Here is a 288358-nt window from a genome sequence, read left to right on the forward strand (position 1 = left end):
GAAAACAGTCTCAAAATCACTGGGATAAGTAAAAGCAAAAAAAAGTTATCCCCACTTAAGTGATACAGATTTGAAAAAAAGGGCTCTGTCAGGAAGGCAAAAACAGGCTGCGTCGGTAAGGGGTTAATGTTTGTGTGTCTTGTGTGTCCAATTGATCGTAATATTGTATTTTATTGTGTAAAATTTTATTAAATATTTCATATATTCTATATAGGGACAGACCACGTCTATGCTGCAGCAGTACCGCACTCACTCTATTTCGTATGTGTAATATATAGTAGAAGAGTTTGCAAGTCTTCCGACCAGATATTTAGACTGTCGGACTTTTGTGATCTGGAAGCCCAGGCGCTGGTACAGCCTATGACCAGAGTGTAGCAACGTCGATGTGTCTAAGGTCACTTGTTTGTATCCACGCTGGCGAGCAAAGTCAATGACCGTCGTACAGAGTCTCCTCGCTGTACCCCGGTGACGCTGGTCCTTTGTCACAGACAGGCGTCTTAGCACCATTGCTTGGCTAGAACCGGGGACGGGCTGGACTCCCACCATCCCAATGACGCGGCCATTGGACTCCGCCACCCAGAAGCAGCAGTTCTGTCCTGTCATGTAAGACTGCTCAATGTTCAGTAAGTCCATCCTATGACATCTGTTTATGAAGCTGCGAAATATAATCTTTATAAGAATGAAAACTGCAGCCAGCAGACTCGCCATGCCTAACAGAGCCAGCAAATAGGATCTAAGAATCACTTGGAGGGTGATAAATGACAGAGAGATGATAACGATGACATAAGGAATCTTCAGCAGGTGCACGGTGGTGCTGGGAACATAACTCAGCATCCCTTCTGCGAATAAGGCCCGCACAGCATCATAGTCTCCGCTTTTGTATCTCCTTATGGAGATGTCAGCCATGGCCTCCTGCTTCCGGTGCAGACGACCCTGAAGGAAAAGGAAATTGCAAAGGTGACATAAAGATACAATATGTAGAGTAGATGGTTGCACAGTGGTGTACATACATGCACGGTACATACAATAGGTAGAGTAGATATAGTCATCCAATGGTCTCCTTGCTAGAAAGCCGGCTGCTATACTATAGGTCAGTAACTGTAACCAGGAATATAGTCATCCAATGGTCTCCCTGCTAGAGAGCCGGCTCCATTACTATAGGTCAGTAAATGTAACCAATAATACAGTCATCCAATGGTCTCCCTGCTAGAGAGCCGTCTCCTATACTATAGGTCAGTAACTGTAATACATAATACAGTCATCCAATGGTCTCCCTGCTAGAGAGCCGGCTCCATTACTATAGGTCAGTAACTGTAACCAATAATATAGTCATCCAATGGTCTCCCTGCTAGAGAGCCGGCTCCATTACTATAGGTCAGTAACTGTACCCAATAATATAGTCATCCAATGGTCTCCCTGCTAAAGAGCCATCTCCATTACTATAGGTCAGTAACTGTACCCAATAATATAGTCATCCAATGGTCTCTCTGCTAGAGAGCCGGCTCCTATACTATAGGTCAGTAACTGTAACCAATAATATAGTCATCCAATGGTCTCCCTGCTAGAGAGCCGGCTCCTATACTATAGGTCAGTAACTGTAACCAATAATATAGTCACCCAATGGTCTCCCTGCTAGAGAGCCGGCTCCTATACTATAGGTCAGTAACTGTAACCAATAATATAGTCATCCAATGGTCTCCCTGCTAGAGAGCCGGCTCCATTACTATAGGTCAGTAACTGTAACCAGTAATATAGTCATCCAATGGTCTCCCTGCTAGAGAGCCGGCTCCATTACTATAGGTCAGTATCTGTAACCAGTAATATAGTCATCCAATGGTCTCCCTGCTAGAGAGCCGGCTCCATTACTATAGGTCAGTAACTGTAACCAATAATATAGTCATCCAATGGTCTCCCTGCTAGAGAGCCGGCTCCATTACTATAGGTCAGTAACTGTAACCAATAATATAGTCATCCAATGGTCTCCCTGCTAGAGAGCCGGCTCCATTACTATAGGTCTGTAACTGTAACCAATAATATAGTCATCCAATGGTCTCCCTGCTAGAGAGCCGGCTCCTATACTATAGGTCAGTAACTGTAACCAGTAATACAGTCATCCAATGGTCTCCCTGCTAGAGAGCCGGCTCATATACTATAGGTTTGTAACTGTACCCAATAATATAGTCATCCAATGGTCTCCCTGCTAGAGAGCCGGCTCCTATACTATAGGTCAGATACTATAACCAATAATACAGTCATCCAATGGTCTCCCTGCTAGAGAGCCTGCTCCATTACTATAGGTCAGTAACTGTAACCAATAATATAGTCATCCAATGGTCTCCCTGCTAGAGAGCCAGCTCCTTTACTATAGGTCAGTAACTGTAACCAATAATATAGTCATCCAATGGTCTCCCTGCTAGAGAGCCGGCTCCATTACTATAGGTCAGTAACTGTAACCAATAATATAGTCATCCAATGGTCTCCCTGCTAGAGAGCCAGCTCCTTTACTATAGGTCAGTAACTGTAACCAATAATATAGTAATCCAATGGTCTCCCTGCTAGAGAGCCGGCTCCTATACTATAGGTCAGTAACTGTAACCAATAATATAGTAATCCAATGGTCTCCCTGCTAGAGAGCCGGCTCCATTACTATAGGTCAGTAACTGTGACCAATAATATAGTCATCCAATGGTCTCCCTGCTAGAGAGCCGGCTCATATACTATAGGTCAGTAACTGTAACCAATAATACAGTCATCTAATGGTCTCCCTGCTAGAGAGCCGGCTCCGATACTATAGGTCAGTAACTGTAACCAATAATATAGTCATCCAATGGTCTCCCTGCTAGAGAGCCGGCTCCATTACTATAGGTCAGTAACTGTAACCAATAATATAGTCATCCAATGGTCTCCCTGCTAGAGAGCCGGCTCCATTACAATAGGTCAGTAACTGTAACCAATAATATAGTTATCCAATGGTCTCCCTGCTAGAGAGCTGGCTCCTATACTATAGGTCAGTAACTGTAACCAATAATATAGTCATCCAATGGTCTCCCTGCTAGAGAGCCGGCTCCATTACTATAGGTCAGTAACTGTAACACATAATACAGTCATCCAATGGTCTGCCCTGCTAGAGAGCCGGCTCCTATACTATAGGTCAGTAACTGTAACCAATAATATAGTCATCCAATGGTCTCCCTGCTAGAGAGCCGGCTCCATTACTATAGGTCAGTAACTGTAACCAATAATACAGTCATCCAATGGTCTCCCTGCTAGAGAGCCGGCTCCATTACTATAGGTCAGTAACTGTAACCAATAATACAGTCATCCAATGGTCTCCCTGCTAGAGAGCCGGCTCCATTACTATAGGTCAGTAACTGTAACCAATAATACAGTCATCCAATGGTCTCCCTGCTAGAGAGACGGCTCCATTACTATAGGTCAGTAACTGTAACCAATAGTATAGTCATCCAATGGTCTCCCTGCTAGAGAGCTGGCTCCCATACTATAGGTCAGTAACTGTAACCAATAATATAGTTATCCAATGGTCTCCCTGCTAGAGAGCCGGCTCCTATACTAGAGGTCAGTAACTGTAACCAGTAATATAGTCATCCAATGGTCTCCATGTTAGAGAGCCAGCTCCTATACTATAGGTCAGTAACTGTAACCAGTAATACAGTCATCCAATGGTCTCCTTGCTAGAGAGCCGGCTCCTATACTATAGGTCAGTAACTGTAACCAATAATATAGTCATCCAATGGTCTCCCTGCTAGAGAGCCGGCTCCTATACTATAGGTCAGTAACTGTAACCAATAATACAGTCATCCAATGGTCTCCCTGCTAGAGAGCCGGCTCCATTACTATAGGTCAGTAACTGTAACCAATAATATAGTCATCCAATGGTCTCCCTGCTAGAGAGCCGGCTCCATTACTATAGGTCAGTAACTGTAACCAATAATACAGTCATCCAATGGTCTCCCTGCTAGAGAGCCGGCTCCATTACTATAGGTCAGTAACTGTAACACATAATACAGTCATCCAATGGTCTCCCTGCTAGAGAGCCGGCTCCATTTCTATAGGTCAGTAACTGTAACCAATAATACAGTCATCCAATGGTCTCCCTGCTAGAGAGCCGGCTCCATTACTATAGGTCAGTAACTGTGACCAATAATATAGTCATCCAATGGTCTCCCTGCTAGAGAGCCGGCTCCATTACTATAGGTCAGTAACTGTACCCAATAATATAGTCATCCAATGGTCTCCCTGCTAGAGAGCCGGCTCCATTACTATAGGTCAGTAACTGTGACCAATAATATAGTCATCCAATGGTCTCCCTGCTAGAGAGCCGGCTCCATTACTATAGGTCAGTAACTGTACCCAATAATATAGTCATCCAATGGTCTCCCTGCTAGAGAGCCGGCTCCTATACTATAGGTCAGTAACTGTAACCAATAATATAGTCATCCAATGGTCTCCCTGCTAGAGAGCCGGCTCCATTACTATAGGTCAGTAACTGTACCCAATAATATAGTCATCCAATGGTCTCCCTGCTAGAGAGCCAGCTCCTATACTATAGGTCAGTAACTGTAACCAATAATATAGTCATCCAATGGTCTCCCTGCTAGAGAGCCGGCTCCTATACTATAGGTCAGTAACTGTAACCAATAATACAGTCATCCAATGGTCTCCCTGCTAGAGAGCAGGCTCCATTACTATAGGTCAGTAACTGTGACCAATAATACAGCCATCCAATGGTCTCCCTGCTAGAGAGCCGGCTCCATTACTATAGGTCAGTAACTAACCAATAATATAGTCATCCAATGGTCTCCCTGCTAGAGAGCCGGCTCCATTACTATAGGACAGTAACTGTAACCAATAATATAGTCATCCAATGGTCTCCCTGCTAGAGAGCCGGCTCCATTACTATAGGTCAGTAACTGTAACCAATAATATAGTCATCCAATGGTCTCCCTGCTAGAGAGCCAGCTCCTATACTATAGGTCAGTAACTGTAACCAATAATATAGTCATCCAATGGTCTCCCTGCTAGAGAGCCGGCTCCTATACTATAGATCAGTAACTTTAACCAATAATATAGTCATCCAATGGTCTCCCTGCTATATAGCTGGCTCCTATACTATAGGTCAGTAACTGTAACCAATAATACAGTCATCCAATGGTCTCCCTGCTAGAGAGCCGGCTCCATTACTATAGGTCAGTAACTGTAACCAATATAGTCATCCAATGGTCTCCCTGCTAGAGAGCCGGCTCCATTACTATAGGTCAGTAACTGTACCCAATAATATAGTCATCCAATGGTCTCCCTGCTAGAGAGCCGGCTCCTATACTATAGGTCAGTAACTGTAACCAATAATATAGTCATCCAATGGTCTCCCTGCTAGAGAGCTAGCTCCTATACTATAGGTCAGTAACTGTAACCAATAATATAGTCATCCAATGGTCTCCCTGCTAGAGAGCCAGCTCCTATACTATAGGTCAGTAACTGTAACCAATAATATAGTCATCCAATGGTCTCCCTGCTAGAGAGCCGGCTCCTATACTATAGGTCAGTAACTGTAACCAATAATACAGTCATCCAATGGTCTCCCTGCTAGAGAGCAGGCTCCATTACTATAGGTCAGTAACTGTGACCAATAATACAGCCATCCAATGGTCTCCCTGCTAGAGAGCCGGCTCCATTACTATAGGTCAGTAACTAACCAATAATATAGTCATCCAATGGTCTCCCTGCTAGAGAGCCGGCTCCATTACTATAGGACAGTAACTGTAACCAATAATATAGTCATCCAATGGTCTCCCTGCTAGAGAGCCGGCTCCATTACTATAGGTCAGTAACTGTAACCAATAATATAGTCATCCAATGGTCTCCCTGCTAGAGAGCCAGCTCCTATACTATAGGTCAGTAACTGTAACCAATAATATAGTCATCCAATGGTCTCCCTGCTAGAGAGCCGGCTCCTATACTATAGATCAGTAACTTTAACCAATAATATAGTCATCCAATGGTCTCCCTGCTATATAGCCGGCTCCTATACTATAGGTCAGTAACTGTAACCAATAATACAGTCATCCAATGGTCTCCCTGCTAGAGAGCCGGCTCCATTACTATAGGTCAGTAACTGTAACCAATATAGTCATCCAATGGTCTCCCTGCTAGAGAGCCGGCTCCATTACTATAGGTCAGTAACTGTGACCAATAATATAGTCATCCAATGGTCTCCCTGCTAGAGAGCCGGCTCCTATACTATAGGTCATTAACTGTGACCAATAATATAGTCATCCAATGGTCTCCCTGCTATATAGCCGGCTCCATTACTATAGGTCAGTAACTGTGACCAATAATATAGTCATCCAATGGTCTCCCTGCTAGAGAGCCGGCTCCTATACTATAGGTCAGTAACTGTAACCAATAATATAGTCACCCAATGGTCTCCCTGCTAGAGAGCCGGCTCCGATACTATAGGTCAGTAACTGTAACCAATAATATAGTCACCCAATGTTCTCCCTGCTAGAGAGCCGGCTCCGATACTATAGGTCAGTAACTGTAACCAATAATATAGTCATCCAATGGTCTCCCTGCTAGAGAGCCGGCTCCATTACTATAGGTCAGTAACTGTAACACATAATACAGTCATCCAATGGTCTCCCTGCTAGAGACCGGCTCCATTACTATAGGTCAGTAACTGTAACCAATAATATAGTCATCCAATGGTCTCCCTGCTAGAGAGCCAGCTCCTATACTATAGGTCAGTAACTGTAACCAATAATATAGTCATCCAATGGTCTCCCTGCTAGAGAGCCGGCTCCTATACTATAGGTCAGTAACTGTAACCAATAATATAGTCATCCAATGGTCTCCCTGCTAGAGAGCTGGCTCCATTACTATAGGTCAGTAACTGTAACCAATATAGTCATCCAATGGTCTCCCTGCTAGAGAGCCGGCTCCATTACTAAAGGTCAGTAACTGTGACCAATAATATAGTCATCCAATGGTCTCCCTGCTAGAGAGCCGGCTCCATTACTATAGGTCAGTAACTGTGACCAATAATACAGTCATCCAATGGTCTCCCTGCTAGAGAGCCGGCTCCGATACTATAGGTCAGTAACTGTAACCAATAATATAGTCATCCAATGGTCTCCCTGCTAGAGAGCCGGCTCCGATACTATAGGTCAGTAACTGTAACCAATATAGTCATCCAATGGTCTCCCTGCTAGAGAGCTGGCTCCATTACTATAGGTCAGTAACTGTAACCAATATAGTCATCCAATGGTCTCCCTGCTAGAGAGCCGGCTCCATTACTATAGGTCAGTAACTGTGACCAATAATATAGTCATCCAATGGTCTCCCTGCTAGAGAGCCGGCTCCTATACTATAGGTCAGTAACTGTAACCAATAATATAGTCATCCAATGGTCTCCCTGCTATATAGCCGGCTCCATTACTATAGGTCAGTAACTGTAACCAATAATATAGTCATCCAATGGTCTCCCTGCTAGAGAGCCGGCTCCTATACTATAGGTCAGTAACTGTAACCAATAATATAGTCATCCAATGGTCTCCCTGCTAGAGAGCCGTCTCCTATACTATAGGTCAGTAACTGTAACCAATAATATAGTCATCCAATGGTCTCCCTGCTAGAGAGCCGGCTCCATTACTATAGGTCAGTAACTGTAACCAATAATATAGTCATCCAATGGTCTCCCTGCTAGAGAGCCGGCTCCATTACTATAGGTCAGTAACTGTAACCAATATAGTCATCCAATGGTCTCCCTGCTAGAGAGCCGGCTCCATTACTATAGGTCAGTAACTGTAACCAATATAGTTATCCAATGGTCTCCCTGCTAGAGAGCCGGCTCCATTACAATAGGTCAGTAACTGTAACCAATATAGTCATCTAATGGTCTCCCTGCTAGAGAGCCGGCTCCATTACTATAGGTCGGTAACTGTGACCAATAATATAGTCATCCAATGGTCTCCCTGCTAGAGAGCCGGCTCCTATACTATAGGTCAGTAACTGTAACCAATAATATAGTCATCCAATGGTCTCCCTGCTAGAGAGCCGGCTCCATTACTATAGGTCAGTAACTGTAACCAGTAATATAGTCATCCAATGGTCTCCCTGCTAGAGAGCCGGCTCCTATACTATAGGTCAGTAACTGTAACCAATAATATAGTCATCCAATGGTCTCCCTGCTAGAGAGCCGGCTCCATTACTATAGGTCAGTAACTGTAACCAATAATATAGTCATCCAATGGTCTCCCTGCTAGAGAGCCGGCTCCGATACTATAGGTCAGTAACTGTAACCAATAATATAGTCATCCAATGGTCTCCCTGCTAGAGAGCCGGCTCCATTACAATAGGTCAGTAACTGTACCCAATAATATAGTCATCCAATGGTCTCCCTGCTAGAGAGCCGGCTCCATTACTATAGGTCAGCAACTGTAACCAATAATATAGTCATCCAATGGTCTCCCTGCTAGAGAGCCGGCTCCTATACTATAGGTCAGTAACTGTAACCAGTAATATAGTCATCCAATGGTCTCCCTGCTAGAGAGCCGGCTCCATTACTATAGGTCAGTAACTGTAACCAATAATATAGTCATCCAATGGTCTCTCTGCTAGAGAGCCGGCTCCATTACTATAGGTCAGTAACTGTAACCAATAATATAGTCATCCAATGGTCTCTCTGCTAGAGAGCCGGCTCCTATACTATAGGTCAGTAACTGTAACCAATAATACAGTCATCCAATGGTCTCCTTGCTAGAGAGCCGGCTCATATACTATAGGTCAGTAACTGTAACCAATAATATAGTCATCCAATGGTCTCCCTGCTAGAGAGCCGGCTCATATACTATAGGTCAGTAACTGTAACCAATAATACAGTCATCCAATGGTCTCCTTGCTAGAGAGCCGGCTCCTATACTATAGGTCAGTAACTGTACCCAATAATATAGTCATCCAATGGTCTCCCTGCTAGAGAGCCGGCTCCATTACTATAGGTCAGTAACTGTAACCAATAATATAGTCATCCAATGGTCTCCCTGCTAGAGAGCCGGCTCAATTACTATAGGTCAGTAACTGTAACCAATAATATAGTCATCCAATGGTCTCACTGCTAGAGAGCCGGCTCCTATACTATAGGTCAGTAACTGTAACCAGTAATATAGTCATCCAATGGTCTCCCTGCTAGAGAGTCGGCTCCATTACTATAGGTCAGTAACTGTAACCAGTAATACAGTCATTCAATGGTCTCCTTGCTAGAGAGCCGGCTCCTATACTATAGGTCAGTAACTGTAACCAATAATACAGTCATCCAATGGTCTCCCTGCTAGAGAGCCGGCTCCTATACTATAGGTCAGTAACTGTAACCAATAATATAGTCATCCAATGGTCTCCCTGCTAGAGAGCCGGCTCCTATACTATAGGTCAGTAACTGTAACCAGTAATATAGTCATCCAATGGTCTCCCTGCTAGAGAGCCGGCTCCTATACTATAGGTCAGTAACTGTAATCAGTAATACAGTCATCCAATGGTCTCCCTGCTAGAGAGCCGGCTCCTATACTATAGGTCAGTAACTGTAACCAATAATATAGTCATCCAATGGTCTCCCTGCTAGAGAGCCGGCTCCTATACTATAGGTCAGTAACTGTAACCAATAATATAGTCATCCAATGGTCTCCCTGCTAGAGAGCCGGCTCATATACTATAGGTCAGTAACTGTAACCAATAATATAGTCATCCAATGGTCTCCCTGCTAGAGAGCCAGCTCCTATACTATAGGTCAGTAACTGTAACCAATAATATAGTCATCCAATGGTCTCCCTGCTAGAGAGCCGGCTCCATTACTATAGGTCAGTAACTGTAACCAATAATATAGTCATCCAATGGTCTCCCTGCTAGAGAGCCGGCTCCATTACTATAGGTCAGTAACTGTAACCAGTAATACAGTCATCCAATGGTCTCCCTGCTAGAGAGCCGGCTCCATTACTATAGGTCAGTAACTGTAACCAATAATATAGTCATCCAATGGTCTCCCTGCTAGAGAGCCAGCTCCTATACTATAGGTCAGTAACTGTAACCAATAATACAGTCATCCAATGGTCTCCCTGCTAGAGAGCCGGCTCCATTACTATAGGTCTGTAACTGTAACCAATAATATAGTCATCCAATGGTCTCCCTGCTGGAGAGCCGGCTCCTATACTATAGGTCAGTAACTGTAACCAGTAATATAGTCACCACCCACCCACCGTTCCTACTTATCCTATTGTTTTTCGTTCGTTCGTCCACCCACCTATTTTTAGTATGTTAACTCTTATGAGCAGGGCCCTCCTGCCTCACGTACTCACACTACCTCTTTACCTCACCCTTGCTCCTGTCCTGTTCTTCCCTTCCTCTACTTCATCTTCAGTCTCCTCGACAATTTTGACACCTACTTCAGAACTGATGCTGATTTTATTTCTACAAGCTATACTGGTATTTATACTGTATTTTTCAACACACCCTGTACGTTACCTTGTCATTTGTTTTTTGTTTGCTATGTACGGCGCTGCGGACACTTTGCGGCGCCTTATAAATAAACGTACTACTACTACTACTACTACTACCTCATAGTCGGCTGTAGTAGACTGGGGCTTTGTTAGTATAACTGTACAGTTACTGTATTACTGGCTGCTGGTCATGTCACAGTGATATATTGTTTTCTGGCCATCGGTGCAGTCACTATCGATGGTTGCCATCATTGGCATTACTGCTAGTAGTTTTAGCTAATGATGGTCATCCATTATCTTGGGCCAATCTTAATTTGGGGGTGGGGCTTCAGGGCTTTCAGTGGGCGGAGCTATGCTCCATATCTTGGCAACTGGATAAAAATAGTGGGAAAAAAAATCAGTTTTGCTGTGCCATCGATGGAGGGTAACCATATGGGGCTCCCCCATCGATGGAAAAGTATTCAACATCGGCCATAAACCATCATAATTGATTTCAAATCATCGATGGTCGATGCCATCCCTAATATTGTGCAGCTATTGCTGCATTTGTTGCCTCCCCTGTGATTCCCCCTACTGTTCTATGTATGTCTGTTTTACCTCAGAAGTCCTGCTGTCACCAATCACCTGGGCTATCTGGCCACACACCTCCAGCTTTGACACTCTGGGTGGTGGTCCTTCCATCATGATCAGCTCCCTCTCCTCTGATCTGCCACAGTGACAGGAGTACCGCTATTCCCCTCAGTCAGAGCTGACATTATGAGGGCCACACTACTTCCACCTTCTGGCAGCCAGGACACCCTCCACAGGAGCTGCAGACCCGGATGTTCCCCGCTCACTCCTCGTGATCCCCAATCAGTCACACCTGTCTGGCTACACCGGATGTGCCAGGAGATACAAGGCTGCATTGTTGTTAAAATCATTAACCCTTTATCCCCATAGCTGCCTCCACCCTTGCATTCTGCAGGAGACTCCCTGACATAGCAGCAATCTCCCTCTCTCCCTCATTAGTCTAGCAATCTCCCTCATGTCACCTAGCCCACATTACACTGTTACATCATAGTAACCTCCCCCCTGCATTCTGCAGGAGACTGCCTGACATAGCAGCAATCTCCCTCTCTCCCTCATTAGTCTAAAAATCTCCCTCATGTCACCTAGCCCACATTACACTGTTACATCATAGTTACCTCGCCTCCTGCATTCTGCAGGAGACTCCCTGACATAGCAGCAATCTCCCTCTCTCCCTCATTAGTCTAGCAATCTCCCTCATGTCACCTAGCCCACATTACACTGTTACATCATAGTAACCTCCCCCCTGCATTCTGCAGGAGACTGCCTGACATAGCAGCAATCTCCCTCTCTCCCTCATTAGTCTAAAAATCTCCCTCATGTCACCTAGCCCACATTACACTGTTACATCATAGTTACCTCACCTCCTGCATTCTGCAGGAGACTCCCTGACATAGCAGCAATCTCCCTCTCTCCCTCATTAGTCTAGCAATCTCCCTCATGTCACCTAGCCCACATTACACTGTTACATCACAGTTACCTCCCATCCTGCATTCTGCAGGAGACTCCCTAACATAGCAGCAATCTCCCTCTCTCCCTCATTAGTCTAGCAATCTCCATCATGTCACCTAGCCCACATTACACTGTTACATCATAGTAACCTCCCCCCTGCATTCTGCAGGAGACTGCCTGACATAGCAGCAATCTCCCTCTCTCCCTCATTAGTCTAAATATCTCCCTCATGTCACCTAGCCCACATTACACTGTTACATCATAGTTACCTCCCCTCCTGCATTCTGCAGGAAACTCCCTGACATATCAGTAATGTCCCTCTCTCCCTCATTAGTCTAGCAATCTCCCTCATGTCACCTAGCACACATTACACTGTTACATCATATTTACCTCCCCTCCTGCATTCTGCAGGAGACTCCCTGACATATCAGTAATCTCCCTCTCTCCCTCATTAGTCTAGCAATCTTCCTCATGTCACCTAGCACACATTACACTGTTACATCACAGTTACATCCCTCCTGCATTCTGCAGGAGACTCCCTGACATAGCAGCAATCTCCCTCTCTCCCTCATTAGTCTAGCAATTTCCCTCATGTCACCTAGCCCACATTACACTGTTACACCATAGTTACCTCCCCTCCTGCATTCTGCAGGAGACTCGCTGACATAGCAGCAATCTCCCTCTCTCCCTCATTAGTCTACCAATCTCCTTAATGTCACCTAGCCCACATTACACTGTTACATCAAAGTAACCTCCCCTCCTGCATTCTGCAGGAAACTCCCTGACATTGCAACAATCTCCCTCTCTCCCTCATTAGTCTAGCAATCTCCCTCATGTCACCTAGCCCACATTACACTGTTACACCATAGTTACCTCCCCTCCTGCATTCTGCAGGAGACTCCCTGACATAGCAGCAATCTCCCTATCTCCCTCATTAGTCTAGCAATCTCCCTCATGTCACCTAGCCCACGTTACACAGTTACATCATAGTTATCTCCCCTCCTGCATTCTGCAGGAGACTCCCTAACATAGCAGCAATCTCCCTCTCTCCCTCATTAGTCTAGCAATATCCCCCATGTCACCTAGCCCACATTACACTGTCACATCATAGTTACCTCCCCCCTGCATTCTGCAGGAGACTCCCTGACATAGCAGCAATCTCCCTCTCTCCCTCATTAGTCTAACAATCCCCCTCATGTCACCTAGCACACATTACATTGTTACATCATAGTTACCTTCCCTCCTGCATTCAGCAGGAGACTCCCTGACATAGCAACAATCTCCCTCTCTCCCTCATTAGTATAGCAATCTCCCTCATGTCACCTAGCCCACATTACCCTGTTACATCATAGTTACCTCCCCCCTGCATTCTGCAGGAGACTCCCTGACATAGCAGCAATCTCCCTCTCTCCCTTCAGAGTCTAGCAATCTCCCTGATTTCTCATAACCCACATTATGCAGCTGTTACATATTGAAATTATTAGGCTCATTTTCCTGCATTGGTTGCAATGCACAATGATCAATGGCATCACACCTATTATCATATATATTGTATTATTGAGTGTGAAGAAAACAAATATCACAGCAAATAGTAATACAATGCTGCAGGTAGCAATGTTATAATTAATACTTCCCCAATACTATACAAAGAACTATACAAAGAGCATGTGCAGTCCTCCCCGTAGCAGCGGCTCTATGTACACTCCTCCCCGTAGCAGCGGCTCTATGTACACTCCTCCCCGTAGCAGCGGCTCTATGTACACTCCTCCCCGTAGCAGCGGCTCTATGTACACTCCTCCCCGTAGCAGCGGCTCTATGTGCACTCCTCCCCGGGGCAGTGGCTCTATGTACACTCCTCCCCGGGGCAGTGGCTCTATGTACTCTCCTCCCCGGGGCAGCGGCTCTATGTACACTCCTCCCCGGGGCAGCGGCTCTAAGTACACTCCTCCCCGGGCAGTGGCTCTATGTACACTCCTCCCCGGGGCAGCGGCTCTATGTACACTCCTCCCCAGGCAGCGGCTCTATGTACACTCCTCCCAGTGGTGGCCGGTCTATGTACACTCCTCCCCGGGCAGTGGCTCTATGTACACTTCTCCCCGTAGCAGTGGCTTTATGTACACTCGTCCCCTTAGCAGCGGCTCTATGTCCACTCCTCCCCATAGCAGCGGCTCTATGTACACTCCTTCCCGTGGCAGCGGCTCTATGTACACTCCTCCCCGTAGCAGCGGCTCTATGTACACACCTCCCCGTAGCAGCGGCTCTATGTACACTCCTCCCCGTAGCAGCGGCTCTATGTACACTCCTCCCCGTAGCAGCGGCTCTATTTACACTCCTCCCCGTAGCAGCGGCTCTATGTCCACTCCTCCCCGTAGCAGCGGCTCTATGTACACTCCTCCCCATAGCAGCGGCTCTATGTACACTCCTTCCCGTGGCAGCGGCTCTATGTACACTCCTCCCCGTAGCAGCGGCTCTATGTACATACCTCCCCATAGCAGCGGCTCTATGTACACTCCTCCCCGTAGCAGCGGCTCTATGTACACTCCTCCCCGTAGCAGCGGCTCTATTTACACTCCTCCCCGTAGCAGCGGCTCTATGTCCACTCCTCCCCGTAGTAGCGGCTCTATGTACACTCCTCCCCATAGCAGCGACTCTATGTACACTCCTCCCCGTAGCAGCGGCTCTATGTACACTCTTCTCCGTAGCAGCGGCTCTATGTACACTCCTCCCCGTAGCAGCGGCTCTATGTACTCTTCTCTCCGTAGCAGCGGCTCTATGTACACTCCTCTCCGTAGCAGCGGCTCTATGTGCACTCCTCCCCGTGGCAGCGGCTCTATGTACTCTTAGGCAATGTGTAATCAGCACCACATTCTGCTCTCTATATAAACCCTCAGTCCCAGGCCGGTTATAGTTCTTTCCTGTGTGTCCAGAGTGTTCCCGGTTTCATACCTCCCAACTCTGGCAGGGCTGCAGGCGGGACGCTGATGCTGCGCGCGCCGAAATTTTCGGGGGGGGGCCGTGGCCTTATTTGGGGGCGTGGTCTATACTCGCGGCTCCCCCACGAGGCCACGCCCCCATTTTGCCGCTATGGGGGCATGACCCAGAGGCTCTGTGAGCCTCTAGCCATGCCCCCAGCCCCCTGGCTGCGGGAATAGACGCTGTGCCCGCTGCTTAGCAGCTGACAGGGGGGACTCCCAACAGCCCCCCCACACCGCGGGACACTGCCGCCCGCGGGTGGGACAGCGGGACAGGCCCTGATAATCGGGACTGTCCCGCTAAAATGGGGACTGTTGGGAGGTATACGGTTCCTTGGCATTACCCCACCTGTCCAGTCTGTTGGTTCCCGTGTCCTGAGACTTGTCCTGCCTGTCAAGCTCAGTTTGCCTGTCCAGTGAGGCTTCCTGGTCTCCAGTCTGTCTTTCTGATTCGTGTCTGGCCTCCTGTGGGTCCTTGATCTGCTGCACTGTCCTTATCCAGAGACACCTGCTGCTCCTGTCCTGAGAACCTGTTACCATCCTGAGTGTTCCATACCCGAGAAGAAAGCAGTGGTGCCGTGGTCCTTGTGAGCCTCATCCGAGACACCCGTCTCATCGTGAGTCCCGGTGGGACACCCTCTGGGGTCTTCCCCAATATATCCTTTACACTCCTGTACTTCAGTGAGATTTTATTATTATTGGTACCACCTATTTAGCATTGTTGCTATTCTCTATTGGGTTAGTCCATCTAGGCCCTGTTGTCATTTGGTATTACTTTATAAGACCTATACGCATTGTTGCGTCCACTGTGTCGCCATCTCCCCGTGTCGACCATTCTGCAGGGGCTCTGGGGTTCCCCGCCATTGTTGGGTCTAGCTAGTTTATCCCCTCGTCCTCTCCTGGCCTCGGCGGACGTGTTGTCCATACATAAGACCTGCCTGTAGCGGGGTGGGGCGGACCTAATTCGCCCTTCAGCCGAGACGGGCCCAGGCCCTTTAAACTCCTCACCACCACCTACAAGGCTCTCTCCTCCTCCACAGCTCCCTACCTCTCTTCACTGATCTCTATCCACACTCCCTCCCGTCCTCTTCGCTCCATCGCTGACCGCCGACTGACCTCTTACCTAATCACCTCCTCCCACTCCCGTGTCCAAGATTTCTCTCGCGCTGCCCCCCTGCACTGGAACAACCTCCCGCCACCCATCAGGCTATCTGATTCCCTTACCTCCTTCAAGCGCTCCCTCAAAACCCACTTTTTTTGACTAGCCTATCCCTCCTCCTAACCTCTTTTTGATCCTCCTATCCTGCCTCCATTCCCCTCCGTTCCTACTTATCCTATTGTATTTCGTTTGTCCACCCACCTATTTTTAGTATGTTAACTCTTATGAGCAGGGCCCTCCTTCCTCACGTACTCACCCTACCTCATTACCTCACCTGTGCTCCTGTCCTGTTCTTCCCTTCCTCTACTTCATCTTCAGTCTCCTTGACAATTTTAACACCTACTTCTGAACTGATGCTGATTTTAGTTCTACCAGCCATACCCCTATTTATACTGTATCTTTCAACACACCCTGTACGTTACCTTGTAATTTTTTTTTTTTTTTTGCTATGTACGGCGCTGCGGACACTTTGCGGCGCCTTATAAATAAACGTACTACTACTACTACTAGGTGAAGCCTAGCCTTGCACACGTCCTTCGATTTCAGCTAGAGGCAACGGAGTTAGGGTTTGCGGGGATACTCTCAGATCCTAACATTATAATCGGCCTAACAGATAAACTCTGGAGCTGAGTTCTGCCCTCTCAGTCCAGCAGTTTTCCTGCCTTGTCACAGTATCTGCCTTGTCATAGCATCTGCCTTGTCACAGTAACTGCCTTGTCACAGTATCTGCCTTGTCACTGTATCTGTTTTGTCACTGTCATTGTTGAGTCACATATTTTTTTTGTGTCATTGTTTGTTGTGTCTGGTCTGTAACCTTGCACGGCCATGCAAGAATCTTTAGTGGCTCTAAATTTGGCATTTACTGCCTTTAAACCTGGGCAGTTAGAGGTTTTGCAGCAGTCCCTACTGCAGCTGCAAAAACTCCTAACTGAAATTTTTCTGATCCTCCCAGAGGTCACTGGGGTTCATTCAGCCCCTAATGAGACCCTGCCTAAGGAGGTATTAGGCAGCAAGTCCTCAGACCCAGAGGTTCAGGTAATGCATAGGAGTGTTCTACGGCCGAAGCTCCCATCGGAGGAGCGTCAGCGGCGTAGAGACTTTAATTTATGCTTATACTGTGGAGATTCAGGCCACTTTGTACAAGCTTGTGTATTACACAACTCCAGTTGTGGTGACAGGGTGTTTCCTCTGGCCAGGTCAGGGCAGGTTGTCAGATCTATGCCTGTCTCCACTGTGGCAGAGGTGCGCTCTACTGAGTCTCCCAGTAAAAGTGCTCTGATTAATACGGTTGGTCTAAGTGCTGGGAGGACCCATTTTGGGTTTAAGAATCAGCAGAGGAGGTGCTCCCCGCATGCTGGGATTTCGGTTCATATTAAGTCAGAGTTGCAAACCCTTAAGGGGAAAACCTAGGTGATTCACGCATGTCCCGGGGGCCCGCCGAGCCAGTCTGATGCCAGTGGCCCGCCGAGCCAGGCTGATGCTGGGGGCCCGCCTAACCAGGCTGATGCCGGGGGTCTGCTGAGCGAGCCAAAGGCCGCAGCCCCGAGTGGAGTCCCGAAGGCCGCAGCCCCGAGTGGGGTCCCGAAGGCCGCAGCCCCAAATGGGGTCCCAAAGGCCGCAGCCCCGAGTGGGGTCCCGAAGGCCGCAGCCCCAGAAGGGGTTCAAGTTGGTGTTGCCCCAGAAGGGGTTCAGGCCTGTGTCACCCCAGAGGGGGTTCAGGCCTGTGTCGAGGCCGCAGCCCCGAGTGGGGGCCCAAAGGCCGGTGTTGCCCCATAAGGGGTTCAAGTTGGTGTTGCCCCAGAAGGGGTTCAAGTTGGTGTTGCCCCAGAAGGGGTTCAAGTTGGTGTCGCCCCAGAGGGGGTTCAGGCCTGTGTCGAGGCCGCAGCCCCGAGTGGGGGCCCAAAGGCTGGTGTTGCCCCAGAGGGGGTTCAAGCCTGTGTCGCCCCAGAGGGGGTTCAAGCCTGTGTCGCCCCAGAGGGGGTTCAAGCCTATGTCGCCCCAGAGGGGGTTCAAGCCTATGTCGCCCCAGAGGGGGTTCAAGCCTGTGTCGCCCCAGAGGGGGTTCAAGCCTGTGTTGCCCCAGAGGGGGTTCAAGCCTGTGTCGCCCCAGAGGGGGTTCAGGCCTGTGTCGCCCCAGAGGGGGTTCAAGCCTGTGTCGCCCCAGAGGGGGTTCAAGCCTGTGTCGCCCCAGATGGGGACTCTGTCCATCCAGTCCCAAAGAGGGATTCTGATTGTCCTGTCTCAGAGCAGAGTTCCAGCCATGTCGGTAACATGGAGGGACCATCTGTTTGTCTTTTTGGTGCTGCCCAGCCAGAGTTTCACTATAGTGCTGCCCACTCAGAAGTACGTCACAGTGCTGATCAGCCAGAGACTCATCATAGTGCTGCCCAACCAGAAAGACCATCAGACTTGGAAGAGGTCATAACCTCTAAGGGGGTCCCTAAAGTCTCAGCCTCAAGGGCCATAATTCCAGCTATACAGTCCAGTCAGTTAGCTGATAATGAAGTTACTGTTGATTCTTTGAACGATATCTCTACATCTATAGTTTTTGATGGGGACCTAACCCAATTTGTTGCGCTCACTAACCATTTTGTCACTATTTTGGAGTCCAGACCATTTTTAGGTATCACTTCAGATAATGTGGTGCTCTATTTAATTTACTGCTTCAGAGGTGAACCTTTCGAATGGGCATGCAAATTTATTAAAACTGAGGATCCCATTCTTAAGAATCTCCCAGCATTCAGTGATTCTGTAGTGAAAAAATTTGGTCCCAATAAAAGTGGTTCAGATGCCTCTGGGCCGACCATCTTGTCTGCAGAAACTCCATGTTTAGGAGAGTCAATACAAAGGGCCCAGCCCATAGCTATTACCGCTGGATGTGCTCAACTATCTTCTCCCTACAGGAACTCTCCTAAGGTTTCATTTCCTATGGGAATGGAACCAATCTATGGTCTTTTCTCAGATTCTGAAACTAAGGAGATTCCGAATGTGCCTAGGCAATCAGGTGGGAAAGGGAAGAATCATCTGGTTGCTCGACCTATATTTTTTTGAAGAGTATTTTGAACCAGAGATCTCTTCCTTTCCTAGTGTCTCCAAGCAGGCACAGGGGAAAAAGAAGAGGAATAAAAAGAGGCGCTGACAGTTGCCTTGACCCTGCTTGTAAACATTTTTTTTTTTTTGTCTACTCTTGTTGTTTCAGAAGGCCACCTTTGAGAGGGGGGCACTGTTACAAGCTGCAGCCGCAGCTTGTTCCTGTTTTTGTTTGTTTGTACCCGCTTGCCAGGGTTTTGGAGAACCTGGTATCGGGGTCCCTTGACCTCTTTAAGGGGGGGTACTGTTACGATCCGCCTCCAGCGGATCGGTGTAAATGTGCAGTTTTTCATATTCTGTGGGTAGTTTGTCTGTTTTCCCTGGATTCTGCTCCCTGGGTTTATTCCAGCATGTGTGTGTGTGTGTTTACTCGCTGGTGGCCTCCAGTGGTCAGCCTGGGCCATTGCAGCTTACTTTCAGTGGTGTGTTATCAGGACTCAGGTGTGTCTTAATTAGGCTTCTAGCCTGCAGTGCTTATCTGTAGGCAGTGTGTAATCAGCACCACATTCTGCTCTCTATATAAACCCTCTGGTTATTCAGTCCCATGCCGGTTAGAGTTCTTTCCTGTGTGTCCAGAGTGTTCCCGGTTCCTTGGCATTACCCCACCTGTCCAGTCTGTTGGTTCCCGTGTCCTGAGACTTGTCCTGCCTGTCAAGCTCAGTTTGCCTGTCCAGTGAGTCTTCCTGGTCTCCAGTCTGTCTTGCTGATTCCTTATCCAGAGACACCTGCTGCTCCTGTCCTGAGAACCTGTTACCATCCTGAGTGTTCCATACCTGAGAAGGAAGCAGTGGTGCCATGGTCCTTGTGAGCCCCATCCGAGACACCCGTCTCATCGTGAGTCCCGGTGGGACACCCTCTGGGGTCTTCCCCAATATATCCTTTTCACTCCTGTACTTCAGTGAGATTTTATTATTATTGGTACCACCTATTAAGCATTGTTGCTATTCTCTATTGGGTTAGTCCATCTAGGCCCTGTTGTCATTTGGTATTACTTTATAAGACCTATACGCATTGTTGCGTCCACCTGTACTCCCCGTAGTCAGGTCATTAGGGGATCTACCACTGTGTTGCCATCTCCCCGTGTCGACCATTCTGCAGGGGCTCTGGGGTTCCCCGCCATTATTGGGTCTAGCTAGTTTATCGCCTTGTCCTCTCCTGGCCTCGGCGGACGTGTTGTCCATACATAAGACCTGCCTGTAGCGGAGTGGGGTGGACCTAATTCGCCCTTCAGCCGAGACGGGCCCAGGTGAAGCCTAGCCTTGCACACGTCCGTCGATTTCAGCTAGAGGCAACGGAGTTAGTGTTGGCGGGGATACTCTCAGATCCTAACACGCTCTAACACACTCTATGTACACTCCTCCCCATAGCAGCAGCTCTATGTACACTCCTCTCCGTGGCAGCGGCTGTATGTACACTCCTCCCCGTAGCAGCGGCTCTATGTACACTCCTCCCCATAGCAGCCGCTTTATGTACACTCCTCTCCGGGGCAGCGGCTCTATATAGACTTCTCCCCGGGGCAGCGGCTCTATGTACACTCCTCTCCGGAGCAGCGGCTCTATGTACACTCCTCTCCGGAGCAGCGGCTCTATGTACACTCCTCCCCGAGGCAACGGCTCTATGTCCAGTCCTCCCAGGGGCAGAGGCTCTATGTACACTCCTCCCCATAGCAGCTGCTCTATGTACACTCCTCTCCGGGGCAGCGGCTCTATATAGACTTCTCCCCGGGGCAGCGGCTCTATGTACACTCCTCCCCGGAGCAGCGGCTCTATGTACACTCCTCTCTGGGGCAGCGGCTGTATGTACACTCCTCCTCGTAGCAGCGGCTCTATGTACACTCCTCCCCATAGCAGCCGCTCTATGTACACTCCTCCCCGTAGCAGCGGCTCTATATAGACTTCTCCCCGGGGCAGCGGCTCTATGTACACTCCTCCCAGGGGCAGCAGCTCTTTGTGCACTCCCCCCTGGGCAGCGGCTCTATGTACACTCCTCCCAGGGGCAGCGGCTCTATGTGCACTCCTCTCCGGAGCAGCGGCTCTATGTGCACTCCTCTCCGGAGCAGAGGCTCTATGTACACTCCTCCCCGTAGCAGCGGCTCTATGTGCACTCCTCTCCGGAGCAGCGGCTCTATGTGCACTCCTCTCCGGAGCAGAGGCTCTATGTACACTCCTCTCCGGAGCAGCGGCTCTATGTACACTCCTCCCAGGGGCAGCGGCTCTATGTGCACTCCCCCCCCCCCGGGCAGCGGCTCTATGTACACTTCTCCTAGAGGCAGCTGCTCTATGTACACTCCTCCCAGGGGCAGTGGCTCTATGTGCACTCCTCCCAGGGGCAGCGGCTCTATGTACATTCCTCCCTGGAGCAGCGGCTCTATGTACATTCCTCCCCGGAGCAGCGTGGAAATAGTCGGGATTTATTTATACAATTTATTTATACAATGATCAAAGGGGATACTTCTATAGCACTTTACATATTAATCCAAGAGGGTATATTATGTATACATATGTAGACAGGATTTCATGTATCTTGTCCTGTCTATCCCTAAGGGTGTGACTTATTCCTAACACCTCACTGCCGCCTCTTGTATTCCCTCACAGCATGGTTATTTCACCTGGTGCTGCGGAGATCCTATAATACAGTGCTATTTCAGTCTATATCACATTCATTATATTTAGGCTAACAAGCATTTCATATTGGATTTCATGCCAACGCTAACGTTTCACTGTCTGACACAGCTTTATCAAGGCCAACCTGACTGCCCTAGCTGGCTCATACTTATTCATATTCATTAGCCAATAGGAAACCTGCTTGTGTGTCATGTGTATTTTTGGTCCAATTCTGTACTTCATTCTGCTCATTAGTGTACTGAGTGTATTCACCTAAGGACATCAGTGTCCTTGTTCACGTGATCAAGTGCCCGTGTCACGTGGTCGGCGTCCCTCACCACGTGACCAGCATCCCATGTCACGTGATCAGCATTTGTTGCCTGGCATCCAGGCTCTCTGCGTCTTCTTCCGCCCATGGGATCATTCAGCCAGGTCACATGGGCGGTCATGTGGCGCATCATCTGACTGTGTCAGCCAATTGCGGCACTTGTCCAGCCGCACCCGGAAGTCTCTGGTTCAATAGCCCCAGCCTCGGAATCGGGATAATCCATAATGGTCATTACAAAATCCTTATTTTTCACATTATATTTTCAAGGTGGAGACTTGTGTTTTGTATTATTGAAGTCTCTCATTCCTGTATTGCCATGTTATTCATTGTCAGTGCTCTGACTTCACCCCACCTACGATTATGGTCATGTCTTATGTTGTGCCTATTCTGATATAGATTTCTTATCTTACAGGATATGGACATAATTAGTGCCTAGGAAATACAGAGAATAATAGAGAGGATATTCGAATGGACATCTGCAAAGAAAGAGAACACACACACACATGTGCATACATGTATGTACACATATGTATCCATCCACAACAATGTACATATTACTGATTCTGCATCATCATGTAATAGTCAAAAGTGGTGATCGTGAGGGAAACGAAATGATTATAATTTACTTTGTGATGGCCATTTTTATTATGCGCACAATTTGTGTCTTATTATATGCATAGGGTTTATCACTGTCTTTATACTAATGTATACTCTTAAATGATAATATAAGTAAATGTGAGGGTAGTGATTGGTGAAAAAAGTGTCAAAGGGAAAATAACCCAACAGGTGATAAAAACATTAAGTTGTGAAACAAGTGAGGGGGGGGGGGGGAGGGGTGAGCTTTGGAGGGGATAATTTGATATTTCGTGTATATTAAACATTATGGGTGAGATTTAATAGGATGAGAGATTCAGAGAGTGAGAGATTTGGGAAGAAATCTCCATTTTTTTTTTTTAAGTGGCAATCATTTACACTGCAAAACCAGCACATTTTCCCGGAGTGCCGACACCAGGGGTGCAAGTATGGCGGTACGGGGTGGTACGGCGTACCGGTAAAATATATACTGCCGGTACCCCTTTCAGCCATAACAAATACCCAAATATATCTGCAATGCGCATATGGAAGTGACCACGCCCCCCGCCGCCCCGCCACAGCTGATTGCCTTCGGGGGGGGGGGGGGGGGGGGGAGTGCATTGCGCGTCTCTCCTTCCCCTCCCTGTGTCTCTGTGACACAGTCGGCTGTCAGCCAATCAGAGCTCGAGGGCTGGCAGCAAATCAGAAGCCAGCCCGTGAGATAGACGTGGGGCAGGAGAGACGCAAGATGCGTCCCTCTCCCCAGAAGCATGCAGCAGCGGCAGGGGGACTAGAGGAGGACCGGACAGGACACAGGACCTAGGAGCTGACACAGGACCTGACACAGTGAGTTGCTCACTGTACTTCAACTGTTTATGTGTGGCACTGGGGGCATATGTGTGGCACTTGACTGGGGGTATATGTGTGGCACTGGGGGCATATCTGGCACTGGGGGCATGTGTGGCACTGGGGGCATATGTGTGGCACTGTGGGGGCATATGATATCTGGCACTGGGGGCATATCTGGCACTGTGGGGGCATATGATATCTGGCACTGTGGGGGCATATCTGGCACTGTGGGGGCATATGTGTGGCACTGGGGGCATATGTGTGGCACTTGACTGGGGTCATATGTGTGGCACTGGGGGCATATCTGGCACTGGGGGCATATGTGTGGCACTGTGTGGGCATATGATATCAGGCACTGGGGGCATGTGTGGCACTGGGGTCATATGTGTGGCACTGTGGGGGCATATGATATCTGGCACTGGGGGCATATCTGGAACTGTGGGGGCATATGATATCTGGCACTGGGGGCATATGATATCTGGCACTGGGGGCATATGATATCTGGCACTGTGGGGGCATATGTGTGGCACTGGGGGCATATGTGTGGCACTTGACTGGGGGCATGTGTGGCACCGGGGGCATATGTGTGGCACTGGGGGCATATCTGGCACTGTGGGGGCATATTAGTAATGGACATCAGTTGTGCGGTGCAATGAGCATTATGGTGTGGGGCATAATGTGTAACGGGCATTATGGCATGGGTCATATGTATTGGGTGTGTGACACGTAACAGGCATTACTGTGTAAATTTTGGCCGTATGCTTTGGCGTGCAATATTCCAGCCACTCCCCCTAGTGTCATATGACCACGCCCCTGACCACGCCCGCGCGGCACAGTGCCACTAAGTCATTTTTCCTACTTGCACCACTGGCTGACACCCTTCCTTTGCGTTTGGGCACACATCTTTTGAGCAGTGACTTGACACATGAGACTCTTCTTTCCATTATTAACCCCTTCATGACAGAGCCAGTTTGTGCCTTCATGACAGAGCCCTTTTTTTCAAATCTGACATGTCTCACTTAAGTGGGGATAACTTTTTTTTGCTTTTACTTATCCCAGTGATTTTGAGATTGTTTTCTCGTGACACATTGTACTTCAAGTTAGTGGTAAATTTTGGTCGATACAGTCTGTGTTTTTTTGTGAAAAATACCAAAATATCGTGAAAAAATGGAAAATTTAGCAATATGCAAAATGTCACATTTTCTGCTTGTGAGACAAATAATCATACCACTCAAAATAGTTAATAACTAACAAAGACCATATGTCTACTTTATGTTGCAATCATTATTTCAACTTCCTTTTAATTTTTTTGGACACTAGGAGGCTTCAAATATGACTAGCAAATTCTCAAATTTTCAAGAAAATTTCAAACACTGATTTTTTTAGGGACCAGTTCAGTTCTGATGTGACTTTGAGGGACTTGTATGTGAGACACCCCCATAAATGATGCCATTTCAAAAACTGCACCCCTCACAGTATTCAAAACAGCATTTTGGAAGTTTGTTAACCCTTTAGGTGTTTCACAGGAATTAAAACAAAGTGTAGGTGAAATTTCAAAATTTCATTTTTTTTTCGGATTTTCAATTTTAATACATTTTTCTAAGGAACACAGTACATTTTACTAGAGAAATGTGACTAAAAATTGATTCCCCCAATTCTTTGGTTTTCATAAATATCCTATATGTGGCCCTAGTGTGCACGGTGACCAAACCACAGGCTTCATAATAGAAGGAGCACCTACTTGATTTTGGAGACTCCTTTTTATGAGATTATTTTTTAGGCACCATGTAGGTTTCTAGGCACCATAAGATGCTAAAAGTTAGGAACCCCCCCACAAGTGACCCCATTTTGCAAACTACACCCCTCAGGGAATTCATCTAGGGGTATAGTGTACATTTCAAACCCCCAGGGGTTTCACCAATTGTGGTACAACTGGGCAGTGAAAATGAAAAAAAATAATTTTTCATTTTCACAGCTCAGTTGTATCAAAATTGGTGAAACCCCGGGGGGTTTGAAATGTACTCTATACCCCTAGATGAATTCCCTGAGGGGTGTAGTTTGCAAAATGGGGTCACTTGTGGGGGGGTTCCACTGTATGGGTGTTTCGGGGGTCATTCAACCAGAATCTGTGCTGCAAAATCCAAAAATCACTCCTTCCCTTCTGAGTCCTGCCATGCACCCAACTGGTATTTTTTGGTCACATGTGAGGCATTGCCGTACCCGGGAGAAATTGGGGCACAGATTTTGGGGTGCTTTGTCTCCTTCATTCCTTGTGAAAATGAAAAATTTTGAGCCAGATCTGCATTTTTGTGTAAAAAAATTTAATTTTTTACACAAAAATGCAGTTCTGGCTCAAAATTTTTAATTTTCACAAGGAATGAAGGAGACAAAGCACCCCAAAATCTGTGCCCCAATTTCTCCCGGGTACGGCAATGCCTCACATGTGACCAAAAAATACCAGTTGGGTGCATGGCAGGACTCAGAAGGGAAGGAGTGATTTTTGGTGGTGGAATGAATGGCGGGTGCTATGTCGCATTAGCAAGACCCCCGAAGCACCAATACAGTGGAACCCCCCCACAAGTGACCCCATTTTGGTCACCAGCTTTGGGAGGGGGGCTGGCGCTGCGGCTGGCGGGGGGGTGGGAGGGGTGCTGGCGCTGCGGCAGCCGGGTGGGTGGGAGGGAGGGGGGCTGCCGGGTGGGAGGGGGGGGGGGCTGGCGATCGTTGGTGATCGGTGCGGTATACGCACACACACACACACACACACACACACACACACACACACACACACATATATATATATATATATATATATATATATATATATATATATATAAAGTTCTTGGAGAGCAGCACGTCCACCTAATAGAATAACTGGCTCCGGTGCCTTCCTAGAGGGGAGAACCCCACGCGTAACATAGACAGGAACGGCGGCACCCGGAGGCTTGGTAAGTAAAGTAACAACTGCAGTTTTGCGTGATCACGCAAAACTGCAGTTGTTACTTTACTTACCAAGCCTCCGGGTGCCGCCGTTCCTGTCTATATATATATATATATATATATATATATATATATATATATGTGTGTGTGTGTATATATATATATATATATATATATATACATATATATACACACACATATATATATATATATATATATATATATATGTGTGTGTGTGTATATATATATATATATATACACACATTTGCACATTATTTTTTATTTTATTTTATTTTTCACTTTTCCAGCAGCAGCATGATGCTGCTGCTGCTGCTGCTGCTGCTGCTGCGGGGGGGAGGGGGGAGGAGGGGAGCGCAGCGTGCGCTCCGGACGTAGCGGTGGAGCCGCTGGAGCTGCTGCTGCTGCCGGGTGAGTGCCCGGCGGGTGGGAGGGGGGTGCTGCCGCTCGGTGGTGATCGGTGCTGCACCGATCACCACCGTTTTCTGTGTTACCGAGCGGCTTAGCCGCCGGTAACACAGGAAACGCTGTGATTGACTGTTCAGATTTGAACAGCCAATCACAGCGATCGCCGACCGGGGGGGGCACCCCTGCCCCCCCTGGGCGACGAGGGGGGATGTCTGCTGTCAGGGACAGCAGACATCACCTAACTGTCACTGCGTCTCTAGACGCAGTGACAGTTAGAAGTCATGACGTATATATACGTCAACGGTCGGGAAGTACTTCCCGACCATGACGTATATATACGTCAAATGTCGTGAAGGGGTTAAAGGTAAGAGGGTTAAAGTCCCCTGACAGACACTTGAAGTTTAATGTGTAACAAGACCTCTGATTGTGTAAATGTATTCAGCCCATAGGTATTTGTATAATCAGTAGTGTGGCCTTGGCACAGGTTACCTGCCTACAGACTGTGGCTCTCATACTTGTCTGGGCATAAGGTCCGCAGTGCAGCAAGTTATCTACCCCAGCACATTGGTGATTTCCTCTTAGGCACGTAAGGCAGGTGTCTAGGGGCCCCACTAGACATACCACCTGGGATATTAGACCCGGTTTAATCCCGGGTTTTTAAAAATCCCAGGTCCATTGCAGGTGTACAGGACCCAGGATTTTTGATGACTAAAATCCCGGGAAGAGCCATTCAGGCATACACTAGTCCCGGGATTTTACTGTATGTCTGAAAGGGGTATAAATGGGTAGGACATGAACACCCCGCCCTTGTATGCTGTCCTACTTAGTACATATGCTATTTGCTCTTCTATTATTCTATTTAATTGTGTGTCATCAAATAACCAATCAATGACCATAATACAATAAGGCAGGGGGGTGCCCTCACCACTAAATTTTTCACTGCCTTAGGTGCTCCGCCAATGTTTTTTAGGCCACCAGTGGATCTGTAGAATGTGTCAGTTAGGAAGAATGCAGCACATGTTTGAAAATGTGACAGTTAGTAATGACTGCACCTGTGCACCAGCTAGGTGATCTGGGAAATGTGAGTTAGTAATGACTACACCTGTGCACCAGCTAGGTGATCTGGGAAATGTGAGTTAGTAATGACTACACCTGTGCACCAGCTAGGTGATCTGGGAAATGTGAGTTAGTAATGACTACACCTGTGCACCAGCTAGGTGATCTGGGAAATGTGACAGTTAGTAATGACTACACCTGTGCACCAGCTAGGTGGACTGGGAAATGTGTCAGTTATTAATGACTGCGGTTAGCATACTTTCAGAATTTTCCAAACTGTTTTAGTATACAAAAAGCATAGAGGCATAGAAATGAAGTGTATTTCCCTATATCGGAATATAGTATAGGCTAAAGAATCTCTACATCTATATAATATGAAGAACTTTTTAAGAAATATGAAATAAACTATATTGGAGGCATCTAGAAGATTATAGTGTGTATAAATATTATCTATATGTGAGAACAATGGTCCATAACTATATGATTTGAGTATGTCCGTAGGGACAAAAATTATTAAGTAGAATTAACAGGCTTGAATGGAATTAAAATGGTTCACATATCTTGCTCTATATTAATTGAATAAATTGAGAAACTAAAGCTATGTTTTATTTGTTATATGTTGTCCTTTGTGTGTATGTGCTTGGAAAATGCTCAATAAGACACTAATACCTTATATATGTGAAAAGCACAAAACGATGTCTATATGCAGCGTCACCATTTCCATGGGAACTCACTAATGTGGGATTATGAACTTCCTATTGCGTGGAACGCAAATCTTACCAGGTGACACGCACAAAATCAGCTGAGGTACTGATCTCGCATAGAGTCGCGAGAAGACGCATCCATGAAATACTATAGTACATGTCTAACTCCCCCTCTCTCAGTTCTCGCGAGATGGGGTCAAAAGGAGACGTGACACGCATAACGATTGCGGATATACAACCAGAATGAGACGTGAACCGGTGAACTGCGCGCGAGCGTGAGCCGGAAGCAAATCACACATAAAAAGCTGGGAGATGAGAGACACTGTATACACCTCCTGAGGAAGCCGCTGATGTGAGTAGGCGGAGAAACGCGTAGAGGGATACAAGGACACTCGTGGCTACTGACGATTTACCTGGAGGGAGCAGAGCACGCTTCTCAAACTTAACCGCAGTGAGCTGCTGAAAGAATTGGTCAGAACAGGTGCCCAGGTGTTAAAGAGCCGGATCCCCATGTGTCAAACACTAAATGATACAACAAGAGTGAGTCTTCTAACCACTAACCATGTGCACATGAGTGGCAGACTTTTTTACTAAAACAGTTTGGAAAAATCTGAAAACATATTAACCGGTTTATGAACGCACTAACACAAATTAACATCCTAATAACAAGTGTTGTGAGAGAGCATTTAATTGTTATGTGTTTGTCTGTCTTGTCTGTCACAGTGGCCACGATTATATTGAAAAAGTTTTAAAATGTATTTTATGTTTTAAATAAATTGTTTTCTATTTTTGCAAAGCGCAGTCCCATTACACATTTTTTTCTTTCTGGTTTTTCGAGCAAAAAAGGGGTTTTGGTAATCCCCCTTATTGGGAACTGCTGCAGTGCAAAAATCCAATCAGCGCTCAAACCCTTTTGTGCTTTATTAATGACTGCACCTGTGCACAGCTACCAAACTTATACCTTCATACACAGCAACAAAACTTATACCAAGTCTCTATAATTTGATAAATAGTTCCAGAAAGCTGGGTGTCTCCAGCAGTAAACAGCCCTGAATATAAATCAATATAAGTGTAAGAGCAGGGCCCTCCTACCTCCGTATCGGTCTGTTAGTACTTAGTTTGTTTTATCACTGTTTTCAATTGTAAAGTGCAACGGAATATACCGCGCTATATAAAAAACTGTTCATAAATAAATCAATATACTGTAATATCCTTATGTTAGGGTTGAAAGGAGGAAGAGACGGAGGGGAGAGAGAATGGGGTAGAAATGTAACGTGAAGGCTGTGACCATAAGTGACCAGACATCACAGAGGCTCCCGCTGGTATACAGTATATACATACTTGCCTCAGTGCGTCCTCTCCCAGCTCTCCCTACAGGAACACTGCAGTGACACAGTGCAGGTACTATCACTGGGATCTGTACTAATGGCCTCACAGACTCCACCTGTCCTCTGTGTGTAATGGTACATCAGGTCACCATTCCATATCCACTCCGTGTGTCCACCAATCAGCACACAGGCCGGGACAGGAAGTTGTACTGTGCAGCTGGCCATAAGGTCAGGTCCTATATAGGTGCATGCTAGCACACAGACCATGCGGAGTAAGGAAGTTGTACTGTGCAGCTGGCCACACCCCTCATACTAATGCCCCTCACTGTCCTACTCCCACCTATACCGCACCCCTCATACTAATGCCCCTCGCTGTCCTACTCCCACCTATACCGCACCCCTCATACTAATGCCCCTCACTGTCCTACTCCCCCTATACCGCACTCCTCATACTAATCCCCCTCATTGTGTCCTACTCCCACCTATACCGCACCCCTTATACTAATGCCCCTCACTGTCCTACTCCCCCTATACCGCACCCCTCATACTAATGCCCCTCACTGCCCTACTCCCCCTATACCACACCCCTCATACTAATGCCCCTCACTGTCCAACTCCCCCTATACCGCACCCCTCATACTAATGCCCCTCACACTGTCCTACTCCCCCCTATACCGCACCATCATACTAATGCCCCTCACTGTCCTACTCCCCCCTATACCGCACCCCTCATACTAAGGCCCCTCACTGCCCTACTCCCCCCTATACCGCACCCCTCATACTAATGCCCCTCACTGTCCTACTCCCCCTATACCGCACCCCTCATACTAATGCCCCTCACTGTCCTACTCCCCCCTATACCGCACCCCTCATACTAATGCCCCTCACTGTCCTACTCCCCCCTATACCGCACCCCTCATACTAATGCAACTCACTGTCCTACTCCCACCTATACCGCACCCCTCATACTAATGCACTGTCCTACTCCCCCTATACCGCACCCCTCATACTAATGCCCCTCACTGCCCTCCTCCCCCCTATACCGCACCCCTCATACTAATGCCCCTCACTGTCCTACTCCCTCCTATACCGCACCCCTCATACTAATGCCCCTCGCTGTCCTACTCCCACCTATACCGCACCCCTCATACTAATGCCCCTCACTGTCCTACTACCACCTATACCACACTCCTCATACTAATGCCCCTCACTGCCCTACTCCCCCTATACCGCACCCCTCATACTAATGCCCCTCACTGTCCTACTCCCTCCTATACCGCACCCCTCATACTAATGCCCCTCACTGTCCTACTCCCCCTTATACCGCACCCCTCATACTAATGCCCCTCACTGTCCTACCCCCCCTATACCGCACCCCTCATACTAAGGCCCCTCACTGCCCTACTCCCCCTATACCGCACCCCTCATACTAATGCCCCTCACTGTCCTACTCCCCCTATACCGCACCCCTCAAACTAAGGCCCCTCACTGCCCTACTCCCCCTATATCGCACCCCTCATACTAATGCCCCTCGCTGCCCTACTCCCACCTATACCGCACCCATCATACTAATGCCCCTCACTGTCCTACTCCCACCTATACCGCACCCCTCATACTAATGCCCCTCACTGTCCTACTCCCCCCTATACCGCACCCCTCATACTAATGCCCCTCGCTGTCCTACTCCCCCCTATACCGCACCCCTCATACTAATGCCCCTCACTGTCCTACTCCCCCCTATACCGCACCCCTCATACTAATGCCCCTCGCTGTCCTACTCCCCCTTATACCGCACCCCTCATACTAATGCCCCTCACTGTCCTACTCCCCCCTATACCGCACTCCTCATACTAATGCCCCTCACTGCCCTACTCCCACCTATACTGCACCCCTCATACTAATGCCCCTCACTGCCCTACTCCCCCCTATACCGCACCCCTCATACTAATGCCCCCTCACTGTCCTACTCCCCCCTATACCGCACCCCTCATACTAATGCCCCCTCACTGTCCTACTCCCCCTATACCGCACCCCTCATACTAATGCCCCTCACTGTCCTACTCCCCCTATACCGCACCCCTCATACTAATGCCCCTCACTGTCCTACTCCCACCTATACCGCACCCCTCATACTAATGCAACTCACTGTCCTACTCCCACCTATACCGCACCCCTCATACTAATGCCCCTCACTGTCCTACTCCCCCTATACCGCACCCCTCATACTAATGCCCCTCGCTGTCCTGCTCCCCCCTATACCGCACCCCTCATACTAATGCCCCTCACTGCCCTACTCCCCCCTATACCGCACCCCTCATACTAATGCAACTCACTGTCCTACTCCCACCTATACCGCACCCCTCATACTAATGCAACTCACTGTCCTACTCCCACCTATACCGCACCCCTCATACTAATGCCCCTCACTGTCCTACTCCCCCCTATACCGCACCCCTCATACTAATGCCCCTCACTGTCCTACTCCCCCTATACCGCACCCCTCATACTAATGCCCCTCACTGTCCTACTCCCCCCTATACCGCACCCCTCATACTAATGCCCCTCACTGTCCTACTCCCCCCTATACCGCACCCCTCATACTAATGCAACTCACTGTCCTACTCCCACCTATACCGCACCCCTCATACTAATGCCCCTCGCTGTCCTACTCCCCCTTATACCGCACCCCTCATACTAATGCCCCTCACTGTCCTACTCCCCCTATACCGCACCCCTCATACTAATGCCCCTCACTGCCCTACTCCCCCCTATACCGCACCCCTCATACTAATGCCCCTCACTGCCCTACTCCCACCTATACCACACCCCTCATACTAATGCCCCTCGCTGTCCTACTCCCCCTATACCGCACCCCTCATACTAAGGCCCCTCACTGCCCTACTCCCCCTATACCGCACCCCTCATACTAATGCCCCTCACTGTCCTACTCCCACCTATACCGCACCCCTCATACTAATGCCCCTCACTGCCCTACTCCCACCTATACCGCACCCCTCATACTAATGCCCCTCACTGTCCTACTCCCACCTATACCGCACCCCTCATACTAATGCCCCTCACTGTCCTACTCCCCCCTATACCGCACCCCTCATACTAATGCCCCTCGCTGTCCTACTCCCCCTATACCGCACCCCTCATACTAATGCCCCTCACTGTCCTACTCCCCCCTATACCGCACCCCTCATACTAATGCCCCTCACTGTCCTACTCCCCCTATACCGCACCCCTCATACTAATGCCCCTCACTGTCCTACTCCCCCTTATACCGCACCCCTCATACTAATGCCCCTCACTGTCCTACTCCCCCCTATACCGCACTCCTCATACTAATGCCCCTCACTGCCCTACTCCCACCTATACTGCACCCCTCATACTAATGCCCCTCACTGCCCTACTCCCCCCTATACCGCACCCCTCATACTAATGCCCCCTCACTGTCCTACTCCCCCCTATACCGCACCCCTCATACTAATGCCCCCTCACTGTCCTACTCCCCCTATACCGCACCCCTCATACTAATGCCCCTCACTGTCCTACTCCCCCTATACCGCACCCCTCATACTAATGCCCCTCACTGTCCTACTCCCACCTATACCGCACCCCTCATACTAATGCAACTCACTGTCCTACTCCCACCTATACCGCACCCCTCATACTAATGCCCCTCACTGTCCTACTCCCCCTATACCGCACCCCTCATACTAATGCCCCTCGCTGTCCTGCTCCCCCCTATACCGCACCCCTCATACTAATGCCCCTCACTGCCCTACTCCCCCCTATACCGCACCTCTCATACTAATGCAACTCACTGTCCTACTCCCACCTATACCGCACCCCTCATACTAATGCAACTCACTGTCCTACTCCCCCTTATACCGCACCCCTCATACTAATGCCCCTCACTGTCCTACTCCCCCTATACCGCACCCCTCATACTAATGCCCCTCACTGCCCTACTCCCCCCTATACCGCACCCCTCATACTAATGCCCCTCACTGCCCTACTCCCACCTATACCACACCCCTCATACTAATGCCCCTCGCTGTCCTACTCCCCCTATACCGCACCCCTCATACTAAGGCCCCTCACTGCCCTACTCCCCCTATACCGCACCCCTCATACTAATGCCCCTCACTGTCCTACTCCCACCTATACCGCACCCCTCATACTAATGCCCCTCACTGCCCTACTCCCACCTATACCGCACCCCTCATACTAATGCCCCTCACTGTCCTACTCCCACCTATACCGCACCCCTCATACTAATGCCCCTCACTGTCCTACTCCCCCCTATACCGCACCCCTCATACTAATGCCCCTCGCTGTCCTACTCCCCCTATACCGCACCCCTCATACTAATGCCCCTCACTGTCCTACTCCCCCCTATACCGCACCCCTCATACTAATGCCCCTCACTGTCCTACTCCCCCTATACCGCACCCCTCATACTAATGCCCCTCACTGCTCTACTCCCACCTATACCGCACCCCTCATACTAATGCCCCTCACTGCCCTACTACCACCTATACCGCACTCCTCATACTAATGCCCCTCACTGTCCTACTAACACCTATACCGCACCCCTCATACTAATGCCCCTCACTGTCCTTCTACCACCTATACCGCACCCCTCATACTAATGCCCCTCACTGCCCTACTCCCCCTATACCGCACCCCTCATACTAATGCCCCTCACTGTCCTACTCCCACCTATACCGCACCCCTCATACTAAGGCCCCACCCTGGTATCTCACCTGTAGCGGTTTCCCATCGCTGTGTATGTACCCCCCCCCCCCCATCGCTGTGTATGTACCCCCCCCCCCCATCGCTGTGTATGTACCCCCCCCCCCCACTCCCCAGCACTGCGAGCCACTGACCACAGTACTACTAGTAATAAGGTCTTTATTACAGATTGATATAAGGTGCGTGCAGTCCTGGTGTCAGCGGCCATCGCGCAGGTTACTCTTTTATCCGATATTCATAAGTCTTGATGGAGAATTGTGTGAATCTCCCAAACAGCGATGGAAGGACCCGGTTGTCCGTCATCTGGAACCCCAGCTTCTCGTACAGTCGGTGGGACGCAGTCTGTATCATTGAGGTCTCCAGCCTGACAGCCTTGTACCCACGCTGAGCAGCAAACTCTAATACTTTCAGGCACAGCATCCTGGCAATGCCCTGCTGTCGCCAGTCCTTTGCCACGGACAATCGCCTGAGTGACATGACATCACCAGAACGCGGGGCTGACTGAACGCCCACCATGCCTATAATCCGCCCACTGGACTCCGCCACCCAGAAGCTGGAGTTGTTGCTGGCCATATAGGACTCCTCAATGTCCAGCAGGTCTCCTCGCTGACTCTCCTCCACATACTGGTGGAACTCGGACAGCAGGAGCCGCCGCCCCGCGGTGAACACCACAGCCAGGCTGACTAGGGACAGCAGGTAGGACTGGGATAGTAACAGCAGGGTGATAAATGATATGAAGAGAACACACTGGACCCGGGGAAGCTTCAGTACGTAGGCACAGGTCGCCGGCACGTGCTCCATCATCCCTTCCGCAAACAGCGTACGGGCGGCGGTGTAGTCTCTGTTCTGGTAGACGCGGATGGTGTAGTCAGCCATGGCCGCTCCGAGCCTGCGGGGACATAGAGGGGGACACGGGTGAGGTGGACAGGGGCATAGAGGGCGACACGGGTGAGGTGGACGGGGGACATAGAGGGCGACACGGGTGTGGTGGACAGGGGCATTAGGGCGACATGGGTGAGGTGGACAGGGGCATAGAGGGCGACACGGGTGTGGTGGACAGGGGACATAGAGGGCGACACGGGTAAGGTGGACAGGGACATAGAGGGCGACACGGGTGAGGTGGACAGGGACATTAGGGCGACACGGGTGAGGTGGACACATAGAGGGCGACACGGGTGAGGTGGACAGGGACATAGAGGGGGACACGGGTGAGGTGGACAGGGACATAGAGGGGGACACGGGTGAGGTGGACAGGGGCATTAGGGCGACACGGGTGAGGTGGACAGGGGCATAGAGGGCGACACGGGTAGGGTGGACAGGGGCATAGAGGGCGACACGGGTAAGGTGGACAGGGTCATTAGGGCGACACGGGTGAGGTGGACAGGGGCATTAGGGCGACACGGGTGAGGTGGACAGGGGCATTAGGGCGACACGGGTGAGCTGGACGGGGCATTAGGGCGACATGGGTAAGGTGGACAGGGGCATTAGGGCGACACGGGTAAGGTGGACAGGGGCATTAGGGCGACACGGGTAAGGTGGACAGAGGCATTAGGGCGACACGGGTGAGGTGGACAGGGGCATTAGGGCGACACGGGTGAGGTGGACAGGGGACATAGAGGGCGACACGGGTGTGGTGGACAGGGGCATAGAGGGGGACACGGGTGAGGTGGACAGGGGCATTAGGGCGACACGGGTGAGGTGGACAGGGGCATTAGGGCGACACGGGTGAGGTGGACAGGGGCATTAGGGCGACACGGGTGAGCTGGACGGGGCATTAGGGCGACACGGGTAAGGTGGACAGGGGCATTAGGGCGACACGGGTAAGGTGGACAGAGGCATTAGGGCGACACGGGTGAGGTGGACAGGGGCATTAGGGCGACACGGGTGAGGTGGACAGGGGACATAGAGGGCGACACGGGTGAGGTGGACAGGGGACATAGAGGGGGACACGGGTGAGGTGGACAGGGTCATTAGGGCGACACGGGTGAGGTGGACAGGGGCATAGAGGGCGACACGGGTGTGGTGGACAGGGGACATAGAGGGCGACACGGGTGAGGTGGACAGGGACATAGAGGGTGACACGGGTAAGGTGGACAGGGACATAGAGGGCGACACGGGTGAGGTGGACAGGGACATTAGGGCGACACGGGTGAGGTGGACACATAGAGGGCGACACGGGTGAGGTGGACAGGGGACATAGAGGGGGACACGGGTGAGGTGGACAGGGACATAGAGGGGGACACGGGTGAGGTGGACAGGGGCATTAGGGCGACACGGGTGAGGTGGACAGGGACATAGAGGGGGACACGGGTGAGGTGGACAGGGGCATTAGGGCGACACGGGTGAGGTGGACAGGGGCATAGAGGGCGACACGGGTAGGGTGGACAGGGGCATAGAGGGCGACACGGGTAAGGTGGACAGGGTCATTAGGGGGACACGGGTGAGGTGGACAGGGGCATTAGGGCGACACGGGTGAGGTGGACAGGGGCATTAGGGCGACACGGGTGAGCTGGACGGGGCATTAGGGCGACATGGGTAAGGTGGACAGGGGCATTAGGGCGACACGGGTAAGGTGGACAGGGGCATTAGGGCGACACGGGTAAGGTGGACAGAGGCATTAGGGCGACACGGGTGAGGTGGACAGGGGCATTAGGGCGACACGGGTGAGGTGGACAGGGGACATAGAGGGCGACACGGGTGTGGTGGACAGGGGCATAGAGGGGGACACGGGTGAGGTGGACAGGGGCATTAGGGCGACACGGGTGAGGTGGACAGGGGCATTAGGGCGACACGGGTGAGGTGGACAGGGGCATTAGGGCGACACGGGTGAGCTGGACGGGGCATTAGGGCGACACGGGTAAGGTGGACAGGGGCATTAGGGCGACACGGGTAAGGTGGACAGAGGCATTAGGGCGACACGGGTGAGGTGGACAGGGGCATTAGGGCGACACGGGTGAGGTGGACAGGGGACATAGAGGGCGACACGGGTGTGGTGGACAGGGGCATAGAGGGGGACACGGGTGAGGTGGACAGGGGCATTAGGGCGACACGGGTGAGGTGGACAGGGGCATTAGGGCGACACGGGTGAGGTGGACAGGGGACATAGAGGGCGACACGGGTGAGGTGGACAGGGACATAGAGGGCGACACGGGTGAGGTGGACAGGGGACATAGAGGGCGACATGGGTGAGGTGGACGGGGGCATAGAGGGCGACATGGGTGAGGTGGACAGGGTCATTAGGGCGACACGGGTGAGGTGGACAGGGTCATTAGGGCGACACGGGTGAGGTGGACGGGGGCATAGAGGGCGACACGGGTGAGGTGGACAGGGACATAGAGGGCGACACGGGTGAGGTGGACAGGGGCATAGAGGGGGACACGGGTGAGGTGGACAGGGACATAGAGGGCGACACGGGTGAGGTGGACAGGGGCATTAGGGGGACATGGGTGAGGTGGACAGGGGCATTAGGGCGACACGGGTGAGGTGGACAGGGACATAGAGGGCGACACGGGTGAGGTGGACAGGGGCATTAGGGTGACATGGGTGAGGTGGACGGGGGCATAGAGGGCGACACGGGTGAGGTGGACAGGGACATAGAGGGCGACACGGGTGAGGTGGACAGGGGCATAGAGGGGGACACGGGTGAGGTGGACAGGGACATAGAGGGCGACACGGGTGAGGTGGACAGGGGCATTAGGGGGACATGGGTGAGGTGGACAGGGGCATTAGGGCGACACGGGTGAGATGGACAGGGACATAGAGGGCGACACGGGTGAGGTGGACAGGGGCATTAGGGTGACATGGGTGAGGTGGACAGGGGCATTAGGGCGACATGGGTGAGCTGGACAGGGACATAGAGGGCGACATGGGTGAGGTGGACAGGGGACATAGAGGGGGACACGGGTGTGGTGGACAGGGGCATAGAGGGGGACACGGGTGAGGTGGACAGGGGCATAGAGGGGGACACGGGTGAGGTGGACAGGGGCATAGAGGGCGACATGGGTGAGGTGGACAGGGGCATTAGGGCGACACGGGTGAGGTGGACAGGGGCATTAGGGCGACATGGGTGAGGTGGACAGGGACATAGAGGGCGACACGGGTGTGGTGGACAGGGACATAGAGGGCGACATGGGTGAGGTGGACGGGGACATAGAGGGCGACACGGGTGAGGTGGACAGGGTCATTAGGGCGACACGGGTGAGGTGGACATGGTCATTAGGGCGACACGGGTGAGGTGGACAGGGGCGTTAGGGCGACACGGGTGAGGTGGACAGGGGACATAGAGGGCGACACGGGTGAGGTGGACAGGGGACATAGAGGGGGACACGGGTGAGGTGGACAGGGGCATTAGGGCGACATGGGTGAGGTGGACAGGGGCATAGAGGGCGACACGGGTGTGGTGGACAGGGGACATAGAGGGCGACACGGGTAAGGTGGACAGGGACATAGAGGGCGACACAGGTGAGGTGGACAGGGACATTAGGGCGACACGGGTGAGGTGGACACATAGAGGGCGACACGGGTGAGGTGGACAGGGACATAGAGGGGGACACGGGTGAGGTGGACAGGGACATAGAGGGGGACACGGGTGAGGTGGACAGGGGCATTAGGGCGACACGGGTGAGGTGGACAGGGGCATAGAGGGCGACACGGGTAGGGTGGACAGGGGCATAGAGGGCGACACGGGTAAGGTGGACAGGGTCATTAGGGCGACACGGGTGAGGTGGACAGGGGCATTAGGGCGACACGGGTGAGGTGGACAGGGGCATTAGGGCGACACGGGTGAGCTGGACGGGGCATTAGGGCGACATGGGTAAGGTGGACAGGGGCATTAGGGCGACACGGGTAAGGTGGACAGGGGCATTAGGGCGACACGGGTAAGGTGGACAGAGGCATTAGGGCGACACGGGTGAGGTGGACAGGGGCATTAGGGCGACACGGGTGAGGTGGACAGGGGACATAGAGGGCGACACGGGTGTGGTGGACAGGGGCATAGAGGGGGACACGGGTGAGGTGGACAGGGGCATTAGGGCGACACGGGTGAGGTGGACAGGGGCATTAGGGCGACACGGGTGAGGTGGACAGGGGCATTAGGGCGACACGGGTGAGCTGGACGGGGCATTAGGGCGACACGGGTAAGGTGGACAGGGGCATTAGGGCGACACGGGTAAGGTGGACAGAGGCATTAGGGCGACACGGGTGAGGTGGACAGGGGCATTAGGGCGACACGGGTGAGGTGGACAGGGGACATAGAGGGCGACACGGGTGAGGTGGACAGGGGACATAGAGGGGGACACGGGTGAGGTGGACAGGGGCATTAGGGCGACATGGGTGAGGTGGACAGGGGCATAGAGGGCGACACGGGTGTGGTGGACAGGGGACATAGAGGGCGACACGGGTGAGGTGGACAGGGACATAGAGGGTGACACGGGTAAGGTGGACAGGGACATAGAGGGCGACACGGGTGAGGTGGACAGGGACATTAGGGCGACACGGGTGAGGTGGACACATAGAGGGCGACACGGGTGAGGTGGACAGGGGACATAGAGGGGGACACGGGTGAGGTGGACAGGGACATAGAGGGGGACACGGGTGAGGTGGACAGGGGCATTAGGGCGACACGGGTGAGGTGGACAGGGACATAGAGGGGGACACGGGTGAGGTGGACAGGGGCATTAGGGCGACACGGGTGAGGTGGACAGGGGCATAGAGGGCGACACGGGTAGGGTGGACAGGGGCATAGAGGGCGACACGGGTAAGGTGGACAGGGTCATTAGGGGGACACGGGTGAGGTGGACAGGGGCATTAGGGCGACACGGGTGAGGTGGACAGGGGCATTAGGGCGACACGGGTGAGCTGGACGGGGCATTAGGGCGACATGGGTAAGGTGGACAGGGGCATTAGGGCGACACGGGTAAGGTGGACGGGCATTAGGGCGACACGGGTAAGGTGGACAGAGGCATTAGGGCGACACGGGTGAGGTGGACAGGGGCATTAGGGCGACACGGGTGAGGTGGACAGGGGACATAGAGGGCGACACGGGTGTGGTGGACAGGGGCATAGAGGGGGACACGGGTGAGGTGGACAGGGGCATTAGGGCGACACGGGTGAGGTGGACAGGGGCATTAGGGCGACACGGGTGAGGTGGACAGGGGCATTAGGGCGACACGGGTGAGCTGGACGGGGCATTAGGGCGACACGGGTAAGGTGGACAGGGGCATTAGGGCGACACGGGTAAGGTGGACAGAGGCATTAGGGCGACACGGGTGAGGTGGACAGGGGCATTAGGGCGACACGGGTGAGGTGGACAGGGGACATAGAGGGCGACACGGGTGTGGTGGACAGGGGCATAGAGGGGGACACGGGTGAGGTGGACAGGGGCATTAGGGCGACACGGGTGAGGTGGACAGGGGCATTAGGGCGACACGGGTGAGGTGGACAGGGGACATAGAGGGCGACACGGGTGAGGTGGACAGGGACATAGAGGGCGACACGGGTGAGGTGGACAGGGGACATAGAGGGCGACATGGGTGAGGTGGACGGGGGCATAGAGGGCGACATGGGTGAGGTGGACAGGGTCATTAGGGCGACACGGGTGAGGTGGACAGGGTCATTAGGGCGACACGGGTGAGGTGGACGGGGGCATAGAGGGCGACACGGGTGAGGTGGACAGGGACATAGAGGGCGACACGGGTGAGGTGGACAGGGGCATAGAGGGGGACACGGGTGAGGTGGACAGGGACATAGAGGGCGACACGGGTGAGGTGGACAGGGGCATTAGGGGGACATGGGTGAGGTGGACAGGGGCATTAGGGCGACACGGGTGAGGTGGACAGGGACATAGAGGGCGACACGGGTGAGGTGGACAGGGGCATTAGGGTGACATGGGTGAGGTGGACGGGGGCATAGAGGGCGACACGGGTGAGGTGGACAGGGACATAGAGGGCGACACGGGTGAGGTGGACAGGGGCATAGAGGGGGACACGGGTGAGGTGGACAGGGACATAGAGGGCGACACGGGTGAGGTGGACAGGGGCATTAGGGGGACATGGGTGAGGTGGACAGGGGCATTAGGGCGACACGGGTGAGGTGGACAGGGACATAGAGGGCGACACGGGTGAGGTGGACAGGGGCATTAGGGTGACATGGGTGAGGTGGACAGGGGCATTAGGGCGACATGGGTGAGCTGGACAGGGACATAGAGGGCGACATGGGTGAGGTGGACAGGGGACATAGAGGGGGACACGGGTGTGGTGGACAGGGGCATAGAGGGGGACACGGGTGAGGTGGACAGGGGCATAGAGGGGGACACGGGTGAGGTGGACAGGGGCATAGAGGGCGACATGGGTGAGGTGGACAGGGGCATTAGGGCGACACGGGTGAGGTGGACAGGGGCATTAGGGCGACATGGGTGAGGTGGACAGGGACATAGAGGGCGACACGGGTGTGGTGGACAGGGACATAGAGGGCGACATGGGTGAGGTGGACGGGGACATAGAGGGCGACACGGGTGAGGTGGACAGGGTCATTAGGGCGACACGGGTGAGGTGGACATGGTCATTAGGGCGACACGGGTGAGGTGGACAGGGGCGTTAGGGCGACACGGGTGAGGTGGACAGGGGACATAGAGGGCGACACGGGTGAGGTGGACAGGGGACATAGAGGGGGACACGGGTGAGGTGGACAGGGGCATTAGGGCGACATGGGTGAGGTGGACAGGGGCATAGAGGGCGACACGGGTGTGGTGGACAGGGGACATAGAGGGCGACACGGGTAAGGTGGACAGGGACATAGAGGGCGACACGGGTGAGGTGGACAGGGACATTAGGGCGACACGGGTGAGGTGGACACATAGAGGGCGACACGGGTGAGGTGGACAGGGACATAGAGGGGGACACGGGTGAGGTGGACAGGGACATAGAGGGGGACACGGGTGAGGTGGACAGGGGCATTAGGGCGACACGGGTGAGGTGGACAGGGACATAGAGGGGGACACGGGTGAGGTGGACAGGGGCATTAGGGCGACACGGGTGAGGTGGACAGGGGCATAGAGGGCGACATGGGTGAGGTGGACAGGGGCATAGAGGGGGACATGGGTGAGGTGGACAGGGGCATTAGGGCGACATGGGTGAGGTGGACGGGGTCATTAGGGCGACACGGGTGAGGTGGACAGGGGCATTAGGGCGACACGGGTAAGGTGGACAGGGACATAGAGGGCGACATGGGTAAGGTGGACAGGGGCATTAGGGCGACACGGGTAAGGTGGACAGGGGCATTAGGGCGACATGGGTGAGGTGGACAGGGGCATTAGGGCGACATGGGTGAGGTGGACAGGGGCATAGAGGGGGACATGGGTGAGGTGGACAGGGGCATAAGGGCGACATGGGTGAGGTGGACAGGGGCATTAGGGCGATACGGGTGAGGTGGACAGGGGCATAAGGGCGACATGGGTGAGGTGGACAGGGGCATTAGGGCGACACGGGTAAGGTGGACAGGGGCATTAGGGCGACACGGGTGAGGTGGACAGGGGCATTAGGGCGACACGGGTAAGGTGGACAGGGGCATTAGGGCGACATGGGTAAGGTGGACAGGGGCATTAGGGCGACACGGGTAAGGTGGACAGGGGCATTTGGGCGACACGGGTGAGGTGGACAGGGGCATTAGGGCGACACGGGTGAGGTGGACAGGGGCATTAGGGCGACACGGGTAAGGTGGACAGGGGCATTAGGGCGACACGGGTGAGGTGGACAGGGGCATTAGGGCGACATGGGTGAGGTGGACAGGGGCATTAGGGCGACACGGGTCATTAGGGCGACACGGGTGAGGTGGACAGGGGCATTAGGGCGACACGGGTTAGGTGGACAGGGGCATTAGGGCGACACGGGTAAGGTGGACAGGGGCATTAGGGCGACACGGGTAAGGTGGACAGGGTCATTAGGGCGACACGGGTACGGTGGACAGGGGCATTAGGGCGACACGGGTACGGTGGACAGGGGCATTAGGGCGACACGGGTGAGGTGGACAGGGGCATTAGGGTGACATGGGTGAGGTGGACAGGGGCATTAGGGCGACACGGGTCATTAGGGCGACACGGGTGAGGTGGACAGGGGCATTAGGGCGACACGGGTGAGCTGGACAGGGACATTAGGGCGACACGGGTGAGGTGGACAGGGGCATTAGGGCGACACGGGTCATTAGGGCGACACGGGTGAGGTGGACAGGGGCATTAGGGCGACACGGGTGAGGTGGACAGGGGCATTAGGGCGACACGGGTAAGGTGGACCGGGTCATTAGGGCGACACGGGTGAGGTGGACAGGGTCATTAGGGCGACACGGGTGAGGTGGACAGGGGCATTAGGGCGACACGGGTGAGGTGGACAGGGGCATTAGGGCGACACGGGTGAGGTGGACAGGGGCATTAGGGCGACACGGGTGAGGTGGACGGGGTCATTAGGGCGACACGGGTGAGGTGGACAGGAGCATTAGGGCGACACGGGTGAGGTGGACAGGGGCATTAGGGCGACACGGGTAAGGTGGACAGGGTCATTAGGGCGACACGGGTAAGGTGGACAGGGTCATTAGGGCGACACGGGTGAGGTGGACAGGGACATAGAGGGCGACACGGGTAAGGTGGACAGGGGCATTAGGGCGACACGGGTGAGGTGGACAGGGGCATTAGGGCGACATGGGTAAGGTGGACAGGGGCATAGAGGGCGACACGGGTGAGGTGGACAGGGGCATTAGGGCGACACGGGTAAGGTGGACAGGGTCATTAGGGCGACATGGGTGAGGTGGACAGGGGCATTAGGGCGACACGGGTAAGGTGGACAGGGTCATTAGGGCGACACAGGTGAGGTGGATAGGGTCATTAGGGCGACACGGGTGAGGTGGATAGGGTCATTAGGGCGACATGGGTAAGGTGGACAGGGGCATTAGGGCGACACGGGTGAGGTGGACAGGGGCATTAGGGCGACACGGGTAAGGTGGACAGGGGCATTAGGGCGACACGGGTGAGGTGGACAGGGTCATTAGGGCGACACGGGTCATTAGGGCGACACGGGTGAGGTGGACAGGGGCATTAGGGCGACACGGGTAAGGTGGACAGGGGCATTAGGGCGACACGGGTGAGGTGGACAGGGTCATTAGGGCGACACGGGTAAGGTGGACAGGGGCATTAGGGCGACACGGGTGAGGTGGACAGGGTCATTAGGGCGACACGGGTCATTAGGGCGACACGGGTGAGGTGGACAGGGGCATTAGGGCGACACGGGTAAGGTGGACAGGGGCATTAGGGCGACACGGGTGAGGTGGACAGGGACATAGAGGGCGACACGGGTAAGGTGGACAGGGGCATTAGGGCGACACGGGTGAGGCGGACAGGGTCATTAGGGCGACACGGGTGAGGTGGACAGGGTCATTAGGGCGACACGGGTAAGGTGGACAGGGGCATTAGGGCGACACGGGTGAGGTGGACAGGGGCATTAGGGCGACACGGGTGAGGTGGAGAGGGGCATTTGGGCGACACGGGTGAGGTGGACGGGGTCATTAGGGCGACACGGGTGAGGTGGACGGGGTCATTAGGGCGACACGGGTAAGTTGGACAGGGGCATTAGGGCGACACGGGTGAGGTGGACGGGGTCATTAGGGCGACACGGGTAAAGTGGACGGGGTCATTAGGGCGACACGGGTAAGGTGGACAGGGTCATTAGGGCGACACGGGTGAGGTGGACAGGGTCATTAGGGCGACACGGGTAAGGTGGACAGGGGCATTAGGGCGACACGGGTAAGGTGGACAGGGGCATTAGGGCGACACGGGTAAGGTGGACAGGGGCATTAGGGCGACACGGGTAAGGTGGACAGGGGCATTAGGGCGACACGGGTAAGGTGGACAGGGGCATTAGGGCGACACGGGTAAGGTGGACAGGGGCATTAGGGCGACACGGGTAAGGTGGACAGGGGCATTAGGGCGACACGGGTAAGGTGGACAGGGGCATTAGGGCGACACGGGTAAGGTGGACAGGGGCATTAGGGCGACACGGGTAAGGTGGACAGGGTCATTAGGGCGACACGGGTAAGGTGGACAGGGGCATTAGGGCGACACGGGTGAGGTGGACAGGGGCATTAGGGCGACACGGGTGAGGTGGACAGGTTCATTAGGGCGACACGGGTAAGGTGGACAGGGTCATTAGGTCGACACGGGTAAGGTGGACAGGGTCATTAGGTCGACACGGGTAAGGTGGACAGGGTCATTAGGGCGACACGGGTGAGGTGGACAGGGGCATTAGGGCGACATGGGTAAGGTGGACAGGGGCATTAGGGCGACACGGGTAAGGTGGACAGGGGCATTAGGGCGACACGGGTAAGGTGGACAGGGGCATTAGGGCGACACGGGTAAGGTGGACAGGGGCATTAGGGCGACACGGGTAAGGTGGACAGGGGCATTAGGGCGACACGGGTAAGGTGGACAGGGGCATTAGGGCGACACGGGTAAGGTGGACAGGGGCATTAGGGCGACACGGGTAAGGTGGACAGGGTCATTAGGGCGACACGGGTAAGGTGGACAGGGGCATTAGGGCGACACGGGTGAGGTGGACAGGGGCATTAGGGCGACACGGGTGAGGTGGACAGGTTCATTAGGGCGACACGGGTAAGGTGGACAGGGTCATTAGGTCGACACGGGTAAGGTGGACAGGGTCATTAGGTCGACACGGGTAAGGTGGACAGGGTCATTAGGGCGACACGGGTGAGGTGGACAGGGGCATTAGGGCGACATGGGTAAGGTAGACAGGGGCATTAGGGCGACACGGGTGAGGTGGACAGGGGCATTAGGTCGACATGGGTAAGGTCGACATTGATTAAGTCAACTTTTTTAATTTTTTACGGAATGTCAACACAATCAACATAAACACTAAAACGTAGCACTGCATCCCCTCGCGTGGTTCGCTGCTCTCGCCATTCTTCAGGCACTATTTTATTCTCCCACCACGCCCTAGTGGATGGTACGGCATAAAATACCTCCTGTCGGCACATTTTGGTGCAAAAAAGAGTAACAAACCCCATGTCGACCTTACCCATGTTGACCTAATGACCCTGTCGACTTTTCTGCCTACCATCATGCTGATGACCCAATGACCGTATCCCCTATCTCTCTCTCTCTTACTCCTCTCCTCTGTGGAGGTGAAGTACCGCCAGTGACCACTCAGCGGACCATAGAGACCACTCAGCGGACCATAGAGACCACTCAGCGGACCATAGAGACCACTCAGCGGACCATAGAGACCACTCAGCGGACCATAGAGAAAGCCATATTTGCCCGTACACTGATCTGTGTCACACTTGCTGGATATGGAAAGAGGGAGCTATGAGGACAGAGACTGGGGTAGGAGCAAATAGGGACTGGGGGTGGGGTGGAGAGTTTCCAGGCTAAAAACTGTCACAGCTCAAAGTGAAAGAACATTGCAGAAGCCGTTTGCCAGACTTCTAACTAGTAATAATAATAATAATAATAATAATAATAATAATAATAGTGACGTTGCATAATAATGATTACACCGTAGCTCTGTGCAGTGTGTGCGGTCATGGGGCGGCGCTGTATAATAATGATTACACCGTAGCACTGTGCAGTGTGTGCGGTCATGGGGCGGTGCTGTACAATAATGATTACACCGTAGCACTGTGCAGTGTGTGCGGTCATGGGGCGGCGCTGTATAATAATGATTACACCGTAGCACTGTGCAGTGTGTGCGGTCATGGGGCGGTGCTGTACAATAATGATTACACCGTAGCACTGTGCAGTGTGTGCGATCATGGGGCGGCGCTGTATAATAATGATTACACCGTAGCATTGTGCAGTGTGTGCGGTCATGGGGCGGCGCTGTATAATAATGATTACACCGTAGCACTGTGCAGTGTGTGCGGTCATGGGGCGGCGCTGTATAATAATGATTACACCGTAGCACTGTGCAGTGTGTGCGGTCATGGGGCGGCGCTGTATAATAATGATTACACCGTAGCTCTGTGCAGTGTGTGCGGTCATGGGGCGGCGCTGTATAATAATGATTACACTGTAGCACTGTGCAGTGTGTGCGGTCATGGGGCGGTGCTGTACAATAATGATTACACCGTAGCACTGTGCAGTGTGTGCGGTCATGGGGCGGCGCTGTATAATAATGATTACACCGTAGCACTGTGCAGTGTGTGCGGTCATGGGGCGGTGCTGTACAATAATGATTACACCGTAGCACTGTGCAGTGTGTGCGGTCATGGGGCGGCGCTGTATAATAATGATTACACCGTAGCATTGTGCAGTGTGTGCGGTCATGGGGCGGCGCTGTATAATAATGATTACACCGTAGCACTGTGCAGTGTGTGCGGTCATGGGGCGGCACTGTATAATAATGATTACACCGTAGCACTGTGCAGTGTGTGCGGTCATGGGGCGGCGCTGTATAATAATGATTACACCGTAGCACTGTGCAGTGTGTGCGGTCATGGGGCGGCGCTGTATAATAATGATTACACCGTAGCACTGTGCAGTGTGTGCGGTCATGGGGCGGTGCTGTATAATAATGATTACACCGTAGCATTGTGCAGTGTGTGCGGTCATGGGGTGGTGCTGTATAATAATGATTACACCGAAGCACTGTGTGCGGTCATGGGGCGGTGCTGTATAATAATGATTACACCGTAGCATTGTGCAGTGTGTGCGGTCATGGGGCGGCGCTGTATAATAATGATTACACCGTAGCACTGTGCAGTGTGTGCGGTCATGGGGCGGCGCTGTATAGTAATGATTACACCGTAGCACTGTGCAGTGTGTGCGGTCATGGGGCGGTGTTGTATAATAATGATTACACCGTAGCATTGTGCAGTGTGTGCGGTCATGGGGTGGCGCTGTATAATAATGATTACACCGTAGCACTGTGCAGTGTGTGCGGTCATGGGGCGGCGCTGTATAATAATGATTACACGGTAGCACTGTGCAGTGTGTGCGGTCATGGGGCGGCGCTGTATAATAATGATTACACGGTAGCACTGTGCAGTGTGTGCGGTCATGGGGCGGCGCTGTATAATAATGATTACACCGTAGCACTGTGCAGTGTGTGCGGTCATGGGGCGGTGCTGTATAATAATGATTACACCGTAGCACTGTGTGCGGTCATGGGGCGGTGCTGTATAATAATGATTACACCGTAGCATTGTGCAGTGTGTGCGGTCATGGGGCGGCGCTGTATAATAATGATTACACCGTAGCACTGTGCGGTCATGGGGCGGCGCTGTATAATAATGATTACACGGTAGCACTGTGCAGTGTGTGCGGTCATGTGGTGGCGCTGTTTAATAATGATTACACCGTAGCACTGTGCAGTGGTGTGCGGTCATGGGGCGGCGCTGTACAATAATGATTACACCGTAGCACTGTGTAGTGTGTGCGGTCATGGGGCGGCGCTGTATAATAATGATTACACCGTAGCTCTGTGCAGTGTGTGCGGTCATGGGGCGGTGCTGTACAATAATGATTACACCGTAGCACTGTGCAGTGTGTGCGGTCATGGGGCGGTGCTGTATAGTAATGATTACACCGTAGCACTGTGCAGTGTGTGCGGTCATGGGGCGGCGCTGTATAATAATGATTACACCGTAGCACTGTGCAGTGTGTGCGGTCATGGGGCGGCGCTGTATAATAATGATTACACCGTAGCACTGTGCAGTGTGTGCGGTCATGGGGCGGCGCTGTATAATAATGATTACACCGTAGCACTGTGCAGTGTGTGCGGTCATGGGGTGGTGCTGTATAATAATGATTACACCGTAGCACTGTGTGCGGTCATGGGGCGGCGCTGTATAATAATGATTACACCGTAGCACTGTGCAGTGTGTGCGGTCATGGGGCGGCGCTGTATAATAATGATTACACCGTAGCAATGTGCAGTGTGTGCGGTCATGGGGCGGCGCTGTATAATAATGATTACACCGTAGCACTGTGCAGTGTGTGCGGTCATGGGGCGGCGCTGTATAATAATGATTACACCGTAGCACTGTGCAGTGTGTGCAGTGTGTGCGGTCATGGGGCGGCGCTGTATAATAATGATTACACCGTAGCACTGTGCAGTGTGTGCAGTCATGGGGCGGCGCTGTATAATAATGATTACACCGTAGCACTGTGCAGTGTGTGCGGTCATGGGGCAGCGCTGTATAATAATGATTACACCGTAGCACTGTGCAGTGTGTGCGGTCATGGGGCGGTGCTGTATAATAATGATTACACCGTAGCATTGTGCAGTGTGTGCGGTCATGGGGCGGCGCTGTATAATAATGATTACACCGTAGCACTGTGCGGTCATGGGGCGGCGCTGTATAATAATGATTACACCATAGCACTGTGCAGTGTGTGCGGTCATGGGGCGGTGCTGTATAATAATGATTACACCGTAGCACTGTGCAGTGTGTGCGGTCATGGGGTGGTGCTGTATAATAATGATTACACCGTAGCACTGTGCAGTGTGTGCAGTCATGGGGCGGCACTGTATAATAATGATTACACGGTAGCACTGTGCAGTGTGTGCGGTCATGTGGTGGCGCTGTTTAATAATGATTACACCGTAGCACTGTGCAGTGGTGTGCGGTCATGGGGCGGCGCTGTACAATAATGATTACACCGTAGCACTGTGCAGTGTGTGCGGTCATGGGGCGGCGCTGTATAATAATGATTACACCGTAGCACCGTGCAGTGTGTGCGGTCATGGGGCGGCGCTGTATAATAATGATTACAGCGTAGCACTGTGCAGTGTGTGCGGTCATGGGGAGGCGCTGTATAATAATGATTACACCGTAGCACTGTGCAGTGGTGTGCGGTTATGGGACGGCGCTGTATAATACTGATTACACGTAGCACCGTGCAGGCTTGCCTACCCTCTCGGAATGGCCGGGAACCTCCCGAAAACCGAGTCCTTCTCCCAACCCCCGGCAAGTCTCCCGCTTTCTAGTGATAGACCCCGCCCCCATTAACCGCTGGTTTAATTACAATAAATCGCGGGTCTGTGTCATATAAGCCCTGCCCCCTCTCCGCGGCCCGCAAATCACTGCGTTTTTCTGCCTTGGGGGGTGGGCCAAGTGATGTCAGCCTTGCCCCAGCCCCCCTGATGTGCTGCCACTCCAGGCTTCTCCCGGAGAGGTGAAATCAAAAGTAGGCAAGTATGGTGCAGTGTGTGGTCATGGTGTGACACTGTTATAATGTAGCACTATGCAGTGTGTGGTCATGGTGTGACACTGTATAGTAATAATGTAGCACTGTGCAGTGTGTGGTAATGGTGTGACACTGTATAGTAATAATGTAGCACTGTGCAGTGTGTGGTAATGGTGTGACACTGTATAGTAATAATGTAGCACTGTGCAGTTTATGGTAATGGTGTGACACTGTATAGTAATAATGTAGCACTGTGCAGTGTATGGGGATGTGTGACACTGTATAGTAATAATGTAGCACTGTGCAGTGTATGGTAATGGTGTGACACTGTATAGTAATAATGTAGCACTATGCAGTGTGTGGTTATGGTGTGACACTGTATAGTAATAATGTAGCACTGTGCAGTGTGTGGTAATGGTGTGACACTGTATAGTAATAATGTAGCAGTGTGTGGTGATGGTGTGACACTGTAATAATGTAGCACTATGCAGTGTGTGGTCATGGTGTGACACTGTATAGTAATAATGTAGCACTGTGCAGTGTGTGGTAATGGTGTGACACTGTATAGTAATAATGTAGCAGTGTGTGGTTATGGTGACACTATATAAATAATGTAGCTGTGTACAGTGTATGGGGATGGTGTGACACTGTATAATAATAATGTAGCACTATGCAGTGTGTGGTCATGGTGTGACACTGTATAGTAATAATGTAGCACTGTGCAGTGTATGTAATGGTGTGACACTGTATAGTAATAATGTAGCACTATGCAGTGTGTGGTCATGGTGTGACACTGTATAGTAATAATGTAGCACTGTGCAATGTATGTAATAGTGTGACACTGTATAGTAATAATGTAGCACTATGCAGTGTGTGGTCATGGTGTGACACTGTATAGTAATAATGTAGCACTGTGCAGTGTGTGGTAATGGTGTGACACTGTATAGTAATAATGTAGCACTGTGCAGTTTATGGTAATGGTGTGACACTGTATAGTAATAATGTAGCACTGTGCAGTGTATGGGGATGTGTGACACTGTATAGTAATAATGTAGCACTGCGCAGTGTGTGGTTATGGTGTGACACTGTATAGTAATATTGTAGCACTGTGCAGTGTGTGGTTATGGTGTGACACTGTATAGTAATAATGTAGCACTGTGCAGTGTATGGGGATGGTGTGACACTGTATAGTAATAATGTAGCACTGTGCAGTGTGTGGTAACGGTGTGACACTGTATAGTAATAATGTAGCACTGTGCAGTGTGTGGTGATGGTGTGACACTGTATAGTAATAATGTAGCACTGTGCAATGTATGTAATGGTGTGACACTGTATAGTAATAATGTAGCACTATGCAGTGTGTGGTCATGGTGTGACACTGTATAGTAATAATGTAGCACTGTGCAGTGTGTGGTAATGGTGTGACACTGTATAGTAATAATGTAGCACTGTGCAGTTTATGGTAATGGTGTGACACTGTATAGTAATAATGTAGCACTGTGCAGTGTATGGGGATGTGTGACACTGTATAGTAATAATGTAGCACTGTGCAGTGTATGGTAATGGTGTGACACTGTATAGTAATAATGTAGCACTGTGCAGTATGTGGTTATGGTGTGACACTGTATAGTAATAATGTAGCAGTGTGTGGTGATGGTGTGACACTGTAATAATGTAGCACTATGCAGTGTGTGGTCATGGTGTGACACTGTATAGTAATAATGTAGCACTGTGCAGTATGTGGTAATGGTGTGACACTGTATAGTAATAATGTAGCACTGTGCAGTGTATGGGGATGGTGTGACACTGTATAGTAATAATGTAGCACTGTGCAGTGTATGGTAATGGTGTGACACTGTATAGTAATAATGTAGCACTGTGCAGTGTGTGGTAATGGTGTGACACTGTATAGTAATAATGTAGCACTGTGCAGTGTGTGGTAATGGTGTGACACTGTATAATAATAATGTAGCACTGTGCAGTGTATGGTAATGGTGTGACACTGTATAGTATTAATTTAGCACTGTGCAGTGTGTGGTTATGGTGTGACACTGTATAGTAATAATGTACCACTGTGCAGTATGTGGTAATGGTGTGACACTGTATAGTAATAATGTAGCACTGTGCAGTGTGTGGTAATGGTGTGACACTGTAAAGTAATAATGTAGCACTGTGCAGTATGTGGTAATGGTGTGACACTGTATAGTAATAATGTAGCACTGTGCAGTATGTGGTAATGGTGTGACACTGTATAGTAATAATGTAGCACTGTGCAGTGTGTGGTAATGGTGTGATACTGTATAGTAATAATGTAGCACTGTGCAGAATGTGGTGATGGTGTGCCACTGTACAGTAATAATGTAGCACTATGCAGTGTGTGGTAATGGTGTGACACTGTATAGTAATAATGTAGCACTGTGCAGTATGTGGTAATGGTGTGACACTGTATAGTAATAATGTAGCACTGTGCAGTGTATGGTAATGGTGTGACACTGTATAGTAATAATGTAGCACTGTGCAGTATGTGGTGATGGTGTGACACTGTATAGTAATAATGTAGCACTGTGCAGAATGTGGTGATGGTGTGACACTGTATAGTAATAATGTAGCACTGTGCAGTGTGTGGTGATGGTGTGACACTGTACAGTAATAATGTAGCACTGTGCAGTATGGTGATGGTGTGACACTGTATAGAAATAATGCGGCACTGTGCAGTGTGTGGTAATGGTGTGACACTGTACAGTAATAATGTAGCACTGTGCAGTGTGTGGTAATGGTGTGACACTGTATAGTAATAATGTAGCACTGTGCGGTAATGGTGTGACACTGTATAGTAATAATGTAGCACTGTGCAGTATGTGGTAATGGTGTGACACTGTATAGTAATAATGTAGCACTGTGCAGTGTGTGGTGATGGTGTGACACTGTATAGTAATAATGTAGCACTGTGCAGTGTGTGGTGATGGTGTGACACTGTACAGTAATAATGTAGCACTGTGCAGTATGTGGTGATGGTGTGACACTGTATAGTAATAATGTAGCACTGTGCAGTGTATGGGGATGGTGTGACACTGTATAGTAATAATGTAGCACTGTGCAGTGTGTGGTGATGGTGTGACACTGTACAGTAATAATGTAGCACTGTGCAGTATGTGGTGATGGTGTGACACTGTATAGTAATAATGTAGCACTGTGCAGTGTATGGGGATGGTGTGACACTGTATAGTAATAATGTAGCACTGTGCAGTGTGTGGTGATGGTGTGACACTGTATAGTAATAATGTAGCACTGTGCAGTGTGTGGTAATGCTGAGACACTGTATAGTAATAATGTAGCACTGTGCAGTGTGTGGTAATGGTGTGACACTGTATAGTAATAATGTAGCACTGTGCAGTGTGTGGTAATGGTGTGACACTGTATAGTAATAATGTAGCACTGTGCAGTGTGTGGTGATGGTGTGACACTGTATAGTAATAATGTAGCACTGTGCAGTGTGTGGTAATGGTGTGACACTGTATAGTAATAATGTAGCACTGTGCAGTGTGTGGTAATGGTGTGACACTGTATAATAATAATGTAGCACTGTGCAGTGTATGGTAATGGTGTGACACTGTATAGTACTAATTTAGCACTGTGCAGTGTGTGGTTATGGTGTGACACTGTATAGTAATAATGTAGCACTGTGCAGTATGTGGTAATGGTGTGACACTGTATAGTAATAATGTAGCACTGTGCAGTGTGTGGTAATGGTGTGACACTGTATAGTAATAATGTAGCACTGTGCAGTATGTGGTAATGGTGTGACACTGTATAGTAATAATGTAGCACTGTGCAGTATGTGGTAATGGTGTGACACTGTATAGTAATAATGTAGCACAGTGCAGTGTGTGGTAATGGTGTGATACTGTATAGTAATAATGTAGCACTGTGCAGAATGTGGTGATGGTGTGCCACTGTACAGTAATAATGTAGCACTGTGCAGTATGGTGATGGTGTGACACTGTATAGAAATAATGCGGCACTGTGCAGTGTGTGGTAATGGTGTGACACTGTATAGTAATAATGTAGCACTGTGCAGTGTGTGGTAATGGTGTGACACTGTATAGTAATAATGTAGCACTGTGCAGTGTGTGGTAATGGTGTGACACTGTATAGTAATAATGTAGCACTGTGCAGTATGTGGTAATGGTGTGACACTGTATAGTAATAATGTAGCACTGTGCAGTGTATGGTAATGGTGTGACACTGTATAGTAATAATGTAGCACTGTGTAGTATGTGGTGATGGTGTGACACTGTATAGTAATAATGTAGCACTGTGCAGAATGTGGTGATGGTGTGCCACTGTACAGTAATAATGTAGCACTGTGCAGTATGGTGATGGTGTGACACTGTATAGAAATAATGCGGCACTGTGCAGTGTGTGGTAATGGTGTGACACTGTATAGTAATAATGTAGCACTGTGCAGTGTGTGGTAATGGTGTGACACTGTATAGTAATAATGTAGCACTGTGCAGTGTGTGGTAATGGTGTGACACTGTATAGTAATAATGTAGCACTGTGCAGTATGTGGTAATGGTGTGACACTGTATAGTAATAATGTAGCACTGTGCAGTGTATGGGGATGGTGTGACACTGTATAGTAATAATGTAGCACTGTGCAGTGTGTGGTGATGGTGTGACACTGTACAGTAATAATGTAGCACTGTGCAGTATGTGGTGATGTTGTGACACTGTATAGTAATAATGTAGCACTGTGCAGTGTATGGGGATGGTGTGACACTGTATAGTAATAATGTAGCACTGTGCAGTGTGTGGTGATGGTGTGACACTGTATAGTAATAATGTAGCACTGTGCAGTGTGTGGTAATGGTGAGACACTGTATAGTAATAATGTAGCACTGTGCAGTGTGTGGTAATGGTGTGACACTGTATAGTAATAATGTAGCACTGTGCAGTGTGTGGTGATGGTGTGACACTGTATAGTAATAATGTAGCACTGTGCAGTGTGTGGTAATGGTGTGACACTGTATAGTAATAATGTAGCACTGTTCAGTATGTGGTTATGGTGTGACACTGTATAGTAATAATGTAGCACTGTTCAGTATGTGGTTATGGTGTGACACTGTATAGTAATAATGTAGCACTGTGCAGTGTGTGGTAATGGTGTGACACTGTATAGTAATAATGTAGCACTGTTCAGTATGTGGTTATGGTGTGACACTGTATAGTAATAATGTAGCACTGTGCAGTTTATGGTAATGGTGTGACACTGTATAGTAATAATGTAGCACTGTGCAGTATGTGGTTATGGTGTGACACTGTATAGTAATAATGTAGCACTGTGCAGTGTGTGGTAATGGTGTGACACTGTATAGTAATAATGTAGCACTGTGCAGTGTGTGATGATGGTGTGACACTGTATAGTAATAATGTAGCAGTGTGTGGTGATGGTGTGACACTAATAATGTAGCACTATGCAGTGTGTGGTCATGGTGTGACACTGTATAGTAATAATGTAGCACTGTGCAGTGTATGGGGATGGTGTGACACTGTATAGTAATAATGTAGCACTGTGCAGTAGTAGTACTTTTGGTACTTGTTTCCTATCTGGGCGCCCATCGCGGGCATCGCGGGTACATTGCATGTCATTATAATGACATGCGATGCGACCGACGCGATGCCCGCGATTTTCCCATAGAGAACAATGTTAAATGTCCCAATTGACCCGCGATGACCGCGATTTACCATAGGAAACAATGTTAAATGGATCAATTTCCCCAAATTATCATAGGGAACAATGGGAAATGGGGCAAAAACACCCCTGAACATAAAAATGTCCCCCCAAAAGTAGTTGACGCCACCCCGCCATCAACGTGAACCCGAAGCGTGGCGAGCGCAGCGAGCCCGCGAGGGGCGGCGGTACGCGTACTCCGACCTTTTCATGCCCTACTATCCACTAGGGCGTGGCGAAGCGTGGCGAGCGCAGCGAGCCCCGCGAGGGGACGCGGATACCTTCACAGTTATCCGCGTCCCCTCGCGGGCTTCCCAGGTGTCCATGGCGACGCGGACACCTGGGAAGCCTGCGAAGGGACGCGTTTACCTGTGAAGGTATCCGCGTCCGCTCGCCACGCTTCGGGCTCGGTGGCTCGCTGCGCTCGCCACACTATTCTATTCTCACTCCACGCCCTAGTGGATAGTAGGGCATGAAAAGGTCGGAGGACGCGTACCGCCGCCCCTCGCGGGCTCGCTGCGCTCGCCACGCTTCGGGTTCACGTTGATGGCGGGGTGGCGTCAACTACTTTTGGGGGGACATTTCAGTGTTCAGGGGTGTTTTTGCCCCATTTACTATTGTTCCTATGCTGATTTGGGTAAATTGATCCATTTAACATTGTTTCCTATGGTAAATCGTGGTCATCGCGGGTAAATTGAGGCATTTAACATTGTTCTCTATGGGAAAATCGCGGGCATCGCGTCTGGCACATCGCACCCGATTTTTTATCGGCCGCGATGCCCGCGATGGCCCCGATTTTACCCCCGATGCCCGCGATTAAAATCGTGGGCGCCCAGATAGGAAACAAGTACCGTACTTTTATTTATAAGGCGCCGGAAAGTGTCCGCAGTGCCGTACATAGCAAACAAATTACAAGGTAACGTACAGGGTGTGTTGAAAAATACAGTATAAATAGGGGTATAGCTGGTAGAAATAAAATCAGCATCAGTTCAGAAGTAGGTGTCAAAATTGTCGAGGAGACTGAAGATGAAGTAGAGGAAGGGAAGAACAGGACAGGAGCACAGGTGAGGTAAAGAGGTAGGGTGAGTACGTGAGGAAGAAGGGCCCTACTTATAAGAGTTAACATACTAAAAGGAGGTGGGTGGACAAATGAAAAACAACAGGATAAGTAGGAACGGAGGGGAACGGAGGCAGGATAGGAGGATCAAAAGAGGTTAGGAGGAGGGATAAGCTAGTCGAAAAAAGTGGGTTTTGAGGGAGCGCTTGAAGGAGGTAAGAGAATCAGATAGCCTGATGGGTGGCGGGAGGTTGTTCCAGTGCAGGGGGGCAGCGCGAGAGAAGTCTTGGACATGGGAGTGGGTGGAGGTGATTAGGTGAGAGGTCAGCGGTCAGCGATGGAGCGAAGAGGACGGGAGGGAGTGTGGATAGAGATCAGTGAAGAGAGGTAAGGAGTGGTGGAGGAGGAGAGAGCCTTGTAGGTGGTGGCGAGGAGTTTAAAGAGAACTTGGAAAGGAATGGGGAGCCAGTGAAGAGATAGACAAAGGGGGAGGCGGAGGTAGAGCGGCGGGAGAGGAAGATGAGCCTAGCAGCAGCGTTAAGAATGGATTGGAGAGGTGCGAGGCGGGTGAGAGGTAGCCCAGAGAGAAGGATGTTGCAGTAGTCAAGGCGGTAGATGACAAGAGAGTAAGGAGTGGTGGAGGAGGAGAGAGCCTTGTAGGTGGTGGTGGTGAGGAGTTTAAAGAGAACTCGGAAAGGAATGGGGAGTGAGTGAAGAGATAGACAGAGGGGGGAGGCGGAGGTAGAGCGGCGGGAGAGGAAGATGAGCCTGGCAGCAACGTTAAGAATGGTTTGGAGAGGTGCGAGGCGGGTGAGAGGTAGCCCAGAGAGAAGGATGTTGCAGTAGTCAAGGCGGGAGATGACAAGAGAGTGAATGAGAATTTTGGTCGCGTCAGTGGAGAGGAATGGTCTGATGCATGAGATGTTGCGTAGTTGAAAGCGGCAAGACTGTGAGAGAGCACAAATGTGGGGGTGAGAGAGAGAGAGGAGTCAATGATGACACCGAGGCAGCGCATTTGGTCGGTGGACGTGATCTCGGTTTCACCAATGCTGATGGAGATAGTGGGAGAAGAGGGGATGTTCGGGGGATGGAAGATTAGAAGTTCAGTTTTAGCCATGTTTAGTTTCAGGAAGCGTTGGGTCATCCAGGCTGAGATGGCCGTGAGGCATTCGGAGACCTTGGACAGGAGTGATGGGGATAGGTCGGATAGATTTGGGTATCATCAGCATAAAGGTGGTAATGGAAGCCGTAGGAGCTGATGAGGGTGCCCAGAGAGGTGGTGTAGAGGGAGAAGAGGAGAGGGCCAAGGACTGACCCTTGGGGAACACCGACTGGCTGGGGGGTAGTAGGAGAGGAGGAGCTCGGAGTGGAGACGGAGAAGGAGCGATCGGAGAGGTATGAGGTGAACCAGGAGAAGACCGTGCCAGTGATGCCAAAGGAGCGAAGGGTGTTGAGCAGTAGAGGGTGGTCAACAGTGTCAAAGGCAGCCGACAGATCAAGCTGGATGAGGATAGAGAAGAGGCCTTTGGATTTGGCCGATAGTAGATCGTTAGTGACTTTGGTCAGGGCAGTTTCAGTGGAATGTAAAGGGCGGAACCCGGATTGGAGGGGGTCTAGAATGGAGTTAGCAGTAAGGTGGCTTAGGAGACGATTATAGGTCAGACGTTCTAGGAGCTTGGAGGCAAAAGGGAGGAGGGAGATGGGCCTGTAGTTGGATGGAGAGTTGGGGTCCAGATTAGTTTTTTTGAGAATTGGGGTGACAAGAGCGTGTTTGAAGGAGGAAGGGAAGATCCCAGAGGATAGGGAAAGATTAAAGTGGTGAGCCAGTGTGTGGTGATGGTGTGACACTGTATAGTAATAATGTAGCACTGCAGTGTGTGGTAATGGTGTGACACTGTAAAGTAATAATGTAGCACTGCAGTGTGTGGTAATGGTGTGACACTGTATAGTAATAATGTAGCACTGTGCAGTATGTGGTGATGGTGTGACACTGTACAGTAATAATGTAGCACTGTGCAGTGTGTGGTAATGGTGTGACACTGTACAGTAATAATGTAGCACTGTGCAGTGTGTGGTAATGGTGTGACACTGTACAGTAATAATGTAGCTCTGTGCAGTGTGTGGTGATGGTGTGACACTGTACAGTAATAATGTAGCACTGTGCAGTGTGTGGTGATGGTGTGACACTGTACAGTAATTATGTAGCACTGTGCAGTGTATGGGGATGGTGTGACACTGTATAGTAATAATGTAGCACTGTGCAGTGTGTGGTAATGGTGTGACACTGTATAGTAATAATGTAGCACTGTGCAGTATGTGGTAATGGTGTGACACTGTATAGTAATGTAGCACTGTGCAGTATGTGGTAATGGTGTGACACTGTATAGTAATAATGTAGCACTGTTCAGTGTATGGGGATGGTGTGACACTGTATAGTAATAATGTAGCACTGTTCAGTGTATGGGGATGTTGTGACACTGTATAGTAATAATGTAGCACTGTGCAGTGTGTGGTGATGGTGTGACACTGTACAGTAATAATGTAGCACTGTGTGGTTATGGTGTGACACTGTATAGTAATAATGCGGCACTGTGCAGGTGTGGTAATGGTGTGGTACTGTATAGTAATAATGTAGCACTGTGCAGTAGTATGGTGATGGTGTGACACTGTATAATAATAATGTAGCACTGTGCAGTGTGTGGTGATGGTGTGACACTGTATAGTAATAATGTAGCACTGTGCAGTGTGTGGTTATGGTGTGACACTGTATAGTAATAATGTAGCACTGTGCAGTGTGTGGTAATGGTGTGACACTGTATAGTAATAATGTAGCACTGTGCAGTGTGTGGTGATGATGTGACACTGTATAGTAATAATGTAGCACTGTGCAGTGTGTGGTAACGGTGTGACACTGTATAGTAATAATGTAGCACTGTGCAGTGTGTGGTAATGGTGTGACACTGTATAGTAATAATGTAGCACTGTGCAGTGTGTGGTGATGGTGTGACACTGTATAGTAATAATGTAGCACTGCAGTGTGTGGTAATGGTGTGACACTGTATAGTAATAATGTAGCACTGCAGTGTGTGGTAATGGTGTGACACTGTATAGTAATAATGTAGCACTGTGCAGTATGTGGTGATGGTGTGACACTGTATAGTAATAATGTAGCACTGTGCAGTGTGTGGTGATGGTGTGACACTGTATAGTAATAATGTAGCACTGTGCAGTATGTGGTGATGGTGTGACACTGTATAGTAATAATGTAGCACTGTGCAGTGTATGGGGATGGTGTGACACTGTATAGTAATAATGTAGCACTGTGCAGTGTATGGGGATGGTGTGACACTGTATAGTAATAATGTAGCACTGTGCAGTGTATGGGGATGGTGTGACACTGTATAGTAATAATGTAGCACTGTGCAGTGTGTGGTGATGGTGTGACACTGTATAGTAATAATGTAGCACTGTGCAGTATGTGGTGATGGTGTGACACTGTATAGTAATAATGTAGCACTGTGCAGTGTGTGATGATGGTGTGACACTGTATAGTAATAATGTAGCACTGTGCAGTGTGTGGTGATGGTGTGACACTGTATAGTAATAATGTAGCACTGTGCAGTATGTGGTGATGGTGTGACACTGTATAGTAATAATGTAGCACTGTGCAGTGTGTGGTAACAGTGTGACACTGTATAGTAATAATGTAGCACTGTGCAGTGTATGGGAATTGGGTGACACTGTATAGTAATAATGTAGCACTGTGCAGTGTGTGGTAATGGTGTGACACTGTATAGTAATAATGTAGCACTGTGCAGTGTATGGGGATAGTGTGACACTGTATAGTAATAATGTAGCACTGCAGTGTGTGGTAATGGTGTGACACTGTATAGTAATAATGTAGCACTGTGCAGTGTGTGGTGATGGTGTGACACTGTATAGTAATAATGTAGCACTGCAGTGTGTGGTAATGGTGTGACACTGTATAGTAATAATGTAGCACTGCAGTGTGTGGTAATGGTGTGACACTGTATAGTAATAATGTAGCACTGTGCAGTATGTGGTGATGGTGTGACACTGTATAGTAATAATGTAGCACTGTGCAGTGTGTGGTGATGGTGTGACACTGTATAGTAATAATGTAGCACTGTGCAGTATGTGGTGATGGTGTGACACTGTATAGTAATAATGTAGCACTGTGCAGTGTATGGGGATGGTGTGACACTGTATAGTAATAATGTAGCACTGTGCAGTGTATGGGGATGGTGTGACACTGTATAGTAATAATGTAGCACTGTGCAGTGTATGGGGATGGTGTGACACTGTATAGTAATAATGTAGCACTGTGCAGTGTGTGGTGATGGTGTGACACTGTATAGTAATAATGTAGCACTGTGCAGTATGTGGTGATGGTGTGACACTGTATAGTAATAATGTAGCACTGTGCAGTGTGTGATGATGGTGTGACACTGTATAGTAATAATGTAGCACTGTGCAGTGTGTGGTGATGGTGTGACACTGTATAGTAATAATGTAGCACTGTGCAGTATGTGGTGATGGTGTGACACTGTATAGTAATAATGTAGCACTGTGCAGTGTGTGGTAACAGTGTGACACTGTATAGTAATAATGTAGCACTGTGCAGTGTATGGGAATTGGGTGACACTGTATAGTAATAATGTAGCACTGTGCAGTGTGTGGTAATGGTGTGACACTGTATAGTAATAATGTAGCACTGTGCAGTGTATGGGGATGGTGTGACACTGTATAGTAATAATGTAGCACTGTGCAGTGTATGGTAGTGGTGTGACACTGTATAGTAATAATGTAGCACTGTGCAGTGTTTGATGATGGTGTGACACTGTATAGTAATAATGTAGCACTGCGCAGTGTGTGATGATGGTGTGACACTGTATAGTAATAATGTAGCACTGTGCAGTGTGTGATGATGGTGTGACACTGTATAGTAATAATGTAGCACTGTGCAGTGTATGGGGATGGTGTGACACTGTATAGTAATAATGTAGCACTGTGCAGTGTATGGTAATGGTGTGACACTGTATAGTAATAATGTAGCACTGTGCAGTGTGTGGTGATGGTGTGACACTGTATTGTAATAATGTAGCACTGTGCAGTGTGTGGTTATGGTGTGACACTGTATAGTAATAATGTAGCACTGTGCAGTGTATGGGGATGGTGTGACACTGATAGTAATAATGTAGCACTGTGCAGTGTATGGGGATGGTGTGACACTGTATAGTAATAATGTAGCACTTCGCAGTGTGTGGTGATGGTGTGACACTGATAGTAATAATGTAGCACTGTGCAGTGTATGGGGATGGTGTGACACTGTATAGTAATAATGTAGCACTGTGCAGTGTATGGGGATGGTGTGACACTGTATAGTAATAATGTAGCACTGTGCAGTGTATGGTAATGGTGTGACACTGTATAGTAATAATGTAGCACTGTGCAGTGGATGGTAATGGTGTGACACTGTATAGTAATAATGTAGCACTATGCAGTGTGTGGTTATGGTGTGACACTGTATAGTAATAATGTAGCACTGTGCAGTGTGTGGTGATGGTGTGACACTGTATAGTAATAATGTAGCACTGTGCAGTGTGTGATGATGGTGTGACACTGTATAGTAATAATGTAGCACTGTGCAGTATGTGGTGATGGTGTGACACTGTATAGTAATAATGTAGCACTGCGCAGTGTGTGGTAACAGTGTGACACTGTATAGTAATAATGTAGCACTGTGCAGTGTGTGATGATGGTGTGACACTGTATAGTAATAATGTAGCACTGTGCAGTGTATGGGGATGTGTGACACTGTATAGTAATAATGTAGCACTGTGCAGTGTGTGGTAACAGTGTGACACTGTATAGTAATAATGTAGCACTGCGCAGTGTGTGATGATGGTGTGACACTGTATAGTAATAATGTAGCACTGTGCAGTGTATGGGAATGTGTGACACTGTATAGTAATAATGTAGCACTGTGCAGTGTATGGGGATGGTGTGACACTGTATAGTAATAATGTAGCACTGTGCAGTATGTGGTGATGGTGTGACACTGTATAGTAATAATGTAGCACTGTGCAGTGTATGGTAATGGTGTGACACTGTATAGTAATAATGTAGCACTGTGCAGTGTATGGTAATGGTGTGACACTGTATAGTAATAATGTAGCACTGTGCAGTGTATGGTAATGGTGTGACACTGTATAGTAATAATGTAGCACTGTGCAGTGTGTGATGATGGTGTGACACTGTATAGTAATAATGTAGCACTGTGCAGTATGTGGTGATGGTGTGACACTGTATAGTAATAATGTAGCACTGTGCAGTGTATGGGGATGTGTGACACTGTGTAGTAATAATGTAGCACTGCGCAGTGTGTGGTTATGGTGTGACACTGTATAGTAATAATGTAGTACTGTGCAGTGTATGGTAATGGTGTGACACTGTATAGTAATAATGTAGCACTGTTCAGTGTGTGGTTATGGTGTGACACTGTATAGTAATAATGTAGCACTGTTCAGTGTGTGATGATGGTGTGACACTGTATAGTAATAATGTAGCACTGTGCAGTGTGTGGTGATGTTGTGACACTGTATAGTAATAATGTAGCACTGTGCAGTGTGTGATGATGGTGTGACACTGTATAGTAATAATGTAGCACTGTGCAGTGTATGGTAATGGTGTGACACTGTATAGTAATAATGTAGCACTGCGCAGTGTGTGGTAACATTAGAACACTGCAGTATAACAGTACAGATATTGCAGTGCAGCATGCAGCTACTGTACCTGGGTCGCAGTCTGTTGGTGGAATTTCCTATACTGTCTCCATAAGAAGCCTCTTCCTGTGCTGCTCTGTGTTACCCACAATCCCCTGTGGTGAGATCATGGCGAGCAGCGAGTCTGTCTTCCTCTCAGTGTCTATATAAAGCTGTGTGCCAGATGGAAACAGCACAGAGGAATGCAGCCCCCTCCTCCTTCCCACTCTCTCATCCTCCCCTAACAGCTCCCTGGCAAAGGCATGCTGGGATTTGTAGTTCCACAACAGCTGCGAGACAATGTTATCTGAACTATGGTGTAGAACAGGGATGGGGAACCTTTGGCCACCAGCTGTTGTTGAACTACACATCCCAGAATGCTTTGCTACAGTTTTAGCATGGCCAAATAGCAAAACTGTAGCAGTGCATGCTGAGATGTGTAGTTCAGCAGCTGCTGGAGGACCAAAGGTTCCCCATCCTTGGTGTAGAAGCTGTGTAATGTATAGTGCAGAACTGGCCAAACCAACCGGTCACGTTTCCCAAACCACCTAGCTGGTGCACAGGTGCAGTCATTACCAACTGTCATGTTTCCCAGACCACCTAGCTAGTGCCCAGGGGTAGTAATTACTTTCACATTATCATACTATATAGCTGGTGCACAGGTGCAGTCATTACCAACTGCCCCATTTCCCAGACCACCTAGCTGGTGCACAAGTGCAGACATTACTAACTGTCACATTTTCTAGACTACTTAGCTGGTGCACAGGTGTAGTAATTCATTTCACATTATCATACTATATAGCTGGTGTACATGTGCAGTCATTACCAACTGTCCCATTTCCCAGACCACCTAGCTGGTGCACAGGTGCAGGCATTACTTTCACTATCTCAGACCCCCTAGCTGGTGCACAGGTGCAGTCATTACTAACTATCACCATTTCAGACCACCTAGCTGGTGCACAGGTGTAGTAATTAATAACTGTCACCATCAGACCACCTAGCTGGTGCACAGGTGCAGTCATTACTATCTGTCACTATCTCAGACCACCTTGCTGGTGCACAGGTGTAGTCATTACTAACTGTCACTATCTCAGACCACCTAGCTGGTGCACAGGTGCAGTCATTACTAACTGTTACTATCTCAGACCACCTAGCTGGTGCACAGGTGCAGTCATTACTATCTGTCACTATCTCAGACCACCTTGCTGGTGCACAGGTGCAGTCATTACTAACTATCACCATTTCAGACCACCTAGCTGGTGCACAGGTGTAGTAATTAATAACTGTCACCATCAGACCACCTAGCTGGTGCACAGGTGCAGTCATTACTATCTGTCACTATCTCAGACCACCTTGCTGGTGCACAGGTGTAGTCATTACTAACTGTCACTATCTCAGACCACCTAGCTGGTGCACAGGTGCAGTCATTACTAACTGTTACTATCTCAGACCACCTAGCTGGTGCACAGGTGCAGTCATTACTATCTGTCACTATCTCAGACCACCTTGCTGGTGCACAGGTGTAGTCATTTCTAACTGTCACCATCTCGGACCACCTAGCTGGTGCACAGGTGCAGTCATTACTAACTATCACCATTTCAGACCACCTAGCTGGTGCACAGGTGTAGTAATTACTAACTGTCACCATCAGACCACCTAGCTGGTGCACAGGTGCAGTCATTACTAACTCACCATCTCAGACCACCTAGCTGGTGCACAGGCGTAGTCATTACTAACTGTCACCATCTCTGACCACCTAGCTGGTGCACAGGCGCAGTCATTACTAACTGTCACCATCTCAGACCACCTAGCTGGTGCACAGGTGCAGTCATTACTAACTGTCACTATCTCAGACCACCTAGCTGGTGCACAGGTGCAGTCATTACTATCTGTCACTATCTCAGACAACCTTGCTGGTGTACAGGTGTAGTCATTTCTAACTGTCACCATCTCGGACCACCTAGCTGGTGCACAGGTGCAGTCATTACTAACTATCCCCATTTCAGACCACCTAGCTTGTGCACAGGTGTAGTAATTACTAACTGTCACCATCAGACCACCTAGCTGGTGCACAGGTGCAGTCATTACTAACTCACCATCTCAGACCACCTAGCTGGTGCACAGGTGTAGTCATTACTAACTGTCACTATCTCAGACCACCTAGCTGGTGCACAGGTGCAGTCATTACTATCTGTCACTATCTCAGACCACCTTGCTGGTGCACAGGTGTAGTCATTTATAACTGTCACCATCTCGGACCACCTAGCTGGTGCACAGGTGCAGTCATTACTAACTATCACCATTTCAGACCACCTAGCTGGTGCACAGGTGTAGTAATTACTAACTGTCACCATCAGACCACCTAGCTGGTGCACAGGTGCAGTCATTACTAACTCACCATCTCAGACCACCTAGCTGGTGCACAGGTGTAGTCATTACTAACTGTCACTATCTCTGACCACCTAGCTGGTGCACAGGCGCATTCATTACAGTCACTATCTTAGACCACCTAGCTGGTGCACAGGCGCAGTCATTACTAACTGTCACCATCTCAGACCACCTAGATGGTGCACAGGCGCAGTCATTACTAACTGTCACCATCTCAGACCACCTAGCTGGTGCACAGGCGCAGTCATTACAGTCACTATCTTAGACCACCTAGCTGGTGCACAGGCGCAGTCATTACTGTCACCATCTCAGACCACCTAGCTGGGGCACAGCTGCAGTCATTACTAACTGTCACCATCTCAGCTGGTGCACAGGCGCAGTCATTACTAACTGTCACTATCTCAGACCACCTAGCTGGTGCACAGGCGCAGTCATTACAGTCACTATCTTAGACCACCTAGCTGGTGCACAGGCGCAGTCATTACTAACTGTCACCATCTCAGACCACCTAGATGGTGCACAGGCGCAGTCATTACTAACTGTCACCATCTCAGACCACCTAGCTGGTGCACAGGCGCAGTCATTACAGTCACTATCTTAGACCACCTAGCTGGTGCACAGGCGCAGTCATTACTAACTGTCACCATCTCAGACCACCTAGCTGGGGCACAGCTGCAGTCATTACTAACTGTCACCATCTCAGCTGGTGCACAGGCGCAGTCATTACTAACTGTCACCATCTCAGACCACCTAGCTGGGGCACAGCTGCAGTCATTACTAACTGTCACCATCTCAGCTGGTGCACAGGCGCAGTCATTACTAACTGTCACTATCTCAGACCACCTAGCTGGTGCACAGGCGCAGTCATTACAGTCACTATCTTAGACCACCTAGCTGGTGCACAGGCGCAGTCATTACTAACTGTCACCATCTCAGACCACCTAGCTGGTGCACAGCTGTAGTCATTACTAACTGTCACCATCTCAGACCACCTAGCTGGTGCACAGGTGCAGTCATTACTATCTGTCACTATCTCAGACCACCTTGCTGGTGCACAGGTGTAGTCATTACTAACTGTCACTATCTCAGACCACCTAGCTGGTGCACAGGTGCAGTCATTACTAACTGTTACTATCTCAGACCACCTAGCTGGTGCACAGGTGCAGTCATTACTATCTGTCACTATCTCAGACCACCTTGCTGGTGCACAGGTGCAGTCATTACTAACTATCACCATTTCAGACCACCTAGCTGGTGCACAGGTGTAGTAATTAATAACTGTCACCATCAGACCACCTAGCTGGTGCACAGGTGCAGTCATTACTATCTGTCACTATCTCAGACCACCTTGCTGGTGCACAGGTGTAGTCATTACTAACTGTCACTATCTCAGACCACCTAGCTGGTGCACAGGTGCAGTCATTACTAACTGTTACTATCTCAGACCACCTAGCTGGTGCACAGGTGCAGTCATTACTATCTGTCACTATCTCAGACCACCTTGCTGGTGCACAGGTGTAGTCATTTCTAACTGTCACCATCTCGGACCACCTAGCTGGTGCACAGGTGCAGTCATTACTAACTATCACCATTTCAGACCACCTAGCTGGTGCACAGGTGTAGTAATTACTAACTGTCACCATCAGACCACCTAGCTGGTGCACAGGTGCAGTCATTACTAACTCACCATCTCAGACCACCTAGCTGGTGCACAGGCGTAGTCATTACTAACTGTCACCATCTCTGACCACCTAGCTGGTGCACAGGCGCAGTCATTACTAACTGTCACCATCTCAGACCACCTAGCTGGTGCACAGGTGCAGTCATTACTAACTGTCACTATCTCAGACCACCTAGCTGGTGCACAGGTGCAGTCATTACTATCTGTCACTATCTCAGACAACCTTGCTGGTGTACAGGTGTAGTCATTTCTAACTGTCACCATCTCGGACCACCTAGCTGGTGCACAGGTGCAGTCATTACTAACTATCCCCATTTCAGACCACCTAGCTTGTGCACAGGTGTAGTAATTACTAACTGTCACCATCAGACCACCTAGCTGGTGCACAGGTGCAGTCATTACTAACTCACCATCTCAGACCACCTAGCTGGTGCACAGGTGTAGTCATTACTAACTGTCACTATCTCAGACCACCTAGCTGGTGCACAGGTGCAGTCATTACTATCTGTCACTATCTCAGACCACCTTGCTGGTGCACAGGTGTAGTCATTTATAACTGTCACCATCTCGGACCACCTAGCTGGTGCACAGGTGCAGTCATTACTAACTATCACCATTTCAGACCACCTAGCTGGTGCACAGGTGTAGTAATTACTAACTGTCACCATCAGACCACCTAGCTGGTGCACAGGTGCAGTCATTACTAACTCACCATCTCAGACCACCTAGCTGGTGCACAGGTGTAGTCATTACTAACTGTCACTATCTCTGACCACCTAGCTGGTGCACAGGCGCATTCATTACAGTCACTATCTTAGACCACCTAGCTGGTGCACAGGCGCAGTCATTACTAACTGTCACCATCTCAGACCACCTAGATGGTGCACAGGCGCAGTCATTACTAACTGTCACCATCTCAGACCACCTAGCTGGTGCACAGGCGCAGTCATTACAGTCACTATCTTAGACCACCTAGCTGGTGCACAGGCGCAGTCATTACTGTCACCATCTCAGACCACCTAGCTGGGGCACAGCTGCAGTCATTACTAACTGTCACCATCTCAGCTGGTGCACAGGCGCAGTCATTACTAACTGTCACTATCTCAGACCACCTAGCTGGTGCACAGGCGCAGTCATTACAGTCACTATCTTAGACCACCTAGCTGGTGCACAGGCGCAGTCATTACTAACTGTCACCATCTCAGACCACCTAGATGGTGCACAGGCGCAGTCATTACTAACTGTCACCATCTCAGACCACCTAGCTGGTGCACAGGCGCAGTCATTACAGTCACTATCTTAGACCACCTAGCTGGTGCACAGGCGCAGTCATTACTAACTGTCACCATCTCAGACCACCTAGCTGGGGCACAGCTGCAGTCATTACTAACTGTCACCATCTCAGCTGGTGCACAGGCGCAGTCATTACTAACTGTCACCATCTCAGACCACCTAGCTGGGGGACAGCTGCAGTCATTACTAACTGTCACCATCTCAGCTGGTGCACAGGCGCAGTCATTACTAACTGTCACTATCTCAGACCACCTAGCTGGTGCACAGGCGCAGTCATTACAGTCACTATCTTAGACCACCTAGCTGGTGCACAGGCGCAGTCATTACTAACTGTCACCATCTCAGACCACCTAGCTGGGGCACAGCTGCAGTCATTACTAACTGTCACCATCTCAGCTGGTGCACAGGTGTAGTCATTACTAACTGTCACTATCTCAGACCACCTAGCTGGTGCACAGGCGCAGTCATTACAGTCACTATCTTAGACCACCTAGCTAGTGCACAGGTGCAGTCATTACTAACTGTCACCATCTCAGACCACCTAGCTGGTGCACAGCTGTAGTCATTACTAACTGTCACCATCTCAGACCACCTAGCTGGTGCACAGGCGCAGTCATTACTGTCACCATCAGACCACCTAGCTGGTGCACAGGTGCAGTCATTACTAACTGTATGCCCATAAATTGCTTGGTGGTCTCGGGCGTCCGTCCCGTCCCCGCACCTGCCCGTCTGTCAGTGAATGCCCCTGTGAGTGTGAAACTCGCCAAAGGCTTTCGCTCCGGGGGTTTGCACATATTCACGCATGCGCAAACTCGGGCCATCAGGGACGGGGACGATATCGGACCAGAGCCATCAGCTCTGAATCACCCCCATAGTGTACTAGCACAGGTGATGGCAGGAGTGGGCATTGTGTACCTAGTGGTAACATTACAAGACAGTGGGTGAGGGGTGTGGAGTGGTGGAGAGATTGTTCTTCCAGCGTTTCATGGGCGTTCCCATGGAAACCACCACGTCAGCTGCCCGCCCACTTCCTCCTGCATATCCAAGGTTACCTGAGAGTAGCGTTACATGTGCGTGGGCCTTCCACATTATTCCATGGTCGGCGACCATCGAATGATGTGGGTGTTCCCCCCGCAGCCTGCGAATGGATGCCCCTTGCGGCGAGTCTCAGCCAATCCAGCGTATGAGGTGACTGCCGCAGGGAGACTGAGGACGGCGGCAGGCAGGGAGATGGAAGTCTCCCTGTCTGCCCCAGAACGTATGTGGGGGGGAGGTGGGCTCCCCGGGAGCCAGGCAGCACAAGCTGCCCCCCGGGAGGGCCAGCAGGGGACCGGGTATTCACTACACCCGATCATGCATATGTAATGATCGGGTGCAGTGAATATATGAATATCTAATGAGCGGTTCTCGGCCCCCTGCTGGCTGCTCAGTGTAAAAAATATATATATATTTTTAAATTAAATATATATTCATGTGCTATAAGCACATGAATAAAAATAGCATGCCCCTCCTCAGAATAAAATTCCTGATTTTTTGACACCAAATGTAAAAAAACAACTTTATTTTAAAAGTTCACTTTCCACTTCACCATGAAAAGATGGCGAGTGATGCACGGAGAAATTAACCTAGAAATGTATTCTCCGTCTTCTCATTGAATACAGTGACGGAAAGAGACGGAGAATCTCAATGCAAAATCCTATTGACAAGACACGGCGATTGGCAGCTGATGGAGAACCATCCATTATTCACTGTTCGCCGACGGCGAAAATATCACATTGAATAGGGTGGCTCGCTTTTTGACACCAAAATTCTCTGACCAACGCGAAAAAAGCAGAAATTCGCCATAAAACACGGCAAATTTTCCTCATTGAATACTGCCCATAGTATGTAATGGGCATCATGATGTGTGGCACAATGTGTAATGGGCATTATGGTGTGTGGCTTTATGTGTAATGGGTATTATGGTGTGTGGCTTTATGTGTAATGGGTATTATGGTGTGTGGCTTTATGTGTAATTGGCATTACGGTGTGTGGCTTTATGTGTAATTGGCATTACGGTGTGTGGCTTTATGTGTAATTGGCATTACGGTGTGTGGCTTTATGTGTAATTGGCATTACGGTGTGTGGCTTTATGTGTAATGGGTATTACGGAGTGTGGCTTTATGTGTAATGGGTATTACGGAGTTTGCTAAAATGTGTAATGGGCATTACTGTGTATGGTCTAAAGTGCAATACCACACCCCTTTTTGTGATGCCATGCCTCCTTCCCATGAGGCCACGCCCCCTTTTGTGGCGCAGCTACGCCATGCAAAGGTCCCCCTGCTATTATGTCTAGATCTGGGACCACCCATTACCATCATTCTAGATTCGCCTATGCTCGCAAGGCCGAATCAATCAGTATAACCCCCATACTGTGTGTAGAGCTGTCCCCGAGAGGGATGGAAGTGCAGAGAGTAGTGCGTAGTGCTGTGTGTCATAGGTGGCACTACACAAGGGGCACTACACAAGTTCCATCTCCTATATAAATGACACAAGGCCCATACACAGGAGGCGATTGTCAGCTCACTTTTGATGATTTGACCTTCTTTCAGCTCAAAATCCCCCGTGTATTATCACGGTGCCCATCGCATCGCATACCACTAAATAGGGTGTGCGATTTCCGCGTGAAAAAGCCCGAATGTACAATTAAATATCGCATCGCATGCCAGCAAATGTCATGCAATGCGATGGCATGCGATTTTTTAAATGTACAAGCACCCTGATAGGTTCATACAATGTTAAATGCCCCCAGAATGTTAAATGCCCCCCCATTGTCAATGTGACCCCCACTATCAACGCCAACCCGAAGTGTGGCGAGCGCAGCGGTACGCATCCTCCGACCTTTTCATACCCCCAATTACCACGTCGGCGTGGAGTTGATTTTAGATAGTTTGGCGAGCGGACGCGGAAGACATGTAAAGTAATCCACTGCGCTCGCCACACTATCTAACATCAACTCCATGCCGACGTGGATAGTGGGAGTATGAAAAGGTCGGAGGATGCGTACCGCTGCGCTCGCCACACTTCGGGTTGGCGTTGATAGTGGGGGTGGCGTTGACAATGGGGGGGCATTGAACATTGTAAGCACCAATCAGGGTGCTTGTACAATAAAAAATCGCATCTGATCGCATCGCATGCCGCTATATTGCATATGATGCGATGTGATGCAGTACGATCAACATTGTGGGTGCCGTGATAATACACAAGTACCGTTTATTTATATGGCGCCACAAGGGTTCTGCAGCGGCTGAAAAGGCAAATAAAGAGGAATAAAGCGAATTACTGCACAGTACAAGGCAATTCCTGACAAGTACATGGTAAATAAGGATTGTTGTACCAGGGGACCGGACCCTGAAGCAACTACTGTATTAGGGTGGCAGAATATATATATATATATATATATATATATATATATATATATATATATATATATATATATATATATATATATATATAGATAGATACACATACATACATACATACATATACATACAGCCTGCCCAATGTCCCATCCTCTTCCCACCACCGCACGCTGCGCACTACACTTTCAGCTACGCAGTGACCTGATTCTGAGTCTCGTACCTGCGTATTTTGCCACAGCCGCGTCTGCATCATATTGTAATACAGCGGAGCGGTGGGCTTGCACTGCACACCATTACTTGAGAGGTTCTACCGTGCTGAGCATTGTAGTTCCACACAGAAACAGAAAATGAGGTGCACACTGTAAATCACACTTGCCTACTTTGTGACTATCCTCTGCGGTACCATTAATACCCCGCATGCTGGGTCTTGTAGTTATGCTGTAAAAAGCGATGTGTCTTCATCTTTTCTTTACATGCAACAGCTCTGTGTCCACCGCCCTGGGACAGGGATCTAGCCAAAAAAAAGTGTCCCCCGGCTGTGGCATGACACCGCTGGCTGTTGGGAGTCTGGTGCTGGTTCCAAAATATGGGGGACCCCTATGTTTTTGTCCCCAAAATTTTTGGGAACCAGGACCGGTCCAAGAGCCTGATGCTGGTTTCTTAAATACAGGGGATCCCCTGTATGAGGAACCAGGACCGGCTCAATGAACCCAGGGCTGGTTACACTCGGGGCAGAACCATCTTAGTAAATTTCACCCTTTGTCTTAGGACATGCCCCCATTTTAGATGAGTGACCCTCTGGTGTGCATGGGGGAAAAAGAGCGTGCGTTGAGTATCCCCAAAACCGATCCCCTTACACCCCCCCACCCCCTACACCGCTTCAGCACTGAATATAGCAACCAGATAAACCAAGTGATGAGTCTTTATTTGTAATTGCGCAATTGGTTTCCATATATCCTATGATAGATTTGTGTGAGACTGATATACATTAAGCAAATCTCCACATTATTTATATATATATATATATACTGTGCACGTATAATAATTACCGACTGCTCAGTCACGTGAAATATCTCACATGGTGTCTCCTACGTAATAGAAGAGCCTCTGATTGGACACTAGGACACATTGTAATGAGAGTACCACAAAGTACTTAGGACCTTATTCTGCTCCGATCGCAGCGGGGACCGATGCTATGTGTGTGGGCGCAGCCGCATTTCTGCACATGTGCATACGCCGAACAGACTGCTGCATGACCCGTAGGTAACGCAGCATGGTCGCAGGAAGTGAGGCGCCGGAGATATCGCAGCTGCGGACGGGATCAGACGACCACAGCTCACAGATGGGACCGTCTATCTCCAGCAGGACATTACACTTTCAGTGTTGGAATGTTGTACTTATAGAATAAGAACTTAAAATCTACCAGTTTTGCCAAAGGGTGTTTCAGAAACGTTGAATGTTGCCACTTGAATCCCATACTCTGGTACAATCCATGAGCCGCCCGATGACCCAACGTTGTCTCCAAGATGACCGCACTGCAACCCCGATCACGGGCAAAGTCAATGACTGTCCTACAGAGTGCTTTGGCGATTCCTCTGCCTCTGTGGCTTTGGGCCACCGACATCCTCCTTAGTTCGGTATGGTTGTCTCCTCCCGGGTGTGATGATGGCAAAGCTACCACCATTCCGACCACTTCTCCAGCTGACTCGGCCACCCAGAAACAGTAGCCGTCTCTCTGCAGGTAGAACTTCTGTATGTCCAGCATGTCATCAGAGAGAGCATGTCTGACATAGGAATCATAGAGGTCTCTCGTGCCCAACCAGAGGATAAAGAAAGCTAAGAATACAACTACAAAGGACAAGGCCAAGGACCTGAGTGTCAGTAGGGGTAAGAAGAAGATGACCAACAGTAACAACCAAATACGTAGAAGGGAGAGGCCATGCTTGAAGGCAACTTGGGTGTGTTCTAGAGTCCCCTGGGCAAACAGGTCCCTCACCGCCTCGTAATCTGAGTCCTTGTACAGCCGGATGATGTAATCGGACATGTTGTATCCTGTAGAGTAGACATCCGTTACACAGATACATTACAGAGGTCCCTATCTCTACCTCACGCTGTCCAGATAGTTTATGGAGACATAATAAACCCAGGTGTCCTTCAAATGCGTTCTTCTGTGGAATCTAGTACATATGTCTATACAAACTCTATATATAGTACATATACAAGCGTTGAAGGGTGTGTTGTAGAAGATCTACAGTATTAAGGTTGAGATGTTAATAGATTGACATCAAATGGTTCAATTGGAATAAGTCAGTAAGTACAGAGGTACACCGTAGTTTTACTAGAGGTCTTTAGTGGTTTTTGGAATGTGTGAGGCCATTTTGTTTTATAAAGCACTATGTGGCCATGAGGGTAACTGAGGTCTCCACAAACCAGAAGGATTGTTATGAGAGGATTGTAGGTTCCCCCGTTGACCAAGTGATTTTTAATCTGAAGCCCTTGGGAGCTGACAGTTGGGTCAGGGTTGGGTGGCATTGTGCCTGGTGTATTGGTGAGAGCACTTCAGTCATATTACTGGTTGTTAAGGTGGGCCAATTCCTTATGGTATCCGGTCGATAAGTCGAAATTATATTGTCAACAGGCATTAGGTCAACATTCGTGGAAGGTTGCCATTTCGATGGCCACCACATGAAGAGGTTGACATGAGTTTTTCAAACATTTTTTCTTTTGTCTGATAAAAAATATAAATTACGACTGGAAGCCCTCAACCATGCCCTCTGCCGTGCCCTCCGCTTGGGAACACTACAGTGTGCCAAGAGCAACAGCAGAGCGAGGCACTATGCCCTCCGCTTGGGAACACTACAGTGTGCCAAGAGCAACAGCAAAGCGAGGCACTATGCCCTCCGCCGTGCCCTCCGCTTGGGAACACTACAGTGTGCCAAGAGCAACAGCAGAGCGAGGCACTATGCCCTCCGCCGTGCCCTCCGCTTGGGAACACTACAGTTTGCCAAGAGCAACAGAACAGAGCGAGGCACCATGCCCTCTGCCGTGCCCTCCGCTTGGGAACACTACAGTGTGCCAAGAGCAACAGAACAGAGCGAGGCACCATGCCCTCTGCCGTGCCCTCCGCTTGGGAACACTACAGTGTGCCAAGAGCAACAGCAGAGCGAGGCACTATGCCCTCTGCCGTGCCCTCCGCTTGGGAACACTACAGTGTGCCAAGAGCAACAGAACAGAGCGAGGCACCATGCCCTCCGCCATGCCCTCCGCTTGGGAACACTACAGTGTGCCAAGAGCAACAGAACAGAGCGAGGCACCATGCCCTCCGCCGTGCCCTCCGCTTGGGAACACTACAGTGTGCCAAGAGTAACAGCAGAGCGAGGCACTATGCCCTCCGCTGTGCCCTCTGCTTGGGAACACTACAGTGTGCCAAGAGCAACAGAACAGAGCGAGGCACCATGCCCTCTGCCGTGCCCTCCGCTTGGGAACACTACAGTGTGCCAAGAGCAACAGAACAGAGCGAGGCACCATGCCCTCCGCCATGCCCTCCGCTTGGGAACACTACAGTGTGCCAAGAGCAACAGAACAGAGCGAGGCACCATGCCCTCCGCCGTGCCCTCCGCTTGGGAACACTACAGTGTGCCAAGAGTAACAGAACAGAGCGAGGCACCATGCCCTCGGCCGTGCCCTCCGCTTGGGAACACTACAGTGTGCAAAGAGCAACAGAACAGAGCGAGGCACTATGCCCTTCGCCATGCCCTCCGCTTGGGAACACTACAGTGCGCCAAGAGCAACAGAACAGAGCGAGGCACCATGCCCTCTGCCGTGCCCTCCGCTTGGGAACACTACAGTGTGCCAAGAGCAACAGAACAGAGCGAGGCACCATGCCCTCCGCCATGCCCTCCGCTTGGGAACACTACAGTGCGCCAAGAGCAACAGAACAGAGCGAGGCACCATGCCCTCCGCCATGCCCTCCGCTTGGGAACACTACAGTGCGCCAAGAGCAACAGAACAGAGCGAGGCACCATGCCCTCCGCCGTGCCCTCCGCTTGGGAACACTACAGTGTGCCAAGAGCAACAGAACAGAGCGAGGCACCATGCCCTCCGCCGTGCCCTCTGCTTGGGAACACTACAGTGCGCCAAGAGCAACAGAACAGAGCGAGGCACCATGCCCTCCGCCGTGCCCTCTGCTTGGGAACACTACAGTGTGCCAAGAGCAACAGAACAGAGCGAGGCACCATGCCCTCCGCCATGCCCTCCGCTTGGGAACACTACAGTGTGCCAAGAGCAACAGAACAGAGCGAGGCACCATGCCCTCCGCCGTGCCCTCCGCTTGGGAACACTACAGTGTGCCAAGAGTAACAGAACAGAGCGAGGCACCATGCCCTCGGCCGTGCCCTCCGCTTGGGAACACTACAGTGTGCAAAGAGCAACAGAACAGAGCGAGGCACTATGCCCTCCGCCATGCCCTCCGCTTGGGAACACTACAGTGCGCCAAGAGCAACAGAACAGAGCGAGGCACCATGCCCTCTGCCGTGCCCTCCGCTTGGGAACACTACAGTGTGCCAAGAGCAACAGAACAGAGCGAGGCACCATGCCCTCCGCCATGCCCTCCGCTTGGGAACACTACAGTGCGCCAAGAGCAACAGAACAGAGCGAGGCACCATGCCCTCCGCCATGCCCTCCGCTTGGGAACACTACAGTGCGCCAAGAGCAACAGAACAGAGCGAGGCACCATGCCCTCCGCCGTGCCCTCCGCTTGGGAACACTACAGTGCGCCAAGAGCAACAGAACAGAGCGAGGCACCATGCCCTCCGCCGTGCCCTCTGCTTGGGAACACTACAGTGCGCCAAGAGCAACAGAACAGAGCGAGGCACCATGCCCTCCGCCGTGCCCTCTGCTTGGGAACACTACAGTGTGCCAAGAGCAACAGAACAGAGCGAGGCACCATGCCCTCCGCCGTGCCCTCCGCTTGGGAACACTACAGTGCGCCAAGAGCAACAGAACAGAGCGAGGCACCATGCCCTCCGCCATGCCCTCCGCTTGGGAACACTACAGTGCGCCAAGAGCAACAGAACAGAGCGAGGCACCATGCCCTCCGCCGTGCCCTCCGCTTGGGAACACTACAGTGTGCCAAGAGCAACAGAACAGAGCGAGGCACTATGCCCTCCGCCGTGCCCTCTGCTTGGGAACACTACAGTGTGCCAAGAGCAACAGAACAGAGCGAGGCACCATGCCCTCCGCCGTGCCCTCCGCCGTGCCCTCCGCTTGGGAACACTACAGTGCGCCAAGAGCAACAGCAGAGCGAGGCACCATGCCCTCCGCCGTGCCCTCCGCTTGGGAACACTACAGTGTGCCAAGAGCAACAGAACAGAGCGAGGCACCATGCCCTCCGCCGTGCCCTCCGCTTGGGAACACTACAGTGTGCAAAGAGCAACAGAACAGAGCGAGGCACCATGCCCTCCGCCGTGCCCTCCGCTTGGGAACACTACAGTGTGCCAAGAGCAACAGCAGAGCGAGGCACTATGCCCTCTGCCGTGCCCTCCGCTTGGGAACACTACAGTGCGCCAAGAGCAACAGAACAGAGCGAGGCACCATGCCCTCGGCCGTGCCCTCCGCTTGGGAACACTACAGTGTGCCAAGAGCAACAGAACAGAGCGAGGCACTATGCCCTCCGCCGTGCCCTCCGCTTGGGAACACTACAGTGCGCCAAGAGCAACAGAACAGAGCGAGGCACCATGCCCTCGGCCGTGCCCTCCGCTTGGGAACACTACAGTGTGCCAAGAGCAACAGAACAGAGCTGTGATGGTGGGGACCTTGGGCAGACTGGAGGCAGTCAGAGACCTTGGCAGCAGGTGGGTTCCCGGCTAGGGGGTAAGGCTGGCTAATGTGTATTGGCTGGCAGAAGCAGGACCCTCCTAGGCTGGTACCCTCCGACTCATTTATTAACGCCATGGCGATCTGCCGAGGGGTCTGGTAGTCAGGATTTGCCAACATATATAATGTCGGTAGCATGTTGACAGGTACTCAATGTCGACAGAGTACATGGCAACATATTCATAATGTAATACGACTTAGAACATGCTGACAAAGCCATAAAGTTGACACGTCGACATATTAACCCTTACATTGCTTTTATTGACTTTTTCACTATGTGGACATGTCATATAACGTTTTGCAGATGGTGACACATGTCAGCATTGTGACATTCTAGCGTCGACCTTATGACTGTCTACATAATAACAGGATTCTATATAGCGTATATTCGGTAATCCAGCCGCCTATTGAGCCATGTGTCCTCATTCCCGCTGTTATACAGGATCAGGGGGACAGTTACTAAGATGGGACTTCTAGGATGTTGCTACGGGCAACCAATCAGATTCATCTCTAGAATGTGCTAAACAAATAATAAGTAGATTGTGATTGGTTGCTATGGGCAACATCCCCTCTTAGTAAATAAGCCCCTTAGTATCAGATACGGGTGGCCTAGGTGTGCAGTGCTGTATCACATCGGGCATGTTCAGACACTACAAGTCCCAGAATGCTTTCCCAGCTGATTGGTGGAAGGGCATGCTGGGACTTGTAGTTTAGCAGCAGGTGAGCCACAGGTTGGTCAGGAACCTGCCTGCAATGTGAACATGGGACCAGGACTATGGGTGACACAAGCAAAAGGTCCACATTGTAATGGTCGACACAGAGAAAGGTTGACATGAGAATTTCACAGGTTACCTTTTCATACTGGAGGACACCTGGGAACGGTGACGAGGCTGAAGCAGGGCGAGGGGACGCAGGACACTAGTGGGGGCTCAGATCTAGAAACTGACACCCAAAGTAAAAAAAACTCATGTCAGCCTTTTTATGTGTCGGCCATCTCCATATGGACATTTTTTTGGTTTTGAACTTTTTCCACACTGTGCATTTTGGTGTCGACCTATTTACTGTCGACCTTATGACCCACACAACGCAGTATAGGAAGTACTATATATACACATGTATACTATATACTGCCTCCTGTACAGTCACTGCAGTTATTGGTTACACTGTGCATCCTGTATAGCTGGCACTGCCGCACCTGCACCACCAGGTAAAGGTGTCACTGCCGCACCTGCACCACCAGGGAGGTGTCACTGCCGCAACTGCACCACCAGGGAGGTGTCACTGCCGCACCTGCACCACCAGGGAGGTGTCACTGCCGCACCTGCACCACCAGGGAGGTGTCACTGCCGCACCTGCACCACCAGGGAGGTGTCACTGCCGCACCTGCACCACCAGGGAGGTGTCACTGCCTCACCTGCACCACCAGGGAGGTGTCACTGCCGCACCTGCACCACCAGGGAGGTGTCACTGCCTCACCTGCACCACCAGGGAGGTGTCACTGCCGCACCTGCACCACCAGGGAGGTGTCACTGCCTCACCTGCACCACCAGGGAGGTGTCACTGCCGCACCTGCACCACCAGGGAGGTGTCACTGCCGCACCTGCACCACCAGGGAGGTGTCACTGCCGCACCTGCACCACCAGGGAGGTGTCACTGCCGCACCTGCACCACCAGGGAGGTGTCACTGCCGCACCTGCACCACCATCGAGGTGTCACTGCCGCACCTGCACCACCAGGGAGGTGTCACTGCCTCACCTGCACCACCAGGGAGGTGTCACTGCCGCACCTGCACCACCAGGGAGGTGTCACTGCCTCACCTGCACCACCAGGGAGGCACCACCAGGGAGGTGTCACTGCCGCACCTGCACCACCAGGGAGGTGTCACTGCCGCAACTGCACCACCAGGGAGGTGTCACTGCCGCACCTGCACCACCAGGGAGGTGTCACTGCCGCACCTGCACCACCAGGGAGGTGTCACTGCCGCCCCTGCACCACCAGGGAGGTGTCACTGCCGCAACTGCACCACCAGGGAGGTGTCACTGCCGCAACTGCACCACCAGGGAGGTGTCACTTCCGCACCTGCACCACCAGGGAGGTGTCACTGCCGCACCTGCACCAACAGAAAGGTATATACACGGTCACTGCCTCCTGCACACATTGTATATACACGGTCACTGCCTCCTGCACACGTCGTATATACAGTCACAGCCTCCTGCACACGTCGTTTATACAGTCACTGCCTCCTGCACACGTCGTATATACAGTCACTGCCTCCCGCACACGTCGTATATACAGTCACTGCCTCCCGCACACGTTGTATATACAGTCACTGCCTCCCGCACACGTCGTATATACACGGTCACTGCCTCCCGCACACGTCGTATATACACGGTCACTGCCTCCCGCACACGTTGTATATACAGTCACTGCCTCACGCACACGTTGTATATACACGGTCACTTCCTCCCGCACACGTTGTATATACACGGTCACTTCCTCCCGCACACGTTGTATACTCGGTCACTGCCTCCTGCACACGTTGTATATACACGGTCACTTCCTCCTGCACATGTTGTATATACAGTCACTTCCTCCCGCACACGTTGTATATACACGGTCACTTCCTCCCGCACACGTTGTATATACACGGTCACTTCCTCCCGCACACGTTGTATACTCGGTCACTGCCTCCCGCACACGTTGTATATACACGGACACTTCCTCCCGCACACGTTGTATATACACGGTCACTGCCTCCCGCACACATTGTATACTCGGTCACTGCCTCCTGCACACGTTGTATATACAGTCACTGCCTCCTGCACACGTTGTATATACACGGTCACTGTCTCCCGCACACGTTGTATATACACGGTCACTTCCTCCCGCACACGTTGTATACACGGTCACTGCCTCCCGCACACGTTGTATATACACGGTCACTGTCTCCTGCACACGTTGTATATACACGGTCACTGCCTCCTGCACACGTTGTATATACAGTCACTGCTTCCTGCACACGTTGTATATACACGGTCACTGCCTTCTGCACACGTTGTATATACACGGTCACTGCCTCCTGCACACATTGTATACTCGGTCACTGCCTCCTGCACACGTTGTATATACAGTCACTGCCTCCTGCACACGTTGTATATACAGTCACTGCCTCCTGCACACGTTGTATATACACGGTCACTGTCTCCTGCACACGTTGTATATACACGGTCACTTCCTCCTGCACACGTTGTATACACAGTCACTGCCTCCCGAACACGTTGTATATACACGGTCACTGTCTCCTGCACACGTTGTATATACACGGTCACTGCCTCCTGCACACGTTGTATATACAGTCACTGCTTCCTGCACACGTTGTATATACACGGTCACTGTCTCCTGCACACGTTGTATATATACACGGTCACTGCCTCCTGCACACGTTGTATATACAGTCACTGCTTCCTGCACACGTTGTATATACACGGTCACTGCCTTCTGCACACATTGTATATACACGGTCACTGCCTCCCGCACACGTTGTATATACACGGTCACTGCCTCCCGCACACGTTATATATACAGTCACTACCTCCCGCACACGTTGTATATACAGTCACTTCCTCTCGCACACGTTGTATATACACGGTCACTGCCTCCTGCACACGTTGTATATACACTGTCACTACCTCCCGCACACGTTGTATATACACGGTCACTGCCTTCTGCACACGTTGTATATACACGGTCACTTCCTTCTGCACACGTTGTATATACACGGTCACTGCCTCCTGCACATGTTGTATATACACGGTCACTGCTTCCTGCACACGTTGTATATACACGGTCACTGCCTCCTGCACACGTTGTATATACAGTCACTGCTTCCTGCACACGTTGTATATACACGGTCACTGCCTTCCGCACACGTTGTATATACACGGTCACTGCCTCCTGCACACGTTGTATATACACGGTCACTGCCTCCCGCACACATTGTATATACAGTCACTGCCTCCCGCACACATTGTATATACAGTCACTGCCTCCCGCACACGTTATATATACAGTCACTGCCTCCCGCACACGTTGTATATACAGTCACTTCCTCCCGCACACGTTGTATATACACGGTCACTGCCTCCCGCACACATTGTATATACACTGTCACTTCCTCCTGCACACGTTGTATATACACGGTCACTGCCTCCTGCACACGTTGTATATACACGGTCACTGTCTCCCGCACACGTTGTATATACAGTCATTGCCTCCTGCACACGTTGTATATACACGGTCGCTGCTTCCTGCACACGTTGTATATACACGGTCACTGTCTCCTGCACACGTTGTATATACACGGTCACTGCCTCCTGCACACGTTGTATATACACGGTCACTGCCTCCCGCACACGTTGTATATACAGTCACTGCCTTCTGCACACGTTGTATATACACGGTCACTGCCTCCTGCACACGTTGTATATACACGGTCACTTCCTCCTGCACACGTTGTATATACAGTCACTGCTTCCTGCACACGTTGTATATATACGGTCACTTCCTCCTACACACGTTGTATATACACGGTCACTGCCTCCTGCACACGTTGTATATACACGGTCACTTCCTCCTGCACACGTTGTATATACAGTCACTGCCTCCTGCACACGTTGTATATATACGGTCACTTCCTCCTACACACGTTGTATATACGGTCACTGCCTCCTGCACACGTTGTATATACACGGTCACTGCCTCCTGCACACGTTGTATATACAGTCACTGCCTCCTGCACACGTTGTATATACACGGTCACTGCTTCCTGCACACGTTGTATATACACGGTCACTGCCTCCTGCACACGTTGTATATACACGGTCACTGCCTCCTGCACACGTTGTATATACACGGTCACTGCCTCCTGCACACGTTGTATATACACGGTCACTTCCTCCTGCACACGTTGTATATACAGTCACTGCCTCCTGCACACGTTGTATATATACGGTCACTTCCTCCTACACACGTTGTATATACGGTCACTTCCTCCTGCACACGTTGTATATACACGGTCACTGTCTCCCGCACACGTTGTATATACAGTCATTGCCTCCTGCACACGTTGTATATACACGGTCGCTGCTTCCTGCACACGTTGTATATATACGGTCACTTCCTCCTGCACACGTTGTATATACAGTCACTGCTTCCTGCACACGTTGTATATATACGGTCACTTCCTCCTGCACACGTTGTATATACACGGTCACTTCCTCCTGCACACGTTGTATATACAGTCACTGCTTCCTGCACACGTTGTATATACACGGTCACTTCCTCCTGCACACGTTGTATATACAGTCACTGCCTTCTGCACACGTTGTATATACAGTCACTGCTTCCTGCACACATTGTATATACAGTCACTGCTTCCTGCACACATTGTATATACAGTCACTGCCTTCTGCACACGTTGTATATACACTGTCACTGCCTCCTGCACACGTTGTATATACACGGTCACTGCTTCCTGTCCGATGTTTCAGGATTCTCTGGTGCACCTGGATGTTTCCTGGTCAGACTCCCCATTATCTCCCCTGTGCGTCTCCCTTGGTTACGCCCCGGCAGTGAGGGATATATAACTGTAGCAGCACCCGTATAATGACAGTACCTGTGTGAGAGTCTGTGGGCAGAGATCCATCTGCAGCAGGAATGACTGGATCCTGCAGCTGCCTGTACTAGTCCTGTCCCCCATTCACACCCCTGGGGCGGGACAGCTAGTAAGGGTGCACTATCATAGATGGCCACATGGTGGCGTCAGATATGTTTACCATAAATAAATGAGATGTTGGACCTGATGGTTTCCCAAATTCCCATGTTTCATGGCATGCACACAGAGCTACTAGGCTGTTAGCCAGCAGAGGTGACATACAATAGCAGTGTCGGTGACAGCCAGTGTGGTGTGCCAAGCTGGGGGCAGCGCTGCTTGCTGTGGCATGCCGCATGCCTTGCTGACTTGGCAATAGCTCAGCTGTAAGCCACCAGCCAGCATATTGCCAGCCTGACAGCTACTGCCCAGTCCCTGGCCCCTCTCTGACACACTGCCAGCTGCTGCAGCCCCTCTCCCCTCTCTGACACACTGCCAGCTGCTGCCGCCCCTCTCCCCTCTCTGACACACTGCCAGCTGCTGCCGCCCCTCTCCCCTCTCTGACACACTGCCAGCTGCTGCAGCCCCTGGCCCCTCTCTGACACACTGCCAGCTGCTGCAGCCCCTCTCCCCTCTCTGACACACTGCCAGCTGCTGCAGCCCCTCTCCCCTCTCTGACACACTGCCAGCTGCTGCCGCCCCTCTCCCCTCTCTGACACACTGCCAGCTGCTGCAGCCCCTGGCCCCTCTCTGACACACTGCCAGCTGCTGCAGCCCCTCTCCCCTCTCTGACACACTGCCAGCTGCTGCAGCCCCTGGCCCCTCTCTGACACACTGCCAGCTGCTGCAGCCCCTCTCCCCTCTCTGACACACTGCCAGCTGCTGCAGCCCCTCTCCCCTCTCTGACACACTGCCAGCTGCTGCAGCCCCTCTCCCCTCTCTGACACACTGCCAGCTGCTGCAGCCCCTGGCCCCTCTCTGACACACTGCCAGCTGCTGCAGCCCCTCTCCCCTCTCTGACACACTGCCAGCTGCTGCAGCCCCTCTCCCCTCTCTGACACACTGCCAGCTGCTGCCGCCCCTCTCCCCTCTCTGACACACTGCCAGCTGCTGCCGCCCCTCTCCCCTCTCTGACACACTGCCAGCTGCTGCAGCCCCTGGCCCCTCTCTGACACACTGCCAGCTGCTGCAGCCCCTCTCCCCTCTCTGACACACTGCCAGCTGCTGCAGCCCCTCTCCCCTCTCTGACACACTGCCAGCTGCTGCCGCCCCTCTCCCCTCTCTGACACACTGCCAGCTGCTGCAGCCCCTGGCCCCTCTCTGACACACTGCCAGCTGCTGCAGCCCCTCTCCCCTCTCTGACACACTGCCAGCTGCTGCAGCCCCTGGCCCCTCTCTGACACACTGCCAGCTGCTGCAGCCCCTCTCCCCTCTCTGACACACTGCCAGCTGCTGCAGCCCCTCTCCCCTCTCTGACACACTGCCAGCTGCTGCAGCCCCTCTCCCCTCTCTGACACACTGCCAGCTGCTGCAGCCCCTGGCCCCTCTCTGACACACTGCCAGCTGCTGCAGCCCCTGGCCCCTCTCTGACACACTGCCAGCTGCTGCAGCCCCTTGCCCCTCTCTGACACACTGCCAGCTGCTGCAGCCCCTGGCCCCTCTCTGACACACTGCCAGCTGCTGCAGCCCCTGGCCCCTCTCTGACACACTGCCAGCTGCTGCCCAGTCCCTGGCCCCTCTCTGACACACTGCCAGCTGCTGCAGCCCTTGGCCCCTCTCTGACACACTGCCAGCTGCTGCAGCCCCTCTCCCCTCTCTGACACACTGCCAGCTGCTGCAGCCCCTCGCCCTTCTCTGACACACTGCCAGCTGCTGCAGCCCCTGGCCCCTCTCTGACACACTGCCAGCTGCTGCAGCCCCTCTCCCCTCTCTGACACACTGACAGCTGCTGCAGCCCCTGGCCCCTCTATGACACACTGACAGCTGCTGCCCAGTCCCTGGTCCCTCTCTGACACACTGCCAGCTGCTGCAGCCCTTGGTCCCTCTCTGACACACTGCCAGCTGCTGCAGCCCCTCTCCCCTCTCTGACACACTGCCAGCTGCTGCAGCCCCTCGCCCCTCTCTGACACACTGCCAGCTGCTGCAGCCCCTGGCCCCTCTCTGACACACTGCCAGCTGCTGCAGCCCCTGGCCCCTCTCTGACACACTGCCAGCTGCTGCAGCCCCTGGCCCCTCTCTGACACACTGCCAGCTGCTGCAGCCCCTGGCCCCTCTCTGACACACTGCCATCTGCTGCAGCCCCTGGCCCCTCTCTGACACACTGCCAGCTGCTGCAGCCCCTGGCCCCTCTCTGACACACTACCAGCTGCTGCAGCCGCTGGCCCCTCTCTGACACACTGCCAGCTGCTGCAGCCCCTGGCCCCTCTCTGACACACTGCCAGCTGCTGCAGCCCATGGCCCCTCTCTGACACACTGCCAGCTGCTGCTGCCCCTGGCCCCTCTCTTACACACTGCCAGCTGCTGCCCAGTCCCTGGCCCCTCTCTGACACACTGCCAGCTGCTGCAGCCCCTCTCCCCTCTCTGACACACTGCCAGCTGCTGCAGCCCCTCTCCCCTCTCTGACACACTGCCAGCTGCTGCAGCCCCTCTCCCCTCTCTGACACACTGACAGCTGCTGCAGCCCCTGGCCCCTCTATGACACACTGACAGCTGCTGCAGCCCCTGGCCCCTCTATGACACACTGACAGCTGCTGCAGCCCCTGGCCCCTCTATGACACACTGACAGCTGCTGCCCAGTCCCTGGTCCCTCTCTGACTAACTGCCAGCTGCTGCAGCCCCTCTCCCCTCTCTGACACACTGCCAGCTGCTGCGGCCCCTCTCTGACACACTGCCAGCTGCTGCAGCCCCTGGCCCCTCTCTGACACACTGCCAGCTGCTGCAGCCCCTGGCCCCTCTCTGACACACTGCCAGCTGCTGCAGCCCCTGGCCCCTCTCTGACACACTACCAGCTGCTGCAGCCGCTTGCCCCTCTCTGACACACTGCCAGCTGCTGCAGCCCCTGGCCCCTCTCTGACACACTGCCAGCTGCTGCAGCCCATGGCCCCTCTCTGACACACTGCCAGCTGATGCTGCCCCTGGCCCCTCTCTTACACACTGCCAGCTGCTGCCCAGTCCCTGGCCCCTCTCTGACACACTGCCAGCTGCTGCAGCCCCTCTCCCCTCTCTGACACACTGCCAGCTGCTGCAGCCCCTCTCCCCTCTCTGACACACTGACAGCTGCTGCAGCCCCTGGCCCCTCTATGACACACTGACAGCTGCTGCAGCCCCTGGCCCCTCTATGACACACTGACAGCTGCTGCAGCCCCTGGCCCCTCTATGACACACTGACAGCTGCTGCCCAGTCCCTGGTCCCTCTCTGACTAACTGCCAGCTGCTGCAGCCCCTCTCCCCTCTCTGACACACTGCCAGCTGCTGCGGCCCCTCTCTGACACACTGCCAGCTGCTGCAGCCCCTGGCCCCTCTCTGACACACTGCCAGCTGCTGCAGCCCCTGGCCCCTCTCTGACACACTGCCAGCTGCTGCAGCCCCTGGCCCCTCTCTGACACACTGCCAGCTGCTGCAGCCCCTGGCCCCTCTCTGACACACTGCCAGCTGCTGCAGCCCCTAGCCCCTCTCTGACACACTGCCAGCTGCTGCCCAGTCCCTGGTACCCTCCCCCCCTCGCAGCTCGGGTTTGCCCACACAGGCTACGAATGGATGTTTAGCATAAACATCCATTCTCATGCTGCGGGTTAACCTCCCACATCTTTCGTTGGTCGCCAACCATCGAAAGATGTGGAAGGTGCACGCATATATAAGTGATTTTCACGTCACCTCCATATGTTTGTACGCTGGGACGATATGGGCGGGCAGCTGGCATCCCGTGATGTCACCCGCCCCTGCCCCCGCATCACCACCTTATTACCATGAGGACACTCAGCATTCCCATGGGAACGCTCCTGAATCCTGGGCGTTCCCATATGGTAATGGGGCTGCCCGGCGCCCCCACCCTTCTCCGCCCACCGCTCATGGTGTAGGGTGCGTGCACCCAGGTAACCTAATGTTTGCCATGGGTGCACCCACCCTGCATCAGCACATGCACAGAAACGCGCCTGCGCAGATGCACAACATCGGTCCTCCGTTCGAATGCACGGAGGACCGAATGAAAATGTATAACCCCCTAAGTACATGAGTCTGGGGTAACAGCCCCCAAAATGGGTCTTTTTATACACTGGATACAGTATGGAATACAGCATTGAATATTAAACAGTACAGATGGTCTATAGCACAGGCTGTTTCACACATTTAAATAAGTGGTCAGGAAATGGTTAAATATATAATAATAAATACACAAACATAATAGAACCAGTACTGCACTTTCTAAGCTCACAATCTCCCACCACATGGTAAGGCTCCTGTCTCTTCCTCTTGACAGCTGCTCTCTGGCCCATTGCACTGTTTGAGGGCTCAGATCCACACATACAGTAAATGTGGTTAAAAGAAGCTGATACACTGGGCATGTGCAGCACCTGTGCTCTGTCCCTTACACTGCATGGTGTGGTGGCAGCTCCGCTCTGTCCCTTACACTGCATGGTGTGGTGGCAGCTCCGCTCTGTCCCTTATACTGCATGGTGTGGTGGCAGCTCCGCTCTGTCCCTTACACTGCATGGTGTGGTGGCAGCTCCGCTCTGTCCCTTACACTGCATGATGTGGTGGCAGCTCCGGTCTGTCCCTTACACTATATGATGTGGTGGCAGCTCCGCTCTGTCCCTTACACTGTATGATGTGGTGGCAGCTCCGCTCTGTCCCGTACACTGCTTGATGTGATGGCAGCTCCGCTCTGTCCCTTACACTGCATGGTGTGGTGGCAGCTCCGCTCTGTCCCTTACACTGTATGATGTGGTGGCAGCTCCGCTCTGTCCCGTACACTGCTTGATGTGATGGCAGCTCCGCTCTGTCCCTTACACTGCATGATGTGGTGGCAGCTCCGCTCTGTCCCGTACACTGCTTGATGTGATGGCAGCTCCGCTCTGTCCCTTACACTGCATGATGTGGTGGCAGCTCCGCTCTGTCCCTTACACTGCATGATGTGGTGGCAGCTCCGCTCTGTCCCTTACACTGCATGATGTGGTGGCAGCTCCGCTCTGTCCCTTACACTGCATGATGTGGTGGCAGCTCTGCTCTGTCCCTTAACGCTGCATGATGTGGCGGCAGCTCCGCTCTGTCCCTTACACTGTATGGTGTGGTGGCAGCTCCGCTCTGTCCCTTACACTGCATGATGTGGTGGCAGCTCTGCTCTGTCCCTTACACTGCATGGGGTGGTGGCAGCTCCGCTCTGTCCCTTACACTGCATGATGTGGTGGCAGCTCTGCTCTGTCCCTTACACTGCATGATGTGGTGGCAGCTCTGCTCTGTCCCTTACACTGAATGATGTGGTGGCAGCTCTGCTCTGTCCCTTACACTGCATGATGTGGTGGCAGCTCCGCTCTGTCCCTTACACTGCATGATGTGGTGGCAGCTCCGCTCTGTCCATTACACTGCATGATGTGGTGGCAGCTCCGCTCTGTACCTTACACTGTGTGATGTGTTGGCAGCTCTGCTCTGTCCCTTACACTGCATGGTGTGGTGGCAGCTCCGCTCTGTCCCTTACACTGCATGATGTGGTGGCAGCTCCTCTCTGTCCCTTACACTGTATGATGTGGTGGCAGCTCCGTTCTGTCCCTTACACTGCATGGTGTGGTGGCAGCTCCGCTCTGTCCCTTACACTGCATGATGTGGTGACAGCTCCGCTCTGTCCTTACACTGTATGATGTGGTGGCAGCTCTGCTCTGTCCCTTACACTGCATGATGTGGTGACAGCTCCGCTCTGTCCTTACACTGTATGATGTGGTGGCAGCTCTGCTCTGTCCCTTACACTGCATGGTGTGGTGGCAGCTCCGCTCTGTCCCTTACACTGCATGGTGTGGTGGCAGCTCCGCTCTGTCCCTTACACTGCATGGTGTGGTGGCAGCTCCGCTCTGTCCCTTACACTGTATGATGTGGTGGCAGCTCCGCTCTGTCCTTACACTGTATGATGTTGTGCAGCTCCGCACTGTCCCTTACACTGCATGATGTGGTGGCAGCTCCGCTCTGTCCCTTACACTGCATGATGTGGTGGCTGCTCCGCTCTGTCCCTTACACTGTATGATGTGGTTGCGGCTCCGCTCTGTCCCTTACACTGCATGATGTTGTGGCAGCTCCGCTCTGTCCCTTACAATGCATGATGTGGTGGCAGCTCCGCTCTGTCCCTTACAATGCATGATGTGGTGGCAGCTCCGCTCTGTCCCTTACACTGCATGGTGTGGTGGCAGCTCCGCTCTGTCCCTTACACTGCATGATGTGGTGGCAGCTCCGCTCTGTCCCTTACACTGCATGGTGTGGTGGCAGCTCCGCTCTGTCCCTTACACTGCATGATGTGGTGGCAGCTCCGCTCTGTCCCTTACACTGCGTGATGTGGTGGCAGCTCCGCTCTGTCCCTTACACTGTATAGTGTGGTGGCAGCTCCGCTCTGTCCCTTACACTGCGTGATGTGGTGGCAGCTCCGCTCTGTCCCTTACACTGTATAGTGTGGTGGCAGCTCCGCTCTGTCCCTTACACTGCGTGATGTGGTGGCAGCTCCGCTCTGTCCCTTACACTGTATAGTGTGGTGGCAGCTCCGCTCTGTCCCTTACACTGCGTGATGTGGTGGCAGCTCCGCTCTGTCCCTTACACTGCATGATGTGGTGGCGGCTCCGCTCTGTCCCTTACACTGTATAGTGTGGTGGCAGCTCCGCTCTGTCCCTTACACTGCATGATGTGGTGGCAGCTCCGCTCTGTCCCTTACACTGCATGATGTGGTGGCAGCTCCGCTCTGTCCCTTACACTGTATAGTGTGGTGGCAGCTCCGCTCTGTCCCTTACACTGCATGATGTGGTGGCAGCTCCGCTCTGTCCCTTACACTGCATGATGTGGTGGCAGCTCCGCTCTGTCCCTTACACTGTATAGTGTGGTGGCAGCTCTACTGATCATATTATATACCAGTCCGATTGTTGTCATAATCTAAGGCACTTACCAAGAGCAGGGGGGTCTCTGGGCAACCAGAAACCTCCCCTGCGCTCACCTATGACCCTCATTGCTATAGTTGATATCTTGGTACCTTGTGTTTGTGGGTCTGCTTGTTTATGTAGTGTTTATTGCCCCAATCATTTCCTTGCAGGACATGTCAGGCCTGGGGTTGGTGAAAACCTCACAGGATGTGCATCACAAGGTTGGTGCTGGTGGTGCTCCCAGAATTCAGTTCAGAAAACTAAAACCAAACAATGGTGCACAAGGGCAAAGACTGACTCTCTGTATGATGTTAATAAATCTGAAGTATAACATTATTACTACACTACAGAACGTGTTCTAGAATATCACTGATCTCGTTACAATCCTCCAGCGTGTGACGTCTGCCAGCCGTTACAGTAATATCGTCCAGCGTGTGACGTCTGCAGCCGTTACAGTAATATCGTCCAGCGTGTGACGTCTGCAGCCGTTACAGTAATATCGTCCAGCATGTGACGTCTGCCAGCTGTTACAGTAATATCGTCCAGCGTGTGACGTCTGCAGCCGTTACAGTAATATCGTCCAGCGTGTGACGTCTGCAGCCGTTACAGTAATATCGTCCAGCGTGTGACGTCTGCCAGCCGTTACAGTAATATCGTCCAGCGTGTGACGTCTGCAGCCATTGCAGTAATATCGTCCAGCGTGTGATGTCTGCCAGCCGTTACAGTAATATCGTCCAGCATGTGACGTCTGCCAGCCGTTACAGTAATATCGTCCAGCATGTGACGTCTGCAGCCGTTACAGTAATATCGTCCAGCGTGTGACGTCTGCCAGCCGTTACAGTAATATCGTCCAGCGTGTGACGTCTGCAGCCGTTACAGTAATATCGTCCAGCGTGTGACGTCTGCAGCCGTTACAGTAATATCGTCCAGCATTGTTACATCTGCCAGCCGTTACAGTAATATCGTCCAGCATGTGACGTATGCAGCCGTTACAGTAATATCGCCCAGCATGTGACGTCTGCCAGCCGTTACAGTAATATCGTCCAGCGTGTGACGTCTGCAGCCGTTACAGTAATATTGTCACATCACGTTACAGACATAGAGTTGGCTTTTGGAGGCTCTCAGCTGCTCTTAGTACAAGGGGCCTAATTCAGGTGTACTTGCTAAGCAGCGCACACTACTTAGTGAACGCTGCCCACCGTACGAATATTCCTGCTGGCACACTCACACATCCAATCACATGCAGGCGCACGGGCAAAAAAACATAAAGATTTTTTTCCTGTACGCAAATAAAAGAATTCAGCCTAGACGGAATTATATTTGCCTTGGAGATGTCCCAATATGGGGCGTGTGCTGATGTCATGTGACATCAGGAGCCCCACCCTGTGCAGGCTTTGATACCTTGCGTCCTTATGGGCGCACCCAGCGTTTTTGTGGGCATGCCCAGGAAATTTTCACACATATTTTGCCAATTCACTTGGCACTCAAAGGGTTAAACCCTCAGTAAGAGTTGATACGTATAGGGTTAAATTCACGTAAGCGGTAACACATGGCGGTACTGGGTGCGTGGTATATGGGAATACACCCTATGTATGACAAAGCTACCTACCATTATACATAGGTACACAAGGCAGATATACCCAGTCACGTACTGAGCATGTCAGCTATGTCTCCTCAGTGCTGCGCTGAGGGAGGAACAGGCCGCCGGCTATATTGTGTGGCAGATACAGCAGATTTCTGCATGAGGGTAATGTGGAAAATCCAGACCTGGTTTTAGATCAGCAGCAGGAATATTAGATCCAATCCAGGTTTCCTAATTGAACAGGATTGGGCTGATTAGCAGCACCTGTGCTCTCCTGATATAAGTGTTTCCAGGGCAGAGGGTCTGTGCTCCTGATGGTGCAATAGCTGCCCAGGTGATAGGCCGGGGTGTGGGCTATGGTAGGGACAACCAGAACTTCCTGTAGTGTTTGTACTATGCTGTGACACCTGGCTTTCATCTTCATGCAGTGTATGGGGTTCCTTGTCACCAACAGTAGCCAGGTCTGGTCTTCTGGTTACTGCGCTAAGGGGGCAGGCTGTGAGCAATACCTCTGTATGTGGTCAGCCGCACAGGTGCAGGGGGAGAGGGGGGGGGGTTGTGTCGCTGGCACCCTGCTAAATGCGGGGAGCGCGGATAGGTTACTCACAGGTAGCCGATTGTGTATGCAGCAGGAGGAGAGGGGGGTTGTGCCGCTGGTACTCTGTGCGGACAGGTTACTCACAGACAGACGATTGTGTATGCAGGAGGAGGAGAGGGGGGTTGTGCCGCTGGTACTCTGTGCCGACAGGTTACTTACAGACAGCCGATTGTGTATGCAGGAGGAGGAGAGGGGGGTTGTGCCGCTGGTACTCTGTGCGGACAGGTTACTCACAGACAGACGATTGTGTGTGCAGCAGGAGGAGAGGGGGGTTGTGCCGCAGGTACTCTGTGCCGACAGGTTACTTACAGACAGCCGATTGTGTGTGCAGGAGGAGGAGAGGGGGGTTGTGCCGCTGGTACTCTGTGCGGACAGGTTACTCACAGACAGACGATTGTGTATGCAGGAGGAGGAGAGGGGGGTTGTGCCGCTGGTACTCTGTGCGGATAGGTTACTCACAGACAGACGATTGTGTATGCAGGAGGAGGAGAGGGGGGTTGTGCCGCTGGTACTCTGTGCGGACAGGTTACTCACAGACAGACGATTGTGTGTGCAGCAGGAGGAAGCCGGTTTGGATCCGTCAGATTCCGATACTATTCCATCAGATATGGACTCAGACTTATAATCAGTCTTTGCTCTTGTGCACCAGGTCACGTCAGGCCCCTGGGTGAGAGGTGGTTTGTGATGAATCTGTTACTTATTAAACTGAACTTTATCACTTGGCTCAGATGTCAGCCGCTGCTCCCTTCTCTGCTCCAGGTTCTGGGATTTCCTGGAGTTGCTTGTCCTAGCAATGGACCGCTCGGGGGGTCCCTGGGTGGCTGATGGAACAGTGGCCCTGATTCTGGTTTTGCTGGGTAAGCTGTGAACATTGAACATCTCAGCTTACCGAGCACCGGAGACGCTGCCCCGCCGAATACCAGCCCCCACCGCTGATTCCCGTTGGTACCATGTATAGCCCCATTCCTGGCGCCGTCCTTCCCTCCCCGCAATGAACGCCTGGCAAGTGTATAACACGTCTAAGCTGTTAGTTGCTGGGATCTGCACAAATACATCAAAACCACGCTAAAATCGGCCTGATCGAAACCAGGCTAAAATCGACCCCATCGAAACTAGACTAAAATCGTGCCGGTCAGATGCGGTAATTGGTGTGATGTGAAAGGGGTTACCCGTTACAGCAACCCGTAGCAACACGGCAATACGAACCGGTTAACAAGAAGGTTTCTTACCGGTTCGTTGCCGGGTTGCTTTGCGGTGTGAACGGGTTAATCGGGTCGAGTTTCCTGTTCACACTATAGAGGAGGCAGCGCTTGAAGCAGCGCCAGCTCTAAGCGCTGCCTCCTCCACCGCCCCCGATGACGCTCCACCGCGCCCCCTAGTGATGTCAGCAAGCCAACAATATTGTCTGTTCGCTGATGCGATGCGAACCTTTCAAACAGCAGCGTATTGGCACGGGACTTACGCGGCATCAGCAAGTCCGCCCACCACCATGCTGCAGCCGGTCAGTCCCAGGTGACGTCACCCAAGATCGACCCACGGACATCTTTGAAACGGTTATAGCTGCAGCCATATTTAGTTTGGGATGACAGGAGACGGTCGCCGTGGCCAATAGTGCGGTCTGCGGCCCAGCCAGTGGGGGGAAGCGGCATCCCAGCTAGGGGGAAGCAGCCAGATCTGGACCAGCCCACTGGAAAATGGCCCGGTTTCCCGCAGGGCCGATCCACCTCTGCCCTCCTTCCCGGGCCGCAATCTAGTGATCCTGAATACTTACCATTCGGGATCCCGGCAGTCAGGATTGCTGTGCCGGATTGATAATTGTTGGGATTCCAGTGCCGTCTCGTGCTCATAGCCGGGGTGGTCAGAAAGCTAGCACCCAGGCCGTCAGGATGCTCACCGGTGCAGTAGGTGACTGTCTACTGTATTATGTTGTAGAAGAAACTATAAAAAAATAGACTTTCTTTAAATATTTATTGCCCTAAATCCAATAAAGAAAAACTATTTGCCTTTCTTGAGATCATATTTGTATATTACCCAGGTGATCCTAGCGAACCTGTCTGTGAATTTAGGTGAGTCCATGGTGTGCTCACATGTGAAGCCCATGTTCTCGTACAGTCTCAGAGCACCCACCTGAACGGTTGTGGTGGACAGGGTCACGGCATCACAGCCTTTCTTCCGGGCAAAGCCAATCAAGGTCCTACACAGGATTTTAGCTACTCCTCTGCCTCTATGGCTACTAGCCACCGACATTCTCTTAAGCTCCATGTGTTTCTCTCCCCCAGGGAGATACGATGGGACAGCAGCCACCATCCCTACCACCTCCCCAGCGGACTCCACCACCCAGAATCCATAACCTTCCCGCTGCAGATAATATCTCCTTATGTCCTTCAAGTCTTCCACCAAAGCATGCCTGGCGTAGGAATGGAAGAATTCTCTCCCAGATAACCAGAACAAGACCAACACAATGGCCACACCTATGATGGAGAGCAGGATGGACCCAACGGTGACCAGTGGAAGCACAAATGCCACCAGCAGGAGAAGCCAGTTGCGTGGCACCTTTAAGGCACCGTGGAAGGCTGAAGTAGTATGCTCCTTGCAACCAGCTAGAAAGATGCTCTTGACCGCCGGAAAGTCGGAGTCCTTGTACAGGCGGACATTGTATGTGGACATATCTCTTCCCTGCCAAAGAGACAAAGTGGAAGTTAGTGCCACACAAGATATTCACATAGAGCAAGGTTTATATTACATCTCATAGACAGATAGAAAACGGTGCTCCAGATACTAAACACAAACCCCCGGGTACGTTATATACATGCAGAGGTTGCCTCCATTTACAGTACTAACGCCAGAGTCTCCCTTATAATATTGCCCAGTTTTAAGGACATTGAGGCTAAGATGGGAGCAATGCAGAAGAAAGCCAGACATTTTGCCACTTGGTAATACCATGCTGTCCTGCATGGAGGCAGATGCGACATACTGCAGAGAGATGTTGATGTGTGTACAAACTCCACACTAATTGGAAGGGTAAGAATACAGCAGCCCAGCATGTGTAGTAGTCAGTGTTTACCCTGCACACAAACATAATAAATGTATTTGTTGTATTCTAGCATTGCTTGGAGGCTCCAGGAGAGTTGGTAAGGTCCAAAGTCCCAAATTTGGGAGGCTCTCCTGGCTTCCTGACAAAGTTGGACCATCTCACAGTACTGCCCGGCAGCTGGGATGTTGGGTGGCACGATTCACAGTGAATTGCATAATCCTATGCTAGTGCCGGATTAAGCCTTCGGGGGGCCCGGGTCACTTTAGACAGGGAGGCCCCCCTCCCACTTGTTATTACTGGCCGCAAACTGCACGGGAGAATATTACACTATCAAAGCTTGGTCAATGGGTAACTACAAGGGGGATTAATATACACATATATTCATGTATGTCAGGGCTCCTACAGAGTATGTAAGGTACAGCGGGACAAACACAGGCTTTTCATGTGATATTTTATTGTCCCGCTGTACCTTACTTACTCTTTAGGAGCCCTGACAGGCTCAGCACTACCTCTGATTAAAAACCCTCCCATGACAAGGCCGCTGCTGCTGCTGCTGTCTTCTATGGGCCTGAGAAGCATATGATAAGCTCCACCAAGCAGAGCTCAGCACAAGCCTCTCAGCCTCTGACCTCTTGTGCAGTCTGAGTGCCTTGGTTCCCGATGCTCAGTACCATTAATCATTGTCACATTGACAATAAAAAAAAAAAATTCAACCACTGGGGGGGGGGGGGGGGGGGGCCTTAGTAGAGAGGGGCCCAGCCTGGGGTACCTGAGCCCCCCCCCCCCCCCCCCCTTAATCCGGCCCTGTCCTATGCCTGTCCCCTGCTGTAAAAGGCTGCACATTGCAGCTTTCAACAGTAGCAGGTGGGTACATGATGAGTAGACTGTGCCCCTCCCACCTTCCCGCCATTGGAAAGTATGGTCCAGGTGTAAACTCACCTGCATTTGATGCTATGCTCCAAAATCAGAATCAGCCACATCTTAGATATTTTATAGTTTTAGCTACATCAATGAGGGATCTATAGTCTCATATTTGTATATCTTCTTGTTAAATATATATTTATATGCTTCTAGATTTGTGAAGGATATGTGCAGGTTTGGTTTTATGAAAACTACACTACCAACAGGGATCCAAGGGAATTTCAGTCCTGGCTCAAATTGTCCAACCAGGCATCGGATCTTCCATGTTTATAATACAATATAAGTCCCTTCATGTGCAATTATACCCCGCACCCTGGATAGAGAGCACACTAGAGTGCCCAGACAGAATTATACCCCGCACCCTGGACAGAGAGCACACTAGAGTGCCCAGGCAGAATTATACCCCGCACCCTGGACAGAGAGCACACTAGAGTGCCCAGGCAGAATTATACCCTGCACCCTGGACAGAGAGCACACTAGAGTGCCCAGGCAGAATTATACCCCGCACCCTGGACAGAGTGCACACTAGACTGCCCAGGCAGAATTATACCCCGCACCATGGACAGAGTGCACACTAGACTGCCCAGGCAGAATTATACCCTGCACCCTGGACAGAGAGCACACTAGACTGCCCAGGCAGAATTATACCCCGCACCCTGGACAGAGAGCACACTAGAGTGCCCAGGCAGAATTATACCCCGCACCCTGGACAGAGTGCACACTAGACTGCCCAGGCAGAATTATACCCTGCACCCTGGACAGAGAGCACACTAGACTGCCCAGGCAGAATTATACCCTGCACCCTGGACAGAGAGCACACTAGACTGCCCAGGCAGAATTATACCCCTCACCCTGGACAGAGCACACTAGACTGCCCAGGCAGAATTATACATTTATTTATATGAATCCCTTGCTGGTGCACACCGTCCAGACCTCCTAGATAAAGGGCAGCATTTCATTAAGTGATTTAGTTTGTAAAAAAAAAAAATATACATAAATTTCAAATAAAAAATATAATGGGTGTGTTTAGGGCAGGGATGGGGAACCTTCGGCCCTCCAGCTGTTGTTAAAGTACACATCCCAGCATGCCTGGCAACAGTTTTAGCATGGCCAAATAGCAAAAATGTAGCAGGGATGCTGGGATACGTAGTTCAACAACAGCTGGAGGGCCGAAGGTGCCCCATCCCTGGTTTAGGGCAAGGTAGTTGCACTGGGCTACTGAGGAGTTGCTGTAAGACCCTTTTATTAATATAAGAGATGTGAGTCGATTTGGATCATAATCAGTCATTGGCAGAGCAGGAGCAGCAACCAAGTACTAGTGATGTGGCTGCTGCCAGTTGTGACAGTACTACAACATCTAAATTTGTCCGGGGGTCAGAAAGTTTAATAAAAGGTACCTAAATCTTTCACAATGATAAAACAAGAGATAGAGGTGTCACCTTCAAAACTGAAAAATGAGTCCTCAAACATATATAACACTAAGGGTGAAGAACAAACTATATGTGTTCACAAAACACTGAGGAGAGTCTAGTGGTGTCCACAATAGCTACATTTCATTCCAACCAGCCAGATTGGAAAGATAATCTTATAGTGTGTATCCAGATTTAGTCTGGCATTTCTCACACTGTGCTCATAGAGAAACCTCATTTGCTTCTTCCATCATTTCCGCACTTTCTGCTAATGCGTGGACTGGCAGTGAAAGTAAAGATGGTGATTACAACATAGTAGACATTGAAGATGCAAGTGCGGAAGTGGAACACGATGAGGGGGTATCTGAAGCTAATGGGTGGATCTGGATACATTTTATGGGTGAACAATATTGTGATCTGTGATGTGGCCAGAAATGACCAGACACAGCTTAACATGAATGTTTTAGAGGTTAATGATACTGTAGGAACAAGGCCAGGATCATATAGCATAATTATAGCTGTTTCCCCCATTTAAATACAGATCCAAAACATGCAAGGGGGGTTTTATAAAACCAGAACCAAAACTAACTTAACGCTTTGAGTGCCAACATCTCTGTGAGATACCCACTAAGATGCCAGCGTCGCTCACATTGGTTATATAAATTCAAATAAAAAAATGTTGTGTAAAAAAAAAAAAGAAAAGCTTTGATTTCCTATATAAGGTGATATTACCGGTCATTATGATGAATACAAATGTTTCCTTGCCAATTTTCACACCTATTTTGACAAAATCCCTTGGCACTCAAAGGGTTAAAATTTATCCAGATCCAAAACTAAACTAGAAAACAAAACACGGGGTTTGGCGCACACCTCTCAGGAGGATTTCTATACTCGGACTCCACAGAACTCCCAGCTCAGCTCATTACTGAATACAGCAGCAGAGAATGCTTTCCATATGGAGAATAGACTGCCATGTATTAGTATAGGTACACCCTGGTACTCACTGTTACACACCGGCTGGTCTAACTCAGTGATACACAGCAATAATAATAATAGCAATAATAATAATTCTGGCCTTTTTCAGCTCAGTTTTTGAATGAACAATTGCAGTCCAAAGTTCCTGTAATAAGAATAGAAGTGGGAAGTGTGAACGACTGCAGTATTCCGTGTTATGGGTCTGAGTCATGTTAAATGTAATAGAATAATGTTTTAGCCCCTATAATTTATGCATGTGAACCACATTCTCCCTATGTAACACATGTAACAGCTGTTGTAGAACTACAAGTGCCATCCAGCACTGCTGTAAGGTATAGTAAGTACATGACAGACCTGTTACAGGTGCCTTTGGGATCCTGCTTTCCCCGCTGTTCTCCCTTTGGAATCAGATACTGTATGTTTAGTTTTTGGGTAAATCCTGTTCCTGTGCGCTCTGCCTGTTGGAGGGCAGCCATGCATTCCTGCCCAGGGTTACGTAACCACCCAAGTGACCACTCAGTGATTTCCCTGCTCTCTCCAGATTAACATATTAATCACTGCTTAACTGATTAATTACAGAAGTCTAGTGATAACCAGGAACCTGTGTAATTCATGTCTTCTCAGTAGCTTATTAACCGTCCTACAGGCTATTGTATGTAAACCATTTTATGTTTATTCAGTAAAACAAAGTGGTGGGTTATTTACAAACTATACAGATTGTGCAACCCCATACCACCCATAGGTCTTTTATATAGCATTAGACTCCCCTACATACCCCGTAAAGCATCAGGCCCCTTATGTGCCATGAGACCCTTCCACATTCCCTGTACTGTATGTAACATCAGACCCCTCCACATGTTCCTTATATGCCATCAGACCTCTCCACATGCCCCTTATATGCCATCAAACCACTCCACATTCCCATATGTGCTCTCAGAACCTCGCACATGTTACTTATAAGCCATGAGACCTCTCCACATTCCCTATAAGTGTCATCAGACCTCTCCACATGCCCCTTTTTTACCATCAGACTTCTCCACATTCCCATACGTGCCATCAGACCCCTCCACATTTATTTATTTATTTACAGTTTCTTATATAGCTCAGCAGATTCCATTACAGTGTCTTATATAGCGCAGCAGATTCCATTACAGTGTCTTATATAGCGCAGCAGATTCCGTTACAGTGTCTTATATAGCGCAGCAGATTCCGTTACAGAGTCTTACATAGCGCAGCAGATTCCGTTACAGCGTCTTATATAGCGCAGCAGGTTCCGTTAGAGCGACTTATATAGCGCAGCAGATTCCGTTACAGCGTCTTATATAGCGCAGCAGATTCCGTTACAGCGTCTTATATAGCGCAGCAGATTCCGTTGCGCTTTACAATAGTAGACAGTGATAAAACAAACTGGGTAACAACAGACAGATTTGGGGGTTAGAGGGCCCTGCTGCAAGCTTACAATCTATACACATGTTCCTTAGATGCCATCAGACCTCTCCACATGCCCCTTATATGCCATCAGACCTCTCCACATTCCCATATGTGCCATCAGACCCCTCCACATGTTCACTCCCTACATGACATCAGACCCCTCCACATTCCCCTTTAATACCATCAGACCTCTCCGCATTCCCCTTATATGCCATCAGACCTCTCCACATTCCCCTTTAATACCATCAGACCTCTCCGCATTCCCCTTATATGCCATCAGACCTCTCCACATTCCCCATATGTGCCATCAGACCCCTCTACATGCCCATTATATACCATCAGACATCTCCACATTCTGTATATGTGCCATCAGAGTCCTCCACATACCCTGTATGTGTCACAAGAATCCTTCACATTCCCTGTATGTGCCATCAGACCCCCCACGCTCCCTGTATGTGCCATCAGACCCCTCCACATCCCATGTATGTGCCATCAGACCCATCCACATTCCCTGTATGTGACATCAGACCTCTCTGCATTACCTGTATGTGCCATCAGACCTCTCCGTATTCCCCATATGTGCCATCAGACCCCTCCACATTCCCATATGTGCCATCAGAACCCCGCACATGTTCCTTATATACCATCAGACCTCTCTGCATTACCTGTATGTGCCATCAGACCTCTCCGTATTCCCCATATGTGCCATCAGACCCCTCCACATGCCCCTTTTATGCCATCAGACCTCTCCACATTCCCATATGTGCCATCAGAACCCCGCACATGTTCCTTATATACCATCAGACATCTCCACATTCTGTATATGTGCCATCAGAGTCCTCTAAATACCCTGTATGTGCCACCAGAATCCTTCACATTCCCCGTATGTGCCATCAGACCCCCCACGTTCCCTGTATGTGAAATCAGACCTCTCTGCATTACCTGTATGTGCCATCAAATTCTGTGCACACATGCTGGTATTTTCTATACTGCATCGCTGCCACATCCGGCACACTCCCTCGTAACTACTGCAGTACTGTGACTTACTGTGATTATCTCCCATCACCCCCCCCCACAACTGCATATATGTGGCATAATATGTAATGGGCATAATAGTGTGCAGCACTGTTGTTACACTATTGTGTAATGGGCATCATGATGTGAAGCACTTTGTGTAATGGGCATTACGGTGTGCTCCATAATGTGTGATGGGCAGTGTACTGCCTCCTTTCCATGAGACCACGCCCCCTTTTCGCAGCGTGGCTTCGTCGCGCAAGAGTCCCGCCCACTACAGGTGGGCCTGTGTGCTCAAAATGCCAGGGCCATTTTCTAGTCCCAGTCCGGCCCTGCTATAGCAAATAGTAAACTGTAATGATAATATAATCTTAATGTTACTCATAAACTCTATCCGGGTTAACTTGGACTTAGATTTATATCAAGAAAATTCCAAGAAGGTCTCACAACCTCTCCAATAAAATCAATGGGCTCCCGCTAAAGAGAAGGAACCTTGTACCTCAGATGAATGTGGTGTGGAAGACACCATTGAAGACCACTGCGATCTGTTCTGCAATTTTCTAGACAGCAGCTTTGTCCGTTCTGTCTCTGGGAGGCTGGAGAGAAGATAAGGAATCCTCTTACTCACTCGGGTGTTAGACCATATAGGCTTTCCACTAATAGTGACTGGAAATGTGCAACGTCTTATCTGCACTGTAATGGAAATGTATAACTTTGTTCTTGTCTCTGTACACTGTTACTGAACCTTGCTCATTGGTCATGCTGGATTTATTTACTCTTTTACAACTGTACAGTATCTCTTATATATTTAGCCAGATCCGTCACTCAAAAGCAGTGTAGCTAACGGTGGGCGGGGTTCCATGGGTGATTGACAGGCCGTCCACCGTTATCCACACTGCAAAACCTGCAATACCACGTTCTACACAGCCTAAAGTCCTACACACCAATCTCCCGCCCCCTCCTCCCCATGTCCGCCCAAGCACCCCCCAAACCCCGCCCCATAGCTACACACCACGCCCCCCCCCCCAGGGTGTCGGGCAGTCAAGCACACGAGGAGGAGACTGTGCACTGCAGTGCTGCCCCCCCCTCCCTGCTGCTCCTGATTGTTTGACCACTGACTGGGACCTCACAGCAGTGGCTGCAATATTATCCTCATGCTGGGTATGTATGTACACTGCTGGGGAAAGGGGTGGACAGACCCAGCATGTGTGTGGCTCTATGTGTGTGTACGTGGTGTGCAGTATGTGTGGAACCACTGCTATAGATGACACAATGCAATGTATAGCCCAGTCACCCCCCCCTGCGATTCGTGGCACCCCCCCACCGCAACCCCCCCGCGATTCGCGCACCCCCCGTGATTCACAGCACCCACCGCAACACCCCCTCCCACAATTCACACCCCTCCGAACCCACCTCCCTCGATTCGCAGACCCCCGCCACACGCGATTCGCGACACCCCCTGCCTCCCCCCTCCTGCGATTCGCGGCCTCTACTGCAATTTGCGGACCCTCGCCCCCTCCCACTATTCGTGGATCCCCCATCCCGCGATTCACTGCCCCCCCCTCGCCCGCCCTCCCGCGTTTCACGCCCGCCCTCCCACGATTCACAGCACCCCCCGCGCCCCCCCCCCCGCCGCGATTTGCGGACCCCCTCCCGCGATTCGTGGCCAATTAAGGAGGCGCAGCCCCTAATGCCGGTGTGAAGAGTGCCCGTAGGGCGCGATGAATCACCTAGTACAGTATATAAAACCTTAGCTCAGGATCCTCACCTACAGAATAATTTCCAAATGAACCGAATCACTAATATCAATAAGATTTATTTTATATATATATATATATATATATATATATAAAGTCCCAGTGTAGGCGCGGCACTCCAACGATACATCAAGGCAGTGGGTAAAAGAAAACTTCTCTTTATTGGCTGCAACGTTTCGATGCTACGCAGGCATCGTTTTCAAGCAGAGTAACATACAAATGACAAATACACATACCTTATATACACACCCTGTGTTTTCGGCGCCAACCGAGCCAGGAGGCTCCGGACAAGTGGCGCAGGTCTGTGACGTCAGCGGCATCCGCCGTCATGACGATCAGACCTCTGATTGGTGGTGCTCCCGTCACCATTACAAAACATAAACAATACACGAACATACAGACATCTACTGACAGGTAACAGTAGCATGGATCAACTGTATCATATATCAATAGTAATAACAGACATTAGCACCGGAGATAGCGCGTTATTTCCACTTCACTGCAGGGACCCCGGCTGGCAACATCATACTCAGCGCCGCAGGCGCAGGGACCTCCAGGCTCTCCCTGAATACAGGTACCTCCGCGCCGCACGGACCCCCCTGCCAGCTCCCCAGGGGGGTCTTTTAACGGGGGGCAGCGGCAAAATTGTCCGAGGGGGGGGGGGGGCGGCGAAATTGTCCCGGCGGGGGGGAGCAAAATTTTGCGCTACGCCACTGGTCATAAAGAAGGTTTTACAAATACCCCACACTAAACATTCATGTGGCAAAATACAAGGACACACAGCTGGAGGGGGATACGGTCGTATTGTCGACATTGTAAGTTCTGGTAAGCAAGGCCCATCTCCTTCTCCCCTCTCAATCAATCCCCCTCCAGTGGGTGTGGATTGTATTGTTGACCTGACTTAGGTTGACAGTCATTAGGTCAACACCGTTGGGTCGACAGGCAACAAGGTCGACAGGTGTCTAGGTCGACATGGGACATGGTCAATATGATTTAGGTCGACAAATGCGTTATCTCGACATGGGTTAGGTCGCAAGGTCGACATGGATTTTTTCACTGTTTTTTGAGCCGACATGTGCCGACAGGCAGTATTTCATGCCCTACCATCCACTAGGGCGTGGTGGGAGAATAAAATAGTGTGCCGAGCATAGAGAGGCACCGCGCCCGAAGCATTGCGAGTGATGCGAGGGGCTGCGGTTCACTTCCAACTGTGTCCATGTTGACTGTGTCGACATTCGGTTAAAAAAAACAGTGAAAAACCCATGTCGACCTCGTGACCTGTCGACCTAACCCATGTCGACCTAAACCCATGTCAACCTTGTCCCATGTCGACCTAGACACCTGTCGACCTTCACCCATGTCGACCTAGAACCCTGTAGACCTAGTTGCCTGTCGACCCAGCGGTGTTTCTCCCAATGACTGTCGACCAAAGTCGGGTCAACAATACGATCCACACCCGCTGGAGGGGGAGTGAGAGGGGAGAAGGAGATGGGCCTTGCTTGCCAGAACTTACAATGTAATTGTTTTCTACTAAGTAAATAACTTGAATGAGGAGGCGTTCGCAAAATACAAAGAATCAAACAAAACTTGTAAAGGGGTAATCAAAGCAGCTAAAATATTATATGAAGAGTGCATAGCCACTGAAAGCAAAACCAACCCAAAGAAGTTTTTTAACCCCTTCCCGACATTTGACGTACATTTACGTCATGGCCGGGATGTACTTCCCGGCACATGGCGTAAATGTATGTCATGGCTTTAAACTGTCACCGCGTCTATAGACGCGGTGACAGTTTAAACATGTCTGCTGTCCCTGACAGCAGACATGTCCCTGCATGCCCAGGGGGGGCTGCGATGCCGCCCCCCCGTCGGCGATCGCTGTGATTGGCTGTTCAGTGTGAACAGCCAATTACAGCGTTTTCTGTGTCACCGGCGAATAACGTTCGCCGGTGACACAGGGATCGGTGGTGATTGGTGCTGTAAAGTACAGCACCAATCACCACGGGGTGTAAGGGTGACACTGGTGTCACCCCACCTCACCCCACCCGCCCCCAAAGGCCGTGATTGGTTCGTCGGACCGACGAACCAATCACAGCCATGGAGGGTGATTTAAACTAACGGTGACTGCACTGCAGACGCCATTCCGGTCTGGAATTGCGTGCAGTGCGGTCACCGTGCCTATCTGCCGCGATATACTGACCTGATCCTTGCAAACACTTACCTGATCACTGCTTGTAGCGTTCCTGGATCTTGTTACTTCTTGTGACTTCCTGTGTTGTGCTGTGCTGTGTTGTGCTGCTGCAGTGTGTTCGAGTTATAGATAGAGAGATAGAGAGAGAGGGATAGAGAGGGCTAGTGACAGAGAGTGCTATATTTTGTGCTGCTGCAGTGTGATAGAGTTATAGATAGAGAGATAGAGAGAGATAGAGAGATAGTGACAGATTGTGCTATATATTTTTTTTATATATATACAGCTGTACTGCGTGTGCAACTGACTGCTGCCCCCCCCTTTTGTGCTGATCAGTATAAATTAACTGATCAGCAACTTTTTGGGGGCGCAGGGTTTTTTTATATATATACCTGTCAGTGCTGCTGCTGCAGTGTCATAGAGTGATAGATAGTGAGAGATAGAGAGATAGAGAGAGATAGTGATAGAAAGTGCTATATTTTGTGTCTGCTGCCCCCCTTTTGTGCACCCCCAGCAACTTTTTGGGGGTGCAGGGGTTATTTTTTATATATATAACTGTCAGTGCTGCTGCTGCAGTGTCATAGAGTGATAGATAGAGAGAGATAGAGAGAGATAGTGACAGAGAGTGCTATATTTTGTGTCTGCTGCCCCCCTTTTGTGCACCCCCAGCAACTTTTTGGGGGTGCAGGGGTTATTTTTTATATATATAACTGTCAGTGCTGCTGCTGCAGTGTCATAGAGTGATAGATAGTGATAGATAGTGAGAGATAGAGAGAGATAGAGAGAGATAGAGAGAGATAGTGACAGAGAGTGATATAGAGTGCTATATTTTGTGTCTGCTGCCCCCCCCCTTTTGTGCTGATCACTATATCTGAGGTGATCAGCAACTTTTTGGGGGTGCAGAGGTTTTTTTTTATATATACCTGCCAGTTGCACTGTCAGTTGCACCAAAGGTTGTGCACCTGCTGCCCCTCACTGGTAATCAGTGTCGCATCACTGATCACCTTTTTTTTTTTTTTTTTGAGGGTGCTGTGGGGTCTTTTTTTAATTTTTTTTGATCAAATTTTTTTGATCAAATTCCTGTTGCCTTTGAGCGCTGTTCAGTGACGGACGATACTGACCAACATCTGTGCTCAATTTTTGGCGCAGGACCTTTTTTTTTTTTTTTCTGCACTACATACACACTACACACTACATACTACATTGAAATAAAGTTTGTACCCCCCCTACACTATACACGTGTTGAAACATTTCACTACCAGAAACACAAAAATAAAAATGGCATCCCAAATGTCATCCCAAATGTCATCCCAGTCATCCAGAAGAATGTATTCAGCGGAGGAGGCATATGCCATGCTTGCCTCTGACTCTGACACAGCCAGTGAGGCAAGCGGGGAATTTGAAGGATTCATCTTAAGCTCCTCTTCCTCCTCTAGTGATGAGGGACCCCCTCAAAGACGCCCCCGTAGAGCAGCTGAGACCCCCCCCCCCAATAATTGATCTCGTATGGACCCCACCACCAGACAATTTTGAGCCCCAGGTTCCTGAGTTTTTGGCCATCCCAGGAATCCAATTTGATTCCACAGGTCTCAGAGAAATTGACTTTTTCAAATTATTTTTCTCTGATGATTTTATAAATTTAATGGTGGACCAAACTAATTTATATGCCCAGCAGTTTATTGCTCAAAACCCCACGTCATCATTTGCTAGGTGGACCCCTGTAGATGCAGTAGAGATGATGACGTTTTGGGGTCTGGTGTTTCATATGGGCATAGTAAAAAAGCCAGAAATTAGGCAATATTGGAGTACAGATGTTCTGTACAGCACCCCACTTTACCGTATGGCCATGACCCGGACTCGTTTTGAGTTAATCCTTAAATTTTTGCATTACGACGATAATGCACAGTGCCCACCCAGAGATGATCCCACCTTTGACCGGCTATTCAAAGTCAGGCCGGTCATTGATCACTTCAGTGCCAAATTTGAAGAGATGTACATCCCAGATAAATTCATTTGCATAGACGAGTCCCTTATACATTTTAAAGGAAGGGTTAAATTCCGCCAGTACCTTCCCAGTAAGAGGGCAAGGTATGGCATAAAAATGTATAAGCTGTGTGAAAGCACCTCAGGGTACACTCACAGGTTTAGGGTATATGAAGGGAAGGATTCAAGAATTGAACCGCCAGAATGCCCCCCCTCCCTCGTAGGTGTTAGTGGAAAAATTGTCTGGGATTTAGTGCACCCCTTCCTGGATAAAGGTTATCACCTCTATGTGGATAACTTTTACACCAGCATCCCCCTGTTTAAGGCCCTTGGTTCAAGAGGTACAGCAGCTTGCGGTACTGTGCGCAAGAACCAAAGAGGCCTCCCAAAAACGCACATTGCCCAAGTAATGAGAAGGGGTGAAAGCAGGGGAATATGCACCGAAAATATGTTGTTGGTCAAATATAAGGACAAGAGGGATGTCCTTATACTGACAACAATTCACGGAGACAGTACCACCTCCGTCCCTGTACGAGGTACCAGTACCCACACCTCAAAACCTAATTGCATCCTGGATTACAATAGGTACATGGGCGGAGTGGATCTTTCAGATCAGGTACTGAAGCCGTACAGTGCCCTGCGGAAAACAAAAATCTGGTACAAGAAGCTGGCCGTGTATATCATCCAGATGGCACTGTATAACGCTTACGTGCTATTCCGTTCTACCAGCCAGAGGGGGACATTTATGCACTTTCAAGAGGAAGTCATAAAGGGCCTAATATTTGGGAACCAGCAGGCAGAGGGCCCCAGTACTTCTAGTACTGGCCCCCGTATTGTACCAGGGCAGCATTTTCCTGATGAAATCCCCTCCACTGGAAAAAAGGGCAGGACACAAAAAAGGTGCAAAGTTTGCTATAAAAAGGGAATAAGAAAGGATACTATTTTCCAGTGTGACACTTGCCCCGACAAACCCGGCCTATGTATAAAGGAGTGTTTTAAAATATACCACACATCTATGGATTATTAGGTTCATAATTTCACCCTGCTTCGGGGGTCTTGCTAATGCCACATAGCACCCACCATTTATTCCACCAGAATCTGAGCCGCAAAATCCAAAAATCACTCCTTCCCTTCTGAGTCCTGCCATGCACCCAACTGGTATTTTTTGGTCACAAGTGAGGCATTGCCGTACTCGGGAGAAATTGGGGCAAAGATTTTGGGGTGCTTTTTCTCCTTCATACCTTCTGAAAATGAAAAATTTTGAGCCGGAACTGCATTTTTGTGTAAAAAAATTTAATTTTTCATTTTCACTGCCCAGTTGTATCAAAATTGGTGAAACCCCTGGGGGTTTGAAATGTACACTATACCCCTAGATGAATTCCCTGAGGGGTGTAGTTTGCAAAATGGGGTCACTTGTGGGGGGGTTCCACTGTATTGGTGCTTTGGGGGTCTTGCTAATGCGACATAGCACCCACCAACATTCCACCAGAATCTGTGCTGCAAATTCCAAATATCACTCCTTCCCTTCTGAGTCCTGCCATTTTTTGGTCACACATGAGGCATTGCCGTACTCGGGAAAAATTGGGGCACAGATTTTGGGGTGCTTTGTCTCCTTCATTCCTTGTGAAAATGAAAAATTTTGAGCCAGAACTGCATTTTTGTGTAAAAAATTTAATTTTTCATTTTCACTGCCCAGTTGTACCACAATTGGTGAAACCCCTGGGGGTTTGAAATGTACATTATACCCCTAGATGAATTCCCAGAGGGGTGTAGTTTGCAAAATGGGGTCACTTGTGGGGGGCTTCCACTGTATTGGTGCTTCGGGGGTCTTGCTAATGCGACATAGCACCCACCAAAATTCCACCAGAATCTGAGCTGCAAAATCCAAAAATCACTCCTTCCCTTCTGAGTCCTGCCATGCACCCAACTGGTATTTTTTGGTCACATGTGAGGCATTGCCGTACTCGGGAGAAATTGGGGCACAGATTTTGGGGTGCTTTTTCTCCTTCATACCTTATGAAAATGAAAAATTTTGAGCCAGAACTGCATTTTTGTGTAAAAAAATTTAATTTTTCATTTGCACAGCCCAGTTGTATCAAAATTAGTGAAACCCCTGGGGGTTTGAAATGTACACTATACCCCTAGATGAATTCCCTGAGGGGTGTAGTTTGCAAAATGGGGTCACTTGTGGGGGGGTTCCACTGTATTGGTGCTTTGGGGGTCTTGCTAATGCGACATAGCACCCACCAAAATTCCACTAGAATCTGTGCTGCAAAATCCAAATATCACTCCTTCCCTTCTGAGTCCTGCCATGCACCCAAATGGTATTTTTTGGTCACATGTGAGGCATTGCCATACTCGGGAGAAATTGGGGCACAGATTTTGGGGTGCTTTTTCTCCTTCATACCTTATGAAAATGAAAAATTTTGAGCCAGAACTGCATTTTTGTGTAAAAAATTTAATTTTTCATTTTCACTGCCCAGTTGTACCACAATTGGTTAAAACCCCTGGGGGTTTGAAATGTACATTATACCCCTAGATGAATTCCCAGAGGGGTGTAGTTTGCAAAATGGGGTCACTTGTGGGGGGCTTCCACTGTATTGGTGCTTCGGGGGTCTTGCTAATGCGACATAGCACCCACCAAAATTCCACCAGAATCTGAGCTGCAAAATCCAAAAATCACTCCTTCCCTTCTGAGTCCTGCCATGCACCCAACTGGTATTTTTTGGTCACATGTGAGGCATTGCCGTACTTGGGAGAAATTGGGGCACAGATTTTGGGGTGTTTTTTCTCCTTCATACCTTATGAAAATGAAAAATTTTGAGCCAGAACTGCATTTTTGTGTAAAAAAATTTAATTTTTCATTTGCACAGCCCAGTTGTATCAAAATTGGTGAAACCCCTGGGGGTTTGAAATGTACACTATACCCCTAGATGAATTCCCTGAGGGGTGTAGTTTGCAAAATGGGGTCACTTGTGGGGGGGTTCCACTGTATTGGTGCTTTGGGGGTCTTGCTAATGCGACATAGCACCCACCAAAATTCCACCAGAATCTGTGCTGCAAAATCCAAATATCACTCCTTCCCTTCTGAGTCCTGCCATGCACCCAAATGGTATTTTTTGGTCACATGTGAGGCATTGCCATACTCGGGAGAAATTGGGGCACAGCTTTTGGGGTGCTTTTTCTCCTTCATACCTTATGAAAATGAAAAATTTTGAGCCAGAACTGCATTTTTGTGTAAAAAATTTAATTTTTCATTTTCACTGCCCAGTTGTACCACAATTGGTGAAACCCCTGGGGGTTTGAAATGTACATTATACCCCTAGATGAATTCCCAGAGGGGTGTAGTTTGCAAAATGGGGTCACTTGTGGGGGGCTTCCACTGTATTGGTGCTTCGGGGGTCTTGCTAATGCGACATAGCACCCACCAAAATTCCACCAGAATCTGAGCTGCAAAATCCAAAAATCACTCCTTCCCTTCTGAGTCCTGCCATGCACCCAACTGGTATTTTTTGGTCACATGTGAGGCATTGCCATACTCGGGAGAAATTGGGGCACAGATTTTGGGGTGCTTTGTCTCCTTCATTCCTTGTGAAAATGAAAAATTTGGAGCCAGAACTGCATTTTTGTGTAAAAAAAATAATTTTTCATTTTCACTGCCCAGTTGTACCACAATTGGTGAAACCCCTGGGGGTTTGAAATGTACACTATACCCCTAGATGAATTCCCTGAGGGGTGTAGTTTGCAAAATGGGGTCACTTGTGGGGGGGTTCCTAACTTTTAGCATCTTATGGTGCCTAGAAACCTACATGGTGCCTAAAAAATAATCTCATAAAAAGGAGGCTCCAAAATCAAGTAGGTGCTCCTTCTATTATGAAGCCTGTGGTTTGGTCAACGTGCACACTAGGGCCACATATAGGATATTTATGAAAATAAAAGAATTGGGGGAATCAATTTTTAGTCACATTTCTCTAGTAAAATATACTGTGTTCCTTAGAAAAATGTATTAAAATTGCAAATCTGCAAAAAAAATGAAATTTTGAAATTTCACCTACACTTTGTTTTAATTCCTGTGAAACACCTAAAGGGTTAACAAACTTCCAAAATGCTGTTTTGAATACTGTGAGGGGTGCAGTTTTTAAAATGGCATCATTTATGGGGGTGTCTCACATACAAGTCCCTCAAAGTCACATCAGAACTGAACTGGTCCCTAAAAAAATCAGTGTTTGAAATTTTCTTGAAAATTTGAGAATTTGCTATTCATATTTTAAGCCTCCTAGTGTCCAAAGAAATTAAAAGGAAGTTGAAATAATGATGGAAACATAAAGTAGACATATGGTCTATGTTAGTTATTAACTATTTTGAGTGGTATGATTATTTGTCTCACAAGCAGAAAATTTAACATTTTGCAAATTGCTAAATTTTCCATTTTTTTACGACATTTTGGTATTTTTCACAAAAAAACACAGACTGTATCGACCCAAATTTACCACTAATTTGAAGTACAATGTGTCACGAGAAAACAATCTCAAAATCACTGGGATAAGTAAAAGCAAAAAAAAGTTATCCCCACTTAAGTGATACATGTCAGATTTGAAAAAAAGGGCTCTGTCAGGAAGGCAAAAACATGCTGTGTCAGGAAGGGGTTAAATACATAAATAGTAAACGTTTAATTAAGGAAAACATAGGCCCACTAACTGATACTAGTGGAAAAAGTGTTACTGAGGACAAGGGAAAAGCAAAACTGTTAAATGAGTTCTTCTCATCAGTATTTACTAAGGGAGAGCAGACTGTGGAACGAACATTTACCACAAACGGGACAAATAAGCCAGATCTCATTGTGGATTTAACGCCGAAGGAAATAATACTGAGGCTAAGCAAACTCAAAACAAATAAATCACCAGGGCCAGATGGGATTCATCCGAGGGTATTAATGGAATTAGGGGATGAACTAGCTACCCCCCTACATTATATCTTTAGCAAGTCACTATCGTCAGGTATAGTACCAAAAGATTGGAGAATAGCAGAGGTAGTGCCAATATTCAAAAAAGGAAAAAAGGAAGATCCCGCTGATTACAGACCCGTTAGTTTAACATCAATTGTGGGTAAACTATTTAAAGGATTTTTAAGGGATGGTATCCAGGAATATTTAGACCATCACCGTCTACTCAGTGCTAACCAACATGGGTTCGTGAAAAATCGTTCATGCCAAACTAATCTACTAGGGTTCTATGAAGAGGTTAGCAAAAACCTCGATAATGGAAATGCTGTAGATGTGATTTTCCTAGATTTCGCTAAAGCATTTGATACTGTCCCACACAAGAGATTGATTAATAAAATGGAGAACCTAGGATTGGGTGAAAATATCTGCAGATGGGTAGGGAATTGGCTATGTAATAGAGAACAAAGAGTGGTTGTGAATGGTGCCGTATCAGATACGATACCGGTACTAAGTGGAGTACCCCAGGGTTCGGATTTGGGGCCCATTCTGTTTAACATTTTTATTAACGATATTGGGATAGGGTTACTCAGCAATGTATCCATCTTTGCGGATGATACAAAACATAGCAAAGTCATCAAATCATCAGAAGACATCACCATGGTTCAAAATGATCTTGTTATTCTAGATGAGTGGGCAAAAAAATGGAAGATGAGGTTCAATGTAGATAAATGTAAGGTTATGCACCTTGGGAGATACAACCAGTGTGCAAGTTACAACCTTAGCGGAACTGGGTAATTCCATACTTGAAAAGGATCTAGGAGTCCAAATAGACAGCAAACTGGGATGTAGTGCCCATTGTAATGTAGCTACAAAAAAGGCCAACAAAATTCTGGCATGTATTAAGAGGGGAATGGAAACTAGGGACTCAAGGGTAATTATGCCACTATATAAAGCATTGGTGAGACCTCACCTCGAGTACGGAGTACAGTTCTGGGCCCCACACTATAAAAAGGACATCATAGAATTAGAAAAAGTCCAAAGGCGAGCAACAAAGCTTATTAGGGGAATGGAGAATTTAAGCTACGGGGAGAGATTAATCAATTTGGGACTATTTACATTAGAGAAGAGACGTTTAAGGGGGGACATGCTCAACATGTACAAGTATATCAAGGGCCAATATAAGGAACTGTCTGTCACACACCCTCTTTTCTACTAGAAAGGAATCTAGGACACGAGGGCATGAGTATAGATTAGATGAAAAAAGATTTCATTCAGCTAGTAGAAAGAATTTCTTTACGGTCAGAACAGTCAAACTCTGGAACTCTCTTCCCAGAGAGGTGGTAACGGCTGGCTCATTAAATGCGTTCAAGGCAAAGTTGGACAAACATTTACTGGAGAAAAACATCCATGAGTATAAATAAGAAATATAATCTGTCTGTAAAATATCAGAACCTACCAAATCAGCAATGGATATCTATACCAGGTTGAACTAGATGGACGCAAGTCTTTTTTCAGCCTTACCTACTATGTAACCATGTAAGTAGTCCTGTCAACTGTAGTCAGAACTGGCTGTTTTAATGTAGTCTGACTCCTGTTTCAGATTGGCCACACATCTCATGTCACAGTGGTGTAACAACTGCACTGCAGCCCAAGGGGCTTGAGGGAGCAGTTGCTGGGGGGCCTGTGTCTGCCTGTCTCTATGGAAAATGTTCCCCCCAAATATGGCCACCACCTTGGAGGAAACAGATGCTAGAGCAGACCCCTTGCAATGATCATGTAAACCCCTGGCAACGAGCATTTTGGTAAAAATTACAATAAATATACTGTATGGGATGGACACCAGAATTTTTTTTGCCGGGGAGGGGGACCTAAAATTTATAGTTATGCCACTGTCATCTGACCTTAAGCCTCAGATATATAGAGCAATGCTTGTGCCGTGGCTGTCTTATAAAACGTCATCAAATCTTAAAAGTGGAAAGTACTGACCAGGGCTATTATTATTATTATAATTTTATTTATAAGGCGCCACAAGTGTTTTGCAGCGATGTACAAAGGAACAGTACAGGGAGACAAACTTAACATTACAGTAAATGAATAACAAAATAGAGTGCAGGTTATGTCAGAGAATACTGCTCACCTTGCCTGGCCAGGGCCATGTAAGAGAAGGCTGCCCACCTTGTCTGGCCATGGTCATGTAAGAGAAGGCTGCTCATCTTGTCTGGCCAGGGCCATGTAAGAGAAAGCTGTCCACCTTGTCTGGCCACGGCCATGTAAGAGAAGGCTGCCCACCTTGTCTGGCTATGGTCATGTCAGAGAAGGCTGCCCACCTTGTCTGGCCAATGCCATGTAAGAGAAGGCTTCCCACCTTGTCTGGCCAGGGCTATGTAAGAGAAGACTGCCCACCTTGTCTGGCCAGGGCCATGTAAGAGAAGGCTGCCCACCTTGTCTGGCCAGGGCCATGTAAGAGAAGGCTGCCCACCTTGTCTGGCTATGGTCATGTCAGAGAAGGCTGCCCACCTTGTCTGGCCAATGCCATGTAAGAGAAGGCTGCCCACCTTGTCTGGCCAGGGCCATGTAAGAGAAGACTGCCCACCTTGTCTGGCCAGGGCCATGTAAGAGAAGGCTGCCCACCTTGTCTGGCCAGGGCCATGTAAGAGAAGGCTGCCCACCTTGTCTGGCCATGGTCATGTCAGAGAAGGCTGCCCACCTTGTCTGGCCATGGTCATGTAAGAGAAGACTGCCCACCTTGTCTGGCCATGGTCATGTCAGAGAAGGCTGCCCACCTTGTCTGGCCATGGTCATGTCAGAGAAGGCTGCCCACCTTGTCTGGCCAGGGCCATGTAAGAGAAGGCTGCCCACCTTGTCTGGCCAGGGCCATGTAAGAGAAGGCTGCTCATCTTGTCTGGCGAGGGCCATGTAAGAGAAAGCTGTCCACCTTGTCTGGCCATGGCCATGTAAGAGAAGGCTGCCCACCTTGTCTGGCCATGGTCATGTAAGAGAAAGCTGCCCACCTTGTCTGGCCATGGTCATGTAAGAGAAGGCTGCCCACCTTGTCTGGCCAGGGCCATGTAAGAGAAGACTGCCCACCTTGTCTGGCCAGGGCCATGTAAGAGAAGGCTGCCCACCTTGTCTGGCCAGGGCCATGTAAGAGAAGGCTGCCCACCTTGTCTGGCCAGGGCCATGTAAGAGAAGGCTGCCCACCTTGTCTGGCCAGGGCCATGTAAGAGAAGGCTGCTCATCTTGTCTGGCCAGGGCCATGTAAGAGAAAGCTGCCCACCTTGTCTGGCCATGGTCATGTAAGAGAAGGCTGCCCACCTTGTCTGGCCATGGTCATGTAAGAGAAAGCTGCTCACCTTGTCTGGCCATGGTCATGTAAGAGAAAGCTGCTCACCTTGTCTGGCCATGGTCATGTAAGAGAAGGCTGCCCACCTTGTCTGGCCAGGGCCATGTAAGAGAAGGCTGCCCACCTTGTCTGGCCAGGGCCATGTAAGAGAAGGCTGCCCACCTTGTCTGGCCAGGGCCATGTAAGAGAAGGCTGCTCATCTTGTCTGGCCAGGGTCATGTAAGAGAAGGCTGCTCACCTTGTCTGGCCATGGTCATGTAAGAGAAAGCTGCCCACCTTGTCTGGCCATGGTCATGTAAGAGAAGACTGCCCACCTTGTCTGGCCAGGGCCATGTAAGAGAAGGCTGCTCACCTTGTCTGGCCATGGTCATGTAAGAGAAAGCTGCCCACCTTGTCTGGCCATGGTCATGTAAGAGAAGGCTGCCCACCTTGTCTGGCCAGGGCCATGTAAGAGAAGGCTGCTCATCTTGTCTGGCCAGGGCCATGTAAGAGAAGGCTGCTCATCTTGTCTGGCCAGGGCCATGTAAGAGAAGGCTGCCACCTTGTCTGGCCAGGGTCATGTAAGAGAAAGCTGCCCACCTTGTCTGGCCATGGTCATGTAAGAGAAGACTGCCCACCTTGTCTGGCCAGGGCCATGTAAGGGAAGGCTGCCCACCTTGTCTGGCCAGGGCCATGTAAGGGAAGGCTGCCCACCTTGTCTGGCCAGGGTCGTGTAAGAGAAAGCTGCCCACCTTGTCTGGCCATGGTCATGTAAGAGAAGGCTGCCCACCTTGTCTGGCAATGGTCATGTTAGAGAAGACTGCCCACATTGTCTGGCCATTGTCATGTAAGACACGGATTGGGATTGGGGGACCGTCGCACAAGACAATAAGAGTTTGATTTGTTACATATTTACACGGCCCCCTGCTAGGTAAGAGGTTGAGATATCGGTGAGGATGCTGGGGTGTGCTACCATGGATGAAAGGTAAGTAGTATCAAGTAGGAGAGGGTATGGCTGTGGTGCACCAAGAGAGAAAAATGAAACAACACTTTATAATATACCTTTTAATTTGTTTGAATTAAAAGCTGCGAAATATGACAAACTACATAAAACATGAAACACAAACAGTGAATACAGCGCACGTGCGGGGTCACCATGTGTCATACTCCTTATATACATTTTGATTTAATTGATCAGTATGAGCCTCTATATTTCCATCCCTTAATAATTGTCGCTATATAACCTATTCCATATATGGGAGGAGAGATGTGTACTCATTCAGTCTGTTATATAGGATTACTTTATTACATACAAACACACACCACTTTTACAACCGCATACTCACCGATCCATGATCCAGCGCTGGTCTCCCTTCTGCTGCAGAGCCGGCTACCCCCGCACTGACGGCGGGGACAACCGGCTTTCTCCGATGCAGCTAACAGCTTCTGTCGCGTTGTCTCAGCGCGACACAGGCTGAGAGCGTGATTGGGCGATGCGTCTCCATGGAGACGCATAGCTCAGTCCTGATTGGCTGAGCTATGCGTCTCCATGGAGACACATAAGCCGAAGACGCTCTCAGCCTCTGTTGCGCTGGGACAACGCGACAGAAGCTGTTAGCTGCATCGGAGACAGCCGGTTCAGCCCGCTGATAGTGCGGGCTGACCGGCTCTGCTGCAGAAGGGAGACCAGCGCTGGATCCTGGATCGGTAAGTATGTGGTTGTAAAAGTGAGGTGTGTGTGTATGTAATAAAGTTTTACTTTCCTGTGTGTGTGCTTTATTTTAACATTATTTTTACAGGTGGACTACAAGTCCCAGCGGGCCCACTCCTCCAGGTTCCCCGTCCAAGGCTGACCAGCCACGGTGCTCATGGTACGGCAGGGGGACCTTGTGTAAAAAGTGTCCCCCGGCTGTGGCATGACACTGAGGGCTGTTGGAGCCCGGTGCTGGTTTCAAAATACGGGGGACCCCTACGCTTTTTGTCCCCCGTATTTTTGGAACCAGGTCCGGCTCAATGAGCCCGGGGCTGGTTATGTACAGGAGGGGGGACCTCACGCCGTTTTTTTCTTTGTTGTTGTTTTTTATCACAAAATCGCACATTTCGCAAAAAACGCACCTTTTCATGACTAAAAAAAAATCGCACTTTTCATCCCGAAAATCGCCCTATATCGCACTTTCTTGCACTTTTCATGCCGGAATGCACACCTCATTAAATATGCGAATTCGAAAAATGCGATTTTAAAAAATGGCGATATAGGGCGATTTGAGCAAAAATCGCATTTTGCTAAAAACGGTAAACCCACTAAATCTCGCCCTCAGTGTCTGTCCGCAGTCTTATTATTCCTCCATTTGATTTTCTCCTTTCACATAAAAAAGACATAATAATGCCACTTTATAGGTCATTGGTACGGCCTCATCTGGAATACTGTGTTCAGTTCTGGAGGCCGGACCCGCCCCTTTTCATGACATCGCGCCCTGGGCACGCCCCTTTGGTGATGTCAGCGGCCTGGGACCGCCCACAAGTGTGGCATCGGCGGGCCTGGAGCCCTGCCAGCCCAAAAACCTAGAATTAACACTATGAAGGTATGCACTGCCTGATGTAGATAGCTGTTAGAAATAGGTAACCCGCTGCTGCAAATCACTGCGGGCTCACACACTGGGATCTGTGATACAATCAGCTTAGTAGTCATAGACCGGGGTGTCCATAGAGATCGTAGCCCGTCCAGCGGCTGAATGAGCACAGTCTTATACACAGTATACATTAGATTCCTTAAAAGGACTGACAAACATTGTTAATGCATATTCCTGAATATTAGGGAGATTAATACCTCCTAAGGATAAGGGTTGTTGCAGCTTAATGTTCGCATATTTCCAGGTCAGAAGCTATATTACCAAGCTGCTATCCACTTTGCCAAAGACTGAATTTACTAATACCTTTAATAACCTGATAATATCAAGTGAGGGCAGGTCAATATCAACCTCATTACTGTATGATCTTCTTAGAAAGAAAATAGACCTCACGGTGAACACCACGGGGCTATCTAAATGGCAGGACACATCTCCGGGTCTTGGTACTATGGATGTGATTAGACTTACAGTTAGGCTTAATAAGCAGATGGTTTCTGCATCTTATGCAGAAATGCAATACAAAATTCTCCACAGGGCGTATTATACCCCTAAACTCAGATATATAACTGGAATATCGGACAATTCTAACTGCTTTAAATGTGCCGCATCGGATGCAGAGATTACACACTGTCTCTGGTCTTGTAGGGTGGTACAAGTCTTTTGGAATGATGTGCAGACCTACATTACGAATACCCTGCTCATTACGTTTAAAATGAACATGCCCTGGGCCCTGTGGAACTACTATGCCTCACCACTTGTCCCCAAACTCACTGCAGGCACACGACTCCTACTAGCTAGAATTGCCACAGAAGCAAAAAAAAACATTCTTTCAAGATGGATCCATGCTGAGAATATTTCGTTCACTCTATTTATGCCCAGGTTGATTTATATGTTTCAAATGGATTGGGCTGAATGTATGATAGACGTAGAGACCAGGGCCCAATTTTTTTTTATATATATGGCTACCCTACATAGTCACACTACCGACTGCTGAAAAAGACACTATAAGAAAAATTGTTCATTGGTCAACTTGGTATAACACGTCTATTTTAGAGGCAGGCAATCCCCCCTTCTAGAGGTTTGCCATGGATACTAAATTGGCTACCACATCACTCTTTTTACAACAAGACCAGTACTCAGATGAACGACATTTCTATACTTTTTAAACACATGTAATTGTGCAATGTACCTGTGTTCCTAATGTTAATTTTGCTGACTGTATACGAAACACAAGCAATGCAATGTTTGTTGTACTTCTTTTCCTTGCAAGACCAATAAAGAAATAATTAAAAAAAAAGGACTGACAAACAACACAGATTTTGTATGAGGCGGCACATGGAAGACACCCGCACGGCTAGTGGTTCCGGCATACACTTAGAAGATCTTCGAAGCGTACGCTGGCACCATAGGGTAGTGGATAAGTGGAATAGCCTCCCATCAGAGGTGGTAGAGGCTCAGGCAGTAGAACAATGTAAACATGCTTGGGATAGGCATATGAATATCCTTACACAGAAATAAGGATTAAAAAGGGTTGAGTTTACCTGAAGGATAAAGAAGGGGCAGACGAGATGGGCGAAATGGTTCTTATCTGCCGTCACATTCTATGTTTCTAGTGTGTATAAGGCTGCTCATTTAGCCGCTGGACGGGGCTCCGATCACTATGGACACCCCGGTCTGTGACTACTAAGCTGATTGTATCACGCATCCCCGGGTGCAATGTTTACAGAACACATAGAAATGACCACGGATGTCTTTTCATTCACCTTTATGAAATGAGCATCATCAGCTCTGTGGGTTCTGCAGTGCACGGAAATCAGATTTAGTAATGTTACAATGTACATAACTATCAGCAGCTGGAATGTGCTTCTTCAGTCCTGTTTCGGAATATCATACTGGAAGTTAACATCAACTAAATAAATAAGATTTGCAAAGTAGTTGAATGTGACGAATTTTCCAGTTGTCCTGAAACCCAACTTCTCATACAGCTTCCAAGAACTGATCTGACAATCTGACGTGTCTAGAGTCAGAGCCTCGAAGCCTTTCTTCCGGGCAAAGTCAATGACTGTCCTGCACAAGGCTTTAGCAATTCCTTTGCCTCTGTGTCTTTTCCGTACTGATAACCTCCTGAGCTCCATAAGTTTTTTATCACCGGTGTGACAGAAGGGAGCAGCCGCCACCATTCCCACCACCTCCCCGGCTGACTCTGCCACCCAGAAACAGCGGTCATCCCTCTGACCGTAATATTCCCGGATGTCCAGCAGGTCCTTCTTCAGACATTCATGGATGTAGGAAGTGAAAATATGTTTGTTCATGAACCAGAGGGTGACTAAGGTGATGGTTACCAGTAACAGAGAGGTTACACAAGATCCAGTGGTCAGTAAAGGAACCAAGAAGACCCCCGTGAGGAGAAACCAAATGCGTGGAAGGCGTAGTGTATGGCGGAAGGCAGCACCTGTGTGTCCTAAGATTCCACTTGCAAATATATCTCTCACAATATGGTAATCTTGGTCCCGGTAGGTCCGGATGAAGAAATCTGCCATGTTCTTCTCCTGTAAGACAAGAAACATAAAAACTGATTTACTATGGCACAGGATTTCCAAGGCTGTTTTATATGTAAAAGTCAGTTATGGAGTGATAATAATGTCGAATATTAGTTAGTGTTGGATCCGATACCTTGGATGGGACTCATACTGCCAATACCTGGACAGCTGCACAACAACCGTGGCCTGATGTACAGGGAGGACTTACTGGATTTATGCAATGCTCCTCCCACTGTATATGTGATGTCATAATGGGCCTTATTTTGGTTCATTCTTTCTGACAAAATCCTTCTTAGATGGACAAAACCATGTGCACTGCAGGGGGGGCAGATGTAACATGTGCAGAGAGAATTAGATTTGGGTGAGTAATTTTGTTTCTGTGCAGGGAAAATACTGGCAATAAAATAGATATAACCAAGCGCAGGGCACTAGTGACGGTCCCAGCTTCCGTTTATGAGGGATACTCAGCCCTCACAGAATCCAAAAAACATACACACCAAGTAAACGGCGCTAATGGACCACACTAATTAGTAATCAAAAAGATATAAATTTATTAAAAAATTATATATAATATACACAACAATACAATTTAAACAATACCACCGGCCGGTAGAGCTATTAAAAATGTGCACAATGATTTCTGGCCATAAAAAAGACAAGAAAGAAAGCTTCTCTCATTAGGCTGTGGTGTGTGACTTAGAATCAATGTTCCATTGCCATTATATCTAGGGTTGCCTAATTAGGCTGCAGCATACAATAAATCTGAGGCTTGGTTATTTTGAATCCTCTCAATAATTAGACAGTCCCAGAGAACTTTTATTTATTTATTTATTTGCAGTTTCTTATATAGCGCAGCAGATTCCGTTGCGCTTTACAATAGTAAACAGTGATAAAACAAACTGGGTAACAACAGACAGACATGGAGGTAGGAGGGCCCTGCTGCAAGCTTACAATCTATAAGAACTTTTGAGACACATTGATAAGCGTAGATGTTAACTGCAAGCGTATTAGTCAGTCACACAATAAGGCTCAATGCAGAACGGCCTTTAGAATTGCTCCATATAAAAAACTGCAGGTGCTCATTCATTCAAGCAAAGCAGCGTATTTGAGTAAAAAGTAATATGATACTTAGGCTTTTCAGCGAGTGCAGCACTTTGTTGCCCACTAGTGGGTGAGGGTTCGTTGGCCTGAAGTGGGTCCCCAGCTGCTGGTCTTCCCGATTTTGCAGCTCCTTTCTGGGACTCACAGCTCCGGCAGGTATCTCCCCAGCTCACGTGGTTTTAGCTTGTTTGCGGAAGTAACAGTGACGCTCGATGACGCGTTTCCCCGCCTTCTGGTCAGCGGCTTCATCATAACCAAGCCTCAGATTTATTGTATGCTGCAGCCTAATTAGGCAACCCTAGATATAATGGCAATGGAACATTGATTCTAAGTCACACACCACAGCCTAATGAGAGAAGGGAAAATACTGACTGCTTTATTTTTACACTGCAATATAGATCTCACTTTGAAGTAAAACCCCACCCAAATCTAACTCTCTCTGCACAAGTAACACCTGCCCCACCTGCAGTGCACATGGTTTTGCCCATCTAAGAAGGATTTTGTCAGAAAGAATGAACCAAAATAAGGCCCAATGTTACATCACTAGGGGGTTCCTGTCTAGTGTGTCAATCCCATGTACTGGGAAGATTGTGTGCAGTTCTTTCTGAGGATGGCTGTAAGGGGAGGGGCCCTAGTCCGCACGCCCTATGTAATGCCCTGCTGAGACTTGTAGTGACAGAGATAGGTGCTAGACTCAGAGGCGGAACTAGCGAGTTGTGGGCCCAGGTGAAAAATATGATTTGCCCCCCACCCCTCCCCAAACACACACCCACGCAAAAAACATAGTATTTATATTTCACATATGTATTTGTGTGGAGTTCACAGCAGCAGCTGCACTCCCCCCCCTGTCTGGTATATTTAAAGCTGCTTCTGCAGCCCCCCCTATTTTTATCTATGTTAATTTTTGTGCCCCTGAAATATTTTTAGATCATTTTTGTGCCCCATTATATTTTATTTTTGTGCCCCCTCTTATATTTTTAGGTTATTTTTGTGCCCCCTCTTATATTTTTAGGTTATTTTTGCTTCCCCCGTTATAATGTTAGCTTATATTTGCGATCCTCCCCCGGTATATTTTTAACTGATTCTGGGGCCCCCCAGCCCCTTAAATTATCTTATTCCACCCCTTATTGGTGCGTTCTCGAGTCGCTCCTCCTCGAGCTCAGCCTCGGAGAAGACAGGAATCACTTCCTCTCTGACTCCAAGTCTCAGAACAGCGACAGGCAGCCTTGCGATGATCTGCCTGTTGCGATGTGATCTGAAGGAGACCAGTCCCTAGCCAGAATGGTTGTAGGCATGGCCATAATTGCATTTGCCATCGATGACAAACTATGCAATGGATGACTATCAATGTTTTTACATATCGACAGTCATCCGTTTGTTTTGAGTGATTGGTCTCTGGACCAATTAAAACTAGAGATAAGTGGTTCGGATTCCACGGAATCCAAATCGCTCCGAACATGCCTGGCCCGAGAGCCGCGCTCGTGAGTTTCTGGCTTTGTTCAGAAACCCAAACGCGGAATCTGGCGTTGGATTCTCACGAGATGCCGAGTCTATAAAAGATCTGCATCCCAAAAATTCAGCACCATTTCACCCTCACGCTTCCACCTGCGCACAGCTCTGCTTGTGCCCGGCGGTAGAACTTGTGCTGCGTGCAGGCAGAGCGTGGGGTGGAATCATCAATCACTTGTCATTGTGGAATCATCAAACACTTGTCATCATTGTCAGTCTGTCACAGCAATTCAGTTATACCCCTTTTACACCGCCGAAAAATCCGGGTCAGCGGCGGGTCAGACCCGGATCCTCGGCGGTGTAAATGGGGGGTATCCGTGTCCATTTACACGGGTCCTCTACCCAGGTCCTGACCTGGGTAGAACCCGGATGGGACCCGTGTAAATGGCGGTGTAAATGGTCCCGCTGCGGGTCCAGGCACCCGCAGCGGGTCCACAGCGTGCAGCGCTGGGGAAGCTGTCCCCAGGTGCTGCGGGAGGAGGGGGGTCCCTGCGGCTACTGAGGGGAGAGGGGGTACCTGTCAGCGGCCAGCCTGACACGGCGCTGCCACTGCTGTATCTCCCCCCGGCGGCCGGTCCTTGCAGCGGATGGACAGTCAGTGTCGGCGGTCCCTCTGGCGCAGGGGAAATAGTACTATTTCCCCTGCGCCAGAGGGACCGCCGACACTGACTGTCCATCCGTCGCAAGGACCGGCCGCCGGGGGGAGATACAGCAGCGGCAGCGCCGGCAATCATAGTGTCAGGCTGACAGGTACCCCCTCTCCCCTCAGCAGCCGCAGGGACCCCCCTCCTCCTCACAGCACCCGGGGACAGCTTCCCCCCTCTACCCCCACAGCACCCGGGGACAGCTTCCCCCCTCTACCCCACAGCACCCGGGGACAGCTTCCCCCCTCTACCCTCACAGCACCCGGGGACAGCTTCCCCCCTCTACCCCCTCCAAGCTATATAGATAGATCTATATAGATCCATATATATATATATATAGATCTATATATATATAGATCTATATATATATATATAGATCTATATATATATATATATATATATATATATATATATATATATATATATATATCAACAAGGAAAGGCAGGGCTGACCCAGGTTCAGTGTAAATGGTGCAGACCCAGGTCCGACCCAGGTCGAAGTGCTGTGTAAATGCAGTATAAAGCAGGGTCAGACCCTGGAAACTCCAGCGTTCAAAGACCAGGGTCGGACCAGGGTTTTTGGTGTAAAAGGGGTATTAGTGTGCAGAGGGGTGTTGTGCTGTGCAGACTCAGAAGGTTGTTGTGCAGTGCAGAGGAGTTTGTGGCAGTGCAGTCAGTGCAGGCTCAGCAGAGGGGGTTTGTGCAGTGCAGAGGGCAGTGGCGTAAGTTTGTCCCTGTTGCCCGGAGGTACCCCCCTCACAGACACAACCTTAAATTTTACATTATATATATATATTTTTTTTTTTCTGAAATGTATATGCTCTCTATATATATATATTTAGAGAGAGAGAGAGGTAGAGAGATAGAAAGAGAACACATATTTCAGAACTCCATTACAAAAGAGATATTGACAGTTTTCAATTAACTGATTTAAACTTGCAGGGGAGGAGAAGTGCCCCCTTGGGAGCAGGAGCCCGGCGGCAGATGCCTCCATTGCCTCCCAGAGTTCTGCCTGTGGCAGAGGGGTTTGTGTGCTGGGATATACAGTATATATATAGGTAGGTATCACCAACGTTTCTGGGCTATCTAGCCCCTTTATCAAGGTGCATAATTATATATAATTAAATATACTTAATTATATTGATTGTACTGGTCAGTGTAGTGATGTACAGTACACAGGCAGGCAGTCAGTCAGTGTAGTGGGGTACAGTAGTACACAGGCAGGCAGGCTGTCAGTGTAGTGGGGTACAGTAGTACACAGGCAGGCTGTCAGTCAGTGTAGTGGGGTACAGTAGTACACAGGCAGGCTGTCAGTCAGTGTAGTGGGGTACAGTAGTACACAGGCAGGCAGTCAGTCAGTGTAGTGGGGTACAGTAGTACACAGGCAGGCTGTCGGTCAGTGTAGTGGGGTACAGTAGTACACAGGCAGGCTGTCAGTCAGTGTAGTGGGGTACAGTAGTACACAGGCAGGCTGTCAGTCAGTGTAGTGGGGTACATTACACAGGCAGGCTGTCAGTCAGTGTAGTGGGGTACAGTAGTACACAGGCAGGCTGTCGGTCAGTGTAGTGAGGTACAGTAGTACACAGACAGGCTGTCATTCAGTGTAGTGGGGTACAGTAGTACACAGGCAGACTGTCAGTCAGTGTAGTGGGGTACAGTAGTACACAGGCAGGCTGTCAGTCAGTGTAGTGATGTACAGTACACAAGCAGGCTGTCAGTAAGTGTAGTGGGGTACAGTAGTACACAGGCAGGCTGTCGGTCAGTGTAGTGGGGTACAGTAGTACACAGGCAGGCTGTCAGTCAGTGTAGTGATGTACAGTACACAGGCAGGCTGTCATTCAGTGTAGTGGGGTACAGTAGTACACAGGCAGGCTGTCGGTCAGTGTAGTGGGGTACAGTAGTACACAGGCAGGCTGTCAGTCAGTGTAGTGATGTACAGTACACAGGCAGGCTGTCAGTCAGTGTAGTGGGGTACAGTAGTACACAGGCAGGCTGTCAGTCAGTGTAGTGGGGTACAGTAGTACACAGGCAGGCTGTCGGTCAGTGTAGTGAGGTACAGTAGTACACAGACAGGCTGTCATTCAGTGTAGTGGGGTACAGTAGTACACAGGCAGGCTGTCGGTCAGTGTAGTAAGGTACAGTAGTACACAGGCAGGCTGTCGGTCAGTGTAGTGGGGTACAGTAGTACACAGACAGGCTGTTAGTCAGTGTAGTGGGGTACAGTAGTACACAGGCAGGCTGTCAGTCAGTGTAGTGGGGTACAGTAGTACACAGGCAGGCTGTCAGTCAGTGTAGTGGGGTACAGTAATACACAGGCAGGCTGTCAGTCAGTGTAGTGGGGTACAGTAGTACACAGGCAGGCTGTCAGTCAGTGTAGTGGGGTACAGTAGTACACAGGCAGGCTGTCAGTCAGTGTAGTGGGGTACAGTAGTACACAGGCAGGCTGTCATTCAGTGTAGTGGGGTACAGTAGTACACAGGCAGGCTGTCGGTCAGTGTAGTGGGGTACAGTAGTACACAGGCAGGCTGTCGGTCAGTGTAGTGATGTACAGTACACAGGCAGGCTGTCATTTTTTTCATTGTGGTGTGTGGTCACTGTGGTGTGCTGCACTTCAATCCAATACACCATACATAATATATAGTACTGTCAGAAGCAGAACAAGTTCCGTGTGTGATTGTTCTGCCTCCACGGTCCACGCAGTGTTATCCAAGGCCATCCATAAAAAAAATACAGTATAATAAAAATAAATTTTGCTGTTCTTTATTTTTTTGCTGTGGAGAAAGAACAAGGGGGACTGCACAGCGCTCGGAGGGTGGAGACCCCTAGCGGCCCGCACTCCTTGGGGAAAAGTCTCGGTTCCCCTGTAGGTACAAAGGCAAAAATAGAAGGGTGGAGTGCTGGCGCTCAGGGGTTTTTTGTGGTTGGTTCGGTGTATTGTCAAATACTGGGAGCTAAAACTGTGGGCTGGGTGTTCTGCTGGTGGAAACTGGGAGCAATAACTGTGGGCTGGGTGTTCTGCTGGTGGAAACAGGGGGCAATAACTGTGGGCTGGGTGTTGGTGCTGAAACTGGGAGCAATAACTGTGGGCTGGGTGTTGAAGATGAGAGTGACGGGAAGGCGATCTTTGACTAGATGATTGCAAGCTGTCCCGCGGTGAGGCAATGCCTGTTGTCTCCCCGATGGGTGATGGTGTTAAGGTATCTAGATCCCTTCACGTCAATCCTGGGGTTGGTGTATGTACCTCTGAAGACAACGTAAAACGGTTCAGGGTATGCAAGTTGTGTGTTGAAACGGTGATAGTATCTTACCGTGAGATTCCGATGTATCGGTGGATGTCGATGGTGTGTGCCTTACCCAATCCTGATGCGTTGACACGGTTCCAGATTTTAGTGTGTCCGTGTAAAGGGTGGAAGGGGACTTATGGGGGTGCACGTATACAAATGAAAGAGGTGAGCTGGTGTATTTACAAGGTACATTTATTGTGACTATTTACAGATAGAGTAACAATAAAGTTAGCAATGATAAACTTACCAGTAGCAACTGGAATAAGGAAGCATATATTGAAAAAGAGCAGGTATTACCATGAGTAGTGTAGCCAACAGTTATTGCTCCCAGTTTCAACACCAACACCCAGCCCACAGTTATTGCCCCCTGTTTCCACCAGCAGAACACCCAGCCCACAGTTTTAGCTCCCAGTATTTGACAATACACCGAACCAACCACAAAAAAACCCTTAGCGCCAGCACTCCACCCTTCTATTTTTTATTTTTTTGCTGTATATAACTGCACCCCAATAGTATACACCACAAGTTACGTGTGCAATTGTTCTGCATCCAAGCAGCATTATACAAGCTGTGCATTAAAAATAATTAAATGTAAAAAATCCAAATCAATTTTTCTCGTCTTTCTTCATTCTTTGTGTGTACTGCACCCATAGTATACTGTCAGAAGGTGGGTGTGTGATTGTTCGGCCTCAAAGCAGCGTTATACAAGCTGCGCATTAAAAACAAATTAAATTAATTAAAGTTAAAAAATCCTAATAAATTTTTCTCTTCTTTATTCATTCTTTGTGTGTACTGCACCCCAATACACTATACTGATACTGTCAAAAGTTCCGTGTGTTGATAACCAGACAGCTTGCTGCAGACCCTGGCCTAAATTAAATGAAAACAACATTGTGAGCTGTAAAGTGGTCAAAATTGTCTGGAAAGGGCTGGAAATGAATGTTATTGAGGTTAATATTACTCTAGGGACAAAAAAAAACGCAAAAATGATGCGTTTTTTGGGCGTTTTTGACCATTTTTGGAAAAAATCAAAAGCCTTTCACCACTGTTTGACAAAGCCAAATACAAATCCCGGCGATGAACCCAAATACAAATCTTTGGCCCAGGCGCTCATATCTAATCAAAACATGGTGGCAGGGCTTTGCGGGTGTCGGAGGCAAAGCTATTCTCCGTGTCCTGGCCCCTTGGGGAAAAAAGAAAAATGGAACTATTCATTTAAGCTTGACATCGATGGTGGAAAACCATCTAGTTCTCCCCCATCAATTGCAAAACTATTCTATGATTTTAGATCATCGATGGTCCTTGGCCATTCCTAAATGGATGAAAACGTGCAGGGTGCTGCTGTCACTGCATCAATTCCATGTCAGACATGATGCAGACGCTGCCTAACAGCCAGGCCCAGACAGCCTCTTACCCCCACCACACGTGGCGCCTAACATGTAAAAAATAAATATTGGTCATGCTGGGCAGACATTGGCACCGGCCCCATTAACCCCTTGGTCCCCGGTGCACTGCACCATCTACACCGGCGGTAGTTCCGCCCCTGGCTATACCTTATATAGTGTGAGCAGCTCCTGGCAAACTCTGCTGGTCCCGCCTACTGTACATGTGATGTCACACTGGGGCAGGTCCTCAGCACTGGGATACTACCACAGTCTCCAGAGTCCAGGCGGCTGTAGTAGACAGTAGGGGTACTGCTTGGCTACAGGCTGCAGGGTACTGTTTCATGCACTCTGAGGGCAATGGGGTAGGTGGTGGTGTGCCCACAGAGACTCTGTGCTCGCTCAGACCTAGTTACGGCACTGGCAGCCACATCCACAGGACTGTCCGTTATAAGATGTTCACAGATGCTAATGATTATAATGTATAATACCAGCGTGGGTCAATGACAACAATGTCACGTATCTCAGCCGTAAGATTGTTCATGGCGTCCTGAACCAACCAAGTGACTGGTACCTATGGTGTGCAAAACATGGGCCAATTCACAGTCTTCAGATATAATAGATGGTCCCTCCATTATTCAGAGGCCGCAAATTTGCAGCGGGCAGTGTTAATGTAGATATTGCCCCGCTACAGTGAAATCCAGCCTTGTGATCGCTGTATGAATGGATGTGCACGGCTACAAACCTAATCGCAGCCAAATGTATATGCCAAAAACAAAGTGTATCAGGCTCACCGTCTCATGATTATTACACTGGGCACCAGGGCACTCATTGTAGCCAGAGACGTACAGCGGTGCGATGGATACAGGCGTTTCTGTCCTGGAGCTGACGTCACACACCTTCCCCTACTACAGGTATATCCGGCCGGTGCTGATGTCACACACCCTCCCCTAATACAGGTCATATTTCTTTATTTAGAACTTGCAACAGAAAGGCATAAACATTTCATACAGAAAAACAAGTACGTGCGATTATACATGAGCCCCTTTTCTTGAGTAAAAACATTGTCCATGAAAAGACCGTATAAAGTCCACCTACAACGGTCTTAGAATTTAAAAGAAAAGAAAAGCGGGCTTTTCACATGAATAATACACAATACATCAGCTGGAAACATAATGCATCATACAATATCACATAACACAACAAACTTATTTACATGCGGTATTTACAACTGCATGCAAGAGGAAATGATCTGGTGCTACAGGCATATGTAAAACCGCATATTTTGTGTAATGCACATCTAAGGGAGTGAAAGGATAGCAAAGCCAGAAGCCAGAGAGACTACCGTAAGTCAGCCGCCCACTCAAGGGGGCCGAAGATGGCGCCACAGCCTGGCCCATCTCCCGGCCTCCATCCGGCGTCTCTCCAGATCCCTCAATTTCCACACCTCGTGCAAAATGTCAGTAACCACCACCACACAGGGGAGGACTTTCTGCCTAATGGATACCTGACACCGTGCATTCCACGTGAAATATCTAACAACTATGCTGACTAAGAACAAAGTGGATAACTCAAACCGACCCGGACGCTTGAACGCCCCATAGGCCCACTCCGGGTAACTGAGCCCCGAAAGGCACGGGATTCCCAAGGCCCTGGAAACACCCTTGTAAACCTCCACATTGAAGGGACACCTGAGCAAGAAATGGTCCATAGTCTCCTCCTCCCCCAGACACTCCTCCCGTGGACAACCACGATCATCGGCATTTCTATGCTTCAGGTTTCCCCTCACGTAAAGCCTCCCGTGGAAGGAGAGCCAGGCAATGTCTTGATATTTCAGAGGGATCCTCCCGGAATTAACAAGGGCCAGCCCCTCTGATGACAAATTACCCGGGCAGTCCCTCAGTGACAGCTGTTCCCGGAAGTGGGACTGCAAAACCTTCTTCTCCAGCTCCCTTCTAGAAGAACCTTTGACTGTTCCCGCTTCCAGGCCCCACCGCCTTGTCACTTTCAAGACAGGAGCCACGTAGGCCGGGAGGTATCCACGGCGGACTCGCAGGCTTTTAACACACCCTCCCTCTAACCATGCGTTGAGGAAAGGAGACACCCAGACTCTGAAACCTTCTACCCATCGAGGAGGAGCCTCTAATTGGAGGCTTGACAGATGTAATTTAATAAAGGTCATCAAAAAGAATAGCACCGGGTTGACCATACCCAGGCCTCCTTCCCTCCTCGACCTGTAGGTGACAGTCCTCTTGATCAGATTTAGTTTGTTTCCCCAGAGCATCTGGAAAAACAAAGCATAAATCTTCGCCCATCTCGACTCTGGCAAAAGGCACACATAGCTGACGTACAAGAACACAGGGATCAGGTAAGTCTTGATCAGGTCCACCCTTTCCCTGAGAGACAGCTTCCACCTCTTCCAGCGCTCTACCTTCTGGCCGGCCTCTACCAGTCTGGAATCCCAATTTCGCGTGGCGTAATCGCCCGGGCCAAATTCGATGCCTAAAACTTTGATCACCTGGCTCGCCCGGGGGAGACCATCCGGAAGGTCAAATTCCTGGCCCTCCTCCCCCATCCAGAAAACCTCACTCTTGTCCTGATTGACCAGGGAACCCGACGCCAACGAGTATTCCTGGATGGCCGATACCACCGCATCCGCCTCCGATGGATCCGACAGGATGACGGTGACATCGTCCGCGTAGGCCACTGCCTCCAGCGAATGCTCCGGGCTCAGCTGGACTCCCCTCACAATGCCACCCTCCAGCCTTCTAATGAAGGGGTCGATGGCAAAAACATACAGGAGGGGGCTTAGAGGGCAGCCCTGCCGAACACCCGAATTCACTGAAAAGGTCGGACCTACCCAACCATTCACAAGAGGGAAGCTCTCGGCTTGCCTGTAGATTACCCGCAGCCAATTTACCACCCTCACTGGGAGGCCATACCTAGCCAGTAGAGCCCACAGGTATTCGTGGTTTACCCTGTCAAAAGCCTTTGCCTGATCCAACGCCAGCAGGTACTTTCCCCACTTCTCAGCCCTGCACCGCTCCACGGCCTCCCGGATGCCAAGGACAGCACTAAAAGTGCTCCTGCCTTTCACAGTGCAGTGCTGAGAAGGCGAAAGCAAAGACTCGGAAACTTCCATCAGTCTGTTAAAAAGCACCTTTGCCAGAATCTTCCTATCCGTATCGAGAAGGGCGATGGGGCGCCAGTTCTCAACACGGGACGGGTCCCTCCCTTTGGAGAGCAAGATAAGGGCGGACAATCTCATGGAAGGAGGGAGCAGGCCCTCACCCAGGCACTCATTAAACACTTCCACGAGACGAGGGGCCAAGAGGTCACAAAAACACTTAAAGAATTCGGAGGTTAACCCATCCGGACCTGGGGCCTTTTTCATAGACAAGGAGCCTATGGCCTTTTTGACCTCGTCCACCGTTATCTCCTCACCAAGGGAATCAAGAGCACTACCATGACTCTCGAGACCTGGCGTCTCCAAAAGAAACCGTTCCATCTTCTCTCTGATAGGCGGCTTCTCAGATAGAAGGTCGGAGTAGAAGGATTGCACAACTCCCAGGATGCCCTCCCGATCCTCGCGGAGGACACCCTGGCCATCATACAACCCTCTCACCTCCTTACAGTCAACCGAACTCCTGCAATTCTGGTAGGGATCAGGCGAGTGGTATTTCCCATAATCCCTCTCCAAAATCAAAGAAGCATATCGGTCGTACTGGTACTCCTTCATCTGAGCTTTCACCCGGGAGATTTCCCCACCATCACCCTGCTCAGAGATCAGGAAATCTAATTTCTTTCTCAAGGCACAGTAGACACGGTTCCTGACCAAGTTCTCTCTGGCTACGAGGTCGCGAAAAAAGCTGCGAGTCCTTTTTTTACATACCTCCCACCACTCAGACCTATTCCATCCCGCCTCCAAAAGTGACTCCTGAGATTGAAAGAAGTCCCTGAAAGACTGTCTAACCTCTTCCCTCTCAAGGAGTTTGGAGTTCAAGCGCCAAAGGCCCCGGCCTTTCTGAGGGGACTCTGAGGCGTTCAAGGACACACACAGACAAACGTGATCGGAGAACTCTACCGGCCTCAGCTTGGGAACCGAGGTTTTCGAGCTCTCCTTAACAAAAAACCTATCTATTCTACTCCTACAACTACCTCTATGATAGGTGAACCCCGTGAGGTCTGGGGAGTGTCGAACGTGCACATCCACCAGACCCGACTGTCTAATCATACTCACTAGAAAGAGGGAGTCGTAGCCCAGAGTAGCCCTTGACCCTCCCCTGTCTTTGGGCCTAATTATGGTGTTAAAATCACCGCCAAAGACTATCTGCCGGGCTACGAAGAGATACGGTTTTATCTCTCCGAAAAGACACTTCCTGTCCCACTTAGTCTGGGGCCCATAGATATTAATAAGCCTCAGGTCGTGCCCCTTCAGATTGACATCCAAAACCATACACCTGCCTACTTGTACCTCGATGACTCGCTGGATGGTAACTTCGGTGGTAAAAAGAATCCCCAGCCCTCCGTACGGCTCGGCAGCCAGAGACCAGAAGGACGGCCCACGTCTCCACTCGGTTTTTGCCTTGTGAATATCCGCGAGCCGCCTCAATCTGGTCTCCTGCAAAAAAACAAAATCTACATTTAAGGAATTGAAAAAATCATAAGCTAACTGCCGAGCACGCACGGACAAGATAGATGCCACATTGTGTGTGGCAAATCTTATGGGCTGGGGGGCCATCCTTCAGAGTCACCGAGCGTAGGGACCAGATCACTTCCTCTTCACACGCTTATCCTGAAGGTCGTCATTCGACCCCCACCTCTTAACACTGACCCCCGGGCCGACATCCTCCTCCTCCACAATCGGCAGGATATCATCTTCCACCACCTCTATTATCTCGACAACCTTCTTGACTTCCTCAAGAGCCCCCTTGTCAGGAACACCGCCCCCAGACACCTGAGCCAGCGATGCCCCCAGAGGTATACCCCGAGGAGTGTTGTCGACCACCACGGGAGGACCTGGGTCGACATGAGGACCGATGAGGTTAGAGCCACCGGGATCCGGATCAGGGACAGCGCCGGACAGGGGAGGCCCCGCGACGCCTACCTGGCCGTCACCCTGTCCCAGCTGAACCACTGGTCCCGTTACCTTCTGCTCCACCAGCACATCTTCCACCCCATCCGTCCTCAATTGAGGCGCCAAGTCCTCCACCGTGCATACTTTTTTCTGAACCCCAGAAGCGGTATTTTTCAGGAAGGACCTACACTTCAGGACAAAGGGCTCTACCCCCTCGTTTGCTTTCTCCTGGGCAAGGCTAGGCTGCTCATCCGCCTTTCTTTTCTTCCTCAACCTCTGCCTCTTTGGCCTCAGCACAAGACTGCCGTCCGCCTCCTTCACCACGTCCCCTTCCTCCTCTGCCTCCTCTTCGCTTGCCAGGGAGAAAAAGCTGTTTGACAGGCTAATCTGCTTGTCCGCCTTATCCTTCTTTTTCTTCCCCTTCCCTTTCCCCACCAGCTGAAAAGGGGCATCTTCCACTCCGCTCTTCCGAGCCACCACCTTATCAGACACACCAGAGGGTCCCTCCACTACCCTCTGCAACTGGGAGGTCAGAGCCGACAGGGGGCCAGGATTGGGCTGCTGGGGCCCCACGGAAAGGCCCGACTGGATCACGACTCCAGCCGACACCACCGACGGAGCCCCCACCAGCCCACCCTCCACCTCCACTGCCGCCCCCTCCATCTCCCTGTCTAAAGAGGTGTTGTGGAAAGCCATCGGGCAGCTAGAAAAGGCATGGCCATCATCCCCACACAAATTACAAACTATTTTGTCGCAATCTTTGGCCAAATGCCCGAGGCTATTACATCTCGAACACTTCTGGCTTGGACAGTCACGACTATAGTGGCGAAAGTCCCCACACCTGTGACACTCTCTGGGCTGACCGGGGTAAAAGCACTGCACCCTATCCTTGCCTATGAACGCAGCTGACGGTATGTGGCAACCTTCCCTTAAATTTGCATAGACCGCCCATGCCCCACCCCACACATCCCTAGCCCCTGGGACCTTCTCTAAAGGGGACAAAAGCTTCGCCCCATGCCTCTGCAGCCAGAAACAAATATCCGATGGGCTCAGGGACTCATTCCGAACGAGTACATTCACTTTAACTCTTTCTTGTCTGGTTATGGCATAGGCCTTAAATTTATTCCACCAGTCGTTATGCTTCACCTCCCCCCACTTGGACCAAAACTTCTGTAAGCCATAGTATGTCATGAAACTGATATCAAATTCAGGGGCGCCTACCGGGTGTATACATGCAAAGAAATCCTCTTTTTTAAAGCCCAGAAGAAAGAGCCTATCCAGAACATCAGCGGAGGTAGGGGTTAACCCTTCTGTTACCCATTTAAGCTGGACAGCATTCCTCCTCTTTGCCGGCTGTCCCCATGTAGGCTTGGGCCTGGCTGTCTCCACTCGCACCGGACCTGCAGACAGGATCCCAGCGTAAGAAACCACGGGCGGCACCACCACCGGCACTGCGGAGGATACCGATGCCGCAGGGGTCACAGGAGCCACTGAGGGCGCAGCGCGCACAGGAGACGCCACCCGTACCGCCGTACTGGGTCCACCGGCCCCCCCAGCCTTCCGCCTTTCACCTTCCCCTCTCTTTTGTTTTTCTTTAACAGCAACATCAGCACCCTCATTCACCACCCTAATTTTGTCCCCAAACACAGTCTCAACCGTTACCCCTTTAACCGAGGGCTGGCACTCCATCTCCTCTGGCTGCAATATTGGACCTGGCACACCACCCTCCTCCAATATTCTAATGCGGTCATACAGAGGGTTATCCTCTTCCAATCCCACTACCACCACATCCGAACTCTTGTTAGGGGGAAGTTCTGCACTCTCAGTCACCTCTTTCCCCTGCAGCTCAGCAATTTTTAATTTCAGTGCATCCTTCTCCTCATTTCTAATTTTTAGTTCTGCCTGCAATTCTTGGATCAACGCATTGAGCACCGGTCTTTTGGTGCTGAAGGCGTTGTTCCTCTCCTTCTTTTTGATTGTAATTTTGTTCAGCAGCCTAACAATCCTAGTTTCCAGAGCCAGCACTCTGGATTGCAAGTCCTGCACACACGTAACAGTCTCTTCCACAGGCTGGCCTATATCCACAGTAACAGCTGAATCAGTCCCCTCTCCTGCGCTGGCATGTGCTGCATCCATCAGTTCCCCCCCATCAGCCACTATACCCTGCACAACAGTTCCCAATGGGGGTACAACACATTCCTTTATAGAATCCACCATACCACCCCCTCCCCCTGCACTGTCAACAGTGTCCACCAGCACTCTGGATTGCAAACCCTGCACACTCATCAAAGTCCCCTCCACAGGTTGGTCCATCCCTGTGGTAACAGCTGTGCCAGCCTCCCCACTTGTACTGGCATCCGCACACAGCAGCTCCCCCCCCTCAGACACTGCACACTGCATGTCTTTCCCACATGTTACACTAACCAGTGCAGGCACCTCGCACTGCACTAGTTCAACAGAAGGGGTCACTGGACAGTCCGTCCCATTCATCAGTTCAGGGCTCCCCTGGGTGCCCCCCTCCCCCTCCAAAGCACCCCCGCCACCACTTACTAACTTTACAGCCGGCACGGGGGCGATGACGTCACCCGCCGGCCGGCTACAGCCGCCGCCATCTTCTTCCATGCGGACCGGGATCACAGGCACCTCCGCGCCATCACCCGCCGCATCTACAGGGACATCAGGCAGCTCCCTCCTTGCCGCCCGCTCCTCCACGCCAGCCGCCTCAGCCACAGACGCCGTCTCCCCGCTGTCGCGGCGCCCAGCGCTGACGTCACCCGCCGAGTCCTGCAGGCCGGCCACATCCATGGGCAGGGACGCCAGCACTGTGTCGTCGATCTCCCTCTCCACGGGGGCCGCAGACTCCGCGACCACCTCTTCAGGCTGCGCTTCACCCTGCACGGGCACAGGCGCCGGAGCGTCCATCATCCCGGGTCCCGGAACCGACTCCACTTCTACCGGCACCAGGACAGCAGGGCTCACAGCAGCCAGCACTAGCACCGCCACATCACCCGCAGGCACGCCAGGAACAGCAGCCACAGACAGCACGCCATCCCTCTCCTCTTCCTCCGGTAAGGCCACACATCCAACAGATATACCTTCAGGGCTGCTGGTCACATTGGGCTTCTCCCCAGGCACTGCGGGCCCGACATCCATAGCAGGGGTATTCACTAGCACAGGTATCTGCACCGCACAAATGTTCTCTGCCACCGGGGCCCTTATAGCAACGGGCACTTTGGGTTCCCCTGCCACCGGGGTCAAGCTGGACACAGGCTGCAGCTTTGGTGGAGGGATAAGCGGCCTTCCACTGGGCAAAATCAGGCTGACTTGAGAAGCCCTCACCATTCCTTGCCCATCCGGGCAGCTGGAACTTCTATCCAAAAGATTCCGGGGGGCCCGACACGAGCTCTCCCCCTTAGGCACTTCCAAAACCCCCTTTCGGCTACCTGCCCCCGATGGTATTGGGGCTAGGCCCGGACTGGGCCCGGCAGCCGGGGGGCTCTCCTGGGCAGCAGCCCCAGGAGGCTCCATAGCACTGGGGATAAATCCCCTAATCAAGTCCCAGGCTTTTCGGCCTACTCTGGAAGTCAGGAGCTCAGCTAACACACAGCTCCTCCCCTAATACAGGCATATCCGGCCTGGTGCTGATGTCACGCACCCTCCCCTAATATAGGCATATCCGGCCTGGTGCTGATGTCACGCACCCTCCCCTAATACAGGTATATCCGGCCTGGTGCTGACTTCACACACCCTCCCCTAATACAGGTGTATCCGGCCTGGTGCTGACGTCACACACCCTCCCCTAATACAGGTATATCCGGCCTGGTGCTGACGCCACACACCCTCCCCTAATACAGGTATATCCGGCCTGGTGCTGACGTCACACACCTTCCCCTACTACAGCTATATCCGGCCCGGTGCTGATGTCACACACCCTCCCCTAATACAGGCATATCAGGCCTGGTGCTGACTTCACACACCCTCCCCTAATACAGGTCATATTTCTTTATTTAGAACTTGCAACAGAAAGGCATAAACATTTCATACAGAAAAACAAGTACATGCGATTATACATGAGCCCCTTTTCTTGAGTAAAAACATTGTCCATGAAAAGACCGTATAAAGTCCACTTACAACGGTCCTAGAATTTAAAAGAAAAGAAAAGCGGGCTTTTCACATGAATAATACACAATACATCAGCTGGAAACATAATGCATCATACAATATCACATAACACAACAAACTTATTTACATGCGGTATTTACAACTGCATGCAAGAGGAAATGATCTGGTGCTACAGGCATATGTAAAACCGCATATTTTGTGTAATGCACATCTAAGGGAGTGAAAGGATAGCAAAGCCACAAGCCAGAGAGACTACCGTAAGTCAGCCGCCCACTCAAGGGGGCCGAAGATGGCGCCACAGCCTGGCCCATCTCCCGGCCTCCATCCGGCGTCTCTCCAGATCCCTCAATTTCCATACCTCGTGCAAAATGTCAGTAACCACCACCACACAGGGGAGGACTTTCTGCCTAATGGATACCTGACCGTGCATTCCACGTGAAATATCTAACAACTATGCTGACTAAGAACAAAGTGGATAACTCAAACCGACCCGGACGCTTGAACGCCCCATAGGCCCACTCCGGGTAACTGAGCCCCGAAAGGCACGGGATTCCCAAGGCCCTGGAAACACCCTTGTAAACCTCCACATTGAAGGGACACCTGAGCAAGAAATGGTCCATAGTCTCCTCCTCCCCCAGACACTCCTCCCGTGGACAACCACGATCATCGGCATTTCTATGCTTCAGGTTTCCCCTCACGTAAAGCCTCCCGTGGAAGGAGAGCCAGGCAATGTCCTGATATTTCAGAGGGATCCTCCCGGAATTAACAAGGGCCAGCCCCTCCGATGACAAATTACCCGGGCAGTCCCTCAGTGACAGCTGTTCCCGGAAGTGGGACTGCAAAACCTTCTTCTCCAGCTCCCTTCTAGAAGAACCTTTGACTGTTCCCGCTTCCAGGCCCCACCGCCTTGTCACCTTCAAGACAGGAGCCACGTAGGCCGGGAGGTATCCACGGCGGACTCGCAGGCTTTTAACACACCCTCCCTCTAACCATGCGTTGAGGAAAGGAGACACCCAGACTCTGAAACCTTCTACCCATCGAGGAGGAGCCTCTAATTGGAGGCTTGACAGATGTAATTTAATAAAGGTCTTCAAAAAGAATAGCACCGGGTTGACCATACCCAGGCCTCCTTCCCTCCTCGACCTGTAGGTGACAGTCCTCTTGATCAGATTTAGTTTGTTTCCCCAGAGCATCTGGAAAAACAAAGCATAAATCTTTGCCCATCTCGACTCTGGCAAAAGGCACACATAGCTGACGTACAAGAACACAGGGATCAGGTAAGTCTTGATCAGGTCCACCCTTTCCCTGAGAGACAGCTTCCACCTCTTCCAGCGCTCTACTTTCTGGCCGGCCTCTACCAGTCTGGAATCCCAATTTCGCGTGGCGTAATCGCCCGGGCCAAATTCGATGCCTAAAACTTTGATCACCTGGCTCGCCCGGGGGAGACCATCCGGAAGGTCAAATTCCTGGCCCTCCTCCCCCATCCAGAAAACCTCACTCTTGTCCTGATTGACCAGGGAACCCGACGCCAACGAGTATTCCTGGATGGCCGATACCACCGCATCCGCCTCCGATGGATCCGACAGGATGACGGTGACATCGTCCGCGTAGGCCACTGCCTCCAGCGAATGCTCCGGGCTCAGCTGGACTCCCCTCACAATGCCACCCTCCAGCCTTCTAATGAAGGGGTCGATGGCAAAAACATACAGGAGGGGGCTTAGAGGGCAGCCCTGCCGAACACCCGAATTCACTGAAAAGGTCGGACCTACCCAACCATTCACAAGAGGGAAGCTCTCGGCTTGCCTGTAGATTACCCGCAGCCAATTTACCACCCTCACTGGGAGGCCATACCTAGCCAGTAGAGCCCACAGGTATTCGTGGTTTACCCTGTCAAAAGCCTTTGCCTGATCCAACGCCAGCAGGTACTTTCCCCACTTCTCAGCCCTGCACCGCTCCACGGCCTCCCGGATGCCAAGGACAGCACTAAAAGTGCTCCTGCCTTTCACAGTGCAGTGCTGAGAAGGCGAAAGCAAAGACTCGGAAACTTCCATCAGTCTGTTAAAGAGCACCTTTGCCAGAATCTTCCTATCCGTATCGAGAAGGGCGATGGGGCGCCAGTTCTCAACACGGGACGGGTCCCTCCCTTTGGAGAGCAAGATAAGGGCGGACAATCTCATGGAAGGAGGGAGCAGGCCCTCACCCAGGCACTCATTAAACACTTCCACGAGACGAGGGGCCAAGAGGTCACAAAAACACTTAAAGAATTCGGAGGTTAACCCATCCGGACCTGGGGCCTTTTTCATAGACAAGGAGCCTATGGCCTTTTTGACCTCGTCCACCGTTATCTCCTCACCAAGGGAATCAAGAGCACTACCATGACTCTCGAGACCTGGCGTCTCCAAAAGAAACCGTTCCATCTTCTCTCTGATAGGCGGCTTCTCAGATAGAAGGTCGGAGTAGAAGGATTGCACAACTCCCAGGATGCCCTCCCGATCCTCGCGGAGGACACCCTGGCCATCATACAACCCTCTCACCTCCTTACAGTCAACCGAACTCCTGCAATTCTGGTAGGGATCAGGCGAGTGGTATTTCCCATAATCCCTCTCCAAAATCAAAGAAGCATATCGGTTGTACTGGTACTCCTTCATCTGAGCTTTCACCCGGGAGATTTCCCCACCATCACCCTGCTCAGAGATCAGGAAATCTAATTTCTTTCTCAAGGCACAGTAGACACGATTCCTGACCAAGTTCTCTCTGGCTACGAGGTCGCGAAAAAAGCTACGAGTCCTTTTTTTACATACCTCCCACCACTCAGACCTGTTCCAACCCGCCTCCAAAAGTGACTCCTGAGATTGAAAGAAGTCCCTGAAGGACTGTCTAACCTCTTCCCTCTCAAGGAGTTTGGAGTTCAAGCGCCAAAGGCCCCGGCCTTTCTGAGGGGACTCTGAGGCGTTCAAGGACACACACAGACAAACGTGATCGGAGAACTCTACCGGCCTCAGCTTGGGAACCGAGGTTTTCGAGCTCTCCTTAACAAAAACCCTATCTATTCTACTCCTACAACTACCTCTATGATAGGTGAACCCCGTGAGGTCTGGGGAGTGTCGAACGTGCACATCCACCAGACCCGACTGTCTAATCATACTCACTAGAAAGAGGGAGTCGTAGCCCAGAGTAGCCCTTGACCCTCCCCTGTCTTTGGGCCTAATTATGGTGTTAAAATCACCGCCAAAGACTATCTGCCGGGCTACGAAGAGATACGGTTTTATCTCTCTGAAAAGACACTTCCTGTCCCACTTAGTCTGGGGCCCATAGATATTAATAAGCCTCAGGTCGTGCCCCTTCAGATTGACATCCAAAACCATACACCTGCCTACTTGTACCTCGATGACTCGCTGGATGGTAACTTCGGTAGTAAAAAGAATCCCCAGCCCACTGTACGGCTCGGCAGCCAGAGACCAGAAGGACGGCCCACGTCTCCACTCGGTTTTTGCCTTGTGAATATCCGCGAGCCGCCTCAATCTGGTCTCCTGCAAAAAAACAAAATCTACATTTAAGGAATTGAAAAAATCATAAGCTAACTGCCGAGCACGTACGGACAAGATAGATGCCACATTGTGTGTGGCAAATCTTATGGGCTGGGGGGCCATCCTTCAGAGTCACCGAGCGTAGGGACCAGATCACTTCCTCTTCACACGCTTATCCTGAAGGTCGTCATCCGACCCCCACCTCTTAACACTGACCCCCGGGCCGACATCCTCCTCCTCCACAATCGGCAGGATATCATCTTCCATCACCTCTATTATCTCGACAACCTTCTTGACTTCCTCAAGAACCCCCTTGTTAGGAACACCGCCCCCAGACACCTGAGCCAGCGATGCCCCCAGAGGTATACCCTGAGGAGTGTTGTCGACCACCACGGGAGGACCTGGGTCGACATGAGGACCGATGAGGTTAGAGCCACCGGGATCCGGATCAGGGACAGCGCCAGACAGGGGAGGCCCCGCGACGCCTACCTGGCCGTCACCCTGTCCCAGCTGAACCACCTGTTCCGTTACCTTCTGCTCCACCAGCACATCCTCCACCCCATCTGTCCTCAATTGAGGCGCCAAGTCCTCCACCGTGCATACTTTTTTCTGAACCCCAGAAGCGGTATTTTTCAGGAAGGACCTACACTTCAGGACAAAGGGCTCTACCCCCTCGTTTGCTTTCTCCTGGGCAAGGCTAGGCTGCTCATCCACCTTTCTTTTCTTCCTCAACCTCTGTCTCTTTGGCCTCAGCACAAGACTGCCGTCCGCCTCCTTCACCACGTCCCCTTCCCCCTCTGCCTCCTCTTCGCTTGCCAGGGAGAAGAAGCTGTTTGACAGGCTAATCTGCTTATCCGCCTTATCCTTCTTTTTCTTCCCCTTCCCTTTCCCCACCAGCTGAAAAGGGGCATCTTCCACTCCGCTCTTCCGAGCCACCACCTTATCAGACACACCAGGGGGTCCCTCCACTACCCTCTGCAACTGGGAGGTCAGAGCCGACAGGGGGCCAGGATTGGGCTGTTGGGGCCCCCCGGAAAGATCCGACTGGATCACGACTCCAGCCGACACCACCGACGGAGCCCCCACCAGCCCACCCTCCACCTCCACTGCCGCCCCCTCCATCTCCCTGTCTAAAGAGGTGTTGTGGAAAGCCATCGGGCAGCTAGAAAAGGCGTGGCCATCATCCCCACACAAATTACAAACTATTTTGTCGCAATCTTTGGCCAAATGCCCGAGACTATTACATCTCGAACACTTCTGGCTTGGACAGTCACGACTATAGTGGCGAAAGTCCCCACACCTGTGACACTCCCTGGGCTGACCGGGGTAAAAGCACTGCACCCTATCCTTGCCTATGAATGCAGCTGACGGTATGTGGCAACCTTCCCTTAAATTTGCATAGACCGCCCATGCCCCACCCCACACATCCCTAGCCCCTGGGACCTTCTCTAAAGGGGACAAAAGCTTCGCCCCATGCCTCTGCAGCCAGAAACAAATATCCGATGGGCTCAGGGACTCATTCCGAACTAGTACATTCACTTTAACTCTTTCTTGTCTGGTTATGGCATAGGCCTTAAATTTATTCCACCAGTCGTTATGCTTCACCTCCCCCCACTTGGACCAAAACTTCTGTAAGCCATAGTATGTCATGAAACTGATATCAAATTCAGGGGCGCCTACCGGGTGTATACATGCAAAGAAATCCTCTTTTTTAAAGCCCAGAAGAAAGAGCCTATCCAGAACATCAGCGGAGGTAGGAGTTAACCCTTCTGTTACCCATTTAAGCTGGACAGCATTCCTCCTCTTTGCTGGCTGTCCCCATGTAGGCTTGGGCCTGGCCGTCTCCACTCGCACCGGACCTGCAGACAGGATCCCAGCGTAAGAAACCACAGGCGGCACCACCACCGGCACTGCGGAGGATACCGATGCCGCAGGGGTCACAGGAGCCACTGAGGGCGCAGCACGCACAGGAGACGCCACCCGAACAGCCGTACTGGGCCCACCTGCACCCCCAGCCTTCCGCCTTTCACCTTCCCCTCTCTTTTGTTTTTCTTTAACAGCAACATCAGTACCCTCATTCACCACCCTAATTTTGTCCCCAAACACAGTCTCAACCGTTACCCCTTTAACCGAGGGCTGGCACTCCATCTCCTCTGGCTGCAATATTGGACCTGGCACACCTCCCTCCTCCAATATTCTAATGCGGTCATACAGAGGGTTATCCCCTTCCAATCCCACTTCCACCTCATCCGAACTCTTGTTAGGGGGAAGTTCTGCACTCTCAGTCACCTCTTTCCCCTGCAGCTCAGCAATTTTTAATTTCAGTGCATCCTTCTCCTCATTTCTAATTTCTAGCTCTGCCTGCAATTCTTGGATCAACGCATTGAGCACCGGTCTTTTGGTGCTGAAGGCGTTGTTCCTCTCCTTCTTTTTTATTGTAATTTTGTTCAGCAGCCTGACAATCCTAGTTTCCAGAGCCAGCACTCTGGATTGCAAGTCCTGCACACACATAATAGTCTCTTCCACAGGCTGGCCTATATCCACAGTAACAGCCGTATTAGCCCCCTCCCCTGCGCTGGCATGTACTGCATCCATCAGTTCCCCCCCATCAGCCACTATACCCTGCACAACAGTTCCCAATGGGGGTACAACACATTCCTTTATAGAATCCACCATACCACCCCCTCCCCCTGCACTGGCAACAGTGTCCACCAGCACTCCGGATTGCAAGTCCTGCACACTCAAAAAAGTCCCCTCCACAGGTTGGACCCTCTCTGTGGCAACAGCTGTGCCAGCCTCCCCACTTGCACTGGCATCTGCACACAGCAGCTCCCCCCCCTCAGACACTGCACCCTGCGTGTCTTTACCACATATTACACTAAGCAGTGCAGGCACCCCGCACTGTACCATTACAGCAGAAGGGGTCAGTGTACAGTCCGTCCCATTCATCAGTTCTTTTTTTCCAGGGCTCCCCTGGGTGCCCCCCTCCCCCTCCAAAGCACCCCCGCCACCACATACTAACTTTACAGCCGGCACGGGGGCGATGACGTCACCCGCCGGCCGGCTACAGCCGCCGCCATCTTCCTCCATGCGGACCAGGATCACAGGCACCTCCGCGCCATCACCCGCCGCATCTACAGGGACATCAGGCAGCTCCCTTCTTGCCGCCCGCTCCTCCACGCCGGCCGCCTCAGCCACAGACGCCGTCTCCCCGCTGTCGCGGCGCCCAGCGCTGACGTCACCCGCCGGGTCCTGCAGGCCGGCCACATCCATGGGCAGGGACGCCAGCACCGCGCCGCCGGCCACACACCTCTCGGGGGCCGCAGGAACCACTCCAGGCCGCACTCCACACCTCTCCACGGGCACCGGAGCATCTTCAGATCCCGGGACCGGCTCCAGGACGCCAGGACTCCCAGCAGCTAGCGCCGACACCGATGCTTCAAACACAGGCATGCCAGGAACAGCAGCCCCAGGCAGCACGCCGATCCTCTCCTCCTCCTCCGGTAAGACCACACACCCGACAGAAGTATCTTCAGTGCTGCTGGTCACACTAGGCTTCTCCCCAAACTCTGTGGGCCCGACATCCACCATAGCTGACCCATTAGCAGGGTTAACCATTATCCCAGGCGTCTGCATCACATCAGTATTCACAGCCACCGGGGGCCTTACAGCAACGGGCACCTTGGGCTCCCCTGACACCGGGTTCAGGCCAACAGCAGGCTGTAGCCTAGGTGGGGGGATAAGTAGCCTTCCACTAGGTAGAATCAGGCTAGTTTGAGAAGCCTTCACAGTTCTTTGCCCCTCCGGGCAGCTGGAAATCTTTTTCGATTCATCCTGGGGGGCCCGACACGAGCTCTCCCCCTTAGGCATCACCAAAACCCCCTTTTTGCCACCTGCCCCCGATGACATTGGGGCTAGGCCCGGACTGGGCCCGGCAGCCGGGGGGCTCTCCTGGGCAGCAGCCCCAGGAGGCTCCATAGCACTGGGGATAAATCCACTAATCGAGTCCCAGGCTTTTCGGCCTACGCTGGAAGTCAGGAGCTCAGCAACACACAGCTCCTCCCCTAATACAGGTATATCCGGCCTGGTGCTGACATCACACACCCTCCCCTACTACAGGTATATCTGGCCCGGTGCTGATGTCACACACCCTCCCCTAATACAGGCATATCCGACCTGGTGCTGATGTCACGCACCCTCCCCTAATACAGGTATATCCGGCCTGGTGCTGACGTCACACACCCTCCCCTAATACAGATGTATCCGGCCTGGTGCTGATGTCACGCACCCTCCCCTAATACAGGTATATCCGGCCTGGTGCTGACGTCACACACCCTCCCCTAATACAGGTAATATTTCTTTATTTATAACTTGCAACAGAAATACATCAACATTTCATACAGGAAAACGAGTATGTACGATTATACATGAGCCCCTTTTCTTGAGTAAAAACATTGTCCATGAAAAGACCGTTTAAAGTCCACTTACACCTGTCTTAGAATTAAAAGAAAAGAAAAGCGGGCCTTCCACATAAATAATACAACAATACAATGGCTGAAAACATAACATAATACATTATACAATATCCTACAACACAACAAACTTATTTACATACGGTATTTACAACTGCAGGCGAAGAGGAAATGATCTGGTACTACAGGTATATGTAAAACCGCATATTTGTGTAATTTTTGTCTAAGGGAGTGAAAGGATAGCAAAGCCAAAAGCCAGAGAAGCCGCAGAATGTCAGCCACCCACTCAAGGGGGCCGGAGATGACGCCACAGCCTAGCCCATCTCCCAGCCTCCATCCGGCGTCTCTCCAGGTCCCTCAATTTCCACACCTCGTGCAAAATGTCAGTAACCACCACCACACAGGGGAGGACTTTCTGCCTAATGGATACCTGACACCGTGCATTCCACGTGAAATATCTAACAACTATGCTGACTAAAAATAAAATGGATAAATCAAATCGACCCGGCCGCTTGAACGCCCCATAGGCCCACTCCGGGTAACTGAGCCCCGAAAGGCACGGAATTCCCAAGGCCCTGGAAACACCCTTGTAAACCTCCACATTGAAGGGACACCTGAGCAAGAAATGGTCCATGGTCTCCTCCTCCCCCAGACACTCCTCCCGTGGACAACCACGATCATCGGCATTTCTATGCTTCAGGTTTCCCCTCACGTAGAGTCTCCCATGAAAGGAGAGCCAGGCAATGTCTTGATATTTCAGAGGGATCCTCCCGGAGTTAACAAGGGCCAGCCCCTCCGATGACAAATTACCCGGGCAGTCCTTCAGTGGCAGCTGTTCCCGGAAGTAGGACTGCAAAACCTTCTTCTCCTGCTCCCTTCTAGAAGAACCTTTGACTGTTCCCGCCTCCAGGCCCCACCGCCTTGTCACCTTCAAGACGTAGGCCGGGAGGTATCCACGGCTGACTCGCAAACTTTTAACACTCCCTCCCTCTATCCATGCATTGAGGAAAGGAGACACCCAGACTCTGAAACCTTCTACCCATCGAGGAGGAGCCTCTAATTGGAGGCTTGACAGATGTAATTTAATAAAGGTCATCAAAAAGAATAGCACTGGGTTGACCATTCCCAGGCCTCCTTCCCTCCTCGACCTGTAGGTGACAGTCCTCTTGATCAGATTCAGTTTGTTTCCCCAGAGCATCTGGAAAAACAGAGCATAAATCTTTGCCCATCTCGACTCTGGCAAAAGGCACACATAGCTGACGTACAAAAACACAGGGATCAGGTAAGTCTTGATCAGGTCCACCCTTTCCCTGAGAGACAGTTTCCACCTCTTCCAGCGCTCTACCTTCTGGCCGGCCTCTACCAGTCTGGAATCCCAATTTCGTGTGGCGTAATCACCCGGACCAAATTTGATGCCTAAGACTATGATCTCCTGGCTCGCCCGGGGGAGACCGTCCGGAAGGTCAAATTCCTGGCCCTCCTCCCCCATCCAGAAAACCTCACTCTTGTCCTGGTTGACCAGGGAACACGACGCCACCGAGTATTCCTGGATGGCCGATACCACTGCATCCGCCTCCGATGGATCCGACAGAATGACAGTGACATCGTCCGCATAGGCCACTACTGTACCTCCAGCGAATGTTACGGGCTCAACTGGACTCCCCTCACAATACCACCCTCCAGCCTTCTAATGAAGGGGTCGATGGCAAAAACATACAGGAGGGGGCTTAGAGGGCAGCCCTGCCGAACACCCGAATTCACTGAAAAGGCCGAACCTACCAAACCATTAACAAGAGGGAAGCTCTCGGCTTGCCTGTAGATTACCCGCAGCCAATTTACCACCCTCACTGGGAGGTCATACCTTGCCAGCAGGGCCCACAGGTACTCATGATTTACCCTGTCAAAGGCCTTTGCCTGATCCAATGCCAGCAGGTACTTTCCCCACTTCTCAGCCCTGCACCGCTCCACGGCCTCCCGGACGCCAAGGACAGCACTAAAAGTGCTCCTGCCTTTCAAAGTGCAGTGCTGAGAAGGCGAAAGCAAAGACTCGGAAACCTCCATTAGTCTGTTAAAGAGTACCTTTGCCAGAATCTTCCTATCCGTATCAAGAAGGGCGATGGGGCGCCAGTTCTCAATACGGGACGGGTCCCTCCCTTTGGAAAGTAAGATAAGGGCAGACAATCTCATGTAAGGAGGGAGCAAACCCTCGCCCAAGCTCTCATTGAACACCTCCACGAGACGAGGGGCCAAGAGGTCACAAAAACACTTGAAGAATTCGGAGGTTAACCCATCCGGACCTGGGGCCTTTTTCATAGACAAAGAGCCTATGGCCTTCTTGACCTCGTCCACCGTTATCTCCTCGCCAAGGGATTCAAGAGCACTACCATGACTCCCGAGACCTGGCGTCTCCAACAGAAACCGTTCCATCTTCTCTCTGATAGGCGGCCTCTCAGATAGAAGGTCGGAGTAGAAGGATTGCACGACTCCCAGGATGCCCTCCCGATCCTCGCGGAGGACACCCTGGCCATCATACAACCCCCTCACCTCCTTACAGTCAACCGAACTCCTGCAATTCTGGTAGGGATCAGGCAAGTGGTATTTCCCGTAATCCCTCTCCAGAATCAAAGAAGCATAACGGTTGTTCTGGTACTCCTTCATCTGAGCCTTCACCCGGGGGATTTCCCCACCATCTCCCTGCTCAGAGATCAGGAAATCTAATTTCTTTCTCAAGGCACAGTAGACACGATTCCTGACTAAGTTCTCTCTGGCTACGAGGTCGCGAAAAAAGCTGCGAGTCCTTTTTTTACATACCTCCCACCACTCAGACCTGTTTCAACCTGCCTCCAAAAGTGACTCCTGAGATTGAAAGAAGTCTTTGAAAGACTGTCTAACCTCTTCCTTCTCAAGGAGCTTGGAGTTCAAGCGCCAAAGGCCCCGGCCTTTCTGAGGGGACTCTGAGGCGTTCAAGGATACACACAGACAAACGTGATCAGAGAACTCTACTGGCCTCAGCTTGGGAACTGAGGTTTTCGAGCTCTCCTTAACAAAAAACCTATCTATTCTACTCCTACAACTACCTCTATGAAAGGTGAACCCCGTGAGGTCTGGGGAGTGTCGAACGTGCACATCCACCAGACCCGACTGTCTAATCATGCTCACTAGAAAGAGGGAGTCGTAGCCCAGAGTAGTCCTTGACCCTCCCCTGTCTTTGGGCCTAATTATGGTGTTAAAATCACCGCCAAAGTCTATCTGCCGGGCTACAAAGAGATACGGCTTTATCTCTCTGAAAAGACACTTCCTGTCCCATTTAGTCTGGGGGCCATAGATATTAACAAGCCTCAGGTCGTGCCCCTTCAGATTGACGTCCAAAACCATACACCTGCCCACTTGTACCTCGATGACTCGCTGGATGGTAACTTCGGTGGTAAAAAGTATCCCCAGCCCTCCATACGGCTCGGCAGCCAGAGACCAGAAGGACGACCCACGCCTCCACTCGGTTTTTGCCTTGTGAATATCCGCGAGCCGCCTCAATCTGGTCTCCTGTAAAAAAACAAAATCTACATTTAGGGAATTAAAAAAGTCGAGCTCGCACAGACAAGATAGATGCCACATTATGTGTGGCAAATCTTATGGGCTGGGGGGGCCATCCTTCAGAGTCACCGAGCGCAGGGACCAGATCACTTCCTTCTTACACGCCTTTCCTGAAGGTCCTCATCTGACCCCCACCTCTTAACTCTGACCCCGAGGCCGACATCCTCCTCCTCCACAATCGGTAGGATGTCATCTTCCACCACCTCTACTACCTCAACGACCATTTTAACTTCCTCAAAGACCCCCTTGTCAGGAACACCGCCCCCAGACACCTGAGCCAGGGATGCCCCCAGAGGTACACCCTGAGGAGTGTTGACGACCACCATGGAAGGACCTGGGTCGACATGAGGACCAACAAGGTTAGAGCCTCCGGTGTCCGGATCGGGGACAGCACCAGACAGGGGAGGCTCCGTGACGCCTACCTGGCCGTCACCCTGTCCTGGCTGGACCACCAGTCCCGTTTCCTTCTGCTCAACCAGTTTGTCCTCTACCCCACCCTCCTTCAATTGGGGAGCCAAGTCCTCCACCGTGCATACTTTTTTTCAGAAAGGACCTACCCTTCAGGACAAAAGGCTCTACCCCCTTGCTTGCTTTCTCCTGGGCAGGGCAGGGCTGCTCATCCACCTTCCTTTTTTTCCTTTGTCTCTGCCTCTTCGGCCTCAACACAAGACTGCCGTCTGCCTCCTTCACCACATCCCCTTCCCCCTCCACTTCCTCTTCACTTGTCAGGGAGAAGAGACTGTAAGACAGGCTAATCTGCTTATCCGCCCTATCCTTTTTATTCTTCCCTTTCCCTTTCCCCACCAGCTGGAAAGGGACAAGGGAAAGGGTCCCTCCTCTACCCTCTGCAACTGGGAGGTCGGGGCCAACAAGGGGCCAGGATTAGGCTGCTGGGGGCCCACGCCTCCAGCTGACACCACCGACGGAGCCCCCACCAGCCCGCCCTCCACCTCCGCTGCTGCCCCCTCCATCTCCCTATCTAAAGAGGTGTTGTGGAAGGCCATCGGGCAGCTAGAAAAGGCATGGTGTCACGGATCACAGAGGAGGACACTACCTGTGTGAGAATTTGACTGTACCTGAGCAGAGGCGCGGAGTCTAACCGTGCCAGGGGTTTTCTGCCAGTGACCCCTCCAAGCGGGATTTGGGCTTTTGCGGCACCTGGCACGTCGGTCGCGGCCCTCTGCCCAGGCTTCTCGTACAGGTGCTGGTTACACTGGAAGTAGCAGTAGTCAGACAAGGGTTTAGCAGGTGCAGGTCACAGGTATAGCCGGGTCGGTAGCAAATAACAGATGGCTGGAGGTACACAGGGATTGAGCAGGTTCTTTGTCACAGGAATAGCCAGGTCAGTACCAGATATCAGGGAGCGTAGTGCAGACAAGGATTTAGCAGTTGCAGGTCACAGGGATAGCCAGGTCAGTACCAGATATCAGGGAGTGTAGTGCAGATAAGGATTTAGCAGTTGCAGGTCACAGGGATAGCCAGGTCAGTACCAGATATCAGGGAGTGTAGTGCAGATAAGGATTTAGCAGTTGCAGGTCACAGGGATAGCCAGGTCGGTAACAGTAAATCAGAAGGCTGGATACACACAGGTATAATGCTGGAATGGTGTGAGTACCTGAGACACTGGACACTGATAATACTATGCAGCACTGGATGACTTCAGGTATGAGCTTGAAACCAACAAGCAGTGAACAGAGACTGAATGAGCAAACTGAGAGTGGATCTCCCCAGGTACTGTGCAGATGGTGATTGCAGTCAGCTGTATAGGCAGGTAACACTGGAGTTTGCAGGATGAGCTTGGTGAACAGGTATTTGCAGGATTGATTACTTGCAGACAAGTACTTAGCTGGAGTGCAGGGAATTACAGCAACTGCAATTCTGGGCCAGATAACAGAATCTTTCACTTGACATGGGAGACAAGGAACAGCATGTAGCTCAGGGAAATAACACCTTGCTTCTGGCACCAGTGGGAATTCTCACAAGGAGTATCACTCAGCTGTAGGGGTGTGATAGGCTGCTGAGATCAGCTGACAAGGTGATGTCAGAGTACCAGGTATTCACACAATATAACAGAGTGTGACATTACTCCCCCCTGAATGGGTGGCCTCCGGACACCCCTTGGACTGGTAGCAATTAATGCTTTCGACGACTCTTCTTCCCTCCTCGGGAACGTCTTGATCTACTTGGAAGAGGTGGAATCTCCGGTTCAACAAAAACTGCTTTCCGAAATATAGGACCACCAGGAAACGGTGCTTCATCCATTACCGGATCAAAATCAGAATCAGAGTCCTGGTCTAGTGTTAGAACCATGTTTTTCTTTTTGACAGTAGTATCAGAAATGGATGAAGAATCCAAAGAACCAGAATACCTAGAGGAGTCGTCATGAAGAGAGACCAAGGAAGCAACCCCGAGTCTCAAAATAGCAGACTGTGGACCTGGTACAGATCTTGATGCTTTTGGAGCAAACCTTTGTAGAACTGCTTCAGTAAAAGCTGAGAGATCTTCTAAAATAGGATCCTTGGTCTCTATGAGTGGGTTAGCCCAATCCAAAGCCTTACCCCTAAAGGCCAAAAGGAAATATTTCACAACCTTGGAAGAAGAAAGCGATGTCAGCAATCCCGAATCCACATCGGCAAGATATTGACGAACCAATGCATAAAACTGATCCAGATCTCCATCGAAATAAACGGATGGTCGACCATCCTCTAAACTTCTAGGCAGAGAATCAAATGAAGAGTCCACAACTGCTGGAATATTATTCATTTCAGAAAACTTTACTTCTTTTTTGGGACCCAGTATTGGAAGGTTTCCACTTGACTGTATAGACAGAACTGAACTAGGACTGGAGGCACTGGAGTCACTTCCTGAAACTGCCAACTCAGACATCTCCCCTGGCATTAGAAGCTCAGCTGCCCATCCTGGAGAAAAAAAATCATACACCCCTTCTGGAGTTACAAATTCAGATGCCCTTCCTAGGTCTACAAGACCAGATACCCTACTGGGACTGGAGATCTCTCCTGGGGCATGGCATACTGTGACCCCTCCTGGTGCATGGCACACTGATCCATCTTGGAGCACGCCACACAATGATCCATCTTGGGGCACGCCACACAATGATCCATCTTGGGACACCATACTCTGAGGGCGCTCTTGGGGTATGATGCTCTGAGGCCCCTCCTCGGGCTGGAAGGCCAGAATCCCCTCTTGGGGCTGGATTGGCAGAGCCCCCTCTTGGGGCTGGATTGGCGGAACCCCCTCTTGGGGCTGGATTGGCGGAACCCCCTCTTGGGGCTGGATTGGCGGAACCCCCTCTTGGGGCTGGATTGGCGGAACCCCCTCTTGGGCCTGGATTAGCGGAGCCCCCTCTTGGGCCTGGATTAGCGGAGCCCCCTCTTGGGGCTGGATTGGCGGAGCCCCCTCTTGGGGCTGGATTGGCGGAGCCCCCTCTTGGGGCTGGATTGGCGGAGCCCCCTCCTGGGGCTGGATTGACGGAGTCCCCTCTTGGGGCTGGATTGACGGAGCCCCCTCTTGGGCCTGGATTGGCGGAGCCCCCTCTTGGGCCTGGATTGGCGGAGCCCCCTCTTGGGGCTGGATTGGCGGAGCCCCCTCTTGGGGCTGGATTGGCGGAGCCCCCTCTTGGGGCTGGATTGGCGGAGCCCCCTCCTGGGGCTGGATTGACGGAGCCCCCTCTTGGGGCTGGACTGACGGAGCCCCCTCCTGGGGCTGGACTGACGGAGCCCCCTCTTGGGGCTGGACTGACGTAACACCCTTTTCAGGGTTTTCAGAATCGGGTTTTTGGCCTTGGAACCGATCATCGATAGAAACATCGGTCATTCCTCCTGATGTTGCAGGAACAGATTTCCCACTGACTTTAAGAGATTTGAAAACTCTCTTTTGAAGTCCAAACCTGTAATTGGGTGCTTTTGTCACAGGACCCCAATCTTGAACTTGAATTCCTCTTTGGACACTCTCCTTAACACCCATAGTCTGAATGGTGCAAACTGGAACTGATGAGGACCCTCGAGATGTTTTATCACTGATGCCATTACTCTGATTCCTGGATTTGCGCAGGGAGCAATTCTCAATGAAATGATCAGGACCCGCACAATAAAGACAAAGTTGCAATTCCTTGCGCCGTTGGCGTTCAGCTTCCGACAACTTGGGCCTTAGAAAGCTCTGATGCCTCTCTCTTTTCTGTCCAGAGAACGTTATCTCAGTTTTTAGGGCTCCTAAATCAACAGACTCCTTAAATGCAGTGCCTTGCGCTGGGGTTTTAATGGAATCAGGCATTTTTTCAAAAAGTTCTGGTAGAAACTGAATAATCCTGATTAATATCTTTTGCAGCTGCTCTAACATCTGCCCAAAAACTCTCAGTCTCACAGAAGTCTGGATACCTGGTGACTGGAAGGTCTGTGAATAATTGTGAGTGGTCCCTTTAACTGAGTCATCTGTTTTCAGATTACCAGCAAATTCATTGGAAAAGACTGGAGGAATGCAAGGGTTAACTGAGTCAGCAAAAAGTCTTTGGGACTGAGAAGCCATGGTAAAACAATCAGCTAAATAATGCAACATGGATGCTTGCGACCTCTCACATATCTTCATTAAGTCCACATGAAGGTCTGTCACCTGGGTCTGACCAGCAGTGTCCATTTTTATTGGGCCAGAAGCAATCTGTCACGGATCACAGAGGAGGACACTACCTGTGTGAGAATTTGACTGTACCTGAGCAGAGGCGCGGAGTCTAACCGTGCCAGGGGTTTTCTGCCAGTGACCCCTCCAAGCGGGATTTGGGCTTTTGCGGCACCTGGCACGTCGGTCGCGGCCCTCTGCCCAGGCTTCTCGTACAGGTGCTGGTTACACTGGAAGTAGCAGTAGTCAGACAAGGGTTTAGCAGGTGCAGGTCACAGGTATAGCCGGGTCGGTAGCAAATAACAGATGGCTGGAGGTACACAGGGATTGAGCAGGTTCTTTGTCACAGGAATAGCCAGGTCAGTACCAGATATCAGGGAGCGTAGTGCAGACAAGGATTTAGCAGTTGCAGGTCACAGGGATAGCCAGGTCAGTACCAGATATCAGGGAGTGTAGTGCAGATAAGGATTTAGCAGTTGCAGGTCACAGGGATAGCCAGGTCAGTACCAGATATCAGGGAGTGTAGTGCAGATAAGGATTTAGCAGTTGCAGGTCACAGGGATAGCCAGGTCGGTAACAGTAAATCAGAAGGCTGGATACACACAGGTATAATGCTGGAATGGTGTGAGTACCTGAGACACTGGACACTGATAATACTATGCAGCACTGGATGACTTCAGGTATGAGCTTGAAACCAACAAGCAGTGAACAGAGACTGAATGAGCAAACTGAGAGTGGATCTCCCCAGGTACTGTGCAGATGGTGATTGCAGTCAGCTGTATAGGCAGGTAACACTGGAGTTTGCAGGATGAGCTTGGTGAACAGGTATTTGCAGGATTGATTACTTGCAGACAAGTACTTAGCTGGAGTGCAGGGAATTACAGCAACTGCAATTCTGGGCCAGATAACAGAATCTTTCACTTGACATGGGAGACAAGGAACAGCATGTAGCTCAGGGAAATAACACCTTGCTTCTGGCACCAGTGGGAATTCTCACAAGGAGTATCACTCAGCTGTAGGGGTGTGATAGGCTGCTGAGATCAGCTGACAAGGTGATGTCAGAGTACCAGGTATTCACACAATATAACAGAGTGTGACATTACTCCCCCCTGAATGGGTGGCCTCCGGACACCCCTTGGACTGGTAGCAATTAATGCTTTCGACGACTCTTCTTCCCTCCTCGGGAACGTCTTGATCTACTTGGAAGAGGTGGAATCTCCGGTTCAACAAAAACTGCTTTCCGAAATATAGGACCACCAGGAAACGGTGCTTCATCCATTACCGGATCAAAATCAGAATCAGAGTCCTGGTCTAGTGTTAGAACCAGGTTTTTCTTTTTGACAGTAGTATCAGAAATGGATGAAGAATCCAAAGAACCAGAATACCTAGAGGAGTCGTCATGAAGAGAGACCAAGGAAGCAACCCCGAGTCTCAAAATAGCAGACTGTGGACCTGGTACAGATCTTGATGCTTTTGGAGCAAACCTTTGTAGAACTGCTTCAGTAAAAGCTGAGAGATCTTCTAAAATAGGATCCTTGGTCTCTATGAGTGGGTTAGCCCAATCCAAAGCCTTACCCCTAAAGGCCAAAAGGAAATATTTCACAACCTTGGAAGAAGAAAGCGATGTCAGCAATCCCGAATCCACATCGGCAAGATATTGACGAACCAATGCATAAAACTGATCCAGATCTCCATCGAAATAAACGGATGGTCGACCATCCTCTAAACTTCTAGGCAGAGAATCAAATGAAGAGTCCACAACTGCTGGAATATTATTCATTTCAGAAAACTTTACTTCTTTTTTGGGACCCAGTATTGGAAGGTTTCCACTTGACTGTATAGACAGAACTGAACTAGGACTGGAGGCACTGGAGTCACTTCCTGAAACTGCCAACTCAGACATCTCCCCTGGCATTAGAAGCTCAGCTGCCCATCCTGGAGAAAAAAAATCATACACCCCTTCTGGAGTTACAAATTCAGATGCCCTTCCTAGGTCTACAAGACCAGATACCCTACTGGGACTGGAGATCTCTCCTGGGGCATGGCATACTGTGACCCCTCCTGGTGCATGGCACACTGATCCATCTTGGAGCACGCCACACAATGATCCATCTTGGGGCACGCCACACAATGATCCATCTTGGGACACCATACTCTGAGGGCGCTCTTGGGGTATGATGCTCTGAGGCCCCTCCTCGGGCTGGAAGGCCAGAATCCCCTCTTGGGGCTGGATTGGCAGAGCCCCCTCTTGGGGCTGGATTGGCGGAACCCCCTCTTGGGGCTGGATTGGCGGAACCCCCTCTTGGGGCTGGATTGGCGGAACCCCCTCTTGGGGCTGGATTGGCGGAACCCCCTCTTGGGCCTGGATTAGCGGAGCCCCCTCTTGGGCCTGGATTAGCGGAGCCCCCTCTTGGGGCTGGATTGGCGGAGCCCCCTCTTGGGGCTGGATTGGCGGAGCCCCCTCTTGGGGCTGGATTGGCGGAGCCCCCTCCTGGGGCTGGATTGACGGAGTCCCCTCTTGGGGCTGGATTGACGGAGCCCCCTCTTGGGCCTGGATTGGCGGAGCCCCCTCTTGGGCCTGGATTGGCGGAGCCCCCTCTTGGGGCTGGATTGGCGGAGCCCCCTCTTGGGGCTGGATTGGCGGAGCCCCCTCTTGGGGCTGGATTGGCGGAGCCCCCTCCTGGGGCTGGATTGACGGAGCCCCCTCTTGGGGCTGGACTGACGGAGCCCCCTCCTGGGGCTGGACTGACGGAGCCCCCTCTTGGGGCTGGACTGACGTAACACCCTTTTCAGGGTTTTCAGAATCGGGTTTTTGGCCTTGGAACCGATCATCGATAGAAACATCGGTCATTCCTCCTGATGTTGCAGGAACAGATTTCCCACTGACTTTAAGAGATTTGAAAACTCTCTTTTGAAGTCCAAACCTGTAATTGGGTGCTTTTGTCACAGGACCCCAATCTTGAACTTGAATTCCTCTTTGGACACTCTCCTTAACACCCATAGTCTGAATGGTGCAAACTGGAACTGATGAGGACCCTCGAGATGTTTTATCACTGATGCCATTACTCTGATTCCTGGATTTGCGCAGGGAGCAATTCTCAATGAAATGATCAGGACCCGCACAATAAAGACAAAGTTGCAATTCCTTGCGCCGTTGGCGTTCAGCTTCCGACAACTTGGGCCTTAGAAAGCTCTGATGCCTCTCTCTTTTCTGTCCAGAGAACGTTATCTCAGTTTTTAGGGCTCCTAAATCAACAGACTCCTTAAATGCAGTGCCTTGCGCTGGGGTTTTAATGGAATCAGGCATTTTTTCAAAAAGTTCTGGTAGAAACTGAATAATCCTGATTAATATCTTTTGCAGCTGCTCTAACATCTGCCCAAAAACTCTCAGTCTCACAGAAGTCTGGATACCTGGTGACTGGAAGGTCTGTGAATAATTGTGAGTGGTCCCTTTAACTGAGTCATCTGTTTTCAGATTACCAGCAAATTCATTGGAAAAGACTGGAGGAATGCAAGGGTTAACTGAGTCAGCAAAAAGTCTTTGGGACTGAGAAGCCATGGTAAAACAATCAGCTAAATAATGCAACATGGATGCTTGCGACCTCTCACATATCTTCATTAAGTCCACATGAAGGTCTGTCACCTGGGTCTGACCAGCAGTGTCCATTTTTATTGGGCCAGAAGCAATCTGTCACGGATCACAGAGGAGGACACTACCTGTGTGAGAATTTGACTGTACCTGAGCAGAGGCGCGGAGTCTAACCGTGCCAGGGGTTTTCTGCCAGTGACCCCTCCAAGCGGGATTTGGGCTTTTGCGGCACCTGGCACGTCGGTCGCGGCCCTCTGCCCAGGCTTCTCGTACAGGTGCTGGTTACACTGGAAGTAGCAGTAGTCAGACAAGGGTTTAGCAGGTGCAGGTCACAGGTATAGCCGGGTCGGTAGCAAATAACAGATGGCTGGAGGTACACAGGGATTGAGCAGGTTCTTTGTCACAGGAATAGCCAGGTCAGTACCAGATATCAGGGAGCGTAGTGCAGACAAGGATTTAGCAGTTGCAGGTCACAGGGATAGCCAGGTCAGTACCAGATATCAGGGAGTGTAGTGCAGATAAGGATTTAGCAGTTGCAGGTCACAGGGATAGCCAGGTCAGTACCAGATATCAGGGAGTGTAGTGCAGATAAGGATTTAGCAGTTGCAGGTCACAGGGATAGCCAGGTCGGTAACAGTAAATCAGAAGGCTGGATACACACAGGTATAATGCTGGAATGGTGTGAGTACCTGAGACACTGGACACTGATAATACTATGCAGCACTGGATGACTTCAGGTATGAGCTTGAAACCAACAAGCAGTGAACAGAGACTGAATGAGCAAACTGAGAGTGGATCTCCCCAGGTACTGTGCAGATGGTGATTGCAGTCAGCTGTATAGGCAGGTAACACTGGAGTTTGCAGGATGAGCTTGGTGAACAGGTATTTGCAGGATTGATTACTTGCAGACAAGTACTTAGCTGGAGTGCAGGGAATTACAGCAACTGCAATTCTGGGCCAGATAACAGAATCTTTCACTTGACATGGGAGACAAGGAACAGCATGTAGCTCAGGGAAATAACACCTTGCTTCTGGCACCAGTGGGAATTCTCACAAGGAGTATCACTCAGCTGTAGGGGTGTGATAGGCTGCTGAGATCAGCTGACAAGGTGATGTCAGAGTACCAGGTATTCACACAATATAACAGAGTGTGACACATGGCCATCGTCCCCACACAAATTACAGACTATTTTGTCACAATCTTTAGCTACATGCCCAAGACTATTACATTTTGAACATTTCTGGCTTGGACAATCGCGACTAAAGTGGCGGAAGTCCCCACACCTATGACACTCCCTGGGCTGGCGGGGGTAAAAACATTGCACCCTGTCCTTGCCTATGAATGCAGCTGATGGTATGTGACAACCTTCCCTTAAATTCGCATAGACCGCCCACGCCCCACCCCACACACCCCTAGCCCCCGGGACCTTTTCTAAAGGGGATAAAAGTTTCGCCCCATGCCTCTGCAGCCAGAAGCAAATATCTGAGGGGCTTAGGGATTCATTCCGAACAAGTACATTCACCTTTACTCTTTCTTGCCTGGTTATGGCAAAGGCCTTAAATTTATTCCACCACTCGTCATGCTTCACTTCCCCCCACTTGGACCAGAACTTTTGTAAGCCGTAGTATGTCATGAAGCTGATATCAAACTCAGGGGAGCCTACCGGGTGTATACATGCAAAGAAGTCCTCTTTTTTAAAGCCCAGAAGAAATAGCCTATCCAGAACATCAGCAGAAGTAGGAGTTAAACCCTCTGCCACCCACTTTAACTGAACGGCATTCCTCCTCTTTGCCGGCTGTCCCCACATGGGCTTGGGCCTGGTCGCCTCCACTCGTACTGGACCCGCAGACAAGATCCCGGCATAGGAAACCGCGGCCGGCACCACCACTGGTGCTGCAGAGGATACCGGCACCGCAGGGGCCCCAGGGGCCACAGGAGCTACTGAGGTAGCAGTACGCACAGGAGGCACCACCCGCACCGCCATACTGGGCCCACCGGCACCCCCAGTCTTCTGTCTTTCACCTTCCCCTTTCTTTTGTTTTTCCTTAACAGCGACACCAGCGCCTGTACCCTCAACCCTAATTTTGTCCCCAAACACGGTCTCAACTGTTACCCCTTTATCCGAGGGTTGGACCTCCATCTCCTCTGACTGCGACACTGGACCTGGCACTCCCTCCCCCTCCAGCATTCTGATGCGGTCATAGAGAGGGTTACCCCCCTCCAATCCCATTTCTACCACATCTGATCCCTTATTAGGGGGAAACCCTGCACTTTCTATCACCTCTTTCCCCTGCAGTTCAGCAATTTTTAACTTCAATACATCCTTCTCATCACATTTAATTTTTAATTCTGCCTGCAACTCTTGGATCAACGCATTGAGCACCGGTCTTTTGGTGCTGAAGGCGTTGTTCCTTTTCTTCTTTTTATCCGCAATTTTCTTCAGCAGTCTAACAGACCTAGATTCCAGAGCCAGCACTCTGGATTGCAAGTCCTGTACACACACAAAAGTCTCCTCCACAGGCTGGCCTATCTCCATGGTAACAGCTGTACCAGCCCCCCCTGCGCTGGCATCTGCATTTACCAGCTCCCCCCTATCAGTCACTGCAGACTGTATATCACTCTCCAATGCAGGCACAGTACACTGCATCATGGCAATTGCAGGAGTCTTTGGACAGTTTACACCAGGGGCTCCCTGGGCGCCCTCCTCCCCCGCCAGAGCTCCCCCGCCACCACACTCCAACTGCACAGCCGGCACAGGGGCGATGACATCACCCGCCGACCAGCTATAGCCGCCGCCATCTTTACTCACGCGGACCGGGCTCACAGGCGCCACCTCACCGTCTCCCGCCGCGTCCTTGGAGCCACCATCAGATTTCCTCCCCGCCGCCTGCTTCACGCCACCAGCCGCTTGATCTTCAGCCGCAGATGCCGCCTCCCCGCTCTCTCGGTCTCCTCCACTGACGTCACCCGCCGGGACCCGCGAGCCGACCGCATCCATGGACAGGGACGCCAGCACCTCGCCGCCGGGCAGACTCCTCTCCGGGGCAGCCAACCTCGCACCATCCTCCACAGACCGCACCTCTCTCCTCTCTACAGGCGCCGGACCGACCGCCATCCCGGGCCCTGAAGCCGGCACCACCTCAGCCTGCACCCGGGCAGCAGGCTCCATAGTAAAAGGCACCAACACCGCAGTCACACTGTTACCAACACCCTCAGGCTTGTTAGAGTCAGTAGCCGCAGGCAGCACGCCATCCTTCTCCTCCCCCACCGGTAAGGCCATATTCCCAGCAGATGTACCTTCAGGGCCACTGTCCACACTGGGCTCTTCCCCAACCACTGTGGGCCCGGCATCCATCACAGCCGACTCATTAGGGATATTCACCATCACAGGCATCTGTACCACAGGAATGCTTTCTGCCACTGGGGGTCTTGCAGCAATGGGCACTTTGGGCTCACCTGCCCCTGAGACCAAAACGACTACAGGCTGTAGCTTAGGTGGGGGGATAAGCGGCCTTCCGCTAGGTAGAATCAGGCTGACTTGAGAAGCTCTCAAAGGTTCTTGCCCATCCGAGTAGCTGGATCCTTCATCCGAATCGCTCAGGGGGGCCCGACACGAGCTCTCCCCCTTGGGCACCTCCAATGCTTCCCTCCGGCCGCCTGTCCCAGATGACATTGGGACTAGGCCTGGGCTAGGCCCGGCAGCCGGGGGACTTTCCTGGGCAGCAGCACCAGGAGGCTCCATAGCACTGGGGATAAATCCCCTAATCGAGTCCCAGGCTTTTCGGACTAGGCTGGAAGTCAGGAGCCCACCAACACAACTCCTCCCCTAATACAGGTATATCCGGCCTGGTGCTGACATCACACACCCTCCCCTAATACAGGTATATCCGGCCTATTGCTGATGTCACACACCCTCCCCTAATACAGGTATATCCGGCCTGGTACTGGCATCACACACCCTCCCCTAATACAGGTATATCCGGGCCTGGTGCTGACGTCACACACCATCCCCTAATACAGGTATATCTGGCCTGGTGCTGACATCACGCACCCTCCCCTAATACAGGTATATCCGGCTGGGTGCTGACGTCACACACCCTATCCGGCCTGGTGCTGACGTCACACACCCTCCCCTAATACAGGTATATCCGGCCTGGTGCTGACATCACACACCCTCCCCTAATACGGGTATATCCGGCCTGGTGCTGACGTCACACACCCTCCCCTAATACAGGTATATCCGGCCTGGTGCTGACATCACACACCCTCCCCTAATACAGGCATATTCGGCCATAGTATCACATTGGCCCTGCATCCATTACATACAATGGGGAAATTCAATTAGCTGCAGCAGCAGTAGATGTAGAGGGTAGAGGATTTAGATGCTTGGGATCGCAGTACCCACATTATTATTTATTTAGGTACTTGTTTCCTAGCACGGCGCCACTGATTTACATTGTATGGCATCGGGTGTGTAAAATCGGTCGCATCGCACGCGACCAGATCGCATGCGAAGCGATGCAACGCGATTATACCTGATTTTTAATTGTACAGCCAACCTGATGGCTGATTCCTATGTTAAATACCCCCCCAGACCCAATTTTTTATTGTATACCCACCCTGATGGGTAATTACTATGTCAAATGCCCCCCATTGTTAATGCCACATCACGATCAACGCCAACCCGCAGTGTGGCGAGCGCAACGAGTCCGCGAGAAGCGGCGGTACGCATCCTCCGACCTTTTCATACCCCCACATCGCCACGCTTCGGGCTCGCCACACTATATAACATCAACTGCACACCGACGTGGATAGTGGGGGTATGAAAAGGTCGGAGGACGCGTACCGCCGCCCCTCGCGGGCTCGCTGCGCTCGCCACGCTTCGCGTTGGCGTTGATCGTGGCGTTAACAATAGGAGGGCATTTGACATACTAATTAACCATCATGGTGGATATACAATTAAAAATCGTGTCTGGGGGGGCATTTAACAATGTAATCAGCCATCAGGGTGGCTGTACAATGGAAAATCGGGTATAATCGCGTCGCATTGTAATGGCATGCGATGCGACGCGATTTTAAAATTGTACGGGAACACCTTTAAAACCCTAAAATCTGGTCGATCAGGTCTGATCGGGTCCCATCGCATACCTTAAGTTATGGTATGCGATGGGACCCTACGGGCGCCGTACTAGGAAACAAGTACCTTTATTTATGAGCAATTTCTTATATAGCGCACACATATTCTGCAGCGCTATACAGCGAACATTTACATCAGCCCCTGCCCCAGTGGAGCTTACAATCTATATTCCCTACCACATGTACACGCACACACAGATATTCTAGGGTTAATTTGTTGGGAGCCAATTAGCCTACCAGTATATTTTTGGATTGTGGGAGGAAACCGGAGTATTTGAAGGAAACTGACGCAAGTACGGGGAGAATATACAAACGCCGCACAGTTAGGGCCATGGTGGGAATGGAACACATGACCTCATTGCGGTGAGCTAGATGTCACAGATAATGTTCCAGATCACTGGGCGGCTGTAACGAGTGAGTCTTCCTGTGCTACCCTACACTTTAATGGGTTTCAAATCCCAGAAGGCATTATTGTTTAAGGATAAGGGTGTGCTTTAAGACGGTGGGTAGAAGACCAGCCCTCCGTACTGTAACCCCAGAAGTGTCAGAGGTAGGAGACCAGCCCTCCATACTGTAACCCCAGAAGTGTCAGAGGTAGGAGACCAGCCCTCCATACTGTAACCCCAGAAGTGTCAGAGGTAGCAGAACAGCCCTCCATACTGTAACCCCAGACGGGTCAGAGGTAGGAGACCGGCCCTCCATACTGTAACCACAGAAGTGTCAGAGGTAGGAGACCAGCCCTCCGTACTGTAACCCCAGAAGTGTCAGAGGTAGGAGACCAGCCCTCCGTACTGTAACCCCAGAAGTGTCAGAGGTAGGAGACCATCCCTCCATACTGTAACTGTAGAAGTGTCAGAGGTAGGAGACCATCCCTCCATACTGTAACTGTAGAAGTGACAGAGGTAGGAGACCAGCCCTCCATACTGTATCACCAGAAGTGTCAGAGGTAAGAGAACAGCCCTCCATACTGTAACCCCAGAAGTGTCAGAGGTAGGAGACCAGCCCTCTATAATGTAACCCCAGAAGGGTCAGAGGTAGGAGACCAGCCCTCCATACTGTAACTGTAGAAGTGTCAGAGGTAGGAGACCAGCCCTCCATACTGTCACTGTAGAAGTGTCAGAGGTAGGAGACCAGCCCTCCATACTGTAACCCCAGAAGTGTCAGAGGTAAGAGACCAGCCCTCCATACTGTAACTGTAGAAGTGTCAGAGGTAGGAGACCAGCCCTCCATACTGTAACTGTAGAAGTGTCAGAGGTAGGAGACCAGCCCTCCATACTGTAACTGTAGAAGTGTCAGATGTAGGAGACCAGCCCCCCATACTGTAACCCCAGAAGTGTCAGAGGTAAGAGACCAGCCCTCCATACTGTAACCTCAGAAGTGTCAGAGGTAGGAGACCAGCCCTCCATGCTGTAACCCCAGTAGTGTCAGAGGTAGGATACCAGCCCTCCATACTGTAACCCCAGAAGTGTCAGAGGTAGGAGACCAGCCCTCCATGCTGTAACCCCAGAAGTGTCAGAGGTAGGAGACCAGCCCTCCATACTGTAACCCCAGAAGTGTCAAAGGTAGGAGACCAGCCCTCCATACTGTAACACCAGAAGTGTCAGAGGTAGGAGACCAGCCTCCATACTGTAACCCCAGTAGTGTCAGTGGTAGGAGACCAGCCCTCTGTACTGTAACCCCAGTAGTGTCAGAGGTAGGAGACCAGCCCTCCATACTGTAACCATAGAAGTGTCAGAGGTAGGAGACCAGCCATCCATACTGTAACCCCAGAAGGGTCAGAGGTAGGAGACTAGCCCTCCATACTGTTATCCCCAAAGGGTCAAAAGTAGGAGACCAGCCCTCCCTACTGTAAATCCAGAAGTGTCAGAGGTAGGAGATCAGCCCTCCGTACTGTAACCCCAGAAGTGTCAGAGGTAGGAGTCCAGCCCTACATACTGTAACCCCAGAAGTGTCAGAGGTAGGAGACCAGCCCTCCATACTGTAACACCAGAAGTGTCAGAGGAAGGAGACCATCCGTCCATACTGTAACACCAGAAGTTTCAGAGGTAGGAGACCAGCCCTCCATACTATAACTCCACAAGTATCAGAGGTAGGAGACCATCCCTCCATACTTTAACACCATAAGTGTCAGAGGTAGGAGACCAGCCCTCCATACTTTAACACCATAAGTGTCAGAGGTAGGAGACCAGCCCTCCCTACTGTAACCCCAGTAGTGTCAGAGGTAGGAGACAAGCCCTCCGTACTGTAACCCCAGAAGTGTCAGAGGTAGGAGACCAGCCCTCCGTACTGTAACCCCAGTAGTGTCAGAGGTAGGAGACAAGCCCTCCGTACTGTAACCCCAGAAGTGTCAGAGGTAGGAGACCAGCCCTCCGTACTGTAACCCCAGAAGTTTCAGAGGTAGGAGACCAGCCCTCCATACTATAACTCCACAAGTATCAGAGGTAGGAGACCATCCCTCCATACTTTAACACCATAAGTGTCAGAGGTAGGAGACCAGCCCTCCATACTGTAACCCCAGTAGTGTCAGAGGTAGGAGACCAGCCCTCCGTACTGTAACCCCAGAAGTGTCAGAGGTTGGAGACCAGCCCTCCATACTGTAACCCCAGAAGTGTCAGAGGTAAGAGAACAGCCCTCCATACTATAACCCCAGAAGTATCAGAGGTAGGAGACCAGCCCTCCATACTGTAACCCTTGAAGGGTCAGAGTTAGGAATCCAGCCCTCCATACTGTAACCCCAGAATTGTCAGAGGTAAAAGACCAGCCCTCCATACTGTAACCCCAGCAGTATCAGAGGTAGGAGACCAGCCCTCCATACTGTAACCCCAGAAGTGTCAGTTGAAGAAGACCATAACTCCATACTGTAACCCAAGAAGGGTCAGTGGTAGGAGACCAGGTCTCCCTACTGTAACTCCAGAACTGTCAGAGGTAGGAGATCAGCCCTCTGTACTGTAACCCCAGAAGTGTCAGAGGTAGGAGATCAGCCCTCCGTACTGTAACCCCAGAAGTTTCAGGGGTAGGAGACCAGCCCTACATACAGTAACCCCACAGGTGTCAGATGTAGAAGACCAGCCCTCCATACTGTAACCCCAGAAGTGTCAGAGGTAGGAGACCAGCCCTCCACACAGTAGCCCCAGAAGTATCAGATGTAAGAGACCAGCCCTCCATACAGTAACCCCAGTAGTGTCAGAGGTAGCAGACAAGTCCTCCATACTGTAACCCCAGAAGTGTCAGAGGTAGGAGAACAGCCCTCCCTACTGTAACCCCACAAGTGTCAGGTTTAGAAGGCCAACCCTCCATACTGTAACCCCAGAAGTGTCAGAGGTAGGAGACCAGCCCTCCCCACTGTAACCCCAGTAGTGTCAGAGGTAGGAGACCAGCCCTCCGTACTGTAACCCCAGAAGTGTCAGAGGTAGGAGACCAGCTCTCCATACAGTAACCCCACAAATGTCAGATGTAGTAGACCAGCCCTCCATACTGTAAACCCAGAAGTGTCAAAGGTAGGAGACCAGCCCTCCACATAGTAGCCCCAGAAGTGTCAGAGGTAGGAGACCAGCCCTCCCTACTGTAACCCCAGAAGTATCAGAGGTAGTAGACCAGCCCTCCATACTGTAACCACAGAAGGGTCAGAGGTAGGAGACCAGCCCTCCATACTGTAACCCCCTTAGTGTCAGAGGTAGGAGACCAACCCTTCATACTGTAACCCCAGAAGTGTCAGAGGTAGGAGACTAGCCCTCCATACTGTAACCCCATTAGTGTCAGAGGTAGCAGACCAGTTCTCCATACTATAACCCCAGAAGTGTCAGAGGTAGGAGACCAGCCCTCCATATTGTAACCCCAGAAGGGTCAGCGGTAAAAGAACAGCCCTCCGTGCTGTATCCCCAGATGGGTCAGAGGAAGGAGACAATCCCTCTGTACTGTAATTCCAGAAGGGTTAGAGGTAGGAGACCAGATCTACATACTGTAACCCCAGAAATGTCAGAGGTAGTAGACCAGCCCTCCGTACTGTAACCCCAGAAATGTCAGAGGTAGTAGACCAGCCCTCCGTACTGTAACCCAAAAAGTGTCAGAGGTAGGAGACCAGCCCTCCATACTGTAAACCCAGAAGTGTCAGAGGTAGGAGACCAGCCCTTCATACTGTAACCCCAGTAGTGTCAGAGGTAGGAGACCAGCCCTCAATACTGTAACCCTAGAAGTGTCAGAGGTAGGTGACCAGCCCTCCATACTGTAACCCCAGTAGTGTCAGAGGTAGGAGACCAGCCCTCAATACTGTAACCCTAGAAAGGTCAGAGGTAGGAGACCAGCCCTCCGTACTGTAACTCTAGAAAGGTCAGAGGTAGGAGACCAGCCCTCCATATTGTTACCCCAGAAGTGCCTTTATGGGCATATAATGTTATAAATATGATATACCTGTAGTAGATCCCAGACGTCACCCTTCTTCGTGGAGTTTTCATAAAGCTCAGAGTACATTCTGCTGATGTTGGCATTGGCTGGTATACAAAAATATGTAGTTACTTATTCCGTAATGATTTACCAAGCATTGGTCAAAGTTAACTACAGCAATACCGGCAGAGACAGGTGGCCACGTCTGGGGTAGAGTGACAGATGGCCACGGCAGGGGCAGAGTGACAGATAACTGCGGCAGGGACAGAGTGACAGATGACTGCGGCAGGGACAGAGTGACAGATGGCTGCAGCGGACACAGAGTGACAGATGGTCGCAGCAGGCGCCTGATTCTGGTTTGCAACTTACCAAGTGTGACCCAATGCCTGCCCTATGCTCTGGCTACGCCCTCCGTTATCAGATGGCGGTTTCTGGTCTCACAGGACCTGGCCAATAAGGGGATTCCCTGTTACCGTCAGTAACCGCCCATTACTGACTCAACCCACTACACATTGGGCGGGAATATCGCTGCCACCACCAGACTCCAACCTCTGGTTGTCTGGAAACATGGATACCTCCTCAGGCCCATTCGCTGGCACCTGAGTACTAACTGCTGGGGGTGTATGCGTCGACACACTGCTGACACACCCCTGACTTGCTTTGGTTGGTTCCCCACTGGTCACGAACCAGGCCTCTGCTTCCGTAGCTGGCAGAGAGGAACTGGGAGGATGCTGGATACTTGTACCCAGAACAGCCGGAGAACGGAATTATTGGAGTAATTCTGTTAGTCGCAAGATGAAAGTGGTCGTCTTGGGCAAAAAAAAGAGGTTTTAGTGGCTCAAATATAAGTCCTGAAAAGGATCCTCTCGTAGATCCCTAGGAGGCGCAGCATACAGATATTGCAGCATTCAGATACAGCCAGATGTACAAATACCTGGGCTCACAGGCCCTATGTATTTAGGCAGAAAACACACTGGCATGGTCAGATCCTTCTCTATACCTTTAGGATTTGCAAATCAATCAGACATGTTACTTTCAATGCATAACAAATCAAGATTACATACCAAAACGATGAGTCCAATTTCCTTACAATATATAACTTCCAGGAAAGGTGGAGATCATTTGGTTATCTCCTGGAAATGTTTGCATAAAGAAACACAAATGTCTGCATTACCAACACCTCACACACAGGATGGCCTGGGTTCAGTGACACATCGCATACACAAGTTTCCTTACTAACACCTTTACACAGGAACTAGAGACACAAAGCCTGCTACCTGCTGTGTATTGGCCACTCACAGACCTTCTGCCAGGAGGAGACTGTTTAGCATCTAATTTCCTCATCACAAAGGCACAAAGGTTTACATCACATCCTGATATTGGTGCCATTTATCATTGATTTACACCACAAAGAGCAATCTTCTGTGCACCGACAGAAGCTTGTTAGGAGGTGAGCGCATTGTATACCCCATCTCTATTCCTCATCACAAAGACTGATAAATTCCTTCCTCCAGAAATGTACAAAGTGCATTGTAAGTCCAGAATGCACTCCTCAATATTCAATACAATATACCCAATATATGATGCAGTCCTAGCTCAGTGCTCAACACACATTTCATAAATACATATACTTTAAGCCTTGTGCCCAGCAGCGGGCATCCCATATCCAGGCACTACAGCAATACATATAAAAGGTTTAAAACATTTTAAACCTGTCAAGCGCCCTTGTCCAAAATGGTACCACGGCACGGAGGGTTAACCCCTTCAGTGCCATTGCAGCCATTACCCACATGTGCCGGGGTCTCCGGCCACACTGAGCGCCAGAGACGCCACACACCGAACACCCACCCTCCTGCCATAGTTCAAAAAGTTCAACTTGCTTTAAGGTAGAAGTGCAAACAGGGCGAGTATTCCCGTCAGTCTCAGTGTGCAGGTTATTCCAGGACAGAGAGAGCGCCGGGAGATTACATTCCCCTCTACTCACTCTACAGGACTGGTGTTTAATCCTGAACTGGTTTGTATTTAAGTAAAGGGTGTGGTTCCTCCATGAGCTGCAGGGGATTAACCCTTTCCTCACCATGTGGTATAAACCCACTCTGCCACATACCTCCCCCAATAAAGAAGAGCTCTGCTTTCCAGCCCTGCATTGATATGTAGATGTCCCGGTCGTGCCACCATGTCAGCCTTGTGTGAGAATCTTTCATAGAATGAAACCATTTTATCGGTGCATGCAGCGGTGTAGCTAGGTATCAAGATGAGCGGAGCAAGGGCTATTGTGTTTTATCCCATTAAAAACAAACGCTTTTAATGCACTATGGAGCGCACCTTTCCTTCTCTTGTTGCATAAATATATATTACCGGATCTTTACCCTGTCAGTGATGAATCACATATTGTGCATGGAGGGTCCTCTTCCTGCTGCTGTTGCTGCTTAGATAAACACAGGGGAGGTGGGGGAGGGAGGGAACTGCAGAGCCGTCTCCCTCCAGAACAGCCTTATCATGCAACTGCACTCACTCTGCATCCAGGCATCGCTGTTCCACTGTCTCACAAGATAACCTGTGTCAGACTCCCTGTCAGGGCAGCATGGCCTCATGGGATTTGTAGTTCAAATGTTAACTGCTCAAAGTCTGGGCAGTAACATATAAACTACAATTCCCATGATGCCACTGTCCCTGCTTGTCTGTCCTGCCGGGTGCCTCTGAGTCACTCACAGCTGAATCCCGGCACCTCCACTCTAGCATTGTAAGTGCAGCAGCTGGGCGGGTGAGGGAGCCGGCGGCACACGGCTCCGGCGCCCTTTGACCCCTCGGCGCCCGGAGCTTGTGCTCCACCAGCTCCGCCCTCCCTACGCCTCTGGGTGCATGATCCATAACCACGGTAAACTTGACCGCACAAAGATAATATCTCAATATCTTTTTCTACTAGAGATAACAATATTCTACTCAAATACAGAATGAGGCGTTCAATGCCATCAAACTCCTGCCCCGAAACCTACATCTGAGGTGTCTGTATAACAAATAACTATGCAAAATCTGGAGGCTTTAGAACCGGGCGATTACACAAAGGGACTTTCATTCCTGTGACCGCAGACGCTGACACTCTTTAGACCACTCTGAACAAGCAGCACAAGACCGAGAGTCCTCAGCACAAACACCCGGGACGTTATTTTCTCCACCATCTTATCATGTCCAAAATGACCACCCCCTGGAATATTGTGGGCCGCCCAAAACCAATACTTGTTTTCATAAAGGGGCAGGCCACCAACCGTCGCATCGCCTCACCTGTTTGTTTGTGCTTGTCTAGACAATATAAAATCTCTCCAAGCCTCACAAAATGGGGATATTCTAAAGTTTCATGTGACAACATGACACCAACCAGCGAAGGAACACTTCAAAGGCCCATTTGAAAGCAGAATCTTCCAGTTAAGTCTTAAGAGCTCCATATGTTTATTTCCATTACAACCCATTCAAACATTGCAAGGCTAATGCTGGCCACACATCAGACCAACTTTCATCCAACCATCCAACTACAGTAGTTGCTTGGATGGAATAAAAATCTGGTACTGGATGGGAGAAAATGTCATTTGTATTTCAGTAATTTGCTCCGAAAATCTGGAAATGGACAAAACCTGTCGCTCAAACAAAGTCATGTAGTTTGATCTATTTGATTTAAATAATGTCACCGAATGTTTTTGTCCATTTTCCTGGGTTTGTGAGCAAATTGCTCTTTGTCATTTGCTCCCGTCCAGTACCAGATTTATATTCCATCCAACCAACAGATAACTGAACCACCTAAAACTGAATTTCCAATTACTTAATACAATAAACATAACCTCTTCTTTTACACCCTTATCTAATAAATAAAGGCCGGGACACAGACAAGCTTGGCTGAAAGGTCACAGCTTGTTATCACAACTATTATTTGACCTAATGTGAAAAAGGCCAAAAGATTGTGCATGTCTGCTCCAGCTTGTACCCTGAGACGTCCCTCCTGTATGACATATCCATCATATATAATTCCCCCTAAAGGTGACGGACAGGTCACCCCATGGAGTTATGCCTGGTGACAAGTTTGTCACATGACCTTAATAGAAAAAAACCATAGGAGTCTTAACCCCTCTCATGCCTAATGGGCCCTCGCTTGTTTTTGTGTGTCACAGGCAGAGCGCTTTGTGAATACTACTTACTTGGATCTCAGCGCGTCTAGGCACCATAGTATTGACAGGTTCATCAGGATTAATAGGCACATTAGCATGAGCAGGCATATCAATGTATCATACCTCCCAGCATGCACCTCTCCAGGAGAGACACAATGCTCTGCTCCTGCACTTCCCTCTTAATATATGATTACCTTCAGAGCCGGTCCTAGGCATAGGCAAATTAGGCAAATGACTAGGGGCATCAGCAGCTTCTGCTGATTAAAATGATATGCAGCATGCCTATATTCTGTGTGTGAGTGAGGCTGTATCTGCATATGAAATAGTGTATTCATGGAAATTACTGTAACATAGCATTCCGTATGCAGGTACAGCCACAGTCGCACACAGAATATAGGCATCATCGGAAGCTTGTGTGTGCTGTCATAACAATGCAAATAAGATGAATTTCCAGCAAAAAAGGCACCCAACGTTAGCAGAACTGGCCAGGAGCTGCGTGGCTTATTGAGGCAAGATGTATGAGGAAACATCTGTATCCAGAGGCAGAGGCAGAGGACACAGGGTTAGCGGCTGTGCCAGTGCTGTCTGCGGGTGGGTTGGTTGTGCAATAGTGTTCGGCATATGTGTAAGGGGCATTATGTGTGTCATGTATAAATGCATTAATAATGTGCGACATATGTGTAACAGGCATTATGTGTGTCATGTGTATAAGGGCATTAATAATGTGCAACATATGTGTAATGGGCATCATGTTTGTCATGTGTATAAGGGCATTAATAATGTGCAACATATGTGTAAAGGGCATTATGTGCGTCATGTGTATAAGGGCATTAATAATGTGCAACATATGTGTAATGGGCATCATGTTTGTCATGTGTATAAGGGCATTAATAATGTGCAACATATGTGTAACATGCATTATGTGTGTCATGTGTATAAGGGCATTAATAATGTGCAACATATGTGTAACGGGCATTATGTGTGTCATGTGTATAAGGGCATTAATAATGTGCAACATATGTGTAACGGGCATTATGTGTGTCATGTGTATAAGGGCATTAATAATGTGCAACATATGTGTAATGGGCATTATGTGTGTCATGTGTATAAGGGCATTAATAATGTGCGACATATGTGTAACATGCATTATGTGTGTCATGTGTATAAGGGCATTAATAATGAGCAACATATGTGTAACGGGCATTATGTGTGTCATGTGTATAAGGGCATTAATAATGTGCAACATATGTGTAAGGGGCATTATGTGTGTCGTGTATAAGGGCATTAATAATGTGCAACATATGTGTAACAGGCATTATGTGTGTCATGTGTAACACCTCCCTGCAACAACAGCTCTCACTAATTTCTACATTTACCTCTCCTGACTCTGCTGTTTACCACCTCTACCAGACTCTTGAAACAGCCCTTGATGACGTGGCTCCAGCTACCCATTACACCCCGCGTAGGCTTAGATGCCAACCGTGGCACACCAAAACTACAAGACAACTACGAAATCATTCACGTAAAGTAGAACGCCAATGGCGCAAATCTCGTAGTACGACTGATTTCCTTGCATATAAAACTAGCTACTACTCCTACAGCAATGCTTTGGACACTGCCAAACAAACATACTACCAATCTCTCATCTCTTCTCATGCCACCAATTCTAAGCGACTTTTTAACACCTTTAAGTCTCTTCTGTACCCTCCCCCTCCTCCCCCACCGGCTACCATCAGTGCACAAGAACTTGCCTCCTACTTTAAGGACAAGATTGATAACATCCGAGATGAAATGGTATGCTCTTCCACAACCTCTAACCCTCTTTCTTTCCCACCTGAACCCTCTGGCACTTTCTCTTCATTTGAGCCCACAAATGAAAAGGAAGTATCCACACTCTTCATATCCTCTTACTCTACTACCTCTCCTCTCGATCCTATACCTGCGCAAGTCATTAAAAATCTATCTCCTGTGATTATTCCAACCTTAACTAAAATCTGCAATCTCTCTCTTACTACTGGTACTTTTCCTTCTCTGCTCAAACATGCAGTGATAACTCCTATTCTAAAAAAACAGAATTCTGACCCTAACTCTCTCTCTAACTATCGTCCTATATCTCAGCTCCCATGCCTCTCCAAGCTACTGGAGAGACTTGTCTACTCTCGCCTCACAAACTTTCTTAACTCTAACACCCTATTAGACCCACTTCAGTCAGGTTTTCGCTCTCAACACTCCACTGAGACAGCACTGACTAAAGTGGTGAATGATCTGGTAACGGCTAAGTCTAAAGGCCATTACTCACTACTTATTCTTCTTGATCTTTCTGCTGCATTTGACACTGTTGATCACTCTCTTCTCTTACAAACACTACACTCCCTAGGTCTTAATGATACAGCCCTTTCCTGGTTCACATCTTACCTATCTGATCGCTCTTTCAGTGTTCGCTTCTCTAACTCTACTTCCTCTTCATTACCTCTGTCAGTCGGAGTTCCGCAAGGTTCAGTCTTAGGTCCTCTGCTCTTCTCAATCTATACCTCCTCTCTTGGCAAACTAATCAGCTCTTTCGGATTTCAGTATCACTTGTATGCTGATGATACTCAAATCTATCTATCAACCCCAGAGTTGTCACCAGTGGTTTTGGGTCGAGTTTCTGATTGTCTCTCTGCCATCTCATCTTGGATGTCTTGTCGCCAACTCAAACTCAATATTTCCAAAACGGAATTACTTATATTCCCGCCAACTAAGAACAGTTACCATCCTGACATCTCCATCGCTGTTGACAACTCGATAATCTACCCTACCCCACAAGCTCGTTGCTTAGGGGTCATCCTCGACTCTGAACTGTCCTTTCTTCCCCACATTCAATCTGTCTCCAAATCATGTTACATGCATCTAAAAAACATATCCAAAATACGACCCTATCTCACACAAGACACTACCAAATCTCTTATCCATGCACTCATTATATCCCGCATTGATTATTGCAATAGTCTCCTAACTGGTCTTCCCAAGAACAGACTCTCACCACTGCAATCAATTTTAAATGCTGCTGCTAGGCTGATCTTCCTTGCAAGACGCTCATCGTCTGCTGATCCGCTCTGCCAGTCCCTCCATTGGTTGCCTGTATATTACCGTATTCAATATAAAACACTTCTACTTGCTTATAAAGCTATTAACCATACTGCACCAGCATATATCTCTGCACTTATCACAAAATATCTCCCATCTCGACCACTACGCTCTACACAAGATCTGCGTCTCTCTTCTGCACGGATCACTAGCTCCCATTCATTATTACAGGACTTTTATCGGGCTGCTCCCATCCTATGGAATGCCCTTCCACGCACATTAAGACTCTCCACCAGTCTCCAAACTTTCAAGTGTTCCCTGAAAACTCACCTCTTCAGGCAAGCCTATCATATTTAAGTTCTACATGCATAACCCTCCGAGGCACTTATGTATTATAAAGCTTCCCTTCTGGACTTGTAACTGCTATGCTATTACTGGTGCCTGTCCTTATGTTTCCCCCCTATATCCCTATAGATTGTAAGCTTGCAGCAGGGCCCTCCTACCTCCAAGTCTGTCTATTGTTACCCAGTTTGTCTTATCACTGTCTACTATTGTAAAGCGCAACGGAATCTGCTGCGCTATATAAGAAACTGTAAATAAATAAATAAATAAATAAATAAGGGCATTAATAATGTGCGACATATGTGTAAAGGGCATTATGTGTGTCATGTGTATAAGGGTATTAATAATGTGCAACATATGTGTAAGGGGCATTATGTGTGTCATGTGTATAAGGGCATTAATAATGTGCAACATATGTGTAATGGGCATTATGTGGGTCATGTGTATAAGGGCATTAATAATGTGCAACATATGTGTTTAGGGCATTATGCGTGTCATGTGTATAAGGGCATTATTAATGTGCAACATATGTGTAATGGGCATTATGTGTGTCATGTGTATAAGGGCATTAATAATGTGCAACATATGTGTAACATGCATTATGTGTGTCATGTGTATAAGGGCATTAATAATGAGCAACATATGTGTAACGGGCATTATGTGTGTCATGTGTATAAGGGCATTAATAATGTGCAACATATGTGTAATGGGCATTATGTGTGTCATGTGTATAAGGGCATTAATAATGTGCAACATATGTGTAACGGGCATTATGTGTGTCATGTGTATAAGGGCATTAATAATGTGCAACATATGTGTAATGGGCATTATGTGTGTCATGTGTATAAGGGCATTAATAATGTGCAACATATGTGTAAAGGGCATTATGTGCGTCATGTGTATAAGGGCATTAATAATGTGCAACATATGTGTAACAGGCATTATGTGTGTCATGTGTATAAGGGCATTAATAATGTGCAACATATGTGTAATGGGCATTATTTGTGTCATGTGTATAAGGGCATTAATAATGTGCGACATATGTGTAACGGGCATTATGCGTGTCATGTGTATAAGGGCATTAATAATGTGCAACATATGTGTAAGGGGCATTATGTGTGTCGTGTATAAGGGCATTAATAATGTGCAACATATGTGTAACAGGCATTATGTGTGTCATGTGTATAAAGGCATTAATAATGTGCAACATATGTGTAAGGGGCATTATGTGTGTCATGTGTATAAGGGCATTAATAATGTGCGACATATGTGTAAGGGGCATTATGTGTGTCATGTGTATAATGTGTATAAGGGCATTAATAATGTGCGACATATGTGTAATGGGCATTATGTGTGTCATGTGTATAAGGGCATTAATAATGTGCAACATATGTGTAATGGGCATTATGTGTGTCATTATGTGTATGAAGGGCATTAATAAAGGTTGGCACAATGTGTAATGGGCATTATGGTTATAAGGACATTAATAATGTGTGTCATGTGTAAGGGGCATTACTGTGTGGTATTATCAGGGGTGCAGAGAGAAAGGGGTAGGGGGTACAAATTACCCAGGCCAAAGTCTGATGGAAGGACCCAGTGGGGGCCCCAGGCTCCCTCCCCTTAAGTGACAGCAGCAGCTGCAGCTCTTCTCCCTGCCCAGCACACACTGATTTGTGCTGGGTTGCAGTGTGACCATGGAGATGCTTAAAATACAATATTTTCTCAGGATTTTTTTCTAAGGGTATAATGTGAAAAATGTGAGGAGTATTTATTTATTTTATTTATTTACAGTTTCTTATATAGTATATACATATTACGCAGCGCTTTACAGAGTATAGTTGAACATTCACATCAGTCCCTGCCCCAGTGGAGCTCACAATCTATATTCCCTACCACAAGTACACGCGCACACAGACATTCTAGGGTTCATTTTTGTTTGAAGCCAATTGACCTGCCTGTATATTTTTGGATTATGGGAGGAAATCGGAGTACCCAGAGTAATCCCACGCAAACACAGGGAGAATATACAAACTCCACACAGTTAGGGCCAGCGCTATGAGGCAGCAATGCTAACCATGTATATAAGGTAATGTATATAAGGTAAAGTGGTACTACTGTGTGATGTAAAGTAAATAAGGGACACCATCGCATGATATAATGTGAATAAAGTTGCACTACTGTGTGGCATAATTTGAATTAGGGGTACTATTGTGTGGCCCCTTACCAGCAAGAACACACCCCTGTTTGGGCTGCGCACCGAATGTGTGCACTGTTTCTATTTAAAATATTGCGGGTAGGAGCACCAAAATGATGACTGCTATGATAAGGGTTGATGGTGCTGGGAAAGGGGAGCAGGGTCAGAGGCAGAACTAGTGGCGGTGCTAGTGGGCACCAGCCAAAATCTTGCCTAGGGCGTCATTTAGGCTAGGGCCGGCTCTGATTACCTTCACCTGTGTTGAAACACCTTTCTGATCAATTATCCTGTTCAACCCAGATGAGGGCAATCATTGCTATCAATATAGTTTAGAAGCCCTTTTCAGAACGAGATAGATGCCAATATCTTCTAGTGTGTATGGGCCTTTATGCATATGATGGCTTTTGTCCATGTCCCAGCGTTTGGGAGCAAATGGTCAATTGTAATTTGTTCCCAGAAATTTCCAGATTTTCATTCCAACCAGCTAGATTGGAAAGATAATCTTCTAGTGTGTATGGACCTTAAGTCTTGTGTACTTGTTCTGTCATGCCTGCTTTCCAGGCCTAGGTATTCCAGCCTGCTGCAGCTAGACTGTAATCATGTTTCCTGAGAGACTGTGCTTTGCTATTAATTAATACCTGTGGAATTCCTAGCTGTATAAGATCTTCTGCAGCCTTTATCTCCTTAGTTACCTGCTGGGTGGAATCATGCAAGTTTCCTGCTTCACCCTGATTGCCTCATTCAGAACCTGTTCCAGTTTTTGCAATTCCCATTTCCCCTGCTGTCCAATCAGTGCAACCCAAGGGGAAAGAAATAATATTGAAGGCGCTTGACTCCGATGATGATGGATTGAATGGGGGAAAAGAATATATGACAAAATGTCAGTGGATTCTTATTCAGAACCGTAACTGTATCAATCCACAAGATAGGTGCGTACTTTTTACTCACAATTGGAGTGGTATAGCGTGGGTCAATGACAACAATGTCACGTATCTCAGCCGTAAGATTGTTCATGGCGTCCTGAACCAACCAAGTGACTGGTACCTATGGTGTGCAAAACATGGGCCAATTTACAGTCTTCAGATATAATAGATGGTCCCTCCATTATTCAGAGGCCGCAAATTTGCAGCGGGCAGTGTTAATGTAGATATTGCCCCGCTACAGTGAAATCCAGCCTTGTGATCGCTGTATGAATGGATGTGCACGGCTACAAACCTAATCGCAGCCAAATGTATATGCCAAAAACAAAGTGTATCAGGCTCACCGTCTCATGATTATTACACTGGGCACTAGGGCACTCATTGTAGCCAGAGACGTACAGCGGTGCGATGGATACAGGCGTTTCTGTCCTGGAGCTGACGTCACACACCTTCCCCTACTACAGGTATATCCGGCCCGGTGCTGATGTCACACACCCTCCCCTAATATAGGCATATCCGGCCTGGTGCTGATGTCACGCACCCTCCCCTAATACAGGTATATCCGGCCTGGTGCTGACTTCACACACCCTCCCCTAATACAGGTGTATCCGGCCTGGTGCTGACGTCACACACCCTCCCCTAATACAGGTGTATCCGGCCTGGTGCTGACGTCACACACCCTCCCCTAATACAGGTATATCCGGCCTGGTGCTGACGTCACACACCCTCCCCTAATACAGGTATATCCGGCCTGGTGCTGACTTCACACACCCTCCCCTAATACAGGTATATCCGGCCTGGTGCTGACTTCACACACCCTCCCCTAATACAGGTGTATCCGGCCTGGTGCTGACGTCACACACCCTCCCCTAATACAGGTGTATCCGGCCTGGTGCTGATGTCACACACCTTCCCCTACTACAGGTATATCCGGCCTGGTGCTGACGCCACACACCCTCCCCTAATACAGGTAATATTTCTTTATTTAGAACTTGCAACAGAAAGACATAAACATTTCATACAGAAAAACAAGTACATGCGATTATACATGAGCCCCCTTTTCTTGAGTAAAAACATTGTCCATGAAAAGACCGTATAAAGTCCACTTACAACGGTCTTAGAATTTAAAAGAAAAGAAAAGCGGGCTTTGCACATGAATAATACAACAATACATCAGCTGAAACCATAATGCATCATACAGTATCACATAACACAACAAACTTATTTACATGCGGTATTTACAACTGCATGCAAGAGGAAATGATCTGGTGCTACAGGTATATGCAAAACCGCATATTTTGTGTAATGCACATCTAAGGGAGTGAAAGGATAGCAAAGCCACAAGCCAGAGAGACTACCGTAAGTCAGCCGCCCACTCAAGGGGGCCGAAGATGGCGCCACAGCCTGGCCCATCTCCCGGCCTCCATCCGGCGTCTCTCCAGATCCCTCAATTTCCACACCTCGTGCAAAATGTCAGTAACCACCACCACACAGGGGAGGACTTTCTGCCTAATGGACACCTGACACCGTGCATTCCACGTGAAATATCTAACAACTATGCTGACTAAGAACAAAGTGGATAACTCAAACCGACCCGGATGCTTGAACGCCCCATAGGCCCACTCCGGGTAACTGAGCCCCGAAAGGCACGGGATTCCCAAGGCCCTGGAAACACCCTTGTAAACCTCCACATTGAAGGGACACCTGAGCAAGAAATGGTCCATAGTCTCCTTCTCCCCCAGACACTCCTCCCGTGGACAACCACGATCATCGGCATTTCTATGCTTCAGGTTTCCCCTCACGTAAAGTCTCCCATGGAAGGAGAGCCAGGCAATGTCTTGATATTTCAGAGGGATCCTCCCAGAATTAACAAGGGCCAGCCCCTCCGATGACAAATTACCCGGGCAGTCCCTCAGTGACAGCTGTTCCCGGAAGTGGGACTGCAAAACCTTCTTCTCCAGCTCCCTTCTAGAAGAACCTTTGACTGTTCCCGCTTCCAGGCCCCACCGCCTTGTCACTTTCAAGACAGGAGCCACGTAGGCCGGGAGGTATCCACGGCGGACTCGCAGACTTTTAACACTCCCTCCCTCTAACCATGCGTTGAGGAAAGGAGACACCCAGACTCTGAAACCTTCTACCCATCGAGGAGGAGCCTCTAATTGGAGGCTTGACAGATGTAATTTAATAAAGGTCATCAAAAAGAATAGCACTGGGTTGACCATACCCAGGCCTCCTTCCCTCCTCGACCTGTAGGTGACAGTCCTCTTGATCAGATTCAGTTTGTTTCCCCAGAGCATCTGAAAAAACAAAGCATAAATCTTTGCCCATCTCGACTCTGGCAAAAGGCACACATAGCTGACGTACAAGAACACAGGGATCAGGTAAGTCTTGATCAGGTCCACCCTTTCCCTGAGAGACAGCTTCCACCTCTTCCAGCGCTCTACCTTCTGGCCGGCCTCTACCAGTCTGGAATCCCAATTTCGCGTGGCGTAATCGCCCGGGCCAAATTCGATGCCTAAGACTATGATCTCCTGGCTCGCCCGGGGGAGACCGTCCGGAAGGTCAAATTCCTGGCCCTCCTCCCCCATCCAGAAAACCTCACTCTTGTCCTGGTTGACCAGGGAACACGACGCCACCGAGTATTCCTGGATGGCCGATACCACTGCATCCGCCTCCGATGGATCCGACAGAATGACAGTGACATCGTCCGCATAGGCCACTACTGTACCTCCAGCGAATGTTACGGGCTCAACTGGACTCCCCTCACAATACCACCCTCCAGCCTTCTAATGAAGGGGTCGATGGCAAAAACATACAGGAGGGGGCTTAGAGGGCAGCCCTGCCGAACACCCGAATTCACTGAAAAGGCCGAACCTACCAAACCATTAACAAGAGGGAAGCTCTCGGCTTGCCTGTAGATTACCCGCAGCCAATTTACCACCCTCACTGGGAGGTCATACCTTGCCAGCAGGGCCCACAGGTACTCATGATTTACCCTGTCAAAGGCCTTTGCCTGATCCAATGCCAGCAGGTACTTTCCCCACTTCTCAGCCCTGCACCGCTCCACGGCCTCCCGGACGCCAAGGACAGCACTAAAAGTGCTCCTGCCTTTCAAAGTGCAGTGCTGAGAAGGCGAAAGCAAAGACTCGGAAACCTCCATTAGTCTGTTAAAGAGTACCTTTGCCAGAATCTTCCTATCCGTATCAAGAAGGGCGATGGGGCGCCAGTTCTCAATACGGGACGGGTCCCTCCCTTTGGAAAGTAAGATAAGGGCAGACAATCTCATGGAAGGAGGGAGCAAACCCTCGCCCAAGCTCTCATTGAACACCTCCACGAGACGAGGGGCCAAGAGGTCACAAAAACACTTGAAGAATTCGGAGGTTAACCCATCCGGACCTGGGGCCTTTTTCATAGACAAAGAGCCTATGGCCTTCTTGACCTCGTCCACCGTTATCTCCTCGCCAAGGGATTCAAGAGCACTACCATGACTCCCGAGACCTGGCGTCTCCAACAGAAACCGTTCCATCTTCTCTCTGATAGGCGGCCTCTCAGATAGAAGGTCGGAGTAGAAGGATTGCACGACTCCCAGGATGCCCTCCCGATCCTCGCGGAGGACACCCTGGCCATCATACAACCCCCTCACCTCCTTACAGTCAACCGAACTCCTGCAATTCTGGTAGGGATCAGGCAAGTGGTATTTCCCGTAATCCCTCTCCAGAATCAAAGAAGCATAACGGTTGTTCTGGTACTCCTTCATCTGAGCCTTCACCCGGGAGATTTCCCCACCATCTCCCTGCTCAGAGATCAGGAAATCTAATTTCTTTCTCAAGGCACAGTAGACACGATTCCTGACTAAGTTCTCTCTGGCTACGAGGTCGCGAAAAAAGCTGCGAGTCCTTTTTTTACATACCTCCCACCACTCAGACCTGTTTCAACCTGCCTCCAAAAGTGACTCCTGAGATTGAAAGAAGTCTTTGAAAGACTGTCTAACCTCTTCCTTCTCAAGGAGCTTGGAGTTCAAGCGCCAAAGGCCCCGGCCTTTCTGAGGGGACTCTGAGGCGTTCAAGGATACACACAGACAAACGTGATCAGAGAACTCTACTGGCCTCAGCTTGGGAACTGAGGTTTTCGAGCTCTCCTTAACAAAAAACCTATCTATTCTACTCCTACAACTACCTCTATGAAAGGTGAACCCCGTGAGGTCTGGGGAGTGTCGAACGTGCACATCCACCAGACCCGACTGTCTAATCATGCTCACTAGAAAGAGGGAGTCGTAGCCCAGAGTAGTCCTTGACCCTCCCCTGTCTTTGGGCCTAATTATGGTGTTAAAATCACCGCCAAAGTCTATCTGCCGGGCTACAAAGAGATACGGCTTTATCTCTCTGAAAAGACACTTCCTGTCCCATTTAGTCTGGGGGCCATAGATATTAACAAGCCTCAGGTCGTGCCCCTTCAGATTGACGTCCAAAACCATACACCTGCCCACTTGTACCTCGATGACTCGCTGGATGGTAACTTCGGTGGTAAAAAGTATCCCCAGCCCTCCATACGGCTCGGCAGCCAGAGACCAGAAGGACGACCCACGCCTCCACTCGGTTTTTGCCTTGTGAATATCCGCGAGCCGCCTCAATCTGGTCTCCTGTAAAAAAACAAAATCTACATTTAGGGAATTAAAAAAGTCGAGCTCGCACAGACAAGATAGATGCCACATTATGTGTGGCAAATCTTATGGGCTGGGGGGGCCATCCTTCAGAGTCACCGAGCGCAGGGACCAGATCACTTCCTTCTTACACGCCTTTCCTGAAGGTCCTCATCTGACCCCCACCTCTTAACTCTGACCCCGAGGCCGACATCCTCCTCCTCCACAATCGGTAGGATGTCATCTTCCACCACCTCTACTACCTCAACGACCATTTTAACTTCCTCAAAGACCCCCTTGTCAGGAACACCGCCCCCAGACACCTGAGCCAGGGATGCCCCCAGAGGTACACCCTGAGGAGTGTTGACGACCACCATGGAAGGACCTGGGTCGACATGAGGACCAACAAGGTTAGAGCCTCCGGTGTCCGGATCGGGGACAGCACCAGACAGGGGAGGCTCCGTGACGCCTACCTGGCCGTCACCCTGTCCTGGCTGGACCACCAGTCCCGTTTCCTTCTGCTCAACCAGTTTGTCCTCTACCCCACCCTCCTTCAATTGGGGAGCCAAGTCCTCCACCGTGCATACTTTTTTTCAGAAAGGACCTACCCTTCAGGACAAAAGGCTCTACCCCCTTGCTTGCTTTCTCCTGGGCAGGGCAGGGCTGCTCATCCACCTTCCTTTTTTTCCTTTGTCTCTGCCTCTTCGGCCTCAACACAAGACTGCCGTCTGCCTCCTTCACCACATCCCCTTCCCCCTCCACTTCCTCTTCACTTGTCAGGGAGAAGAAACTGTAAGACAGGCTAATCTGCTTATCCGCCCTATCCTTTTTATTCTTCCCTTTCCCTTTCCCCACCAGCTGGAAAGGGACAAGGGAAAGGGTCCCTCCTCTACCCTCTGCAACTGGGAGGTCGGGGCCAACAAGGGGCCAGGATTAGGCTGCTGGGGGCCCACGCCTCCAGCTGACACCACCGACGGAGCCCCCACCAGCCCGCCCTCCACCTCCGCTGCTGCCCCCTCCATCTCCATATCTAAAGAGGTGTTGTGGAAGGCCATCGGGCAGCTAGAAAAGGCATGGCCATCGTCCCCACACAAATTACAGACTATTTTGTCACAATCTTTAGCTACATGCCCAAGACTATTACATTTTGAACATTTCTGGCTTGGACAATCGCGACTAAAGTGGCGGAAGTCCCCACACCTATGACACTCCCTGGGCTGGCGGGGGTAAAAACATTGCACCCTGTCCTTGCCTATGAATGCAGCTGATGGTATGTGACAACCTTCCCTTAAATTCGCATAGACCGCCCACGCCCCACCCCACACACCCCTAGCCCCCGGGACCTTTTCTAAAGGGGATAAAAGTTTCGCCCCATGCCTCTGCAGCCAGAAGCAAATATCTGAGGGGCTTAGGGATTCATTCCGAACAAGTACATTCACCTTTACTCTTTCTTGCCTGGTTATGGCAAAGGCCTTAAATTTATTCCACCACTCGTCATGCTTCACTTCCCCCCACTTGGACCAGAACTTTTGTAAGCCGTAGTATGTCATGAAGCTGATATCAAACTCAGGGGAGCCTACCGGGTGTATACATGCAAAGAAGTCCTCTTTTTTAAAGCCCAGAAGAAATAGCCTATCCAGAACATCAGCAGAAGTAGGAGTTAAACCCTCTGCCACCCACTTTAACTGAACGGCATTCCTCCTCTTTGCCGGCTGTCCCCACATGGGCTTGGGCCTGGTCGCCTCCACTCGTACTGGACCCGCAGACAAGATCCCGGCATAGGAAACCGCGGCCGGCACCACCACTGGTGCTGCAGAGGATACCGGCACCGCAGGGGCCCCAGGGGCCACAGGAGCTACTGAGGTAGCAGTACGCACAGGAGGCACCACCCGCACCGCCATACTGGGCCCACCGGCACCCCCAGTCTTCTGTCTTTCACCTTCCCCTTTCTTTTGTTTTTCCTTAACAGTGACACCAGCGCCTGTACCCTCAACCCTAATTTTGTCCCCAAACACGGTCTCAACTGTTACCCCTTTATCCGAGGGTTGGACCTCCATCTCCTCTGACTGCGACACTGGACCTGGCACTCCCTCCCCCTCCAGCATTCTGATGCGGTCATAGAGAGGGTTACCCCCCTCCAATCCCATTTCTACCACATCTGATCCCTTATTAGGGGGAAACCCTGCACTTTCTATCACCTCTTTCCCCTGCAGTTCAGCAATTTTTAACTTCAATACATCCTTCTCATCACATTTAATTTTTAATTCTGCCTGCAACTCTTGGATCAACGCATTGAGCACCGGTCTTTTGGTGCTGAAGGCGTTGTTCCTTTCCTTCTTTTTATCCGCAATTTTCTTCAGCAGTCTAACAGACCTAGATCCCAGAGCCAGCACTCTGGATTGCAAGTCCTGTACACACACAAAAGTCTCCTCCACAGGCTGGCCTATCTCCATGGTAACAGCTGTACCAGCCCCCCCTGCGCTGGCATCTGCATTTACCAGCTCCCCCCTATCAGTCACTGCAGACTGTATATCACTCTCCAATGCAGGCACAGTACACTGCATCATGGCAATTGCAGGAGTCTTTGGACAGTTTACACCAGGGGCTCCCTGGGCGCCCTCCTCCCCCGCCAGAGCTCCCCCGCCACCACACTCCAACTGCACAGCCGGCACAGGGGCGATGACGTCACCGGCCGACCAGCTATAGCCGCCGCCATCTTTACTCACGCGGACCGGGCTCACAGGCGCCACCTCACCGTCTCCCGCCGCGTCCTTGGAGCCACCATCAGATTTCCTCCCCGCCGCCTGCTTCACGCCACCAGCCGCTTGATCTTCAGCCGCAGATGCCGCCTCCCCGCTCTCTCGGTCTCCTCCGCTGACGTCACCCGCCGGGACCCGCGAGCCGACCGCATCCATGGACAGGGACGCCAGCACCTCGCCGCCGGGCAGACTCCTCTCCGGGGCAGCCAACCTCGCACCATCCTCCACAGACCGCACCTCTCTCCTCTCTACAGGCGCCGGACCGACCGCCATCCCGGGCCCTGAAGCCGGCACCACCTCAGCCTGCACCCGGGCAGCAGGCTCCATAGTAAAAGGCACCAACACCGCAGTCACACTGTTACCAACACCCTCAGGCTTGTTAGAGTCAGTAGCCGCAGGCAGCACGCCATCCTTCTCCTCCCCCACCGGTAAGGCCATATTCCCAGCAGATGTACCTTCAGGGCCACTGTCCACACTGGGCTCTTCCCCAACCACTGTGGGCCCGGCATCCATCACAGCCGACTCATTAGGGATATTCACCATCACAGGCATCTGTACCACAGGAATGCTTTCTGCCACTGGGGGTCTTGCAGCAATGGGCACTTTGGGCTCACCTGCCCCTGAGACCAAAACGACTACAGGCTGTAGCTTAGGTGGGGGGATAAGCGGCCTTCCGCTAGGTAGAATCAGGCTGACTTGAGAAGCTCTCAAAGGTTCTTGCCCATCCGAGTAGCTGGATCCTTCATCCGAATCGCTCAGGGGGGCCCGACACGAGCTCTCCTCCTTGGGCACCTCCAATGCTTCCCTCCGGCCGCCTGTCCCAGATGACATTGGGACTAGGCCTGGGCTAGGCCCGGCAGCCGGGGGACTTTCCTGGGCAGCAGCACCAGGAGGCTCCATAGCACTGGGGATAAATCCCCTAATCGAGTCCCAGGCTTTTCGGACTAGGCTGGAAGTCAGGAGCCCACCAACACAACTCCTCCTCTAATACAGGTATATCCGGCCTGGTGCTGACATCACACACCCTCCCCTAATACAGGTATATCCGGCCTATTGCTGATGTCACACACCCTCCCCTAATACAGGTATATCCGGCCTGGTACTGGCATCACACACCCTCCCCTAATACAGGTATATCCGGGCCTGGTGCTGACGTCACACACCGTCCCCTAATACAGGTATATCTGGCCTGGTGCTGACATCACGCACCCTCCCCTAATACAGGTATATCCGGCTGGGTGCTGACGTCACACACCCTATCCGGCCTGGTGCTGACGTCACACACCCTCCCCTAATACAGGTATATCCGGCCTGGTGCTGACATCACACACCCTCCCCTAATACGGGTATATCCGGCCTGGTGCTGACGTCACACACCCTCCCCTAATACAGGTATATCCGGCCTGGTGCTGACATCACACACCCTCCCCTAATACAGGCATATTCGGCCATAGTATCACATTGGCCCTGCATCCATTACATACAATGGGGAAATTCAATTCAATTAGCTGCAGCAGCAGTAGATGTAGAGGGTAGAGGATTTAGATGCTTGGGATCGCAGTACCCACATTATTATTTATTTAGGTACTTGTTTCCTAGCACGGCGCCACTGATTTACATTGTATGGCATCGGGTGTGTAAAATCGGTCGCATCGCACGCGACCAGATCGCATGCGAAGCGATGCAACGCGATTATACCTGATTTTTAATTGTACAGCCAACCTGATGGCTGATTCCTATGTTAAATACCCCCACAGACCCAATTTTTTATTGTATACCCACCCTGATGGGTAATTACTATGTCAAATGCCCCCCATTGTTAATGCCACATCACGATCAACGCCAACCCGCAGTGTGGCGAGCGCAACGAGTCCGCGAGAAGCGGCGGTACGCATCCTCCGACCTTTTCATACCCCCACATCGCCACGCTTCGGGCTCGCCACACTATATAACATCAACTGCACACCGACGTGGATAGTGGGGGTATGAAAAGGTCGGAGGACGCGTACCGCCGCCCCTCGCGGGCTCGCTGCGCTCGCCACGCTTCGCGTTGGCGTTGATCGTGGCGTTAACAATAGGAGGGCATTTGACATACTAATTAACCATCATGGTGGATATACAATTAAAAATCGTGTCTGGGGGGGCATTTAACAATGTAATCAGCCATCAGGGTGGCTGTACAATGGAAAATCGGGTATAATCGCGTCGCATTGTAATGGCATGCGATGCGACGCGATTTTAAAATTGTACGGGAACACCTTTAAAACCCTAAAATCTGGTCGATCAGGTCTGATCGGGTCCCATCGCATACCTTAAGTTATGGTATGCGATGGGACCCTACGGGCGCCGTACTAGGAAACAAGTACCTTTATTTATGAGCAATTTCTTATATAGCGCACACATATTCTGCAGCGCTATACAGCGAACATTTACATCAGCCCCTGCCCCAGTGGAGCTTACAATCTATATTCCCTACCACATGTACACGCACACACAGATATTCTAGGGTTAATTTGTTGGGAGCCAATTAGCCTACCAGTATATTTTTGGATTGTGGGAGGAAACCGGAGTATTTGAAGGAAACTGACGCAAGTACGGGGAGAATATACAAACGCCGCACAGTTAGGGCCATGGTGGGAATGGAACACATGACCTCATTGCGGTGAGCTAGATGTCACAGATAATGTTCCAGATCACTGGGCGGCTGTAACGAGTGAGTCTTCCTGTGCTACCCTACACTTTAATGGGTTTCAAATCCCAGAAGGCATTATTGTTTAAGGATAAGGGTGTGCTTTAAGACGGTGGGTAGAAGACCAGCCCTCCGTACTGTAACCCCAGAAGTGTCAGAGGTAGGAGACCAGCCCTCCATACTGTAACCCCAGAAGTGTCAGAGGTAGGAGACCAGCCCTCCATACTGTAACCCCAGAAGTGTCAGAGGTAGCAGAACAGCCCTCCATACTGTAACCCCAGACGGGTCAGAGGTAGGAGACCGGCCCTCCATACTGTAACCACAGAAGTGTCAGAGGTAGGAGACCAGCCCTCCGTACTGTAACCCCAGAAGTGTCAGAGGTAGGAGACCAGCCCTCCGTACTGTAACCCCAGAAGTGTCAGAGGTAGGAGACCATCCCTCCATACTGTAACTGTAGAAGTGTCAGAGGTAGGAGACCATCCCTCCATACTGTAACTGTAGAAGTGACAGAGGTAGGAGACCAGCCCTCCATACTGTATCACCAGAAGTGTCAGAGGTAAGAGAACAGCCCTCCATACTGTAACCCCAGAAGTGTCAGAGGTAGGAGACCAGCCCTCTATAATGTAACCCCAGAAGGGTCAGAGGTAGGAGACCAGCCCTCCATACTGTAACTGTAGAAGTGTCAGAGGTAGGAGACCAGCCCTCCATACTGTCACTGTAGAAGTGTCAGAGGTAGGAGACCAGCCCTCCATACTGTAACCCCAGAAGTGTCAGAGGTAAGAGACCAGCCCTCCATACTGTAACTGTAGAAGTGTCAGAGGTAGGAGACCAGCCCTCCATACTGTAACTGTAGAAGTGTCAGAGGTAGGAGACCAGCCCTCCATACTGTAACTGTAGAAGTGTCAGATGTAGGAGACCAGCCCCCCATACTGTAACCCCAGAAGTGTCAGAGGTAAGAGACCAGCCCTCCATACTGTAACCTCAGAAGTGTCAGAGGTAGGAGACCAGCCCTCCATGCTGTAACCCCAGTAGTGTCAGAGGTAGGATACCAGCCCTCCATACTGTAACCCCAGAAGTGTCAGAGGTAGGAGACCAGCCCTCCATGCTGTAACCCCAGAAGTGTCAGAGGTAGGAGACCAGCCCTCCATACTGTAACCCCAGAAGTGTCAAAGGTAGGAGACCAGCCCTCCATACTGTAACACCAGAAGTGTCAGAGGTAGGAGACCAGCCTCCATACTGTAACCCCAGTAGTGTCAGTGGTAGGAGACCAGCCCTCTGTACTGTAACCCCAGTAGTGTCAGAGGTAGGAGACCAGCCCTCCATACTGTAACCATAGAAGTGTCAGAGGTAGGAGACCAGCCATCCATACTGTAACCCCAGAAGGGTCAGAGGTAGGAGACTAGCCCTCCATACTGTTATCCCCAAAGGGTCAAAAGTAGGAGACCAGCCCTCCCTACTGTAAATCCAGAAGTGTCAGAGGTAGGAGATCAGCCCTCCGTACTGTAACCCCAGAAGTGTCAGAGGTAGGAGTCCAGCCCTACATACTGTAACCCCAGAAGTGTCAGAGGTAGGAGACCAGCCCTCCATACTGTAACACCAGAAGTGTCAGAGGAAGGAGACCATCCGTCCATACTGTAACACCAGAAGTTTCAGAGGTAGGAGACCAGCCCTCCATACTATAACTCCACAAGTATCAGAGGTAGGAGACCATCCCTCCATACTTTAACACCATAAGTGTCAGAGGTAGGAGACCAGCCCTCCATACTTTAACACCATAAGTGTCAGAGGTAGGAGACCAGCCCTCCCTACTGTAACCCCAGTAGTGTCAGAGGTAGGAGACAAGCCCTCCGTACTGTAACCCCAGAAGTGTCAAAGGTAGGAGACCAGCCCTCCGTACTGTAACCCCAGTAGTGTCAGAGGTAGGAGACAAGCCCTCCGTACTGTAACCCCAGAAGTGTCAGAGGTAGGAGACCAGCCCTCCGTACTGTAACCCCAGAAGTTTCAGAGGTAGGAGACCAGCCCTCCATACTATAACTCCACAAGTATCAGAGGTAGGAGACCATCCCTCCATACTTTAACACCATAAGTGTCAGAGGTAGGAGACCAGCCCTCCATACTGTAACCCCAGTGGTGTCAGAGGTAGGAGACCAGCCCTCCGTACTGTAACCCCAGAAGTGTCAGAGGTTGGAGACCAGCCCTCCATACTGTAACCCCAGAAGTGTCAGAGGTAAGAGAACAGCCCTCCATACTATAACCCCAGAAGTATCAGAGGTAGGAGACCAGCCCTCCATACTGTAACCCTTGAAGGGTCAGAGTTAGGAATCCAGCCCTCCATACTGTAACCCCAGAATTGTCAGAGGTAAAAGACCAGCCCTCCATACTGTAACCCCAGCAGTATCAGAGGTAGGAGACCAGCCCTCCATACTGTAACCCCAGAAGTGTCAGTTGAAGGAGACCATAACTCCATACTGTAACCCAAGAAGGGTCAGTGGTAGGAGACCAGGTCTCCCTACTGTAACTCCAGAACTGTCAGAGGTAGGAGATCAGCCCTCTGTACTGTAACCCCAGAAGTGTCAGAGGTAGGAGATCAGCCCTCCGTACTGTAACCCCAGAAGTTTCAGAGGTAGGAGACCAGCCCTACATACAGTAACCCCACAGGTGTCAGATGTAGAAGACCAGCCCTCCATACTGTAACCCCAGAAGTGTCAGAGGTAGGAGACCAGCCCTCCACACAGTAGCCCCAGAAGTATCAGATGTAAGAGACCAGCCCTCCATACAGTAACCCCAGTAGTGTCAGAGGTAGCAGACAAGTCCTCCATACTGTAACCCCAGAAGTGTCAGAGGTAGGAGAACAGCCCTCCCTACTGTAACCCCACAAGTGTCAGGTTTAGAAGGCCAACCCTCCATACTGTAACCCCAGAAGTGTCAGAGGTAGGAGACCAGCCCTCCCCACTGTAACCCCAGTAGTGTCAGAGGTAGGAGACCAGCCCTCCGTACTGTAACCCCAGAAGTGTCAGAGGTAGGAGACCAGCTCTCCATACAGTAACCCCACAAATGTCAGATGTAGTAGACCAGCCCTCCATACTGTAAACCCAGAAGTGTCAAAGGTAGGAGACCAGCCCTCCACATAGTAGCCCCAGAAGTGTCAGAGGTAGGAGACCAGCCCTCCCTACTGTAACCCCAGAAGTATCAGAGGTAGTAGACCAGCCCTCCATACTGTAACCCCAGAAGGGTCAGAGGTAGGAGACCAGCCCTCCATACTGTAACCCCCTTAGTGTCAGAGGTAGGAGACCAACCCTCCATACTGTAACCCCAGAAGTGTCAGAGGTAGGAGACTAGCCCTCCATACTGTAACCCCATTAGTGTCAGAGGTAGCAGACCAGTTCTCCATACTATAACCCCAGAAGTGTCAGAGGTAGGAGACCAGCCCTCCATATTGTAACCCCAGAAGGGTCAGCGGTAGAAGAACAGCCCTCCGTGCTGTATCCCCAGATGGGTCAGAGGTAGGAGACAATCCCTCTGTACTGTAATTCCAGAAGGGTTAGAGGTAGGAGACCAGATCTACATACTGTAACCCCAGAAATGTCAGAGGTAGTAGACCAGCCCTCCGTACTGTAACCCCAGAAATGTCAGAGGTAGTAGACCAGCCCTCCGTACTGTAACCCAAAAAGTGTCAGAGGTAGGAGACCAGCCCTCCATACTGTAAACCCAGAAGTGTCAGAGGTAGGAGACCAGCCCTTCATACTGTAACCCCAGTAGTGTCAGAGGTAGGAGACCAGCCCTCAATACTGTAACCCTAGAAAGGTCAGAGGTAGGAGACCAGCCCTCCGTACTGTAACTCTAGAAAGGTCAGAGGTAGGAGACCAGCCCTCCATATTGTTACCCCAGAAGTGCCTTTATGGGCATATAATGTTATAAATATGATATACCTGTAGTAGATCCCAGACGTCACCCTTCTTCGTGGAGTTTTCATAAAGCTCAGAGTACATTCTGCTGATGTTGGCATTGGCTGGTATACAAAAATATGTAGTTACTTATTCCGTAATGATTTACCAAGCATTGGTCAAAGTTAACTACAGCAATACCGGCAGAGACAGGTGGCCACGTCTGGGGTAGAGTGACAGATGGCCACGGCAGGGGCAGAGTGACAGATAACTGCGGCAGGGACAGAGTGACAGATGACTGCGGCAGGGACAGAGTGACAGATGGCTGCAGCGGACACAGAGTGACAGATGGTCGCAGCAGGCGCCTGATTCTGGTTTGCAACTTACCAAGTGTGACCCAATGCCTGCCCTATGCTCTGGCTACGCCCTCCGTTATCAGATGGCGGTTTCTGGTCTCACAGGACCTGGCCAATAAGGGGATTCCCTGTTACCGTCAGTAACCGCCCATTACTGACTCAACCCACTACACATTGGGCGGGAATATCGCTGCCACCACCAGACTCCAACCTTGGGTCGTCTGGAAACATGGATACCTCCTCAGGCCCATTCGCTGGCACCTGAGTACTAACTGCTGGGGGTGTATGCGTCGACACACTGCTGACACACCCCTGACTTGCTTTGGTTGGTTCCCCACTGGTCACGAACCAGGCCTCTGCTTCCGTAGCTGGCAGAGAGGAACTGGGAGGATGCTGGATACTTGTACCCAGAACAGCCGGAGAACGGAATTATTGGAGTAATTCTGTTAGTCGCAAGATGAAAGTGGTCGTCTTGGGCAAAAAAAAGAGGTTTTAGTGGCTCAAATATAAGTCCTGAAAAGGATCCTCTCGTAGATCCCTAGGAGGCGCAGCATACAGATATTGCAGCATTCAGATACAGCCAGATGTACAAATACCTGGGCTCACAGGCCCTATGTATTTAGGCAGAAAACACACTGGCATGGTCAGATCCTTCTCTATACCTTTAGGATTTGCATATCAATCAGATATGTTACTTTCAATGCATAACAAATCAAGATTACATACCAAAACGATGAGTCCAATTTCCTTACAATATATAACTTCCAGGAACGGTGGAGATCATTTGGTTATCTCCTGGACATGTTTACATAAAGAAACACAAATGTCTGCATTACCAACACCTCACACACAGGATGGCCTGGGTTCAGTGACACATCGCATACACAAGTTTCCTTACTAACACCTTTACACAGGAACTAGAGACACAAAGCCTGCTACCTGCTGTGTATTGGCCACTCACAGACCTTCTGCCAGGAGGAGACTGTTTAGCATCTAATTTCCTCATCACAAAGGCACAAAGGTTTACATCACATCCTGATATTGGTGCCATTTATCATTGATTTACACCACAAAGAGCAATCTTCTGTGCACCGACAGAAGCTTGTTAGGAGGTGAGCGCATTGTATACCCCATCTCTATTCCTCATCACAAAGACTGATAAATTCCTTCCTCCAGAAATGTACAAAGTGCATTGTAAGTCCAGAATGCATTCCTCAATATTCAATACAATATACCCAATATATGATGCAGTCCTAGCTCAGTGCTCAACACACATTTCATAAATACATATACTTTAAGCCTTGTGCCCAGCAGCGGGCATCCCATATCCAGGCACTACAGCAATACATATAAAAGGTTTAAAACATTTTAAACCTGTCAAGCGCCCTTGTCCAAAATGGTACCACGGCACGGAGGGTTAACCCCTTCAGTGCCATTGCAGCCATTACCCACATGTGCCGGGGTCTCCGGCCACACTGAGCGCCAGAGACGCCACACACCGAACACCCACCCTCCTGTCATAGTTCAAAAAGTTCAACTTGCTTGAAGGTAGAAGTGCAAACAGGGCGAGTATTCCCGTCAGTCTCAGTGTGCAGGTTATTCCAGGACAGAGAGAGCGCCGAGAGATTACATTCCCCTCTACTCACTCTACAGGACTGGTGTTTAATCCTGAACTGGTTTGTATTTAAGTAAAGGGTGTGGTTCCTGCATGAGCTGCAGGGGATTAACCCTTTCCTCACCATGTGGTATAAACCCACTCTGCCACATACCTCCCCCAATAAAGAAGAGCTCTGCTTTCCAGCCCTGCATTGATATGTAGATGTCCCGGTCGTGCCACATGTCAGCCTTGTGTGAGAATCTTTCATAGAATGAAACCCTTTTATCGGTGCATGCAGCAGTGTAGCTAGGTACCGAGATGAGCGGAGCAAGGGCTATGGAGCGCACCTTTCATTCTCTTGTTGCATAAATATATATTACCGGATCTTTACCCTGTCAGTGATGAATCACATATTGTGCATGGAGGGTCCTCTTCCTGCTGCTGCTGCTTAGATAAACACAGGGGAGGTGGGAGAGGGAGGGAACTGCAGAACCGTCTCCCTCCAGAACAGCCTTATCATGCAACTGCACTCACTCTGCATCCAGGCATCGCTGTTCCACTGTCTCATAAGATAACCTGTGCGAGACTCCCTGTCAGGGCAGCATGGCCTCATGGGATTTGTAGTTTAAATGTTAACTGCTCAAAGTCTGGGCAGTAACATATAAACTACAATTCCCATGATGCCACTGTCCCTGCTTGTCTGTCCTGCCGGGTGCCTCTGAGTCACTCACAGCTGAATCCCGGCACCTACACTCTAGCATTGTAAGTGCAGCAGCTGGGCGGGCGAGGGAGCCGGGGGCACACGGCTCCGGCGCCCTTTGAACCCTCGGCGCCCGGAGCTTGTGCTCCGCCAGCTCCGCCCTCCCTACGCCTCTGGGTGCATGATCCATAACCACGGTAAACTTGACCGCACAAAGATAATATCTCAATATCTTTTTCTACTAGAGATAACAATATTCTACTCAAATACAGAATGAGGCGTTCAATGCCATCAAACTCCTGCCCCGAAACCTACATCTGAGGTGTCTGTATAACAAATAACTATGCAAAATCTGGAGGCTTTAGAACCGGGCGATTACACAAAGGGACTTTCATTCCTGTGACCGCAGACGCTGACACTCTTTAGACCACTCTGAACAAGCAGCACAAGACCGAGAGTCCTCAGCACAAACACCCGGGACGTTATTTTCTCCACCATCTTATCATGTCCAAAATGACCACCCCCTGGAATATTGTGGGCCGCCCAAAACCAATACTTGTTTTCATAAAGGGGCAGGCCACCAACCGTCGCATCGCCTCACCTGTTTGTTTGTGCTTGTCTAGACAATATAAAATCTCTCCAAGCCTCACAAAATGGGGATATTCTAAAGTTTCATGTGACAACATGACACCAACCAGCGAAGGAACACTTCAAAGGCCCATTTGAAAGCAGAATCTTCCAGTTAAGTCTTAAGAGCTCCATATGTTTATTTCCATTACAACCCATTCAAACATTGCAAGGCTAATGCTGGCCACACATCAGACCAACTTTCATCCAACCATCCAACTACAGTAGTTGCTTGGATGGAATAAAAATCTGGTACTGGATGGGAGAAAATGTCATTTGTATTTCAGTAATTTGCTCCGAAAATCTGGAAATGGACAAAACCTGTCGCTCAAACAAAGTCATGTAGTTTGATCTATTTGATTTAAATAATGTCACCGAATGTTTTTGTCCATTTTCCTGGGTTTGTGAGCAAATTGCTCTTTGTCATTTGCTCCCGTCCAGTACCAGATTTATATTCCATCCAACCAACAGATAACTGAACCACCTAAAACTGAATTTCCAATTACTTAATACAATAAACATAACCTCTTGTTTTACACCCTTATCTAATAAATAAAGGCCGGGACACAGACAAGCTTGGCTGAAAGGTCACAGCTTGTTATCACAACTATTATTTGACCTAATGTGAAAAAGGCCAAGAGATTGTGCATGTCTGCTCCAGCTTGTACCCTGAGACGTCCCTCCTGTATGACATATCCATCATATATAATTCCCCCTAAAGGTGACGGACAGGTCACCCCATGGAGTTATGCCTGGTGACAAGTTTGTCACATGACCTTAATAGAAAAAAACCATAGGAGTCTTAACCCCTCTCATGCCTAATGGGCCCTCGCTTGTTTTTGTGTGTCACAGGCAGAGCGCTTTGTGAATACCACTTACTTGGATCTCAGCGTGTCTAGGCACCATAGTATTGACAGGTTCATCAGGATTAATAGGCACATTAGCATGAGCAGGCATATCAATGTATCATACCTCCCAGCATGCACCTCTCCAGGAGAGACACAATGCTCTGCTCCTGCACTTCCCTCTTAATATATGATTACCTTCAGAGCCGGTCCTAGGCATAGGCAAATTAGGCAAATGACTAGGGGCATCAGCAGCTTCTGCTGATTAAAATGATATGCAGCATGCCTATATTCTGTGTGTGAGTGAGGCTGTATCTGCATATGAAATAGTGTATTCATGGAAATTACTGTAACATAGCATTCCGTATGCAGGTACAGCCACAGTCGCACACAGAATATAGGCATCATCGGAAGCTTGTGTGTGCTGTCATAACAATGCAAATAAGATAAATTTCCAGCAAAAAAGGCACCCAACGTTAGCAGAACTGGCCAGGAGCTGCATGGCCTATTGAGGCAAGATGTATGAGGAAACATCTGTATCCAGAGGCAGAGGCAGAGGACACAGGGTTAGCGGCTGTGCCAGTGCTGTCTGCGGGTGGGTTGGTTGTGCAATAGTGTTCGGCATATGTGTAAGGGGCATTATGTGTGTCATGTATAAATGCATTAATAATGTGCAACATATGTGTAAAGGGCATTATGTGCGTCATGTGTATAAGGGCATTAATAATGTGCAACATATGTGTAATGGGCATCATGTTTGTCATGTGTATAAGGGCATTAATAATGTGCAACATATGTGTAACATGCATTATGTGTGTCATGTGTATAAGGGCATTAATAATGTGCAACATATGTGTAACAGGCATTATGTGTGTCATGTGTAACACCTCCCTGCAACAACAGCTCTCACTAATTTCTACATTTACCTCTCCTGACTCTTCTGTTTACCACCTCTACCAGACTCTTGAAACAGCCCTTGATGACGTGGCTCCAGCTACCCATTACACCCCGCGTAGGCTTAGATGCCAACCGTGGCACACCAAAACTACAAGACAACTACGAAATCATTCACGTAAAGTAGAACGCCAATGGCGCAAATCTCGTAGTACGACTGATTTCCTCGCATATAAAACTAGCTACTACTCCTACAGCAATGCTTTGGACACTGCCAAACAAACATACTACCAATCTCTCATCTCTTCTCATGCCACCAATTCTAAGCGACTTTTTAACACCTTTAAGTCTCTTCTGTACCCTCCCCCTCCTCCCCCACCGGCTACCATCAGTGCACAAGAACTTGCCTCCTACTTTAAGGACAAGATTGATAACATCCGAGATGAAATGGTATGCTCTTCCACAACCTCTAACCCTCTTTCTTTCCCACCTGAACCCTCTGGCACTTTCTCTTCATTTGAGCCCACAAATGAAAAGGAAGTATCCACACTCTTCATATCCTCTTACTCTACTACCTCTCCTCTCGATCCTATACCTGCGCAAGTCATTAAAAATCTATCTCCTGTGATTATTCCAACCTTAACTAAAATCTGCAATCTCTCTCTTACTACTGGTACTTTTCCTTCTCTGCTCAAACATGCAGTGATAACTCCTATTCTAAAAAAACAGAATTCTGACCCTAACTCTCTCTCTAACTATCGTCCTATATCTCAGCTCCCATGCCTCTCCAAGCTACTGGAGAGACTTGTCTACTCTCGCCTCACAAACTTTCTTAACTCTAACACCCTATTAGACCCACTTCAGTCAGGTTTTCGCTCTCAACACTCCACTGAGACAGCACTGACTAAAGTGGTGAATGATCTGGTAACGGCTAAGTCTAAAGGCCATTACTCACTACTTATTCTTCTTGATCTTTCTGCTGCATTTGACACTGTTGATCACTCTCTTCTCTTACAAACACTACACTCCCTAGGTCTTAATGATACAGCCCTTTCCTGGTTCACATCTTACCTATCTGATCGCTCTTTCAGTGTTCGCTTCTCTAACTCTACTTCCTCTTCATTACCTCTGTCAGTCGGAGTTCCGCAAGGTTCAGTCTTAGGTCCTCTGCTCTTCTCAATCTATACCTCCTCTCTTGGCAAACTAATCAGCTCTTTCGGATTTCAGTATCACTTGTATGTTGATGATACTCAAATCTATCTATCAACCCCAGAGTTGTCACCAGTGGTTTTGGGTCGAGTTTCTGATTGTCTCTCTGCCATCTCATCTTGGATGTCTTGTCGCCAACTCAAACTCAATATTTCCAAAACGGAATTACTTATATTCCCGCCAACTAAGAACAGTTACCATCCTGACATCTCCATCGCTGTTGACAACTCGATAATCTACCCTACCCCACAAGCTCGTTGCTTAGGGGTCATCCTCGACTCTGAACTGTCCTTTCTTCCCCACATTCAATCTGTCTCCAAATCATGTTACATGCATCTAAAAAACATATCCAAAATACGACCCTATCTCACACAAGACACTACCAAATCTCTTATCCATGCACTCATTATATCCCGCATTGATTATTGCAATAGTCTCCTAACTGGTCTTCCCAAGAACAGACTCTCACCACTGCAATCAATTTTAAATGCTGCTGCTAGGCTGATCTTCCTTGCAAGACGCTCATCATCTGCTGATCCGCTCTGCCAGTCCCTCCATTGGTTGCCTGTATATTACCGTATTCAATATAAAACACTTCTACTTGCTTATAAAGCTATTAACCATACTGCACCAGCATATATCTCTGCACTTATCACAAAATATCTCCCATCTCGACCACTACGCTCTACACAAGATCTGCGTCTCTCTTCTGCACGGATCACTAGCTCCCATTCATTATTACAGGACTTTTATCGGGCTGCTCCCATCCTATGGAATGCCCTTCCACGCACATTAAGACTCTCCACCAGTCTCCAAACTTTCAAGTGTTCCCTGAAAACTCACCTCTTCAGGCAAGCCTATCATATTTAAGTTCTACATGCATAACCCTCCGAGGCACTTATGTATTATAAAGCTTCCCTTCTGGACTTGTAACTGCTATGCTATTACTGGTGCCTGTCCTTATGTTTCCCCCCTATATCCCTATAGATTGTAAGCTTGCAGCAGGGCCCTCCTACCTCCAAGTCTGTCTATTGTTACCCAGTTTGTCTTATCACTGTCTACTATTGTAAAGCGCAACGGAATCTGCTGCGCTATATAAGAAACTGTAAATAAATAAATAAATAAATAAGGGCATTAATAATGTGCGACATATGTGTAAAGGGCATTATGTGTGTCATGTGTATAAGGGTATTAATAATGTGCAACATATGTGTAAGGGGCATTATGTGTGTCATGTGTATAAGGGCATTAATAATGTGCAACATATGTGTAATGGGCATTATGTGGGTCATGTGTATAAGGGCATTAATAATGTGCAACATATGTGTTTAGGGCATTATGCGTGTCATGTGTATAAGGGCATTATTAATGTGCAACATATGTGTAATGGGCATTATGTGTGTCATGTGTATAAGGGCATTAATAATGTGCAACATATGTGTAACATGCATTATGTGTGTCATGTGTATAAGGGCATTAATAATGTGCAACATATGTGTAACGGGCATTATGTGTGTCATGTGTATAAGGGCATTAATAATGTGCAACATATGTGTAATGGGCATTATGTGTGTCATGTGTATAAGGGCATTAATAATGTGCAACATATGTGTAACGGGCATTATGTGTGTCATGTGTATAAGGGCATTAATAATGTGCAACATATGTGTAATGGGCATTATGTGCGTCATGTGTATAAGGGCATTAATAATGTGCAACATATGTGTAAAGGGCATTATGTGCGTCATGTGTATAAGGGCATTAATAATGTGCAACATATGTGTAACAGGCATTATGTGTGTCATGTGTATAAGGGCATTAATAATGTGCAACATATGTGTAATGGGCATTATGTGTGTCATGTGTATAAGGGCATTAATAATGTGCGACATATGTGTAACGGGCATTATGCGTGTCATGTGTATAAGGGCATTAATAATGTGCAACATATGTGTAAGGGGCATTGTGTGTCGTGTATAAGGGCATTATTAATGTGCAACATATGTGTAACAGGCATTATGTGTGTCGTGTATAAGGGCATTAATAATGTGCAACATATGTGTAACAGGCATTATGTGTGTCATGTGTATAAAGGCATTAATAATGTGCAACATATGTGTAAGAGGCATTATGTGTGTCATGTGTATAAGGGCATTAATAATGTGCGACATATGTGTAAGGGGCATTATGTGTGTCATGTGTATAAGGGCATTAATAATGTGCGACATATGTGTAATGGGCATTATGTGTGTCATGTGTATAAGGGCATTAATAATGTGCAACATATGTGTAATGGGCATTATGTGTGTCATTATGTGTATGAAGGGCATTAATAAAGGTTGGCACAATGTGTAAGGGGCATTATGGTTATAAGGACATTAATAATGTGTGTCATGTGTAAGGGGCATTACTGTGTGGTATTATCAGGGGTGCAGAGAGAAAGGGGTAGGGGGTACAAATTACCCAGGCCAAAGTCTGATGGAAGGACCCAGTGGGGGCCCCAGGCCCCCTCCCCTTAAGTGACAGCAGCAGCTGCAGCTCTTATCCCCTGCCCAGCACACACTGATTTGTGCTGGGTTGCAGTGTGACCATGGAGATGCTTAAAATACAATATTTTCTCAGGATTTTTTTCTAAGGGTATAATGTGAAAAATGTGAGGAGTATTTATTTATTTACAGTTTCTTATATAGTATATACATATTACGCAGCGCTTTACAGAGTATAGTTGAACATTCACATCAGTCCCTGCCCCAGTGGAGCTCACAATCTATATTCCCTACCACAAGTACACGCGCACACAGACATTCTAGGGTTCATTTTTGTTTGAAGCCAATTGACCTGCCTGTATATTTTTGGATTATGGGAGGAAATCGGAGTACCCAGAGTAATCCCACGCAAACACAGGGAGAATATACAAACTCCACACAGTTAGGGCCAGCGCTATGAGGCAGCAATGCTAACCATGTATATAAGGTAATGTATATAAGGTAAAGTGGTACTACTGTGTGATGTAAAGTGAATAAGGGACACCATCGCATGATATAATGTGAATAAAGTTGCACTACTGTGTGGCATAATTTGAATTAGGGGTACTATTGTGTGGCCCCTTACCAGCAAGAACACACCCCTGTTTGGGCTGCGCACCGAATGTGTGCACTGTTTCTATTTAAAATATTGCGGGTAGGAGCACCAAAATGATGACTGCTATGATAAGGGTTGATGGTGCTGGGAAAGGGGAGCAGGGTCAGAGGCAGAACTAGTGGCGGTGCTAGTGGGCACCAGACAAAATCTTGCCTAGGGCGTCATTTAGGCTAGGGCCGGCTCTGATTACCTTCACCTGTGTTGAAACACCTTTCTGATCAATTATCCTGTTCAACCCAGATGAGGGCAATCATTGCTATCAATATAGTTTAGAAGCCCTTTTCTGAACGAGATAGATGCCAATATCTTCTAGTGTGTATGGGCCTTTATGCATATGATGGCTTTTGTCCATGTCCCAGCGTTTGGGAGCAAATGGTCAATTGTAATTTGTTCCCAGAAATTTCCAGATTTTCATTCCAACCAGCTAGATTGGAAAGATAATCTTCTAGTGTGTATGGACCTTAAGTCTTGTGTACTTGTTCTGTCATGCCTGCTTTCCAGGCCTAGGTATTCCAGCCTGCTGCAGCTAGACTGTAATCATGTTTCCTGAGAGACTGTGCTTTGCTATTAATTAATACCTGTGGAATTCCTAGCTGTATAAGATCTTCTGCAGCCTTTATCTCCTTAGTTACCTGATGGGTGGAATCATGCAAGTTTCCTGCTTCACCCTGATTGCCTCATTCAGAACCTGTTCCAGTTTTTGCAATTCCCATTTTCCCTGCTGTCCAATCAGTGCAACCCAAGGGGAAAGAAATAATATTGAAGGCGCTTGACTCCGATGATGATGGATTGAATGGGGGAAAAGAATATATGACAAAATGTCAGTGGATTCTTATTCAGAACCGTAACTGTATCAATCCACAAGATAGGTGCGTACTTTTTACTCACAATTGGAGTGGTATATGTACTCCTATCTGGGTTTCTTTATGACGGGATCTGTGATTGAAGCGTGTCCCCGTCAAAGTGTCCCTCGTTGTGGGTATCGTGCAGATAAATGAAAAAAGAACCGTGAGTAAATTGCTTGTAATGGAAATCAGCTATATGGAGGATAGCGGGAACCAGTATTGCGTACCAGACTTACTAAGAAACATGTAATAACTTGTGCATAAAGGTTTCTTTATTTACAGGATCACCAAGAGTGTGAGGATCTGTCAGCAGTTTATATGCGTACCGTACTTACGGTGCATAACACGGTTATACTCCTATCTAAGTATCTTTTTAAAAAACGATCTCCTCTGTAAGCTCTCATAAGCTGGCTCTAGTCTCAAGCAGTGCATGCAAACAGAGGATGAAGACCGTCTTAGTGTAGGATAGTGTTTTTATTGCTAAAAAAGCCAATTTGAACACAAGTGAAAAGAATAAAAATAAAATACCTGAGAAATGACCTTATAACAATAAGGACATCAAAATGGAGAATGGTGGGGCTCAGTCACATAACTGTCTCCGTTGGTGCCTTGAAACAAACAACATCATCCCCAACATCGTCATCATCCGCATCCCTCTGTGTGCCAGCTTCACCAACAGAATCCACATCCAATTCCTCAGAAGCATCCTCAATAACCAGGTCAGCATCTTGACTGTGGATGCTCTTGCACACACTTGCAGAGGGCACGCAAATGGTGGAAGGAACCTCCTCTTCACAAACAGTATTTGAAAGGTCCGGCTCACATATGGCATCCGCGGACACACTTAGACTCTCCTCTGGGATTTGTGACATTTGTGAATTTGCCTTTGTCTTCTTAACAAGTTTCGTTCTTTTCATTGTACTAGCAGAAGGGCTACCATCATTCTTCTGAGACGCTGTACCATCAGTCAGAAACAAAGGCCAAGGCCGTAGCCTTTCCTTCCCACTGCGTGTGGTGAACGGCATATTGCCAATTTTATTTTTCTCCGTAGGTGATTTATTTTTATTTTTATGGACCATTGTAAAATGACATTTCTGCTTTGATTTTACATGGCCTCTAGGCCTTTGACCATCGGCCTTGCCATCATGAATCTGACTGGTGGTAGCAGCTTCAGAAGTTCTATCAGGTTGCTGATCTCCCACTATTTCCTTCTCCATCATCCTCCAAAAATATGTTTTTATTTTATTTATTACTTTTATTTTTCTTATTTTACACTGGACACAGCCTGTCACACTGGACACTGCCCCTGGACACTGGACACTGCCCCTGGATACTGCCCCTGGACACTGCCCGTTACACTGGACACTGGATACAGGCCGTCACCCTGGACACAGCCCCTGGACAATGGACACAGCCTCTGGACACAGATCCTGTACATTGGACACAGCCGTCACACTGGACACTGGATACAGCACATTACCCTGGACACAGCCCCTGGACAATGGACACAGCCCCTGGGCACAGCTCCTGTACACTGGACACAGCCTTCACACTGGACACTGCCCCTGGACACAGGCTGTCACACTGGACACTGGATACAGCCCGTCACCAGTGGCGTAGCTACCGCTCCGCAGCCCCAGCGGTGGCGGGGGGGAGCCGGTGCCACGGGGGCGCAGGGTCCTTGTGCTGTGACCTGTGGGGGCTGTGCCTGCTCTCCGGCCGCTCTTAAGCTGCCGCATTGTTCCCCTGCACATACCCCCTGATGCCACATGCCGATGCCCGCCTGCAGTGCATTACTGGGAGTGTGGGAGGGGCCAGGCCACTTGCCTGTCCTAATGCTGTCCTGGACCTCTGCTGCTACTGCTTCCCACGCGCCACGTGCTAGTAGCTACTAGGTACTGCTGTTTTGCACTTAGTGTACCTGCAGTCTTGAGATGCCGCTCCCTCAACTCCCGACTCCCACCCCTTCGTGGCTGTGCTCCTCCAGCCTCACTCAGGCTGTCGCCTGTCATTACCCTCCCCTGAGTCCGTCCTGCTCCGTTTGCCGGCTGCTGTTTTTATACCAAGCTGCAGACAGCCCCCCGTGCGCACATACATCCAGTGCCTGCGCTCCCTGCCCAACACCCGCCGCTCTGGCACCTGACGGAGGTGATCCCCCCCCCCCTTGCTGAGGCACCCGGCGACTGTCTTCCCACAAGCGCAGGGACCCCCCTGCAATCTTCTCATCTGTCAATGATATTTCTGTCAGCTTTGGCCAGCCTGTGTACATGCAAAATGGTAAGTGTCAGTGTTTGTCCATGTGTCAGCATGTGTCTGTGTGTCACTGAATGTCTGCATCAGTGTGTTAACATCTTTCCATGTGTCATCAACTGTCTGTGTGTTTGTATGTATCAGCATCTGTCAGTGTCTATGGGTCAGCATCTGTCTTTGTGTCTGTGTCCACATTTGTGTCAGCACCCATCTGTCTACATCAGTATCTGTCTGCGTCAGCATTTGTGTGTCAGCTTCCATGTGTCTGTGTCATTCTGTGTGTCAGAAACCGTCTGCCAGTGTGTTAGTATCTGTCTGTACGTGTGTCATCAGCATCTGTCCATGTAGCAATGTCCAAGTGTCAGCATCTGTGTCTGTGTCAACATCTGTTTGCTTATCAACGTCCGTGTGCTAGTGCCAGCATTTGTGTCAGCTTTCATGTGTGCACCAGTGGCTATATGTCTATGTGTCAGCATCATGTATGGGGGGGGGGGGTGGCGCTAGCCCCTGGACAATGGACACAGCCTCTGGACACAGCTCCTGTACACTGAACACAGCCGTCACACTGGACACTGCCCCTGGACACAGGCCGTCACCCTGGACACAGCCCCTGGATAATGGACACAGCCCCTGTCACACTGGACACAGCCCCTGTCACACTGGCCAATGCACCCTGTACACAGCCCCTGTACACTGGACACAGCCCCTGTACACTGGACATAGCCCCTATACACAGCCCCTGTACACTGTACACAGCCCCTGTACACTGGACACAGCCCCTGTGCACAACCCCTGTACACTGGACACAGCCCCTGTACACTGAACACAACCCCTGTACACAGCCCCTTTACACTGGACACAGCCCCTGTACACTTGACATAGCCCCTGTACACAGCCTCTGTACACTGGACACAGCCCCTGTGCACAGCCCCTGTACACTGGACACAGCCCCTGTACACAGCCCCTGTAGACTGGACACAGCCCCTGTCACACTGGACACAGCCCCTGTCACACTGAACACAGCCCCTGCAGCCCCGGTACACTGGACACAGCCCCTGTCACACTGAACACAGCCCCTGCAGCCCCTGTACACTGGACTTGTGTACAGTCAGCAGCCCCTGCGTGCAGACCCTAATTGAGTGAGCACTGCAGCACCAAACAAAAGCGCACAGCACAAATCACAACCACCCTCTTCCCTCTCCTATGCTGGAGTAAAGATGGCGGGGCGCGCGTGCGTCTTATATAGAATCCAGATCCCGCGAGAATCCGACAGCGCGATAATGAAGTTTTGCCTTGTTTTCGGTCCGGAATTCAGGCGGGAACTCCCGAGTCAGCTCGGATCCTGACTCGGATCGCGATGTTCGGGTGGGTTTGGATCTCAAAGATCCGGACCCGCTCATCTCTAATTTTGATTGCCCATCCCTGTGGAGAAGCACCTTATTAGTTAACCTGTTCAAAAACAGGTGATGGCAATCAAACTATAGAGGAAAGTCCAGCAGCAGAGTAGTTTGTCTCTCCTGGCATGGGTCATGTTGGGAGGTATGCAGTTCAGATAGCAGTCATTGCTGCTACATCGGCGCTTGCTTTAAGAGCTTACTCCAGACAGCCTCCTGTATCTTGTGTCTCCAGTCCAGTCTTCTGGTAATTCTCTGGTTCAAGTCCCAGACTCCATTACCTGCTTCAGCTCACAGTCTGTTATACTACTCCTGTGTCTCCGGTCCAGTCTGCTGGTAATTCTCCGGTTCAAGTCCAAGACTCCATTACCTGCTTCATATCAGTCTGTTGATCTCTGAGTTTGTCCCCAGTATTGTTCTTAAAGCTACAGTCTTCAGCTCCACATCATTAAACAGTCTTCTATTCCTCATCGTCAAAGCCGCAGTCTGCAGTTCCTCACCATCCAAGCCACAGTCTACAATCTCATCTCAAGGATTTACGTTGTTTCTTATATTCACCCATTCTCAAGTATTCACCTGTACCATAATTTCCATTGTGTGAATAAAGTTTCTTCATCTTATCCTACTGCATCTGTGTACTCCTTCCATTCAAGAACATCACTAACCACCTACAGTAGGTGACGTCTGGGTGCCCCAATCCCCAGTCATGACTGTAGGCTTCTGTTCCTGGGGCCTGGGATTGAGGCCAGTCATGACCTACTAACACAGGGGCGGGTAACTATGGACAAACAGCCACATGTAATCTGGCAGTCTTTCCCCTGATCATTAAAGGGGCAATGGCTGTAGGAAGGGCCGGAACATCTACATGTACACAACAAATGAGGACTAGTTCATGGGGCAACAACTCACACAAAAATTAAGACAAGAAAAAGGGGGGTGGTTTGAACACCAAGCGCTGCTGGATGGACATTCATTTATTGTGTAATAAACCTTGCTGAACAGAATGCACACTGTATAACTTTATATAAAGGATGGCATATATTGTAACCATTCAAATGTACTATAAAAAGTATCTGTGTGATTAGCACGTTTGCAATGGGATTCCATACATTAGTAGACTGTATAGTCAATATGGGGTTAATATCCGATTGCTGATCAAAGTTAGTATTATAATGAATTGCCAAGCTGGTTAGTAGCCAAATATATATGGGGTTCGCCAAGCAAGCTGTGTTAGTGGAGGCATTGCACAAGGCCAAATTAGCATGTAAGCAGTCCAGCATGTCGGCCAGTTAGTGTATGGTCGGAGCAACAAGCTTATGATTAGTTGTAGTGTATCTCACCCTCCAGCTGAATGCGAGACCACAGGGGAGCCTGGTGTTTCAAGGCTCAACCCCGTGCAATGCATAGCCTTGAAGGTCTTAGAAATGGACGGGGGGTGGTCAGGAGGTCTTGCTTGTGCTGCTGCGGTGGTGGAGAACGGGTGGGTGCCGGGCAATGCGGCTGGACGTGGAAGAGAAACCAGACGGTGCAAACGTGTGGCGGAAGTGACGTCTACGTGTTTCGTTTCTTGAGAACGTTTCTGGTTGCCATAGAAACGAAACGCGTCAACGTCACTTCCGCCACACATTTGCACTCCAGGGTTCCATCCGACAAACAGCTGATCTCCCGTCTGGTCTCCCTTCCACGCCCAGCCGCATTGCCCGGCACCCACCCGTTCTCCACCACCGCAGCAGCACAAGCCGCCTGACCACCCCCGGTCACTAACGCTGACAGATAGCTTTTTCGCGTGGACTGCTTACATGCTAATTTGGCCTTGTGCAATGCCTCCACTAACACAGCTTGCTTGGCGAACCCCATATATATTTGGCTACTAACCAGCTTGGCAATTCATTATAATACTAACTTTGATCAGCTATCGGATATTAACCCCATATTGACCATACAGTCTACTAATGTATGGAATCCCATTGCAAACGTGCTAACCAGACACTTTTTATACTACATTTGTATTGTATCAGTGACGTGCGGTGAGATATGTGGTTGGTGAGGCACAGGCTTGGTGGAGCCAGTGCCGCCAGGCTCTGTGGGAAGCATTGGGTTCGGGATGTTTCTGCGCTGACAGGCTGGTGCGGTAACTGCCCCCTGCATAAGCAGCGGAGACCTGCCAGAGCAGATTCTGCCTGTCGGCGCAGAAGCAACCTGGACCCAGCGCTTGCCACAGACCCATCGTTGCTGGCTCCACTAAGCCACCATGGGGTCTGTCCACATACCTCTTCACTTAAAAAAAACAAACACATGCAGCCAAATGTACTAACTAGCCTCTTAGGGACAGAATTGTGTATTTGTGTTGTGACAGAGGTGTGTATTTGTGTAAAGTGACAGAGGTGTGTACGGTTTCTGTGTGTTTGTGTAAAATAAGTATATTTTTAAATGAAGTATACAGTATTGGCCCAATGTACTAGCCTCTGAGTTCAGTGGCTGTGTGGAGTGACGGACAAACTCTTGAGTTTTTTTTTAAAAGGGCAATCATTTAAAATGCATGGTTTTGCCTTGTAAATGTCTGCCTCTTTAAAAGAACCTCTGAGTTCAGCCAGCACCCCACACAGCCAGTGAACTCAGAGGCCAGTACATTGGGCCAATATACTTAATTTAAAAAAAACACACAGACCTGTCACATTACACAAACACACACCTGTCACTTTACACAAATACAGATACACACCTCTGTCACAACAACACAAACACACATGTCTGTCTGTCCCTTAACACAAACACACATGCCTGTCTGTCACAACAATACAAACATACATGCCCGTCTGTCCCTTAACATAAATAAACACCTACAATATGCCCCCACCCTCCACAAATTACCTTTTAGCCCAGGCACCGCTAACATGGATGCCGAGGCAGCAGGCAGCCTGGTAGCAGTGACCGCAGCGTCCCCGTCGACATGGAGCAATAGCGCCGGGCAGGAAGCATAATACAGACCCCGGACAGTAAGGGGAGCAGACGGTGCCGGTGCCTGTTGGCCAGTTAACAGCAGGCAGCCTGGCAGCAGTGACCGCAGCGTCCCCGTCGACATGGAGCAATAGCGCCGGGCAGGAAGCATAATACAGACCCGGACAGTAAGGGGAGCAGACGGTGCCGGTGCCTGTTGGACAGTTAACAGCGGGAGCTGGCGGCTGAACGGCGCGGCACAGCTCCGCCCCCCCACACCCGGCAATTCAAGTCAGCAGACGAGCTGTGCAGCGGGTGCACGGCTCGTCCAACATTAAAAACTAAACTGTCCCATGGCTATAAGCGGCACCTTACCTATAGAAGTGCCATCGTTCAGGGACGCGCTTTCTGCCTTTATGAAAGCACGCCCCTGTCACTGAGACAGCATCACTGTGCCCAATCACTTCTGCCTCAGTGACAGGGGCGTGCTTTCATATAGGCAGAAAAGAACATCCCTGTCACCGAGGCACCGCTATAGGTGCCGCCTATACACACTTTTTGAATGAGCTTTTACAGCTCAGTTGTCAGCCCTGCCCACCGCCCGCCCCTGTGTCTTTTACTTTAATATGGACAGCGGGAGGCACCGCTCTTGGTGCCTCCTTAGCTGATCAAAAAAAGTAAAAATGATTCTAATAATACAAAGCATATACTTATGACACAAAATATGTGTCATAAGTATTTTCTTTGTATTGTATTATTATATTAAACATAAATGACAGGGGAGGCTCTGCCTCCCCTGCCTCCCCTGACTGCACGTCCCTGTATTGTATGTATATGCATTGTGATTTCATTTGTGAATGGTTACAATATATGCCATCCTTTATATAAAGTTATACAGTGTGCCCAGTGTGCATTCTATTCAGCAAGGTTTATTACACAATAAATGAATGTCCATCCAGCAGCGCTTGGTGTTCAAACCAACCCCCCTCTCAATCTCTCCAAGACCAGCATCTGAGAGGGAGTCTGGCATGTATCCGGATCCTGGCGTGGGGACACCTTACCCCAAGACAATGGTTGCTGCAGGGACTGACTTAGAGATTCTGGCATAATTAAAGTAAAAAGGATCTCCATACCTTCCTGAGCCAGCAATGCATTATCTGCTAGCCGGACTGCAGAGTCTAAAGGAGGCATGTCCAAACTGTAGCCCTCCAGCTGTTGTGAAACTACACATCCCAGCATGCCATGCCATAGTTTTAGCATTCCCTAATAGCAAAACTCTGGCAAGGCATGTTGGGACTTGTAGTTTCACAACAGCTGGAGGGCCATAGTTTGGACATGCCTGTTCTAAAGATTTATCTCGATGCAGCTAAACCCAGTGAGTAATTTTGGCAGGAAAGAGATTAGATGATGGAGCTACCAGTGGCGGTTTTTACCTATGGCGGTTTTTAACACCCCTCCCCCATGAGACTGCACTGGCTTCACTGTGACTGGCAGGGACTTCCAATTGGAAGTCCGACCTGCCAGTCACAAAGGCAGTCCCATTGGGAGGTGTTCCCTCCTTCCGGGATGCCTTTGTGCGGGCTGCCGTGAAAACCTATAGCAGTACTGCACACGCGCTAGTCCCGGTGCCTGTAACTTATATTGTACAGGCGCCCGGACCAAGATTGCTTCTATGGGCTGTTGCCCAAGCAGCCCATAGAAGCTGGCCGCATGCGCAGTACAGCTGTTTGTACTGCGCATGCGCCAGTGCCGGTGCCTGTCATCAAAGCACAGGCGCCAGGGACGGGGTAGAGGAGGAAGCGGCGGCAGCGACAGGGGGAGGGGGTGCCTGAATCGCGGTACCCCCTGCTGCGGCCAGAGGCAGCCCCCCTCCCCCAATAAGGCATTGCGCGTGTGAAGTGTCCTTTGAAATGCACTATAGCACAAGAACGACTTTACTGTACAATACTGTACACTGTGTTCAATTGCCATTTTTCTCATAAAATACAATTGCACTTATGCTATTAATAACAGGCTATTGGGATAAGTGAGCGAGGGTACAGTATGGTCGGAGTACGCACTGTAGCAGGCCAGACTCATGTTAACAAAATGGCTGTCGGGGTTCAGCCAGGGCTTCATGGGAGCCGACATCTACGGAGCTAGTGATGGCATAGGTTACACTTGTGTAAGGGCGCTGCTGTACGTGCGTCTCATTATGCTACACTGGTTACGCTTCAGAATGAATGACATATGACAGTACGAGCAGGCCAGTATCGAGCACCAAGGGGGTTAGCCAGGGCTTCATAGTAGCCCACATCTATGGAACTAGCAATGGTTTAGGTTACACTTTCGTAAGGACACCGCTCTGCATTCATCTCACTGTGCTATAGTGGACAAACACAGATTTACGCTACAGTGTGAACGACAGGACAGTATGAATGACAGGACAGTGTGAATGACAGGACAGTGTGAACGACAGGACAGTATGAATGACAGGACAGTATGAACGACAGGACAGTAAGAACGACAGGACAGTATGAACAACAGTACAGTATGAACGACAGCACAGTATGAACGACAGGACAGTATGAATGAAAGTGCAGTATGAACAACAGTACAGTATGAACGACAGGACAGTAAGAACAACAGGACAGTATGAATGACAATACAGTAAGAACGACACCACAGTATGAATGACAGTACAGTATGAACGACAGGACAGTAAGAACGACAGGACAGTATGAACAACAGTACAGTATGAACGACAGCACAGTATGAACGACAGGACAGTATGAATGAAAGTGCAGTATGAACGACAGGACAGTATGAACGACAGGACAGTAAGAACAACAGGACAGTATGAATGACAATACAGTAAGAACGACACCACAGTATGAATGACAGTACAGTATGAACGACAGGACAGTATGAACGACAGGACAGTATGAACGACAGTACAGTATGAACGACAGCACAGTATGAATGACCGTACAGTATGAATGACAGTACAGTATGAACAACAGGACAGTATGAACGACAGTACAGTATGAATGACAGTACAGTATGAACGACAGTACAGTATGAACGACAGCATGAATGACAGTACAGTATGAATGACAGTACAGTATGAACAACAGGACAGTATGAACGACAGTACAGTATGAATGACAGTACAGTATAACCGACAGGACAGTAAGAACGACAGTACAGTATGAACAACAGGACAGTATGAACGACAGTACAGTATGAATGACAGTACAGTATGAATGACAGGACAGTAAGAACGACAGGACAGTATGAACGACAGGACAGTGTGAATGACAGGACAGTGTGAATGACAGTACAGTATGAACGACAGTACAGTATGAACAACAGGACAGTATGAACGACAGTACAGTATGAATGACAGTACAGTTTGAATGACAGGACAGTAAGAACGACAGTACAGTATGAATGACAGTACAGTATGAACGACAGTACAGTGTGAATGACAGGACAGTATGAACGACAGTACAGTATGAACGACAGGACAGTATGAACGACAGTACAGTAAGAACAACAGGACAGTATGAACGACAGTACAGTATGAATGACAGTACAGTATGAACGACAGGACAGTATGAACGACAGGACAGTATGAACGACAGTACAGTATGAACGACAGGACAGTGTGAACGACAGGACAGTGTGAACGACAGGACATTATGAACGACAGGACAGTATGAACGACAGTATAGTATGAATGACAGTACAGTTTGAATGACAGGACAGTAAGAACGACAGTACAGTATGAATGACAGTACAGTATGAACGACAGGACAGTGTGAATGACAGGACAGTATGAATGACAGTACAGTATGAACGACAGGACAGTATGAACGACAGGACAGTAAGAACGACAGGACAGTATGAACGACAGTACAGTATGAATGACAGTACAGTATGAACGACAGGACAGTATGAACGACAGTACAGTATGAACGACAGGACAGTGTGAACGACAGGACAGTGTGAACGACAGGACAGTGTGAACGACAGTACAGTGTGAACGACAGGACATTATGAACGACAGGACAGTATGAATGACAGTACAGTATGAACGACAGGACAGTATGAACGACAGCACAGTATGAACGACAGTACAGTGTGAACGACAGTACAGTGTGAACGACAGGACAGTATGAACGACAGTACAGTATGAATGACAGTACAGTATGAACGACAGGACAGTATGAACGACAGGACAGTAAGAACGACACCACAGTATGAATGACAGTACAGTATGAACGACAGTACAGTGTGAACGACAGGACAGTGTGAACGACAGGACAGTAAGAACGACAGTACAGTATGAATGACAGTACAGTATGAACGACAGTACAGTGTGAATGACAGGACAGTATGAATGAAAGTACAGTATGAACGACAGGACAGTATGAACGACAGGACAGTATGAACGACAGTACAGTATGAACGACAGGACAGTGTGAACGACAGGACAGTGTGAACGACAGTACAGTGTGAACGACAGGACATTATGAACGACAGGACAGTATGAATGACAGTACAGTATGAATGACAGGACAGTATGAACGACAGCACAGTATGAACGACAGTACAGTGTGAACGACAGTACAGTATGAACGACAGGACAGTATGAACGACAGTACAGTATGAACGACAGGACAGTATGAACGACAGGACAGTAAGAACGACACCACAGTATGAATGACAGTACAGTATGAACGACAGGACAGTATGAATGACTGTACAGTATGAACGACAGGACAGTAAGAACGACAGTACAGTATGAATGACAGTACAGTATGAACGACAGTACAGTGTGAATGACAGGACAGTATGAATGAAAGTACAGTATGAACGACAGGACAGTATGAACGACAGGACAGTAAGAACAACAGAACAGTATGAATGACAGTACAGTAAGAACGACACCACAGTATGAATGACAGTACAGTATGAACGACACCACAGTATGAATGACAGTACAGTATGAATGACAGTACAGTATGAACGACAGGACAGTATGAATGACAGTACAGTATGAACGACAGCACAGTATGAATGACAGTACAGTATGAACGACAGTACAGTATGAACGACAGAACAGTATGAACGACAGTACAGTATGAATGACAGAACAGTATGAACGACAGGACAGTAAGAACGACAGTACAGTATGAAAGACATTACAGTATGAATGACAGTACAGTGTGAATGACAGGACAGTATGAATGACAGTACAGTATGAATGACAGTACAATATGAACGACAGTACAGTATGAACGACAGTACAGTATGAAAAAAGGACAGTATGAACGACAGTACAGTATGAACGACAGGACAGTATGAACGACAGGACAGTAAGAACAACGGGACAGTATGAACGACAGGACAGTATGAACGACAGTACAGTATGAATGACAGTACAGTATGAATGACAGTACAGTATGAATGACAGGACAGTAAGAACAACAGTACAGTATGAACGACAGTACAGTGTGAATGACAGTACAGTGTGAACGACAGGACAGTGTGAACGACAGGACAGTATGAACGACAGTACAGTATGAATGACAGTACAGTATGAACGACAGCACAGTATGAACGACAGCACAGTATGAACGACAGCACAGTATGAATGACAGTACAGTATGAACGACAGGACAGTATGAACGACAGGACAGTGTGAACGACAGTACAGTGTGAACGACAGGACAGTGTGAATGACAGGACAGTATGAACGACAGGAAAGTATGAACGAAAGCACAGTATGAACGACAGTACAGTGTGAACGACAGTACAGTATGAACGACAGTACAATATGAATGACAGTACAGTATGAACGACAGGACAGTATGAACGACAGTACAGTATGAATGACAGTACAGTATGAATGACAGTACAGTATGAACAACAGGACAGTATGAACGACAGTACAGTATGAATGACAGTACAGTATGAACGACAGGACAGTATGAACGACAGTACAGTATGAACGACAGTACAGTATGAACGACAGCATGAATGACAGTACAGTATGAATGACAGTACAGTATGAACGACAGGACAGTATGAACGACAGTACAGTATGAACGACAGTACAATATGAACGACAGTACAGTGTGAATGACAGGACAGTATGAATGACAGTACAGTATGAATGACAGTACAGTATGAACGACAGGACAGTATGAACGACAGTACAGTATGAATGACAGTACAGTATGAACGACAGTACAGTATGAACGACAGTACAGTGTGAATGACAGTACAGTATAAACGACAGGACAGTATGAACGACAGGACAGTAAGAACAACAGGACAGTATGAACGACAGTACAGTATGAACAACAGTACAGTATGAACAACAGGACAGTATGAACGACAGTACAGTATGAATGACAGTACAGTATGAATGACAGTACAGTATGAACGACAGGACAGTAAGAACGACAGTACAGTATGAATGACAGTACAGTATGAACGTCAGTACAGTGTGAATGACAGTACAGTATGAACGACAGGACAGTATGAACGACAGTACAGTATGAATGACAGTACAGTATGAACGACAGTACAGTATGAACGACAGCACAGTATGAACGACAGTACAGTATGAATGACAGTACAGTGTGAACGACAGGACAGTGTGAACGACAGGACAGTGTGAACGACAGTACAGTGTGAACGACAGGACAGTATGAATGACAGGACAGTATGAATGACAGTACAGTATGAACGACAGGACAGTATGAACGACAGCACAGTGTGAACGACAGTACAGTATGAACGACAGGACAGTATGAACGACAGGACAGTATGAACGACAGGACAGTGTGAACGACAGTACAGTGTGAACGACAGGACAGTGTGAATGACAGGACAGTATGAATGACAGTACAGTATGAACGACAGGACAGTATGAACGACAGCACAGTATGAACGACAGTACAGTGTGAACGACAGTACAGTATGAACGACAGGAGAGTATGAACGACAGTACAGTATGAACGACAGGACAGTATGAACGACAGTACAGTATGAATGACAGTACAGTATGAATGACAGTACAGTATGAATGACAGGACAGTAAGAACGACACCACAGTATGAATGACAGTACAGTATGAACGACAGTACAGTGTGAACGACAGGACAGTATGAATGAAAGTACAGTATGAAGGACAGGACAGTATGAACGACAGGACAGTAAGAACAACATGACAGTATGAATGACAGTACAGTATGAATGACAGTACAGTATGAACGACAGGACAGTATGAACGACAGGACAGTATGAATGACAGTACAGTATGAACGACAGCACAGTATGAACGACAGTACAGTATGAATGACAGTACAGTATGAACAACAGAACAGTATGAACAACAGTACAGTATGAATGACAGTACAGTATGAATGACAGGACAGTAAGAACGACAGTACAGTATAAAAGACAGTACAGTATGAACGACAGTACAGTATGAATGACAGCAGAGTATGAATGACAGTACAGTATGAATGACAGTACAGTATGAACAACAGAACAGTATGAACAACAGTACAGTATGAATGACAGTACAGTATGAATGACAGGACAGTAAGAACGACAGTACAGTATGAAAGACAGTACAGTATGAACGACAGTACAGTGTGAATGACAGGACAGTATGAATGACAGTACAGTATGAACGACAGTACAGTATGAACAACAGTACAGTATGAAAAACAGGACAGTATGAACGACAGTACAGTATGAATGACAGTACAGTATGAATGACAGTACAGTATGAACAACAGTACAGTGTGAATGACAGTACAGTATGAACGACAGGACAGTATAAACGACAGGACAGTAAGAACAACAGGACAGTATGAACGACAGTACAGTATGAACAACAGTACAGTATGAACAACAGGACAGTATGAACGACAGTACAGTATGAATGACAGTACAGTATGAACGACAGGACAGTAAGAACGACAGTACAGTATGAATGACAGTACAGTATGAACGTCAGTACAGTGTGAATGACAGTACAGTATGAACGACAGGACAGTATAAACGACAGTACAGTATGAATGACAGTACAGTATGAACGACAGTACAGTATGAACGACAGCACAGTATAAACGACAGCACAGTATGAACGACAGTACAGTGTGAACGACAGGACAGTGTGAACGACAGGACAGTGTGAACGACAGTACAGTGTGAACGACAGGACAGTATGAATGACAGGACAGTATGAACGACAGTACAGTATGAACAACAGGACAGTATGAACGACAGCACAGTATGAACGACAGCACAGTGTGAACGACAGTACAGTATGAACGACAGGACAGTATAAACGACAGTACAGTATGAACGACAGCACAGTATGAACGACAGCACAGTATGAACGACAGTACAGTGTGAACGACAGGACAGTGTGAACGACAGGACAGTGTGAACGACAGTACAGTGTGAACGACAGGACAGTATGAATGACAGGACAGTATGAACGACAGTACAGTATGAACAACAGGACAGTATGAACGACAGCACAGTATGAACGACAGCACAGTGTGAACAACAGTACAGTGTGAACGACAGGACAGTATGAATGACAGGACAGTATGAACGACAGTACAGTATGAACGACAGGACAGTATGAACGACAGCACAGTATGAACGACAGTACAGTGTGAACGACAGCACAGTGTGAACGACAGTACAGTATGAACGACAGGACAGTATGAACGACAGGACAGTATGAACGACAGGACAGTATGAACGACAGCACAGTGTGAACGACAGCACAGTGTGAACGACAGGACAGTGTGAACGACAGGACAGTATGAACGACAGGACAGTATGAACGACAGGACAGTGTGAACGACAGCACAGTGTGAACGACAGCACAGTGTGAACGACAGCACAGTGTGAACGACAGTACAGTATGAACGACAGGACAGTATGAACGACAGTACAGTATGAACGACAGTACAGTGTGAACGACAGGACAGTATGAATGACAGTACAGTATAAATAGGGAAAAAAAGGTGAAGCGCTAGGTGGATCAATTGGATATCACAATTTTAATATTTTAAAAACATTTTAAAAACAATAGATGAAAATAACCAATAGCATTTATGACAATAACAGTAAAAGAAATGGACAAGGAAGATAATACTTATGTCTCTGCGTAGCTGCCGTTAAGTCCTTGGTGAATTGGGGGCTTTTACTCGCTGAGTGTAGCCCTGGAGGATATGGGTGAACAAGTTGCCGTCCTGGATGGTGTAAATGAACGCTGGAGGATGATCTGATTCCCAATTGTGGGGTCCTCACTATGTTGCGCTGATTTCAGGAGGGAACTGTAGTAGATTTCTCGCTGGAGGATGATCTGATTCCTTCTGATTGAAGGGTCCTCACGATGTTGCGAGTGATGGAGTCCACGATGTACTGGTGGAAGATTCCCCAACTGGGGTGGAATTTAGGAGGGCAATCCGGAGTGGTGACAATGAAAAGGAAAATACCAGGGTGGGGGGGGGGGAGGGCAGCGGAGGCAGAGATTCTTCCTGGTCCAATTAAAAATAGCAAGTGCTGCCTCCCATTTATTACCACCTTCCCAAGATACACAAGACACTCACTTCACCTCCCGGGCGCCCCATAATTTCAGGTATTCACTCCATCACTTCGAATTTATCAGCATATGTGGACTCATTTTTACAGGCACGGGTGTTGTCACAGAGGTCACACATCAAAGATACTACACATTTTCTCAATCTGGTTAAGGACGTCGAGTGGAGGGACAGCTACGCTTTCCTCACACTCGACGTCACAAGTCTATATACTAATATTCCCCATCAATTAGGCATACAAGCAATATCCGAGAGATTACGGACTGATGGTGACCTCAGTGACATACACATTAATTTTTAGGTGGATGCTATCCTGTTCATACTTCAACACAATTATTTTCTTTTTAACTCCACTTATTGGGGGACATTTACCAAAATGGATTCGTAGAAAAAAGGTGTATTCGTAGGCAGAAATACACCTTTTTTTTACGAATTTGTATTTTCGGGATTAACAATCCCAAAAATACAACAATTCGTATTCCTAAAGATGGAACATTCGTATTTGTATTTACAAATACGAATGTCCTACACCATCGATAGGATACGACAGAAATCACCATTCAAAAGAATGGTGATTCCTGATTTACTAAGCAGCCGTATGGATAATACGGCTGCTAAGTGGTGTAAAACACCCACGCAAATACGACAGGAAAATACACCTTGCTTTCCCTGTCGTATTTGCTTTAAACCTGCACGGATCAGTCAGATCCGTGCAGGCTTTAGTGTAAAAAAATAGAAAAATAAAATAAAAAATAAAAAAAACGGCGTGGGGTCCCCCCCACAGCCGTAACCAGCACCAGGCTAAAGGAGCCGGGGCCGGTAATTAAAAATCAGGGAACCCGACAAATAGGGGTTCCCCGATTTTTAACAACCAGCCCCAGGCTCCTGCTCTGGGGCTGGTTCCCAAAATAAGGGGGAAAAAATGACTAGGGGTCCCCCGTATTTTAAGAACCAGCCACAGGCAAAACCAGCCAGCAGGGTAATGCCACAGCTGGGGGGAGACTTTTTATACAAGTCCCCCCGGCCAAAGCATTCATCCCTACCGACCAGTCAGCCTGGCCAGGGGCCCTGGGGGAGTGGGGACCCCCCCAATGAAGGGGTCCCCCCCCTCCAGGACTTACCTGACCAGGCTGAAGCCTGGTACTGTCCCCGATGCCCCTGGGCGGTGGGCATCGGGCTGATTATGGTGTAAAAAAAAAGATTAAGCTATTGTTTTTTACTGTGGCACTACAAGTGCCAGCAAGCCTCCCCTCCTTTAAAAAAATAGTACAATAAACACACTGACACAATGAAAATAAAAGTTTAATACATACATTACACACATACTGATACTTACCTTTCTTGATCCCGTAGGTAGCCCTGGTCCTGATGTCCTGTGTCGTCCTCCAGGTCCATGTCGGCTGTCTGTGTCGTCCTCCAGGTCCATGTCGGCTGTCTGGGTCGTCCTCCAGGTCCATGGCGGTGTCCGGGTCCGAAGAAATCCATGTTGGAGCTGTGGAAGGAAATCCTACTCAGCTGGTCCTGTGCTGAAGAAGTCTTGTCTTGGTCCAATGTAATACAGGTAATCTTCATGCTGTTGCCGGTCCCCGCTGTCTCCGCATCGCACTGAGGAGAGATGCTGAGATATTTCATACTCGGCGCCTCTCCTCAGGATGAATTCTATTGGCCGCCTAGCGGCCAATCAGGAGCCGAGAAAGTCGGCTCCTGATTGGCCGCTAGGCGACCAATAGAATTCATCCTGAGGAGAGGCGCCGAGTATGAAATATCTCAGCATCTCTCCTCAGTGCGATGCGGAGACAGCGGGGACCGGCGACAGCTGTGAACATTACCTGGATTACGTCAGACCAAGAGAAGACTTCTTCAGCGCAGGACCAGGTGAGTAGGATTTCCTTCCACAGCTCCAACATGGATTTCTTCGGACCCGGACACCGCCATGGACCTGGAGGACGACGAAGACAGCCGACATGGACCTGGAGGACGACGCAGACAGCCGACATGGACCTGGAGGACGACACAGGACATCAGGACCAGGGCTACCTACGGGATCAAGAAAGGTAAGTATCAGTATGTGTGTAATGTATGTATTAAACTTTTATTTTCATTGTGTCAGTGTGTTTATTGTACTATTTTTTTAACTGTGGAACTACAAGTGCCAGCGGGCCCTTTAATGCCCAGCAGGCTGGGACTTGTGGTTCTCCAAGTCCCGGCTTGCTGGCACTTGTAGTGCCACAGTAAAAAACAATAGTTTAATCTTTTTTTTTACACCATAATCAGCCCGATGCCTACCGCCCAGGGGCATCTGGGACAGTACCAGGCTTCAGCCTGGTCAGGTAAGTCCTGGAGGGGGAGACCCCTTCATTGGGGGGGTCCCCACTCCCCCAGGGCCCCTGGCCAGGCTGACTGGTCGGTAGGGATGAATGCTTTGGCCGGGGGAACTTGTATAAAAAGTCTCCCCCCGGCTGTGGCATTACCCTCCTGGCTGGTTTTGCCTGGGGCTGGTTCTTAAAATACGGGGGACCCCTAGTCATTTTGTCCCCCGTATTTTGCGAACCAGCCCCAGAGCAGGAGCCTGGGGCTGGTTGTTAAAAATCGGGGAACCCCTATTTGTCGGGTTTCCTGATTTTTAATTACCGGCTCCAGGCTCTGTCAGCCTGGTGCTGGTTTCGGCTGTGGGGGGGACCCCACGCCGTTTTTTTTTTTAAATATTTATTTATTTTTCTATTTTTTTTTTACACCTTGCAGCCTGCACGGATCTGACTGATTCGTGCAGACTGCTAGAAAAATTTGTATTAGCGGCCGTATATATGGCCAGCTAATACGAATTGTTACACCATCGGAGGGTTACAAAGCAGTTGTATCTGACTGCTTTATAATTTCCCCTCCTGAACACGACTTTGCATACGACTAAAACAGTCGTATGCAGCCGTAGGGGAAATACCAATACGAAAAACTAGGTTTTTCATATTGGTAAATTTCCCCCATTATTTACAGGTTATGGGGACGGCCATGGGGACCAGGTTCACCCCGAGTTACGCCAACCTCTACATGGGCATGGTCGAAGACCAGCTCGTGTGGGGTGGCGGGCATGGGGGGAGCCTGGTCCTCTATGGTCGTTATATAGATGATTTGTTTTTCAATTGGGATGGGGATGCACAATCCGCACTATCCTTTGTCACCTTCATGAATAATAATACCTTCAACATGCAATTCACTCACACTTACCACCCCACACACATAAATTATTTAGATATCTCACTTACAGTCAAAGATAACAGAATACACACATCCAATTACACCAAAGAAGTCAACACCAACTCGTACTTACATTTTAAGAGTGCACATTACCCCCCCTGGAAGTCAAACATACCAAAAGGGCAGTTCATGAACTGCTCAGATTTGGAAACCTATAGAACACAGAGTAGCATTTTGGCTAGTTCCTTTTTGGATAGAGGATATCCCCCTAACTTGGTTCAGAAAGCTTTTGAGGAAGTTGAAATGCTAGACAGATCAACACTACTAATAAACAAAAATAAAAATAATAAAAATAATATGAATTCTAAAAAACAAGACGAGAATGAGATAGCATTTATTTCAACCTTCAATGAAGAATATAGAAAAATAAATGAGATCATTATTAAAAATTTCAACTTACTCAAATGTGATCCAGTGCTGCGAGATCATCTCCCCACTAAACCATCTTTTATTTTTAAAAGAAATACCACAGTCAAAAACATTCTAGCTCCAAGTTTACCCAAAAACACAGGAAAAGTCAAAACAGATAAAGAAAAAACAACATGGTTACAACCCCTATCAGGATGCTACAGATGCAATAAAAACAGGTGCATCACCTGTAAACACATTCAGAACAGAATTCAGGAAATACCTATTGAAAACGAAACATACAAAATTAAGTCATTTATTAATTGCGACACCATATATGTCATATACCAATTGACCTGTTCATGTGGTCTGAAATACATCGGATGCACAACCCGATCATTAAAAGAGAGATTTCGAGAACATCGGCGAAATATAATTAATCACTTTATTGGACATAGTGTTTCCAGACATTATTCCACTCACCACAATAGTGATCCCCAATATCTGAAGATACTGGGATTAGAACATATAAAGTGCACCTTGAGGGGAGGAGACAGATTCAAACTACTGTGTAAACAAGAAATCTATTGGATGCACAAAATGAACAGCATCCACCCTGAAAGACTTAATGCCCAGGTTGAACTTAATGTCTGTCTCTAGTTTTGTAGTATCTCCCTTTCTCACCGTCCTTATACTTCCCCACCATTTTTTCTCTTTTCTCTCTCCTTCTCCTTCTGTATTCTTCTCATTAAATAATCATAAAAATATAAAAATAAAAATTACTCCAATTTAAACTTCAATTTATTTATTTATTTATTTTTCAAGATTATGAACGGAATACTCTAAGTAACTGAAATCTGCAAACCAACCCCCACACCCTTCAAAACCTTTTTTTACGGACATCGCTCTTATGAATAGATAGGCAGCCAAAATAGCCCAACTATTAGGGATACATGCATTGATGCAATCCACATGTTCATATACATTTTTTTTTTTTTATTATGTATCTGCATTCTTATATGTATAAATATATGTATTATTTTATAATGTATTTTTCCCAAAACTTATAATAATTAATCAAAATCTCCTATCATTATTAAGTGTCATATCCCACCATTTCTTAAATATGCGCGCATGATAAATTGATGGCCACTTGCCAACAAATTGTATAAATTGTATATATGTCTATATATATTTTTGTCCTTTTTATATATATATATTTTTTGGCCTCTTTAGATTTTTTAGATCTCACATGTATTACAATATTTATGCAGTCATTTCCATGTAATTATTTAATATACACATTCTTCTTTTTTTTTATATAAACTGTCCCCCTCTATATATGTGTGATAAGTGTCCCCCTAACCTTGGGACAACACCATTTAGAGTCACTAAGGCTACCGCATTCCCTATACCAATGCGGTGACACGCATATGCGGCTCACGGCGATCTGCATATTCTTCAAACACCTTAGGACCTCCGATTTCCGGATTTTCAGCGCCGTGACACGCATATGCGTGCCACAGAGCCCAGTGTGGGCTAATACATTCATATGCGCCGGTCTATCCGGACAAGCATCATCTCTAGTGGACGCGCAATACATGCGTTCCACAAACCGGAAGCTGGGACGCGGCGTGTGTTCCAGCCGGCTTTCGCCACTGCAATATACAGTTTTTTCCGCTCTATGCAAGGTAATTAATCTGCATTATACTGGTATTAGGTCTGCCTCCTATATCACTATTAGCACTATCATTGATTGCATTTTAATCTGATTTTTTAACATACGTTCTTTGGATCAATTGGATAATTAATTACATGTGCATGTATACTTCCTGTTTAAGGGTATTTAAACCTAGCCCACTGACCAAGTGCCATACCTTTGATAAAGTCGTGACATCATGACGAAACATGTTTAAAAGGCAGCACTTGCTATTTTTAATTGGACCAGGAAGAATCTCTGCCTCCGCTGCCCCCCCCCCCCCCCCCCCCCACCCTGGTATTTTCCCTTTCATTGTCACCACTCCGGATTGCCCTCCTAAATTCCACCCCAGTTGGGGAATCTTCCACCAGTACATCGTGGACTCCATCACTCGCAACATCGTGAGGACCCTTCAATCAGAAGGAATCAGATCATCCTCCAGCGAGAAATCTACTACAGTCCCCTCCTGAAATCAGCGCAACATAGTGAGGACCCCACAATTGGGAATCAGATCATCCTCCAGCGTTCATTTACACCATCCAGGATGGCAACTTGTTCACCCATATCCTCCAGGGCTACACTCAGCGAGTAAAAGCCCCCAATTCACCAAGGACTTAACGGCAGCTACGCAGAGACATAAGTATTATCTTCCTTGTCCATTTCTTTTACTGTTATTGTCATTGACATAAATGCTATTGTTTATTTTCATCTATTGTTTTTAAAATATTTTTAAAATATTAAAATTGTGATATCCAATTGATCCACCTAGCGCTCCACCTTTTTTTCCCTATTTTGCATCCACAAGAGGGTTGACATCCCTCCAGCAGGAGCAGCTTAGCAACACACCCCACAGGGCGCCTATTCCTACTCTGAGTACCCCATCTCGAGTACACCCCCATTCTCTACCAGTACAGTATAAATGACAGGACAGTGTGAATGACAGTATGAATGACAGTACAGTGGGAACGACAGTACAGTATGAACGACAGTACAGTATGAATGACAGTACAGTGTGAATGACAGTACAGTATGAATGACAGTACAGTGTGAATGACAGTACAGTATGAATGACAGTACAGTGTGACAGTACAGTATGAATGACAGTACAGTATGAAAGACAGCACAGTATGAACGACAGGACAGTATGAATGACAGGACAGTGTGAAAGACAGCACAGTATGAACGACAGTACAGTATGAACAACAGTACAGTGTGAATGACAGGACAGTATGAATAACAGTACAGTGTGAATGACAGTACAGTATGAATGACAGGACAGTGTGAATGACAGTACAGTATGAATGACAGTACAGTATGAAAGACAGCACAGTATGAATGACAGTACAGTGTGAATGACAGTACAGTGTGAACGACAGTACAGTATGAATGACAGTACAGTATGAATGACAGTACAGTATGAGCAGACCAGACTCGAGCACAGAGGGTGTTAACTAAATGGCTATGGGTTTCAGCTGGGGCTTCATGGGAGCCCACATCTACGGTGCATAGGTTACACTTGTGTAAGGCAACTGCTGTACGTGTGTCTCATTACACTTCACTTTTTCCTTCTGTGTGAAGTACAGTACTGTATATACCAGTGATTCTCAAATTTTCTTGAGTCAAGGCGCCCTAGAATATCAGCATTTGTTCAAGACACCCCTAGACAAAAAGTTTCTTATGGATTAATAAAAATAAAATAAAAAAATTGTGCTTCACTGTCACCCTATGGTTCCGTTGTGAGATAAGCAACATTCCTGTGGTTCTAATTGTTCATACCTTTTATGATTGGCAGCCACCAGTACTGGTTTTGCCTATCACTTTGAGCATAAATAATTTTTGGTTTTTGTCATGAACCCCCAGCCCGAGGCACACTTGCAAGCATCCTAAGGCACCCCAGGGTGCCTAGGCACACAGTTTGGGAACCACTGATATATACTGTAACAACTATACAACTGTTGCATACAAAATTGTATGCAACAGTGCAATAAACGACTTGCTGTACCGTACAATAGGCCAATTCTATAGTACAGTATGCCTCTCATACACATTTCCTGTAACATCTGTTTATTTTTACTACTTTTATTGATCTGTTGTACAGTAAGGCCACAGCTGATGACAACCATTTAATAGAATATCACAAAACCCCACTAATTTATTACAGGTACTGTATGTACTGTGCAGTATAATGTACAGTACTGTAGATACAGTACCATACAGTATTGACTAAGTACTGTAGTACAACTTACAGCGGCAGTATGTGCTTGTCCTACAGTTTATAGCATGGTCCATTTGACAGAGCTTGTATTGTACTGTACTGTACTGTACTGTACAGATGGAGCCACTGCGCCATTTAACAGAGCTTGTATTGTACTGTACTGTTCTGTACAGATGGAGCCACTGCGCCATTTGCCAGAGATGTATTGTACTGTACTGTACAGATGGAGCCACTGCGCCATTTGCCAGAGCTTGTATTGTACTGTACTGTACAGATGGAGCCACTGCGCCATTTGCCAGAGATGTATTGTACTGTACTGTACTGTACAGATGGAGCCACTGCGCCATTTGCCAGAGATGTATTGTACTGTACTGTACAGATGGAGCCACTGCGTCATTTGACAGAGCTTGTATTGTACTGTACTGTACAGATGGAGCCACTGCTCCATTTGCCAGAGCTTGTATTGTACTGTACTGTACTGTACAGATGGAGCCACTGCGCCATTTGCCAGAGATGTATTGTACTGTACTGTACAGATGGAGCCACTGCGCCATTTGCCAGAGATGTATTGTACTGTACTGTACAGATGGAGCCACTGCGCCATTTGCCAGAGATGTATTGTACTGTACTGTACTGTACAGATGGAGCCACTGCGCCATTTGCCAGAGATGTATTGTACTGTACTGTACTGTACAGATGGAGCCACTGCGCCATTTGCCAGAGATGTATTGTACTGTACTGTACTGTACAGATGGAGCCACTGCGCCATTTGCCAGAGATGTATTGTACTGTACTGTACTGTACAGATGGAGCCACTGCGTCATTTGACAGAGCTTGTATTGTACTGTACTGTACTGTACTGTACAGATGGAGCCACTGCTCCATTTGCCAGAGCTTGTATTGTACTGTACTGTACTGTACAGATGGAGCCACTGCTCCATTTGACAGAGCTTGTATTGTACTGTACTGTACTGTACTGTACAGATGGAGCCACTGCGCCATTTGCCAGAGATGTATTGTACTGTACTGTACTGTACAGATGGAGCCACTGCTCCATTTGCCAGAGCTTGTATTGTACTGTACTGTACTGTACAGATGGAGCCACTGCGCCATTTGCCAGAGATGTATTGTACTGTACTGTACAGATGGAGCCACTGCGTCATTTGACAGAGATGTATTGTACTGTACTGTACAGATGGAGCCACTGCGCCATTTGCCAGAGATGTATTGTACTGTACTGTACAGATGTAGCCACTGCGTCATTTGACAGAGCTTGTATTGTACTGTACTGTACTGTACAGATGGAGCCACTGCTCCATTTGCCAGAGCTTGTATTGTACTGTACTGTACTGTACAGATGGAGCCACTGCGCCATTTGCCAGAGATGTATTGTACTGTACAGTACAGATGGCGCCACTGCGCCATTTGCCAGAGATGTATTCTACTTACTGTACTGTACTGTACAGATGGAGCCACTGCACCATTTGCCAGATATGTATTGTACTGTACTGTACTGTACAGATGGAGCCACTGCGCCATTTGCCAGATATGTATTGTACTGTACTGTACTGTACAGATGGAGCCACTGCGTCATTTGACAGAGCTTGTATTGTACTGTACTGTACTGTACTGTACAGATGGAGCCACTGCTCCATTTGCCAGAGCTTGTATTGTACTGTACTGTACTGTACAGATGGAGCCACTGCGCCATTTGCCAGAGATGTATTGTACTGTACAGTACAGATGGCGCCACTGCGCCATTTGCCAGAGATGTATTCTACTTACTGTACTGTACAGATGGAGCCACTGCGCCATTTGCCAGATATGTATTGTACTGTACTGTACTGTACAGATGGAGCCACTGCGCCATTTGCCAGAGATGTATTGTACTGTACTGTACAGATGGAGCCACTGCGTCATTTGACAGAGCTTGTATTGTACTGTACTGTACAGATGGAGCCACTGCTCCATTTGCCAGAGCTTGTATTGTACTGTACTGTACTGTACAGATGGAGCCACTGCGCCATTTGCCAGAGATGTATTGTACTGTACTGTACAGATGGCGCCACTGCGCCATTTGCCAGAGATGTATTCTACTTACTGTACTGTACTGTACAGATGGAGCCACTGCGCCATTTGCCAGAGATGTATTGTACTGTACAGTACAGATGGCGCCACTGCGCCATTTGCCAGAGATGTATTCTACTTACTGTACTGTACTGTACTGTACAGATGGAGCCACTGCACCATTTGCCAGATATGTATTGTACTGTACTGTACTGTACAGATGGAGCCACTGCGCCATTTGCCAGATATGTATTGTACTGTACTGTACTGTACAGATGGAGCCACTGCGTCATTTGACAGAGCTTGTATTGTACTGTACTGTACTGTACTGTACAGATGGAGCCACTGCTCCATTTGCCAGAGCTTGTATTGTACTGTACTGTACTGTACAGATGGAGCCACTGCGCCATTTGCCAGAGATGTATTGTACTGTACAGTACAGATGGCGCCACTGCGCCATTTGCCAGAGATGTATTCTACTTACTGTACTGTACTGTACTGTACAGATGGAGCCACTGCGCCATTTTCCAGATATGTATTGTACTGTACTGTACTGTACAGATGGAGCCACTGCGCCATTTGCCAGAGATGTATTGTACTGTACTGTACAGATGGAGCCACTGCGTCATTTGACAGAGCTTGTATTGTACTGTACTGTACAGATGGAGCCACTGCTCCATTTGCCAGAGCTTGTATTGTACTGTACTGTACTGTACAGATGGAGCCACTGCGCCATTTGCCAGAGATGTATTGTACTGTACTGTACAGATGGCGCCACTGCGCCATTTGCCAGAGATGTATTCTACTTACTGTACTGTACTGTACAGATGGAGCCACTGCGCCATTTGCCAGAGATGTATTGTACTGTACTGTACTGTACAGATGGAGCCACTGCGCCATTTGCCAGAGCTTGTATTGTACTGTACTGTACTGTACAGATGGAGCCGCTGCGCCATTTGCCAAGAATGGGATGCTCTAGAATATCACATGCAAACTCGTCAGTGAACGGGCTCCATCTATATATTAAACTATCGCTGGAATAGTGGAGTATTATCCGCCCAGTGGTGGAGATGTGTATTGCATGCATACTGTATGGCATGCCTCAACACGCCTCAATGGTACAACAGTGGTGCGCCTAAACACTCGCCTAGGCACGGTGCCCCTCCATATATTAGTTAGAATTAACCTCCATGCTCGGTGGGGTTATGTTCTCATTGCCTGGGGTTACATATGCATGTTTCCCTGGGGTTATATCCTCCTTGCCATGGGATTCATTGCTTGCTACGAGGGGGTTACATGCTCATTGCCAGGGGGTACATGCTTGTTACCAGGGGTTACATGCTCATTGCCAGGGGATACATGTTCATTGCCAGGGGTTACATGCTCGTTACCCGGGGTTGCATGCTCGTTACCAGGGGGTTATTTGCACATTGCCAGGGGTTACATGCTCATTGCCATTGGATTTATTGCTTGAGAAGACTGCCCACCTTGTCTGGCCAGGGCCATGTAAGTGAAGGCTGCCCACCTTGTCTGGCCAGGGCCATGTAAGAGAAGACTGCCCACCTTGTCTGGCCAGGTCCATGTAAGAGAAGGCTGCCCACCTTGTCTGGCCAGGGCCATGTAAGAGAAGACTGCTCACCTTGTCTGGCCAGGTACATGTAAGAGAAGACTGCCCACCTTGTCTGGCCAGGGCCATGTAAGAGAAGACTGCCCACCTTGTCTGGCCAGGTATATGTAAGAGAAAGCTGCCCACCTTGTCTGGCCAGGGCCATGTAAGAGAAGGCTGCCCACGTTGTCTGGCCAAGGCCATGTAAGAGAAGGCTGCCCACCTTGTCTGGCCAGGGCCATGTAAGAGAAGGCTGCCCACCTTGTCTTGGCAGGGCCATGTAAGTGAAGGCTGCCACCTTGTCTGGCCAGGGCCATGTAAGAGAAGGCTGCCCACCTTGTCTGGCCAGGTATATGTAAGAGAAAGCTGCCCACCTTGTCTGGCCAGGGCCATGTAAGAGAAGGCTGCCCACCTTGTCTGGCCAGGGCCATGTAAGAGAAGGCTGCCCACCTTGTCTGGCCAGGGCCATGTAAGATAAGGCTGCCCACCTTGTCTGGGTAGGGCCATGTTAGAGAAGGCTGCCCACCTTGTCTGGCCAGGGCCATGTTAGAGAAGGCTGCCCACCTTGTCTGGCCAGGGCCATGTAAGAGAAGGCTGCCCACCTTGTCTGGTCAGGGCCATGTAAGAGAATCTTATACTATTATATTATTGAAGAATACATCAAATCAAGCACATTCCTTAAGGTGAGTTCAGAAAACGAATTAAGCTCTATTTAAATATTATTACATTTTAATAGGTACCATTTATTAGGTAACAGGTGGACCATTATACATCAGCATGAATAAAATAAATCAACCCTGGGTTTGAATATCATACTGGTAATTCATGTCAAGTAAGTCAATGAATTTGGCAAACCAGCAGTGGGAGTAAAATGTGCGGGTTCTCCTGAAACCCAACTTCTCATACAGCTTCCAAGAACTGATCTGACATTCTGACGTGTCTAGAGTCAGAGCCTCAAAGCCTTTCTTCTGGGCAAAGTCAATGACTGTCCTGCACAAGGCTTTAGCAATTCCTTTGCCTCTGTGTCTTTTGGGGACTGATAACCTCTTCAGCTCCATAACATTTTTATCACCGGTGTGACAGAAGGGAGCAGCCGCCACCGTTCCCACCACCTCCCCGGCTGACTCTGCCACCCAAAAACAGCGGTCATCCCTCTGACCGTAATATTCCCGGATATGCAGCATGTCTTGCTCCAGGCTCTGCTGGATGTAGGAAGCATAGAGATGTCTGTTCATGAACCAGAGGGTGACTAAGGTGATGGTTACCAACAACAGAGAGGTTACACAAGATCCAGTGGTCAGTAAAGGAACCATGGTGACCACCATGAGAAGGAACCAAATGCGTGGAAGGCTCAGTGTATGGCGGAAGGCAGCACCAACGTGTTCTATTAGGCCACAGGCAAAAATATCTCTCACAATATGGTAATCTTGGTCCCGGTAGGTCCGGATAAAGTAATCTGCCATGTTCTTCTCCTGTAAGACATGAAACAATTTTATCAAAAATAGGCCAATATATTAATTCCCAATTCAGAACTCTGCCACAGTAGGCTAAAAAACTCAGGGGAGATACCCACTGGTTGCCCCTCCATACCAGCTGTACCACACTCAGCTCACCATGGGGTTCCCTGAGCCTCTACATGAGTTATCTCAGTGGTCTCTTCTTATCCTGATTGATTGAATAAATATAATAATTGTTATTGAATAGTGGGCCACTGAGGACAACGTGCAACTGGAAGAAATTACAGAGGAAGTGGACGGATACAAAGTGGAGAGTCAGCAAACTGAGAGACAGCCGGTAACAGCAGGAGACCAGAGGACTGAGATAAAAGCCCTACTGTCGCTGCTGCGGACTCATCAGGTGTGAGGACACCAGGAGTGTGACACAGCTGCAGGAACAGATAAGTATCAACTTTCTTATATTTGATAGAAATTAACTTGTAGTGTGTAATTGCATTGTCATTTAATTTTCTATTGTATACTAGGGGGTTAGTCGCAGGGAGGTAGATAAATTGGGTGGGGCAGGGGCGTAACTAGAACTTAATGGGCCCCATAGCAAAATATATAAAGCCCCCCCCCCCATCCCCCACACACCTGAAGAGAGAGTGTCAGGGAGAGAGAGACTGTTAGAGAGAGGAAGAGTGCAGGAGTGAAAGAAGAAGAGAGCCGGAGAGAGTGTGAGAGCATGTCAGGGAGAGATAGAGATTGTCACACAGAGAGTAACGTAGTCTGGAATAGAGAATGTCAGAGAGAGGAAGTGTCAGGGAGAGAGAAGGAGAGAGAGTAAGTGTCGGGGAGATAGCAGGAAAGAAAAAGAGAGAGAGAGACAGACACACAGAGTGGAGTAAGAGAGCATGTTAGGGAGACAGAGGATAGAGACAAAGGAGAAAGGCTGTCACTTACAGGGTAGTGTGTGTGTGTGGGGGGGGGGCGGGGGGGGGGTCAATCCGGCACATTCCGGAGAAAGCAAAGGGGAAGCAGGCATACACGGTAAAACAAAAGGGGGGCTCTAGGGGGCATCAGCAAGAATCCAAGGGGGGGGGGGGGGGCTATGCAGGCACACGCTGGAGAGCAGGGGGCAGGCTGTGACATGCGGGGGGGGGGGCGCAACAGCAAAACAGCAAGGGGGGTCATGCTCTGCAGGCACAAGCTGGAGAGCAGGGGGGAAGGCTAGGACATGTGGGGGGGAGGCTTGGACATGTGGGGGGGGAGGTCAGGCTCTGCAGACACATGCTGGAGACCAAGGGGCAGTCTGTGAAATGCAGGGGGGCATCAGTAAATCAGCAGGCACAGACTGGAGAGCGGTGGGGGGGGGACTGTGACATGCGGGTGGGGTGGGGGGGGATCAGCAAAACAGCAGGGGGGGTCCAGCTCTGCAGATACACGCTGGAGAGCAGGGGTGGGGGCAGCCTGTGACGAGTGGGGGCCAAGGGAGGCATCAGCTGCGCAGGGTAGGATGGGAGTGGAAGAGTCAGGCTCTGCATACACACACACTGCAGAGCGGATCCATCAGCAGGGCAACATGCTCGTGCCCCAACCCCCGCTCTCCCCACCGCCCGCCTGCCTCTACCTGTTCGGGTGGCTGTCCCGATGCCAGAGGTGGCTTGACCTTCAGTGTCTGCCTGCTGGATGGGCCTGACACACCCTTCTTCTGCCAGGTTGTTACACACCTCAGGCTGTGGCGGCTCTGCGTCTGCGGCGCCATGCTTGGAGAAGGAGGAGACTGCCGGGACCTGTATATATGCACTGCAGGGCTGACTGCCAGAAAGCCCCTGTGACAGCTAATAGAAAACAGAGAAGGCACCTGCAGGATTGTCGAGTGCCAATCTTCTCTCTCTCTGTATTCCGGCACCTTGCCTGCCAGCCACGAACTCGGCACCGCAATATCAGTTTTTTAAAAAAAAGTATATTAATTCAAAAGGGTGCAGGGGATTGCTTGCTGGGCCCCCGGGCCCCCCCAAGCCCCGGGCCCCATAGCAGTTGCATCCCCTGCACCCTCCATAGTTACGCCACTGGGGTGGGGCCCAGATTGAGAATCTCACTCAGTGCATGTTGTGCAAGATGTATGCGCACCTGGAGCAGGAGTCCCAGTGCGAATACATCTGCACGATATGTGAGCGAACGTCTGTCCTGGAAGCCCAGGTCACTGATCTAGAGCGGGCCGTTCAGGGACTGAGGGATATTTCCAATCTCGAGCAAAGGTTAGAAAGAACGGTGGAGGAGTTGTAGATGGGGCCACCAGTAGATGAGATCGAACAGGTAGCCAGCTGGGTCACGGTCAGAAGGAGGAAAAAGAGGGATAGGAGGGACAGGCAAAACATCTCGGATCTATCACACCCAAATAAATTTGCTCGGTTGGATGAAGTTTCGGTGGAGGATAGAGACGAAATGACGGAGCTGGGGGAGACTGCTCCCTCTAGCAACCAGAGGAGCGGTCCCTCTAGCTCTAACGGGATGACAGATAGTGAGTTGCAAAGGCAGATAGTGGTGGTAGGGGATTCCATCATTAGGAGAACAGACAGGGCAATCTGCTATCGGGACCGCGATCGCCGTACGGTCTGTTGCCTCCCGGGTGCTCGGGTACGGCACATTGCGGACCGAGTAGACAGATTGTTGGGAGGGGCTGGGAGCAACCCGGTGGTCTTGGTACACATCGGTACGAACAACAAAGTTAGTGGTAGGTGGGATGTCCTCAAGAAAGAGTATAGGGAATTAGGCAAGAAATTAAAGGCGAGGACATCTAGGGTAATATTCTCTGAATTATTACCAGTGCCAAGCGCTAGCCCAGGGAGGCAGAGGGAGATCAGGGAGCTAAAGGACTGGTGTAGGAAGGAGGGATTGTGTTCATGGAACACTGGGCAGACTTCTCAGTCAGACGCCATATTTTTTGCCGTGATGCAGGGGCGTAACTATAGCACCGCAGCCCCCGCCACCGCGGGGGGGCGCTGTGCATGTGGGGGCGCCGGGGGCTGCGGTGCTATAGTTACCCCCCCCAATCCCCCGCAGACTTAAGTATCTTGTTGGTCCCGGCGGCTCCGATCTTCTGATGAGGACCACCACAAAATGGCCACCCCCATACAGCACACTGTTCTCTGAAACTGTCTGCTGTATGGGGGCGGCCATTTTGTGGTGGTCCTCAGCAGAAGAACGGAGCCGCCGGGACCAGCGCGATAGGTAAGACTGCTGGGGAGGGGGTTAGCATGGGCGGCGGGGCGGCGGGGGGGGGGTGCTTGACTGGGGCGGCGGCGGGGGGTGGGTATGGGCGCCCCCCCCTAACGGCGGGGGGGGCGCCCAAAACGTAGCTACGCCACTGCCGTGATGGATTGCACCTGAACGAGGAGGGGGCTGCGGTGTTGGGGGGAAGGATGGTTAGAGGGTTGGAGGAGATGTTAAACTAGGCGATGGGGGAGTGGGGGTAGCTCAATACTATGGGTCCCGTAGTGAGAATAGTAGGATTGGGGTCAATAATCAATTTGGGGGAGGAGGAAGGGGGGAGGACATAGTTACAGGCAATGTCTGGGGTACAATAAGGGTAATATAATGGGTAATTCCCAGGGTGCTCCAGGAATATTATGTAATAACAGTAATCTTACCACATTACAGCTCTTAGGTACTATACCTTAGGGTATGGGAAGGAGTAAACGACATAGGCCCACTGCCCAATCAAAACTGTAAATAGATTGGGCAGTGGGCATGGTGGGGAGCGCTGTAGAGAGTCTACTGAGGGGGAGGTGGGTACGAGGAAATTAGTAAGGAATACAAATAAGTCCAGAGGAGTAATTAAACACAATGTTAGGGACACAAATAAAAATAAACATAAATTAAAATGCCTACTGGCTAATGCAAGAAGCTTAGCAGGTAAAATCGGGGAACTAGATACTGTGGTCACTAGGGACAATTATGACATTATTGGTATTACAGAAACATGGTGTAACGGATCGCACAACTGGGCATTAAGCATGGAGGGATATACACTCTACAGAAAAGATAGTAAGAAATAGAAAGGGCAGGGGTGTGTGCCTATATGTAAATAACAACTTAACATCGTGTGAGAAAGAAATGAGCACAGATACAGAGGAAGATTACACTGAGGCCGTGTGGGCAGAGATAACCGACAATAACAAAAAACCTAATAATAAAATTTTAATAGGGGCTATAGACCTCCGAACATAAACGAAAGGGACGAGTCTCTTCTTTTAAACCAAATCAAACAATCATCAGATCGGGATCAGGTATTAATTATGGGGGATTTTAATTTGGAAAAATGAAACATGTAAAACAGCAAGAAGCAGTGGGTTCCAAAGCTTACTTAAAGACCAGTTTATCACACAAATGGTAGAAGCTCCAACTCGTAATAAGGCATTATTGGATTTGGTATTAACAAATAACATAGATCTAGTTTCAAACACAAAAGTAATTGAACATCTAGGGAACAGTGACCACAATATGGTTTCACTGGAAATCAACTTCAGTAAATTACATCATAAAGGATCGACAAAAATACTAAACTTCAGAAAAGCTAACTTTTAATTATTCAGCAAAGCCCTAAAAAGAATTGTGTGGGAAACGTTTTTTGAGGGGAAAAATGCTGAGGAAATGTGGGATACTTTAAAAAATGTACTCGAATCATTAACTATTACATAAAGTAAATAAGGGTAAATTCAATAAAAAAAAAGCCACCATGGTTGGACAAAAAGTTAGGTCAGCAATCAACAATAAAACAAGAGCATTTAAATTCTATAAAAATAACTTAAATGAGGAGGCGTTCACCAATTACAAAGAATCAAACAAAATTTGCAAAGGGGCAATCAAAGTAGCTAAAAGGGATTATGAAGAGGGCATAGCCACTGAAAGCAAAACTAACCCCAAGAAGTTTTTCAAATACATAAAAAGCAAACGTATAATTAAGGACAAAATAGGCTAACTAACCGATATCAATGGAAAAAGTTTTACGGAGGACAAGGGAAAAGCAGAACTGTTAAATGAGTTCTTCTCATCAGTGTTTACTAAGGGAGAGCAGACTGTGGAACGTTAATCAACGGAATATTGATTTCTCTACCGAGGAAATAATATTGAGGCTCAGCAAAATCAAAACAAATAAATCACCTGGGCCAGATGGGATTCATCCTAGGGTACTAATGGAATTAAGGGAGGAATTAGCTTCCCCTCTACATTATATCTTTGATAATTCACTATCATCAGGAAAGGTACCAAAAAACTGGAGAATAGCAGAGGTAGTGCCATTATTCAAAAAAGGAAAAAAAGGAGGATCCCGCTAATTACAGACCTGTTAGTTTAAGATTAATAGTGGGTAAACTATTTGAAGGGTTTTTAAGAGATGGTATCCAGGAATATTTAGACCTTCATAGTTTACTCGGTAATAACCAGCATGGGTTCGTGAAAAATCGTTTATGCCAAATTAATCTCCTTGGTTTCTATGAAAAAGTTAGCAAAAACCTTGATAATGGAAACGCTGTAGATGTGGTTTTCCTAGATTTTGTTAAAGCCTTCGACACCGTACCACACAAGAGGTTTATAAATAAAATGGAGGACCTGGGATAAGGGGCAAATATCTGCAGATGGGTAGGGAACTGACTGTGTAATAGAGAACAAAGAGTGGTCGTGAACAGTGCCGTATCAAATATGATACCAGTGGAGTGCCACAGGGTTCGGTTCTAGGGCCCATTTTATTTAACATTTTTATTAACGATATTGGGATGGGGTTACTCAGCAATGTATCCATCTTTGCGGACAGGGGCGGATCCAGGATAAAATGACAGGGGGGGCACCATGATAAAAAAGGGTTTGGGTGGGGGAGGGGCGGTGTTAGTGGTGCCAGTGTACATGCTAAGAGAGCGGCAGAGAGAGAGTGGGAATGGGATTAAAAATAGGCCTTGGCAGTTAAAGTACGCAGGCCCACCATGGCGACAAAAGTGAAGGATGTAGTTGTGCGCGCGCCAAAGTCGCGCTCCGGAAAAGGGTGTGTGGCCACTCAACAGGGTGCGTGTCAACACCATATACAACTTCTACACATTATGCAACAAAATACTAGACCCCATTATACTTGCCCCTTACACATGATGCCAAATGGAATGAGACAAAATTCAAATAATGCCACATGGATTGTGTCAAAATTCACATAATGCCACATGGATTGAGCCAAAATTTACATAATAACACACACAAAATTGAGCAAAAATTCACAAAATGCCAAATGGATTGTGTAAAAATTCACATAATGCCACATGGATTGAGCCAAAATTCACATAATGCCACACGGATTGGGAAAAAATTCACATAATGCCACACGGATTGAGCCAAAATTCCCATAATGCCACATGGATTGAGCCAAAATTCACATAATGCCACATGGATTGAGCCAGAATTCACATAATGCCACACAGATTAAGCCAAAATTCACAATACATTTCATAAACAGGGACATTGTCCACCAAAGGCACGCATTAAACATTTACACCATAATGTCCATTGCACGTTCAGTTACACGCCATTATGTCCATTATGTGTTATGCCAAACACCATAATGCCTATTAAAAATTATGCTACATAAGTGCTGCTTCTCTACATGCTCATTGCCAAGGGTTCTATGCTAATTGCCAGAGGTTCCATGCTCGTTGCCATGTGGGATTACATGCTCATTGCCAAGGGGGAATACATGCTCGTGGTAAATGGGGGACAGCCGCCGCCAGGCAGAAGTGATAGCCACTGACAGTGGCAGAGCCTGGCTGTATTCAGAGCACTGCAGGTCCCGGTTATTTGAAATAATACCCCTTTCACACCAGAAAATGCATTCCCAGGTTGGCCCCTTTTACACCAGCCTAGTCCCTGCATTTTCTGGTGTGAGGGGTAGAGAAAACCACCCCTCCCCCCTTTAACCAGTTATCTTATTTAACCGGCTATATCTTCGGAACCAACTGACCCATTTACATGAGACAAGTATCATATTGAAGAACTTTTGAGTGGGCTTTGAATGATTTTGGTCCAGTGAAACTGGAACGTTTGGTTCCAGAGTAATCTGCCCTCAAAGAACATGAACAGCCATTAAATTACATTTCAAAAATAAAAAAAATCGGTTTACACGTAATATCTCTAGAACTGATTGACCGATATGGACCAGCCTGGTATCATATTGAAGGCCCAGCGATTTGAAATTAAATAAAATCAACCACAAGCTTCTGTGATGCCAGGGCGGGAACTGGCAGCCGTCGGAACAGGGTGGGGGTCGGAATTGACGGGTCCCATATTATCCTATGGGGAAAAAACGTTACAGGTTTGCCAGGCGATATCTCCGGTTCCCGGGGGGCTAGAGACACGGGGCTGGGCTCGTTGGAAAGCCCTGGTCCTCAGCTACAAAATAAATGACAGGGGGGGCACGTGCCCGGGTGCCACCCCCCTGAATCCGCCACTGTTTGCGGACGATACAAAACTGAGCAGAACCTAGATAAAGCCTGGGTCACACCAGTGGTATGGTCGGAACACTTGGCAGTAACAATTTTGATCCAATCTACACAGATAAGACCATCAGAGTTTTGATGGAGACTTAATTCTACACTCCTCTTGAAAAAAGAGCACACTGTGGAACTAGAGGAAGCTTTGAGCGAATATTTTGAGATAAATGTTACAGAGTACTGTATATAGCACCTCCGATAATTTGGGAAGCACATGAGACAGTCATCAGAGGACATATAATAATGTTATCTAAATCCCAAAAACTGAAAGATAAAAAAACTTGCATGGAATTGGAACAACAAATAAAGACATTAACAACTTGCCACCAAAAAAATCCTAAACGTAGCATTTATAGTAAACTTCTGACATTAAAGAGCCAATTATTCCAGATTTATTTGGTAAAAGCACTAAAACAATGAAATGGCTGCAATATAAATTCTACGCAAAAGGAGATAAGGCAGACTCCCTCTTGTCTCATCGCTTACGGCAGCGTCAACAAAGGGATCGTATATTGGCAGTAAAAAATACACAAAACAACTTAATATATGACCCTCAGGGGATTACACAAAGTTTCAGAGAGTTTTATAAAACATTATACAACAACTCGGTTACAACAGATGAAGGAAATTAACAGAAAGGTATTGAGGAGTTTTTAACAACATATTCCCTTCCGACACTTTCTAAACTACAGAGACAAGTGCTAGAAGTGGACATTTCATCTGAGGAGATGGAAACAACAATTAAGTCACTAAAAAAAACCTCAGCCCCAGGCCCAGATGGATTTCCCACTATATATTATAAAAAATGTAGTAACATTCTAGTCCCGCATTTAAAAACCCTCTTTAATGTGATACTGGGGGGATAACCATTTGATCCAGCGACGACTGCTGCAGAGATTATAGTCATTCCTAAACCTGGGCGTGACCCTACTCTCTGTAGTAGCTATTGCCCAATCTCGTTACTAACTACAGACCTTAAACTCTCTATAAAAATACTAGCCAATCGCTTAGCAAAGGTGATACCCTACAGTGGCAAACGCAGGATTTTCAGAAGGGGGTTTCCAGAGGGGCGGAGCAAAGCACAGAGATGGACACTTAGGTGACTCAGTATATGCCGGGTCAGTTAAAGTATTATAGATAGACCAAATGTATATAAATTATATTATTAATAATAATAATAATAATAATAATAATAATAATAATAATAATAATAAAAAAATATATATGTATATATATACACATACCTACATATATATACATACATACAGGGGCTTCAACAGCAGTGTAGAACCCTGGGCATAGCAATATATTGGGGCCCCTACCGATCCTCCAGCGTTAGGGGTGGGGGAAGCTTTCATATTCCCCGGGTGGTAGGGGGTATTATATCAACCGCTCAGCATGTAGGGCCTGGATCAGTAATTTCCACTAATTACCCCTTTACTGCACAGATGGTGGGAGAAGGGGGGTTGGGCTGAATGAAGGGGCCCTGATACATAACTTCCAGGGTGGTAGAGGATGTTTAATATGCAGAGGAGGGGTTTATAGTGGAGTGGGCTCATAATTCATAATTTTCTGGTGGGAGGACAGCTTGCTTGACTGCAGATATGTCCAGTTTCCAGAAATAGATTTCTTAGATTTTAATGGAGTTAAAGACTAGAGAATCCCACCTACCAAATGGTATTGGGGACTAGGGGTTCAAAGTTCAGGAGGCAGAGCAATCTGCCAACGAGTATATAAAACTACATTCCAGGTGTGTGTAGCTGGAGCAGTAACCAGCTGCTGGAAGGCTGATATCTCTGGTTCTGGGCACAGTAGAGACAAGCTACTAGTGTCCATCAAAGGGGGAGAGTCCCAGCTTTTGGAATATACCCTCAGAAAAACTCTAAGTCAGACAGAACCTGAAATATCTGACTGGGAAGAGCAATTAACAGGCTGGGATGGGGACAACTGCTTTGAAGTCTGATATCTCCGGCTCCCAAGGGCCGATTTTTACAATTATTCTACCCATGGAAAGAGGGGACCCTCAGACCCTAAGACTCCTAAGACTCCTGGGGGGGTTTCTGGGTACTCAGAAACCGCCCCTGCGTGCGCTACTGCCCTACCTGGTCCATCCGGATCAGGTGGGATTCTTCCCGACTACGCAAGCATTTGAAAATATTAGGAGGGCAGTAGACACTATACAGTTTGCAGATAGTATTAAAATACCTATGTTAGTTATGAGTTTGGATGCAGAAAAGGCGTTCGACAGAGTGTCTTGGATCAGATGTTGTCTCGATTTGGAATTGAAGGTCGCTTCCTTACCGGAATCCAGGCTTTATACAAGTCTCCGGTAGCAGCAGTTAGGGTAAATGGACTTAAATCTGCGCCTTTTACAATCAAAAACGGTACTAGATAGGGATGTCCTCTCTCCCCTCTAAAATTTGCACTCATGATTGAACCATTGGCATCCAAGATACAAAATGACAGAGAAATTGCGGGAGTTAATATAGGTAATGAGGAATATAAAAGGTCACTATGGAGGTTATTCTGGTTGGTGCGTATATTTCCGAATTATTTCGGATAGGTCTGCACGCCACGCTGTGCGGACATCGTACGTAGAAACGCCCACCGGTCCTCCGCATTCCGACGGACTCACTCTTTAAGAAGAGGGCGTGTTTACGGACGACATCCAAACCTTTGCGTGTGTGGTGGACACACACATATTCTGCATGGTCTTACAGCGTATGCATGGTCTTACCGCGTCAGAATGGACGGGAACCTGCCCGTACGCACCGATGCGGTGTATTTCCGCAAAACTCACCACTATTATCTGAACACCGAAATCTGTTACATGACCCACTTATGCAATTTGGCAACCTCATTAAAAAGGGATTGTTTTTAATATTCATCTATTATTTCTCTAATTGATAATTAAACACTTTAAAGGAGTGGATTGTATTGTGTTCAGCTGACATTGGTTCAGGTGCGCCCGTACTGATTGGGCATTCTGAATGCCTAGCGCATGACCGAGTGGTATCCGCAAAGCAATACTTGCTTATGAAGACCGCATGTTTCCTGCCTTTTTGTTCGCGTGCATTCGGTGTGCTGTCCGAATGTACGCGTACCAGAATTAGTGCACTCCCTCGTGTACGCCCATGTTTACGCCCAGTTTAGCCCACTTTGAAACTACGCCCCTGTGTACTTCCGAATGACGCCCATAATACGCCCATATCTCCAGAGTGAATGCGGTGCACATTTCTGTACGGTATTGGTGAGAACAAGTACGGAGACCTTGCGTGGCACATGCGCATAGCGTTCCCCACGCATGCGCAGACGGCTAAAAAACGCCATCCGAAAGAGTTCGGGAAAGTATGCATCGACCAGAATAAGGCCCTATATGATGATATCCTTCTTACTGGGATATTAAATTATCCCAGACTATACAAGAATTTAGTACAATCTCAAATTTTAAGATTAATCCTGAAAAAACAGAAATGATGGACCTGAATTTGCCCCTCATAATTAAAGGAAGTATAACATCTGCGTACCAATTCGACTGGAAAAAGTCCCAACTAAAACACCTAGGAATATACCTGACCAAACATTATCATCAATTATACGATGCCAACTATCCCAGATTAATTAATGAAATTTCGAGAGACCTTGGGGCGTGGTCGGGGCAAGTCATTTCATGGATGGGTAGAGCCAATGCCCAGAAAATGAATGTATTGCCCCGATTTCTCTGCCTATTTCAATCCTTGCCAATAGTGATTTCGTCAAATACATTTAAGAACTTACATAATATGTTGTGACGTTTGTTATGGTCAGGGAAAAGACCAAGGCCAGTATTCAATGCCTCTGATTTGCCACATTTTACAGCGAATCAGGCAATTCGCTGGGTTTACGTCGAATTTTCTCACAGAAAAATCAATTCGTCCTATTCCATGGACACAATTCGCTGCAAATGAAGAGCGAATGTCTGGCGATTCGCTGATTGCGATTCGCCGGTGGTTTTCAATGGGGTTTTTAGTGGAATTCGCCCAGAGTGTATTTAATGCTAGGATGACGAATTGCTTTCTTCCAGATTTTTGCCATAATTCGACGTTTTGCATTCGACATCTTTTTTAGGTGAACAGGAAAGTGATCTTTTGAAATAAAGGGTTTTGCGGGGGAACTATGGTGTCAAAAAATCAGATTTTTTTTTGTAACAAGGGCGTGCTATTTGTAATCATGTGCTTAAAGCATAGGGTGACACGGAGGGCTGGCAGCGAATGCTCCAGCCCTCCGGAACCCTGCGAATGTGTAGCGAATCCTAAACAGGATTTGCTGCACATTTCGTTAATGTGCATTAAATACTGCACCAAGAGTGAGATTGAAGACATTACAGAATGGCAGAATGGCACTAAATGAGGGGGACTTGGAGTAGCAAATTTAAAACTGTCTTATTATGCGGCCCATATAGCACAGGCGGTTCTATGGCACTCAAATACATCAACCCATAGATGGGTTCAATTAGAATCAGATATTCTCCAGCTACATTCAATATCCACATTACTTTGGATACCAAAAGACCGCAGAGCTAAAAATGTAAAGAGTTTTTCAGTAATCGTATTCACGCTAGCTTCATGGGACAAATTAACTAAATTATATAGATTACTATCCACGCCCCCGGGGCTTGCCCCAATATGGGATAATCCGGGGTTTCCAGCCAGTAAGGATAGACAGTTCTGTAAGAATTGGGCTAAAACTGGAATCCTATTTACCAATGATTTAGTTCTGGCGCAAAATTTCCCGGCATTTGTAGATCTGCAAATAAAATATCATATTCCCACTCAAAGCTTTTACCAATATTTGCAGATACGTAGTTATCATACGTCATTTCAGCATCAGCCTAAAGATCTGAGTAAAACCAAACTGGAAACACTCTGCCAAAAATGGGTGAACTCTAAAGGTTTAATTTCAACTATTTATCAACTCTATGATAAGAAGCCGATCCGTAAGTTAAATGAAATAGCCTGGGAAGTAGAACTCGGGTCACAGTTAGAGCCAGAGACATGGGACCAAATTAAACAAAATCTAATTTCAATATCCCAGGTGATAAGATATAGAGAAAACGCATATAAGTTATATACTTGTTGGTATTTTATTTCGATTAAATTAGCGCGGATCCACGCGAACGCATCTGACTTATGTTGGAGAGGATGCGGTTTAAGAGGTACCTTGCTTCATATTTTTCAGGTGTTCCCTAAGGTAGCAGGGGTTTGGAAATATATATGTATATATATATTTATATCTGGTTTATGACCAGTGCGGTAAAAACTAAAATTGCATCTCATTGGAAATCACAAACTTGTCCGTCTAGAAATGAAATAATGGCAACAATTTGGGATATGTATCATATGGCATATATTTCCAGTATTGTGGAGGAGAAAGCTTCACCCTTTAAAGAGATCTGGTCGCCATGGTTAACATTCCATAATCCCCCCCCCCCCCCCTTTCTCAGTGGGCTTATAAAGTTACATTAATGGGAGGAAAAGAAAACCCATTAATGTAAGTGAATAATTAGCTGAGGAACCAAATAGATAATAAACGTACTACTACTACTACTAGATAGTCCTATGCTAAGTCTGGTGTTCCATCTTGATTAGTATAGACATTGTGTAAGCATGGATATGTATTAATTAATTCAATGTGAATGTATAGTTTAGTTGTATTGTATAGGATTCCTCCCCGTACTCCTCCCCCCCCCCCCCTTTTTTCCTTCTTACTCTTCTTATTTACTCCTCTTTTTTCTCTGTCTCCCCCTTATGTCTTCTTGCCCTTCCCTTAATGTATTCATGATAAGATTTATAAGAAAGCATATGTATACAAGTTGTATTAAATGTCAAAATTCTAATAAACACTTAAAAAAACAAAACTGAGCAGAGTTATTAAATCATCAGAAGATGTCACCACCCTTCAAAATGATCTTACAATCTAGATGAGTGGTCAAAAAAGTGGAAGATGAGGTTCAATGTGGACAAATGTAAGGTCATGAACCTTGGGAGACATAACCAGTGTGCTAGTTATAACCTAAGCAGGGATGAATTGATTGGGTAATTCAGTACTCAAAAAGGAAATAGGAGTCCAAATAGACAACAAACTAGGGTGTAGTGCTCAATGTAATATAGCAACAAAAAAGGCCAATAAAACTCTAGCATGTATTAAAAGGGGCATGGAAACTAGGAACTCAAAAGTAATTATGCCTCTGTACAAATCATTGGTTAGAGTACAATTCTGTGCCCCACACTATAAAAAGGACATCATAGAATTAGAAAAAATCCAAAGAAGAGCAACAAAGCTTATTAGGGGAATGGAGAATTTAAACTATGAGGAAAGATTAAACAATTTGGGACTATTTACACTAGAGAAAAGACGTTTAAGGGGGGGCATGCTCAACATGTACAAATATATCAGGGGCCAATATAAGGAACTGTCAAACACCCTTTTTTCTGCTAGACAGGAATCTAGGACGAGAGGGCACGAGTTTAGATTAGAAGAAAAAAGATTTTGTTCATCATTAAGAAAAAATTTCTTTACAGTCAGAGCAGTCAAACTTTGGAACTCTCTTCCTGGAGTCCAGGACCAATTCAAGTTATTTATATCCAATATAATAGTCAAATTATGGACAAACAGAAGTACATTTTGTCCATTACCACATAACTGATCCTAAAGATGAGATATAAACACAATTTAATTAATTTAATATTTGTTTCTGACTTTCTCAATGAGAAACCTTTAGCCTAGGGGTGCCGCGAAAAAATTTATGATGCTTCGGGGTGCCGTGAGTCAATAAAGTTTGGGAACCCCTGGATTAGCTACTATAAACATAGGTTAAACTTGAACTAGATGGACGCAAGTCTTTATTCAGCCTCACCTACTATGTAACTATGTAACTATGTAACTATGTAATACAAAGCAATATATAATGAGATATATACATATATATTTATTGCAGCTTGTTAAATAATTTACATTCTATAACCTCGCTGCACTTTGACCAATGGCGTGCTGTAAATTCCTGTGCTCGGTTGCAGCCTTGGCCAGCCCTCTAATAATCCCAGCCATGCACAAAATAAGCGTAAACAGAAGAGACGGCAGGTAAAGGGGGCAGAAAGATAATCACCATCATATGGTTGGCAGCATCCTGCAATTGTAGTATAGACCCTCGCGCTCGCCAGCTCTTCATATAATGCCAAACAATAGCACACATCCGGGAAGGTGGCGAAGCTGTCCCTTGGAAAGGCTGCTGCCAGCCGATATAAAAATGAGACACTATTGATTGGTGCCGTGGGCATGGTAAACACTCTCCGGCCACTGAGAACATGGCAGCGGCGCAGACATAAGTACATGAGGGCTCCCAGAAGGGCAATGCCAGGACCACCCGTGTACTATAACAGCCCATATAAGTAGATAGTCGACCACCACTACAAGTCCGGTATCGTACATTAGTCACATTACACAGCACAGTAGTGTCCACTAGACAAATTACACCCCACAGTATTGTCAATTACTCACATTACACCACACAGTATTGTCCATTAGTCACAATACACCACAGAGTAGTGTTTGTTAGTCACATTACACCGCACAGTGTTGTCCATTAGTCACAATACACCACAGAGTAGTGTTTGTTAGTCACATTACACCGCACAGTGTTGTCCATTAGTCACAATACACCACAGAGTAGTGTTTGTTAGTCACATTACACCACACAGTATTGTCAATTACTCACATTACACCACACAGTTTTGTCCATTAGTCACAATACATCACAGAGTAATGTTTGTTAGTCACATTACACCACACAGTGTTGTCCATGAGTCACATTACACCGCACAGTAGTGTTTGTTAGTCACATTACACCGCACAGTGTTGTCCATTAGTCACAATACACCACAGAGTAGTGTTTGTTAGTCACATTACACCACACAGTATTGTCAATTACTCACATTACACCACACAGTATTGTCAATTACTCACATTACACCACACAGTTTTGTCCATTAGTCACAATACATCACAGAGTAATGTTTGTTAGTCACATTACACCACACAGTGTTGTCCATGAGTCACATTACACCGCACAGTAGTGTTTGTTAGTCACATTACACCGTAATGTGTGTCAGAGGTAGGAGACCAGCCCTCCATACTGTAACACCAGAAGTGTCAGAGGCAGTGGCGTAAGTTCATCCATATAGCCCGGAGGCAAGCTATAAGCTGGTGCCCCCACCACCACCACCACCACCATAGTTAGATAGCTATAGAGAGGGATAATGAGATAGGTAGAGCAATGGAGAGAAAGACAGGAGGAGAATGATAGATAGGAAATCATGGAGAAAGATTGAAACAAGTGTCAGAGTGAGAGAGAGAATGTCAGGGAGGGAGGGGGAGTCAGGGAAAGTGAGGAAATGAAAGGGTAAAGCGAAAGAGTGTCAGGGCTAGAAAGAGAGTGGGTCAGAGGAGAGGGTGCCTGAGTTTGAGAGGGAAAGAGAAGAGGGTGGTGAGATACAGCGTCATGGATAGAGAGATTGGTGGGTGAGAGCATGGGAGGAGAGAAATGGTTAAATAAAGAGGGGTGGCAGTGGGTGATATATATAGAGAGGGGGTGAGGCAAATAATGAAGGGGGTCAGGCAGAGAGAGGGAGTTGAGAGAGGGGGTTCCGGCAGAGAGAGGGGTGTCAGGCAAAGAGGGTTCAGGCAGAGATAGAGGGGGTAAGGTAGAGAGAGGGGAGTCAGGCAGAGACAGAGAGAGACAGAGAGGGGGGTAAGGCAGAGAGAGAGGGATGAGGGGTCAGGCATATAGAGAAGCTGGTGAGGCAGAGAACAAGGGGGGTGAGAGAGAGGGGTCAGTTAGGTAACATGCATGTATAGCTCCCAGACACCAGCAGCCCCCTGACCTTAGCGACATGGCTAAAGCCGCGGTGCCAGAATTCGCATGACCTCCCGTTCCTCTGCTGCCTTCCAGGCCTCATGGCCTGCACGCCATGCCATCATGGAGCCGGGCTGCAGTCCGCTTAGGCGGTGATAGACAGCTGCCGGCGCTGCAGATCTAGCGCGGCCTTCAGGGGGCTGTCGCGGGGGTGGGGTGGGGGCTAGCTCTGTCCCCTGCTTATAACATCTTTTACACGGCTTTACAGCCTCTCCCTGCACCCCCCCCCCCCTGACCACCCAAAGATAATTACCAGTCGCCGGGCACCCTCTCCCTGCAGCGTTTCCCTGCTCCCGCTGCCGCCACGCACTGAAGTCCGAGACACGGCCGTCGGGCAGTTACACTGAGCTAGCCCCAGGGGGTGGGGGGCGGCTACAGCGGCAGGGAGTGTGTAAGAGCTGAGGGGAGAGGGATAGACGGTCTTGGTTAGTAGTGCTGCAGCTTAATCTGAGCGCTGCGGGCTACCTGCTCATTAGGTATGCAAGGGGCGGGGACCGGAGAAGTGCATAATGAATGAGCAGGTCCCCTTGCATACCTATTGAGTGGGGTACTTTTCCTCACAGGGTCTGTGGAATCTCCAGCCGGACTCCCAGGAGGCAATGGAGCCGGTGCCCCCTTTAAGTCTGGTGCCCGGCGGCAGATGACTCCATTGCCCCTGGGAGTTTCGCCACTGGTCAGAGGATAGGAGACCAGCCTTCCATACTGTAACCCCAGTAGTGCCAAAGGTAGGAGACCAGCCCTCCATACTGTAACACCAGAAGTGTCAGAGGTAGGAGACCAGCCCTCCATACTGTAACACCAGAAGTGTCAGAGGTAGGAGACCAGCCCTCCATACTGTAACCCCAGTAGTGCCAGAGGTAGGAGACCAGCCCTCCATACTGTAACACCAGAAGTGTCAGAGGTAGGAGACCAGCCATCCATACTGTAACCCCAGAAGTGTCAGATGTAGGAGACCAGCCCTCCATACTGTAACCCCAGTAGTGTCAGAGGTAGGAGACCAGCCCTCCATACTGTAACCCCAGTAGTGTCAGAGGTAGGAGACCATCCCTCTGTACTGTAACCCTAGAAGTGTCAGAGGTAGGAGACCAGCCCTCCATACTGTAACCCCAGAAGTGTCAGAGGTAGGAGACCAGCCCTCCATACTGTAACCCCAGAAGTGTCAGAGGTAGGAGACCAGCCTTCTATACTGTAACCCCAGTAGTGCCAGAGGTAGGAGACCAGCCCTCCATACTGTAACCCCAGAAGTGTCAGAGGTAGGAGACCAGCCCTCCATACTTTAACCCCAGAAGTGCCAGAGGTAGGAGACCAGCCCTCCATACTGTAACCACAGAAGTGTCAGAGGTAGGAGACCAGCCCTCCATACTGTAACCCCAGAAGTGTCAGAGGTAGGAGACCAGCCCTCCATACTGTAACCCCAGAAGTGTCAGAGGTAGGAGACCAGCCCTCCATACTGTAACCACAGAAGTGTCAGAGGTAGGAGACCAGCCCTCCATACTGTAACCCCAGAAGTGTCAGAGGTAGGATACCAGCCATCCATACTGTAACCCCAGAAGTGTCAGAGGTAGGAGACCAGCCCTCCATACTGTAACCACAGAAGTATCAGAGGTAGGAAACAAGCCCTCCGTACTGTAACACCATAATTGTCAGAGGTAGGAGACCAGCCCTCCATACTGTATCCAAAGAAGGGTCAGAGGTAGGAGACCAGCCCTCCATGTTGAATCCACCGAAGGGTCAGAGGTAGGAGACCAGACCTCCATACTGTAATCCAGGAAGGGTCAGAGGAAGGAGACCAGCCCTCCGTACTGTAACCCCAGTAGTGTCAGAGGTAGTAGACCAGCCCTCCATACTGTAACCCAGGAAGGGTCAGAGGTAGGAGACCAGCCCTACGTACTGTAACCCCAGTAGTGTCAGTGGTAGGAGACCAGCCCTCTGTACTGTAACCCCAGAAGTGTCAGAGGTAGGAGACTAGCCCTCCATACTGTATCCACAGAAGGGTCAGAGGTAGGAGACCAGCCCTTCTTACTGTAACCCCAGAAGTGTCAGAGGTAGGAGACCAGCCTCCGTACTGTAACCCCAGTAGTGTCAGAGGTAGGAGACCATCTCTCCATACTGTAACCCAAGAAGGGTCAGAGGTAGGAGACCAGCCCTCCATACTGCAACCCCAGTAGTGTCAGAGGTAGGAGACCAGCCCTCTGTACTGTAATCCCAGAAGTGTCAGAGGTAGGAGACCAGCCCTCCATACTGTAACCCCAGAAGTGTCAGAGGTAGGATACCAGCCATCCATACTGCAACCCCAGAAGTGTCAGAGGTAGGAGACCAGCCCTCCATACTGTAACCACAGAAGTATCAGAGGTAGGAAACAAGCCCTCCGTACTGTAACACCATAATTGTCAGAGGTAGGAGACCAGCCCTCCATACTGTAACCCCAGTAGTGTCAGAGGTAGGAGACCATCCCTCTCTACTGTAACCCTAGAAGTGTCAGAGGTAGGAGACCAGCCCTCCATACTGTAACCCCAGAAGTGTCAGAGGTAGGAGACCAGCCCTCCATACTGTAACCCCAGAAGTGTCAGAGGTAGGAGACCAGCCTTCTATACTGTAACCCCAGTAGTGCCAGAGGTAGGAGACCAGCCCTCCATACTGTAACCCCAGAAGTGTCAGAGGTAGGAGACCAGCCCTCCATACTTTAACCCCAGAAGTGTCAGAGGTAGGAGACCAGCCCTCCATACTGTAACCACAGAAGTGTCAGAGGTAGGAGACCAGCCCTCCATACTGTAACCCCAGAAGTGTCAGAGGTAGGAGACCAGCCCTCCATACTGTAACCCCAGAAGTGTCAGAGGTAGGAGACCAGCCCTCCATACTGTAACCACAGAAGTGTCAGAGGTAGGAGACCAGCCCTCCATACTGTAACCCCAGAAGTGTCAGAGGTAGGATACCAGCCATCCATACTGTAACCCCAGAAGTGTCAGAGGTAGGAGACCAGCCCTCCATACTGTAACCACAGAAGTATCAGAGGTAAGAAACAAGCCCTCCGTACTGTAACACCATAATTGTCAGAGGTAGGAGACCAGCCCTCCATACTGTATCCAAAGAAGGGTCAGAGGTAGGAGACCAGCCCTCCATGTTGAATCCACCAAAGGGTCAGAGGTAGGAGACCAGCCCTCCATACTGTAATCCAGGAAGGGTCAGAGGAAGGAGACCAGCCCTCCGTACTGTAACCCCAGTAGTGTCAGAGGTAGGAGACCAGCCCTCCATACTGTAACCCAGGAAGGGTCAGAGGTAGGAGACCAGCCCTACGTACTGTAACCTCAGTAGTGTCAGTGGTAGGAGACCAGCCCTCTGTACTGTAACCCCAGAAGTGTCAGAGGTAGGAGACTAGCCCTCCATACTGTATCCACAGAAGGGTCAGAGGTAGGAGACCAGCCCTCCTTACTGTAACCCCAGAAGTGTCAGAGGTAGGAGACCAGCCTCCGTACTGTAACCCCAGTAGTGTCAGAGGTAGGAGACCATCTCTCCATACTGTAACCCAAGAAGGGTCAGAGGTAGGAGACCAGCCCTCCATACTGCAACCCCAGTAGTGTCAGAGGTAGGAGACCAGCCCTCTGTACTGTAATCCCAGAAGTGTCAGAGGTAGGAGACCAGCCCTCCATACTGTAACCCCAGAAGTGTCAGAGGTAGGATACCAGCCATCCATACTGTAACCCCAGAAGTGTCAGAGGTAGGAGACCAGCCCTCCATACTGTAACCACAGAAGTATCAGATGTAGGAAACAAGCCCTCCGTACTTTAACACCATAATTGTCAGAGGTAGGAGACCAGCCCTCCATACTGTATCCAAAGAAGGGTCAGAGGTAGGAGACCAGCCCTCCATGTTGAATCCACCGAAGGGTCAGAGGTAGGAGATCAGCCCTCCATACTGTAACCCAGGAAGGGTCAGAGGAAGGAGACCAGCCCTCCGTACTGTAACCCCAGTAGTGTCAGAGGTAGGAGACCAGCCCTCCATACTGTAACCCAGGAAGGGTCAGAGGTAGGAGACCAGCCCTACGTACTGTAACCCCAGTAGTGTCAGTGGTAGGAGACCAGCCCTCTGTACTGTAACCCCAGAAGTGTCAGAGGTAGGAGACTAGCCCTCCATACTGTATCCACAGAAGGGTCAGAGGTAGGAGACCAGCCCTCCTTACTGTAACCCCAGAAGTGTCAGAGGTAGGAGACCAGCCTCCGTACTGTAACCCCAGTAGTGTCAGAGGTAGGAGACCAGCTCTCCATACTGTAACCCGAGAAGGGTCAGAGGTAGGAGACCAGCCCTCCATACTGCAACCCCAGTAGTGTCAGAGGTAGGAGACCAGCCCTCTGTACTGTAATCCCAGAAGTGTCAGAGGTAGGAGACCAGCCCTCCATACTGTAACCCCAGAAGTGTCAGAGGTAGAAGACCAGCCCTCCATACTGTAACCCCAGTAGTGTCAGTGGTAGGAGACCAGCCCTCTGTACTGTAATCCCAGAAGTGTCAGAGGTAGGAGACCAGCCCTCTGTACTGTAATCCCAGAAGTGTCAGAGGTAGGAGACCAGCCCTCCATACTGTAACCCCAGTAGTGTCAGTGGTAGGAGACCAGCCCTCCATACTTTAACCCAAGAAGGGTCAGAGGTAGGAGACCAGCCCTCTGTACTGTTACCCCAGTAGTGTCAGAGGTAGGAGACCAGCCCTCCATACTGTAACCCGAGAAGGGTCAAAGGTTGGAGACCAGCCCTCCATACTGTAACCCCAGTAGTGTCAGAGTAGGAGACCAGCCCTCCATACTGTAACCCGAGAAGGGTCAAAGGTAGGAGACCAGCCCTCCATACTGTAACCCCAGTAGTGTCAGAGGTAGGAGACCAGCCTCCATACTGTAACCCCAGTAGTGTCAGTGGTACGAGACCAGACCTCTGTACTGTAACCCCAGTAGTGTCAGAGGAGGAGACCATCCCTCCGTACTGCAACCCCAGTAGTGTCAGAGGTAGGAGAGCAGCCCTCCATACTGTAACCCCAGAAGTGTCAGAGGTAGGAGACCAGCCCTCCATACTTTAACCCCAGTAGTGTCAGAGGTAGGAGACCAGCCCTCCATACTGTAACCCGAGAAGGGTCAGAGGTAGGAGACCAGCCCTCCATACTGTAACCCCAGAAGTGTCAGATGTAGGAGACCAGCCCTCCATACTGTAACCCCAGAAGTGTCAGAGGTAGGAGACCAGCCCTCCATACTGTAACACCAGAATTGTCAGAGGTATTAGACCAGCCCTCCATACTGTAACCGGAGAAGGGTCAGAGGTAGGAGACCAGCCCTCCATGTTGAATCCACAGAAGGGTCAGAGGTAGGAGACCAGCCCTCTGTACAGCCCACTACTCTACTCTCATACTTGTTTATGAATATGACAAACCTGCTTCATGGAGATCTCATACGACACAGAGAGCGTTCTGCTTACACCAACATACTGTATTTAATGTTATTTATGCAGTTAATTATCTCTGTAATGATTTACAAAGCATTGGCCAAAGGTGACCGCAGCCGTACTTATATCACTACCCTCATTTGACTAGTAGCTGACGATAAGTCCAGGGAGAGTTTCTATGCATGTCCTGTATTGTATCTATGGGTTGTCATAGGAGACTAGCGGGGAAATAACACTGATCATGTGTAGATAATACAGGGGCCAGAGGCAGAACTCTGGGAGGCAATGGAGTTATCTGCCGCTGGGCTCCTACTCCCAAGGGGGCACCTCTCCTCCCTTGCACCTCTCCTCCCCCTGCAAGTATAAATCAGCTAATTGAAAGCAGTTGATATTGCTAATGTGGCTGATTGAGTTCTAACATAATTTTTGCAAGTGTATTAGATCCCATGACCTGTCCTAATGGAGACAGACACCTTACTGATTGAGCTATTTGGGAAGGCACCAATATTTATCTTGCCTCCGGGCAACTCGGATGAACTTACTCCACTGACAGGGGCAGATTTATTAAACTCGTGAAGTGATAAAGTTTCTGGTTTTTATAACCGGCCAATTATCTCCTACCTGTCATGTTTCAAACCAACACAGAAAATTTTGATATAAAACTGGCGCTAGTGGGGAGCAGCTGCGTTTATCCTATGTAGACCTTCCACTTCTCCAAAATACAGACAATACGGTGAAACATAGTGTAGGATAACCAGCGCTTTAGCAGAACTTGCTTGTGAACTGGATACTCAACGACAGGTGAAACTCCTTAGTGGGTCAGTAGAACCACACTTACTTTTCAATCCTGTCTCGAGTTCACATAGCAGATTCTTTAGTTCAGCAGGTAAATGGATCTCGCTTTCTAGGACAGACACTTACTTTAGAATCCTTTCACGAGTACACTGACAGGTATCTTTAAGACTTCTCCTTAACACACCGATATGTACCCGTAACGGTTTCCACAGTGTGAAGCACGAACACTTTATTTACAAGACAAATGTACAGGAACCCGGGATACAACCCCCTGGATCGATGTTCCGTCCACTGGAAAGTTCACAGTTGGGTCCCGGTCTCCGTGTATGACGCTGGTGTGTGGTGCGCCAATAACCATCATAAAAATTGGACACGTAGCATCGCAAAGGGACAGTTCCAACGATTAAGACGGAACTGCACAGATGTAGAAGTGTTCAATAAACAAGCAGAAACAATGAGGAATTATTTTATGGAAAAAGGGTATTGTCCCCAACTAGTTAACAAAGCCTATAAGGAAAATCAATCTCGCCAAAGAGAGGACTTGTTGGACACCAAAAAAGAAGAGATGAGACCGCAGAAATTGCATTCATTACAGGTTTCACATCGCAACATAAGGCCATAGAGAAAATGATCAAAAAGCCCTGGAATGTGCTAACAAAAGATCCCTTACGTGCTCATCTGGGCCCTAACCCCAGGTTCATATACAGGAGGGCTGACAATTTAATGTGCGATGCCACTAGCAGAGGCGTAGGGAGGGCGGAGCCACCGGAGCTCATGCTCCGGGCGCCGATTGGTCGATTGGCGCCGCTGGCCCGCCCCCCCTCCGCAAATGATTACTGCATTAGGAATCAAGGAAAGTACTAAAGGTAGTGGCGGGCAGCGTGCGTGGCGGCTGCCCTGCCCATCCCCTGCCTCCTGCCTCCTTCTCTGCTCGCACGGCGGTCCCTGCCGCCAAGCGCACTGTCCCGGCGGCTGACTAACTCCTCTGTCCTGTGTACATTGCTGCTGCTGCTCGGACCGGCTTCCGGGCAGCGCAGCAGCACGCCAGACTACTCCTCCCTCCGCTGGCGGGCTTCATCCTGAGCCTTGAATCCCGACACCCACCTCCCATGTGTCCCTGCCTAGTCAGTGTGCTGACTGCTGAGCCGTAACGCAGTACAGCGCATTCGGCTCCTACTACCCGCAGTCCACACTTCTCCCGGGGCCCGCTGACTATGTGTATATGCGAGCCTCTTCCGGGGGGCTAGGAGAGTGTCTGCGTGAGTCCCTTTAAACGCCTCCGAGCTTCTGAGCTCTTGCAGCACACTAAATCCGGCTACAGGAACAGTACAGCACTTGCAATCAAGCTGCCACAATACATTTGTAAGTGTTATCTTTTATTTGTATGTGTTTGTGTGAACAGTATATGCATTTATGTATGTGTTCAATGTATCATGTGTGGAAACCACCCCCAAAACCCACCCCATGATCCCAGAGTTAGCCCCTTCTCTACCTCCCACTATGTATTCTTCTATCACCTCTCCTTCCTTAAGGTAGTTCCCACTTTCCTCATCTGCGCAGCAGATTCCGTTACAGCGTCTTATACAGCACAGCAGATTCCGTTACAGTGTCTTATATAGCGCAGCAGATGCCGTTACAGTGTCTTATATAGCGCAGCAGATTCCGTTAAAGCGTCTTATATAGCGCAGCAGATTCCGTTACAGCGTCTTATATTGAGCTGCAGATTCCGTTACAGTGTCTTATATAGCGCAGCAGATTCCGTTACAGTGTCTTATATAGCGCAGCAGATTCCGTTAAAGCGTCTTATATAGCGCAGCAGATTCCGTTACAGTGTCTTATATAGCGCAGCAGATTCCGTTACAGTGTCTTATATAGCCCAGCAGATTCCGTTACAGTGTCTTATATAGTGCAGCAGGTTCCGTTACAGTGTCTTATATAGCGCAGCAGATTCCGTTACAGTGTCTTATATAGCGCAGCAGATTCCGTTACAGCGTCTTATATTGAGCTGCAGATTCCGTTACAGTGTCTTATATAGCGCAGCAGATATCGTTACAGTGTCTTATATAGCGCAGCAGATTCCGTTACAGCATCTTATATAGCGCAGCAGATTCCGTTACAGCGTCTTATATTGAGCTGCAGATTCCGTTACAGTGTCTTATATAGCGCAGCAGATTCCGTTACAGTGTCTTATATAGCGCAGCAGATTCCGTTAAAGCGTCTTATATAGCCCAGCAGATTCCGTTACAGCGTCTTATATAGCGCAGCAGATTCCGTTACAGTGTCTTATATAGCGCAGCAGATTCCGTTACAGTGTCTTATATTGAGCTGCAGATTCCGTTACAGCGTCTTATATAGCACGGCAGATTCCGTTACAGCGTCTTATATAGCGCAGCAGATTCCGTTACAGCGTCTTATATAGCGCAGCAGATTCTGTTACAGTGTCTTATATAGCGCAGCAGATTCCGTTACAGCATCTTATATAGCGCAGCAGATTCCGTTACAGCGTCTTATATAGCGCAGCAGATTCCGTTACAGTGTCTTATATAGCGCAGCAGATTCCGTTACAGTGTCTTATATAGCGCAGCAGATTCCGTTACAGCGTCTTATATTGAGCTGCAGATTCCGTTACAGTGTCTTATATAGCGCAGCAGATTCCGTTACAGTGTCTTATATAGCGCAGCAGATTCCGTTACAGTGTCTTATATAGCGCAGCAGATTCCGTTACAGCATCTTATATAGCGCAGCAGATTCTGTTACAGCGTCTTATATAGCGCAGCAGATTCCGTTACAGCATCTTATATAGCGCAGCAGATTCCGTTACAGCGTCTTATATAGCGCAGCAGATTCCGTTACAGTGTCTTATATAGCGCAGCAGATTCCGTTACAGCGTCTTATATTGAGCTGCAGATTCCGTTACAGTGTCTTATATAGCGCAGCAGATTCCGTTACAGTGTCTTATATAGCGCAGCAGATTCCGTTACAGGGTCTTATATAGCGCAGCAGATTCCGTTACAGCGTCTTATATTGAGCTGCAGATTCCGTTACAGTGTCTTATATAGCGCAGCAGATTCCGTTACAGTGTCTTATATAGCGCAGCAGATTCCGTTAAAGCGTCTTATATAGCCCAGCAGATTCCGTTACAGCGTCTTATATAGCGCAGCAGATTCCGTTACAGTGTCTTATATAGCGCAGCAGATTCCGTTACAGTGTCTTATATTGAGCTGCAGATTCCGTTACAGTGTCTTATATAGCGCAGCAGATTCCGTTACAGCGTCTTATATTGAGCTGCAGATTCCGTTACAGTGTCTTATATAGCGCAGCAGATTCCGTTACAGTGTCTTATATAGCGCAGCAGATTCCGTTACAGTGTCTTATATAGCGCAGCAGATTCCGTTACAGTGTCTTATATAGCGCAGCAGATTCCGTTACAGTGTCTTATATAGCGCAGCAGATTCCGTTACAGTGTCTTATATAGCGCAGCAGATTCCGTTACAGTGTCTTATATAGCGCAGCAGATTCGGTAACAGCATCTTATATAGCGCAGCAAATTCCGTTACAGTGTCTTATATAGAGCAGCAGATTCTGTTACAGTGTGTTATATAGCGCAGCAGGTTCCGTTACAGCGTCTTATATAGCAGCAGATTCCGTTACAGTATCTTATATAGCGCAGCATATTCCGTAACAGCATCTTATATAGCGCAGCAGATTCCGTTACAGTGTCTTATATAGCGCAGCAGATTCCGTTACAGTGTCTTATATAGCGCAGCAGATTCCGTAACAGCATCTTATATAGCGCAGCAAATTCCGTTACAGTGTCTTATATAGCGCAGCAGATCCAGTTACAGTGTCTTATATAGCGCAGCAGATTCCGTTACAGTGTCTTATATAGCGCAGCAGATTCCGTTACAGTGTCTTATATAGCGCAGCAGATTCCGTTACAGTGTCTTATATAGCGCAGCAGATTCCGTTACAGCGTCTTATATAGCGCAGCAGATTCCGTTACAGTGTCTTATATAGCGCAGCAGATTCCGTTACAGTGTCTTATATAGCGCAGCAGATTCTGTTACTGTGTCTTATATAGCGCAGCAGATTCCGTTACAGTGTCTTATATAGTGCAGCAGATTCTGTTACAGTGTCTTATATAGCGCAGCAGATTCCGTAACAGCATCTTATATAGCGCAGCAGATTCCGTTACAGTGTCTTATATAGAGCAGCAGATTCCGTTACAGCGTCTTATATAGCGCAGCAGATTCCGTTACAGCGTCTTATATAGCACAGCAGATTCCGTTACAGTGTCTTATATAGCGCAGCAGATTCCGTAACAGCATCTTATATAGCGCAGCAAATTCCGTTACAGTGTCTTATATAGCGCAGCAGATCCAGTTACAGTGTCTTATATAGCGCAGCAGATTCCGTTACAGGGTCTTATATAGCGCAGCAGATTCCGTTACAGTGTCTTATATAGCGCAGCAGATTCCGTTACAGCGTCTTATATAGAGCAGCAGATTCCGTTACAGTGTCTTATATAGCGCAGCAGATTCCGTTACAGCGTCTTATATAGCGCAGCAGATTCCGTTAGTGTCTTATATAGCGCAGCAGATTCCGTTACAGTGTCTTATATAGCGCAGCAGATTCCGTAACAGCATCTTATATAGCGCAGCAGATTCCGTAACAGCATCTTATATAGCGCAGCAGATTCCGTTACAGGGTCTTATATAGCGCAGCAGATTCCGTTACAGTGTCTTATATAGCGCAGCAGATTCCGTTAGTGTCTTATATAGCGCAGCAGATTCCGTTACAGTGTCTTATATAGCGCAGCAGATTCCGTTACAGTGTCTTATATAGCGCAGCAGATTCCGTTACAGTGTGTTATATAGCACGGCAGATTCCGTTACAGCGTCTTATATAGCGCGGCAGATTCCGTTACAGCGTCTTATATAGCGCAGCAGATTCTGTTACAGTGTTTTATATAGCGCAGCAGATTCCGTTACAGTATCTTATACAGCGCAGCAGATTCCGTTACAGCGTCTTATATAGCGCAGCAGATTCCGTTACAGCATCTTATATAGCGCAGCAGATTCCCTTACAGCGTCTTATATAGTGCAGCAGATTCCGTTACAGCGTCTTATATAGCGCAGCAGATTCCGTTACAGTGTCTTATATAGCGCAGCAGATTCCGTTAAAGCGTCTTATATAGCCCAGCAGATTCCGTTACAGTGTCTTATATAGCGCAGCAGATTCCGTTACAGTGTCTTATATAGAGCAGCAGATTCCGTTACAGTGTCTTATATAGCACAGCAGATTCCGTTACAGTATCTTATATAGCGCAGCAGATTCCTTTACAGTGTCTTATATAGCGCAGCAGATTCCGTTACAGTGTCTTATATAGAGCAGCAGATTCCGTTACAGTGTCTTATATAGCACAGCAGATTCCGTTACAGTATCTTATATAGCGCAGCAGATTCCGTTACAGTGTCTTATATAGCGCAGCAGATTCCGTTACAGTGTCTTATATAGCACAGCAGATTCCGTTACAGTGTGTTATATAGCACGGCAGATTCCGTTACAGCGTCTTATATAGCGCGGCAGATTCCGTTACAGCGTCTTATATAGCGCAGCAGATTCTGTTACAGTGTTTTATATAGCGCAGCGGATTCCGTTACAGTGTCTTATAAAGCGCAGCAGATTCCGTTACAGTATCTTATACAGCGCAGCAGATTCCGTTACAGTGTCTTATATAGCGCAGCATATTCCGTTACAGCATCTTATATAGCGCAGCAGATTCCCTTACAGCGTCTTATATAGTGCAGCAGATTCCGTTACAGCGTCTTATATAGCGCAGCAGATTCCGTTACAGTGTCTTATATAGCGCAGCAGATTCCGTTACAGTGTCTTATATAGAGCAGCAGATTCCGTTACAGTGTCTTATATAGCGCAGCAGATTCCGTTACAGCGTCTTATATAGCGCAGCAGATTCCGTTACAGGTTCTTATATAGAGCAGCAGATTCCGTTACAGTGTGTTATATAGCACAGCAGATTCCGTTACAGTATCTTATATAGCGCAGCAGATTCCGTTACAGTGTCTTATATAGCGCAGCAGATTCCGTTACAGTGTCTTATATAGAGCAGCAGATTCCGTTACAGTGTCTTATATAGCGCAGCAGATTCCGTTACAGCGTCTTATATAGCGCAGCAGATTCCGTTACAGGTTCTTATATAGCGCAGCAGATTCCGTTACAGTGTGTTATATAGCACAGCAGATTCCGTTACAGTATCTTATATAGCGCAGCAGATTCCGTTACAGTGTCTTATATAGCACAGCAGATTCCGTTACAGTGTCTTATATAGCGCAGTAGATTCCGTTACAGTGTCTTATATAGCGCAGCAGATTCCGTTACAGCGTCTTATATAGCGCAGCAGATTCCGTTACAGTGTCTTATATAGCGCAGCAGATTCCGTTACAGTGTCTTATATAGAGCAGCAGATTCCGTTACAGTGTCTTATATAGTGCAGCAGATTCCATTAGTGTCTTATATAGCGCAGCAGATTCCGTTACAGTGTCTTATATAGTGCAGCAGATTCCGTTACAGTGTCTTATATAGCGCAGCAGATTCCGTTACAGCGTCTTATATAGCGCAGCAGATTCCGTTACAGAGTCTTATATAGCGCAGCAGATTCCGTTACAGCGTCTTATATAGCGCAGCAGATTCCGTTACAGTGTCTTATATAGCGCAGCAGATTCTGTTACAGTGTCTTATATAGAGCAGCAGATTCCGTTACAGTGTCTTATATAGCCCAGCAGATTCCGTTACAGTGTCTTATATAGCGCAGCAGACCTGTTACAGTTTCTTATATAGCGCAGTAGATTCCGTTACAGTGTCTTATATAGTGCAGCAGATTCCATTAGTGTCTTATATAGCGCAGCAGATTCCGTTACAGTGTCTTATATAGTGCAGCAGATTCCGTTACAGTGTCTTATATAGCGCAGCAGATTCCGTTACAGGTTCTTATATAGCGCAGCAGATTCCGTTACAGTGTGTTATATAGCACAGCAGATTCCGTTACAGTATCTTATATAGCGCAGCAGATTCCGTTACAGTGTCTTATATAGCGCAGCAGATTCTGTTACAGTGTCTAAAGGCCCATACACACTTGACGATTTTCAGCTGAAAATCGGTCAAAACAGCCGTTTTGAGCGATTTTCGGCTGAAAATCGCCCAGTGTGTATGTCCCAGAGATTGCCGACTAGCGATGATGCGCGCTCCCGCATCATCGCTAGTTAAGTGGTTCATCTGCTGGTTTTACCAGCAGATGTGGCGATGATGGATGGTTTTTCATCCATCATCGCCATGTGTGTACGCCGGCCGGGCTGAAAGATTAACCACTTTCAGCCCGGCGGACCGCCCCTCTGCCCCCCGCCGCCCCGCCCCTCGCCTGTCATAATACTCACCCTGCAGGATTGGTCCGCGCTGCCCCGCTCAGTCTGCTGCTGCGGCTGGATGCTGCAGAGCATCGCTCCCACGCCGTCCTCCTGTTCTCCTGGGTCCCAGAGCTCTGCAGCCCGGCCACACTGACGGACACGCTGACGCCCCGCCCCCCTACACCCTGCTTCCTCCGCCTCACTCTGTCCTGCTCCACACGGAGCACCACTGTCCACCAATGTTTTCATTTTTAAGCCAGTAATATATACATTGCTGGCATGTGCCAGTAATGTATATATTACTGGCACCGCTGGGCACCAATGAGTTTCATAAGCCAGTGCCAGTGGGCACCAATGATGTTTGATTTATTAGCCATTAATATATACATTGCTGGCACAGGCCAGCAATGTATATATTACTGGCACCACTGCCCACTAATGATATGCATTGAACAGGAGTGCTATGGGGACAACTGTCCCGGGCCCCGCCGCTCTGACAGAGGGTAGGGTCCAGGCAGCTCTATCCTCAGCACCCCCGCAGTGCCGGTGAGCCGTGCCTCTGCAGCCAGCAGCAGCAGAGACTCCGTCGCCTGATGTCAGACGCCAGCGTAAAGCTCAGGAGCGGAACCACTAACTCATCCGTGTTCCACCGCACTCCCCGTGCCCGTGTCCCATCGCACCCCCCCGGCATCCCACCGCACTCCCCTCACCCTCAACACAGATGCCGACAAAGGTACGGGGGGGGGGGGGGGGCAGACTGAAAATTAGTCCCAGACCCCAAAATTCCTAGTGGCACTGAATTATTAGATGGCCCTTGCTCCCACCATTGGAATTCAAACCCGCCCATTATGTAAATAGCCTTTAATATGAAAGATTTTCAGCAAAGTCTTTTGCCTCCTGAAAATCTCTTGCTCTTTGGGGAAAATAGCTCAGTGTGTACGCACTACTTTGGTGAAAGGTATATCTGTCAGAGATTTTGGCAAAGTCTTTTCAAATGAAAATCTTCTAGTGTGTATGGGCCTTTATATAGTGCAGCAGATTCCGTTACAGTGTCTTATATAGCGCAGCAGATTCCGTTACAGTGTCTTATATAGAGCAGCAGATTCCGTTACAGTGTCTTATATAGAGCAGCAGATTCCGTTACAGTGTCTTATATAGTGCAGCAGATTCCATTAGTGTCTTATATAGCGCAGCAGATTCCGTTACAGTGTCTTATATAGCGCAGCAGATTCCGTTACAGTGTCTTATATAACGCAGCAGATTCCGTTACAGTGTCTTATATAGCACAGCAGATTCCGTTACAGTGTCTTATATAGCGCAGTAGATTCCGTTACAGTGTCTTATATAGCGCAGCAGATTCCGTTACAGCGTCTTATATAGCGCAGCAGATTCCGTTACAGTGTCTTATATAGCGCAGCAGATTCCGTTACAGTGTCTTATATAGAGCAGCAGATTCCGTTACAGTGTCTTATATAGTGCAGCAGATTCCATTAGTGTCTTATATAGCGCAGCAGATTCCGTTACAGTGTCTTATATAGTGCAGCAGATTCCGTTACAGTGTCTTATATAGCGCAGCAGATTCCGTTACAGCGTCTTATATAGCGCAGCAGATTCCGTTACAGAGTCTTATATAGCGCAGCAGATTCCGTTACAGCGTCTTATATAGCGCAGCAGATTCCGTTACAGTGTCTTATATAGCGCAGCAGATTCTGTTACAGTGTCTTATATAGAGCAGCAGATTCCGTTACAGTGTCTTATATAGCCCAGCAGATTCCGTTACAGTGTCTTATATAGCGCAGCAGACCTGTTACAGTTTCTTATATAGCGCAGTAGATTCCGTTACAGTGTCTTATATAGTGCAGCAGATTCCATTAGTGTCTTATATAGCGCAGCAGATTCCGTTACAGTGTCTTATATAGTGCAGCAGATTCCGTTACAGTGTCTTATATAGCGCAGCAGATTCCGTTACAGGTTCTTATATAGCGCAGCAGATTCCGTTACAGTGTGTTATATAGCACAGCAGATTCCGTTACAGTATCTTATATAGCGCAGCAGATTCCGTTACAGTGTCTTATATAGCGCAGCAGATTCTGTTACAGTGTCTAAAGGCCCATACACACTTGACGATTTTCAGCTGAAAATCGGTCAAAACAGCCGTTTTGAGCGATTTTCGGCTGAAAATCGCCCAGTGTGTATGTCCCAGAGATTGCCGACTAGCGATGATGCGCGCTCCCGCATCATCGCTAGTTAAGTGGTTCATCTGCTGGTTTTACCAGCAGATGTGGCGATGATGGATGGTTTTTCATCCATCATCGCCATGTGTGTACGCCGGCCGGGCTGAAAGATTAACCACTTTCAGCCCGGCGGACCGCCCCTCTGCCCCCCGCCGCCCCGCCCCTCGCCTGTCATAATACTCACCCTGCAGGATTGGTCCGCGCTGCCCCGCTCAGTCTGCTGCTGCGGCTGGATGCTGCAGAGCATCGCTCCCACGCCGTCCTCCTGTTCTCCTGGGTCCCAGAGCTCTGCAGCCCGGCCACACTGACGGACACGCTGACGCCCCGCCCCCCTACACCCTGCTTCCTCCGCCTCACTCTGTCCTGCTCCACACGGAGCACCACTGTCCACCAATGTTTTCATTTTTAAGCCAGTAATATATACATTGCTGGCATGTGCCAGTAATGTATATATTACTGGCACCGCTGGGCACCAATGAGTTTCATAAGCCAGTGCCAGTGGGCACCAATGATGTTTGATTTATTAGCCATTAATATATACATTGCTGGCACAGGCCAGCAATGTATATATTACTGGCACCACTGCCCACTAATGATATGCATTGAACAGGAGTGCTATGGGGACAACTGTCCCGGGCCCCGCCGCTCTGACAGAGGGTAGGGTCCAGGCAGCTCTATCCTCAGCACCCCCGCAGTGCCGGTGAGCCGTGCCTCTGCAGCCAGCAGCAGCAGAGACTCCGTCGCCTGATGTCAGACGCCAGCGTAAAGCTCAGGAGCGGAACCACTAACTCATCCGTGTTCCACCGCACTCCCCGTGCCCGTGTCCCATCGCACCCCCCCGGCATCCCACCGCACTCCCCTCACCCTCAACACAGATGCCGACAAAGGTACGGGGGGGGGGGGGGGGGGCAGACTGAAAATTAGTCCCAGACCCCAAAATTCCTAGTGGCACTGAATTATTAGATGGCCCTTGCTCCCACCATTGGAATTCAAACCCGCCCATTATGTAAATAGCCTTTAATATGAAAGATTTTCAGCAAAGTCTTTTGCCTCCTGAAAATCTCTTGCTCTTTGGGGAAAATAGCTCAGTGTGTACGCACTACTTTGGTGAAAGGTATATCTGTCAGAGATTTTGGCAAAGTCTTTTCAAATGAAAATCTTCTAGTGTGTATGGGCCTTTATATAGTGCAGCAGATTCCGTTACAGTGTCTTATATAGCGCAGCAGATTCCGTTACAGTGTCTTATATAGAGCAGCAGATTCCGTTACAGTGTCTTATATAGAGCAGCAGATTCCGTTACAGTGTCTTATATAGTGCAGCAGATTCCATTAGTGTCTTATATAGCGCAGCAGATTCCGTTACAGTGTCTTATATAGCGCAGCAGATTCCGTTACAGTGTCTTATATAACGCAGCAGATTCCGTTACAGTGTCTTATATAGCACAGCAGATTCCGTTACAGTGTCTTATATAGCGCAGTAGATTCCGTTACAGTGTCTTATATAGCGCAGCAGATTCCGTTACAGCGTCTTATATAGCGCAGCAGATTCCGTTACAGTGTCTTATATAGCGCAGCAGATTCCGTTACAGTGTCTTATATAGAGCAGCAGATTCCGTTACAGTGTCTTATATAGTGCAGCAGATTCCATTAGTGTCTTATATAGCGCAGCAGATTCCGTTACAGTGTCTTATATAGTGCAGCAGATTCCGTTACAGTGTCTTATATAGCGCAGCAGATTCCGTTACAGCGTCTTATATAGCGCAGCAGATTCCGTTACAGAGTCTTATATAGCGCAGCAGATTCCGTTACAGCGTCTTATATAGCGCAGCAGATTCCGTTACAGTGTCTTATATAGCGCAGCAGATTCTGTTACAGTGTCTTATATAGAGCAGCAGATTCCGTTACAGTGTCTTATATAGCCCAGCAGATTCCGTTACAGTGTCTTATATAGCGCAGCAGACCTGTTACAGTTTCTTATATAGCGCAGTAGATTCCGGTACAGTGTATTATATAGCGCAGCAGATTCCGTTACAGTGTCTTATATAGCACAGCAGATTCCGTTACAGTGTCTTATATAGCGCAGCAGATTCCGTTACAGCGTCTTATATAGCGCAGCAGATTCCGTTACAGTGTCTTATATAGCGCAGCAGATTCCGTTACAGTGTCTTATATAGAGCAGCAGATTCCGTTACAGTGTCTTATATAGTGCAGCAGATTCCATTAGTGTCTTATATAGCGCAGCAGATTCCGTTACAGTGTCTTATATAGTGCAGCAGATTCCGTTACAGTGTCTTATATAGCGCAGCAGATTCCGTTACAGCGTCTTATATAGCGCAGCAGATTCCGTTACAGAGTCTTATATAGCGCAGCAGATTCCGTTACAGCGTCTTATATAGCGCAGCAGATTCCGTTACAGTGTCTTATATAGCGCAGCAGATTCTGTTACAGTGTCTTATATAGAGCAGCAGATTCCGTTACAGTGTCTTATATAGCCCAGCAGATTCCGTTACAGTGTCTTATATAGCGCAGCAGATTCCGTAACAGCATCTTATATAGCGCAGCAAATTCCGTTACAGTGTATTATATAGCGCAGCAGATTCCGTTACAGTGTCTTATATAGTGCAGCAGATTCCGTTACAGTGTCTTATATAGTGCAGCAGATTCCGTTACAGTGTCTTATATAGCGCAGCAGATTCTGTTACAACGTCTTATATAGCGCAGCAGATTCTGTTACAGTGTCTTATATAGAGCAGCAGATTCCGTTACAGTGTCTTATATAGCCCAGCAGATTCCGTTACAGTGTCTTATATAGCGCAGCAGATTCCGTTACAGTGTCTTATATAGAGCAGCAGATTCCGTTACAGTGTCTTATATAGAGCAGCAGATTCCGTTACAGTGTCTTATATAGTGCAGCAGATTCCATTAGTGTCTTATATAGCGCAGCAGATTCCGTTACAGTGTATTATATAGCGCAGCAGATTCCGTTACAGTGTCTTATATAGCACAGCAGATTCCGTTACAGTGTCTTATATAGCGCAGCAGATTCCGTTACAGCGTCTTATATAGCGCAGCAGATTCCGTTACAGTGTCTTATATAGCGCAGCAGATTCCGTTACAGTGTCTTATATAGAGCAGCAGATTCCGTTACAGTGTCTTATATAGTGCAGCAGATTCCATTAGTGTCTTATATAGCGCAGCAGATTCCGTTACAGTGTCTTATATAGTGCAGCAGATTCCGTTACAGTGTCTTATATAGCGCAGCAGATTCCGTTACAGCGTCTTATATAGCGCAGCAGATTCCGTTACAGAGTCTTATATAGCGCAGCAGATTCCGTTACAGCGTCTTATATAGCGCAGCAGATTCCGTTACAGTGTCTTATATAGCGCAGCAGATTCTGTTACAGTGTCTTATATAGAGCAGCAGATTCCGTTACAGTGTCTTATATAGAGCAGCAGATTCCGTTACAGTGTCTTATATAGCCCAGCAGATTCCGTTACAGTGTCTTATATAGCGCAGCAGATTCCGTAACAGCATCTTATATAGCGCAGCAAATTCCGTTACAGTGTATTATATAGCGCAGCAGATTCCGTTACAGTGTCTTATATAGTGCAGCAGATTCCGTTACAGTGTCTTATATAGTGCAGCAGATTCCGTTACAGTGTCTTATATAGCGCAGCAGATTCTGTTACAACGTCTTATATAGCGCAGCAGATTCTGTTACAGTGTCTTATATAGAGCAGCAGATTCCGTTACAGTGTCTTATATAGCCCAGCAGATTCCGTTACAGTGTCTTATATAGCCCAGCAGATTCCGTTACAGTGTCTTATATAGCGCAGCAGATTCCGTTACAGTGTCTTACAGAGTGCAGCAGATTCCGTTACAGTGTCTTATATAGCCCAGCAGATTCCGTTACAGTGTCTTATATAGCGCAGCAGATTCTGTTACAACGTCTTATATAGTGCTGCAGATTCCGTTACAGTGTCTTATATAGTGCTGCAGATTCCGTTACAGTGTCTTATATAGCGCAGCAGATTCCGTTACAGTGTCTTATATAGCGCAGCAGATTCCGTTACAGTGTCTTATATAACACAGCAGATTCTGTTACAACGTCTTATATAGTGCTGCAGATTCCGTTACAGTGTCTTATATAGCGCAGCAGATTCCGTTACAGCGTCTTATATAGCCCAGCAGATTCCGTTACAGTGTCTTATATAGCGCAGCAGATTCCGTTACAGCGTCTTATATAGCGCAGCAGATTCCGTTACAGCGTCTTATATAGCCCAGCAGATTCCGTTACAGTGTCTTATATAGCGCAGCAGATTCCGTTACAGCGTCTTATATAGCGCAGCAGATTCCGTTACAGTGTCTTATATAGCGCAGCAGATTCCGTTACAGTGTCTTGTTATATAGTGTCTTATTTTTTTATTTTTTTATTTTCAAATGTAACATGCCAACACATGTTAGCCACGCCCCCAATTTATTATCTGGAAAGGGAGGGGGGGGGGGGGCGCGCGAAATATGCCCTTGCTCCGGGCACCATGGCACCTAGCTACACCGCTGGCCACTAGATAAAAGACCTTCGCGTATCACCTCGAAAGGTTTTTATAGATGTGGCCAATGCAGTTTATGCAAGGTATGCAAAACAGAAACTAAGATCACACACTTTAAATCCAATGTCACCGGTAGGGTATCTCTTATATATTTAGCCAGATCTGTCACTCAACCCCTGTGGAGAACGTTCCTGTGTAGAACAGTTTCACTTTCATGTGTCTGACGTTCCACCCCCTTGACATCACCTCCCCCCGCCCAGCCAGGGCTACAGTACACGCCCACCATCCACCATTACTCCACAGCCACCATCCACCATTACTCCTGCACATCCCTACCCTCTGCCAGGACCCCCGCGACCCCCCTCCCGCGATTCGCGGGACCCCCGCGACCACCCCGGTATCCGGACTATTGTTAGACAGCACTTACATCGACAGCCATTACATCGACACCATTAGTTCGACAGCTCAATAGGTCGACATGGTTTTAGGTCGACATACCATTAGGTCGACATGTCATTATGTCGACAGCTCATTAGGTCAACAGCTCATTAGGTCAACAGCTCATTAGGTCGACATGTTTTTAGGTCGACACTGCCATTAGGTCGACAGTGTCTATGTCGACAGTCAAAAGGTCGACATGGGTTTTTTCACTGTTTATCGAGCCGACATGTGCCGACAGGCGGTATTTCATGCCCTACTATCCACTAGGGCGTGGTGGGAGAATAAAATAGTGTGCCGAGCGCAGCGAGGCACCGTGCCCGAAGCATAGCAAGCGGCTGCGGTACACTTCAAACTGTGTCCATGTCGACTGTGTCGACATTTTGGCCAAAAAAAACAGTGAAAAAATCCATGTCGACCTTTTGACTGTCGACAGACTCTGTCGACCTAATGGCAGTGTCGACCTAAAAACATGTCAACCTAATGAGCTGTCGACCTAAGGAGCTGTCGACATAATGACATGTCGACCTAATGGTATGTCGACCTAAAACCATGTCGACCTATTGAGCAGTCGAACTAATGGTGTCGATGTAATGGCTGTCAATGTAAGTGCTGTCTAATATCCGTCCCAGACCCGACCACCCCCTCCCGCGATTCGCTGGACCTCCGCGACCACCCCCTCCCGCGAAACGCGGGACCCCCGCGACCCTCCCGCAAATCTCGGGACCCCAGCGACCCCTCCCTCCCGCGAGCCCCCTCCCGCGATTCGCAGGACCCCTGCATCCTCCCCTCCCACGATTCGCGGGACCCCTGCGACCCCCCCTCCCGGCATTAAAAGGCCCCCCCGCGACCCCCCCTCCCGCGATTCACGGCACCCCCCCCTACTGTGATTTGCGACCCCCCTCCCGCAATTCGCGCCGCCCCCTCCCGCGATTCACGGAACCCACCGTAGCGCCCCCCTCCCGCGATTTGCAGGCCCACTCGGCACTTCTCGCGATTTGCGACCGCCCCCTAATTCACACATTCGGGGACCCCACCTCCCGCGATTCCTGCCCCCCTCACGCAATTCACGGCACCCCCCACACCCCCCTTCCTGCGATTCGCAACCCCCCACGACCCCCCCTCCCGCGATTTACGAAACCCCCCGTAGCGCCCCCCTCCCGCGATTTGCGGCCCCCTCGGCACCTCTCGCGATTTGCGACCGCCCCGTAATTCACACATTCGGGGACCCCCCCTCCCGCGATTCATGCCCCCCTCACGCAATTCACGGCTACCCCCCTTCCTGCGATTCGGAACCCCCCACGACCCTCCCTCCCGCGATTCATGCCCCCTCCCGCGATTCACGGACCCCCGCACCACCCCCCTGCGCCCACCCTCCCTTGATTCACGCCCCCCTCATGCAATTCACGGCAACCCCCCACACCCCCCCTCCTGCGATTCGCAGCCCCCCCACAACCCCCCTCCAGCGATTCATGACCCCTCCCGTGATTCACGGACCCCCGCCCCACCCCCCCTTGACTCACGGCACCCCACGCGCCCCTCCCGCAATTCACGGACCTCCGCAACCCCCCCTCCCGCAATTCACTAACCCCGACAACCCCCCTCCCGCAATTTGCGGACCCCCCTTCCCACGATTCAAGCCCCCCCGCGCCCCCGATTTGCGGACCCCCGCCCCCTCCCGCTAACCGCGGATCCCCACACACCACCCCCCCTCCCGCAATTTGCAGACCCCCTTCCGGCAATTCCACCCCCCAGCGGACCACCGCGGCCCCCGCTCCCGCATTTCACGTACCCCCGTGACAATGGGGGATCCTGTACCACCACAAGCAGGTACCGCCCCTAGGTGGGAAATCCGGCCCTGGCTGCCGCACTGCAGGTTTCCCCACTGCCCTCTGCACCAGCGCCACAACTTTTATCAATGTCTTGCCCACATACCACTATTATACAGCCTCCTGCTCTCATGCACGCTCACTCCCTCCCAGTGGGAGGAGACGCTCACCCACTGCCGGGAGCTGCATACTGTCCCCCACCCTCCTCCAGTTCTAGGGATGCCCATCGACCATCAATGATTTTCAAATAATCGATGGTTTATGGCCGATGTTGAATACTTTTGCCATCAATGTGGGAGGACACTGCCCTGCCTCCTGTTCTCCTGCCCCGTAACTTCCGCCAGTGGAGACCCGCTCACCCTGTGTTGCCCACACTCCCCTATCATGCTTTACCGCCCAGCCTCCTGCTCTCATGCACCCTAACTCCCACCCAGTCAGAGGAGACACTGACTCCTGTATTTCTGTGCTGCCACGCTGGACCCTCACCCACTGGCAGAAGCTGCACAGTGTCCACCACCCTCTTTAGTCCCCCGTATGCCCACACACCCCTATCACTACCCAGCTTCCCTTCCTGCTCTCCTGAACCGTAACTTCCACCACTGGGTAATCGCTGACGCTGTGTTGCCCACATACCCCTATCATGCCTCATATCCCAGCCTCCTGCTCTCATGTACCCTAACTCCCACCCAGGCGGAGGAGACACTGACTCAGGGCCACCGTCCTGTACTTCTGTGCTGCCACGCTGGACCCTCACCCACTGGCAGAAGCTGCACAGTGTCCACCACCCTCTTTAGTCCCCCGTATGCCCACACACCCCTATCACTACCCAGCTTCCTGCTCTCCTGAACCGTAACTTCCACCACTGGGTAATCGCTGACGCTGTGTTGCCCACATACCCCTATCATGCCTCATATCCCAGCCTCCTGCTCTCATGCACCCTAACTCCCACCCAGTAGGAGGAGACGCTGACTCAGGGCCACCGTCCGGTACTCCTGTGCTGCCACGCTGGACCCTCACCCACTGCCAGAAGCTGCAATACAGGGCATCTTTCATACAATTCTAACCATATTTCTCACAATACAAATGTTCACAAATTAAGGGGCGTAGCCCCTTACGCCGGTGTGAAGAGCGCCCGTAGGGCGCGATGAATCACCTAGTCTCATATATTTGGCTACATCTGTCACTCAAAGTGTGTCTGAAGCTGTAACGCTGGGTGGAGCCTCTGACTCACATGACTGACTCACACGACAGAGAACCAGCCGAGTGAGCCCACAGACCCTCTGCCTCTCCATATGTTACACAGCAAAGATACAGCTACTCACCAGACACACCAGGTGAGCGCCCCACACCTCCATACCTCCCAACATGACCCTCTCCAGGAGGGACAAAATGCTCTGTTTGTGGACTTCCATCTTAATTTATGATTGTCATCACCTGTTTTAAACAGGGTAATTGATAAGAAAGGTGTTTAAGCACAGGTGATGGTAATCCATAAATTAAGAAGAAAGTCCAGAAACAGAGCAATGTGTCCCTCCCCCCCCCCCCCCCCCCATTCACGGCAACCCCACGATTAAATGGCAAAAGGTTGACATGAGTTTTTGAAGATTTCTTTTTCACTTTTTCAATGTTTTCATATTCATTCTCATGTGTCGACATGGACACCAATGAAGTGCCACACTTATGTCAACTTTTACATGTGTTGACCTTTCTGTGTTGATTTTTTCTTGTGGCGATTCGCGGCACCCCCCGGCGACCCCCCTCCCGCGATTCACAGCACACCCCCCCCCCAATTCGCGGTGATTCCCGCGATTTGCGGCCCCACCCCGTGACACACCCCCTCCTGCGATTCGTGGCACCCCGCGACCCCCCCTCCCACGATTTGTGCCAACCCCCCCAGCCCCCCCTTCCTCACGGTACCCACCACCCCCTGCGACCCCCCCTACCGCGATCCCCCCCTGTCATTGCGGAAACCCCCCGCCCCTGCGACCCACCCTCTCACGATTCACTGCAACCCCCCACGTCCCCCCTCCCACGATTCGCGGCACCCACACCCCCCTCCCGCGACCCCCCCTCCCGCAATTCACGGCATCCACCCACGACCCCTCCTCCCGTGATTCGCGGACACATCTCACCTCCTCCCTCCCCCCCACCCCCGCTCGCGATTCATGGCAACCCCAGGATTAAATGGCACATGCAAAACACTGACACGGCTATGGTCGACAATGAAAAAGGTTGACATGAGTTTTTGAAGATTTATTTTTCTTTTTTGAATGTTTTCATATTCATTCTCATGTGTCGACATGGACACCAATGAAGTGCCACACTTATGTCAACATTTACATGTTTTGACCTTTCTGTGTTGATTTTTTCTTGTAGCAATTTTTTTACAGTGACAACTATGTGCACGTCAACCTACACATCATCAACCAATTCTTTGTATAATATATAACACCTGTTCTGTTTTACTGTAGGTGTTTTAAGTCAGATCTTTTACTGCTACTATTACTGTTTATGTAAATGCATTCTGAATGACAGCAACATCCTACCATCCTTCTACAAGAATATATAACCAGCTAGGTGATTTATCGCGCCCCGTGCCACCCCTCCCGCAATTCACGGACCCCCCGCGCACCCCCCCCCCCACGATTCACGCACCCTCCCACGATTTACGTCACCCCCCGCACACCCCCCCCTCAATTCGCAACCCCCCCTCCCGCAATTCACGCCCCCTCCCACGCTTTGCGGACCCCCGCCCTCTCCCGCGATTCACGGACACCTGCGCCCCCTCCCTCCCTTGATTCACGGCACCCCCCATGCCCCTCCCACAATTCACGGCACCCCTAAGCCCCTCTTTAGTCCCCCGTATACTCACACACCCCTATCACTACCCAGCTTCCTGCTCTCCTGAACCGTAACTTCCACCACTGGGGAGTCGCTGACGCTGTTTTGGCCACATGCCCCTATCATGCCTCATAGCCCAGCCTCCTGCTCTCATGTACCCTAACTCCCACACAGTAGGAGGAGACACTGACTCAGGGCCACCATCCTGTACTCCTGTACTGCCACACTGGACCCTCACCCACTGGCAGAAGCTGCACAGTATCTCCCACCCTCCTCTTTAGTCCCCCTTATGTCCACACACCCCTATCACTACCCAGCCTCCTGTTTTCCTGTGTCGTGACCTCCGCCAGTGGGGAGCCGCTGACTCAAAAACACCCTACTATACTATTGCACACACACACCTAAACAACATGCACACACAGCCCCCCCCCCCCACACCCACAAATGTCACTGTACCCTCCACACTATCAATGTACATCTTACTCTGTAACCGCTTTTTAATTAAACAAAACAATACAACCCCCTTCCACATCATATGCTCTCTATTTAACACATTTCACCTATAACTCAAGTTGCAATATAGGCCATCTTTCATACAATTCTAACCATCTTTCTCATATACAAATGTTCACAAATTAAGGGGGCGCAGCCCCTTACGACGGTGTAAAGAGCGCCCGTAGGGCGCGATGAATCAACTAGTATACAATAAAAGATTTCAATACCTGCGGGACAAAGAATGCTATATACCTTTTAGAATGTGTATGCGGTGCCCAATATGTGGGTAGGACGGGTAGAATGCTTAAGGAAAGGTGTGGAGAACATGAACGGAACATAAAGAAGGGCAATGAGCTTCGTAATGTATCTCTCCACTTTAAGGAGAAACATTCGTGTGATACCAAATACATCAGAAATTTCTGCGGGATTAAAGTGTGCAACAAAAATTGGAGAAATAAAAATACTGAATAAGATTTAGCAAGACTTGAAATGAAAACTATATATTAGCTGAGAACTCTGGTCCCTAGGGGACTTAATGTAGATTTATGTATAAGTGCTTCATTTAACCCCTTGTATTTTAGGCTTGCATCATTTACTAATATTCTGTTTTTATGTTTGTTTGTCATTTCTTAATACCCGGCTCTATACCTTGATTGTATAATATGTACGTTTTTAATTAGATGAGGAATAAATATATGTTTTATGATATATTGTTAAATTATTTTAGCCGACTTACATACTGCTAATTTTATGTGCTTCTATGTTTTTATACATGTTCTTATTAAATGATGTAGTTGCAATTGTATATTATGTATGTAACGTGTCCATATGGATAGGAGAGTGTTAAATAAGAGCCGGGTAAAGCTATTTCAGGTGAACAATAAAGTGACTGAGTGCAATAGGTGCGCAAAAATAACTTTTACAGCAGCAGGTGAAACAATCTAGAGGTGTTATTCTAATACCACCTCAACAAAGTAGAAAAAAACATGTGTGGAATAAAGAATGTCACACTGCGCTAGAAAAGGTTCTCCTTATAGTCACCATACAGAGGCAAACTCCCAAATAGAGTAAATGCTGAGAGGTTTCTTCACGACCCACTAGGTCAAAGTTCCAATAGGAATGCTTGTTGCTATACTCCTCCAGACATGTAAGAAAAGAAGGTACACTAATAGTGCATAACGTTTGAGCAAGACACTATTTAATAAAGATGTACACTTACAATTGAGCTGGGGGTTAAAAGCACATAAAACAATAAGCCCGGGACACTGTCAGAAACCCGCTTGTCCAATGGAGAAAACAGTCCAGATCCGGAGCTGGAGATGCCGTCCACAGGGGTGCTGAAGTGACTGTGGAGCCCAACGGGGTAGGTGAATGAAATGTGGCAAGACACGCCAAACTAGTTTCGGATCGCTGTGATCCGAAACTAGTTTGGCGTGTCTTGCCACATTTCATTCACCTACCCCGTTGGGCTCCACAGTCACTTCAGCACCCCTGTGGACGGCATCTCCAGCTCCGGATCTGGACTGTTTTCTCCATTGGACAAGCGGGTTTCTGACAGTGTCCCGGGCTTATTGTTTTATGTGCTTTTAACCCCCAGCTCAATTGTAAGTGTACATCTTTATTAAATAGTGTCTTGCTCAAACGTTATGCACTATTAGTGTACCTTCTTTTCTTACATGTCTGGAGGAGTATAGCAACAAGCATTCCTATTGGAACTTTGACCTAGTGGGTCGTGAAGAAACCTCTCAGCATTTACTCTATTTGGGAGTTTGCCTTTGTATGGTGACTATAAGAAAAGCTATTTCAGGGCATCAAAGTGATTGATGAAAAAGAGATCACGTGATCGGCCCGCCGGGTTTAAATCCCAGAGAGAGAATAACAACAGCATGTCTTAATAAAGGAGTAATCTGACCGGGACCCGACTGTGAACTTTCCACTTCAGCGTCTGCAGCGCCGGTGGACGGAGCATCGATCCAGGGGGTTGGATCCCGGGTTCCTGTACATTTGTCTTGTAAATAAAGTGTTCGTGCTTCATACTGTGGAAACCGTTACGGGCATGCGAGTCTGAATGCTAATGTAAGTGTCACCCATACCTTGCTGAATATCGGTGTGTTAAGGAGAAGTCTTAAAGATACCTGTCAGTGTATTTTAAAGTGTCTGTCCTAGAAAGCGAGATCCATTTACCTGCTGAACTAAAAAAACTGCTATGTGAACTCGAGACAGGATTGAAAAGTAAGTGTGGTTCTACTGACCCACTAAGGAGTTTCACCTGTCGTTGAGTATCCAGTTCACAAGCAAGTTCTGCTATAGCGCTGGTTATCCTACACTATGTTTCAAACCAAGCCTGTAACTTCACAGGTAGGAGCTGATTGGCCGGTGATAAAGAAAACAGTTTATCACTTCACCAAGCTTAATAAATCTGCCCCACATATAATTACAGCATATTGTAACTTCTTAGCCTAATGGGTACAGATGCTCATTGGCATTACTATATCAAGTAGGCTGTGTACTGCTCAGTCCTATTATTATTATTATTATTATTATTATTATTATTATTTTTACTACCTTTTTATACGCAGTGCCTTAACTAGACATTTTGGTACAATGTGCTAAAAAGGCAATTGGTCCCATGCCCCCTATAAGTAAAATAGGGACAGTGCGCTCCGAAAGCGTGAGCCAAACATGTAGGGCCGTGTGTTCATGGTCACATAATAGTACCAACTCACATTAAACTAAACAGTAGTGTCCGTTATTCACATTACACCACTTGTACACTGTGCCAGGTAAAACCCCTTAGACACACTGCTTCAAGTAGCGCCTCTGTGTATGTTCCGCCACGAGCAGTCTGCCCTTCACAGATCCTGACTCCGCGCCAGTGGTGATAGTGTCATGGAATTGCTTATTTAAGCTTACATGACTTTGCTGTTTCTCAGTCTAATGCAGCCCATACACGGTCCGTTTTCCCCGGCTCCGTTTAGTACTATGCGATGCGTGCTCCCGCGCATCACATAGTATGGTACAAAAAGTATGTGCTGCACATACTTTTTGTACTAGCTATACATCGCATTGGATCACAGTGCATGCACAAGGCATGCACTAGGGATGCAATCCGATGCGATGCGTGCTAATTAAGTGCCTTCCTACTAAATACCCTTTAGGGTGGTTCCCATCCATCTGGGACATCCAGGAGGGAAGTAAGGGCAAAAACCACTGTTTGCCCATTACCAAGATGGCGCCGCGGGACTCCGGCGCTCAGAGAGCAACTCCTGGCTCAGACAAGCCAGATCTCGCCTGCCTGCCGGGAGGCCGCCCAGCCACACAGGACCAGTGCCAGCACCCCGCACCTCCACTAGTGGAGCCCCTTCAGAGTGCCCGCACCGATGCATCAACGCGACAGTACCCCCCTTTTTAGGGTGGCCTCAGGACACTTCCCGGGTTTTTCTGGATGCTCATTGTGGAATTTACCAATTAATGCTGGCGCGTGGACATCCGAAGCATACTCCCCGGATCTTTCTTCAGGACCATATTCCTTCCAATCCAAGAGGTATTGTAGATGCCCATAACGAAGACAGGAGTCCAATATTTTCTTAACTTCAAATTCTTTTCCTCTTTCCGTAAGAATTCTTGGAGGGCATGGCAGAATTCTCCGGAAATGGTTTAAGACTAAAGATTTTAACAGGGAAATGTGGAATGAAGACAGAACCTTGAGATAAGAGGGTAACTTGAGCCTATAGGCTACAGGATTGATGACTTCTACAATAGGGAACGGCCCAATAAAGCGAGGAGCAAATGTCATGGACGGAACCTGTAGCCGCAGGTTTTTTTGTAGACAGCCATACTTGATCTCCTATGGACAACCTGGGTACTGCTTTGCGCTTCTTATCAGCCCACTTTTTTGTAATGGGAAGAAGATTTTCATAAATTAAAGAGAACTTTGTTCCAGATTTTTGAAAAATGTTTCAGTGACTTTGTAACTGCAGGAAGATCCAAGGTAGGAAGTTCAGGGAACCCTGGAACTTTAGGTTGGCTTCCGTAGATGATAAGAAATGGTGCGAACCCGGTGGATGAATGGTAAGTGTTATTGTGGGCGAACTCGAATCAAGGCAAATGTTCTACCCATATAAACTTGTGAGGCAGGCAAATCAGTGATGAAATCCATCGATAGGTGCATCCATGGACGTTGAGGGATGGGTAAAGGTAATAAGGCTCCAGCTGGTGGTTGTCTAGGTACCTTGTGTTATGCGCACTTGACGCAGGAGGATATATAGGTCATCACATCGTTTTCAGTGTGGGCCACCAGAAGGACCTTCGTAGGAAGTACACTGTTTTGTGAACCCCGGCGTGACCAGTGAATCGAGAGGCATGGGCCCAAGTGATAAGTCTCTTTCGGAGATGGGAGGCGACATAGGTTTTGCCTTTTGGAGGTTTCGGATAGGTGGCAGCAAATACTTTGGTTTCCACGACTGGATGGATCCTTTGCATCTTTTCTTTTGAAGACAGAGAACGGGACAAAGCATCTGCTTTCTGGTTTTGGGATCCTGGTCGAAAGGTCAGAATGCAGTTAAAACGAGTGAAGTACATGGCCCATCGTACCAAACGGGGAATGAGACTTTGTATGTTCTTTAGGTAAATCACATTTTGATGGTCGGTGTAAATAGTGACGGGATGACTAGCCCATTCTAACAGGTATCGCCATTCCTCCAAGGCTGATTTTACAGTGAGAAGTTCTCCAATGGTATAATTTTTCTCAGCTGGAGAAAATTTCTTTGAGAAGAACCCACAAGGATGCATTTAGAGGTCTTCACTTCTCTGGGAGACAACAGCGCCTACTGCTTCCGAGGATGCGTCTACCTCGAGGAAGTAGGGTTTACTGGTGTGAGGTTGCCTTAGAATGGGTGCAGAGGTAAATGCTTGTTTTAAGGAACTAAAGGCATACTCGGCTTCGGGGGTCCATTGAGTTGGATTTGCGCCGTTTCGGGTGAGCGCAGTGAGAGGCGCAACCAGGGTGGAGAATCCTCTAATACATTTCTGATAATAATTAGAGAAGCCCAGGAACCGCTGGATGGCTTTCAGAGTTGTGGGTCGGGACCAATTTAGAATTGCTTGTACCTTCTCAGGGTCCATTTTTAACCCATGTCCCGAGATGATATATCCAAGGAAGGGCATAGAAGGTTTTTCGAAGGAGCACTTCTCTAATTTACAATACAGACTTCTTGAACATGTCGTCGGTGGATCTTTAGGTTCGAAGAGAAGATCAGAATGTCGTCTAAGTAGACTATGACAGATTTACAAAGAAGGTCTCTAAATATTCCATTTACGAAATTCTGGAACACAGCAGGAGCATTACAAAAAGATAATATGCTAGCGGTAGATACCAGTTGTATCGAGGGGGCTGCCGAGCTGGAGTGGTCCAGACTCCTGAATAGCAGTTTAATAAGGTAGTTGCCCTGTGCTCACCCTCTAGTGTGGAGAAAGATGCAGATAAATGGAGTAGGTGTCGACTGTAAATGAAAGATGTAACACAATGGATTTATAATAACTAATTAATTACAAATTGTGCTATGCTGACATTCAAATAAATTGGCAGAGATACCCAGTGTGCCTGTAGCTCGTGCTGAGGTGGTGTGTCAATAGCACTGAAGCTGGGCAGTTCAAATGGCACAATGAAGGGGGTGGGAGGGCATGGGGGTGTTGGGGCGACTCTGTGGTGGAGTAATGCACAGAGTGATGATGTGGGATAAGCGGGAAGAAGTTTAAGTCTATGTCACAGTGGTCAAGGTGGTGAATTCAACACTTACACGATACCTGTCCCTCTGTGGCTTGATGTCCCTCGCCGCATATCTGTCCGTCTTCACCGGCGTGTGCACGAAGTGCAGCCGGCCGCTGGTCCACACTGTTCGCACGGTGGCACCCGTAACTTCCGGGTTGGACACAGCTTCACAGACCAGCACCACTGACATCTAAGTCTCCTCCTCGCAATAGGACCCGCACTCCGGGCGCACGCCCAAAAGCCGAACCCGGAAGTGACGGGAGCCGCCATGCGAGCAGTGTGGACCAGTTGCCGGCTGCAATTCGTGCACATGCTAGTGAAGATGGACAGCTGTTGCTTTAAGTGTTGTCACTTGTTGTGTTTCTTCCGAGATTGTAGCTGGACGTCCTTCTGCTGGCGCTGGATTTCAGTTGGCTTCCACAGTGATTTCTTCCAATGGTGATGATAGAGTGGGTGGCTCCGAGGCCTTCTGGATCTGCATCTTGGAGGGTAATTTGCGAACAGGGAACGATTGGATCATGACGGTCTATGGTGGTGGCATCCCCCGATGTCACAGTTTTCCGGTATTGTCAGTGTCTATTTGAGGTGGAGGTTCTGCGGCCTTCACATGCTGGTGAGCCTGCTGTTTTTTCTCCTTTCGGTTTCCATTTCTTCAGGTGGTAGCTTTGCTTCAATTGCGCACAAGCGTCAGCGTATGTGAGCTAAACTTTTGCGCGTCCTGTACCAGTAGCGCACGCAGGGGGGGTTTCTGAGTACCCAGAAACCCCCCCAGGAGTCTAAGGGCCCTAGGCTGAAAGCTGAGGGTCCCCTTTCTCCATGAATATAAGAATTTAAAAAATCGGCCCTTGGGAACCGGAGATATCTGACTTCAAAACAGTGGTCCCCATCCAAGTCTGTTAATTGCTGTTCCCAGTCAGATAGTTCAGGTTCTGTCTGACAGAGTTTTTCTGAGGGTATATTCCAAAAGCTGGGACTCTCCGCTTTGATGGACACTAGTAGCTTGTCTCTACTGTTCCCAAAACCAGAGATATCAGCCTTCCAGCAGCTGGTTACTGCTCCAGCTCCACACACCTGGTATGTAGTTTTATATCCTCGTTGGTGGATTGCTCTGCCTCCTGAAATCTGATCCCCTAGTCCCCAATATCATTTGGTAGGTGGGATTCTCTAGTTTTTCATTCCATCAAAATCTAAGAAATCTATTTCCAGGAACTGGAGATATCTACAGTCAAGTAAGCTGTCCTCCCACCAGAAAATTCTGAATAATAAGCCCACTCCACTATACACCCCTCCTCTGCATATTAAACATGATCTACCACCCTGGAAGTTATGTATCAGGGCCCCTTCATTCAGCCCAATGCCCCCTTCTCCCACCCCATCTCCCACCATGTGTGCAGTAAAGGGGTAATTAGTCGAAATTACTGATCCAGGGCCTACATGCTGAGCGGTTGATATAATACCCCCTACCACCCCGGGACATCAAAGCTTCCCCTACCGCTGGAGGATCGGTAGGGACTAGGGTGGCCAATCCCGGGATCGGCGGGATCCCGGGATTTGGCCCTAAAAAGTCCGGGATTTCAATCCCGGGATTGGAGTATCCAATCCCAGGATTTCGTTATTAGACTGCGCATGCGCAGTCTAATACCGGGCAGCGTCTGAACACTTGCTCAGACGCTGCCCGACTGTCCCAGACCCCTGCGTGCGGCCTGCGCAGCGTGATGGTCACGCTGTGCAGGCCACGCACACCGCCCACAGCCCCACACTGCTGTCAGTGTCACTCCTCCTGGCCGCCCGCCCCCACCTCTTCTCCTGCGCCGGCCAGCCCGCCCCTTCACCGACGCCGGCCTGCCCGCGCCTTCCTCCCGGCTGCAGTGCTAATATGAGGAGGTGCACGAGCCCAACGGCACCGTGCATGCACCTCAGAACCCACACCACTCCCGGCTGCCCGCCTGCCAATGTAAGTAAATCTGCGGGTCGGCCGGTGTGGGGGTGGGTACCGGGCACATGCCAGCAAACTAAGGATGCCAATCCCGGGATCCCGGGATTGAGCATTTTTCAATCCCGGATCCCGGGATTGAAAAAATGCCCCGGGATTGGCATCCCTAGTAGGGACCCCAATATATTGCTATGCCCAGGGGTCTACACTGCTGTTGACGCCCATGTATGTATATATATATATATATATATGTATGTATATATATATATATATATATGTATATATATGTACGTACGTATATATGTATATATATATATATATTATTTATATACATTTGGTCTATCTATAATACTTTAACTGACCCGGCATATACTGGGTCACCTAAGTGTCCATCTCCGTGCTTTGCTCCGCCCCTCTGGAAACCCCCTTCTGAAAATCCTGCGTTTGCCACTGTGTACATAAGGAATGGGAGTAAGGGCCGCATTTCTTGGTGGTTATGAGGGGTAGACAGTGAGGGAGAGTTTCAGGAAAGGGATAGTTGTTGACATGTTCACCCTTACAGATGATGTGTGCTGGGGTTTTGAGAGGACTGGGCGGTACTTGTTTCCTAGCACGGCACCCACTAAGCAAATAGCTTAGTGTGGTATTCTGCGTAGTGAAATCGCATCGCATCGCATCGCATACCGTCTATAGTGCTGTGCGATGCGTGCGATGCGATGTCCATGTTAACTGCACAGGAGTGCTTATACAATAAAATATTGCTTAGGATCGCACGGCAGGAAATGCGATGCGATATTTCATTGTACAAGCACCCATTCCACGAGATGTGATGGGTGCTTACTATTAGATGTGATGGTATGAGATGTGATATGTGCATAGTATGAGATGTGATGGGTGCTTACCTGCACCTACGCCATTGTTTAGTGTCAACCCCAGTATCAACACCACCCTGAAGCGTGGCGAGCGCAGCGAGCCCCACGAGGGGCGGCGTAACTCATCCTTTGACCTTTTCATACCCCCACTATCCACATTGGCGTGGAGTTGATTTTTCATAGTGACGAGTGCAGCGAGCCACCGAGCCCGAAGCGTGGCGAGCGCAGCAAGCCCCGCGAGGGGACGCGGATTACTTTACATGTATTCTGCATCCCCTCGCGGGGCTCACTGCGCTTGCCACGCTTTGGGCTCGGTGGCTCGCTGCGCAAACCCCATTATATAAAATCAACTCCACGCTGACGTGGATAGTGGGGGTATGAAAAGGTCGGAGGACGCATTCCGCCACCACTCACCACGCTTCGGGGTGGCGTGGATAGTGGAGGTGTTTTAGGAACACTTTCACACCTGCATTATCATATATCTAACAAAGTAATAACGACATGGTGAACGTTAAACTTATATTTACTTAAAAAATCTCATTAAATAATTATAAATAATTAATTACATCGATTACAAGAATGATTGATCATTGATTAGAACAAGAAAAGATAACATCAAGAAAACATTTACTATTAAAAAGACAATATTAATGGACACTTTCACACACAGCTAATCGTCCTTTGGGAGCAGTTGAAGTGCTTCCAGAATCCTTTTGAAAGGATCCTCCGCTCCCATGCCTGGCTGTTCCTCTTTGGCGCTTGTTGCGCCATGTGCATTGGCCCCACAATCTCTCCACAGTTTGTGTGAACACCTGTTGCTGGATCAGTGAAGTTATGTCTGTGATTTACAGTGAAATGGTGGTAGCCAGCCTGTTGTAATTGTCGAGAGCTATATGCCCTCCAGCAGTCGGTGTACACATTTGTGCCTGCCTCTACATTCTGCATGCTGCAGCTCATCAATGTGGCCGCATCCCGGGTGGCCACCTTTTCCAAGAAACATTGTCCATTTTCCCGGCATATACCGCCAAAGATTCACTGTTGTGGTAAGATTCTTCCGGCATAATTTTTTCTTTTCACAAACAATGTCTCATCGCATTCCATGATTATCCCTGGCCCACCGATGCGGTGCTGTGGCTGCGCCATGACATCTAGGGCACACACCTCCCTGACCCAGCGGCTGTACAGCACTGTGGTCTTCTTGGAGATGTGGAGCTGCTGCGCACAATACTCCACAGACGTCATCTCCTGTGCCCACTAATATAGGAACCGTAGCAATGTGAGAAACAGTAAGCGGCAGCCAGGGAATCATTGCGCCACTCGCAAGCTGACCTTAAGTCGGCACGCCTTCACGTGGCACCGCCACATCGCCTCATTTACTGCAAGGCGCATCGTGTGGCCGTTTGCGCAATTCTGCTCAACTGGGAGAAGTCAACGATCCTGAAAAAACTTAATCGCCTCCTCCTCGGACTGAGGCAACGTGAATATATCCATTGATGCTGCCTTATCAATAGAAATAGAAATTTGCTCCCAAAATCTGGAAAAGGACAAAAACTGTCACTCAGACGTACTGTAGTTGAACCTGTTTGAGTTAAAAATTTTACTGAATGTTTTTTTCCATTTTCCTAGGTTTGTGAGCACATTTCTGATGTTGGTCTGATGTTGGTCTGATGTGTGGCAAGCATTAGTTTACTGTTGGATTTGCTGTCTGCCGCTGGTCCAGTACCAGTCCTGTGTCCTCTGCCTGGCCCTGCGGTACCCAGGAGGTTGAGATAAATGCTCTCCCTTTCCATCATTGTGCCTTACTACCATTCTGTGAGAGATTCTGTTGAGAGTTATATTGTCTCTCTTCCAGGCCATGAGTCTTCTAAGACACCATGTCTTTGTACTTGTTAATCATTTTGTGTAACATCTTCGTGCATTGTTGCACTTACCAGCATTATACTTGTGAGTTACTTTTGTTCAACATCTTCATGCATTGTAGCATTCATTAACACTGCTTGTGTGCATGTTGTTATCTCCTATACATGCAGGGTGGACGTCATTAGTTTTGAGCTTTTACCTCCTGACTAGGCCTCTAGGGCCTGTTTGGGGTCATTCTTCAAATTAACCATTGGGAACAATTGTGCCACTGTCTGTTTGTTTACTGGGTTTTAGTTGTTTTTTTCTCTTGTCCACTTTAGAGGTACTAGACACCTTGTTCACCATAAGACCTGATGGCACTGGACTGGGGCTGGACCTAATTTGGCCCCACAAACGTTGCTATTATAGGTGAAGCCTTAGTACTGCAGGATCCTATAGCCTCTGGGGTATTAACAGAGTCAGGTTTGGTGCTGTGGTCAGTTTCATTCCATACAGTATTTGTACATGGGTACTCCCCAGAGTCATAACAGATAACTACATCCCTGCTGTGCTTCAAACTAATAGATACACCCCTGTTGTGTCTCACACCGATAGCTGTACCAAAGCTGTGCCTCACACAGATAGCTACACCCCAGCTTTACCTTACACTGATACCTACACACCAGCTGTGCCTCACACTGATATATACACCACAGCTGTGCATAATACTGGCAGCTACACCCCAGCAGTACCTCACAATGATAGCTACTCCCCAGCTGTGCCTTCCATTGATACCTACACCCCAGCTGTACCTTACAGACATAGATACACCTAGCAGATAATTGATGTTGGGATTTAGTATTTAGGCTTTATTGTTTGTATTTGTACACTCCCCGCTTTATATTTATGCAATACAATAGAAAGTTTATTTTTGTCTGATCACAGATTCTTTGGAATGTCATATTGGTAGAACAATATTCTGATATCAATGAGTTTTGCTATAGGATGTGGGGGCAGAAAGTTCCGGGTTCCCCTGAAGCCCACCTTCTCGTACAGCTGACAAGCATCAGACTGAAACAATGAGGTTTCCAGAATCACCGCGTCACAGTCTCTCCTCTTGGTAAAGTCAATGACTGTCCGGCACAAGGCTTTAGCAATTCCTTTTCCTCTGTGTCTCTTTGGAACCGACAGTCTCTTAAGCTCAACTTGTCTGTCTCCACCAGGGTGATGGGGTGGGACAGCGGCCACCATCCCAACCACCTCCCCAGCTGATTCTGCCACCCAGAAGCAGTAACCGTCTTGCTGAAGGTAGAACTTGCGGATGTCCAACATGTCACCCCGCAGACTGTGCTGGACATAACTAGAGTAGAAGTGTCTACAGAGAAGCCATAGCATAGCTACCACCCCAGCCACTGCTACAACGGCACCAGTAAGTGACCCTGTGGTGTAGAGCAGAACCAGGAACGTGAGGAGGTGAAGTGCCCAGATATGGGGCAGACTAAGTGCATGACGGAAGGCTGTGCCAATGTGTTCTTCAATGCCACAAGCAAAGATCTCTCGCACCGCCTCATAGTCAGAGTCCTTGTACAATCTGATGTTCCATGACATCTTGTCCTGTAGGTAAGAAAAGGTCAATCTGTTATTCTCTTCTTACTCTAAGTTATTTTATGGAATTGATACAACAACCATGGAAATATACTATATGTACAGTAAGTACAAGGTCAGGGCTGGTTACATGGGTCCACAGTAATGTCCTTATTCCATTTGTGCCAGGTGCACCCCGCTCAGATGCCTGCTGCCATACGATTGTCTCTCTGCAGGAATTAGGACTTTATAATTAACATGTGAGTATTATGCTACCCCCCCGCCCCAACATATACGGGCCCAACAGGTACATCCTGCTTTGTTGATGAATTTCACAAATCTCCCAACTGGACACAGCTGGGCTTGGGTTAAGAACTGATGCCTCCTCATTGTAATACTGTGAAGGTGGGATAAAAATTTTAGTGGGTACACTGACAAGTACTTACCTTTAAGTTACCATAATGCTTATAATATAATAGCGATAACATACATTTGAATCCACTCTGTGGTCTTTTCTGTGAGTCACGGACCTCTAAGGGTACTTTGGTTTTAAAAAAACGAAAGATCAGCGTATGGGAGTTAATGGGCAAGAGAACCTGGAAGTGCAGGTTTCTGAGTAAAAACGCCCATATTAAACCAACCTTAAGATGGTAAAAGCAACCTCGTTTTGCTTTGTGATACATTGGCGCGTCATAGAAATCCCACTCAGAAAAATGCGTGTGACAGACCGGCGAGGTTGGGAATGCGTGTGACATGCTGGTGCATAGGGGAATGTGTGTTATGTGTTGGTGAGCAGGGGAATGTGTGTGATGTGCTTGTGAGCTGGGGAATGTGTGTGATGTGCTGGTGATATGGGGAATGTGCGTGATGTGCTGGTGAGCAGGGGAATGTGCGTGATGTACTGGTGAGCAGGGGAATGTGTGTGATGTGCTGGTGATATGAGGAATGTGTGTGATGTGCTGGTGAGCAGGGGAATGTGTGTGATGTGCTGGTGAGCAGGGGAATGTGTGTGATGTGCTTGTGAGCTGGGGAATGTGTGTGATGTGCTGGTGATATGGGAAATGTGCGTGATGTGCTGGTGAGCAGGGGAATGTGCGTGATGTGCTGGTGAGCAGGGGAATGTGTGTGATGTGCTGGTGAGCAGGGGAATGTGCAGGATGTGCTGGTGAGCATGGGAATGTGTGTGATGTGCTGATGATTTGGGGAATGTGCGTGATGTGCTGGTGATCCGGGGAATGTGCGTGATGTGCTGGTGAGCAGGGGAATGTGTGTGATGTGCTGGTAAGCAGGGGGATGTGCGTGATGTGCTGGTGAGCAGGGTTATGTGCGTGATGTGCTGGTGAGCAGGGTTATGTGCGTGATGTGCTGGTGAGCAGGGGAATGTGCGTGATGTGCTGGTGAGCAGGGGAATGTGCGTGATGTGCTGGTGAACAGAG

At 49.1% G+C, this 288358-nt stretch overlaps 5 protein-coding genes across 25 annotated transcripts in view; all 5 read right to left on the minus strand.

Moving 5' to 3' along the window:
• Positions 1 to 220: 220 nt before the first annotated feature.
• LOC146057683 (putative N-acetyltransferase camello) lies at positions 221 to 94798 on the minus strand. Of its 7 annotated transcripts, none has more exons than XM_083169341.1 (3): positions 94679 to 94798; positions 74761 to 75389; positions 221 to 933 (listed from the first exon to the last, which is right to left on the minus strand). In XM_083169341.1, the coding sequence occupies exons 2-3, from the start codon at positions 75379 to 75381 to the stop codon at positions 250 to 252; spliced, it is 1305 nt and encodes a 434-aa protein (XP_083025467.1). In that variant the 5' UTR covers positions 75382 to 75389; positions 94679 to 94798; the 3' UTR covers positions 221 to 249. The 7 variants fall into 7 exon arrangements, with proteins under 7 accessions (XP_083025467.1, XP_083025721.1, XP_083025636.1 ...); XM_083169595.1 differs by lacking the exon at positions 94679 to 94798 and adding an exon at positions 94454 to 94581; XM_083169510.1 differs by lacking the exon at positions 94679 to 94798 and adding an exon at positions 94304 to 94412.
• Positions 94799 to 96095: 1297 nt separating this feature from the next.
• Positions 96096 to 103493, minus strand: LOC146058474 (N-acetyltransferase 8F1-like). 2 transcript variants are annotated; one of them, XM_083170782.1, is made up of 2 exons: positions 103428 to 103493; positions 96096 to 96820 (listed from the first exon to the last, which is right to left on the minus strand). In XM_083170782.1, the coding sequence occupies exons 1-2, from the start codon at positions 103455 to 103457 to the stop codon at positions 96140 to 96142; spliced, it is 711 nt and encodes a 236-aa protein (XP_083026908.1). In that variant the 5' UTR covers positions 103458 to 103493; the 3' UTR covers positions 96096 to 96139. The 2 variants fall into 2 exon arrangements, with proteins under 2 accessions (XP_083026908.1, XP_083026932.1); XM_083170806.1 differs by lacking the exon at positions 103428 to 103493 and adding an exon at positions 100838 to 100974.
• A 14324-nt stretch (positions 103494 to 117817) lies between these two features.
• LOC146057963 (N-acetyltransferase 8B-like) lies at positions 117818 to 219561 on the minus strand. Of its 13 annotated transcripts, XM_083169888.1 has the most exons (4): positions 195723 to 195908; positions 193424 to 193503; positions 179436 to 179531; positions 117818 to 122293 (listed from the first exon to the last, which is right to left on the minus strand). In XM_083169888.1, the coding sequence occupies exons 2-4, from the start codon at positions 193481 to 193483 to the stop codon at positions 121613 to 121615; spliced, it is 837 nt and encodes a 278-aa protein (XP_083026014.1). In that variant the 5' UTR covers positions 193484 to 193503; positions 195723 to 195908; the 3' UTR covers positions 117818 to 121612. The 13 variants fall into 13 exon arrangements, with proteins under 13 accessions (XP_083026014.1, XP_083026097.1, XP_083026181.1 ...); XM_083169971.1 differs by lacking the exon at positions 193424 to 193503 and having other exon boundaries at positions 117821 to 122293; positions 195723 to 195906; XM_083170055.1 differs by lacking the exons at positions 179436 to 179531; positions 193424 to 193503; positions 195723 to 195908 and adding exons at positions 168756 to 168835; positions 171098 to 171237 and having other exon boundaries at positions 117822 to 122293.
• Positions 219562 to 231780: 12219 nt separating this feature from the next.
• Positions 231781 to 232452, minus strand: LOC146032821 (N-acetyltransferase 8B-like). The gene has a single exon (XM_083158515.1). It carries the CDS (start codon positions 232450 to 232452, stop codon positions 231781 to 231783), a length of 672 nt encoding a protein of 223 aa, XP_083014641.1.
• Positions 232453 to 284231: 51779 nt separating this feature from the next.
• LOC146025262 (N-acetyltransferase 8-like) overlaps positions 284232 to 288358 on the minus strand; it is an 18655-nt gene continuing 14528 nt past the window's right edge. For both annotated transcript variants that reach the window (XM_083155512.1, XM_083155511.1), the window contains exon 2: positions 284232 to 286952. In XM_083155512.1, coding sequence (XP_083011638.1) covers positions 286278 to 286946 — 669 coding nt within the window. In that variant the 5' untranslated portion in view covers positions 286947 to 286952 and the 3' untranslated portion in view covers positions 284232 to 286277. The remainder of the gene's footprint in view (positions 286953 to 288358) is intronic.

This window comes from Crinia signifera, chromosome 1 (genome assembly GCF_055691185.1).
Source record: "Crinia signifera chromosome 1, ASM5569118v1, whole genome shotgun sequence".
NCBI lineage: Eukaryota > Metazoa > Chordata > Amphibia > Anura > Myobatrachidae > Crinia > Crinia signifera.

Coding starts and splice junctions, on each gene's coding strand:
- LOC146057683 (XM_083169341.1), bottom strand. CDS start 75,381: ATGTCCGATTACATCATCCGGCTGTACAAGGACTCAGATTACGAGGCG. Junction 934..74,760: donor AACACCCTTTGGCAAAACTG/GTAGATTTTAAG, acceptor CTTTTCCTTCAG/GGTCGTCTGCACCGGAAGCA.
- LOC146058474 (XM_083170782.1), bottom strand. CDS start 103,457: ATGGTGTCTTCCACACCACATTCATCTGAG. Junction 96,821..103,427: donor CCACACCACATTCATCTGAG/GTACAAGGTTCC, acceptor TCTCTTTGGCAG/GGAAGAGATATGTCCACATA.
- LOC146057963 (XM_083169888.1), bottom strand. CDS start 193,483: ATGTACTCTGAGCTTTATGAAAACTCCACGAAGAAGGGTGACGTCTGG. Junction 179,532..193,423: donor ACGTCTGGGATCTACTACAG/GTATATCATATT, acceptor TGCACACCATAG/GTACCAGTCACTTGGTTGGT. Junction 122,294..179,435: donor CACGCTATACCACTCCAATT/GTGAGTAAAAAG, acceptor CTTGTCTTACAG/GAGAAGAACATGGCAGATTT.
- LOC146032821 (XM_083158515.1), bottom strand. CDS start 232,452: ATGGCAGATTACTTTATCCGGACCTACCGGGACCAAGATTACCATATT.